Source organism: Mauremys mutica, chromosome 12 (genome assembly GCF_020497125.1).
Source record: "Mauremys mutica isolate MM-2020 ecotype Southern chromosome 12, ASM2049712v1, whole genome shotgun sequence".
NCBI classification, from domain to species: Eukaryota; Metazoa; Chordata; order Testudines; family Geoemydidae; genus Mauremys; species Mauremys mutica.
In genome coordinates, this window is record NC_059083.1 from 73,551,528 (window position 1) to 73,805,385 (window position 253,858).

Consider the following 253,858-nt stretch of genomic DNA (forward strand, 5'->3'; position numbering starts at 1 on the left):
CGGTGTCACTGAATTTGGTCCTCATTTGTTTTGCTTAGGGCTACACTATTTTTTGCTTAGGGCTACACTAGATCTTGTTACATCCTTCCCCTCCTTACAACACTCTGAAGGGCAGATTCCCAACGTGCCGGCAAAGGGTCTTGTGGCAGCAGAAGCAGGGAGGGGTGGGATGTGTTCTGTTGATGGTGCGCTCCTCGCACTGAAAAGAGAGGTCAGTCGGTAATCCCTGCATGCCAGTGCACAAGGGGCAGATGGGGATGGGACACACCTTAGGTGGGGCCAGTGGATCTGCTGCTATACAGAACTTTCTGTTCGATGCCACTCTGTGGTGGGAACATTTAACAGGCCGTGGAGGCTACATCACAGGTTGGGCAGCAGTTGCCTCCAGGAGACAGTTCTGCTATTGCTCTATAGCCTGTGGGGGGAGGATTCCTTCTTTCCAAGGCCCTTCCCCATGGATCTGCCCCGCTCCCCACGGGGTATTGTCATTCAGAGAAGGTTCACATCCGCAGGACATTCCCCACCCCAAACACGGAGCATTACAAATATCACCAAGGCAGACGTGTTAATATAAAAACAGCTGCACAACTGCCATATTCACACAATTATCGTGGATTAGATTGTGATACAGCACCATTATTTTTATTTATTTATTTATTTATTTAGTGGCAGATTAGCCAAAGTGGGTTAAGTAACTGCAAATCTTGTATGATAACAAGGCCTTTGTATTTTAACATTCCGCTTTTTCTACAGGAAGTTAGCAAACTTCAGCTCTGATTTGTGTGAGCATGCATGTGCCTCTGTCTCATGTGTGTGTGTGTGTAGCACAGTTAGGGGATCATGCTGCAAAAACTGATGGCATAGTGTAGTAACGAATGGTGCCAACTGTTTCAAAATGTGCACACAGATCTCCAGGCCAGGTCCTCAGTTGGTGTAAATAGGTGACGATCCACTGCAGTCAATTTACACCAACTGAACATCTGGCCCTGAATATTAAACATACCTGTCGCATTCCTGGTACCACTGCCTAATGCCAGGTCTTTGTCCTCTTACCTGCAGGGATATTTAATATCCGTTTAGCTGCTATATGCTGCTAGATTCTTGGGGCGGGAGGGCACACAAAGCATTCTGTCCCCCGAGAACAAAAGCCCAAGCAGTCACTAGGTTATTATAAATTTACATCATTAACAACATTTTCCATTCCAATGGCTCATACAGAATGATTTACTTTCCGTCTTTGCTTTGGTTCTCATGAGCAACAATAATAATGAATTATACAAGTATACACGTATATAGTGTGTTCCATTTAAACATATGAATAATAATAAATTAAATCTCACCCTTATGAGGTAGCCAAGCATTTTAAAGACAGACATGGTGGCCCAGATCCACAAAGATATTTAGGCTTCTAACATCCAGTGAAATCAGTTGAAGTTAGGATCCTAAATACCTTTGTGGATCTGGGCTAGAGAGTTAAAGTGACTTCCCGTGGTCACACAGCCAATCAGTGGCAAACCCAGCATCACCTGCTGGTCAGTTTATATTAGACATCCTCCTCTGTAGCTGATGCACAGAGGATGTGTGTCCATTACAGCGTTAGGCTCTTTAACTGAATATGTAGATTTGGCATTTTCAGTTTCTGGGGCCCTTGGTTCCATTTCTGATGTGGGCCAAGAGGGCTGCCATCACACCAGGAAGCAAATACAATCCTCTGATTTAACTACTGGGCAATACTGCCTCATTAAAATACTTGTCATAAGAAATAGGCTGAATAATTGTAATGACCAACACAAGCCCTGATCCTGCAAACACTCAAGTATGTGAGTATTACTTACCTGAGTAGTCCTATTGATTATGGGGCTACTCACATGCATGTTTCCAGGATTATGAGGTTATATGGTAGAATACAGGCATGGTGTCTGTATAGCACAGGTGCTACGCATCTGGTTGGCCAGACAAGCTGTAGACCTTGTTCTGATCTCGTTTTTACAAGTGCATCTCAGAGTCACTCCAGTGAAGCAATCGGAGCAGTGCTATGGTTTGGGGGGCGCTGCACATTCTATGTAACTGGGCTAGAAGGGCTCTTTATTCTGCAAAATTCAAACCCAGGCAACGATCTACCCTGATTATCTCCATCCTGTGTCTAGACCTCTGTTCTGAAGTCATCCCATTGGGCTTTGACAGAGATCATGTGGGATATCCTGTTCCTCGTGTACTGAAGGAGATAGGCACCAGTGAAGCTTTGGATCCTACCACCCCCGAAGTTGGAAAAGATTGAACCTGACCATTGCCACTGTCCCCCCTTTCTATAATAGATTGATTTAAAACCCTGGGCGGCTCAGACAAGCTTGAGGCTTGGGCCATCCCTAGACCTGCATATTCTTGTCTTGAGGCTGGCTCAAGACTAGTTACTGGCAAACCCATTTGATAAAATAAGATAATTTACCTTAATTCAAACCTTAATTAACCTTTTGTCATTTTGATTGGTTGCTTGTTTTTTCATCTTACTTAATTAGCCTCTTAGAGCTGGTATGGCATCTTCTCTGTATGTATAGATATACTCTTCTTATATGTTCCATTCTATGCATCTGATGAAGTGGGCTGTAGCCCACGAAAGCTTATTCTCAAATACATTTGTTAGTCTCTAAGGTGCCACAAGTACTCCTGTTTTTTTCATGTTTGTGAACATCTTCACCTCCTGGACCTGAAAACGGACTAAAATCTCTGCAGAGCTCTCACCACTTCTAACCATGTATCCGACAACTCAAGACACGCTGTTCTCACAAGATTTTCTAGCCCTTTTTCTACACCTTAATGAATTCAGATAACCTTCCAAATTTGTGGGTGCTTCTTTAGGATGAGACTTAAAACCAAAGTCCACTCCTGACCCCTTTTGGTCATTAAAGGATAAGCCCCCTCCCCCCCAATATCTTAGCTAGATTCCCACTCATGTAAGTACATTCCACCAACCTAAGTACCAATTGATGCTATTATTACATACATAATTTACCAGAGAACAGCAGAACTCTGCATTCAGAATAATCTCTACTCCACAGGCTTTGAACCATTTCAGAGCTGCAAATTCTGAAAAATTCCTTTCCATGAACATTAGTCCAAATTTTTAAATGCACGCGCTTTGGCTGTGTTCATGCCTCTTTTGTGTTTGCTTTTCACAGATGTTCTAGGATGGAATTTTAAGTGAATCTAAGCAACTAACTGGCTTTCAATGGGACTTGAGTCTAGCAAGTAAGTATTCCTAGTGCAAATACTCACAAAAGGAGAATAATTTCAAGTAGCCAAAGGATTTGAGGAAATCACAATCTGCTCACAGCCCTTCTACTAACAAACTAAAAAATCAACATTAATTGAATAATTTATTGGTTATGAATTGTTTGTCTAGCACTACTCCAAAGAGACATATTAGATCATAACGTATAGGTTATGGGGTTCTCAACCTTGGGGTCATGACCAGGTCCGGTAGGATCATGACCGCCCTCATTTTTTATGGCTAAATGGGAGGAGGTGCCAAAAATAATTAACAAAGGTCCTGGAACTTTTTTCCCTTGTAATATGGGGTCACAGAATGGCAAGTTTGAGAATTGGTGGTCTAGTGCTATCTCGGGACTTTTCTACCTAATGCCGTGGTCTGGACTATGGGGGTGTGAATTGTAGTGCACTCTAACTGCCTTATGTTGGCCCTGCAGATGTGAACTAAAAGCTACCTAGTATGCCAACATGTATACCAACACAGATCTGTTGAAACAGGACTACATCAAAGCAAATTAGGGTACCTTTGAGTTTGCACCAGCAGGGTCTACTCGGGGAAGTTAGAGTACAACATATTAGCATGCTCTAGAGTTCACATCCCCATAGTCCAGACTACAGTGCAGTGTTGACAAGTCCTAAATCATCTTCATCGTAATTCACGTCACCACAGTTATTCTTTACTTCCTGTCCTAAACCACTGTGTAGTATTGCTGTGCCATGTTAAGCAATTGCTCAATTCAACCCAGAAGTGGCTTGACTTCGCTGTCTGGAAAATTAGTGCTATATAACAGTGCAGAGTTTGTACAGAGCCCAGACCTACATGACTTTAATACATGCAACTCCTATTTAAACCAATAAAAAGAGGGCTTGCTGGATTAGACCTTAATGGAATGAAGCTACGGCTACACTGTAGCTAGGAGCATGCCTCCCAGCTTGGGTAGACAGACTCGCGCTAGCTCTGCTCAAACTAATGCACTAAAAATGGCAGGGTGGACATTGCAGTATGGGCTAGCTTCCTGACTCCATAGGTCTGAGCTCAGGTGGCTCATCTGAGCTGCTCCCTGTGTCACAACATCCACGTTGCTATCTTTAGCCCGTTAGCTCAAGCAAAGCTACTGTGAGACTGTCTGCCTTGGCTGGGAGGCACTCGCCCAGCTTCAGAGTTCTTCTATCAGGTCAATATGATTGTTGTTGCCAGTAAACCACATAAATTCAGCAGCTGCTGAGCTCTTGACTAGCAAAGATTATGTTGTCCAGTGAGAAGGGCATGGGGCTAGGAGCAAGGAATTCCTGAGTTCTAATCCTATAGCTCCTCCACTGACTCTTTATCTGACTTTTGGACAAGTCATTTCAATTTGGATTTCCTAAGGGAGTTGGCTCCTTTGAAAATTCCAGACATGATCTTTCTTTTTCCTAGTTTCTTCATGTGTAAATGGAGGTTAGTAATATTTCCCTACCTATTTCACAGGGGCAATGTGACTTTGACTGGAAACTCTTTGGGGCACAGTCAATCGTTTTGATATGTGTGTGTACAGCGCCTGGCGCTGCAGGGCCCCGATCTTTGACTGGGACCACCAAATGCGATCAAAATTCAACTGTTATAATAAACAGTAATCATATAATGTTCATACCACACTTGGAAAATGCAAAACACTATCTCCATTCTGGGTTATTCTGCAGCTTATCGTTACTAATGCAGTACTGAAGATAGCACAATGTGAATCCATTCTGGTGGCAAAGATTTTAACAGGAGCACAAAATGGCATCTCTGGAATCTAGTGTCAAAATGCAAAGTAAAAGGTAACAGTAAATAACCAGGAGCTGCTACAGTTCCCCTGCAAAAAATAGAAAAGGAACCATTCAAACATTTTTTTATGGCATTGCCACTGGCACCAAGATGTGACCAGAGATAGACCCACAATTAAGCCCATATTCACAGGAATCTTGGATCCAAAGGGGGGGAAATGTTTAACCACTCTCTCTAGGTTTGGGTTGCTTAAAAAGAAAAGTGACTTTTTATTTCAGTATCTGAACCCTTTAGGAAAAGGGCGCACATGAATACGGAAAAAAAATGTATCAGGCAAGACTGCCCTTTCAATATCAAGTATATGCTCCAATTTGTATGCAGAAACAGTGACATCTAGCGGTCAGTTACTTTACTCACAGCTCTGCACCAAGCCTCATTCCAGTTTCAAATCAGAGAAGGCCGAATGGGATCAGGAATATTGAATATAAAACAAGTTAAACGACCGTAAAACCAAACAAAAACATTGTGTTCATTTCTTGCCTAGATGAAAGCTTCCCCAAGTCTTTCCAAGCCTCTCCTGTAAGAGCTTCTGGAAACCATCTATTCTGCTGAACGTTCCATCTTCAGTGTTGACACAGCTACTCTGCATTCACCTTCATAGCCCTTCTTCATGCTAAGTTTAACTGTGTTTAACTGTATTATACCCTGTAATGCCTGTAAGTTCCATGGAGGAGGGATCCTGTTCTTTGTCGAGCACATCATGGCTTCTTAAAAATCATTTAGCTAGCTTTTTGCACCCCTCTGTGTTGGTGTCTTCATAGCAGTCAGCAATCTGCAGCTATGCCTCACACTGCCTTTGTTAGCCATGCTGAGCAAGCTTCCGAAGGGTCGGAAGTCAGATATGATTTAGGTATGTTCAGTTCTTAGGCCAGATCCTCAGCTGATGTGGGGCCATTGACTTCAGTGGAGCTATCCCAATTTACACCAGCTGAGGACCTAGCTTCTTAAATCTGCAGAAGTAGGTTGGAAATCTTGAGAAGTGATTATCTATCATCTAGATAGACTGAGATCATCTCCTTGACTGAGATCATCTTCACAGCATTTAAGTGTCTGACACAAATTATCAAAGTATCTAAAGACACTGCTATGATCCAGTCTGGTTTCCTCTCTCCTTACCTTTACGCCATCATGGTTAATTCTCTCTTCTTCCTTCTGTTTTCTCTCCCCTTATTCTACCAGCTCAGATTTCCTGTAAGGTTTCTGGTACTTTGTACCTCTCATCAGGCCAGGAACACCTCCAGAACAGCTCCCCATATCTTCCATCAGTTCAGTGTCCAGTCCCAGTCAGGACCAAGAGTTGCAGATGCATGTGATGGTGAGTTTGGTTTAATGAAGTATTTGGAATTTGGAACTCCAGAAAGGGTTACATAGGGTTTGGTTTGCGTTTCAGTGTCAGTGTGGGTTGATTCGTCTATACCCTGTTGTCTCATCCTCAGTGTGCACAAAGTTAATGAAAACTCAGGAATCAGAGCACTTATGTATGCAAAAGGAAGCAGCCCAGGATTCCCCCCCTTAGATAATGGTAGAGAGGCAGCATAGGCCCGGGTTGTGTAAAGCACTAAGCTGAGAGTCGGAAGACCTGAGCTCCATTTCTAGCTCTGCCTCTGATTTGCATGTGGCCTTGAGCAACTCACTTCACCTCTCTGTCTCCATTTCTCTGTTTGTAAAAAGAGGGATAATGCTCCTTGGCTATTTTTGGAGAGAGTCTTGAGCTCCTCAGATGAGAATTATTATCTATTCTGTTATATTTTATTCAAATTCAAAGCACGTGGGCGGCCTGATGTCTCCCCTGAAGCATTTGTGCACTAGGACACCAACAAAGCCAGCCAGGCTGTTTTTGAGTCTAAGCATCTTTGGCAGGGTGACCAGCCTTGAGTTTGTGCCAGCCTCAAGAAACATGACCTCACTCATTTGCCAGTTGAGGAGCTGGGAATAAGGAGTTGTGTGACCACACTACCAGACCATGTCAGGGCGGCATAGACATTTTAATTTTTCTCCAGCAGTCAGATTCATGACTGAGGAAACAAGGTGAGAGAGGAAAAGAGGCCAAGGCACAGAGCCATGCACATGATTTGCTGTTAGTCGGCTGCATCTCTGTTCAGAGAGCAGAGGTGATGGAAGCCTTTCTAAACTAAGGCCTTTTTCTTTGGCTTGAATTCCAGGCATGGCACTCATAATTATGAGCCTCAGGGCTGCTCTCACTTAAGCGCTGATTCCTATGGCCCCGCAGGAAGCAGAGAATAAATGTAGGGCAGTAAACTGTGGCTATGCCTCCAAACTGTTCCCCACACTATGGTGCTGGGAGTAGGGCCAGAGCAGAGCCCTTCTGTCAGCTCGACACTGGTTGCAGAAGGTTCTCTGTGCAAGGGGTATTCTTGGTGGGCTGTTTCCTCCCACTTTAAGGCCTCTGTATGCTGTAAAAGAGAGCATGAAAGGGCATTAGCGTAAGTGAAAACCGAACCCTGCATATTGTGAAGTGGACGAGTAAGAGACAAGCCATGAAGGCATATATGTCTGGTCATAGATCTGTTGTGCAGTCATAGCAAAACCTTTGGCTATGTTCATTCATGTTTTTTTCCTTAACATTTCAAAATGGATTCAGGTTATCTTCATTTATAAAGTTTCTGCTTATGTCTTCATAGCTCAGTGACTTTGCCCGATGTTATTCAAACACAGGGCAGTATCATGCCATTGTTTCACATGTAGACCTCTCAGTCATGTCATACTTTTTACTCTGCAAGTTTAGCACCGTTATCCATGAGTGCTTGAATGGGTGAGCTTCAGATAGGCTTTCTGAAAATGTTGGTACAAAAAACTCCCAAACTCAGTCACTTGAATGTTCATGGAGGCATCTGGGACTGGCCATTGACCAGGAGCCCAGTCCTGGAGGAGCTGAGCAAGTTCTCAGATCCCTGTAGGAGATCCTCAGTGCCTCACAGGATCAGGCCCAAAGGCCACTCAAAGTATGTTGCTAGTTGTCCAGGTTTTCAGCTGGTATAAACAGATGTAGCACCAATGACTTCAATGAACACAATGGGTGAAATGCAGGCCCTATTAAGGTCAACGGGAGTTTTCACATTGACTTCAGTAAAGTCAGGATTTCACCCAATGACTTCAATTAACTGCAATGGAGCTGTCAAATTTAGGGATCTGGCTCAGTATTTACATGGCATTTTGGTACCATGTTAGATGTGGAGAATGAAGGACAGAGAAGCAGCCCGATTGCATTTTCTTGTTCTTAGAGCTTTAATCGGCGATTCTTGACATTATTTGAAAGTGCTTTGAGATTTAAATAATTTCCTCTGAATTATCCAGTAGAACCATCTCAGTGGCAGGAGAATGGTCTAGATGGACCATTGGCCTATTCCAGTAGTGCAAACCTTCTGATCATCTATACCTTCATGGAATTGGCTTCATTTTGTCACCTGTCAACAGGATTCCAGTGTGAATGCAATGATGGTCTCTGAGAATTATCTTGGTGTGATATTTAAAGTATTTTAATGTTTGTCACGCTATTTTAATTCACTATTCACAGGCTTTGTTTTGGTGAAGACTAATTATATGTGTGCTACTTATATAAGCAGATCCCTGAAACCCGAGGAAATCTAAATCGGCTTCTGATTAAACAGGGATCTATCTATATTAAGGTCCTGCTCAGCACACAGTACTATGATACAATATACAAATTCAAATGTCATACTGACCTTTAATGATGACATTCTGCACTTAACAGGTCTATTAATTATTTTCTCTTTCATGAGTCAAATGTTAACACATCATAATATATTATACACTATTCTGATTGGTGATATAAAATATAATGAGATAATAAAATAATACTCTATGATTATATTTACACAGTACTGATGGATAATACTGGTTATATAAGACTGATTTCTTTATGCCAGTGTAAATTTGGGGTAATTCCAATGACTTCAGGGGATTTACACTGGTGTAAATGAAAGCAGAAATGAGAGCCAGTCTCATGATAGGCCTGTATAATGATATATAGAACAAGATCTCCATTGAGACTTATATTACTATCTTCCTGATTTAAGCCCCTCTTCGAGTATGCAGTAAAGGACAAACACAGCCGTGCCTTCTTAGCTTGGGAGGTTTCCCTTGCATTGGAAGTGGTGAGGATTTGGGGGACAGAGAAGGGCACAAGACGTGTCTCTGCAAGGGGTCTTTAGACAACACCACACAACAAGTGTTTAGAAGCAGTACGGGGATGTATGTGTGTTTCGAGCCACATGGCTGGGCAGGGCTATAAAAGGATTAGTCTCCCACAGCCTTAGTCTGTGTCCTCTCTCTTCCCAGCGGGCTGAGGCTGGAAAGGCCTCAGGTGATTATTGCCCGATAGTCTGAGCTGAGCCCTAAGGAAGGTACGTGAAGTGACCAATAGTCGGAACTTTTATTTCTCCTTCTCCAGCCAGCGAGTCTGCACACTGGCTTACAGACCCCTTTCCTTGCTTCTGAGAGAGATCGCTAGAAGCCATCCGGAGGTTTCTCACAGCACTGGAGCCTCCCATTTGATTCCCCAACCATCCCATAACAATGTTAGGGAATGAAATTGGTATGATCAGCATTCAGGATCTGAGGATATGACATTAGGAGAAAGGCACTGCATAAGCAGGTTCACAATCAGCTTCTCCCTGAAAAGCAGCACAAATGCCCATAGCAGAACAAACAGATGAGTGCCACTAGTCCGGGCCGGCTCCACGCACCAGCACAGGAAGCAGGTGCTTGGGGCGGCCAATGGAAAGGGGCGGCACGTCCGGGTCTTCGGCGGCGGGTCCCTCAGTCCCTCCCTTCCTCTTAGAGCTGCTGCCGAAGAGGAAGAGAGGGAGTGAAGGAGCTGCCGCCGAATTGCCGCCAAAGAATGAAGCAGCACAACTGAGCTCCCACCGAAGTGCTGCCGATTGGTTTTATCTTTTTTTTTTTCCCGCTTCGCCACTTGGGGTGTCAAAAAAGCTGGAGCCAGCCCTACCACTGGTGAAGCACTTCCAAGCGGAAACAGCTCCTAGTTGATTCAGCTTCTGCCTAAAGCCTGGTTCCCAAGAATGTTCCACAATAGCAGGTGTTCACATATTCCTTATGTACGTTCATGTGCCCAAGGGAAGGCAGTACGTACTGTCCGTTCGACAATAGTACTGCCTTACCTACTTTAAAGTATTCTTAGTGTCAGAACTTCCCAAGCGTCTAACGGATCTGTCCTTTCCTTCCCCCTTTGAATTACCAAATTCTACCCTCAGTTCCACTTGTGAAATCCTATTGAAAAATCCATGTGGCTGCATGTATGAAACAGAGGCCTCAAATGCATTATTTTTGTATAGAAAGTTCGCTGAATGGCGGCATTGTCCCCAGCCAAAGACATATACCCAGTCTATACATTTCCTCTGTCATGCTTTGCCCCAATGAATAGCATGCACGGTTCATATGGTAAATATCGAGCCACACCTGACTGATTTTATCAACACACATCGTCTGATTTCAGTGTAACAAAATCAAATGTCAGTGGATTTGATTTGAGCTTTTATTATGACATAGTAGGTGAAATAACTTGCGAGGCAACTAACATAAAAGGTTAATGCTGCATAAATGTTGTCCTTCACTACAATATTATAAAAACTGCACAAATTCTATAATCCAAAACCCCAAAGGGTGGCAGCCTCATCATGTTTTTATTTTCCATTTGTATTTATTCCTTTCTCTTAAAGCCTCCTCCTGCTTCAATATATACTAAGATAGTGCCCCAAATAAACATGTTCTAAGACAAGTTGGTGACTTATTCTGCCCCATTCCTAAAATCTTAGGAGAAGCCCTAGATTCATGCAAACCATTCGCTTACCGATGGGTTGAAAAATTATGGTGATCTACATGAGTCAATGAAATTGTTTTAAATATGTATGATTACAAAAGAAAGCCTTGCTACATGCTAAGCTTGCTCAATATTCCAAAGGCATTCAGCTTGATAGTTAGTACATAGCAGATGCTGATGAACCTCGTCCTGTTTAACATAATCATAGACCGTTTCCTCTTAAACGCGCCTGGAGAGATCTGGAAAAGGAGTGGGGAAATATTGTTAAAACACAGAAAGACGTGTTGACAGTATTAAGAACTTACATAGCGCTTCACATCTTCTAAGGGATGGACAAACAGTAATCTTCACAATACCCCCACACTGGGAGCAAGGGTAAAATTGGGCCAGATGCTACATTTTTTGGATGCTCCCATCTTAGGTCCCAGAAGCTAAGCTTTTGGGGTTTGTTTTTTTAAAGGGCCAGATCTTCCACTTTTGTAAGTCGGTGTTTTTCCACTGAAGCTCCAGATTTTCAAAGGTATTTAGGCACCTACAGATGCATATGTCCAGCAGCCTAGTGAGATTTTATGGGTTAGGTGGCTAACTCCCACTGAACTCAGCAAGAGTTAGGCACTTTTGAAAATCCCACTAGGTGCTTTTTTAGGCACCTAAATACCTTTGAAAATCTGATCCTAAGGCTATGTCTACACTACAGCCTATGTCGGCATAACTTATGTCACTCATGGGTGTGAATAAACCACCCCCTGAGCAACGTAAGTTACACCGACATAAGCGCTCATGTCGGCGGGAGAGCACAACTGCTATGAAACTATGGGTAGCTGAGACACCACAGAACAAGCCCAACTCTTTGCAGGATCCAGGCATATGAAGCAGAATCTCAGATATCACCACGTGCTTGTTGTTAAATGTTGCCTTTTTAATGATGACCACTGTGAGTGTCATACTGTCACAACCCAGGTGCCTAGTACTGTGCAAATAATCACAAGGTCTAAACGGATGAGCAGGACAAGGAGTGAAGGGAGGTCAGGAGCTGTATTAATGAGTGCTGCTAGGCAGTCACCAACTTACTCCCAGGTAGTAGGGGATTATGTAGTCAAGTACTTTATTAGCATGATAAGAATCAGGCATAAACTCCTGTTTCCTCAGGCATGCCCACTGTCCACCTGTCCCTTCTCCTTTTTGTACCCTGTGCATTTGCAAGGAAGAGAGCAGGTGCACAGAGAACATGAGACTGACTATAGCTCAGCATAGAGTTGTATGAATAGTGAATAACCTTATTTACGCCCATGTCTTGTCTCCACTAACACTTGCTGCAGAATGCAACAGCCATACACAGTCTGCTGCTCCCTGCACCAAGATCTGTATGATCAAGTGAACTGAAGTCCGTACAATTCTGTGCTGTAAGGCAGCAGAGTAGTTGTGGTGTCCAGAAGATTTTAAGTGTATGCTTGATTATTTCAGCTTTAACTTGCACCCTGGATAGTAACCATTGAATAATTTACCGAGGCTTGTGGAGGATTCTCCATCACTGACCATTTTTAAATCCAGATAGGATGTTTTTCTAAATGATTTGCTCTAAAAAATATTTTGGGAAAGTTCTCTGGCCTGTGCAATACAGGAGGTCAGACCAGATAATCACAGTGGTCCCCTCTGGTCTGAGAATCTATGAAAAAATAACATTCTGTGCCAAATTCTCTGCAGGTGTGAATTGACATAACTCATTGACTTCAGTATATACCAGCAGAGAATTCGGCCCTTTATTTTGAAGGAACTATGATGCTTCACAAAGGAGAACACATACCAGTAACTGGGGGAAAAACAAACCCTTTAGACTGGATGAACTAAATTCCTGTTGCAATGTGGGTAGCAGTGTGGATTTAACCAATGCTCAAGGAATTGTTCTTCTGATCTCTGCTCCAAGCGCTGGAGGTAAAGCATGTGTTCCTGTTTTGAGGAAAGAAAACAGCGTTAAACTTGTGTATTCACTCAATTCTGGTGTAAGCCCATTGAATTCAGTGGGATTTCACACCTTACAAAGGGTTCTGAATTTAACCCAGAGAGTTAAGCTATGTCACCTTGAAAATAGCCTGCAAATCAGGCTGATCAAATCTCACCATTGTTACTGAATTCCATCAATACTCCTGCTAGTGTTTGCTACATTATGGACCATGTTTTTACAGGCAGACATTTGCATTAGTGCTAAGAGATAAATTAGCATGGACACTACGTGTTTTTTTTAAATACACACACTACAGCTTCTGCTGGCCCAGAGGGTGGACATGGATTTTTGCAGGAACATCTACAGCAGTTTAAAACCATGGAATGATTCTGGATCACTGAGTAGTTCTAAAGGGGATTCTGGTAAATACCAGTCATTCACTGATCTTCCTTACGAGATCGATAAAATTCTATGTTTTTTCCATGTAAGTAAATCGAATGTATTGGTATGATACTCCCTGACCCTTTAAAAGGGTTTTAGTTCACAAGTATAATCAGCTGTCCTGCAAACATTAATAATTCTCTCTCTTTCTGTTTTCATGTACATTTGAACATTACCATCATACCAACATATATCATGCTGACCTTTTACGTTTCACGTTCTCCACTATCACCTGTTGTAACCCCATCCGGATATGGATCACCTAGCTAACAGAGAAACGCCTACCCATCTTCAGTTTCACTTCTTCCCCATCCTGGGTGATTTTTGAGGTCTGATATCTCACAACCCATCAGGGCTAGAAAGAATTGCCATATATCCCAGGTTTTCAGTGGTGTACTACGACTTGTGGTGGTCAATGAGATGTAATTCTTTGGGGTGGGCACTGGTCCCTTGGATGTGTTCAGTATCCTGGGCTAGTTTATCCCTGAAGAGAAAGGTAGTTTGCAGTATCCCTTCCCATCTAAAAACTCCCAAGGTCTATTATGTGTGATGCTTTCCCAAAGTTATCTGATTCTGTTTCTTCCCCAGTTTTATGCTTATAAACTCTGTTCACACTGAAATCCCAATTTGTTTTCTGAATGACCTTACTCTCTATATATACTGTATATGTACAGTAGCAATGAATTGCTCACTTCCTTATTTGACAAAAGCACCATCTGTTATGTCATCAATAATTAGCACAAATCTAATAGTGGTATTTAGACTGTGCTCCCTCAGCCAGCCGGCTGGCCTTTCTAGAGAGATATATGCTCCAAAACATTGTTTGACTCAAAGTACTTGGCATGTCCCTTTAAGCATATTATGATATAGGCTACTTATCAGTTCTGGTGGTGTTAGTCCTCTGTTTGAACTGAACATTATACCTTAAACCTAGGGCACCAGATTCAGGATGCAAGAGAGATGAGGTAATCATCCGAATACACTGGCTGAGATTTTTAAAGCTGCCTACTGGGTTTTCATGCTTCAGTAGGTATCCAAATCCCTTATGCAGAATGGAAACTCAGCCAACGGCATTATAAGTGGAGAAAGTAGGACCACAGAAGTAAAAAAAATAATTCAGGCCTGGTCCAGCATCCTTAAAGTTAATAAGAGTTTTGTCATTGACCTCAATGGGCGCAGGCCCTAAATAAGTAAAGGCAGAGGTGAAATGAGTCACATGGCAATAATCACAGGCACTACCAAAGTCCATTTCAGAAATAGGAGGCTTTTAAAACTACCTTTGGAATTTACTTGCAACTGTCTTGGGAAAAAAATATTAGCCAGCAATATCTGTTGTACTTTCTGCCAAAGTGGAGACTTCCTCAATCCGCTGATTCACTAAAGAACTAATTTATTTATTCCACTCCCATTCCTGCGGAATCTGATCTCCGAGGGCCCAATACATCTCCTGCTGAAGTTAATTAGAAGCCTCCCAGTCGACTTCATTGGGAGCAGGAGCAGACCCCCTCGTTTTTAGTAGTTCCCCAAAACAAAATCTAGCTATGCCCAGTGCATTTTCACCATTCAGAAATGAAAACCCTCAGCAACCATTAGATCCCTCCAGAGGCAGGCAGCCGAGAAATGGGTTCCTTTCACAGCTGAATGTACTACTCTACAGCCACAACTTCAATCAATTTGATGTGAGATACAAAGGCAGTATCTCGCCGGCGGAGGAGCTACTAGTTTCTGTTATGAAATTTTAAATAAAAGGTGTTTGAAAAAGATAGGTTTCGCACAAAATGAAATATGTGTGATTGTTCCCCACCTAAAGCCTTCTACACTGGCTATAGTCATTGCGTCAGAACATGTTTTCTCACCAGGGGTTCTTAAATTTCATTGCACCACGACCTCCTTCTGATAACAAAAATTAATGCACGACCCCAGGACGGGGGACCAAAGCCTGAGCCTGCCTGAGCCCCAGGGACGGCTCCAGACCCAGCACGCCAAGCCGCGGGGGGTGCTCTGCCGGCGCCGCGAGGGCAACAGGCAGGCTGCCTTCCGCGGCTTGCCTGCGGAGGGTCCGCTGGTCCCACGGCTTCGGTGGACCTCCTGCTGGTGTGCCTGCAGAGGGTCCGCTGGTCCCGCGGCTGCGGGAGGTCCGCCGAAGCCGCAGGACCAGCGGACCCTCCGCAGGCAAACCTGCCGTGCTTGGGGCGGCAAAATCCCTAGAGCCGCCCCTGCTGAGCCCCACTGCCCCAGTGGGGAGGGGGAACCAAAGCCCAAGGGCTTCAGCCCCGGCTTGGGGTTCTGTAGCCTAAGTCCGGCCAGCCAGGGCTGAAGGCTCAGCCTTTGGCCCTGGATTGGGGGGCCTGGTCTTTGGCTTCAGCCCTGGGCAGTGGGGTTCGGGCTTTGGCTCCGGGCTCCAGCAAGTCTATGCCAGCCCTGAGAGTCCCATTAAAACAGGGTCACAACACACTTTGGGGTCCCTATGCACAGTCTGAGAACCAAATCCAATGCTTTTTCCCAGTAGTAGTAGACAACACCTCAGGTCCTCTGCTTCCCCATTCCTCAATTGTCCCAACAGTTTCATGTAGGGTGGTAAAATATTTGCCTAGCTTTGATACTAACTCATATGTTCTCAGAGTGGTGAGGAGGGAATACAGAGACACCTGTCATTGGCTGCAATTTTTTTTTTTGTTGGTTAGTTGTGGTGGTGGTAAGGGGGAAGGGCTTATGTAAAAAAGAAAAAACTGCTGACAGGTTGAACGATAGCTGTCATTTAAACTAGGCACATTAAACGCCTCTCCTTAGGGAATGTAGTTATAATGGAAATGGCCAATAAACCTTCCCTTTAGCACCCTAAGTAAAATGCACTAATGAAATCAGCTATCTCATCGAATCCTGGCTGCTTTGGGAGTCAGACGAAGTACAGACCTTTTCCTAAGAGTCTGTATTAAAGGTAAAATCCTTCCTATTTAATTTGCACTAGGTTTGATCGTCCATCAACTTTTAAACCGGCTGTATTTTCTCATTAGCACACATGCTCTGCAAAGGGATGGTTGATTAATTGCTCTTCAAAGCTTAGCACAAAGGACTGTAGAGAGACAAGGTGGGTGAGGTTAATAGCGTTTATTGGACCAACTTCTGTTGGTGAGAGACATGAGCTATTGAGTTTACACAGAGTTCTTCTTCAGCCCTGACTGAGCATGAGCTGGCTTAATACATGTACCATTTACTTAAATTAACAGAGGTAGTTTAGCAAGTGTGTTAATCCCAATGTAACTTTCACCTGGGTGCAAAGAACCACTTAAACTCTGTGGTCAGACTGTGCAAGAGGCTGCTGGAGATACACTATTTTCATCAAAAATCAAAGATGGGGAGAGTTCAATGAAACGTTGCCATTTTCTGTGGGAAAGATGGTTTCGTCTAAAACCCAATGTTTCATTAAAAGAAAAAGCTTCAACAGAAAAATTTCAACCAGCCCTAATGGTGTGGAAAGTTGCACTGGGGAGAGGGCAAGGCCAGACCAGCAGTGAACAGAGATCCACTGCTGTGTGGCTCCTGTAGCCTTAAAACCCCTCTGCCAGTGAAGACAAGAGGCTGCGGTCATTATTCTTGCTCATTACTGGGACTTGCTGTGAAGGCTGTGTGAATTTCACCTGCCTGGATCACAAGTTTTATGTAACATGCTGTTGTGCAGGAATTTATCCAATCCATTTTTTTCTGATCTATTCTATTACATTTAATAGCCATCATGGTGTTGCTGCATATCATTTTAGGTGGAACCTGGGTTCCTGCTAATGTCCTGCCCCTGAATGAGGCAGCTTTGACCGTACTTTGAAACCAGTATAATCCTGGATGTTGAGGTCAGCTGGGGAGCCCATGGCCAGTGGTTTTTGCTGCATTTTGCCATGTAGGGTACGGCTCCCATTGTCTCAGGTCGGTGGGGCACTCTGATGTTGAAAGAGTCATTGTGTCAGGGTTGATGTGGTGATGCCAATGTGGTGGACAACGAGGAGACTGTGTAAGTGGGCAGAGTTGTAAATTCAGCTCTCCCTGGCTGCCAGATGGGTTATTCCTGGCTAGTACGCACTAACCAGGGGATAGAGGGAACTACCACCCTTCCCCAACCGCATGCTCTGTACACACTGGGCTCAAGTCTGCAAGGTGCTGAGCACCCTCAGCTCCCACTGACATGAGGTGTACTCAGCACCTTCTCAGATTGAGCCCATTATGCTCATCGTCTGTGCACGGTCTATTGTCCGCTTTCTGGCTTCTGTGGCTTTTAGCCTCTTTACAACCATATAATTTTAACACCGTATATTTACTTTGGAGAGAAATGTGCAGTAATTTTTAAATGCTGTAAGTAGCTTTTGAGAAGTCTGGGGCTGTATCACACATCCTGTCAAAAGCAATTAAAACAGAAGGGTCCTCTCTGTCCTTTTTTTAATTTGTCTTTGTATTTTTAATGTGCTTAATAAGTAAATAATAGTAAATATTATGTGAAAAAAATACAGTTACTTTACCCTAACAATTAAAGAAGTGAATACTCTCATAATATATAAACCTATCCCTAGCACATGTAGATAAAATTAATGGATGCAGCTAAATGGATTTTAAAGTCAGTTCTGAGCTACCTAAATCTCCACACTGACCACTGACACCTGCATCCCTCTGCCAGCGTTCAGTGCAAAATGTAAAGCAAGCAATCTACCTTTTGTACTGCAGAGTTTAATTTTTCAGAAATAACGTGATGAACTAAACATTTGTACAGATGAGAGGCTATCTTTTGATCAATAATTGATTCTACACTTTAAAATGATGACCGACGTTGATTATAGATTACCCCCACACTTCACAGGTATGTACAGTCCCGAGATATGTTCATAATTCAGAGAATGCTATCCAACAGTAGTTTAAAGAGTGAAAAGGGGCTTACAAAATATTTCACTCCATTGTTTAAAAGAGTCGAGTTTGCAACCAGATACACTGATTGAGTAGAATCCTATCTAAGCAAATACAACATTAAGCACAAAATACAATGAACTGTTTTAGTTTATTCGTTTTTAAAAGAAAAATTAAAAATCACCCTCATTGGCTCATCAGGGAAACCAGCTTTTCTTGGTCTATCTTCACGACGGGTTCTCAGAATCTGTTTAGCTTCTTTTTCAGTCAAAATTGGTGAAGTATCTAAAGGAGGAGGGAGGAAGAAATAAAGTATGAAATTAACACAAAGTTAATATTTTATCTTTCAGGTCCATGGTGAAATGTTTTCAGGTCTGATTTTTGTCAATACACAGAGTGTTCTTTCATTACAGCCCCTTCCCAGGGGATATTGCATTCCAGAAGAGATGAGTGGAATTTTAAACCATTTTTATAATATACTTGTGTTTTTTATAAGCTAGTGCTACTAACAATATCCAAAACCTACTCAGAACACCATATTATTACAGTTCCTTCCCAAAATTAGAAAAATATAACTGCACCTACTTATTTAATATTTGTATTAATCCTGCCAGTTTTTTGTTAAATGCATTTCTATGTTGCACTATTTTTAGGGCTATTTTTCAAACCAAAGCTAACTAGTCTGACTTTTGTTGAAATAAGTATTAAGACAAAGAAATTGCATTAAATGGTGAAATAGTCAAGGACATCAAACATGTAGATTTATAAATGAAAACATCTTTCTTTTTAATCTATAAATTACTCCAAGGTTGTGAAACAGAGATAAAAATGCTTAGTATGGTAGTATGATTGTTAAAAATAAAATTACTGGAAGGCTGCAGTCTAACATGATATTTAATATCATTATACTGTAACAGGTTAAAAAAAAGCAAATATTAAGATATTTAAGTACAAGATTAAAACACTAATATTATTATCATATGCACTCCAGCTCTATGAACATTAGCCAATTTGTTTGATATGAACTCCTACCTGTAAAAATAGTCAGGATGACCAAAATGAAGATAAACACAAGTAACTTCTTCATTTTGATTCTGCTTTCTCTCAGCCTGTTCCAAAATGAAAAACACTGACTGAGGTATTAGCCTATTTGAAGCAGCTACGTCAGTCACAGATGTTTGTCTATGCTTTGACTAATTTGACTTACAGTATGATTTGGACTTTGAAGACATCTGGGTCTAAGTTTTGAATATGGCTATTATCAGCTTAAACAGTCTCTGTTCCTGACCAAAAGAAAATAGAAAAGCTTACTATTCCACTGCAGGTTTCCAAGTTATACTAGATATTTTAACTCTGTGAAGATAAAACACATTGCATTACACTCAGCATGGCAAGGTATGGTTTTAATAGTGTGATTCAAGAGAAATAATAATTAAAAAAAAAACAAACCTAGACTCTTGAGCCTTAATTTGGCAGGCAGCCAGTGAGGGGCCCGTGTCAAAAGGTGCTGCATATATGACCTTATTCAAGCACAAAGTTGCATCTTAATACGTTGGTTTAACTCTTGAAAAGCTGAACTACCATAGCTAAAGTATGGAGAGTTTATCAAATGGACAGAATGGTGGAAATTAATACTCAGTTAATTCTACTGTTTGCAGGGAAAGTCAGAAATGGACAAGATTGTAAATATCCTTGCTAGTAAACATAAAGTGATGGGAAGAGGACATGTCTGGCAGATGTATAGAGAATAACCAGATTTCTAAAAGAATTAGCTTACAGGTTTCTGCCTTTTTAAAAACCGAATTTTGTACTTCCCCCGAAGCGCAGTGTGGCAGACATTCTGAACCATCCACACAACACCCAGTAGTTTTTAGGATAAGAAATAACTTTTCCTATGAAACTCCAGTGGGTGGAATGTAGTCAGAAAGCAACAACTCAGTTTAGAGCTCAGGTAGGACTGCAATGATTAGCACCCGCTCCGGAAGGAAGAGTACCACCAACTGGATCACCACCACCATGCTTCCAGCAGCACCTGGATTTCACTTGGAGAGCTCCCAACCAGGCCCTACACTTCTTAGCTTATAAAATCTGACACTCACAGGCTAGTGTGGTGCAGCTGCCACTGTAAAGGTTGACCCCACTCAAAATAGCCAGTGAAGTGAAGCAGTGAAATCTAGTGAACTAAGCATAGAGCCAGGGCTGCCCAGAAGCGGGGGCAAGTGGTGCAATTTGCCCCGGACCCCGCAGGGGGCCCCCATATTATAGAATATAGTATTCTATAATATTGCAACTTTTTTTTATGGAAGGGGCCCCCAAAATTGCTTTTCCCAAGGCCCCCTGAATCCTCTGGGCAGCCCTGCATACAGCTAGTAGCAAGGAACTCCTGGGTTCCAATCCCAACTCTGTCACAGACCTGTTGGGTGGCTATGCTCAAAAAGGCCAGGAGTTTTCCAAAGTAGCCACTAATTTTGGGTACCTTGATTTTTCAGTGCACAACTTGAGAGACTTACAGCCTAACTTCCAATGGATGAATTACATATTGTTAGAGCCCTACCAAATTCCTGGCCATGAGAAATGCGTCACGTACAGTGAAATCTGGTCTCCCTCGGGGAAATCTGGTCTTTTGTGTGCTTTTACTTTATGCTATACAGATTTCATGGGGGGAGACCAACATTTCCCAAACTGGGGGTTCTCACCCAAGAGGGAGTTGCAGGGGGCTTGCGGTATTGCAACCTTACTTCTTCGCTGCCTTCAGAGCTGGGTGGCCAGAGAGTGGAGGTTGTTGGCTGGGCATCCAGCTCTGGAGGCAGTGCGCCACCAGCAATACCATACCATGCCACCCTTGCTTTGTTCAGGGTCCTGAACTTCTACTATAGCCTAGCCATTAAATTTGCTCTGGAGTTGCTGGACTGCAGTTCTGTGTGAATGGCTGAAAATAAGCCTTTGTTGGGCTCTTGCAAAATCCAACTGGAGCTTAAAAAGGAGAAGCATAAGAATCTTTAATCAGCCAGTACAGTACTTAGGATTCTAGAGATCATGCACTGATATTAATGAGTGAAGCCCTGTGCGTTGTTTTCAAAAAGTGACAGAGCCCTGTGGCAACGTAGGACTGGATTCTGCCTTCAAATGATAAAAATCTGCGGTGACTCTGCTACGCTCGGCACAGTTACTGCTGAATCACACCCGCGATGCCCAGAGCAGAATCTGCCCTTGTGTCTTTAGATGGATGGATGTTCGTGGTGGGGTCTCACCTCTGTGCCTGAGGGGCCCTTTACTTTGTTCGCAGACCATTCATTTGCAGTGCCTGAACCAGAGGGGCCTTTGCTTTGCCCCTGCCCTGCCCTGCCTATGGGTCCTCAAGCAGGGCTGCCCTGCCTGCTTCCCCTCCTCTCTGCTGGGCCCCTCCGCCCCTCCAGCCGCCTCTCCCCTGCCCCCCCCCCGCCTCTCTCTCTCTCTCTCTCTCTCTCTCTCCTCCTTTCAAGGCCATTTCCGGTTGCCGGCCCGTCTCCTAGCTACCGCCATCAGCAGCCACCGCCCCCCATGGGGCCTCGTCTCGGCTCTTTCCGCTTCCGCAGCTTCCCCGGCTCATCCCCGGCCCCGCTGCTGCTACGGGCCCTCCCCCCTCCCGTCCAGGGCCGCGGCCGGAGACTCCTCCTGCTGCCTCCCCTCCCGCCCACGGGTGAGACCCTCCCCGCGGGGGGACCCCGGGGCGCGAGCAGGGCCGGGGGGAGCTGGTGGGGCGAGGGAGGGGAGCGCCCAGGGCTGGGGAGGGAGGAGATTATAACAAGGTAGGTACCTAATCCTCCCCCCCCCCAAGGTCACCGTCCCTGGGGGGAGGGGTAATTACCCTAGGCGGTGGGGGAAGGGAAAGAGAAGAGCGCGGGGGGGGGGCGTGGAGAGAAAGAGGTTGTTGTATTGGGGGGGAGGGGGGGGTCAGTATAATACCTGGGCTTTCACGGCAAGGGGAATTAAAGCTAGACTTGATGGAAACCGAGGCTGGGTGGAGTAAATAGTTGAAAAGGGTGGGGTGCCAGATGTTAGACCAGTTCTTGGCCGGGGCTACTACCTGAATTAAGAAGAGGGGAGGTTAATTATCATATCCCCTTTTGTGGCGTGGGGGGAAGGGAGTTATTGGAAGAATAAGGCTATTTATATCTGGAAAAGTGAGGCTGATCATTTGTCGGAGCAGGTGTCTCACAAGAAGGGTGCGTTCTGATAGTAATTGGTATATCGGGCTGGAAGGGGAAAGAGAGTGTTTCAGGATAATACCAGGGTGGAAAGAAAAGCAGAGGTTAATTAGCATGATAACAAGTGTAGGGTATCCAGTCTGATGAGTTGTGAGTCAGGCTTCAGGGGGGGGAAAGGGAGTATAATAATAATAGGGGAAAAGTTAAAGCATACAATAAAGGATGGTTCCTAAACCCGCCAACAGTATCCCTGAATTGGGGAGTGAGCCCCAAGTTAGCCCTACTTGTCTTGTTTAATTTGACCATTTAGACAGGGAAAGCTAAAATCCATAAGGGATGGAAGGGGAGGAAAACAGCGGTCCTCCCTTCTCAGGAGTGTTTGCGGACTGCAGTTTGGCCTTTTGGACTCTGTGCTCAGTGATCCTGCCAGTAGTGATCACCTTGTGGTGCAGCTTCCAGCGATCCCGGAGGCAGGTGCTGAGGCGAGACATCTTCCGCAAGAGCAAGCACGACTGGCACTACACAGATCTCTTTGGCCAGCCCACCTATTGCTGTGTGTGTGCCCAACACATTCTTCAGGGAGCTTTTTGCAGCTGCTGTGGGCTGTGCGTCCACGAAGGGTGTCTCAAGAAGGCCGACCATCATTTCCTCTGCAAGGAGATTATGATGAGGAGTGATGGTGAACCCCACACCTCTATGGCACATCACTGGATCAGAGGCAACGTCCCACTGTGCAGCTATTGTGTCGTATGCAAGCAGCAGTGTGGCACCCAGCCCAAGCTCTGTGACTACAGGTACAGCAGAGGAATGTGCTTGCATATGTAGAAAGTACAGTATCATGTCATTATTGTAATTGCTGTGGCAATATTTGGTCACCTTACTGCTAAATGAAATGCTAGAATAGTTCAAGCAAGTTGTCCAGCATGAAGCTGTGTTAGAATTTCTCACAGGGCCTATCATCAGTGAGACTGCTTATGATAAGGTGCTATTCAGCGTGAGTAAGGTGGGAGAATGGAGTCATAAGTTAGGGGTAAAGCATAGCACACGGTCACCTATTTTATTATTATTGGTATTACTGCAGCACCTAAGGCCCCCAATCAAGAATTAAGGCTGTATTTTGATAGATGTTGTACAGGCATGTAGTAAGACAGTCCCTGCCCCAGAGAGCTTACAATGTATGGCCTGCTCCTGCAAAAATTCATAATTTGTTCAACTTTACACACTGTGAGTAGTCCCACTGACTTAAAGAGAACTACTCACAGTGCATGAAGTTAAGTAGGTGCAGAAATCTTCACAGGATTGAGGCCTGGACTTATGACAAAACAATATATAAATTAAACAAGTATAGGTGCAAATGGTGTTCAATCCTCCTAAGACTATATTGCAGAGGTCAGCAACCTCTGGCACGCAGCTCTCCAGGGTAAGCACCCTGGCGGGCTGGGCCAGTTTGTTTACCTGCCGCATCTGCAGGTTTGGCCGATCGCGGCTCCCACTGGCCGCGGTTTGCCATCCCAGGCCAATGGGGGCGGCGGAAAGCCGTGACCAGCACATCCCTCGGCCCACGCCGCTTCCCGCGACCCCCATTGGCCAGTGGGAGCCACAATCAGCTGAACCTGCAGACGCAGCAGGTAAACAAACTGGCCCGGCCTGCCATGGTGCTTTCCCTGGCGAGCCACGTGCTAGAGGTTGCCAACCCCTGCTATATTGTAAGCTCTTTGGGGCAGGGACTCTCTTTTTGTTCTGTGTCTGTACAGCATCTAGAACAACGGAGTCCTGATCCATGAGTAGGTTGCCTAGTGCTACAATACTACAAATAATAATAAGCAGAACTCCCCCTGAAAGTTAATGGAGAATTCTTAAAATGTCACCCATTAGCTTATGGTTACTTTATAATATAAATATCTATAATATCAATTCAAAAGTTATCTCCGTACCCTGAAATTAGCTTTTGTTGATTTCAATGGGCTACTTGTAGAGTAAGGTACTAGTCAACATGATGAATGTCATGGAGTTGGTTCTGTAAATATTATCCTCATGGACCAAGTTCTGTTTTCAGTTAATCCACTGTAACTCCATTGACTTCATTGGACATACTCTGCATTTACATCACTGGAACTGAGACAAAAACTTGGCCTCTTATATTTACATCCCTCATTCTATAGGATAAGTTTCTAAAGTGAAATCCTGGCCCCCACCAAAGTCAATAGGAGTTCTGACACTGATTTTATTGGAGTAAGGATTTCACCCCAGTGTCATCTTATGTATGTCTGTGTTCAGGTTTTGTCACATGCATGTTGGTGTAAATTATGCATTGAGGATTTGTGGTCCATTTTGTGGCTGTTTTTTGCAAGGCTCTGTTTTGTTCCTTTGTTTTTTGCTATCATGAACAAAATATTGTGTATTATACTTTGGGATGGACAGGTGCCTGCTGCTTCATATTTACTTACTCAGGTAGTTTTCATGAGGCAAGGTAATTAGAAGAACCACCTTAGGAATCTTTTGCCAGGCTCTGAAGCTGTACAGCAGCATGGACGAATAGTCAATATATCTCTATGTATAAAACTGCTATTCTTCTACTGTCAAACTCTCATTCAGCCTTGGCAATCATATATTTAATACTGGTTGCACTGTTGTGTGATTAATCTGCAGTTTACAACATAAATTGTATCTGTTTCCCATCTTTTCTTCCTGTCTCTTTTCCCTCCCGTTGAATTTTTGTGTTTCTCAAGTTTCATTGTTTCTTCCATGATTTCAGGAAATGTACAGTATTTATTTAAGTTGTCTGCATAGTGCTATAATTGTGCATGGCACTTTGTATAGAGAATGAGGACACAGCATTTTACTCCAAAGGGTTTACAATTTCAGTGACATACACATACTGTGACATGGAGAGATTATAGCAAACAAGAGAGAAGGAGAGAGGGATACACACACAATAAGACTGAGGTTAATTATCTTCCATGGTATGCATAGTATTCTTTTATTTTTCTAAAAATAATTAGTGTGGTGGTAATTAAGGAAATAGTGAGTCATTGTTGAAAGGATGGTAGCAAAAAGTTGAGCTGTAGATTTCAAATGGTCTCAAAATGAACAATAACCTTCAAAAACATATTTTGGCAGTCAGCTTGTATGATAAAGAAAATAGAGTGTTGATCCCAAGCAAAGTATGTACAGATCTGGCATATTTGTTCATTAGTAACTGCACTGTCTGAACTCTTTTAGCGTAAAACCTGCCCTAGCAGCAGATGGATGGATATTCCTGGAGTACCTCCCCTGTCTGTCTAGCTGTATGTCTGGACATTGGAATTGTCTTGCACATTGTCAGCAGCCATGCAGGCTTCACACTGAAAGTTTGGAGGTTCAGTACTTACTCTTAAATTAAATCTACAGCTCAGTTGTATTCTGAATTTTCCTAGGCACCTACTCTTAGATAATCTTTTCAGCAACTGCTGATTGCTAAAAAACCCATGACTGACTTCCCTCTATTGTTCAATTAAATATCTTTGACACAGATGAGAGTAGGTGCATATGACTGTAGAGAAAGTATAATTGTGTCTATAATGTTATAAAGGAATTAATTCTTTCCTCAATTTTACTTGCTACCTATTTTTACCCAGCTCTTATGTGACACCTTGTAAGCAAGTAGAGCTCCAGAAGAGCAAACAACTAACTCATCTGTAAGGATCCTCAAGTGTGTTTGGTTGAGGGCAGGATTCATGGCCAGCAATGAAAAGAAATGGTCACCCATCGGGAATGTCAGTGTCCATGGTTATAAGAGCTGGATTAATGGAGGGACTCCAAAAATAGCTTCCACAGCTGCTTAAATCAGGTTTTTGGATGTGGTGAACCAGGATTAGCCTTCTGCAGAGGATGGCATTAGGTATTATAATATTTCCTCCTATATTGTCTCTCATCAGGACAGCTGTAGGAATAGGTTAAATTGCTGAGCAACTATATGCTGTGGGATTTTGTGCTACAGCTTTGCACAATGCTGTACAACTCTTAGAGTTTAGGATTTAAAGGGATGCTGTCAACTTGGAAAAATGACATTATTTACAAATTTATTATCTTACTAACACTAAATTGTTAAATTAAAAAGCATTTTTGAAATTCAGTTTATTTTTTACTATTTGAAATTTCATTTTTCAGTTAATGAAAATTAATGGAGCTATTTACACTTTCACTTTCAGGTTTTCAATTCGGCAGTGTTTCTGTTGCCAGCTGTTCAAGGGAATATTTATTTGCTTATAGCAACTGTTTCTCTTGGAATTACAAAAAATGTTAATGTTTCCATTGGTTTTAAATTTCGTAAACGCTCATTTTTACAAAATCCTAAATATCTGGCCAAACTTGAGTTGATTTGAAGCAGGTCTGTTTTTCTTAAACCTACAGAGAACTTGTTCAGTTTTGTTTTTGTAATGAGTTATGAATATGTAGTGTGTTTTTTAATATTTAATAGCAAAGTGATTACTATAAGTATACCTGGAGTAATTTTTTAATGAGTGCACACAAAAAATAGTTTTTTTCCTACTTGGTTAAAGATATAAATATCTGCTCTGTTTTTATATGGAAGTAAATATTGTTCCAGGATGCTGTTTTGTCAAGTTGTCCAAAGGTCTGAAACTCTTCTAGTTATCTTTTGATATCTGCTTATTTGAGTCTATTCCCAGTTCCTTGGGAATAAACGTCTTGACTTTCTGTACACACCATGCAGTCAATACTTATGTACCGTATTTCAGCCCAAGACTCAGTGTACAGTGTAGTGTGCTGTCTACATTCACTTTTTTTAATATAGAAGTTAGGCAGTGAGAAGAAAGGAGTGAAGAGTTAACTGATAGCATGTCAGCAGTTTTTCTATATTTGCCTGTTCAATGGTGCTTGCAGTAGCAACAGTAAATGCTAGTTTCAAAAAGTAAGATACAACAGTATAAGTTGTGCTTTCCACCTATTAAATGTTTGTTACTGAAACAGGAATAAATGCCAGAAAAGCCCAGATTCATTTTCCTATGTGGTAACGATCCTCGGTTTTCTCTCCTTTATGTCACTGTGGGTGTGTAAGTCCAATAGAAGGGAGAAGAGAGGGAGTAGTTATTTGATGGGGGGGAAGAAACAACTTCATCTCAAGGCAGGTAGTAAATTATCTACTGACAGTTTATACCAGTTTTGCCTATTTAGGGAATTGCATGTGATGTAATTACTTGGACTTGATTATTATGATGAGCAATGTGATATTGAGAACCTTAAATATACTTGCCTCCTATCTTATATCATTATGAGTGAATATTTGTTTCATAGCCTACAAAGCTCTGTGTTAGAGTTCAAGAATGCATGATTTCTAAACTTCACAGTTTAAGAAAAGTATTTGGTTTTGTAATGTATCATATGGGGACATTAGAAGTGGAAACAACCTACTTGGCCAGCTAGTCCACATCTCTGTCAGTGTGGAACTCTTCCCTACAGTACATTTACTAGTGCTTTGTCCAGTCTAGTTTTAATGTGCCAAGCTACTTTGAGGAGGAGCTGGGTTTTTCTTACTATTCAGTCTGAATTTTTTATTTTCTTAATTTCATCCCACTAATACTCCTTTTGTCTGTCTTGAAGATCAGGTCTAATAAGCTCCAATATATTCGAAGTTGTGGTCACTGCACGTAAAATCCAAGAGTACCCTCTAATAACTCATTTGTCCCGTGGTTCCTCCAAATCTGCTCTGAGTTCTTCTCAGACTTTTTATCAGCTCTGCTGCTCTCTACCAGCTACACATTTTAAAATGAATGGTTGTTTGTGAATTTAAAAATTATGCTATAGTGTGCTGCAGTCTCATGCTGCATCTCCACAATCACCATTATAAACTTTCTCCATCGTTTTCTGGTCTTTCATCTCTCTGTTCGGCCCACTTCTCCTCCCTTCCCCCCCAAAGACCACCCATTAAAATACAAACTTCTCTCTAGTCCTAATCTTGTCAAACTCTCTTGATTATCAGTACAAAAGCTTTTTTTTCTCTTAATTAGCCTCTTAGAGTTGGTAGGACAACTCCCACCTTTTCATGTTCTCTGTATGTGTATATATATCTCCTTACTATATGTTCCATTCTATGCATCCGATGAAGTGGGCTGTAGCCCACGAAAGCTTGTGCCCAAATAAATGTGTTAGTCTCTAAGGTGCCACAAGTACTCCTGTTCTTTTTGTGGGGATAGATTCATCCACTGCTCCCGTCCTTGCTTGGCTTTGTCCTTTGCTTTCTGTCCGTACTATGTTGGCTCTGTTTTGTTTGGTTCCCTGTACTGATGCTAGTGTTCCACAGATGTCAAGGATCTTGGGGCAATAATCAAAAAGAATAAAAAGTAGTTGCCACCTGGTACTTAATTGTTTTAGTTAGATGCCCCATTACAACATTAGAAATATTGTATATAAATCACTCAGATTATGCATTTTAGAAACACAATTTTTTCTAAATCTTTTTTAACACTTAATCTATTTTACGTTGTTTTTTCAGTTGTTCCAGAATATTACTGTAGGGATTCAAAACCAAAAACGTGATTATATATCATTATTTTCTGAAGGATCTTTCCCTACTCTAGGAGAAGCTGTAATGAAGTTTGATTGTACCAGGATTCCCCCAATAATCAGTCTGATGCCTGCTTTCCCCTAGTTTGATTAATAAAAATATATTTTAGACCATGTTTACTCTCTTCTGTTAATTCTCTAAGTAAAGGACAGCTAGTTTTTCTGAATTAGATCCTGCACATTTCTAAGTGTGTAAGTGCTGTTGATAAACTACCATATTTTAAGGCAAGTTCTACAGTATTATTTTGTGATCCCATTGCATAACTTGTGCTGTATTAATATAGGTTACTTTACAAAGTGTTGTTGCATAGCCATATATAAGTAAACTCAACCTTTCAATCCAAACAGTTGGTTAGAAATCAAGTCAAACCACCATTTGGACTCTTTTTGTTTCTATTTTCAGGTGTGTTTGGTGTCAGCACACTGTACACGATGATTGCATGCAGAGTTCTTTAAAGAGTGAGAAGTGTCGTTTTGGAGAATTCAGAAACTTAATTATTCCACCATATTATTTATCTACCATTAATCAGATACGTAAGGATAAAAGGACTGATTATGGAAAGGTAACTTTATCGTTATTTTTATAATACATAATTCTAAATATGAAATAAGTGCAATGACATGGTGGTGGTTATACACTGAATAAGTGTTTGAATACGTAAATGCTCAGTGTGTTGATTTGAATTTATTAGTCATTTTATTAACATCCTGGTTGAGATTGAACAGATTTTTGCATTTAATTATTCTGAGGTGACTCTGAGGCTATAATACTTTGCTTTCTTAAACATCATCTTAACCACATCTGTTTAAATCTCATAATCATCTGTAGACAAAAATTCCAAAAGTAATTAATGCTCAATTCCCTGTTATATGTTAGAGAATATTCATTAAATCTTTAGCAAAATCTATAAACAGAGCTGTTTAAAAGAAAAACGTTTCCATGCTCCAAGCCACTACTGTAGATATTGGAGAGAAATCCTATTAAGTCTTTTTTTAAGGGATACCTGATAAGAATAAGCCTGTTAAAGAATAAACTTCCATTGTACCCAAAAATTAAATACTGTGAAAACGAACTGACTCTTCAAAAAGGTACAGCTGTCAAATAAAAATATTTTCTGTGTACCAAAATAGAGCGTAGTGCATAGTGTCAACACTCGCAGTACTACCACGAGTTTCGTGATTGGGGGACTGTACCCTGGAAATTAATGACTCAAAGGATTTAGGGATCATAGTGAGCAAGCAACTCAACTCAACATATTCTCCCCAGAGCGATGCTGTGGCAAAAGGGCTAATGGGATCCTTGTGTGTATAAATGGGAGTAGTGAATAAAAGAGAGGCAAGGTGAATTTATTTCTGCATATGCCATCAGTGAGGCTGATACGAGAACACTATGTACAGTTCCAGTGTTTACGGTTTCAAAAGGATGTTGGCAGAAACTGGAGAAAGTGCAGAATAGAGCTGCAAAAAATGATTCAAGGGCTGAAGTAAATGCCTGACAGTGAGAGTTTTAAAGAGCTTAAACTAAACAGAGTAACAAAAAGAAGATAGGAAGTAACTTGACTAGTGTATAAGTGCATTACAAGGAGAAAATACCTGTACAAAAGGGCTATTTAATCTTGTGGAGAAAGGCAGAACAAAAACTGGTGTCTGGAAGCTGTGCCAGACAAAAATGTGTGCCTAATTTTTACTTTGAATTTAACAGTGAGAGCGATTTAATCATTGGAGCAAACTGCCAAGGAAAGTGGTGGATTCTCCATCTCTTGATGCCTTCAGATCAAAACTGGATGCCATTCTGGAAGATAGGAATCAGTCAAATAGAAGTTAATGGGCTGGTTACAGGACTAACTGGGTGAAATGTAGTGGCCTATGACATACAGGAGATTAAACTAGATGTTCTAATGGTCCCTTCTGGCCTTAAAATCTATGAATGATTTCAGACCAACTTTAGGGGGATCTTGTGATAATACTCAAGCTGCTCAGAAATTTTACCTGAGGTGCCTGCACTTCCCCTTTCAGCCTTTATAGGCTACTGTGCTGTTTATGCCACAGGCAGCCAACCCTGTATGCTCTGAGCAGGGCAGATTCCAGGACAGCAGAGCCAGCCCTGCTCCAAGCTTAGTAGTCTTAGGGTATGGCTACACTGGTGAGTTGCAGCGCTGGAAAGCCTCCACCAGCGCTGCAATTAGTAAGTGGCCACACCTGCAGGGCACTTCCAGCGCTGCAACTCCCTGGCTGCAGCGCTGGCCGTACACCTCACTCAGCATGGGGAATAAGGATTCCAGCGCTGGTCATCAAGTGTGGCCACACACCAGCGCTGTGATTGGCCTCCAGGGTATAAGGATGTATCCCAGAATGCTTTTATAAATTACTCTCTTTGTTTTGTTATGCAGCCTCTCTTTGTTTTGTTATGAACGAGCTCCGATCGGAGCTCCGTTGCTTATCTAAAAAACAAACAGAGCTCCTGTTTGCTGTGATCATCTGTACCTGGCTGTAAACAATCAAATGAGATTGCAGGCAGGGAGTGAATGAAACAGCGGGGAGTCGTGTTGGCTGCAGGCTGTTTGCAATTAAGAGTTAAGACTAAGGGGTCGGAAACATGTTCTGATTTTTTCAATGCAGGAAGCTAAACACACAGTGTTGGCTCCAAAAATCCCCTCTCTCTTTCCCCCCGCTCCCTGTCACACTAGACCCCACTCCACCCCCCTCTTTTGAAAAGCACGTTGCGGCCACTTGAACGGTCACTTGAATGCTGGGATAGCTGCCCATAATGCATCACTCCCAACAGCGCTGCAAATACTGCAAATGTGGCCACACACCAGCGCTGGTAGCTATGAGTGTGGCCACACACCAGCGCTGGCCCTGCACAGCTGGATGACCAGCGCTGCAAACTACCAGCGCTGCAAACCGTAAGTGTAGCCATACCCTTAGCCTTGCTATTCCCATGGGCCCAGCGCAGGAAAGGAGAGTTATTGGATGTAGGAGCACAGAACAAACTTCCTCCCTGCAGGTTGAAGACATGGGGCAGCTGCTGGATCTTTCCAGAGGAGAAGTTGGGGAAGTGGGGGCTTACAGATTGGCAGGGGCTCGGGAGGAGAGCAGGCTATGGGAGCATGCTGGGGAATTGGGATGGCTGCAGGAAGGTGTCAGTAGGCAGCCTGGAGGACTGGGCAGCGAAGGTGAGGGGAAAGGGAGTTGGGGCCTGCATTACTGTGTATGATTCAGGGTTGAATTTTCAACCTGTAATTCTCACATGCAAATTAGGGTATTCACAGGGGAGGTCAATCAGAAGACACACAAAAATGAAATGACTTTTAGTAGCTGTATTTTGACACTTCCAACTAAATCTTCATTGACTGGGAACACTACTGGTTGAAATAAGTTGTAAAACTTATCACTTATTTGCAAAGGTTGCCTGTTTCTGTACTCACTATGAATAGGGAATTAGCAGCTTTTTATTTAAAATTATGGAGTAATTCATTTTTCCTGTCTTTGTGTGAATGAAGAATGAAGTTGGAATTCAAAGCCTCTCATTCCTTTCAGGCTTGTCACATTTGTGTACATAAGGAATTTTTTTCTTTCTGCAGTTGGCATCCTCCTATGGTAAACACTGGACCCCAATAATAATCCTGGCTAATACTCGTAGTGGAAACAACATGGGCGAAACATTATTGGGAGAGCTTAAGATTCTCTTAAACCCAGTTCAGGTAATTGTGGGGAAAAGCCATAACTATGTAATAAACTATAGACTCAATTAAGATCACCAGCATTTTGCTTATATATGGACTACAGGATCTTTTTAAGCAGTTTGATACAAATCTCCAGCTAAGGAAACAGATTGGTGCAGTTCTCATTTGAAGAAAAAGGGACACAAGGATTTTAGCACGGATCTGCAAAGGCAACTTAAGGAAGGAATTTTTTTTTTAATTTTTTTTTTTACACAATGAGTTTGAAAAGGAGCTAGGTGTCACCAAGATTTATAGAAGTTGAACTTGCAATAATCCCCTCACTGCTTTTATTTTCCATAAGTCTCCTATTCATTCAGGAAGGTATGAGGCTTTTAAGATAGGGAACAATTTAAAAAACTGTTTAAATCATAAGTAAAATCATAACTCTTATTTTTTTCTTTTCACTACATGATGCGTTGTGCGACACCATCACAAGGTCACTCTATCTGGTGCAACAGTCCTTAGTAGACTGTATGGGTTTGATATGATTCTTTTGAAACTTTTTCAATCCTAACTTTACTTGTGAAGATGGCAATACATCTGGCTCTTTTCCTGTGTTGCTGTCTGTGTTGCCATTGTCCCTTAAACTCAGCTGGGAAGGCGCAGGATGCTCTGACGTAAGATAGCTGTTCCTAGACTTCCTGACTACATCTTAATTCTCTTCCTCCATAGTTCAAAGCAAGAGCCTTTAATGATTTCTGCTAGTCTGAATTTAAGGTCTTTGTTTAAAAAAATATATCAATGCCAAGAGTAGTCTTAATGAATAAACTCTTTTACAAACTGAATTTTAAGTCTTTTTTTAAACCGTTTTTTATTTCATTACTTTTGGTTCTTGTAAAAGTGAAGGATTGACATTACTGGATTAAAAAAAAATCTTTTGGGGCAAAATCCTACTTGCTTTGTTAATATGCATATTCACTGAAGTAACTACTCACATGAATCTGAGTAGGATTTGGTCTTTGGTATGATCATTTGCCAGTGCAGTTGACTGGAACTTATGATGATCAGTTTGCATCCTGATATATAAAAGTGAAGATGTTTTGATCTGTGAAGTAAACCCTATGTGGTGTGTCTTAACTTACAGAAATTTTCATTTTTATTTTCATTTGTTCATAGGTTTTTGATCTGAGCAAAATTTCACCTGCCAAAGCACTCCAGCTTTGTACCTTGCTGCCTTATAATTCTGCTAGGGTACTTGTTTGTGGTGGGGATGGCACAGTGGGCTGGGTCCTGGATGCAATTGATGAAATGAAGATAAAGGTATTGTGTTTGAATACCTTTGCAAGTATTGTGGTGAAATAACTTTTGTAACTGGCGAAAGTGTAAGCCCTAATCTCTTATCTGGATATGGGTCATGCCTATCTTTCAGAGTAAACCTATTAAGAAAAGTATTTGTAAAGTAGCTTATGTACCATAGAGATACAGACTTTGAACATTTAATTTAGAGAAGCCATTCTGCTCACAGAGTGTAGCCTATTTTATGCATTCCTTTGTAATCTAAAGAGAAATTTAATTTGCTGTTAATAGACTCATTAATATAGTAAGGTTCTTCTGCTCTGGCTGCTTATTTCTCAGCAAAAGTATTCAACTTCTAAAGCTATCAGAAATAATGGCACAATTGCAGATTGTGACTTTAGAAAGAGATTAAGGGACAGAAGTAGATAAATTATTAAATATTTGGTTTTCATTCTACCATTATTTACTGACAAGAAGTAAAGAAATTTTGTGTTTAGTATTGTTTCTAAATAGAACATCTTTTCAGTTTAAGAGGTGTCATCAAGAACTCCTGGGATGTCTAATTCAATTGTCATCATTTCTGCCTAGTATCCACACACCTCCTTTTCTCTTCAAAAAAAAAAAAAAAGGAAACAAGTGGTAAATTTAAAAAATTGGATAATAAAAATTTAATTCCCATTTCCCAATTTTCTGGAGCCAGTCAAAATGAATGTTATATTTGTTAACTAATAATACTTTGTAACAGGGCCACCCAGAGGGGGGGGGGCAAGTGGGGCAATTTGCCCTGGGCCCCACAGGGGCCCCCACGAGAGTTTTTCGGGGCCCCTGGAGTGGGGTCCTTCACTCGCTCCGGGGGTCCTGGAAAACTCTCCTGGGGCCCGGAGCTTCTTCTGCTCCGGGTCTTTGGTGGCGGCGGAAGGACCCTCCACCGCCGAATTACCGCTGAAGCGGGACCCACTGCCGAAGTGCAGGGTCTTCTGCGGTAATTCGGCGGCGGGGGATCCCTACCGCGGGTCTTCGGGGCACTTCGGCGGCGGGTCCTGGAGCGGAAGGACCCCCCGCTGCTGAATTACCGCCAAAGCGGGGCCCCCCGCCGCCGTAGACCCCAGGGCCCCTGAATCCTCTGGGCAGCCCTGCTTTGTAAAGTACTGTACTGAAAGCTGCGACTGGGTCATGATGCATATCATCAACCTATGAACTCTTTTGAGAGAGACATATTTGCTGGTACAATGAAATATGTGGAGGAAAATGTCGTCTTAGCCCTGGAGAGTTAACATACTTAAGACGGTGTCAGCTGGATTGTAGGCCCTCTCATGCCTCCTTAGCCGAGTTCTTGACAAAATATTATGCTCCTGAAAACCCATTACAGGCATTGGCAGTACATAGGTATTCCTCTGAGGGCTGAGCTGTAAAATCTTTATTACTGGTGGTAAGTGAAGGGAGAAAAGAGCCTACCTTGACTCTCAGATCCCTGGTTGCAGGGCTGATAAGAAGAAGAAATATCCTTTTTTTTATAAACATATATATCCTGATTAAACAACAGTAACCACGATGCCACTTTTTCAAATTACTTCTCACAGTGGAAAACTTAAATCTCACAACAGTTCTATGAACTAGGTAGATAGACCAGCTTTACAGAGGGAAAGCTAACGGAGTAAGAGAAAGGCAAGATATTTTCCAAAGGGGCTGCTCACTTGGGGATATATTGTTTTTGTGCATTTGGTATTTGCCTAGTTTAAAAATTCAACCTTTCATATTTTCTCGATCCCAAGTGCTTAGATTTGACATTTGCCATGCTTACAGTATGTTCTGTGCCACTCTGTAATAACCATTGAAGCAGCTTTTCTGTTAATGGTGTTCAGCTATCTTCAACATTTCTGGGGATAATAGGGAGGGAGAGGACTCTAGAAAAGGAGATTCTAAAATGTACCATTTCTATGTCACAGGGACAAGAACGGTATATTCCACAAGTTGCAATCTTACCTCTCGGAACAGGTAATGACCTGTCTAATACGTTGGCTTGGGGTGCAGGTTATGCTGGAGAAGTCCCAGTGGAACAAATTTTACGAAATGTAATGGAGGCAGATGGAATTAAATTAGACAGGTAAGTAACACAGTACAAAAGTGAATCCCACGGCACCATGACTATTTTATCTATAAACTCCAGAAAGCATTACCAATCAACAGTAACACCCAGTGACCGCAGAGATTTGGTAAGGAAACACAAACAAGGCACCTGCAGGTGCGCACAGGTGTAACTGCTCCAGTTGGAAACTGGGGGCTACGGGATGTCGGAGATGGAGGAGCCTCTGCTGAGCAGCTTCTCCAATGCTGAACCTTTAAATATTTAACCAAACCTCTGAATCTTCTGAGGAACATCCATCTTCTAATTATAATTTCTTACATTGCAATTGTTGGTTTCTTATTGCAGTTTGAGTTCAGTGAGAGTAGTTCATCTTCTGTAACTTGACTAAATAATAGCCTTTTGTTTTTCAGATGGAAGGTTCAGGTAACAAACAAAGGATACTACAATTTAAGAAAACAAAAGGTATGATTTCAAAATTACTAAAATGTGGATCTTACCAGATGCTTGTATGAACTGATTATTTTATTTCCTACTTGCATATGCTTTTTAAATAAAATAAAATAAACTGCCTGGCCTGAAGGTTGTATAGTAATAATACCTCGCTGATAGAGCACTTCTCATCAGAAGATCTCAAAAAGCTTTACAAAGGAGGTCTATTTTGCTGATTGGGGAAACTGAAGCACGGGGAGGTAAAATAATCCCCCCCAGTCACTCCACATGCCAGCGACAGAGCCAGGAATAGAACCCAGGTTTTCTGTGTCCCAGTCCAGTGCTCTGTTTGTTATGCTTTTCTCTTCAGTTCACAGTACATTAGGAAAGTAGATGGGAGCACTGGAAAATAATGAACTGCTTTGTTAATTGGCTGACACAGAAGTGAAGCTGTTATGCAAGTTTACAGCAGTGCTAAGATCACTTATCTTACTACATGACAATCTTATAATTCACAATAAACAAGAATAATAAAATAGGAAATGTGAGGAGGATTGCAAATCATGTGTTTCCACTCTGGAAAGTTTCAGGAAAAAAGATATAACCATTTGGTATATGAAGAAGATAAGTAACCTGCCTGTAAAGTGAATACTTATTTGAAAGAGTGATATAATCTCACATCAGTTTTACACTTTTGGGACTGACATCAGTAGAGTTACCCCCTGATTCTCGTCAGGGTGAGAGAAGAATCAGGCTTCGAATAGTGTTTGAGGGAGTTGATATCTGACTTGTTACAGGGTTAGTTGAAATTCCAAGGTATAATGAACTGTAAATATCTATATTTGCATATTGTAGTTAAGTAGCAGCGTCAACTCTAAAATGTTGGGATCCACAGAAAGAACTGCAGGATTTATGGTTTCTTTACTAGATCACTACATGTTTTTCTTGCAGACCTGGCATTAAGAACCTTTATATTATTTTTAGGGCTGTCAAGCGATTAAAAAAATTAATCCAGTGATTTAAAAAATTAATTGCACTGTTAATGATAGAATACCATTTATTTAAATATTTTTGGATGTTTTCTACGTTTTCAAATATATTGATTTCAATTATAACACAGAATACAAAGTGTACAGTGCTCACTTTAGTGTTTATGACAAATATTTGAACTGTAAAGAACAAAACAGTGATTTTCAATTCACCTAATACAAGTACTGGAGTGCAATCTCTTTATCATGAAAGCTGAACTTAAAAATGTAGAATTATGTAAAAAAAAAAACTGCATTCAAAAATAAAACAATGTAAAACTTTAGAACCTGCAAGTCCACTCAGTCCTATTTCTTGTTTAGCCAATCGCTCAGACAAACAAGTTTTTGTACATTTGCAGGAAATAATGCTGCCCGCTTCTTGTTAACAATGTCACCAGAAAGTGAGAACAGGTGTTCTCATGGCACTGTTGTAGCCAGCATAGCAAGATATTTACGTGCCAGATGCGCTAAAGGTTCATATGTCCCTTCATGCTTCAATCACCATGCCAGAAGACATGCATCCATGCTGATGACAGGTTCTGCTAGATAACAGTCCAAAGCAGTGCGGACCAACCCATGTTCTTTTTCATCATCTGAGTCAGATGCCACCAGCAGAAGGTTTATTTTCTTTATCGGTGGTTCGGGTTCTGTAGTTTCCGAACCAGAGTGTTGCTCTTTTAAGACTTCTGAAAGCATGCTCCACACTTCATCCTTCTCAGATTTTGGAAAGCACTTCAGATTCTTAAACCTTGGGTCGAGTGCTGTAGCCATCTTTAGAAATCTCACATTGGTACCTTCTTTGCGTTTTGTCAAATCTTCAGTGAAAGTGTTCTTAAAAAGAACGTCATGTGCTGAATAATCATCTGAGACTACTATAACATGAAATATATGGCAGAATGCGGGTCAAACAGAATCAGAGACATACAATTCTCCACCAAAGAGTTCAGTCACAAATTTAATTAATGCATTATTTTTTTAACAAGCATCATCAGCATGGAAGCATGTACTCTGGAATGGTGACTGAAGCATGAAGGGGCATATGAATGTTTAGCATATCTGGCACGTAAATACCTTTCAAAGCTGGCAACAAAAGTCCCATGTGAATGCCCGTTCTCACTTTCTGGTGACATAATAAGAAGTGGGCAGCATTATCTCCTGTAAATGTAAACAAACTTGTTTGAGCAATTGGCTGAACAAGAAGTAGGACTGAGTGGACTTGTAGGCTCTAAAGTTTTGCATTGTTTTGTTTTTTAGTGCAGTTATGTAACAAAAAAAAATCTACATTTGTAAGTTGCACTTACACAATAAAGAGATTGCACTACAGTACTTGTCTGAGGTGAATTGAAAAATACTGTTTCTTTTGTTTATCAATTTTACAATGCAAATATTTGTAATAAAAAATAATATAGAGTGAGCAGCGTACACTTTGCATTCTCTGTTGTGATTGAAATCGACATATTTGAAAATGGAGAAAAGCATCCAAAAATATTTAATAAATTTCAGTTGGTATTCTATTGTTTAACGGTGCGATTAAAACTATGATTAATCACGATTAATTTTTTTTAGTTAATCAAGTGAGTTAACTGTGATTAATCGATAGCCCTACTTATTTTTAAAAATTACACAGTGAGCACTGAAAGTGCCAGAAGAAGCATTTTAAAACATAGGATACTATGAAAGTGGTCATAGGGCTTTCCTTCTCTCTGAGGAAGTCAAAGGGTAGCTGAGAAGTGTGTGCAAAACTCCATGAATCCAACAATAATTTTTAAGTGGTGGCAGTGTATTGATACGTGCAAAGAGTCAGTGAAATTCTGCTCTGTAACGTGGGTGCTTCTCCCACCCCTTGGTAATTCTCATCGAAGCATCTGTATAACTGAGAGCCTTTAATCGTTTTATATTAGCTAAGAACTGGTTATCTGATACTTCAGATTACACACGTGGAACTTCCAATTTGCATATTGCTAGGATTTTGTTTTCATGTCTCCATAATTTTAACTAGAGCTGTTGTCCCGCAGGTGTTCACAATGAACAACTATTTTTCTATAGGACCTGATGCTCTCATGGCTCTCAACTTTCATGCGCATCGTGAGAAGACTCCCTCACTGTTTTCCAGCAGAATTATTAATAAGGTGTGATTGGTAAAATAGCATTTCCCACTTCTTGCCAAAAATACTGAGAATTGCCACCCTTTAATCAAAAGACTGCAAATAGCCTCCATTAATTCATGCAAGTATTGAAGTATCAGCTGTTTTATGTAACAGTCTGAGACAAACTTGGGGGTTTTTTTACATTTAATAGCAATCAAGCAAAACATTTTTTTGCATCTTAATCTAAGGTTGTGTTTTACTAGTGTCTAGTTTATTCTAATGTGTATTTCCATTTTGTTGTTGCTCAGTATCACAGTTATGGTTTCTAGTAACATGGCAAAATTCTCTTTGACTTCCATGGAAACAGCTCAGGCCACTGATTTGTTGCAGTTGTGACTACTACTGTTGGAGCTATGTCCAACCTTGGAAACTGCCATTAGGGCCCTATTTTCCCTTATGTGAAATTTCCTACTTCGGGAAAGAGAAACTCTTCTAGTTTAGCTCCCGGAGTTTCATCTTCATTGTTCCATTGGGCATTCAGGGTTTATCTCCCTGGGTCAGGAAGTTCATTCTGCTTCAGCAGTACATGTCTTGAGATGCACAGGGATCTTGGTCAATTGGGGGGACTGTTGTCACCACCATGCTGCTATTGGCTTACTTACCACTCTGTATTTCTAGGTTGTACAGTAGTGGCTGCGAATATGGACTCTAGTACCAGCAATGGAACATGCTTCTTAGCACTACCTCTTCCCACCCCAGTTTTAGAAGAGGTTCAGTCCTAGAGCTCTTGTAGAGGAGCTTCCTTGGGGAGCTTATGGTGGGTCAGGTGCATTTGCAGCCAGGTTCCAACTGTTTGGGTTGCTCTCCCCTTCTGGAGCAGAAGGAAAGACTCTTGTTCTTAATTACCTGCAAAGCAGTCTTAAGTATATTGATCTCTGTAGAGCTTCTCAGTCATTTGGAAACTTAATGGAGTGGAGCAATGGCACTGTCTAACTCTATTTAAAAGTGTAGTACGGATTTTATTTTAAAAGGGAAAACTCTTACTTGCACTAAGTAGTAATGACTGGGTTGTCCTCTTCCTGAAACTTAAAAGCAAAGATGATGTTACATAAGAATTTCAGATTGAGCTCTTATAACTGTAATTAAATTATCTTTGTCTTTCTCTCTGTTTCTGATACTGATTTCTCTTTAACTTTTTGTAGGCTGTTTATTTTTTCTATGGAACCAAAGATTGTTTAGTACAGGAATGTAAAGATCTTAACAAAAAAATTGAGGTAAGGTATCTTATGTTCTCTCGCTAACTATTTTTTTTCCCTGGGGAACATACATCTCCCTCCCTCAAGAAAGCAGGATCTTAAAGGGAAATGATCTAGTCATTTTTATAAATAAGAGGCGTTGCTTAGACTTTAAGTCTAAGTTTCCACTAGATACAATCAGAGAGACCTCTTAAAGCATACCTGTATATTGCTTACCTTTTGATATAATAGCAAAATTAACTTGTGGCAACTGACTATTCAGGACTTACTGTACAGTATCTAGTGCCTGATCCTAAGCCCATTGAAGATTCCCATTAACATTTATGGACTTTGGATCGAGCCCCTGCTGTAGCTAAAATCCCAGTGTATAGGTGAAACTTGCTCCAGTGCAGAGGGACTATACGAGTCTGAGTCACAAACCCTTGCAACTGTAATGTGCTAGTTAATAATAGAAATGGGGGTTGTAGGATACGATACCATATTATGAAGTCAAAAATATTGTTTCTTAATATGTTTGTTTATTTTATAAATAACACACATGCTGATCAGATTGGACCAGTTCACATTGACTTCAGTGGGATGGCCACCCTAATGCATGAAGAGAAGTGGCACATGCCCAAGTGCGGAATTTGTCCCACAGTAACTTACTAACAATCTGTTGTGTATCTGTAAAGCTAGAGTTGGATGGTGAGAGAATCGATCTGCCGAATTTGGAAGGTATCATCGTCCTGAATATTGGATACTGGGGAGGTGGCTGTAGATTATGGGAAGGAATGGGTGATGAGCCTTATCCCCTGGCAAGGTATGTAGTGCATCAGTGGTTATAATATATACTTTTTTATTATAGTGTAAGGGCCGATGGACTTAAGTAAGCAGTCTCATTAATCAGAGGGATTGCTCACATGAGTAGGTGCTGCAGAACTGGGCCATAAGATTTTATAGAGTGCATTGAATTTGTTATGCAGCAGAAGGCAAACAGATAGTTTTAAGCTTATGTACTGTATCAGTCACTTTAATTATAGTTTTATCTATTAAGACAAAGACCATGTAAAGTTTTATACAGTTATTTCAGTGGTGTTCACAGCTATTTTTTTATAGTAAATGTCTCCTTTTCTAAAACTTAGGTATGATGATGGATTGCTGGAAGTTGCTGGAGTTTATGGCTCTTTCCACTGTGCACAGATTCAGGTGAAATTAGCAAATCCTGTTCGACTAGGACAGGCACACACTGTGAGGGTACGTAGCATTTATGATTACCTTTACCCAAGTTTTTCAGTGAATGTGTCATCTTAGGCACTCAGCTGCTGACCACGTCTTTGTTTTTAAAAGCTGCAGTTTGTCGGGGACTCTGGTGTTGATCATTTTTGGAAAAGTTAATTGCCACTTAAATTGCACCCCCATAACTCAATTATGGACACCCTATGCATGTGTGTAACTAACAATATACTAAGATTCTCTACTGGGAGGCTAAAATCTTGCTTTATCAGTACATAGGCAGTAGTTGTAAATGAAATACCTTTGGCTGGAGTGAACTGTTATGATTCTATATATGCTCTTTTATTTAATACCAGCTGATTCTGAAGAATTCAAAGATGCCAATGCAGGTGGATGGAGAGCCATGGGCACAGGGACCCTGCACTGTTACCATAACTCATAAGACACATGCACTGATGTTATATCACTCGGGTGAACAAACGGATGATGATGCTTCCAGCATGTCTGAGCAGGAACACACAAGGGAACAGATGGATGAAGACATATAGGTTTTGAAGAATTTTACATAATATATTAGTCAATTCTTGTTTAAAAACTTAGTTAAATATATATTAAATGTTCTATCTCAATAACTATATCTTTATGCAGTAAGGTGTAGACTTGTGAGTGGCATGGGGTAAAAAAAAAAGCCATGCTTTCAAGTATTAATGGAAAAACCTCCAGGCTAACCTTTAGCAAAACACTTAGGTGTATACTATCAAAATGAAAATCTCACCGTAACTTAAACTGATTTTTCTTAAGGCTAAATGTTGTTTTAGTATGTCTTGAGAATACTATTTTCTCTTTTAAATAAGCAGTATGTCTTACTCAGTTAAACAATATACTGTGAGGTGCACATAACAGAAATATTGAAATGTGACTTTGGGTAGCGCGACCATCTTTTAAGACCTATGTAACAAGATTGTTTCTTTTGGAGACCATTGGCAACACTTTAAAAACTGTTACAGATAACTGATCTTGTCTGATGATGATCTGAAAATAGCAACATGGCAAGTCAGTCTGTGCCACCACATTGATCGTATATACATATATGATCAGTAAAGATGTATTATCTGCAAAAACAGATGGAGAATTTATGTAAATTTTGCTTCCTGACTAGGTCATGCAAGGTGAATAATAGCTCTGCGGGATTTAAAACTTTATTTCCCATTTAAATTTATGACCACAAAAGAGCATTATTGCAAACAATTATACGAAAATTCTGAATAGATCTAACAGTAGATATAAACATCCTGTTTAGGTAACCATCAAGATTTCTCAAGGTAAATATTGACCTAGTTGAAGCTTCTCAGGTTTAAAACCTCATGGTCGCTTCAGCAGAAATCAATATTTGCTCCTTAGTTATTTTACGAGCGAGTAACTTAACCTACAAAGCCAAGAGCTTGACGCTAAGGAGTAAACCTGTCACTAATCAATCCAGTTGAGCTCATGTACTGCAAATGATCTCCAAACAGTAACTGAATTTATAGTGGATGTGTACTGTATATGTTAAGCCCAGTGACAAGTTAAGGAAAGGTCTAAACACTGAATTTTCTTACCTCTTTTGTCATTTTAAGCCAGCGCCCTCAAATAACTTTCCTTTTGTTTTCTATATGCTAGTTTAAAGGGACACTGTCAAGTAGGATAGGCCATATATCTAGGTTTTGTAAACCAAATGCAGTTGTTTTACAAAATCTAAAAAAAATCTTCCATGGATTACCTAAAGTTCAGGAAAACATTTTTTAAACAATTTATTTAAGCATTTTTGTACAAGTTCATGGAAATCAAACACAACAGCACTATATCAGTGCATGATAGACCAGGAAGTTAAACAGATCCTTTCTGGTTTAAATTTTCCATGCTGAGTGAAAAGCAAAAAGCAAACATAGTTTATATGGTAAAAAGTTAATTACATTTTTGAAACTCTTCCATTTTTAATAATCTTTCAAGATAAAAATATGTTTTAACTTGACAGTGTCCCTTTTAAAAAGTTTACATGCTAGATTCTAAATACTACTGACATTAGTAAATTCATATTTAGACAGATTTGGAAGGTGTTTATTATATATGTGATTAGAATGCAATTAATTGTAAATGTTGACAAAAAATGTAAATTTTATACTTGGGAGCCATATAGACCTTCTTTGAATTTATAATTTATCATGTAAATACATTGCGATTTGAGTCATAAAAGTCCACATAAGAAGTAAATTAAAAATACCCAAAGTAGATATACCATGTTATAGATAGATCCACGATCCAAATCTTCTTTAGTTAAAACTGACTTTAGGTTATACTAGCTTAAAAATCATTTTAAACTGGTAAGCCTCTACTTTATTTATTAATATTTGAATAACTTATTCACGCTTATTTTAAAAATATTTATTTAAGTATTATGCTCTTATCCTTGTGTACTAATGTTTACAGACAAGTTATAAAGCTCTGGAAAAACTGGGTATGTATTTGGAATGCAGATACGTTAGAAAGACAATGACAGGATTTCTTGATCTAAACTTATCAAACTGTGTTGGGGAGAGTCATCTCAAGTTTATCTGGAAATTTTCAAGATCTATTTCAATACTCATAGGATCAAAAACTGTCCTGAATTTTGAAAGTTTGAACCCCACCCTACCCTTAAATAAAAACTTATAAAATGCTTTTTTTCCTGGTTCTGAGGAGATAGTAGATTGAAGATCCATCCTGTCTCTAGATGGATACCAGGGACCAGATTGCTTCCTTCCTAAACTCTGTCAGGGAGATCTCAGGGATCTGTGCCTGTCCACGGACCGGTCATTGAGAAACACTGCTGTAGATGACATCACAGTTGGTGAGAACAGGCTGTCTCCCAATTTGTTTTGTTCTTGATTGGAGGAAGGAAACTTAGGTACAGCACTTCAGACAGTGGGGTATTGGCCAGGAGGTACTGTATGCAGACAAGCTGGATCTTTCCACTGACTGCAACTCACTGAGCACTTCTCAGGATCTGGTGCCAAATGGGTGAAATACTCTCTGGGCAGTACAAATCCATTAATAGCTTTGTAATATAGGAGGAGAATGGGCAATGAAGGTAACACTTCATCTAACACCTACTTGGTAATTTTGGAGAGCTGCTTTCTGAGAATGGCCCTAATTGTCTGAGCCAGATCATCGCTCTTTGCATGCTGATGGGAGGAGAATTATGCTGCATGTATGAGCGATTAGAAGTGAATGTCTGAATAGTTGAGGGCATTTGATGGGTAACAAATTTAGACGGTGTATGCTTGGAAAGCCTTTCAGAAAATTCTATTTGAGGATGGTAGAAGATTGCACTCGCTATAAATTTTTATCTCGAAGTCAGATATGCCATACCCACTTTTCTGGAATTGTGGACAACTAGACAGGTCAGAGGACTTTTTAAAAACAAATGTTAAGGCTAGAATTTAAATAAGTCAGGTGATCACAAGAATCTTGCAATTCCCAACTTACCAACCTGTGGTTTTTTCGAAGATTTTTTTTTTTTTGTAAACTTCTCTTGCTCAACTGTTTTATTAATCAAAACTTTTCAGTTCATCACAAATTTAGACTCAGATTCTGTTGTGAATTTCTCCCTGTGAAACCACTTTAGTCTGACTGCAGAAGTTATGTCATTATCGTTTGCCTCCCCACATCTAATTTGCATATAAATTAAATAAAGATACTTTTCAGATTTAATGATAGTTGCTCGTGTGCTATTGTATATTTATCACAGCTGTGAATCTGATGAAATTCACATTTTAAAAAAATAGATGTTAGAAAACATGAAGCACCTGATACAGTTTTGTCTATTGATTATCCTATTTTTTAATTAAAAATAGGCTTTGACAATTGGAAACATAAAATTATTGCAATATATTAGTTACTCAGAAGAGGGTGCTCTGCTATTGAAATTCATGCTCTGCTCTAAGAAAAGCCACACCGCATTTAAGGATGACATAAATTATGAATACATTTAATTTCTCAGAGGCTTCTTATAAGCATATTAATTTGAATAAAATGTTCAGCTGTAGAAATCTTGGGATATTAATTTAGCAAGCATTCAAACTATTCATTCACACAGCTGTAATTCTAGGCTATATTGAGATTGTATTGCAGCCTATGCTAGTGTACCTAAAGATCGGTCAGTGCTTCTGTTATAAATCCCTTTCCTGGGTTTATAACCTACAGCTTAACATTTTTTTGGTGGGCTTAAACTTGCACACACAACCTAGATATGGAGTGAACTTTTTTTCTCCCCTCACAACCCTCTTACTTATTAACTTTCACAATTTGTATAAAATATCTATATATTTATCTTTTCCTTAGAGTAGTTCACAGGTCAGAGTAAAAGTTTACTGATTTTTTTGGACACACTTCTGTATTCTTGGGTCTTCTGCAACTTGTTTGTTTTTTTTAAACGCAATGTTCCCAATCCATAAGGTGGGCCCTACACCCTTTCTGGTTTTCCCCTTGAAATAAAGTAGTTGAGGTCTGACCGTAGTTGCCATTCATGTTTATCTTTTTTATAAGAAATTGTGCTACTTCTTGACTATGATATATTTTATAACCCGATGTGTACTGGTGGTCATGTGTTTACAACATACTACAGTATTTACAGCATACCCCAGCATAGCGCCAAAAACTATCCCAATGGGTAAATAGTCCAAATTCTCCTTTCCAATGCACTGATGAGGCTCTCGTTTTAAATGGACACACCTAACTTTAAATCTCACGTGTGTTTGGAACATTTTTGTAATCTGCTGATTGTTCTGGAATGCATTCACTTCAGCTGGAGTGAAAACCAGGCCCCTACTAATTTTTCCCTGTTTGGGCCTATTTACATTCTAGAATTCTACCATATAAACACAATCGAGAGAACCTGATTTTGATAACAGGATGAAAAAAACCATGATTTAGCAGTCATAGGGCAAATCTTATTCAGCACCATGTTAACAGACCAAGATTAACTCCTGGTCCAAGCAAAATCTAATCCTAGTTAGTTGACAGGATGATGATGAATAAGATTTGTCTGGTCTCCACTAACCATACAGTCATGATCGTCGGTATTATGTTAACTAACTAGCAACAAGGGAAAGAAGAATATTTGTAATTGTAAAACGTGCTTGAAACTACTAAAATTGACGGGGGCACTCAGGCAGTTGTAATACTAGAAACTTCCTTCTAATTCACTTTTTGTAATTGACTCGTTTTTGTGATCCTTCTAAGTTGGAGCCATTCTGAGGTCAGTGCACAGTTCTGTGCTTATATTTAGATTGCATTTCAGTCAGTATGTAGACTTGTATCCTGTGCTGCTTTTTATATATATATATATATATAATATATGTGATGTTATTCATGGTATGTTTTAATAGGTGTAAAATTTAGGTCCTCCCTAGCAGTCCAATGCACATTTTTTCTAGAAGACAGTATTCACTGAGGAGACACTGCTGATTATTTATGGTCTTTGTGCCGAAACCTACAAAGACTTATGAACTTGATTAATTTCTAGCACGTATGTCTTTATAGGATCAGGACCTTGATATTTTTCAGTCTAGCAGTTACACTCAGCAATATGCTTGCAGTGTTCTTCACTGGGATAAGCGGGCTTAGTTGAGATCCAAAATAGCCTCCTTAAAAAGTGCAAGTTACGGTCTTTAGCTGGAAAAAATATTGTCTAACTATTGTGTCATAGCTTTCAACAGCATTAAAAATGTTAATGCAATACATGGTGACTTCTTAAAGAACACCCAGATGTTGAAAACATGCCACTGTTACTTAGTTCTGATGTAAGAGTAACACATTTTTGAAATTCCTTGTATGTATGCTCTTTGTTTCCTATTTCATTACGTAGTGTGACTGCAGATTCTTCTTTTTTTAAACTGTCAACTAGAAATAATCTAGAATATTTTTAGATTTAAAAAGAGATAACTGCAACATTTTAGTAGCCTGGTTGATCCTACTGAATGTGAACTATCCACTTTTAAAAAAATATGCTCTGATCCTGTTCTGAGGAACTGTAGCTGCTTATTGAGCACAGTGTAGGGTAACAGAACATCACTTGTTTCGTGTGAACATTATTTACACATTCCATATGTTTAAGGCCCATTCCTGCAAGCTCTGCCCACTCAAAATTCCTGTTTGCTTCACTGAGTGCTGAATATTCACTGATCCCAGGATTGGGGTCTGTTGGGATAGATCTTCAGCTGGAGCAAATCAGCATTGCTCCATTGAACCAAGTGGTGCTAAGCTGATTTTCATCAGCTGTCATGTTTTGGAAGTCTGAATTACCTTCATAGTTTAAAACTATCTTTTGTTTCTCTTTAACATTTCCCTGTCTTCTGTGCCCACGTTATCTTCAATGATCTTTCCACTTCCAAGTTCGGAGTTGTGAATTTAAAGTGCATCCATCAAACATAACACTGATTATTGCATTGACTTCTCTTTAAAGAGGAAATGGAAACTACTGTTGTAAGGATTTCAGTCTGTATCTTCAAAGTTGACATCCTTCATTAGCCATATGTCCACTACTAATTCATGTAGCTCTTAGAACTCTAGCCATCTAATCTTTATGGATTTTTTTATAGTCAAACCAAATGATTTTTTTATTTTTGTAGCCTATGCCTTCAATATGTATAATAGAAATAACAATTCAAAAACCATATTCTGAATATTGTAAAAATGTGAATTTCAAGAGCTGTAACTGTGAGTTAGTCATAGTCACTTAAATAATATTTGTGAGAAAATACCAGCACGTCAAAAGTTTACAAAAGCCTATTCTTTAGGATAGAAGTATTCTGATAGTGTAATATGTTTGTATTCAATGTGCATATGCAGATTCTGAAATTGCACTAAATAAGAAACAAAGAGCTTTTTACAAATCCAAGCACTGGATCAAAATGCTGAATTTGTAACATTTAGTGTTCTTTTTATCCAGAAAAAGTGATGGGTGGTTGGTTAGTGGTTTTCCCACAGAACAGTAATGCGGAAACCCATCAATTTATTCAGAAACATAAATTGGTGCCTAATGTTGCATATTAAGCTGTGGCTATCATTCACTAAAGTGCCCAGAAATTAACAAATGCCCATTTTTCCACCACCACCACCTCCCCATGCTCCCTCCCCCCCCAAAAAGAAAATGACACATTGTGTATTCACAGCTGTAAAGTGCTTGAGGTCTTATTTATAAAGGAATGACCAGCCAGCATGATACTGCACTTCCAAAGTATCTTTTAAAAAGGTAGTAGATACACTTACATTTTCCTTGGCATCAAGAGATGCCTTGTAACCCCCCAGGTAGAATTAGTCACTCTTCTGCTTTCAAAAAGAATGAATAAGCTGTAGGGGGAAAGTGTTACACAAAACTCTAGTCATAAAAGTAGGGAACAATTTTTTTTTTCTTTTAAAACAATCTTCTGTACCTTCCTATACACAAGCAGTAATGTGACTTTGGAAACTTTTTGTGGTCAAACGGTTTGGTTTACGTTTATGCACACTTTCGGCTTGATCATATTCTCCTTAAGCAGACAATATTCCCATTGATTTGAATGGGAGTTTTGCTTGCCTGAGGAGTATACGTTTGGTCACTTTGACAGTGTACTGACCAGTTTAGTTAATCATTGCATGTAGGTGTTGTGTATTTTGTTGAGAAGTAAAAAAAATATTTGAGTGAGCTGTTTGTAAGCAATTGTAAATGCAGAGTAACTCCCAGGGAAATCAGCAGAACTCCATTGATTTCAGTGGAGTTACTCAGATTTACATCTGTTAATTTTGTGTCCTGCTCGTTCTTATGACGTAGAAGAGAAGATGTGCAGAAAGGAATCCTTTTGAAAGGATGTCTGCTTCATATTCCTCTTAGATGTTTGTAAATAAATAAAAGCTATTTTCATACCACTGATTGTGTTGCTGAATTTCCTAAAGCATCTTTCTGTTGTCTTGTTGATCTGTATTGTATTTCTCTGTATGAACTAGACTGAAGAAAATGTGTGTGGATTAAAACATTTGAATCCATTTTGTTTGTCTGTTCCATGTTCATTCACAAATCTAAACATCAGCTTTCAAAATCTGTAATAAACTAGTGAGAATATTTGACACCTAACTTTGTGTGTACTTTTTTGTACTCTGAAGTAAGACAAGTATGTTGTTTGAACACTAAGGCCTGGTCTACACTGGGGGGGTGGGTCGAACTAAGGTACGCAAGTTCAGCTACGCGAATAGTGTAGCTGAACTCGAACTACCTTAGTTCGAACTACTCACCCGTCCAGACGCCGCGGGATCGAAGTCTGCGGCTCCCCCGTCGACTCCGCCACTGCCGTTCGCGGTGGTGGAGTTCCGGAGTTGACGGGAGCGCGTTCGGAGTTCGATATATCGCGTCTAGATGAGACGCGATATAGCGAACTCCGAGAAGTCGAACGCTACCTGCCGACCCGGGCGGGTAGTATAGATGTAGCCTAAGTATACACTGTTTTTTACACAACAGAAACATGAGGTCCCTGACCTGAAGAGCACATACACAAAAGAGAAAAAGATGGGTCACCCTTAAAATACAAGACTGTAGACAATCAGTAAGGAGCTGTGATAATAGGATTTCAAGACTTCTTGGTATCATAATTTATCTGTTATAAGAAGTGATGATACTTAAAAAAAACAACCTTTCCTTTTGATTTACCCTTCCCCTCCCAATTTTTAACAATTCATACCTTAAATACCCTATTTTATTCCTCACGTAATTAACAATTCTAAAAGATGTTGCTGGTTATTTTCCTTAGTGAAATTGCCAGCTGTGATGATAATTCCGAAAGCTGCTGTGATGAAAGCATTCGCCATGTTTTCCCGTGGGTGTCCATATTCTTCGGAAGTGAAGAAAGCATAACCTATGTATCTTGTAAGGCTTAAGAATTCTGGCTTGTTCTTGACACTCCAAGCCAGCCTCCCCACTACTAGTTAATTGAAAGATTTAACACCTACACAGCAGCCATAAACCTGGCAGTTCTAACCTCAAGAGTTCCCTCTGCCTAGGGGAATACTCAGGTGGCATAAAGCTGCTGTAACAGCTCCAGCTCTTTACACCCTACTCTAATTAATTGATTAAATTTATTTAATTAATGGGGAGGGATAGCATTGGCCTGCTAAACCCAGGGTTCAAATATCAGAGGGGTAGCCATGTTTGTCTGGATCTGTAAATGCAGCAGAGCGTCCTGTGGCACCTTATAGACTAACAGACATATTGGAGCATGAGCTTTTGTGGGTGAATACCCACTTTGTCAGATGCATGTCACAACCCAGGGTTGTGAGTTCAATTCTTGAGGGGACCACTTAAGGATGTGGGGCAAAATCAGTACTTGGTCCTGCTAGTGAAGGCAGGGGGCTGGACTCAATGAGCCTACTCCAGGTTTTGAATGGTAATAAAAATAAACTGCCATGCCTTTTTTGGGGGGGGGGAGTAAATGTTTTAAGATTCCCGAGACATTCACACAATATTTCAGGAGATCTAAATTATGCTCTTTTTTTTTTTTAATTTAATACAAAACCTGGAAATCCAGGTCATCCTTAATTTCTTACCTGCTGTTTACCTGGGTTAAAATTCTGAATTTCATCTGCAGTGGAGGCAACAATAACTTTAATAACTAACCACCTGTAATGACAGGTTTCCAAACAGGAAACTTCAGGCAAGCTCCTCAGCTAATGTAACTGCACTGGAGGATCTGGCCCCTTGATTTCCCCAGGGAGCTTTTCTGAGTGTCTTTTATTTATTTGTATTTTGACCAAAACTAAAGAGAAGGCAACATTCTAAGCTCCGTTTATGGGCCACCAGGCCTAGTACTATGAAAGTACACTCAAATATCTAGCTATATAATTTGATGCTAGCAAAGGGATGTCAGTTTTCAAGGAGATATGGGAGAAAGTGCACATCACAATTAGAGATTTCTGTTAATGTTAGTCTTTCAATATGAGGGTTGCTTTACAAAGAGTGATTTTCTTTAAAATGAAAATGAAGGAGCAGCAGCTTAAAATGTCTTCCCCAGTGTGCACTTACTAATGACTTTAGCAGGAGGGAAAGTCTTGATTTGTTTTTGATCAGCCTCTTAAGTGCTAACGATTCCTGGTCTCTGGGGGCCAAGGATTTGTAAATCCACCTACCAGACTCAGATAATGTTTCATCATGACTTGTGTTAATATAAAGGTGATGAAAGAAAAAAATCCTGAGGCCAAGTCAATAAAATAGGCAGAGAGCTCTTGGTGGAAAGGGAAAGCTGTGGGTCTGCTGCTGGAAGAGGTTCAGAGATCAAGTGGCTCAATGCTTTCTCCTGATGGCAGCAGATGGGCTGGTTTGGGTGAGGAGGCCTTTGTGACTGAATAAATCCTCCTACGGGGCCACTTCATCATAATGTCAGTTTCCTCCCAAGTCCTTTCCTTTCCATATCCCCACCCTGACTGCCTAGCACAAAGGAGGGGAGCTGCAGCATCTTAACTCCTATACTGTGCTACAATCGAACCTTTTTAAAGACTATTTGCATGTTGCTTTTTATTCAGGATGGGGTCAGGTCATATATATTTTCAGCAACTCTTTCCTTAGATGCCTGAGACAATCGTTTCACAGAAGCTTGACGCTATTGTTCACACAAGATCTTATCCTAAGATGCCAATTTTTCTTTGCCTCATACTTTTAGAAATATTTTCACATAACGTACTGAAGTGAGCTATAGATCTACAATATGCAAGGAACACCGAGTTGCACCATCTTTTGGATCCTGTCACATACATTTAGGCTGAAAGCTCTATCTAGGTGGAGAATATTATGAGTTCAGAACCTCATGAAGCTGAAAGCAAAGCCCAAGGATTTCAAGAAAACGAGTGCATAAAGTTAGGCTTCTAAATAAATGATCAAAATAGTGAAATGCTCAATACAATCCAATCTCTTATTGAGGGGTCTAAAGAGGGATTTAGGAGTCTACCTTTAACACAGCTACTCCTCTGAAACCTACCTTTAGATATAAAGTTTTGACCTAAACACTATGTGGCTCTAAATTCCTTGATTTTTGGAAGCCTTTTTTGTAATGATTACATTTCCTCATGTAACTGGAAAAGCTTGTGGCAGAAGTGCAAAGGCTCCGAAGCTCTGCATGCAGCTGTGGAAAATGCTCTGTTAGCGACACGGTAACAGATGGCCAAGAAGGCTTGGTGACCATGGGCCCTGTCTTATTGAGAGCAGGAAACAATACCATGCATGTGCCACCCAACAGCGTTCAGGCACATTGTCGTCACCCTAGTGCAAAATCCCAATTCCACGCTTAAGAGCTGCAGAAAAGACCCTCAGTCTCTCAAACCTGCAAAAGAGCAGCTCCGCATGTCGCTCATTGAAAATATGGAAAGGGCAATGCATATAGAAATCTAATTATTGGCAGGCACAGCCCAGCGTTTAGCATGATAATCGCAGGGCCCTCATGCTTTCTTGTGCATGGACCTCTGAAAGGTAATGGTGAAAGCAAAAGTTAACGGTACTGAATTTCCATCAATCATTCCATGTTTGCTTTGCTTATGTTGACATGATTTTGTTGTTTGCTCTTAAATTGCAGTGAGAAAGTGTTTTTAATCACTTGAAAATATTTTTAAGACAAAAGGGAGCTTGTCTCCCGCTTTAGCTATAATGAGAGACAGAAAGGGCTAAGACCAGACAGCTAGACGGCCCCACTGCACAATTATCTTTATTTCCCACAAATCCCGGGATAAAATCGCTAGTCCAGCTTAGGGCTGGAGTGACTCTACTGGCGATGCTGCGTTACACCGCTTGAGGAGCTGCCCCCTGAGGGCTAAAAACACCCCACAGCCTTATTGGGTGCGCAAGGCTTGGAGCCCAATGGCCGGGGCACGAGCAATGCCCGGAGAGCGGGCGCGGGCTGCGCCTGGTGGCTCAGGCCCTGTGTGTCTACACGGCTGCAGTGCTGGCTCGGGGATGCGGAGCGGCGCGGCACGAGCCCAAAGGGAGGGGGGGGTTGGGTGGGATCTAGTGGAAGCAGCTTTAGCCCAACAGCTCGCAGCAGCCCCCACAGGAGGCGGGGGGGGGGCGCTGACCAGGTTGCCTGACCAGGTTGCCGGAGCCCCCATGCACCCTCCGCAGCTGGCCCCACCCCCCCCACAGCCTGCGCGGGGGCGGGGGGTCATATCCTATTGCAATCAGTTCGGCTGCCAAGAGCCATCCCCCCCGCTGCCGCCGCCATCCCAACGCCAAAGGGCCACTTGACAGGACTGGGGGGGGGTGTCCCAGCAAAGGCCCCCTCCATCCCCCACCCCCTCCCGCTGCCCAGGTTTATAACGCGGCAGCCCCGGGCCAGGCAGCAGCAGCGCCGCGCGCCCGTCCTGTGTCCCGGGGGCTGCAGCGAGCGCGCGCGGGGCTCTGCTCCGCCAGGGGGCCGGGCTCGGCGGGGACCACCCCCCCATGGCCCTCGGGCGGGCGGCGCGGCGGCTGCTGCTGCTGCTGCTGCTGGCGGGGAGCGGGCTGGAGCCGTGCGCCGCCGATCGCTGCAGCTGGAAGGGGAGGTAAGCGCCGGCCGGGGGGTGCAGAGCGGTGGGGCGCCCCAGAGCCGGGCCAGGGCCAGGCGGTGCTGGCTCCTGGGGCTGGAGTGAGCTGTTTTCCGGCACAACGAGTTGGGTTTGGCGCCGCTATCCCGGGGGCTGCCCGAAAGGTCAGAAACCCCCCAGAAAATGTCACCGGACATGAGGCTGCTCGGGGGAGGCGCGGGGGGGGGATTGTCAGCCTCCCACCCCGATTTGATCGAAATGTTTCCACCCGCTCGGCAGCTGGAAGAGGGAACTCTTGGGGTTAGGGGTTAGCAGCTTTGGCCCTTCTGACCGGGGAGACGCGTCCAGTCTGCCTAAAACCATGTGAAGCTCTTGCCTATTATAGGTACGTGGTGCCTGCGGAGCCGATTATGCCCATTACAGACACACCCCATCTGAGGCTGGCACATTGCATATTATTTCTGTATTTGCAGATGGGGGAAACTGAGGCACAGAGCCGCAGCTTGATTTGTCTGCGGCCACCCAGCAAGTCACGAGCCCGGATCGCCAACTTCCCAGTCCCGCTTTTAAAGCTGGGCCTCTTTTTTTACAGCCATGGCAAAAGCAATCCGGTGATATAACAGCAATGACGTCCATTATTAGATTTGATGTTAGAGAAAGAAAGAACAATATTGAATTTTGTTTCTCTTGTCTAATGAACGCCTGAACCCTGACAGCAGAAATAGCATCAGACTGTTTTACAACATCCCCCCATGTCAGTGTCTTATTTTAAGTGTTTTTTTTAAAAAGCAGGATTTGCCCTTTGCAGAAAACACCTGCACCCTAACATGGGGTGTCAAGCTATGTTGAAAGATTTTCCCCTTAACAAATCAGTGTATGTCAAACACCAGGAAGATACAAAACTGATGGAAAATTTTCAACAATATTTTTGTCATAATTTTGAAGGAAAACGTAGTTCAAATTTTTCACAAAAATTACCATCATTTTTTAACCAGCTGTAGTACTAAAGCTACTGGGCCTGATTCAGATCTAAGCTACGAGTATAATCAAAAGTAACTCCAAATTAATGAAATTGCACTGATGTAAAGCTAGTGTGAGCAAGATCAGAACCAGGGCCAGCTCTTTGTTTCGAAATGACTCTTCAATAGTAGTTACCGGTGACATTTTCAAAGTCCACCTGCCTTAGGCTTCTAAGTCCCATTTTCAAAAGTGATTTAGGCATTTGGGCACCTAATTCTCATGGAAAGGCATTAGGCCTTGCTCCAAGGGGTAGGATTTTCAAAAAGGGCTAAGCATTGATCTAACCCTGCTCCCATTGAAGGCAATGGGAATTTTGTCAGTGCTGAGCACTTTTCAAAATGGGACATAGGCTTAGCGTTGAAGTTGCAGTGTGGACTCTGAAGCCTGGGACGAGGGGTGGGCTTCACAGCCCAAGCTGTGGCGTCAGAGTGCGATCTTCACTGCGATTTTTAGAGCGCTAGCAGGACCCCCCCTCCACTCTGTCCGGGCTGGGAGAGTGGCAAAGTTTGAAAAAGTGACCCTACATCTGTTACCATGCAGCTCGCCACAGAAGCAGCTCTCCTTTATTAGCTGCCACTAGAGAAATAATTAAATGTAGTACTAACAATCATTAATAATGTAGCCCATGAAGCTGCATCCCGTAGTTGCTGCAACAAGACTTTTGATGCACGTTGCTGTCTCCTCTTGAAAATGGGGAGACAATAGAGGGTAGGGAGCAATCCAGCGGTGGCCAGGCACCAGGAGATGGACAAGACTTGCAAATCATCCAGGCTGGCTCTGACCCCCGTGGGTCATTTCTTTCCCTGTTTCGTGTACAAAAAAGGGGGATTGTTATTTATGATGTGTATTCTGAAGCCCCGCTGAGATGGGGGCCATGTTGTTCTAGGCACGGCCCACATAAAAAGAGACGGTCCCTGTCTGGAAGAGCTGGCAATCTTAACCTGCAAGACAAAGGGTGGAAAGGGAAACAGAGGCACAGAGCAGTAAAATGGGTTACCCCAGATCACACAGCAGGTTAGTGGCAGGTTAGGGAGTGACCTCACTCTGCTGCCTCCCACTAGCCTGTGCTGCCTAGGTTTTGTTCACTGTTAACGATGTATTTTTGCCCTTGCCTTGGCAGTGGTTTAAGTTGGGAACCCCGTTCCCGCACAGTGGAGCAGGTCCACCTGCGCTGCACCGAGGGCTCCCTGGAATGGCTGTACCCAGCACGAGCCCTGCGTGTTGTCCTGGAGCCCAACCTGTCAAGCACCAGGCACACCACTGTCTGCATCAAGCCAGCGAGTGACTTCCAGGGTGCCAGCATCTACGTGGAGCGCGCTGGCCAGCTGCACCTGGTGGTGAGCGAAGCCGAGGAGGCGCGGCTGCGCCACGTGTCCTGCTTCAGTGCCCACACACCACAGCGGGTAGCACTTTTCCTGCAGGCCAGCCCGCAGAGGGATATCAGCCGCAGGACGGCCAGCTTCCAGTACGAACTGCTGAGCAACCAGAGCGCGGCGGGCCCTGACGTCCAGAAAATGGCCCTTGTGGAAGGTAAGGCTGAGATCTCCCATAGACCCCGATCCTGTGAATGGATCGATGCAGGTCAACCCATGCAGAGCTTGAGCCACTTCTGTAGGGTTCCCACAATGGTGCAGGGCTCCATCCACAGGGAACCAATTTCATGAATGGGGTTGTGGTGTTCCTTGTTGCAGGAGAGGGATAATCTCTTACCGATGAACCCCAACACCTGCCCCTCTCCCTACTCCCCTTGTTAACACATCACATTGATCATGGGCGATGCTTACAGAACAGAGTCGAGCGATCCCTCTTCCGTGCTCCAAAAGCAGGAAAAGCTCCCACTGCTGTGAAGGAAAATTCTGTCCTGTCCCCACAGTTGTCAGCTAATTTAATCATGGGCACCTGAGCAAGCAGCACGGGAACACGGGGGAACATTTTCAAAAGCATTTAAGTGACTTTTACGCTCCTGAGTTCCCTTGTCAGAAATGACTTTAGGCACTTTAAGAGCCCAGGTCTCACTGAGGAGCCTAAATGCCTTTGAGGATCTGGATCGGAGTGTCTTTTGTAAATGGGATTGAGGCTCCTAAGTTCTTAAAGTGCTTTTGAAGATTTTACCCTGATTCTGTTCCCATTTTGTACCCTGAGAGACCCTCAGACAATGTCTTCAACCCATATCACAGTGGCTCAGGGCTGGGGCCAGCTGTAGGGGGAAAGGAGGTTGAATAAAAAGAGAAACCACAGCACTTTCCCACTGTCTTCTCCCCTTTCTTAGAGTGTTGGGGGGAGAGGCTTCGTTTTGTGTACTGGCTGTGACTGAGGAATATGCTTACCTAAGGGTGTAATTGTAAAGAGATTGGCACACTCAAGCACTGCCTGACGTAGACGTTCTGTATAATAAACTTAGTATAAATCAAAGTAAATACATCATGAAATAACCTTTACTTGGAACAGAAACAAACTGATTTCCCAGTGGCATGTTCAAAATTAGAATGACAGAATTAAGCACGTATGAACATCCGTCTGTCACAAAGCAGGCATGGCCCTGAAAATTACAAAATGACAAATATTCCAGCATATGCCCAGCTATTAGCAAGGAAGTGGAATGTCCCCCAAGGGAAGCAGGCTTTGAGCCATGGATGGGGATTTCCAGAGTTAAACCCTCAATTCCCATTGACTTTGAATAGGATTTGAGCAACTAACTCCCTTAAGGCCATTTGGAAAACTCAGCCATAATGCTCTCTTCGACGTTGATGGATGGAGGCCCCAGATTCATTAGACACATCCTCCTTGATTCTGGTCTTCTGATTATTCTTGCATCAGGTCTGTGTCTTTCACAGTGAGGAAATAGCTATATTAGCTACCAAGCTATAACTGCCCTAGCCTAAGACAGGAAGGAATGTAACAGAAAATCAGTGAGGAAGACTTTTGCGCTGTGCTTAAAGCCTAGGACTGTGAGTAAGGAATTCTGTGTTCTATTTTTGGCTCAGTGTGTCACTGTGAGCAAGTCACTTCTCCCTGTGAGATTTAGGTCATTAGTTTCAGACAGTGTCTGGAAATTCTCTGAATCCTTATTATAAAATAGCCCCGTATTTCAGAGCCATGGTCTCTAGCACTGCCCCTTACCAGAGTGCTACTGCAGCATTCCCAGCAATGAATATAACGTGTCACACAATGGGTGGAAGGGGCTACAGAAGTGCAAAGTATTGTAACTGTTGCAATGAGCCGTTGGTGCTGCAGTCCAGCATTGTAAGATTTCCAATGGAATCCACTTTGGAAATTAAACAAAAAATCCACCTAGAATTCTTGATATTGTCAGGGATCAACCTAGATGGATGCGTAAAGTACCAAAGTTTTCTACTATATGATAGCTCCAAAAACTACTGAACTGGAGAAAGGACAGTAAGAATATTGTTGGCTTGGTCCAAAGCCCATTGAAATCAATGGCTCAGGCTACTGTCCTCACACACTTCACCAGTCTGTTAGCAATCATTTTATTGATCAGTAACTGATTCTTTTGTTCTTTAGCGATGTGCCGTCCTTGTGACAACATGGAGCTTCTGATGGCCATTTGCAGTAGTGATTTTGGTAAGCAGACTTACAGGAAAATATTCTGCCTCTCATTATGCATTGATTATTTTGGCTTATTTGCCTCTTCTTTAAATACTTTGATCTTCTTGCTCTTCAATCTGAAAACTCCACGAGCTTGTGTCAAAGAATGAAAAAGATGGGATAAATCAGATCTGTAGATCAAACACAGTGAATCTAGCAATTTTTTTTCTTTCCACGTACATTATACACGCTCCCTCTTTGGCATGAAGCTTTTTGCTGGAATCATTTTGTCACAGTTCCCTTGCCTTTCACTTTCTGATAGTTTTGCACATGCACACACGTGTGCAGCAGAAATATTCTTTATTTACCTTCCATCTAATTGCACAGATATGAAGAATTTTGTAAAATCCCTGTTTATGCAGGTTGGCTTTTTCCAAACTGATCACACCTTAAAACTGCTGTAATGATGGCAGAGCAATCTTTGTGGGGACTGTTCCTCGCCATGTGTTTCATGGTGGAGCTGTACCCAGGGCTTAAATTCAGCCAGAGCTGTCCGGAGCGGAGCTCTGGTAAATATTTTCAAATCCCTGCAGTTTTTATAGCATATTGGTAGCTCCAGGAAATACTCTATGAGAATTTAAGCACTGGCTGTACGTTATACCCCCACATCAAACTTTCCCAAAGTGAGTCTGGTTAGAGATGCAACCTCACACAGATGCTATAGAACATCAGATGCAAACAATGTTAATAGACCTGATCCTGCATCGATGGACGTCGATGGCAAAACCCCAGTTTACACTGCCCTTGACCAAATTAAAAAAAAAAGATATCTTTTTGGACACCATTGATTCTGCTATCCCTCAAGGAGATCCTTTATCCTTGATCAACTCAGTGGGTGCAACCTTGAAACTGAAGCCAAATCAGAAATAGTTCCTGCTACATAATGCCAGCGCCTGCACATGATAGGGTCACAGATACATTTATAATTGTCCTTTGTACATTCCCTTTCATTCTACTCTCTCTTTCATATCGTGCTCTCAGTGGTTTATTATACTTAGCACAAATAGGCGCGCGCACACACACACGTACCAGTTTGGTTACTGATGGAGTCCAATTGCTTGTGACTTAAACCTAGTTGTATGAGAAGCTTTACCCTTCATTAATGACACCGTTTTTCAGCCCCAGCATTGCACATCCCTTTTGAGAAAACAAATGCATTAATATGCTATAAAGTAGGGAAACCGTTAACATGATGCTGTAGCAAAGGCTTTATCTCCTTTATTTCATCTTGCAAAATCTCTACTGATCTGTTACTTCTCAGTATTGTCTCTTGCTCTGTAACATTTTTTTTGGTTTGTTTTATTGCACTGATTTTTCCTTTACACACACAAATTGTACCATATTAATTATACTGGTCTAGTTAAAGCCATACAACCTCCCCTAATGTGGACACAGTTAAATATGCTTATAGCTAGGATTGGCAGCGTTCAGTTTTTATTTGTTCGTAATTCCAACAGATTACATCAATGTTTATACTTAAGCTTTTTTCAATTTAAATGTTCAGTTGTGCAAAATTATAGATTGTAATTATCTTTATTTTTATCAATTTAAACTTTCACAGGTGTGGGAAATTATGTCATGACCGTTGTTTAATGACAGTAGATGTTGAGATTCAAAAGTTAAAGGTTGTTAGCCATTAAAACACAAATTGTCTATATTAGAACAGCCAAAGGAAATAGCCTTACATCAAACTCTGAGAAGTTCTCAAGCAGCACTTTTTTTACTTTGCCTAACTGTAAATGTTGATGATCATGGATGGAACTATTGTGTCAGTTTGTGGTGAAATGGACATTTACCAATGCTTACTGATAAAAATTGACCCCTTTCAAGCCTACTTATAAGCTATCGTGATATAAGACGTCTTTATTCCAGTGTAACTACATCCATTCTAGGGGTTGTCCTGGTAGAACTATATTAGCATATCAGTACAAAACTTTCATAGTAAGACCTGGGCTCCTTTCAGTTTATTCCTGTGCCAATCATCTTTCTTCTTCATTTGAACTAATTGACGCAATCTACCCCCTTGTTTCTACTTGATGAAGTTATCAGTTCCCATGCAAACAGCTCTCCCTCTGTGCACCCGTAGCCCCAGAGACTGACAGATGTGGAGGCCCAGGGTGCACAATGGGGGGCATTTATACTTATAGCACCAACAGACCAGAAGAAATAGCCCTTTGAACGGACTCTATTTATGACCTGACTTCCTTGCCCTACGCTCACAAATCGCTATCATCAACTTTTTTGATTAGAGAAAATAGCTGCTAATGAAAGTGTAAATGACACCGGGAGTGAATGGGGGCTTTATGGTTATTCTTAAGGCAGAGGTCTTCAGTGACTGCTCCTGCACAGCTCATGGCCTAACTTTGAGGAACAGGAACAAGTGCATTATAGCTTGTCAATAGACTTGACTGCATCTGATTAAAGATGCTCACACAAAGGAGGAGATGAAGAGCAGAGCGGAGACATCTGTTGTGCTAAGCCCTTGCAGCCCTTGAAAATTAAATTAGCTAAGGAAGGTCCTGGACTTTTCAGAAATAAGCTCTTTGTGCCCCTTACACTAATGAGACCATTATCCCCAAAGGAAAGAGCTAAGTGATGGATATTTTGCAAAGTCCCAGCTCAATGTGTAACCTCTCATTTGCTCAGGGCCTGTTGGCAGAATGGTTGAGGGATGCTCTTGAGCGTTCCCTGTATTTTGGATTCAAATGGAATTTTGTTCTTGAAGAAACATAATAAAAAAAGTCAGTTTCCATTGATTGTTGGGGGCTGGGGGGCGAGGGGACGGGGACGGAGAGGAAGATTTCACACCGGCAAATAACGGGCATGAGTTTTGCAGTTGTGAAATGGATGACACTCTCTGTGCTGGAGACACAAATGATTAAACTTATTTAGGCCTTTATTCTATTTTTTTTTCCCAAACCAGCTATGCTAGTTTTGACGGGTGGGGCGGGTTTAAAGAGGCATAAAGGTTTCTGTTGCTCCGAAAAAAGGGACTGAATAAGTACGCTGGGGGAAATGGAGCGTTTGTCAGTAGGAGACAAAATTCGGTGTGTATGCACACCAGGCTGTGCTGGGGGGCGGGGAAGTGAGATTTTCTGGTACAATTTTCTAGAGTCGACCAGACCCAAGGTCCCAGTCCTACACTAGCATGGACCCTGCATCCACAGGAAGCCCCCCTCTGGAAATCACCAAGAGTGTCCAACAGAACACAAACCATTACCCATCCAGAGCACTGTGTACGAACAGCTCCCCCAGGTCTAGTTTACATTAGGCCAGTTCCTCAAATGGCATCACTGCATTTACTTCACGGGGGCTGTGTCGCTTTATACCCCTGGAAGAGCTGAACCTAGAATGTCTGTCTTGTTCACTAGCTTAATTTATTTTTTTATGCAAGAAGATTTCACATTGGGCAATACATTTTTTAAAACATCGAGTGCCCTTTAGTCCTTATGGAGGTGGAACATGGCTGCAGATTGATTCTGATGATGACAAATCAAAGCTTTGTCAAAACAAGGCTACTGATCAAATGATGATTTGGGTGAATTTTTGATTCTAGTCTAATATCTGTCCATAGTTGCATTGTAGGAATGAAATAGCTAGCTTTGGTTTCCAGTTTTTTTCTGACATTCGATGCTTTACTAGTCATGGTGTTCTCTTAAGAAACCTGAAATAATACAGCACTGTAGCACTCAAAATCGCAAAACCGCAGAATTTGTACTGGAAATCTAAAAGATAAATTAACAACCTAACAAATGGCTCTCAATTTATGATCCATGGAGCATCTGCAAAGCCCTTCTCTGGGGCTCTCAGGGGGAAACACTTCAGCTGCATTTGCACTGGTGCCTATCAATGCACCTCTACCACTGGCAGCAGCATGAGAAATGGTAGTGTAGACTGAGCCCTGTTCTGAGGCTTGGCCACACTACAACTTCCAACCGTGCTTCAACTGGTGTCCAAAAGGAATAGTGGGGACTTGGAGTGATGGCCCATGACAGGGTCATTCGCTGGGAACAGAGACTGAAAACATTTACGGAACCCTTGAACTAGACTGTCGCTGTATGTTGGTGCACACAGCTGCTGTGTTATACCCCAGAAGTGGCTGCATGTCAGCAAGTTCTCAAATAGGTAATTAATTGTACAGTGATGTGGAACCATCGGTATAAAAGGGGCTATGTAATATCAGAAAATTATTCCTTCTAGGGAAAAATGCACTTAAAATACTATAGTAGCTGAACTCTTTATCAGAAAGAGCTGTGCCATAACCAACTCACTGTTCATGTTGTCTTCGCATTTAGTGGTGAGAGGATCGATCCGAAATGTTTCCCATGACCCTGAAAATCACATGTCCCAGGTTGAAGTCAGCGGCCAGAAAGTCTACAGGCAGAAAAACAAAATTTTCCGACAGGATGAAGCAACTGGTGAATGGAGAGGCCCCATAAAAACCCTGCTGCGGTGCAAGGTAAAGAAAGGTGCTGGAGATTTCCTGTTCACTGGCAATGAACATTTCGGAGAAGCTTGGCTGGGCTGTGCCCCTAGATTTAAGGACTTCAGTTCTATTTACCAAGCAGCCAGAGAACGGGGAACAAACCCATGCGAGTTTCAGTTTCACTGAAATGCATGTCCAGAGCGCGGAGTAAAAGGATCCCAGTCTCATGTTTGGATGCTGTTCATGAGGTTCAGCAAAGGCTGACGACAGATTTCATTGGATCTAGGGCTGGGAGAGCCTCCTGGAGTTTATGGCTCTATGAACCTCTCAGACTAGGCCAGTGAGGCCGCGGAATGGTTTACATTCATGAAGTGCTTTGCTTGTAATTCAATTACAGGTGTCTCTCCTGCCTCCAGGGGAGCTTCTGATTTTTTATGGGACTACTTTCCCCACCCCAGCTGAAGAGTAGCCTGTGCTGTGTGTTAGAGGTAGGAGATGCCTCACAAAATCTAGGATGCCCTAAGTGGGTGTCCCATTGGTTTTGTATTTTCCATTAGCATTTTTCTCCCCACACTTATTTTTTTCACTCTGTGCTTCAGTTTTCACTCACTAGCTTCCCTCCCCGCACCCTGCATGCACAGGGTAAGGAGGATGCAGACTCCATGACATTGAGAGTTTGAGCTGAACTACTAAGCCCACAGCCTATCAGTGGGTTTGTCGGTTTCTGTCTTGGGAAGTTACAGTTCATTAGAACACCAGCTAACTAAGGCTCTGGGACATGAGCTTGGCTGTTGTAAAGCTGTGTAGCGCCCATGACTGCACCAGGTTATAGCAGCCAACGACCTTAGTGTAGATAAGGGCTCTTGTGATTATCATCATCCTGGTTAACATGAGTTACTAACATGATGAATTGTCCCAATTCAGTCAAGCCCTATAAGAAAGATACTGCAGGTAAAAACCATTTATTTCAAGGCAAGTCTTGCCTGGTAAGGCATGCATGGTTAGCCCCCAAGCGCATGCATTTGAATCACAATTCACTGTAAGTAGTGGTCGATGTGTAGAAAGTGATCCAGCTGAGACGCAACTGAAGGTTGTGCTGTATCAAAAGAGGTGAAACGGATGTCCTGTTCCTGAATCTGAGCTTTCTGCTTTGTGATTAAGTAAGTGAACAATGTTGTTAACTTAATGTTTGCACTGTGAACTTTGCTCAGCAAAAATGAAGTTTTGAGGAACTTAAGTTTCAGAGACAGTTGGTACATCCCAGAGTCAGCATTCACTCTGCTCTTCTGAAAGTCCATGCTCACTGAAGATCATTTGTAGGAGTGGGCTTGTCTAAAGGGTTAGTGGTGGTTGGTTGGTTTTTTAAAGTGCAGTCCATGTTTCCCAGCTGTACTTTGCACTTTCAGACATTGTGTCTGCTGATCACCTATGTACTGTATTTGACTGCTTTGTATATTTGGGAACAAAATTGTACATGTTGATCCTATACATCATTGTGTATTTGTTTTACCTATGAGTACAAAGGCCCTTAGCTATATCTCAGCAACGTTACCTGGAAAATAAAATATTTTGTTTTCATAAAGCTTGATCATAGATCGACGCTCCTTTAGGAACTTAGTCTTTCAGAAGAACTTGTCGTAGCTACACAATGTTTTACTGAGTGTTAGATGTTTTCAAATACAGATGATCCACTATGAAATTCATCTGGGTACAAGTTATGTACATATAAATGCATGCATATCAGATATATAATATGTAGTTAAGAAGAACAGAAGAAGAATGGCCATACTGGGTCAGACCAAAGGTCCGTCCAGCCCAATATCCTGTCTACCAACGGTGGTCAATGCCAGGTGGCCCAGAGGGAGTGGACCTAACAGGTAACGATCAAGTGATCTCTCTCCTGCCATCCATCTCCACCCTCTGACAAACAGAGGCTAGAGACACCATTCCTTACCCATCCTGGCTCAGGAATGGTGTTGTGCAGTGCCTCACCAATCTTGAATTTAGCAACCTGAACCACCCACAGGCTGACAGAATAATGAATAACACAAGAGATCGTGCATGGTGTCTGTGTTCCTATTCCAGCTGTGCTACACTTTACACACGTCACTGCATTACGAGAGCTCTCAAGTCAAGACTAGTCAAAGGAACAAGTAGACTTGGTTGACATTTTTCAAATTAATTTGTTGTTTGGAAAAAAAAAAGGTCTTTTTGGGGAATTTAAAATGTTCAATATTTTAAATAAAAAAATTCTTCCCCTTCTTCCCCGCAAAAAAATTAAAAGTGAGGGTGGGTTTTTCCTTCCCCCATCCTCTTTTTCTGTGACAAACGGGGGGAAGAAAGGGGAGCAGACACAAACACTGAAAAATTTCACACTAGAAACAACAACAACATGCAGAATGCCAAGTTATTTTGAAATTTTCAAATTTTTGTTTTTTATAAACATTACCTTGTTTGGACCAGCTCTAGTACCAATTACAGCCAGGTGCGAAACCAAAGATTCTCCAAGGCAAAGAACTTAGAAAAGAGGGAGCCTCGCAGCTAGAAGCGTTAACTGCTAAGTGATCCTGTATCCATTGTAACAAGTGATGCCTCAGCCAGCACCCAGAATAGTCCTGGGGTAGTAAGCTTGAAATCAATACTTGCACATGCTTACACCAGGGCCAAGCGTTTCAACAGCAAGATCAGCTTTTGATGAGGCCTCATGTGTAAAGGATGGGTGATATCCCCAATATTTCACTTTGGATAAAAGGGCCAGTTAAAAAAAATAACACTACAAGAAGAAGTCAGACCACGTACATTCAGTTTCATTGGCACGACAAGGTAGACAGTCATTGTTCAAGTAAATGAGTCAAGTGGTTGTGATCAGGTCAGGACATTTGGATTTTGGCACCTTGTTTCTAAGGAGTCAATCTGGGAAAGCTAGAATGGCAGCCCAGGAGATTTCCTGGGCACGGATTCATTTCAGAGCGTGGCAGAGACGGTTTCTTTCCTTAACTTCATACCTCACCCAGTTTCTGAAGGATCATATTGAATCATAACATCTGTTCTGAAGCTATACTAGACTAAAAGGTAATGGGATTTAGCTGGATTACCCCATGCATAACAGGAGCCAGTGAATGCGTTCATGGGCCCCTTATAGTCATCCCGACAGTAAGAGGTTGTACAGACCTAGACAAAGCAAATTATGCAAACAGTTTGTAATGCCCACAACTTCATTATGTAGGTCCTTCAATGCAACCCAGTTCACCCACAATGTGTTTGTTTGCTCTATTTGGAAAAGACGAGGCAGAGACTAATTGTGTGTCAAAGCCATAATGCACTTTGCTTGTCTGTGTCATGAAAAATGAAAGAAATCAAGGTAGGCAAGAACCAGGAAGTTCTATAACACCATAGGTGAAGAGCTGGCCAGAAGTCATGCTTAATACATAGATTCAAGGTCAGCTGTAAGAAGCTGGCAATGGAAAGGCCGTGCATGTAAAATCTATTCCTCTGCAAACTCCCCAACTAGCAGGTATACTGAAACCCTTGCTGAAAGAGTCCTAATAGGGAAATAAGCAATAAGATCTTACAAAAATTATTCTAAAGCCACCTCTGTCCTTTCTGCGAGTGTGTTGATCCAGGCTCTAGAAAGGCACAGAAAGGGCATCAGACTCCATGCAAGTCTCCAAGATGACTTAAAAAAAAAAGCCTCTCGGAAAGGTATTTTCCATTACATTCTACAGGACTTTTCCATAAAGGAAAACATGCAGCAGCTTTAAAAAAAAAAAAAAGAGAACCCTCAACCTATAAACAAAGCATGTACAAATTCATTTCAAAAGTCTAGAAAGTTCATAAAGGTCCAAGGCCCAAGCAGCCAAGCATCTGACCCCACATAAGATCGGGCAGTGGTAGCTTTATATCTCCTCCTTTGAAACAATATTACAGTATCTGGGCTCGTGTCTTTTCACGCACAGGGCCCGATTCTGGGGGGCGATGCGCACCCTATTGATTTCTATGGCTGCCGGGTGCACACAGCATCTTGAAGAACTGGGCCCTTAGAATTAATCGTAGCAGTAAAAAAGGGGCAAACGGAAGGCAGCAAGTGCTACGGGCCATGGGTGATACGCCGAATAGTTGGCTGGGGAGGCAGAGGTGGCCCTTTTCCTCATCCGCCCCAGGACAGGAAGATCATGGCACATGAATGCTCAGTGGCTGCCTCCTTCCCATCAGTGTAGCCATGTACACTTGTGTAGCACGAGGAACCGACCACAGAATCCATATGGGTAGCATGTTACCCTCCCTCGTTATCCAGGTGAATTAGACCCATTGCCTGCAAGTAAAGCTTTCCTCAAATTCAGAGACTGAGCCCTCCATGGAGAGCAGCTCCTCCCATTTCAGACATCAAATTCTCCTCCACTAAAAGAAAAAAAATCAGTTTACAGATTTCAGGCTACCCCATTGTGTGGGTAACGTTCACACGGGGAAGAGGTAAACCAGTCAGTCGGGGCTATGGTTTCAAGAGTGATTCATGATTTTGTGCACCCACTTTCCAACACATGTAAGGACCTGCTTTCAGAGGACTTAAGACATCTCCAGTCACAGTCAGATACTCAAAAACGGAAACACCCCAAATCATCAGTCGCATTAGCAAATTTCGGTCTTGTGCCCTAGTGCAGATCCAATATAACTGTAAAGCATTCTTCTCACCACGGCCAGTGAAAACAAAGCAAGATTTTTTCTTTACTGTTCCTACATTTCAACCAGTGGATTTTGTTTACTCACAGAACGTGTGTTCTGCATTTTCCTCCCCACAATTGCAAATCAGTCTTTTAAACTGTTCCAAGAAAGGAGTGAAGCTGGCTCTATAAACTGTCTGATCAGGAACATTTCATAAAGCAGCAATGTTCTTTATGCAGCTAAACATTTGTTCTTTCCAGGACTTGAGCCTGCTCTGTAGATTCAGAATCAAGAGGGACAGAACATTTCCTTCGATTCATTAAAGAGAAAAACAGTCTTAAGAATCTGTAATGAGTTTTTGAATGACTGGACCAACACCATCCAGTAACAAGCTCATGAATAGACTGCAGGGCCAAGATTAGCTTGTTGACCTCACTGGATTTGTGCCTACTTACACCAGGGTGAAATTTGGCCCCTTCAGAGAGCAGGGGGTCTTTTTCGAATGCCAGCCGGACCTTTTCACGCACCGTTTCAAAACACAGTCGATTTTTAACATTTCAGTTGCAGGGGATTGTGATCAGTTACATGAATACAGGTTTACTCACTTCCTCATAGGTTTAACTAACTCCCACTTTCTACACTTCTAAATTTTTCTTTTAGAATCAAACCACTTAATAAGCTCTGGTCCTTTTTAGACCATAGCTCAAGGTTGTCAATGTGTCTCAGCTAGAGGGAAAGGATCACAGCACAATCTGCACAGTAACTTAACACCTGGATATTTCAAGAGATGCCCATTTAGTTCCTTTGATATGTATCATTTTCGGGCTGTTTAATGCCACCAGGTCCAATGGCTAGAGCCGAAGGCAAAGAGTTCGGAGACTTGAATTTTATTCTTAACTCTGCCAGTGACTCACGTTAATCAGTGGGAGGTAGATCCCTTTAAAATCTGGCCCTTGACTTCTCCATGCATCACTTTCCCCATCTTACCTACTTCAATGCAGCATTTTCAAGTGCTACAGCTGAACGGGGCTAAATGTGACAAGGCTACAAACCTTGCAGAATTTGGCAAAATTCAGGATCTTCATCTCACCCAACTGAGGTCTAGAAGAGCTGAAATGCTTCTACTCTAATGTCATTAACACTCTCTCGGCATTTTCATTGGGAACTCAGAGGTGCTCGGTTTTAAAACCTGCTCATAGAAGTTCATTCTGGGCTGAGACTTGGCACTTTCAAACTTAGAAGACAATGACGGTTTAATAAGTATTTTTATTTCTCCCTCTTCTCCCCACTCCAATTCTCAGTCCACTGAAGTCAATGTCAAAACTTCCACTGAGACCAAGGGAGCTGAATCAGACCATCCAAAACTTTTTAGGGAAAAATGTACTTACAATACTATAGTGACGACCTTGGTATCAAAATAGATAAGAGATTTATTAATTCTGTGCTTTTGTTTAAAAAATAAAAAAATAAAAAAGCCACCACATACTTCAGATTAATGCACCCTACAAAGGGTAGGAACAAGACTTTAAGATGGAATCAGTTGTATCCTGTAGGGATACCTATGCTATGTTATCAGCACATAATGACACTTCAGCAAGTAGTTCCCCTTATCACCAAAGCAAGTAAAACTTGGAAAAATATTTTGATAGTCCACAAGCAACTTCAGTATGGCACCCCTCTTTCTTATGGAACAAGAATTTACATACCCTCCATCTAGCTAGAATTTCTAGATTAAGGACAGCTAAAATGCTTGTATCTCAGTATCATGTGACAGTGAATTATTATCACAAAGTTACAGGAAGGAGGAAGGATAGTTTGCAGGAATTGTACCATGCCACCCAAAAATCTGCAACCTCTTCTAGTCATTTTCAGTCTATTCAATGCAGTCAGGATAATCTAGCAAAAGTTTTCTGTTTTTACCTTCCACATACAGGGCTTTAGGCAAGGAGTCCCACTGCAATCACAAGGACAAGTCCAGGTTTGCAGGGTTAAGCCTGGGAAAAGTAATACCATGAAGCTAGTTGCATCCAAATGCTGAAAGATGGTTGTACTTTGTGGATGATCGATCTCTCTCTCTACCTTCATTAAAACCATTTGATTTTTGAAATGAGAAATGTGACAATAACTCATTGAAAAATACAAAAACTTTTAATAAATGGGAAAATGTTAAGTGTTTAATGTACGCACACCCCACCAACCAAGTCTCTTCCCTAAAGTTCTGTTGAATCATTTTGGAATCGCTCACGTTGGCATTTTCACCTAAATTATCTGCCTCTTTTCAATTAGCTTTTATTATTTTAATGGTGGCTCCGCCCTCTCCTCCCCCAATGCTTTGGCCTCGCTCCCATAATTGCCTATATTTTATGTAAATGGAATTGTTACACCGTAAAATGATATACAAATGTGTCTACCACACAAAGTCCAATAAAGGGCCTGAATAAACCCATTATTTACAATGTAACGGCAGCCGATAGCAGCCTGGGAAACACAGGGCTGACAGATGTGAGCCAGTGACAAGGCTTGAAAAAAACGTGAATGAAGAGGGCTCCGATAGACCACAATTAATTGACTTTTAAAATAACTCCTTTTTTCACAGTTCTACTTGGCTGAGCAAGATTCACAAATTGCTGTCTTGAACTTTTTAATGGGACAAAATAGCTGCCAATGAAAGTCTAAATGACATGGCCTTTGAATAGGAGTGGTACAATGGCCACACCGGGACATGTTTTTAACTGACATATTGATTATTTGAGGAGTTGCAGCCACTCAATTGAAAAGGGGGGTGAGGAGAGGAAGTAAACACTGCATGTTGTAGAAAGGCTAAAATTATTTTTATGAGGAGGGAAACAAACATTTGGAAACTGACGGTTTGATAAGTGTTCCTATACACATGTCCACAGGCTATTGTTTGCAATCTGATTTGTCCTCATTTGCATCAGTGTAAATCTGGAATAACTTTCTTGAAATCAGTGGCGTGAAACCAGCATTAGTGAGATCCGAATCAGGCCCTAGAATTTAGTATTAGCTATGTCTCCTCCCACCCCCCAAAATTACGTGCACATGGATAATGATCACCTCACAATACTCTTCACTTTCTTTTATGGCCTATGGGCCTAATGTTTCAGACCTTCTTCAGGAAGGTTCAAAATATGTATTTGTCTCTCTTTTGAAGCATTGGCCAAATCCTGGCCTTTTAGTCATGCATATAACCACATGGGCACTGCATGCACCCGTGAGAAGAGCATTTGAGAGTCCCTTTTCCCCAGGAACCTTCCTAAAGTCAACATACCGCCCCAAACAGAAGTTACAAACTTATACCCAGGCAATAACGTCTTGGCTGACCCAGCAGGTTGGGGACAGAGCGGTGCACTTGGACACGGGAGAATCTAGGCATCTTACTACCAGCCAGAAGAGAAAGGTGTCTTGCTTAAGGTAGCACAGTGGCTCAGGCTCTACTCTCACGTAAGCCAGTCTGATTTCTTTTACATGCTTTGTCTTTTAAAAACAAACTATGTAACTGAAACGTGGAGCAAACTCCCCCCTTCAAGTGTGAGACGCCCTTCTTTGAGCTGAGAGCGAGAGCACACCCACAGGGTAGACCTTAAGGCAAAAACCAAAACTCTCCACTGCACACTCAGTTCTCCCCCTGGGAGAACTCCTCCTCCCCCCACACACGGCAGGCGTTTCTCAATGGCTACTCCGGTGATACCTGTCTTAGAAGAGAAGATTCCTTTTTTTGGCGAAAAGGAAAACCCAGGGGAATAGTTTTTAAACTAGACTGACTCAGGCCTGGTCTACACTAGTCGGTTATTTCTGAATTATCTGAGTTAATTCGAAAAAAATGATTCTGTCCACACGACCAAACTGGTTTTTTCGATTTAAAGGGCTCTTTAATCCGATTTCTGTACTCCACCTCGGCAAGTGGAGTAGCGCTTAAATTGAGATCGCAATCCTGGGTTAAAGGTATTGTGGACGCAATTCGACATTATTGGCCTCCGGGAGCTATCCCAGAATGCTCCCTTGTGACCGCTCTGGACAACACTCTCAACTCCGATGCGCTAGCCAGGTGGGCAGGAAAAGCCCCGGGAACTTTTGAATTTCATTTCCTGTTTGGTCACCATCAGCACAGGTGACCATCAGCACAGTCCACCATCACAGACGATCATGCAGAGTCCAGCATCACAAGAGATCCAAAAAAAAGGAACGCAAATACGTACGCTAAAGTCTCCAGGGCCATGATGGAAAGAGGCTACTCCAGGGACACAGAGCAGTGTTGTACAAAAATCAGGGAGCTCAGGCAAGCGTACCAAAAAGCCAGGGAGGCGAATGGACGCTCTGGGTCACAGCCCCATACATTCCGCTTCTACCGTGAGCTGCATGCAATTATGGGGGGTGTGTGTGTGTGTGTGTGTGTGACACCACCACTACCCCACCACTGTCCGTGGACACCTGCAAGGGGGGAGTTCCACAGAGTGAGGAGGAAGAGACAGAGGAGGACAGTGAACAGGCGGAAACTTTTCCCCCCTAGCCAGGAACTATTCTTAACGCTGGAGCCAATAGCCTCCCCCCACTCCCAAGGCGGGCTCCCAGACCATGACCCTGGAGAAGGTACTTCTCCATTGTCTTTTTAGGCGAGGTGGCATTGAGGGAGAAATAGATTTTTCTCTCCCCTCATCTTTTCCTCCCCCAAGGTCACCCCAAGGAGACACTGGAAAGGAAAAAGTAAGTCAGGGACAGAGATCCAGGTCACTTAAGAATACCCATCACAGAGGTGGCGCTCCCAGTGCTCACCAAGAGTCACATTCACTTAGTTTGTCTGGGTGGTCCTCAGTCTCTTACATCAACTTTTGCGTGGCAAGTGCTTACGTAGCAAAGGTGGTCCTCCAGCCCAATCCGAGTCTCTGGGCTTTCTATGACAGAAGTATTAAATAAATATGGTTAGTTACAGGTAGCTGGGGCAGCCATCTTTTAGGCACTACCTATGCAAAGAGAATCCATGGTGCGTTTTTATACCAGAGGCAAGTCGCAGTCGTCTTTCCCTTTTCCTCCAGTTTTTTGCTTATACTGAATTCTGTCTGCAGCTTCTGCTGGGTGCAATAATGGTCTACACCTCAAGCATGCTGTTGTCCTGCTGTTTAGCAGTTAGTGTCCTAGCCCAGAGGTGGGTGCATTTCAGTGGTAGATGAGGAATGATCTCCGTGGAGTTGATGAAGTGCTTGGGTACTGTTTAGAAAGGTTCTATATAAAAATTGTACAACATGGTTTGTCTCGCCCTTCCACACAACACTTCAATCACTTAATCAGTTATAAGACACCCCAAGTACTGTTTATAGTCCGCATTTATAGGGAGCAAGGCCTCTGCAGTTTAAATCACTAAACAAATCATTTCATAACAATCAAGCTTTATTGAATTCACAAAACTTTCACTCAGCTGCAGAATCAATAAAAGATCATGACAGATATTAGATTCATCACACTATGCAACTTGTATTTCATTAGTCCCAACAACAGGACAGAACTCCCAAATACAGGGCTACAGGCTTCCTTGATGAGACAGACTGTAGGTGTTATTGATGCATCACTACATATAAGTGTTAAAAGCAAGAGCACAATAAGTATCAACTGGCTCACAGGACTATCCTAGTTACTGTAGACAATTTTAATCAAAGATGCATTCAATAAAACTTGTTATAATTGGACATATTTTTCTTAGCAACAAGATTTTTTGTTAACAAATTTCACATGCAGAGAAATTGCAGAAAGAACGCTCTAGTGATTCAAGCATTTTGAGTATTTGTGTCCATCCACTCATTATATTTTTGCACATTCCCTCCCCAAAATGCTTCTGGCTTTTTGGGTCACCTTTCTTCCAGACTGAATTCCTAGAAAATTAAGTTTAAAAGGACTTTTCTTATGGACAGAAGTAATCCACTGGATGACTATAACTATCATCAGTATTTAAACTGATGACAAAGATACTATTTTTATACCATTATTGGAAGAGAAAAACACCCTACCTATGAGGTTTTAGCTGCATCATCTTGAGATTGCATTGAAAACAAATGATCAAATTTTTATTATGCTACATCTAACGTCAACTGTTTTACAACAGATATTCCATCTAATGTAGTCCAAGCATATCAAGCTAAGCACTAAACACCGTAACTTAAAAGGGAACAAAACAGTTTTTAGCAAGTGCAGCCAATTAAGTGTTTCTCATTTGATCTGAGAACAGTATAGACATTTCAACCACGCATCTTGCAGCTAACCTGAAAATAGAAGTTACCAATACAACTGTCTGTCCACCCCCGCTAATCCATGACACATATTCCATATCAATGATCCCCGAACTGTGGTTTTCATTTTTTGGATCTCTGTCAGAGCACGGACAACAAGAACTGGACTCCCCCACTGCTGACAGCTGTAGGGCAGCACAAGGATATGCAAGTTGCTACCGCACAGAACAACCTTTTCTAAGAAGATTACTCCAGAATGGTTCTCTAATGCTTTGGTGCACTGCAGGATGGGCAGACAGGCCTAGAGAATACCCATGCATCCAAAAGCAGGGATCCTTAGAGGGACTGTCCACAGGGAGTATTTTAAACTCTTCAGTGGGGAATAACATTCCAGCACATCAGAAAACTTGGTAGGATTCCTTATGTGAAAGGGAATCCAAAATGCCTGAATACTAGTTAAGACTCTTTATTGGAGAGCATGTACCTCCCAGACCATGTGTAAAACCTAGAAACACTTGTGTGAATAAAAGTCCACAGCACCTGAAATCTGTGCAGGACTTCACACAAGGAAAAGATCCCAGATCCCATAAAAATCCTAGAATTCCTCAACAGAAAGTAGAAATCTTTAGGAGGGAAAGAGACCAATGAGCACCTACAATGAATACAAGGTAGGACTCTTTAAGGAAGTGTCAACTGCCCATTTCTTACGGAGGAAAAATCCAAAGCTCTCCTGAGCAATAAGCAGGATTCATTACGGGGAATAAGACCCCAGAGCTCCTGAATATTTCAACAAGACTGAGATCACCTTAGTGGGGAGGTGGGGGAACCCAGCACATGGAAAGCAGCGAGACCCACTTTCCAATTCTTCCCCCCCCCCCTTTGTGTGTTCTTGATGGGCCATACAACATTAAGGATCTTTGTCCCATCAAAGCATCTTTTTCTTCTTGGCAGTCACACTGGATACCACCATAAAGCTCTGTCTTTGTCCTGTCAATTACATGGTTTCCAACTTTGTCCAGCACTGCACTGGTTTCCTCCTCGTTGTTCACACTCATGTTGTCTATGTTCCTTCCTTGGAGGAGTTCTACACAGTCAGTGAGTTCCTGTCTCTGATCAGCTCAGCATCAGCTCCTGATCTCTAAGCTATTTTAAGTGCTTTTGTCCTGCATTCCAGATTGCTTTCCTGCTGAACTGGTTTTGGAAAGATGAACTGGCCCATTCTATATTTCAATACCACAGCTATTCCAAATAACCCCACTGTGATCCAGCACTGTCATACTAGTTCCTTAACTAAATCCCCTTTTTGACCAAAGGAATATTACTATATTTTTGACATCTGGTGTCTCTGAACAACTAGACAGTTGACATGCTGTTAAACATTCAGGCTGGAATGCTGCAATACCTTGCTTTGCTAAAGCACTCCAGAAACTTCAGCCCCTGTAAAATTCTGCCACCAAAACTCTCGTGAATACTTTTCCCCTCTCTAATCCTACAGTGTCTGCAGTGGCTTTGCATTGTATTTCACAGGGCATACAAAGTTCCATTATGAAGAACTTTACATGTCAATATATTTGGTCAGTTTTAGGATCTTCACAGTTCTTTATGGACTGGTCTGAGCACCGAGATCTAGCAAGGAAAGCCTCTCAATGACTCCTACTTATCGGCACAAGACATTCAGATCTCCAACCTTTAGCTGCGTCCCCTGGTTGTTTCTCCAGTTTCAGAGGGTTTTATAGTTGTGAACTACAGCAAAGGTCTCCTAGACCGCATACAACGCCTGCAAGGGGTCAAAGCAATTACTATACGTGTTCCAAAGTAAACCCATGTCACAGCACGTAAAGTAAAAACAATGCATTAGGAGAATAAAAAATGCATTGCCAGAAACGTATTCTCCTTCTATCATCCTTTCCAACATGTTGCTAGTTTAGAAGATTCACCAGCCCACATGCAGATTCAATGCCAAAGAGGACACATCGCTCAGAACGATGCTTCAATTTTGCACGAAGGCAGTTTTCAGACTTTCGGAAGCCACAGTACTGAGCTCAGTATCACGGCCAAATGGCACATAAAGACTTGGTACTCAGGGAATGCCATACTTCTCTGAGCCTGCTGTGAGTGACCAGAACATTAATGCTATTAGACAAGCCCAAGACGTACTGTTTTTCTCCACTTCTTCCCACAACTCCTCAAAACGTAAGGAGGTATTGCAGAGCTTCATAGTGTAAAAAACTAAAGCACCCTGATACATTATGTGAAACTGGATGCTTCATTCCAAGAGGCATAGCAAAGAAACTAGATGTGTTTTTTTTTAAATTCTGTTCACTTCAAACAGGGCTGTTGTTTTTTTTAAACTGGTGAGCTTGAAAAGCACCTTGATCGGCGCTGCTCACCTTTCTGATCTTTAATACCCTGCAAATGTTCAGAATGTGTGTTGTTCCATCCCATCGAAGCTTTCTTCAAGACAATTCAGATACGCCAATGATAAATCAGTAACTTCTGGACCCTAGCTACTACAGAGGAATTTCTGCAGGGCTTCTTTCTGAAGACACTTGGCTTCGATACATGGTTCTTGGGTAAATCACTGTCACTTGCTCGTCTCCTTTAGAAGTTTCTGGTCTTCTATTCCAATACGCTACCCCATGTTGGCTTTTACCATCCAGTGCTAAAGACTTGTATTTATTTAACTCAACCCACACCCATCAGCAATGGTGTTAGACAAAGCATGTGTAGGAAGCATCTTCCACAGGTTTAACCATTTCTAAAGGCCTCCGATACCTGTGCAAGGCTGGTCTCTTGCCTATAGACCACTGCCTGAGCAACAGGAAATCAGACAGCAAAAAAAAAAAAAAATCAACCTCTAGAACTAGTGATGGGATCGAGCAAGAGAGGGAGACAATTCTGGGCTTTCAGAAAAAAAAATTCCTACATTCGGGACAGAATCAAACTCCCACTGACGTCGGTGGTAAGTGGATTCTGACCCTTTTTTAAGCCATGAAAATCATTAGATCTTGTCGTATGGTCATCATTTCTCTTGTAAAAGAAGAAACCGGGTTCTTTTAAAGACTTTTGCTTGAACTATTTTTGCTATCTAGTGATTACAGGGAAAACCTCAGAGAGTTTTCATGGTCATCAGTGCTCCACCTATGGATTTAGGAATTCAGATGGGAAGAATGGGACGCACCAACCCCTACACTGCATGTGACAGCCAGTTAAACCTCCTGCCCAAACAGAAACATATTGGTGCAACTTGACCCAAGATTCATTTGATGCATTGTGTAGCAAAAAATCTTTGTCTCCCTCTGTAGAAAGAGGAAGAGTGGAGCTGTTGCCTCCTGACGTATTTGGGATTTCTTCTTTAATATTGCTATAAAAAACAGGTGCCTTAAATTATTTATTATAGTTTAGTAGATTTAAAAATAGAATTTGTGTTCTGCCCTCTGTGACCTTATTTTTTTAAGTTATAAAACTGGAAATATTCACACGTAAAATCTTTTTAGAGATGGAGAAAAGTTCTCGCTCTCCTTTACATTCATGTGCAGTAAAAGCCACCTTTCTTCATGTGTCAAACTAGAGCATTAAATCCAGTCTGTAGATCTTGCTTTTCTAACCTGTAACTTTCCAGTACTTGCAGGACTGCAGTCTAGTGGTTTTGGATAAGCAGACAGCCACTAGAAAAAGCCATCCAGCAAGCTAAAGCAAGAACATATGTGCTTTGAATTAAATGAGCAAGCTAGAACTACAATAGTGAATCCCGGAAAAAGAGAGAGAGGGATCGAGCAGATGTAAATACCCTGAGCAAACAGAGTCAGGTGTGACAGCCTATTATTTCAGCTGGCAGAGCGAAAGCATAGTGCCACTGGAAAACACCCAGAAAGCAGGATACAGTGCTTCAGTGAACTGCGCTTTAAATTTGTAGATCAAGTTATGTTTCTCGCCAACACCCAGGAAAATAACGAATCCTCCCTCATAATTGAGCAGCACACCAATCTTGGTGGCTTTGGTGTTAGGCAGACATTTTTCGAGATCATTATGCCAGGCTGAAATCTTGGAATTAAACCACTCAATGCACCAGGAGCTGCTGTTCCTCCCCAGGCGGCTGTCCGCCCCTTGCCTGTCCATGCTCCCGTAGCAGATGCCGATGCCGCAGAAGTTGTTCCGTTGCAGTTCCACTTCCCAGTAGTGGATGCCCCTCTTGAAGCACTGGAAGCCCAGCACTTGGGAACAGTAGGTGAAGCGCTGAGGGTGGTGGCTGTACTTCTGGGGTATTTCAGAGACCGACATCCTGGTGTTTCTGTCTGATAACAGCACTTTGTTATGGGCGGTGTTGAAATCCAGCGTGATTTTAGCAGCATCTATGGAGAAATACATCAATAAATTATAAATACCTAAGCAAGGTGTGCGTGCATGGACAGGTGTGCGTGCGTGCATACGTACAAAGAGCGGGGGAGCGAAGGGATGGAACAGTTCCTGGCCCTAATGCTTACTCTCCAAAACACCAGTAGCTTCCCCTGTTCCACATGGCAGCTAGTGCCACACAGCACATTTTCCCCTCCGGGTGGGGAGACAGGAATGGCCACCGCAGTGCGGCCAGGAAAGGTAGCAGTTTGAGATTCGAACACGAACACACACCTCAATGCTCTCTGGCCACATGATCCCCTAACCCAGATCCAGACCCAGAATCACACACAGTCCGATCACCGCCACATATAAAGGGAAAGAGCTAGTGATGTGTTATCTAATAAGGACAGATTAAAAACACAGCCCATCCCACCAAACCATATATCCTCAAGATCATTACACACACACACCCCGACCAATCACCATAAGAAGTGCGGCCTCCAGGGAATTAACCCTGCATCCGTTACTCTTTGGCTCTGATCCAGCAGAACTGGTGCACAGAAGGGGGGGGAGTGTGGGTGTTGAGCAAGATGCCTGCACTCAGGGTCAGTACATGGGAATGGGGTGAAGGCAGCGCCTGCTGATCCACCACTCTGCAGCGCCAACAGTCTTTCCTCCAGCAGGCTGGGCGCCCAGGCCGGGACCTGGGGAGGCTCCTGTAGCGCTGACACAACGGCCGTGGTTGTGGAGTGGCTCGACTGCGGCTCTGTGGCATGGGTGATTTTGGGGTGGCGGAGGAGAGTGGAAGGATCCCTTCCTGCTGTATCCCAAAGGAACTGACAGCACAGCCCTGGTACTCTGGCAGCACAGGGGTTATCGAGGTGGCACTGAAAGGCATATGCCACCATCAACCTACACCCCTGCTTGGAGGTGACCACCCCTCCCAAGACAGAGCTCTGCAACATGCCCGGCTTCAACTGGCATGAGAACCCCAGGCCACACACCCCACGTGCAGTGCCAGAGGGCAAACCAGACAATGACATGCAACATAACAAGCATTCCAGAATCCCGCCGACACGGCGTAGCTGTAGGCAGAGAACCAGTGTTCTAACGGTTAGTGCTAGCAGAGAGTACTGGAAGGGAGAGCACCTCACACCAATCCGCAACTCTTAGGGGTCAGCACGAGAACTTCCTGGGGTGGGGGAATGATCCCATATCTGCCCACCGTGGGCTTTCTTCTGAAGCATCTGGTGCTGGCCATTGCTGCAGACAAGATACTGAACCAGACAGACCATGGGTCCGATCCCACCATTGCAATTACTATCTTCCGTCTGAAGTCTCCCTTCGGAGCCTGAATGCCATTAACTTTCAATGAACCCCACCTGCGGAGTTGAATTTTTATACCATATCCCAGCAAACTCATTTGGAACAGTGATCCCAAGCCAGCAGGGCCGTAAGTGAGTAAACCTCAAAATTAGTGTCACACGTATGCTAGCAGTGAATCCGACTACTCTGGCAACAGGTCCAGTATTTTAGTAGTTAACGGCCTTACCCTTTTTCTAGTAACTCCCCTCATATATATCAGTTAACCGGCAATTTCAGTACATTAATAAAGCCATAGCGATGCAAAGATCCAGAAAGAAGTGAGTCACATAATACCACTGAAGTCTAATGTGATCATAAGAAGAGTCAGTCGTTTTTAAAACATAACACGTCAGGTTACTTACACTCCAGGAGCTCCTCTCTCGATTTCGTTAAAAAGCTTTCAAGAGACGTTGCACATGGATTCGCAGTGTTTGGTGCTGAATTTATGGAAGAAAAAGGAACAATGGTCAGGCTTGACAAAGCCCTGGCTGGGATGATTTAGTTGGGAATTGGTCCTGCTTGGAGCAGGGGGTTGGAGTAGATGACCTCCTGAGCTCCCTTCCAACCCTGATAGTCTATGATTCTAATGGCATGTCACTTAATTTGTCATTGGGGAACACGCAGAGTTCATGCGGTTTCCTTACATGTCCCCAATAATGTCCTAAAGCTAAATCTATGAATCTCAGATTAATAGAACAGGCCACAGAAAAGCAGAACCCCTCTGCACATGGGCCAGCCTGGAGAAATCCCGGTGGTTGTATTGAAGAGCATGTTACTAGAGTGAGTTCTTGCCAGCCAGGCACCCCCTGCCCTGTCCCACCAACAGTCGTTACCCGGTTCCGCAGGGAGCAGCTCAAGGGGAAAAGGCAAAGTGCAGGCTGAGGTTACATTCTCTGGCGTCTCTGAAGAGGCAGCCCATGGGGGCAGCTGGGATAAGGGTTCTGGGTGTGGACTGCTCACTAACTTATTTCACACAGGCCACAACTGACCTTGGCCCGATTTGAAACTGTGACAGGATAAGCGGCTCCACACCTCATTGCCAAGTCCCCTAAGTCACCCAGTTCCCCATCTTATACTTTTAGCTATTCTTCCTCTAAGCGTTCAGCGAGTCACGCGTGAGAGGGGGACTTGCAACCTGAGCTAGTCATGATGGGCCCAAACCTGCAGGTGCACAGCACCTCCCGCAAAGCCCTCAGTGCCCTCGACACCCGTTAGAGAACTCAGGATGGAGGACACTTCTCCCCTTGCAGGACCAGGAAATACAGGCACAAGTCTGGGGGGGGAAGTTTTGCCAGGGACTTTGATGCAGCTGGCTCAGGCACCGTGTGCATTTCCTACTCCTGCTGGAATTCTGCACCGCTGCGCACTGCAGAATTAGTGCAGAACTAATGTTCCCTGCAGAATTTTATTTTTTCCCCATGCAGAATTTGTGATTTCTACCAAAACGCTCCCGCTGTCAGCCCAGGGGACTCCTGAGGTCTGGGGAGGGTGAAGAACTCTACGGAGCAGAGGTGAGGCTGGGCACTGATGGGGTGAGGGACTGTATTGATGGTAGGTTCTGAGCAGATGGGGCGAGGGCTGGGAGGGTGAACTGAGAGCAGGGGGTCGATGGGGTTTGGGGGGCTGAACTGATAGCGTGGTGATGATGGGGGCTGGAGGACTGACCCGAGGGAGGGCTGAATTGTGGGGGGTTGATTATATTGTGTTATTTTGACAATTAAAATATGCAGAATTTTAAAATATGCGCAGAATTTTTTGGCACAGAATTCCCTCAGGTGTAATTTCCTCTCAGCTTTGCCAAATGCAGCCCAAGGTTGCCCTGTCTCACCCCGGCATTTCCATTCCAGAGCCTCTATTGACCCAAGCTTAACAATTATGTGAGCTGCACGTGGAAGATACATTACCTCCGTGGGAGTCTTGGATCCTCCCTAGTGGCCCGTCCACAGAAGCGGTTAATGACTCTTCTACAGATGCCAGCTAGAGGACTGGGCCCTTGGGCTCAAGCACTAGAGACTAGGCTTTCAGTGAAGGAGGCCTGGGGTCCAGTCCCCACTGAGGACCATTCTCACGCACAATTTTGCGAGCTAAATTGACACAGCCAGACACCTCTCTGCTGAAGAGACACGAGAAGCCTTCTCAAGCTTAGTGCTCATTTCCACTTGCCTCCAGCACACTCAAGTCAGCCATCCTCCACTTTGCATTTTAAGTAGTACGTTTGGGGGGTTTTTTGGAGTAAAAGTCTCTTGAAGTTCTGAACTTACCAGATTTGGCAGGTTTTCTTTTATCCTCTGAAAAAGTAAAGGTCTCTGTTACTCAGTGTAAGGCTGGATGTATTAACATGTAAAAACGACATCTACTGACACAGAAGGACAACGCTGCAGCTGGTACAGCTCTGCTGAAGCCAATGGAATCACTGCAGTGAGCAGCAGCTGAAGGGCTGGCACATTGCAGTCCAGGCTGGAAATTCAATATTACACATCCACACCCACAGAGCGAACTTGGCTGCTCACTTCTCCAACAGGCTGAAGCATACGCTCCCAGTCAGTTCAGCTCTGACAATACAGGGTCTGATTCTGCACATGCTCTAGGCACAGAACTCCCGTTGAAACCAAGGGAAGATCTACATGTCAAGCGCTTGCAGGGTCGAGCCAGTGGTTTTTAAACCACGACTGCACAGCTACCGTAAGACTCGTGCAACATTGCTTGGGTCTACATCCAAGGTAGCTAGTTGCTCTACGTTTGTTTTGCCCTCTTCAAGAGCTCTAGCTACAGATTAATGGCTCTATATTATACATAGGTCCTTTCTTCACATGGTGATTGGCTTTTTAAGCCAATGGAATGGAGGAGACCTTGCCAAATCAGACTGAAAAAGTCAAGGTAAGAAACATCAGTCCAAAAGCGCTTGCCTAGGGCACTTTATCTATGAGCCCCACTGCAAGGTACCAAGAATCTCATCTGCCTTCCCACCCCTCCTTGGCTTCAGCACCTGGCAGGATTGGGCCCCAGGAGCATAAACATGACCAAGAACAATGAACAATCCATCACTCACTGGTGTCTGCATCCTCACTCAACTCCGGCTGAGGCTTCTGAGGGGCTTTACCTATTTTTGGAGCCTCTTGTGAAGGGAGAAGACAGAACATGAGCAGCTTATAAAGCAGGACGCATCACATGCAACACCAGTCAAGGAACAGACATTTATGGCCAGCTTAATGGAGACTTCGGTCCCTTGCACTGTTACTGCGGAATGGCTGGACTAGCAGGCAGAGAACTGAAAGGCCAAGAAGAGTCTTGCTTAGCCTTTCCACCTGCACTGACACACACAGCGGTGCCTGAGCCACAGACCAGTGGGCCACCACACCATGTGCAATTTGCCTGGTTAGCCCTCCCGAGGCACTCGACCTTGCGAGGTGCCAGGTGTTCTCAGATCCCATTGGGTTTGCCCCTTGCAGAAAGAACTCTGCAGCTCGCAGGACCAGGGCCCTGCACCATCTGGACACACAAAAGCAGCACAGAGGCCCAGGGCATGATCTTGCCATCAATCCACAATCTTCAGGCGTTTCACATGTATAAGTAGGTGCCTCCAGCAATAGGCAGAGCTGTAATTATTTCAAGTCCCTATCAGTAACACCCCACACACTAAATTCTTGGGCTGTGCAAATTACATACTAAGAATGTTCTCTCCAAGGGGACACCCCTGCAGATGTTACCTGCCATTCCCATAACAAAGCTAAGTTAGAGGAATACCGTCAACTTGAACGCTGTAAAACTAACTCACTTGACTTTTCGGAAGCACCCCCTTTGGTTAAGGGCTCCTCGAGTTATTCATTTTGATCTGTAAAACATTTCCAATTTTCTGCCGGCTCCCTCGAAGAAATTTAGGGGGGGAAGCGGAGCCTTTTGGGTGGGTGAAGGAGCAACAAACCAACCCTGCTTGGGCCCGCCTTTCACAGCGCACGTCCGCCTTTTGCAGCGGCCGTTACAGGCACACGCCCTCTGGCGGTGCCTAAGACAGAGCAGGGGTGTGAACTTCCCAGTTCTGGGCTCTGCCCTGTTGGGAGGGATGTCATCATGCAAGAGACAAGATACGCAACCACCAGCCACATGCACTGTACAGCTGACATCACTGGGTGTCAATCTAACCAAACTCAGGGCTGGAGGAATAATTTCCCTGAGCTTTCAGTCCTAGTCGTCTTGGAGAAGCTTGCTCTTGTTTCAAACAGAGATGTAACTTTCAAGTTGACGGTGCCCCTTAGGAGTCACCTATTTGCTCTCGCGGATACTGCTGCATTGACTGCTAGAGGAAACACTGAATGAGCAGCATTTGGGTTTTGATGGCCACACTGTTAACTTACGTGATCCAACAGCTTTTCTTCCAGATGCTGAGAGTTTATTTGAAGGGTTTATTTGAAAAGCCTTAGGTTTCCACTGTGGAGTTGCTGCAATGAAATCACACATGCCGTATTTTAGAGCTGTATTGCTGTAACAAGGTTCAATGAGAGGAAGGATAGTCCTGGGGTTAAAGTATCTGGCTGGGAGTCAGGAGATCTCTGCCCTCGTCTGTGGCAGAGCTGGGAATTCAATTAAAGTCCCACTCCTACAAACACTTTTATTCAGCTTAACGGGGCTATGTTAAGTCCCCGACTCCACAAACACTTCATCTTTCTGCATCTGTAAAATAGGGCACTAGTAGTTTCTATCTGTCTTAGAGTTTTATGCTGCCAGACATCACTGTAAGGTCTCAGAACCTGGCAACGGGAAAGGCACCCGTGGACTTCCTAGCTTTACGCCTTTCTCTATTACAATATAAGCTCTTCGCAGCAAGGACTCTCTCATTGCATGTACAGCGCCTAACACAATGCAGCCCCCAGTCCACTGTAATACTGATGAACAACAGGGCACACGTTTATAAAGATAAGCCCATTACAATGTTGTCGTCTTCCTACATCTGACACAAGGTACAACAAAAAAAAGGTTGGTCTTGCCAGAGAGTCAGGTACAGTGATCAGTACCAATACTTTATATCTGTTTTTTATTAAACACATTTAAAAACAGTCAGGGAAGGAGTGAAAAAGATAGAAGCAGGGGAGAAAGGAGGACAGGGCGTGGGGAACTTACCCTTCTCCTCCACACTTGGTCTGGACTGTCCACCTGCTGTTATGGATATTTGTATCAGTAGGTGCAACTGTTTCAGATACATCTTGATCTTTATTAGCAGCCCTTACAAGCCCACTAGCTTTTATGCAGCAACAAAAGACTTGGCTCTAGACATGATGAAGATAGCGTGGCCTCTTCAAACGCTTTGTAAACAAGCCAGATCCCCCTTCACTTCCAACACAGTGCACAGGCCTTGTCTACACTGGAGAAGTACATCAGTTTAAACTACATGGATTTTAAAAAAACCTTTACTTGAAATGGCACAAACCCCTAAAACAGGCACTTAAACCCAGTTTAAGCATTTTATTTTAGAGGTTCAGACCATTTCAACTAGATGGATTTTTTTGTTATAGAGAAGTCCACCAGTTTCCCACAGTGGGTTATAGTTCAAAAATCACCCCCATTCTGAGATCTGTCGTCTTTATCCTTTGGCATATAGCTGACCCATGCAGCTAGACTGTACTTACAAACAAAAGTCTGATCCCACAAACACTTCCTCCCTCTAGATTTTTATTTTCTCTCTCCTTCTGAGTGACTGTCAGCCTTTTATATGCCTGAACTTGAAGCTAAAGAGCCATGCCTAGACTGGCTATCAAGGTGAGTCAGCAGAACAACTCTGCACCTCTACAAAGAGGATATAAAACCTGACACCCGGTCACACTTCAAGAACATACTTAATTACAGACAAAAAGTACAGCCTGACACTTTTGATAAGAGGGATATCTGTCCCATTCAGCAGGTCTGACTTGCAGACATGGAGCCAATAAATTAGAAAGCTTAATGGGGATAACCCACTCTTTGATCAGTGCTATAAAATTCACTAACATTTACAGGTCTCTCGCAACTTACGTGCATTTAACATGCGCCATTTCAGCTTTACGCTGAAAGGCCTGGAGTCTGGGAGGGGGCGTGGCCTCAAGATTTAAAGGTCCTGGGGCACCAGCTGTGGCTGGGAGTCCCAGGGCCTTTAAATCACCCAGGGGGCTCCCAGCTGCAGAGGTGGCTGGTAGCCCCTGGGGAGAACTAAAGGGCCCGAGGCTCCAGCCACCGTGGAGCTTCGGGTCCTTTAAATGCCAGCCCCAGCCTGGCTGCCAAAGCTGCGGGCGGGATTTAAAGGGCTCCTCCGGGCTCACCACCACGGTGGGAAGCCTGGCGGAGCCCTTTAAATCCCGCCTGCAGCTTTGGCAGCTGGGCCGGGACGGCATTTAAAGGGCTCCACCGGGTTCCCCGCCGCGGCAGGAAGCCCGGTGGAGCCCTTTAAATCCCACCCGCAGCTCCAGCGGCCGGGCGGGGGGGCATTTAAAGGGCTCCACCTTCCCTTTAAATGCCCTCACCCCCCCGGCCCCGCCGCCGGAGCTGCGGGCGGTATTTAAAGGGCTTGGGGTTTTGACTATACGTGGTTTTCGCTTTACGCAATAACCGCAGAACGGAACCCCCGCCTAAGATGCGACAAACCTGTATTTCACATTCACCATTTTACTCTTGGTTCCATGATTTCCACCCAGCCCTACTTCTCCACTCTAAGATCATGTATCAAACAACCAACTTTCCGCTCTCTACAACATGACTCTACACACGCAGAGGAGCACGGAAGGAAAACAACGTTCTATGCTAAGGCAGCAATAGCAGAACAGATGAGGGAAAGCCCAACATGCTAGGAACACAGACACACCCGCCTATAGATATACAGGAAAAGTGTAATGCCATTTCTTTCCACATTTTTAATTCTCTTGGTGAATTTCTCCTCACAGGCTGAGATACAAGACTAATTTCTTTATTTATCACATTCTACTTCTTGATGATAATATAGCTTTCTATGAGAGTTCTGTCAAAGGAAAAAACAGTGGGAAAATATCAAGGCACTTATAAGTTTATCCAAATGTAAATAAAACATACCACTGTTTAGTCCGTTGACAAGCTTTAAATAAAAAAAAACACACCTACCTCAGTTCTCTTTCCTAAACATCCTGAATATTTAACTTGTAGCATTTTTATTTTGAGATGGAGGATTTCAATCCTTTACAAAACAGCTCAATTGACCAACTAAAACATCCATATACAAAATTGTAACAAGCCAAAATAGTCTGCCTCTGAATATTTTAAATTTAAAGAAGTTATACTATCTGATCCCAAAACAATAAAACAAAGGCCTGCAGTGGTAATTCTCTCTGAAATGATATCGTACCTTCCATTTTCTTCTCCTGAGGTTGATTCACCGTTCGTTTCACTACTTCTTTAAGGGAAAAGGCACCTTGATAAATGGTGTGTATCAAGTTTTGGTCCAGATCAATTCTGGGGATGAAAACATCTTTGGTTGAAGTGTGTCGCAATTTCGCTGCTTTCTGTAATAAGATACGGAAGAGCTCATGAAGCCAGGGATAAGTCACTGCATAGAAAAATTTGCGTCTGGAATCTCATAACTGGCTTAAAATTATTTTGCTTCTCCATTATTTCTTGTGTGTGTTGATTTATTGGGGGGGAAGGGAGGTTATATTCAAACACTGATCATTCGTGGCAAAATTCAATAAAAAGTAGCCTACATGGATTACTTTTTCACATGATATCTGAAAAGTGACGAAGAGCTTTTGTAGCTGGATCACAGCAGTGAACTTAAGTTACACCATGACTACTTCTCTGGTTAACTGTGGCTAAAGGCTGTGAGAAAAGAAACAAACTGGAGGATAATGTGTCTATATCAAAGGAGAAAACAATTATGCAGACAACAATTCTAACCAGTGATTCAATGGACAAATCATATCACTGCCTGGAGTACTCACAGGACAGTTAACTCAAAGGACTCATTTCCATGCCTTTTATAAAGCCAAATCACATAGCAATTATTAATATAATCTTTACCAAAAAAATCTCTTTTTATGTACTGTTAACAGATTGATAAGAAGTCTTAGAGCAGGGCTCCTCCTGAAGTCTCTGAGCTCAAACAAAGTCAGACATCAGAACTCACCTTTAAAAATGCAATATCATCATCTTCAGTCAGTGCCATTTCAATCTGGTCCCTGATGACCTGAATTTCATTTTTCTTCTTTCCCAGGACGTTATGGACATAATCAAACTTATCACAGACTCGCTTTTCCTCTTCTTCAACCTTCTTCATTGCCTGGTTTTCTTCTTCTTCTATTAAAGCTTTAATTTCCAAGAACTCACTTCTGAGCAAATCCATCTTTCGGGCAGCTGTCTCCTAAATCACCAACATATTGACATTGGTTTCAAAGCGGCTGCTGGTGGGGTAAGGCCTTTAGTGAAATATCTCTGCCTGCATTCCATTTCCCCACAGCAGCCCCCTAAAGGGCCTTATTCCCCCCGCCACATCAATGGCAAATTTCCTATTCACTTCAACGAGAGCAGAAACAGAGTCCATCCCCATCCTCGCCCCCCAAAATCAGTCACTCAGTGTTAGGCATGAAACAAGGCAGGTTGTGCCATCTTGTGGTTAGAATGGAGAACTGCAAATCAAGACTTCAAGGGGAAGTCAAAACACCTCTTTTGATAAGGATTTTGATAAGGATTATAATAGGGGTCAGCAACCTGCGGCACGCGAGCCAATTTTTACTGGCACGCTGCTGCCAGCCGGGGTCCCGGCCGCTGCCCCCGCTTGCCCGCTGCCAGCCTGGCTGAACGGAACCCCCGGCCGGCAGTGGCTGAGCGGGGCTGGCAGGAGCCGGCGGACGGAGCCCCAGACCAGCGGCGGGCTGAGCCGCTTAGCCCACTGCCAGTCTGTGGTTCTGTCTGACGGTGGAGGACTGGCAGCCGTAAGTAGTATGTAAGTAGCACATTCCTATGGGGAACAATTTAATACACTACACCCATGTAGGGAAGGCTGTGCCTCCCCAAACAGCCCGCTCCCATCCGCCACTTCCCATCCCCTAACTGCCCCCCTCATAACTCCTGACCCATCCAACCCCGCCTGCTCCTTGTCCCCTGACCGCCCCCTCCCAGGACCCCCCCCATCCCCGATTGCTCCCCTCAGAACCTCCACCCATTCAAACCCCCCCCTGCTCCTTGTCTCCTGACCACCCCCGCCCGGGACCTCCTGCCCCCTGAGAACCTCCCACCCATTCAACCCCCCCTGCTCCTTGTCTCCTGACCATCCCCTCCCAGGATCCCCCACCCCTATCCGCCACCCTGGGACCCTCCCCCACTCCCTGTCCCCTGACTGCCCTGACCCCTATCCACACCCCCAACCCCTGACAGGCCCCCCGGAAATCCCATGCCTATCCAATCACCCCTGTTCCTCGCCCGTTTACCATGCCGTTCAGAGCATCAGGCAGCCATAAGTAGCACACCATGAGTAGCACATTCCTATGGGGAGCAATTTAATACACTACACCCAGCCCCGCTCAGCCCGCTGATGGGCTGGAATTCTCAAAATATGTTCTTGCACCGCTTATCAAAAATTACACTACAATAGTGTAGCTTGAAAACTTTGTATGTATATTACAGTAGTCGTTAAAAAAATGCATAATGTTAATAAATACATAGGTATGATGAAATAAAGTAGTTGTACTTATGTGCCTGTGCTTAATTTGTGTTTTTGAAGATTTACCTTCTAAAAAAATTCTCGCATGTCTCGCACCCCCAGAAAGGGCATCTCACACATTCAGGGGGTGCAGGCACCCCAGGATAAGAACCACTGCACTGAACTAATAAGATCTGCATTTGAATTTAAATTTTAAATTAAGCTTCTTAAATATTTTTAAAACCTTGTTTACTTTACATACAACAATAGTTTAGTTAAATAATAGAGACTTACAGAAAGAGAACTACTAAAAATGTATGACTGGCACGCGAAACCTTAAATTAGAGTGAATAAATGAAGACTCGGCACAGCACTTCTGAAAGGTTGCCGACTCCTGAATTACAACAACTCCTGTTTCACAGGGGTTTTGTGAGGCATCGTTAACTAACATCTGCAAAGCTCTTCCAGATCCCCCAAGACAGACTGGCCCGATGAGGGTGCAAAGTTATTATTTGGAAGGGATGAGCTGAATGTGATGTCTCTGACCCAGCAGGGTATTCACACGTAATAGCCCATTGGTCATCAGCATGGATTGAATTTGGGACCTCTGGATCTAACAGCGTGAGCTTCTCCTGCCTGAGCTAAGAGACCAGATGAATTAGCTTGGAGACAGCAGCAGACTCAGATCTCTATGTGGTCCAGCTATTAGAGGGCAACAAATGTCCATACTGAGTTAAAAGAGGTTACACTTCCTCTCCCCTGACTCCAGCTGGGTGAAGCTCATCCCTAGCATCAGAAGCCCACAGAAATTCAGCTCCCCACGACATCCAAGTCAACAGCAGGAGCCTCCAGGTCACCATTTTCAGTTATGCCGCTCCCCTGAGATTCCATGGGCCTGCACACCCTCAACCAGTCCCCGGCTCCTTTGTACAGCAGAGGTGACACTATCAGGCAGTCAGCACAGCTCACGGGAGCGCCACATTCAGAGGGCAGTGCCATGCACACGCCTGCTTACCGGCAGAGGGGAGAGAAGGGTGGAGGAGTTTAAACAGTCTCCAGTCGGCTCTCCAGTGAGATTGCACAAAGCGTGCTCTCACCCCAAGGAGTGCCAGCTGGTTCCCCTCACTTTCCCCAAGAGGGATTCATTAGGGGGTGAATGTGGGTCTTTGTCCCCTTGCAGTGGCTAGTCTGCAATAAAGAGGGACAACGTGTCCGGTCCCTTAGCTAACGTCTGTAGCAATCTCAGGTAAACCAAATTAAGGGCACTCTCAATTCTGAAGAACGTCCATGCACGGGTTTAATGCGGTTTAACTAATCCACTTTTAATTCACACCTTTAGTTAATGTGGATTAGTTTTCCTGAGTGTCCCCATGCAGACAAGCCCAGAATGACATGCCAATCATCACAGAAAAGAGTCTGGAGGTGGAGCATGGAACTGAACCCAGGTCTTCCATATCCCAGGCTAGGACCCTAACCACTGGACTATCCTCCCTCTTTAGGGAGCAGGATCCCACTGACTTCGGTGGGCTTGGACAAGTTCTTATTCCTTTAGCTCAAGCTGTACAGGCTCATGCTTTTCAGTGGGTTCTAACTCCACCGCTAGTATCAACAGGGATTAATATATAAACAGGCCATTCTTATTCAGATGATTACAATGCCTCTGTACACTTCCTGTCAAAATACTACTCATACAGATATATGACTAAGGTGACCAGATGTCCCTATTTTATAGGGACAGTTGATATCTGGGGCTTTTTCTTATATAGGCACCTATTACCCCCCACCCCGTCCCGATTTTTCACACTTGCTGTCTGGTCACCCTGTATGTGACAGAATGTATCCCAGGTCCACACCATTGTAATTCTTTTTGTACAAGGCACGTTTTGTAAGGAATCACTTGAAAAAAAAATCATACATTTGCTGGTCAACATTTTCCTGATAAAATGTGTGTGGCAACACTGTAAGCGAAGTTATAAGACTTCCTGGTATGCTGTTATTAATACATGTACCAAACCACAGCCCTACCAAGCAAAATTTGGCAAACAGTCTGTCCTAAAAAAAGTACTGTGTGCTCTGCTTAATTTGCATTTAAGCAGTAACCAGAGTCATGAAGCAGGAAGGGGAGACAACGGAAGTTCAAACAGGTGGGAAAAAACCAGCAGGGAATATTCTTCCACATAGACTATCTCCTGACTAAAAGAGGAGGAACAAACACCCCAAACCCTCCCCCACATCCATTCAATGCATGTGAACGATGTAAGTAGCTGATGGACTGCTGAAAGCATGTCGTGAGAAAACTTCACTTTGAATTCAACAGAGTTTGTTAAATTAGGCACCAGTTGCATTTTATTTTTCTTGCAACCATTTCTGACTTTTATGCCTCATTACTTGTACTCACTTGAAATCTCTCTTTATAGTTAATACACTTGTTTTATCTAATCAAGTGTGTTTAAACTGAAGTGTGCAGGAAACTCCATTTGGGATGTCAACTGTGTGCATATTATTTCTATTACAGACATAAGAGACTTTATACAAGTTGTACTGTCAAGGAGAGGGCTGGGCAGCAAAGAACATACATCTCTGGGGTCACCCTGCAGTATCCGGTTGATGAGAGCCAGACAGAATGTAACCCAAGCGAGGCTGGCAGGCTGCAGTTGCACATAGACATTCAGGGTGTGGCTTGCATGCTGGAAGGCTGTTTGTGAGTATCCCAGGTGGCAGCTCCTTCAGCAAGGTATCATAAGGCAGGGCAGGGGTGACACAGCTGCTCATTAGTCTGGATTGTACTGTGAGGGAAAATTTAGCAGGCCTTAAACTTTAGTCAAGGCCCTGAGTTTGGTCAAGCTTGCTTACAGGCCTTGAACTAAGATCCTGCTTGTTTCTGTGTACAAGGGGCAGAAGGAGTCAGAGTGGAAAAAATCCCCAAACAGAACATTTTGTAATAGCCCAAGCTTAGGAAATATATAACTGCAATAGCACTGTTAGAAAAGTCAAACTGCAAACGAACCAGACTGAACAACAACCAGGAAAAGCCAAATAAGAAGGGTGACACTTCTTTTTGCTTTTGACCTATATTAATTTTGCAACGTATTCCAAATAAGGTAATTAATATGGAAGTAGGTGTAATTTGCCTGTGGTTTTAAGCTTTAAAAAGCTTGTGTGTTCCTGGACTCGGGGGAGCAGCTCCGCTAGCTGTCACCCCCTGCATGCTTGTAATCAATAAAGGGGCCTCAGGCTTGTTCTGATCCAAATACAACGCGTGGATCGATTTAGGCACATCAGTACCCTGGTATGTCCCAGGGTGTTTGCTTAAAGTCATTCTTATTTGAATATTACAGCATGTTATCAGGAGCCACATACGAGAAGCCAGGATCCCAGTGGCTAGCATAACCCCCATAGCAGAACAAGAGCCATTTTTAAACAAGGACTATCCACTTACACTGGCTTGTCTTTGCAGCACCCTCACTTCATCCAGTGCCAGAGAAGCTTTTTCGCTCTGATTATACAGCTCTGTCAGTCTGTTCTTCAGCTGTGACTGCAACAAAACAGATCAGATCCCAAATTAAAAGCATGGATACTGCACCTCTTCCCAATATGCACCATATAAATAGTGAAAAGCAAATTAAAAGGTTAGTTTTAATCAGCCTTTATCACCAACACAGGATTTTTTTTTTTTAATTCAATGTTCCTTAACTGTACAAACAAAGAGAATCTCTGTACACGCTTGGGATGATGAGGAAGCATCACTGATGCAATGCCATGTTTTCCAAGTTGTGACACACACGCAGTCCTGTATCAATAAAATGTGTCTACCAAGGCAGTACTCCTATCAAGGCACTTCTGTTAGAGCACACTTATCACAGCAGCCTTCCTGGCTCTTGTGGGTTTAAGACTGAACCTCAATATAATTTTAATCCAACCCCTTCCTGAATAGGTACCCCAGATCTAAAAAATAGACCTTCACATTTGGCCTACCACTGTTCTATTATCTTGGCTCAGTTTCTCTCCAGTGTGTTGCTAAGAAGCCCTGCCCGACCGTGTTTATGTTCTACTTTGTACACACACAGAACAATAAAGTTTAGGCAGGATGAGAAAGGTTTGTTATATGAATTCAATACGTCTCACTAACGCTTCAAACTGAGCCACCTGGGGAAGCACATTTGGTTTCACACCAGATTTTCCAACCAGAGCGTGCTTCTTCAGCCACCACCACCCAGCCTGTGCAGAAGACTTTTCAGCTGAAGGTCTTAAAGGGCTGAAGCAAAAGGAGGCAAGTGTCGTTCTCCTCATTTTACAGAGAGTAAATCTGAGCAACAAAGGCAAAGCGACGTGCCCAAGGTCACTCAGTAGGCCAGTGGCGGAGTCAAGAGGACCCAGGTTGTGCTGACTTCCACTTCAGTGCCCAAGTAGGCCACGGCATCACACTAGCTATGCCTGGGAGTCACAGAGGTATTTGTGCATAAACATGTTTGTGGCCAGAACCTAAACTGCAGAGCTTGCAGCTCTCACATGGAAATCAATGGAAGTCTTAAGCACAAAAGCTTGTAAGACTGGGCCCTTAATAAGGCATGTGATTCCTCCACTCCCCACACTTTCATCCCTCTTAAAAACCCCTTGCAAAGGCTACTTTCTTGGTCTACTACATACAGATTCCGCCACTTGAAGAATATTTAGGACCCACTTCTGTGACACTCAGAGCACCCACTCGCTTTTAAGTCACAGGGAGTGGAAGGTGTGCAGGCCCTTGATCTAGACCTGAATAGCTCTTGTGGCTGTAGATCTGACGAATTAAGAGCTCACCCTTGGCACAAGTTCTTCATAATTCACTGGACTGTTGCCAACGGGTTCTAAAGCTGTATGTGTGTATCTGTGGGTCAGAACGAAGTCCATAGACACCCCTCCCCCATCCTACCCTCTGTGCCCAAATGGCTCCAAAATCTGGATTGTATCCTGGAATGTCATAAGATGTTCTCTTAAAAGAGGAAGAGAGAAAGATTTCACAGGCAGTGGAACTGAACTTCGGAGTCTGTCTTTTTGTTATCAAGTAATCCGGTCTACGGTTTTGAGGCCTGCAATTCCCTCACTACCTCCCCAAACTGCTGCTCCTAAGGCCGCCTCAGCAATAGCAGGGGCAGCTGTCCATGATCTTGGGAAGGGTGCATGGGGCATCTTCTAAGACAGGGGTGGGTCTCAACTGTTTTCTGCATATAAAAGCCAGAGCGGCGTTAGGGGGTAGCAAGCAGGGCAAGTGCCTAGGGCCCCTCAACACAGGGGGCCACACGAAGCTAAGCTGCTCAGGCTTCGACTTCAGCTCCCAGTGGTGGGGCGCAAGGCCCCGGGCTTCTGCCCCACACAGCAGGGCTTCGACTTTCCGCCCTGGGCCTCAGCGAGTCTAACACCTGCCCTGCTTGGCGGCCCCCCCAACCCTGCTCATGCTCCCCCCCCAGGGGTCCCAGACCCCTGGCTGAGAACTCCTGTTCTAAGCCAATATTTCTCAACAACCGGACCGTGGACTGGCGTCAGTCCCCGAGATCTCCCTAACACAGTTTAGGAAGGCAGCAAACCGGTCCCCGCTTTCAAACAGGTTGAGACACACTGTAGATCAGTGGTCACTGACTGGTGGATCCCAGAGGATCTCCCAGTCGATCGCGATCTCTAGCAGTGCAGTGTGGCTGCCGCTAAGGCAGGCTCCCTGCCTGCCCCGGCCCCACACCCATCCCAGAAGCCACCAGCACAGCCCCATAGCCATGGAGAGCAGGGGTCTCCCTCCAAGTGCTGCCCCTGCCTGCAAACACCACCCCCAGCTGGGGCCAATGGGAGCTGCAGGGGCGGTGCTTGCAGAGAGGGGCAGCGTGCAGAGCCTCATGCCCTCCGCCCAGGGGCATGCTGGCCCCTTCCAGGCGCAACATGGGGCCCTGCGGGGCAGGCAGGGAGCCTATTTTAGCCATGCTGCACCGCCAACCAAGAGCCACCCAAGGTAAGTGCTGCCTGGTGGGAGGCCACACCCCAATCCCCAGCCCCCTAGGCCCCCTCCTCCACCCCAATTCCCTGCCCTGAGCCCCCGCCCAGAGCCAGCACCCCAGGCCCCCTCCTGCACCCCCGCCCAGAGCCAGCACCCCTCACCCCCTCCTGCACCCCCGCCCAGAGCCAGCACCCCTCACCCCCTCCTGCACCCCCGCCCAGAGCCAGCACCCGGCGCCCCCTCCTGCACCCCCGCCCAGAGCCAGCACCCGGCGCCCCCTCCTGCACCCCCGCCCAGAGCTCAACCCTGAAACCCCCCCCCCCCCCCGAGAACCCCCCACCCCCTGGCCCAGCCCGGTGAAAGTGAGTGGGCAAAGGAGACGGTGGGGATGGAGGGAGCAGGGCCTCGGGGACGGGGTAGATCCTGGGTTGCCCTGAACTTCCAGAGGTGAGCTGGGTGGTGAGAAGGTTGGAGGCCAGGGCTGCAGGTGTGCGCTGGGCGGGAGCAAACCCAGCCTAGGGCTCCGATAAGGGCTGGGGCCGGGCTGATCCCTGCACCCCCGCCCGCCCCGCCTCACCTCCTTCTCCGCCTTGGCCGCGGGCACCGGGCCGGTGGCGCAGGCCTTGTGGCTGACCAGGCAGACGCAGCAGATGCAGCCGGCGTGCTCCCGGCAGTAGAACTCCAGCAGCTTGTTGTGCTCCGGGCACTTCCTCCGCGGCAGGTCGCGCAGCGGCGCGCACAGCTGGTGGTCGCGGAAGGCCGGGCTCTCCTGGTGCGGCCGCAGGTGCTCCGCGCAGAAGGAGGCCATGCAGGTGAGGCAGGTCCTGGCCGCCGCCGCCGCCTCCAGGCAGCTGTCGCAGGCCACCTCGGGGCGGCTCCCGTCCCCGTCCCCGCCTCGCTTCTCCTCGGCCGGGGCGGCGGGCTGGCTGCTCTGGAACTGCTCCACCACCCGGCACAGCACCGTGTTCTTCTGCAGCTCGGGCCGGCGCGGGAAGCTGGCCCGGCACTGCGGGCAGCTGAAGCCCTGCAGGAGGCCGCTCCAGGTGACGTCCAGGCAGGGGCCGCAGAAGTTGTGGCCGCAGGGCGTGGTGACTGGGCTGTCGAAGAGGCACAGGCAGATGGAGCAGGTGAGCTCCTCTTCCAGCCCGGCCAGGGAGGGCGCGGAGGGCGCCCGCAGGAGCTCCGCCATGGCCGGGCGAGCGCAGGAAAGTGCTCCCCGCAGGGCGGCGGTACTTAGGGCGCCCCGGGCATGCTCAGTAACAGGCGACACCCGCCCCGCTGGCAGCTGGGAGGGGAAAGTGAAACTCGGAGAGCGCCGCGGGGTGGCGGTTCCTGGAAATCACGTGGAGGAGGGAAGTTCAGTGCAGGGCCGGGCTCCCCGGCAAAGCCCTCCCCCACCCCAGGCTGCGAGTTTCCCAAGCAAACAGGGCTGGCTGCGGCTTCGCTGCTCATTCACCCCCCACCACGCCTCTCGGGGGCCGGGAGCCGCTGACGCTGAGCTCCAGCACAAGAGCCGCAGGGAAGAGCTTTTCTGCAATGTACTTTCCTCTCCGCCACACCCGCGCCCCTTTCAGGTTGGCCGGGGGGACGCTCCAAGAGAACTGCTCCGGAGGGAAAGACTTGCAAAGCAGGAAAAGCCCATATGAAGTTGCACTGTGTTTGCCTGGTCCCCACCCCCTCACGCAACATGCAGAGCCACTCGTGCACCGTTCAGGGGGAGCGGAGAGCTTGGCAGGCAGCTCATTTAAAAAGAAAGCAAATTGCATGAGGGAAAGAGTATCAGAGGGGTAGCCGTGTTAGTCTGGTTCTGTAGAAGCAGCAAAGAATCCTATGGCACCTTATAGACTAACAGACGTTTTGTAGCATGAGCTTTCGTGGGCGAATACCCACTTCTTCGGATGCAAGACGAAAGGATGAGGGAAAGAGCTACACAAGCAACAGGAATTTGAAATATTAAATTGCAACATGATTTTTTTCACACGTTTTATTGTGCGGTACTGGCTATATATATCTTACATTTATTTTTAAATAGTCCTTTTACCTTCAGATCAAAATGGTTAATGCAATTTAAAAAAAAACCAGTATTTCCTGTTGCTACTCCATATGTCTTTAAAGACAGTCCAGTAACTCCGTTACTAAATAAAACAAATTTATGTTGATTCAAAATACAGAAGAGAAACGCAAAGGTGTATTTTTATATCCCATGCTATTGCCATACGTGACCTAAAAGTCACTCTACACTCACATTAACCAGACCCACAGGAAGGCTCAGATTTCTGATTAGACCAGTATAATATTACTAGTATCCTGCCAAAATAATCTTACTTGGCCACTAATATTTGAGTCCACAATACTGCAATCAAATGAAGCCGCTGAGACTCCATAAAGGATCAAAGGTCCACCCCATGGATCTGACTGCAGGATCAGGGCCCTAAATAGCTCATGACTAAGGCTACATTTTACTCACAGGTATTTTTAATAAAAGTCATGGACAGGTCATGGGCAGTAAACAAAAATTCACAGCCCGTGACCTGTCCATGACTTTTACTATATACCCCTAATACCTGGGCCCGGGGTGCTGGGTGTGTGTGTGCCTGGCACCCCTGCTGGTGCTGGGGGGGAGGCAGGCAGCGGCACATGGCCTGGGACCTCTGCTGGTGCTGGGGAGGGGTTGCAGATTGGTAGGGCTGGCAGGCTTCCTACCCGGCTCCAACCAGCATGTCCCCTCAGCTCCTAGGGAGAGGGGAGGCCAGGGGGCTCCATGTGCTGCTCCCATCACAAGTGCCAGCTCTGCAGGCGCAGCTCCCATTGGCTGGGAACCACTGCCAATGACAGCTGCAGGGGCGGCACCTGTGGGTGCGGGCAGAGCCCCTCTGGCCCCTCCACCTAGGAGCTGTAGGGACATGCTGGTAGGAGCCGGGGGACTGCTCCCCAATAAGCACCCCCCCACAGCCCAACCCCCTGTCCCTGCCCTGAGCCCCTCACAACACCCAAACTGCTGCTGCTGGCCCATGGGCTGCCTGGCTCGGGCAGCCCCTGAACCAGCACGGCCATTGCAGAAGTCACAGAGGTCATGGAAAGTCACAGATTCCGTGACAGACACGCAGCCTTACTCATGACTATGTTGCTTGAAATTCACAGTTAAACCATTCTCTGCTTGCTGCAATGCTGTGACTTTTTTAAATCTCATTTCAGTCTTTATCTTTATTCTTTTATTATGCTAAACCATTTCATGGGTGGAAAAAATAAGTTTGATTAGGATGAATGAATAAATGGCCAATAATGAAGTTCACTTTCATTTTTTTCTGATTACATTTGGATGCTGTCCATTTTCGACACCTGTGTAATAGTCTGTGTAATAAAAATAAAACAGAAATAATAACGAAATAGTAATAATACTTTGCACTTCCATTCAAGAATCTGCAAGCATTTTATAAACATTCCTGAACTAGACCTTACAATACCATTCTGAGTATGTAGGGGTCACCTCTGCAGTGGGAAACAGCAGCTGTACAACAGAGAAAAGGAATACTGCACAACAATTTAGGATTAGGACTCATGTACAGTATTGCCAACTCCAAGCATTCAGAAATCATAAGTCAGCCCTCAGAAATCACAAGATTGACTTTCAGATCGTGAGATTTAAAAAAAAATAACACGTTTAGATTATTTTTGTTTGCCTTCTGGCATTTGCATCTTTAGGGTCACATTTTCAAAACTATATCCATAACCATGAGGACTAGAAACTTACTTCTAAAAAATCCCTTAGATTCTAGTGTATTCACTTGACTGCAGAGTCTAGGGCTTAAAGAAAAATGCCAAATATTGTGATCCTTGTGATAAAATGTCAAGACTTGGCAATACTGCATGTATGCAGTCAAAAGCGCATGAGGCATTAAGATAGGCAGTGTTATTACCAAGGTTAGAATTTGGAAAAGAGTAACAATACCTATATTTGCAAAAGGTGGCATGGGATCTTTAATAACCACCATGGTCAAGTCCTCCATTATAAAACTTCAGAAATCTCCCCTCCCCCTCATATAATCCTCTAGCTCCATGCTGGGACTGGTTCAGTGCTGACTCAGAAGGAAGGGTGCCACTTATAAATTCCTAATAGCTCTTCATGTGAGAAATGAGCAAACTGACCAGGATAGTCTAAGAATAGATCAAAAACTTCCCCTACTCCTTGAGTCAAACACTATATTTTTGTGCTTTCTGCATTTCTGGTTTATATAAAACGTGGCGATCATGGAAACTCATCAGATGTCAAAGTGCATGCCACGTTGATGTCTGACTTGACTGAAACCCTGATATTCTGGAAAGCTCATGAGAGTCTTATCTCCTAAACTGTCCTATCAGATTTCTAAACCAAAAAGATCTGGATAATTTTGTGGTACTTATGCAAATCAAATTGGACTTCTGACTCTACTGGGGTTTGGCCATCCTTGCTTCAATGACTGTCCTTCTTGGTCCACCCTATCACATTATTCAGATTAGCTTACACCCACTTTCCCTGTGTACACTGATAACAGCTGCTGCAGCTGTGTATTATTGAGCTTTATCTGAACGTGCAAACAGTGAGTAACAAACAATGCATGCTGGGTTGAATCACTGACAAAGTTACAATGCATTTTTCCATGCTATGGCCAACTCCCGTGATTAAGAAATGAGCTATTGTTTATGCTGTATTTGTAAAGGACCTGGGATACCAAGGTGTGCATACAGAAACTGTTTCAATATAAATCTATCAGGAGCATATTTTCCCCAAACCAACTGTTATTAAACCAGCTATATAGAAAACAAGAGAGAAATAGCTTTACAATTATTTTCAACAGCTTGTAACTTTTGACTAACTCTGCCCAGTACTTAAACCAGCCAGCACTACCACACAGGAAACCCAGGTTCAATTCCCAGATATGACAGCTGTCCCTACAGGGCTAGCTGTAAACTGTGAAAGACAGAGGCCGTGTTTCTCAGATGCAGTAGAGCTGCTTTGCATCACTGCACTGATGCACAGAGGCCTGAAAGATGGTGGATCCAACCGCAGGAGGATCAATCTAGCACAGAGGAATGGTATTAGGGACACAGAATTACCACAATGGATTCTGTGCTACCAGATTCTCCCCTCTCCTGGCTGTCAAGGTACTGGGCTTTCATGGACCTTGGTGATTCCCTTACTACAGTTAATAGCAAGGATGAAATTAGTGTAGCCCTAAGCTGCTGTAAATTATGCTCAGAAAGGCGGCCAGTGCACAGCCAGCAATCCATGCCTAGCATTTCAAATACATCCCAGTGGTTAGCACTGTAATTCATAGAGATGCTTTTTCTTAAATTCTATTTAAGACAGAGGTCTAAAGTGACCCTATATTGAGAGCTGATTTTCCAATTTACATATGATTAAAAAATACATTAGCAGGGGACACTGGTGTTTCCATCTGTAGCTGCTCAGGGACCTGCAAGAGAGGAAAAGAAATCTCATAAAGCCTAAGAAGGAGGAGTGAATCCTTACAATAACATCTCTTACGTGTTTTTGAAGACTAAATCACATATACATTATCATTGTGAGTCTGGGGCTATCTATATGGATTTTACCTCAACTAGAATTGCACCAGCACTATTTATCTTGCACGAACTATCAGGAAATGAGGAATTATTTAGTGGACTTCATTTTCTTGCTTAGTAATATGGGTGGTGACCTTGCAGCTGCACCCTGCACCGAATCTCATTGGCTTCTCATTGGGGTTCTGCCCAGGCACACAACCTTGCTCATGTAGATGCAGCAGCATGATCGTGGCCTTAAAATGGTTGCCCACAAAAATATGATAGGTCACATTTTAGTTTAGCATCTGAACACAAGACAGTTGAGAAATGGGAAGTGGAGAGAGATTATTTAAAAAACAAACAAAAACAAAAAAAACCACCACCATAGAAGAGAATTCAGTGCCTGAAACCCTTTGGTTTGTTGCCAGCACTCCAACAGTGCTATGAATGTAATAGAACATACAGGCTTCTGGCAAAAACAAACATGCCACTTTCCTAAAGAATTTGCAGATCCGGTGCATGTACATCTCCTGAGAAATGGGTTAGGCTTCAGAACCATAAAATAGTGTAGACAAGAAAAGAGGGTCAAAGTGCTGAGAGTAATTGCTAAAATTTTATTGTTCAAAGAAACATCATCTCTATTGGTATTTCTGTCTATACCAATTTAAGGATGGGACTTCCACTTCTGATTTTTTTTAATGTCTTAGGGGACACTGGAGTTTAAAGATAAGCAAAATACTCATCACTGATGAAAGAAAGAAAGAAGCAATGGCTATTTCAGTTACAATCTCTTCTGTTATATCTCACTTGTGGAGAGTTTAACATAGATTATTACACTTTTAAGAGTGGGTCTGCCTTTGGTAGAAACATTCTTCACTAGGTAAATTGTAACCAAAATAGATTATTCCTCCAAATCATCAATGAATTGTACCTTAGTTGATATTAGATAACTAAGACAGTTTATAGCTGGGCAGAGGAATTTTGTTTGAGTCAGAGAGAGTCCTATTTGATTTATCACAGATAACCTATATATGGGCAGACATAAGTGATCTTATTAACTAAATCCTATGAAAGGGAAACAAGTATTTAATTCAGTTACTTAAAATAAACCATTCAAGAATTAAATTAGCAATGTTTCTTATAGGTCCACCACTCAAGGAGTGGTCCTGAGGCAGTCAAATTAATGAAAATTAAGAATCTTCAGTTTCACTTTAAATCCCATTATGTCTGTTTTGTTCAAGGTTATCTTATGTTTCCCCTCCAAAAGGACATAGTCTAACCATTTCAGTGTTTTCATGAGAAGTTACTTCTTCAAATTATGTCTTTTCAATATCCCATTAAAATAATTTCAAGAACAATTTTAATCTACTCAATTGGCAATGGTTTTGGAAACCATAAAAACTGTTTTCCAAATTTTTCCAAAATAGGTATTCATCCATCAATTTTCTCTCACTTTAGCTAATCCAGCCTGGAGTTGAGACTCCTCCATACTTTTGTTCTACGCTTACCCCATTCTGAAGTTGTGCAAGGAGACTCTTCGCCCCAAAAATTAAGTTTTAGAATGGAATCTTTTACTAAACATTATGCACTACAAAATAAGACTTCGCCACTTCCCGTATCTACAATAAAAAAAAATGTAGCATTGTACCAGTGCATGCAAGAATGTAAAAGTGACATTAATTAGTAACTGACTATATACCAACCTTTAAAAACTGTTTTGAAAATATCAGCCCAGGCGCACCATCTGGTCACCAGCTTTTGATGTGATTTTGAATGGGGGAGGGGGCGGGCAGGGGCAGATATTTGACTTGCTAGTCAACAGACTACTCCCAAGCGAGCAGAATTTTGTAAACCTGGAATACTTTGATATACATTGGTCAATTTTAGAGAAATACAAGATGCAAGCAAACTGCAGATGTAGAAAAAATGGAATCTTAAAAACTATAATAATCCAAGGTGTTTAATGTATAGGTATATTACATGTTACCTCAGTAGCTGTAAAAATAAAACCTTAATAGGACATCGTACAAACTCTGCCTTCACTTAATTGAAATTCAGTCTATTCGAACAATATTGTTTCATATCAACTGAGTTGGTTTGTGCTTGTTGAGGGATTTAGTGGTCTATAAAAACAACTTTTATAGTAATGAAATATTCTGTAATACTGCCACCGAGTGGCCAAATACAATTAGTAAATGTGTATCTTCAAAAACCTTCTAAGTACTTACACTTCAATTTTTTTTTATGATACACCTCTACCCCTATATAATGCGACCCAATATAACATGAATTCAGATATAATGCGGTAAAGCAGTGCTCTGGGGGGGCGAGGCTGCACACTCCGGTGGATCAAAGCAAGTTTGCCATAACGCAGTTTCACCTATAACGTAGTAACATTTTTTGGCTCCCAACGACAGCGTTGTATCGAGACAGAGGTGTACACTGTGTCACATTCAGCTGTAGAATGGGGAATATGGATCTTGGGTCTGTTGCACAAAATGCGTATTAAATGTCAGGACTACTCTGTTAGCAGATGACAGATCTGCTGTAAGATATTGCAAAATGTTTCCATTTAAATAAATTGTTTGCAGCTCTTTTGCAGAAATGAAAAACAATCAGCAGTTACCTAAAAACACAAACTTTTGGGGATAAAACTTATTATTTGGCTCAAAAATATCTTACTGGTTTGTTTGGGTTTTTTTTACTGTTTATAGTTTTTCATGTATTCATTATCCCATTTTTCTGAATTTTAAAAAAGTTAATATTGCAACACAAAACAATGCCAAATGAAAAATAACCAAAAATATTTGAACTGATCATGTAGAATGTTAACATGTTTTAGTATGTCCTGTATTGCCACAGTAAAAAAAATCAAAGGATATTGTAACTTTACACAATGTTATAATATAGATAAGGCAAGTTCTCTAACCCAAATAGATTACAAATCTAGATAAGCAGCCTATGACAAAGACAATATTTCAGGAGCCTGTTGTATCTAGCTGTTTTCTTATGTCTGAAACTTTGGTCTTTGGGACAAGAATCATCTTTATGTGTTTATGTGCCATTGTTCTAAGCAACGTACAATCAGGCCTCGTAGGTGCTACCACAATATCAATAATAATGAAAAAAGCAACAACAGAGTATTACTGGAAGATACCGAATGAGGCGGGATTTAAGGAGGAATGAAAGGGCACTCAGCATAGGACACTGAAACAGATCAACACAAAGGGCAACAGAACAGTTTTTTTAAAAAGTGCAAACAGAATAATTTAATACACATAGGAGGCAGCACTGCTAGGAGTGTTGGACTTCGGTGTTCTAGTCCTTGTTCTGCCACTTGCTTTACATACGGTTTTCAATTTTGCCATCTACAAGGGGAGGATACCTACTTACCTCTCAGGGGTAAAAGGACTTATCTTAAAGGGCTTCATAGATGTTGTTCAGATACAAGGTGCTACAGAACTGCAAGAAATAGCATTTATGCCAAGTCTTGCAGCAGTGGAGGAAGATAGTGCACTGAGAAGTGGAGTATGTGTATGGTTAGCTATTAGACTTGTGATGAATTATAAATGTTATTTTAAGTTCTCCTTACAGTAAGTTATCTTTGTATTGTTATATTGCTATACCCTTACAGAGAATAAACTTAACTGGAGCTAATGATTTTAAAAGAATTCCTGTATTTCACATCCATTAGCAAGCAATTCCTAAATATGTAACTCATGGCTGTTTGACAGAAAAACTGCTGTTTTATTTAAAACAATTTTAAAAAGAGAGGCAAATGTACTTTTCTATATTAATTACACCAAAATTCCCTTTGAAAAACTGTATTTATAGTTCCTTATACACCGTTTCATTTTGAAATTATTTATTAAAAAACATCCAGTGCATTTGCTGTCTTCAAAACCAAAAGAAAGTATTTCACAAAACAGTGAGTCCATATAACTATTTACACATATGGAAAATGAGTTCACATCTTAGAGTTTTACATTCTCGGTGGTCGATTCATTAGTAGAAGAATGTTCAACGATCAGTCTTGGTTCAATCAGTGCACCCCAGCTTTCAGTTATCTGAAACAAACACATGGAGAGAAACAGATGAGATTTTCTTTTATTGTCTATATTTGTACTAAGAAGGTACATATCAGCTGCGCATCTATACAAAAATATTACTAAACAAGAACTGCTGTATAATACAAAGATCTGTATGGTGAATCCCTACTCTGCTTTTCTGCTTTCCCAATACACACAGAATTCCACTGACATCAGCAAAGATCCACACATGTAGGGAGAGTAAAATACCAGATGAATAGACAAACTTGTAAAAACTGAAATATGCTAGACATAATATTGAATTCTGTTACATTAAGAAAAAAAGTCTTCAAAACATTTTGTTCAGTGAATTGTGTATATATATCTATACACCTACATAGCTATTAAATGAGGTATAATGTTGAAGTAATGATTGCTATAATATAAATATACACCAATCACTACAAAGAAGCAATTATTTCTTTTTGTTTTCGCTCATTTTCATTGAGACGTATTGACAAATAGAAATCTCATTAAAACAGGTAAGTTCCTTAGCTGCAGTGAACAGTCACATACAACTGATACTATTTCAACTGTGCATAGGACAAAGCCAAGCAGTTTAAAGAATATTAACACACCTTCGTATCCTGAGAAACAGCATATTCTATCACTTCAGCTCCATCTGCAGACTCGTACACCAGATCAAACTTTCCTGGTTCTTTCACCACTTAAACAAGAACAAAAACATGATTTATAGTTAGTTTTTTATAAATGTAAAAGTAATCAGCAATACACATTACAACAAACACTGTTACAATCATTCACTCCCCAGTGGTTCAATGAAGCAGTTGAGCAGTAATGACCGTACACTACTCTGTGTTTATACTACACTGTAACACACTAGAGAGTATCAACTCATTAATCTAATTTGTTTGCGGTAGGGACCCATTTGTCACTATGCAATTATACAGTGCATATAACTGGTGTATATGTATCAGAGATAGGTGACCTAGTTCAACCGCTTCCAAATTACAATACAGGTATCTAGTTAAGACCACACAGTAAAATCCAATAAAAAGTCAACATTTGCCAACTCAATCACAAATCTCTCCCGATTTAAGTATAAGGAAAAACTATGTCAAACTCAGATGTGTGGCAGTTGTTGATAAATGCTGGTTGTTAAATGGCAACCGCTATACTTGCATTCAGAATTTCAATCAAGTATTTGAGGTGCACTCCTTTACTTTGTAAGGACTTAGTCCTACACCAAATAAAGTCAATGGCAAAACTATTGACTTCAAAGGATTGGGCCCTAAAATTTCTTCCATTCACAAGCACGTCTATTCCATTTATTTTCATTTAACCATTTTAATCTTTCAGATGATACAGTGCAGTTCCAATGGGACATTGTTCACTTTCTAGCTGTGAATAGTACAACTCAAAGTGAACTTTATATGCATGATGCCACACCTGACAAGTCATTCAAGTATCCACACCTGCTTGGCAATATCTACAACCAACTTCAAGACAGCAAGCAAGTGCCATGGATTTTCTCTATTTAACATACTATTTTAATCTGTGGGAAATTTTATGATGTTTGAGGTAATGCTGAAAAAATGTAATATATTGTCTTACATATGTTTACCACCGCAGCAGAAATGACTTTAGATATTTACATACTGACTTCTGGCGTTACATATACTTGCCTGCTGAAGATGAAAGAATCTCAAGCTCTAGCTGTTTGTTATCAGCATTCCAACTGATTATTTTTCCCTCCTTCAAAAAACAACAAAAATGGTCCTATGGTGAAGCACAGCAAGTTTGACAAGTGTTTCATATTACATTACAAGGATATCTTGAACACAGCCAGAGCACATATTTCTATGTGATGAAGTCTTTTGCCCAGTTCTGAAAAAATCTGTTAAAGTATTAAACAATTAACTTTAAAAAGTTGCAAATGAACTGAAATTAGTAATACCAATAACCCCAAATCTTTTTTTGCCACATTAATCCACAGTGACTGTGGCAATTAGTCAGCTATAAATCAAGTTCTTTGAAACTGCTACAAAGGTATGTTTTTAATAATTCCATGACATGTCTTGACAACTTCAAACGAATGTGCCAAGTCTTTCAATGTTCTTTTGCATCCAACAACTTGGAATTTTTCCTCACATTTTAAATTGTTTGCTCTTAAATCAGCAGTACTGTTTGCATGTGTTTTTCTATTGACAACACTTTAATATTTTGAATAGTTTCGTATTTTGTAATTATTTTTTATTTATATTGGAAATAGTCTGCATGGTAACATGAGAAGTAGGGGGAGAGAATATACAATGCACAGAATTATAAAATATCTAAGACTCCCCCAAAACCTTGTCTTACCCACTATAGTATTATACATACATTTTTTGAAAAAATACCTTGTAGTCAGATACTTCAGGAGTGTAATTTTCAGTTAATTCCAAAAGCTGTTAAAAGAAAAATATAAATCATTAAAAGACATGAAAAATTTTTATCTCCTGCTTCTGGCCCTTGCTGACCCACTTACTATCCAGCCTGGGCCCTATCATTGAGGTGAAGTGTGTAAGAGCTGTGCATTCTGCTCCTAGACCCTAATGCTTGCCCCAGCTAGTATTCCATGACTGATTGCTCCAGTGGCTTTCCATTCAGCTTGGGCTTCAAGAAGAGATCACTGTGACTCCAGTTTCCTCAGCACCAGTGATTGTTTTCTTTATTTTTGATTTTGGAAATGAAGTAGCATTATTTTTATAGCAAATTTTGCAATGATGTCACAGAAACACCATACAGAGAGAAATAGTAACTTAAGAGGATTTTCATAGTGACTTCGTTTTTGTGTGTGTGAAGCACTTCTCTCTGGGGTGGTCTTTAAGGAGTTGTTTGTATCACGACAGCTTTTCCATGGAAAAGAGAGGCGTTCTGGGAAGGTTCAAAGTCAGCTTGATTAACTGAGGCTTGACTCAGGTGGTCTGAGGGAAGGATCTATTGTACAGATTCGTCTACGAATTCCTACTGAAATTGAGGTGGAGATGGAGAGTATGACATTTCTTTGCTTATGTTGACATTCTATTAAGTTAAAACAAAATAAACTTAAATGCACTAGTTCAAAAGCTTTCTAAAATATAGAATAGATAACTGATTCCCTTCAAGTTGTGTCTTTAGAGTAAGACAATTTGAAAATATATGCACAATCAAAACTGTAGCAGGTGCTTTTATTCAAGAAAATACTTGGTTAGAGAGATTAATGAATAATTTTAGAGCTACTAGCAAATATGAGGCATACCAGAAGGCTTAGAGGGCTTTGAACCAGTCAGAGTTCCAGATTTCTTATAAAAAGATTTAGACAAAAATGTCATTCACCGATAAAGATGAAAAAGGGTTCTTTGGATACCCAGTTCTCATGCTAATGGTTGAAGGCCTAGCTTTATAATTCGTCTGGAAAGGTTGTGATGTCAATCCTACTGGGACCCATTTTTCCTCATCTAACTTACAAGCTAAGGGACCAAGGTTAACTGCATATCAGGATAAATGCAAACATACTGTCTGATACTTCTACAGCAACAGTCACTAAATAATGCAAGTTTGAACATTGCAAAATTTTTGGATGTCACAGCTAAGGTAATAAATCACAAAATGTATTATACTGGTACATCTGAAAGAGATCTGAGCGATATGACTAACACCATATATTTTAGGATTTCCTTACCTTAAAGGCAATTTTTTCCCCTATTTGTGGAGGGGCAGCTAATAGAGGTAGTACACTATAGTCCCTCTTTGGAACTTCCACTGGATTCTGTAAAATTAACATTACACTTATTGATTCAATTACTTAACAAAAGCAAATAAGCAATATTAATGCTGTATGAAAAAAACCTGAGAAAATCCATCACACAAACCAGCATCCAACCCAAAAGGTAGAGCACAAGCTATGTGTATAATATAAAACAACAGTATTTTACAAACACTTGTTCAGGATGTGAGTTAGCTGTCCTTAACCATATGAACTGTACAGTTGTATTCCTTACATTGGTCTTATTCTTATCTTTTTTGTTTTGTTTTTACAATTTATGCTCTTTGATGTGAGAGGCAGTGTTCCCTGGTGAATAGAGCACTCAGTTGGGACTCCACAAGACCTGGGTTCTATTCCCAGTTCTGGCACGGCCTGTTGGGTGACCTTGGGTAAATCACTTCTCTTCTCTGTGCTTCAATTTCCTATCTGTAAAATGGGCATAATGATATCGACCTTCTTTGTTAAGTGCTTTGAGATCTAGTGTTGAAAAGCACAATATAAGAGCTAGTGGTATTACTGTGTTTTTGTATATTCAGTTACTAACATTTTAGTAAGAAAACTATAAAATTTAAAAAAAATCTTTAAAGAAATGTGTTATAAGGACATAAATAGTCACTCACCTGGATAACAACTGAAGTGTTTTTTGCTGCTTCATTTAACTGCTGCTGCTTCTGGCTTTCACTGCTGTAGTTGAAAAAGACACTATTGCTTTCTCCTCGGCTTCGGCCCCGGCCTCGGATCATCCCACGACACCCACGGCCCCTAGGTCCTCTCCAGAAGAAGTTATCCTCTCCTCTTCCAAGTCCCCTTCCAAAACTGCTAGGGTTTACAGCTGGTCCTTGATTGCTAGTTGGCAACTGTTTATCACCATTTCTTACGAAGGATTTATTGAAGCCAACATTTGCTATGGGCTTTTTAATAACAAATGTCTCTGAATCTGAACTATCAGACTTTGAAGAGGTCTTTGCCTTGGGGGACTTTGACATAATGTTCACAATTGGTGGATTTTTAGGCAGCAAATTTCTCATTGAGTTACTGCTTTGCTCCTCCTCCTCCTCCATACTAGAGTCAGAATCTGAACTCGAGGACTGGGGTTTAGCTTTTTTACTAATTGCAGTCTTAGGGGAATTTTCATCTTTAGATTTTGCAGTAACTTTACTAGCAGCAACAGCTTTTATAGCAGAATTTGCAGCAAGTTGGGCTCTGTCTGTGTGTAGGGTTGCTGCCACAGGTTTATGTGAGGATTTATTTTGTTTCATATCCATTTCATTGTCAGATGATGTGCTGGAGGAATCACAATCTGAAATTCCCCCTCTCTTTTTGCTGGACTGTGCTGAGATGTTTTTTACTGTGCTACTTTTACTAGGACTCAGAAGAAAAATGTTGTTGGCCTTTTCTAAAATAGTCTTTCCTTTAACTGCCCTTGTCTTTCTCTGCTTAACATCCTTTCTTTCTGTCTCTTTCTCCCCCTCTGACTTTTTTTTAAGCTTTTTGGACTCATCAAGACCACTGTCATCCTTACCTCCTGTGATACCATTTCTTCCATTCACCTCTTCTTTTCTTTTTCTTTTCTTGGACTTTTTCCAAGAGTCTTGAACATTTACAGAGTCCTCTTCCTTACAAGAAAGATGTTCAGAGTTCTGTTTCTTCTTCTTCTTCTTCCTTCTGTGTCTGTCATCTTCACTTTTAGACTCCCCCTCCTCTTCCAACTTTTGCCTGTGCCTTTTTCTCTCTTTTCTTGATGAATAAGTGATACCATTACCCATCTCATCACAACTATCTGCAACTACCTCTTCCAATTTAACTCTGTGAAAAAGACAAAGAGAAACAAGTGTTCAGTATAAGTAGCAAATTAATATTCCTTTCTACATATTGAGTTTGAAATAATTATCCTTATTTCTAAAAGACAATAATCTAATCTCACAGCTATTCACTTAGCAGCTAAGGAATATTACCTTAGTAGATGAGGAGGTGCACCTATAAATCTCCCACAAATTATGCCACCAAGGACTAAACTAGCTTCCAAACAAACTAAAATCCCCATATGCTCACTTGGGGGGGGAGGGGGAGGAGGACATGTCCCTGTTGCTTGAGGTGACCACATGCCAGTGCAGGTGCCATGGAGTAGGGAGCTCAGTGTGAAGTCTGCAGGGAACATGGGCTGCACTTTCCTCCAGTACCTAAGAAGCCTTGTCTTGCACCCCAGATTTCCTCTAGCCACACTTGTCAAACTTTAGGTGTTTGATCTGAGGCACAGTCTGTAATAGGAAGAGAGCTCTGAGACATATGCCCTTGTATCAAAGGCCTGCTATAAGGCAAAACCTGCTCACAAAATCTGGCAAAAACAGGGCTGATATTGCAGAAATACACATTCCTAAGAAGTGCTAGTCACAAAGTACTCACACAAACACATCTGGATATCAAGTGGTACCAGAACGTCCCAATATCAAGAACGCTACAAAAACATTCCCCAAGGATAACAGGAACACACTGAGCCCCTCCCTAAAAGATAAGGTCAGGAAGACAGTACGTAATAAAAATGTTTTGATCAAACCAATGTGTACAAGGTGATGTGTGATAACTAGCCACGTCAGGAGGCAGTAACTAACTATGTCAAATGGGCAGTACTAACTTGTTTGTATCAGAATATAAAAATGTATCTCAGAGGGAGTTCACTGAGCTCATCCATTGTTACAGGCATACATGTATTAGTGGTCCAGTAGAGTCTCCAGAATACTAGTGCCGTGCTTTGTCAACAATAAACCTGGCTGGGTGCCTTCGTCCCTTAACGAATCTTGTGGTCATTGGGCGGTTTGCGCAAGGTTTGTCATGCCAGCGGTCTGCACAGGGCTGGGGCGGCACACAGAGAGAACACACACACACAGCCAAACATCTGTCAACATCTAACCACACCGGCTTTGTGGGACACTACAGGCCTTCCTCTAAAATCTCAAGATTCTACGGGTATGTCCAGGCAACAATAAAGATACTTTTCAAAAGAGAATTGAACCTAGGCTACAGTATGATCGGCTGATGTGATTTTAGAAGTATTAAAAGGTGTCTGCACAAGGGGAAGAGGGTGTTCCAAATCCTGTTCGCTATTTTCAGAAACAGGTTTTCCCATCCACTAGGCAAGGGCAGAGCAGGCCAGCCATGAAAGTAGGGTTGCCAACCCTCCAGGATTGGCCTGGAATCTCTGGGAATTAAAGATTAATCTTTAATTAAAGATTATGTCAGGTGATGAAATCTCCAGAAATACATCCAGCCAAAATTGGCTACATGAAAGCAACGCTGCAGAGAACGGAGAAGGTGCAGCGAGAGATGGCTCCTGGTTGGGCTCGCAGCAACGCAGAGATTTGAGCCTCCAGCCACCTGGGGAGCAGCCGAGTTTCCTCACCATTAAAAAAGCCCCCGCTCCCATGGCTCCATTTTTTAATCCCAGACTAAAGCACCAGCTTGGGCCAAGGGAGCCTGGGCAGAAACATCAGGGGCGTCAATCTCCCACGGGGGCAACTGAACCGTGGCCAGAGGTGCCCCCCCCCCCAAGATTCGCTGCCGCCCCCCCTCGTGCCCGAGGGAGTCTCGCGCTTCCCTCCCCCGCCCCGCTACCTCACGGAGTCTCGCGCGCCCCACTCCTCGCTACCTCACGGAGTCTCGCGCGCTTCCCCCCCCCCCGCTACCTCAGGGAGTCTCGCGCGCTCCGCCCCCCCGCCACCTCAGGGAGTCTCGCGCTCCCCCCTCTCCCCCACCTGAGGGAGTCGTTGTCCCGCACCAGCCGCGCGCTCTCGGTCGGGGGCAGCAGCGCCCCCTCCAGGAAGAGGCTGAGCTGAGCCCGGCGGCTGAAGCCGAACTTTTCCCGGATTAGGCTGATGAGGTCGGTGACCAGGCGCACTTGGGTGGGCTCCAGCAGCAGCCAGCACAGCGAACAGCCCGGGCTCCCCGGTGGCGGGTAGTCGAAGAGCAGCCGGAGCCGCACGGGGCCCCCTCCGCCGGCCGCCGCCATCTTGGACAAGGAGGCCGGAGCGGGGAGGGAGGCTATGGTGCCCCACGCGGCACAAGAAAGGCATCACTCAGCAGCTTCGCCTTGCGCACGCCACCTGCCGGCGGCAGCGGCGAACTACAGCCAGAGAACAGAGCCTGCTGCAGCAGGGAATGACTGGATTGTCAATCACTCTATCACAATCGTGTTCCTATTGATCACCAGGCATCATTGTGAGTTTTATCTACCTTGGGTTTATTTTTGACGACTGTAAAGCTCAGAGCAGAATCAGGGCCCATATTTCCTTTATTGTTCCCTATTTCCTCTTTTTCATAGGGACATTCATGAGAACTGAGGAGCGATCTGATGAAGAACTCTGTGTGGCTCGAAAGCTTCTCCTCTCCTCAATAGGGTGGCCAGATGTCCCGATTTTATAGGGACAGTCCTGATTTTTGGGTCTTTTTCTTACATAGGCTCCTGTTACCCCTCACCCCTGTCCTGATTTTTCACATTTGCTGTCTGGCCACCCTACTCCTCAACAGTAGTTGGTCCAATAAAATATATTACCTCACCCACCTTGGCACAGAGGAGTGTCTGTTTTAGACCCTGATCCTGCAGCTGGCTATGCATGGGCATTAGAATACGGCTGGTTGGAGCCAGATTCAGGATCAAAACTTTAATTATCATTTAAACTCTCTGCCCCCCCCCCATCCCTCCAACACACTCCATGTAATGTTAATCATGTAAAACAATTCTGCTCTTACGTTCTTAGGAGAAAAACTGATATTAACATCTTAAATCCATGATATTGAGGTCAGATTTACAGGGTAGAGCCCTATACATATGTGGAGTCTCATTAACTTCAGTGGGATTACTCACATGAGAAAAAATTATTCTTGTACATAAATGTTTTTGGTTTGGGTCTGCAAGATAGGAGCAAGGAGTTCTTATAGAAAGCGTAAAACCTGAATATCATGAAATGAGAATCTCAGATGTGTGGGCATTAAAAGAGAGAGAAGGAAGGAGAAATATTTTCTTAGGATTATGTCTCTAGGAAGAATAAATTTGGAAAACCTAAATCACTAGAGAAGTTGTGGAAACAATGATTGTAAATCCTTTTAGCACACACAAATCACTTGCTGATTTTATACACAATTCCTTTCCTTATCTCACAGGCTAGATTTAGCATCCAACATCAGAAAAGCCAGTAGTTCTCATGTAGACAAGCCCAATAAATTCTGTAGCATAACATAGGGAAATCAGCCGGTTTGGGAAGCCAGCTAAATCTAGCCGCACAGATAGAACCAAATGTACTGGCATCTTGACTGCAGCACAGATATCTGTTGCATTTACCATGCAGGGGAGGAGAGAGGGCGCCCTGGGGTAGTAACCAGCTCCCTTTATGACCAGAGAGCCAGCACTTCGCTTTTCACTACGCAGCTGACTAGAGACCCAAGTCATATGATTTTCAGTCAGGAAACTCTCCAGTTGCTGCAGAGATGGAGCTGCTGCTTAGACAACATGTTATCCCGCTGCTTTTCCTGCTGACTTTGGGTTCAGGTATGTTTGGTAGGGGGCTGAGTGTATGAGAGATGCATGTTTAACTAGATCCATGAGGAGTTATTGAAGCTAGGGGTGATGGACATTACTCACAAGCACCTTTCTCCTAAATTGACTGTTTTATGGCTTGTTGAACTTTCAGGCATTTATTGTTAGGTGAACACTAAGGAATGAGTGATGCCTCCTTTTACCCTGCATACCCACTCCCCAGATATTTTTTGTGCTAGGCCCTGGCAGAAGCATCTAAATCCAGATGTGCTGAGAGTTTTGTGCAGAGCTTTCAAAGACTGATCCTTTTTAAGGGAGTCTGTTCCAGGCTCACACTGTTTTAAGCTTTGCCTATCCTGTGACATTAATGATGTAATCCCTTCCTTGGGACACTCTGGCTGTTCCCTTGTCTTTCACAGTGCAAAAAGTTTCCAAGTGTGTTCAGCGTCAGGCCCTAAGAATATATGTAACCTAACCACATATAAGTAGCCTCACTGAAATCAATGATAAGTATTTGCATGATGAGTCAGAGATCTCATCCAATGTCCTAGAACGTACATGTATATCTGCTGCGGGAGTACTCTGCACCCCTCCCATCTGTAGGAGTAGCTCTTTCTTTTTACTCCCAGAAAAGTAGCCTTGCATTACTGAAGTGATAGACAGGCAGTCTCTTCTTTATGTGGTATGCATAAGAACTGCTCTCTGAGGCCCTGATCCTTCAATAAGGAACACGTGGATGGCCCTTTGCCCCCACACGGAGCCCCATTGACTTTAATAGAGCTCTGCATGGTTCAGTCTGCACAATCTCAGGACTGAAGGTTTGGGGATCAAGTTTGAAAATCTGGTGTGTCCAAAAAAATGTTGGTTGAGGGTGGTGCTTTAATTTGAACGTGGTGTGCCTCTTTTTTAATTTAGAGCTCTGTGCTGTGCACCCTTAAGCTATAGTGTCAGTCTTTATTATGTGGCTGACTTTTTTCCTGGAGAAAAAGGTCCACTTCCCCTACCTGAAAGCAAGAATCTAATGTGGGGTGGGTTAAAGATGCCAGCTGGTTACACAGAACAGGATTTAGATGGAATCTAACACTCTAAACTCTGCTGCTTCTCACCCTCTCCACCATCACTGGTCTCCCAAGACAAGTGAAGATAAGTCTCTGTTGTGTAACTTTTCTCAGATAAAACCTTAAGTTGATGACTAAGAATAATGTAACTGAGATGTTTTGGAGCTTACTGTCAGGGCTATTGATAAGATATAACTGGAGAGACATTGTTTGTCTTATGTGGATAATTGTCTATACACATGATCTGTTAGCCTAGGTTTTAGATGAGGGGTCATACAATTGATGACCTTGCTGGATCTCTAGGGTTCTTGAAATAACTAAATAAATTGAAAACACAAAAAGGAAAAATAGTTAACAAGCTGAAAAAAACAATATTCCTTATTCAAATTCCACCTCTCTGATTTACTGCAAACTATTGTATTATGCAACATTTAGGGGGTTATAGACAGGATAAGGACTTGTAAAAATTAGGCTGTCTCTCTCCACTTCAGCTGTTAAATGGCTTTCAAGCCCAGCTTCAGGATTTTTCCTGAAGTTAGAAAAATAACTTCAAGACTGACCATTGTAAGCAACTGCCCAGTTAACTCCTAATAACTGATTTAAAGTTAGATGCACACTTCTGCTGGGAAATTTATGTGGTTTAATTGCAAGCATTTTAGTTTACTTGAGGCTGACTTTCCTTCCTACCACAAGATTCTTGCGGCCTGGCCTTTCGGCTTCCACCTTCAGCTTCTATGATCCAAGCTCTTTGGTACTGGGTAATGGAGTATTCCCTGGAGTGAAGCTGCCTGAAAATTAAGGCCCCTATCCTGCAATTGGACCTGGATCCTATGCAGACCCTTGCACCCACTTCAATGGGGCTCCCCATAGGCACATGGTCTGCTGTCCTGGATCCAGTTGTAGTATCAGGGCCATAGGTCTTTAGAGCTTGATACCAAACTCTCTCCTGGAGGTCATTGCTTGATTGGGCAGCAAAGACTTTTTCTTGAGTATAAGGCAAACGCATTGTTGCACTTCAAAGCAGATAGAATTTTTAGGTAATGTTATTAGTCCCAAATAGCTTGTCAACTAATGACAGACTAAGGCAGAGGACTGGTTGAGGGTGCTATCCTTATTTTTGAAACCATGACACGATGTGAACTGATGAGCTGAAGTCCAATTTGGCAGTAAGAATGAATGTGGATTCTTGATGCTACAAAGTACCAAGAAAAATATCAAAGAGTCACATCAGATCTAAAGAGAACACGGCTAAACCAATTCTGTTTATAATGGGTAACCCTTCCTCTACTTGCAGTGATTTCAAAATATTCTGATAACGCTGCTAGCAAATTGTAGGCTTGTTCAAGGCCATTAATGCTGCTGCTCCTCAAATCCAAGTGAAAGTGCCCCTTCAGAATAAGCAAGCACTTTAATGTGCTTTTGCAGAGATGTGGAGCAGTTCTTAACCCACATTTCTAACAAAATAGATGGAATCATTCCAGTACTATGCTCTAGGTCATCTTTACTGACCAACCTGCTTCTCAGTTACTGGACATTCCACATTGTTCTAGTGACTATCTTGTGATAAAGAAGACTAGCGAGAGGATTAAGCTTTAAAGGTCTGCTCCCTACAATGCATCTGCATCATACACCATAGTAGATTACGCCATTGAAATTATTATCAATCTTCAGCTGCCTTCACTGGGCTTTGGATCAGGCCCTAATGATGACTTTTCTTAGGGCCCTAAATGTAACAATATTTGGATACTATAATATCATGATTTGATCTTGCCTGCAAGATTGGGACCAAACTGTTATACCCTGGGGCTGAAATCTTGGCCCCATCACAGTCAGTGGAAGACTTGACATTGTCTTCAAGGCACCAGTATTTCAGCCCAGCTCTTTGCAAGTACTTAAAGGCATGTCTGGTCTAGAAAATTTATTCCAGCATTTGGACAGCTGCACTGGTGGTAATGATAATGGAAGGCCCCAATCCTGCTAACACGTAAGTACAAGCATAACCTCATTCCTGTGGGTAGACCTGATGAAATCAAAGTTATGCAAGTGCTTAAATATTTGCAGGATTTGGGTGGAAGTTGAGTGTAGTCAGGGTTCAGGTGTTTTGTTCAGTAGTAAATATTTTTGAATGAGAGTGTTTGTAATTACCACACCCAAAATTAAAACTCATGGGTCTCAGCCAAGTCTCTGTTGGTCAAATGTTTCAAGGCCAAATGTTTCATACTCTAATTTAGGTTTGACAAGCTGGTCAATTGACAAATAATGTTTGACAAATAATGTCAACTGACCAGCTATTATTTGATCACCGTCAGTTATCCTAACAAGAATGCTCTGACCTACCTTTTTGATTGCTTCATGATACCATTCTTTCATTTTTTAGAACTTCATTTAATTGTGTTTCATATTTTTCTGAGTTAAAATAACTCAGTTAAGAACTTACTTTTTGTAGTTAGATAGATACTTATGCCTAAGGACTAGCCTACTGCAGACCGTAAAGTCTTTCTCTTTGTTGTTACTGTTTTAATAAATTAGTTCTGCAAAATATTTGACAATTTTGATATGATTTGACAATGCTAGACCTGTCGTTGACCAATTATTTTTGGACTGGTCAAATGCCCACTCTACTCGACTGAATCGGATACCCCTTTTCTTTAGGTGCAGTTATAAAGCAATCAAAAGAACAGAAAGAAGCATGGGGGTATGTAACAGTCAGAAGCAATGCATCCATGTTCTGGTGGCTGTACTATGCAAACAACTCTGCCAAAAATTTCACGGAATTACCTCTCGTTATGTGGCTTCAGGTAAGATATAGTGAAAGACATTTTTAAAGGAATCTTGATTTCTGCACCATTCAGCATACTGATCTTCCATGATATTCTAGCTACACAGAAATAAGATTCAGAGCTATGACTTATTCTCTGAGTCCTGTCTGAACTAGGTTTCCAGGTTAGATAAGAATACTGAAAATGTTAAAAATCAATTATATAAATTAATGGGACACCTCACCTGGAATATGTGTTTAGTTCTGATCACCCTATATCAAGAAGCATATAGCAGAAACCAAGAGAGTTCATTATTCTTTGGATTGTGATTGTACTTAGTGGCCTCAACCCCTTTGTGCTAGGCACCCTGCAAACACATCACTAAAGGGCAGACACACACACAAATCCTAGACAGTATATTACAGGAGGCAGTGTTGAATATAATCTATCAGTTGACGCAGGCTTTCACGTTCTGGATTAATTCTGCAATGTGTAGTGCACCTGCTGTGCACCTGGGGAAAACTGACTATTATACGTGCACCAGCTCAGTAGCTGACTCTTCCATAACCTACTGCACTGAAGTGTGCTCAGCTCTGGATGGGAAGAAAAGCTTCAGAATGGTATCTGCCTAGCATAAAAATAATCAAATGCTTTCACAAATTAGTGATTGACTCTTTTAAATTCCTCTCTCCACAAGCAGGGCGTATATATAATGAAGGAAGACGGGGGCTCCTTTTGCATTTTTGCATGCAGCACACAAACTAGTCCTGTGTAACTTCAGTGATCTAACTCTATTGCTTTGTCTTGATTCTAATTAGCTATCTTGTTTTTCCCCCATAGGGAGGTCCAGGAGCTTCAGGCTGTGGATTTGGGAACTTTGAAGAAATTGGTCCCTTGGATGCAGAACTGAAACCAAGAAATACAACCTGGGTATACTAGAAAGTTTAAGATTGATAATCTTAGCTTTTGCTCATTGATTTATAGATGAGATCCTTGCTTTCTTAGTCAGGTGACTGACCAGGACAAAAATGCCCCAAGCGGTACGCTGTCCATCTTAAATTCAACACTTTTTAAGACAAGAATTTTTCTGTAGTTCTATTTTTGATCCACCAAAAACACTTGAAGTGGTATCGAACCATCCTTCTCCACATGTTTGCAATCACTTGCTAATCTTTGAAAACTTTATCCCTAAAATACTGTAGTTGGGGAAACAGCTGCTAAGAGCTTAAGCATAGGTTTACCCATTTGATTTGGTGGAGGAAACACGGTTTGGTGAACTTGACTGTAATACACATCTGGGACTGGGAAAAGGGGAAATCTGCATGTATTAGTAATTGAATGGAGACTTCATACAAATCTCCTTTCTCCTGGTTGTATAGCTGCAGGCAGCCAGTGTACTGTTTGTTGATAATCCCGTCGGCACTGGATTCAGTTACACAAATGATAGTAATGCGTTTGCAAAAGATCTCTCCACTGTATCTTCCGATATGCTGGTTCTTCTTAAAGAATTCTTCAGGTTGATGAAAGACTTCCAGGTAAGGAACTCTAATTTTGTTTAATAGCACTAAATAAATGTGTGGTTCTAATCAAGCATCAGAGAGGATTAGTAAACAGCTAGAAGAAGGAAGATAACAGCCTCTCCAGAAGATAGCATATGCCACTAGCTACTGCACATAGGAACGGCCATATTGGCTCGTACCAATGATCTATCTAGCCCAGTATCCTGTCTCAGGGCTGCCCAGAGGATTGAGGGGGCCTGGGGCAAAGTGGGGGAGCTGTGGCGCTTGTATTCACCCGGCAGCGGTCCAGGTCTTCGGCAGTGGGGGGCTCCGCGTCTTTGGCAGCACTGAAGGGCCCCCCCGCCACAGAAATGCCAGCCGAAGACCCGGACCGCTGCCAGGCCAGGGCTCGCTTGGTCCCTGCGGGGCCCCGGGGTCTGGGTCAAATTGCCCCACTTGCCCCTCTCTCTGGGTGGCCCTGTCCTGTCTTCCAATAGTGGCCAATGCCAGGTGCTTCAGAGTGAATGAAAAGAACAGGGCAATCATTGAATGATCCGTCCCCTGTCGTCCACTCCCAGCTTCTGGCAGTCAGAGGCTAGGGACATCCAGAGCAGCGGTTGTATCCCTAACCATCTTGGTTAATCACGATTGATGGGACCTATCCTCCATGAACTTACCTAAATTCTTTTATTAACCCAGTTATAGTTTTGGCCTTCACAACATCCCCTGGCAATGAATTCCATGGGCTGACTGTGCGTTGGGTGAAGAAGTACTTCCGATTGTTTGTTTTAAACCTGCAGGCACAACTCATGTCCTTTTTTTCTCCCCAATTTAAAGGTGACATTGAATGTCTAATTGACATCTATTACAGCTGCATTTATTTGTGCTGCTGTCTTTGGCCCCAATCCTCCATTCAGGCTGGTGGATTCTTGTCCCTGTGGTGAGCCCCACTGAAGACAATGAAGCTCTGTGCATACAGCATTGTAGGATCGTAGCCTCTTTAGGTGCAACTCAGAATGAACAAACAAAATATCTAGTGTTTGAGGGATGAACAGGTGCAGTTTGGGTTTTGTGCAGGTGGCAGAGGTTGGGCAAAACGTATATTACTCTGAGAGCCTAATAGCCTTATGGTATGGTTTCCTTCTCCAGACTATTCCATTCTACATCTTCTCAGAATCTTATGGAGGAAAAATGGCAGCTGGAATCGCTTTAGAGTTGCATAAGGTAAAGCAGATCCTTCCCTACGGGAGTGAATAACAGCTTCTTCCTTGGCAGCATGTGTATTTCTCACATCTTGAAGAAGGGTCTAAATGTGTATTTGATTTTTTGTTTTGTTTTTGAGTAGAAGCTTTTTCATTTTTAGAGTGTAAATGTTCTTCACTGTAGACGAGAAAGATCTTAGTCAAGCTAAGAAGTGGATAACTAGGAAATGATTACATTGTGCCCCAAGTCTCAGGGGTTAAATGGAGCACAGGCAGCCTTGTTGGGGTTGATTTTCAAAGGCACACAGGGCAGTTAGGTGCTCGACTCTCATTGGAAGTCAGTAGGAGTTGGGCACCCAATTTCCACTTGTGCCTTTTGAAAATCTGCCCCATATATTCTTTAGCCCAGAGTCAGTTGCTTGATGTGGTGTACTCAGGGCTTTGTTGAATCATCCATATGCCTCTGACAAGTGACCAGGCTCTTGAGGGCTCAAGATCACTGAAAGAAGCAGCTTATTCTCAAAGGCTCAAACTGAATTAGAAATTTCATAAAACTTTGAGCTTCCATAACTGACTTTTATAGATACAGTGTACGAGTAAACTGTGTACTCCCTATCTTCCTCCTGCTGGTGCTGTTGTCTTATCCTATGATAATCATATCAGGCCATGAAGTTCAAGAATGAATTCAGCGATTCTTACCGAGCCTCCTCTTACGAAGACAAGTGCCAATGATGAATTTATAGTCATTTGGGACATAAATGGACTCTCATCAGATCTCATTTGTCATTGTGTCTTGATGCTAGTTAAAATGAAAGGGTTGTTTCCTGTAACACAAAGGCACTTCTGCTTATCTTGCATTGTGAAGCCTGTTTCTACCATTTGCTGGTTAAGGAGAACTAGGAAGAAGATCCTTGTTTACCTAAATGTGTGTGAAAAGCTCTCTTTACATTATTTTTAAAGGCTATTCACGATGGGAGCATACAGTGCAATTTTGCTGGGGCTGCTCTCGGAGATTCATGGATTTCTCCTGTAGGTACGTTTATAGGATTTTTGTGAACTTCTCCCTCTCCCCAAAAAGCCCACCTCTGTCTAGAATGCTGTCTGTGCCTACTTTAAATGGAGCAGATCTCCAGTGACTGCAGGAAACCTAATCTGGGTAAATGTACATTGATGTTCCAAGGAGCTGTAATTAAACCAGCCCCACTTTAGAGGGGTCAAAAATCAAAATGGCCTTAGGACAAAGCTAGTAACAAACTCATGTTCCTTTAGATGGGTGGCAGGGGAGTGTCCCTAAAAGTCACTAAGGCTTAGCTACGGAAAGATTCACAAGGCTGCAACTGATTTGGCGTGCTCCTTATGTAATCCAAGCACATTTAAAAAATGGCAGGTAGGTAAATGCCTGTTTTACCACTAGCCTCTACAGTAGGTAGGGGGCTTTACATCGGGAGGTCTAAGTGTTCCTAAATTTCCACCATATCAGGCTTTTAAAGTACTGTTTGCATTTTACCACCAATCTCTAAGTTTACTGCTAACATTAGAAGCCACCAGCCACAGTAGTGTGATAGTTAACAAAGCTGAGATGACTGTTTGCTTGGAGAGAAAATGGCAGAGGTGAAAGCATTTCTTAGGGTCCTGATCCTGCAGTGAGAGCTACATGGGGAGACCCCATTGGCGGATCTGGACTTAGATGTGGGAAGTTAGTAGTGGGAAACTATAGGTTTACCTTAAACAATCTTCCCTACCTGTGCTACAAATAACAACCCTGTCTACATGTTCCCATGCACTAGCACAGTGCTACAATGTTTCAGTTGCAAATGCTGCAGGAGAAATGTCTATTGGTTGCTTTAAACAGTTCCATTGGTTAACTTGCGGGGAGCTAATGTCATGGTGGTGGGTTTAGACTTTGTAAACAGCTTCAATGCCTAAATTTTGTACTAAATTTGATCTGACAATGCCTCTTTATTGAGTAATTCATCTTTGCCTCTCTATGCTGCTGTCACTATTATCTCTGCTATATTAGAGGGAAATTTGTGTCTGAGAAATTATTAGATGCTTGAAACCTATTTTGTTTCTCTAGATTCTGTGCTTTCCTGGGGGCCATACCTTTACAGCACTGTAAGTATCTACTCCATCTCTGCTATTTGCAATAATTGTTCTGGTTTTTAAGGCTTCATTCAAGACCTTGTATTATACAATTTAACTCCAAGAGGGGACTTCCATTTCTAGGCTAGCTTTCAACCAGTATACTGGTAATTATACTGGTAATTAACAGGGCATGACATTGACTTATGGTCTCAAATCAAATTCCTTCCATGAGTAATTGGTTGTTCTCTCCCTGTTTGCATTCCAGTCTCTCCTTGATGACCAAGGTCTAGTGGAGGTGACTGCTGCTGCCAAAAAGGTCATGAATGCAGTGAATAAAGGGCAATACACACTGGCCACTGAGCTCTGGAGTCAAACCGAAGAAGTAATTGAACAGGTATGAAAATGCTGTCTGGCATCAAGATTTGTAAGTAACCTATGCTCATGGCGTATGGAAATGAACAAATTCAGGTAACGTTCTGCTATTAACGTACAGAAGGGGCAGTTTCTCCATTACCCCGCTCCTTGTGCAGTTGTTCACTCCAGTGCACTCAGTGTGCTACCACGCTGATTTGAAAGCATTTGATACTGTCTTTGCATTGGTGTAAATGACTACACAAGGTGGTAGGCAATGGAGAATGAGGCCCAGATGTGTGCAAAGCAGTACAGCAGCAAGGTTTTGAAGGACATTAAAGCAGATTTAAAGTAAAGCACATGACTAAGCCCATTGACTTCAGTGGTACTACTCAATCTTAACTTTTAAAGCATGCTTTGCTTGGTTGGGCCAAAGTATGTGTTTTACAGCGACAAATGCTACATAAGTGAACCATATGTGACTTTAAAAAAAAGTCACATAATGCTGTACTAAAGCTGAAAGATTATGCTAAAAACTGCTTCTCATTTTTGGCTGTTTTGCAGCTGCTAGTGTTCTGTGCATGGCTGGTTTCACTTCCTCGTTTCATGCTTTAGCATGATACTTTGGCTATCTTTTTGCCTTTCTCCCTAAGCCTGTGTAACCATTCCTCCCAGCTGCAATGTGTATGTAACAGGGATGGCACAGCTGCTCCACTTTGGTTGTTGCTATGGAATGATTTCTAACTTCTACATCAGAACTTCTAAATATTTAAATTTAATTATGGAAAATGTGTAGTGTCTTGTTTTTAATTCTGAGTAACACATGGAAACACATCTCTTCTCTGGTCCAGTTCCAGTCTATAGGCTGTATTAGGGATGTGGTGAATCCACAATTCTTGGATTCATCTAGATATGATGAATTGGCTGCATCAGTTGTTCCAGAATATGGATGCCAGATATTGATTGACACTAACATAAGGGAGCATGTGGGATGGCTGAGGCTGGTGTGATAGGAGGAAACTGAGCAATGGGAAGCCTCACATTGGGAAGGTCTAGCCGAAGGGAGCATCTGGGAGATCTGTGGCACTGAGGCTATGGCTGCAGCTGGTGGAAAGTCTCTGGAGCCATGGATGGGGTGGTGGGATTCCAGGAGATTCCCACCTCTTCAAAGCTAGGAAGCAAAATCAGTAGAAATGCCTATGCTCTCCCTCACTCTCTCTCTCACACAGTTGCGTGTGAACTTTGGGGACTGGAAAAAGCCCTTTCCCAAAACCCATCATCAAAAAGGAGGGAGCAAGGGACCAAAGGCCCTTCCAAAAAGGCCTTTCTCAAAATAGGGCCAGAACAGGGAACAGAATAGGGCCCCATTTAAGTAGGGAACATTGATCCCTCTCCGCTCTGCGGGTAGAGTACAACCCTCATGTGTCGGAGAGATGTTTCTCTTATAGCTATTGAAATAAAACGTTGAGTCTGATATCCTCTTCTCTCACTCTTTCAGAACACGGACAACGTGAATTTCTATAACATCCTAGCCAAGAAGTCCCCAGATCTCAAAGCCTTGAAACATGAAAATATCCATCTTAGTAAGTTGAGGGGAGTATGTTTAAGAAATTAAGCTTCCAAGGGCCTGATTTGCAGAGGTGCTGAGCACCCAGACATGTGGTTGTAGACAGTAGGAACTGTCTGTGGCTACCACATCTTGCAAAGAAGCCTCCAGTGTTCTCAAGCTCCTGAACCTACTGGTCTCCGTACAGGGAGAGCTTGAAGAATACTCTTGAGGGATATACCACAGCTCTTCTGTGGCATATGCGTCCACCTAGATATACCCTGTGCACTCTGGATATTAGTCACGGGCAGTAGTAAATTCATTACTGTAGAACTTCAGAACCTATGAACTAACTATGTCCTCCAAACACTTGCATGGGATGATCTGGTTGCAGCTCAAAACCAACTCATCTGGTGATGAGAAGAATTTATGTTCAGGCTTACTAGCTAAAGCAGAAACTTAGCCCCAGAAATGTACTGTTGGGAACAAGATGCACTGGCAGAAAAAGGAACAAGATAATGACTCTGTTCCTCTTTTATCTTCTGACCATGCTATAGGCTGATTCTATCTTCTACTGTAGACCTCTTAAAAATCAGCAAGTCTCTTCCTCTGTGTACAGTTGCGGTTTCAGTAGCAAAGAGTTTCTTAGATCTGAACTGAATGAGCCTCGATAAGACTTGTTTTTGCCTTGTGGTGTTTGTTTATCAGACACCATCTTCATGCATATCCAACACCCTGTGCTGCAGAATAAACTCTTTTCTTTCCTTTCAGTTAAACTTTACCAGCGCCATGTCGAACGTCTGCATAAGGACAGCTTAAGTGACCTGATGAATGGACACATCCGAAAGAAGCTGAGAATCATTCCTGACTCTGTCACATGGGGAGGTACCTTCCTACCCTCTGACATGGGTCTAATGGGCAGCTTGTCACTTACACGGTTTTGTAGTCTGTTCAAAGCAGTCTTGATACCGTACCACATAAAGTCTCCCTGACTTGCTTGTTAAAATTCTCATCCTGCTTGGGCCCAACTGTAGGACAGTCTCCTAAAAAGGACCCACAACAGGGAACTGGGCAGGCCTATGGGCATAGGCATGATTCTGGTCCTTGTGTCTTCCCCTCTAGCCTGCCAGGGTCTAACGAGGTGCACACCCTGGAAGGGAGAGTATGCCTAATGCCTGAGCAGCTGAAACCTATCCATGCACCTCAGTCTACCAAAAGGAAAGCCGGTGCTGTGAGAGGTCAGGGAAAGGAGGGTGTAAATCAAACCAGAAGGAAACATTAGAGAGCAATGCTGACTACCTGCCAACACCCCTCCAGATTTGTAATGGGAGATGGAAACTGACAAATCCGCATGTGTAGTAATGTTAGAAACATGTGCTGTGCTGCTTTGATATCCCCTGTATATATGTGGAATTTGGCCATTCTCCATTTCTCTCCAGTCACTCAGACTGATCATTGTGGTCTGGATTGTACCGTTCCAGTGCTTGCTTTTCTGCAGCAACGAATTGCATTTCACAACTCTTGGCAAGCCCTGCTGCTGATGCTTCCATTTAAAGATGACGCACTTAGTCAATTGCACTGTCTTTCATGTTTGAATCCGTATGAATAGGTCAGTCAGAAGAAGTCTTCTTACACATGGCCGAAGACTTCATGAAGCCTGTCATTCATATTGTGGATGCGCTGCTGGCAGCCAATGTCAACGTTACTGTCTATAACGGACAGCTGGATCTCATTGTGGACACCATGGGTAAGGATTCATTCTTCTCTCTGAAGAGAAAGATGTACACTGGTCATTAACATATTAAAATCCCCCCATCTATAGTACTTACATAGTCCCCACTACTATAATACCTATGCATCTCGCAGTCTTTAATGTATTTAGCCTCACAACACCCCTATGAGGAAGGGCAGTGCCATTTTCCCTGTTTTATAAATGGGGACCTAAAGCCTAAAAGGACTAAGTGACTGGCCCAGGGTCACTCAGGAAGTCTGTGGCAGAGCAGGGAAGTGAACTCAGGTCTCCCAGGGCCTAGGCTAGTGCTCTAACCAATGGACTATCCTTCCTCTACATTAAGGTACATTTGTATATCTTACAAATCACACTGTGTCACCCTTTCAGGAACACAGGCAATAGACACATAGATCTTATTCACTTTATAGTTTTCTTGGAGAGGGTTTAAGCTGGGTTTGTTCCCAGAAGAGACCAGGAATTCAGTTCCCAAAATCCACAGATTCCTTCCCCACCCCCCCAACACACACACACTCCGTGGTGCAGTGATGGGACGGCAGCTCTATGTAGGGGTTAGTGCCTCCAACTGCTCCCTGGTGCTCTTCCTCCATGCTGTCCCTTAGTACTCTTGGCAGAGCACCCTGACTGCTGCTGGGAGAAGCAACATGGCCCATATACTCCAGACACATTTTTGCATCCTTGTGGAGCCCCGTCATAGTTTTTTGGAAGGCCACAAGGGAGCTGACTGCCCCCTGACTATCCCATCCTGGCCAGACCCATGGGCTTGGGTCCCCTCCTTTCTGCTCACACAATGCTATGGGAGCCTTTCATCTTGAGAGAGCATAGGTGGGTATGGCTGCTTCTTCCATGTAGCTTTCCACTGAAGCTATTGAACAGACCTAGAAAAGTCTGTTTGCAGTGCTGGATAGTTAACTATCCCTAAATAATTCTCAGTCAATTAAATCAGGGGTCCCCAACCCCCGGTCCGCGGCCCAGTACCGGTCCGCGGCCTCTTACAAACTGGGCCGCGAACCGACCCAGTGGACCTCCCGCAGGCGTGCCTGCGGGAGGTCTACCCGAGCCGCGGGACGAGCGCTCCCTCCGCAGTCATGCCTGCGGGAGGTCCGCTGCTCCCGGGGCTCCGGTGGACCTCCCGCAGGCATGACTGCGGACGGTTCGCTGGTCGCGCGGCTCAGCAGGACCGCCTGCAGGCACGCCTGCGGGAGGTCCACCGGCTCCGGTTGAGCTGCCGCAGGCATGCCTGCGGGCGGTCCAGCTGAGCCGCGCGACCAGAGAACCGTCCGCAGTCATGCCTGCGGCAGCTCAACCGGAGCCGGTGGACCTCCCGCAGGCACGCCTGCGGGAGGTCTACCCGAGCCGCGGGACGAGCGCTCCCTCCGCAGGCATGACCGGTCCCTGGTCCTGAAAAGGTTGGGGACCCCTGAATTAAATTAAAGCCTGCTCTGCTGGGAGCATTAACTCTATGCTGATGTGACTTGTAGTTAATTAGGGTACCTGAGGCTAATTTTTTCTTCTTCTATGGCAAAATAAGATCACTAAAAGCGGACTTGAAAAGTGGCTTTCAAGCAGTGTTTTAAACAAAGACTGTTTCTTTCAGAAGTTCCAAGTGGCTTATAAAATATACAGAGTGGTTGAGACATCCTAAAAGATGCACCAAAATGGGCACACAGTGAGTCACTCAGTAAATTATGCAACGCTTCCGTATGTGCCAATAGTTCCAGCTCAGTCTGCTGAAGCTGTTACTCTGGATGCCTGGATGAGGAGAGCCGCACTAGCAGCTGCACACTCAGTTGGGCTGCACCTCTGAGTTGTACCTTTGAGAGGTGCAGCTCAGAATCTGTCCCGCAGTGTCCTCAGGACACTGCTAACTATAGTTCCACGAGGAACAGAATTCACTGTTGGAAACTCGCTTTGCTAGAGTTGGGAAGTAGAAATTAAGTTTGAAGGGAAATGCTGGTCTAGGTCTCAGATCACAGGGATTTGGTGCTAGGAGATATCCCCCCCACTCTAAGAATTTGATCACATTAGTTACATCTCTGCCATGCTTACTTCCAGCTTCTTGAGTTACACACCATGACGTAACTCCTAACTATGTCAACATAGTGTAGTTTGCCAAGGGCAGCAATCCAAACCTTGCTACTCCTGAGATGGAGTCAACAATAAGGGTGGATCCTGTTTTTTTGTTGTTGTGGTGGTTTTTTTGGGGTTTTTTTATTGCTGTCTGACGCTAGCCATTACTGGGGATGTGGTTTACTTCATTGTCTTCTCTTATGTCTTTCTAGGCATCACAGGTTACGCTGGTGGCGTATTTTGTTGTTAACTATTTTACTACATGCTAGGTATTTTATAGCACAAATAAAGAAGTGGCCCCTCCTCTGCCAAAGTACAAATAACTGAGTTATCATCTTTCCGGCCTGATGCTCTGACTCTGTCAACCATCCCCCTCCACACAGCCACACCTACTTGAATCCCTCCACTGGATGCCCCTTACCCACTAGATCAGGTGCAGGCTTCTTGCCCTCTTCTTTAAGGTCCTTCACAGTTCCGCCCCTCCATACATTTTACCACATCACCCCACCCACTCTAGCCTTGCTCCCCCATTATGTCTACTTCCCGCCCACCCCCAAGAATTTGTGTGCCTTCTTCCAGGCAGCCCCCTATGTGAGGAAGGCCCTCTAAATTTAACAGTAGAGCCAATGCCCCCCTCCCTTCATGTCAGATACTCCTCACAACCTACTTTTTCCATGATGCCTCCACATAATTAGCCCACTAACTAATCACAAACTAAGGAGCTGTGAGGTGACTATATATTTATACATGCAAAACATGACTGGTGTACATATAAAAATGGACATATTTATTTCATTCCTTTCTCCTGCCCTACTGATATTGATTGTACTGGATGGCAGACCCTTTGGGGCAGGGACCATGTCTTATTCTGTGTTTGTACAGAACCTAGTACAAGGTGGCCCAATGCTGACTGAGCACTCTGGGCGTTACCAGAACAGAAACCATTAATAATGGTGTCAGAAGTGACACGAGTGAGCTTAATGATCAGTCTGGAGCTGGTGGGGTTGAAGGACGTGCACCTGCCCAAGAGCACATGCTTGCTCAGCTTAAGCACATGTACATCGCGGTTGCTCAAAAGTTTTTGTTTGTCTTTAAGAGACTCCACACTTGTGAAATGAAGCTTCTGGTCCACATTAGGTGTCACTGGAATATCTCCATTCTGAAGCAAATCCCCAGAGTTCATTCTGTTTCCTTTTTCTCCTTTGTTAAAATAGTCTCCTGTACTGATCTGGGCAAACAATGCTCTTGTATTACGGAGTTTTATTGCTGTAATCTCTCGGCCCCTAATTGCTAAGAACAGACGGCCTAAAGCTCTCCTTTTCAATTCCTTTTCATGGACAACCCAGCAATCAATAATTCTTTAAATAGATGCTATTTAGGATGTCAAAACCGGTAAGACAAATTGGAGTGCCACAAATTGCTATTTTTGACGAAAAATTAAACTGCACTTCTTACAGCATGAATTGCTGTAGTAACTGAGCGGTGGTTTTAAAAACAATAATAGCTTTTTTAAATGTCCTGGAACTGGTCTCTTTATTTGCTGTCTCAACACTCTTCTCTTCCCTAGCTTGCTCTTGAAAACAGATGTTGCCTTTTCAGACTCTCCTGGCTGAATGACTGTAACAAACAGCAAAACAATGGCCCTAATGCAGACCGTGTTTCCAATGTGTGCTTGTGCTATCACAGCTTGTGCTGTCAGCTTGATCCTGCAAGGTGCTGAACAGCCTCGATTCCTACAACCTTGGGGACAGGGAGTCCAGCAACGTGCAGGACCAGTGCTTGTATTGGTATCGATATACATTTAGAACCAGAATGAGGCTTATTTTGCATAAGCATGCGTTATGGTGGGAACCGCCTAACATTGGTCTTATGTGCCCCCCTGAGCTGAGAATTCCTACCTGCCGGTGTGTCCATCTTTAGGTTTCTTTGTAGCAAGGGAGGGCTTCAGGATGTTGTGTGGGAAGGGGAATGAAAATATGCTGGAGTTGCTAATGCATAAAAATGCATCGCATAAAAATGACTCGCTTACAAAATCAGACATAAAAATACAAACAAGTCACAGTTCTTAGAACTGATCAAAACCTGTGGGTCAACTTTTGAAATTTTCACAAAACTCTGTCCCCCAGGGAAGAAAATCCTTTGAAATTTTTAATTAAAAGTTGGGTGTGGTGTGTTTTGGGGGGGGTTTTGTTTGTTTTTGTGGTTGCAAAAAATTTTTTTTGTTTGAACATTCAACATTTTTTTTGACCGACTATACTTGCTATATATTTGTTCATGTAGCGTCTAGAATAATGGGACACCAATCTCAGTTGGGACCTTTGGATGCTTCCTTACTATAAACAATTAATAATGAAACATCACTCTTCTATCCCTAATTTAGGCCAGGAGGCGTGGGTTCGGAAACTGAAATGGCCTAAACTGAAGCAGTTCAGCCAACAAAAATGGAAGGCTCTGTATGTATCTCCAGAATCCCCTGAGACAGGTGCTTTCCATAAGTCCTATGAAAACTTGGCCTTCTACTGGATTCTAAAGGCTGGGCACATGGTAAATAGCACAACTGCTGAAAGACAAAAGAAACCTAATATTAGTCAAGTTGTAAATGATGATGTATCTGTCTGCTTTGCCTGCATAATATGGCTAAAAGCTTTCCCACATTTGCATGAAACACTCCCGAATCAGACTACGTAGATTATTCCTTTGATTAATTAACTTCCTGGTCTGGAGATCTGGTTTACACTCAGACTTTGCATAATACCCAGCACAGACTTAATGGGCCTTATTCTCCCTTTCTCTGTACTGGTGTAAATAAATATGCATTATGTGGAGCACAGGTTGTAAAACGCTGCCTTTCTGGTTTGGTAGCATTTTACACCCAGTACTTTGCTCAGGTTTAATTGACCGTCCAATAAGGTAATGGAAAATCAGATCTTAATTCAATACTGTCTCTCTAAATTGTTTGAACAAAGAGCAGTAATCTGCATTTCATCCATCTTTGTCACACGGTGTAGATGTATCTACTGTATTGAGAAAAATGTAATCTTTCTGTTCTGTACAACAATCCAGCACCATGGGAGGAGGGTAAATCTTAATTACACTTTCCTTGCAGACTCCAAAATATTAGAAGCCTGTTCAGTCAACACACTGAGGCTTGTTTAAGGGTTTGTTTACACTGGTACTTAACAGCGCTGCAACTTTCTCGCTCAGGAGTGTGAAAAAACATCCCCCTGAGCGCTGCAAGTTTCAGCCCTGTAAAGTACCAGTGTTTGACAGTGCACCAGCACTGGGACCTGTTCCCCTCGTGGAGGTGGGGGGTGTGTGTTTGTTTGTTTTTTAGAGTGCTATGCCACGACTACACAAGCCATGTTAAAGCATTGCCGCAGCAGCCCTTTAACATTGCCAGTGAAGACCACCAAACTGTATCTAGCAGTTTCCCAGCTGGAAACAGTTTCAGAATGCAGCCACCTTAATTCACTTCTGTTTCTTGGCCTTGCCATGGAATTTCCCATAATTAGTGACTTTTAGGCCTTCAGTGTATATTTGTGACCACCATCCTAATGCCCAGCTAGTTGCACTCTTTATTTCCATCCTTAGCAGAAAAGTCTTAATACATATAAATCCTCTCCCTTAATGACCCTTGAGAAATGTTACCAGTGGGAGTACCAAAAAGCAGAACTAAAGGACTCAAGAGCTGATTATCCTTTCACTGGGTTTTTTTTTTAAATGGGAGTACATCTATTGTCGTCAGTAAAATTTATTCCCACTGGTGTAAGACTAGCATGAGATCAGAATCAGGCCCCCTGTCTTCCTTCCCACAACCTTGGAAACAAAAAACAACCAAATTCTGAACTGTGTCCAACTTATTTTCACCAGTCCTAGAGCAAGAGCCTAAATTTGCTTCTAGATTAGGGACATTCCTATGACTGTATATCTGCTTGAGGCACATGGAATTTGCTTCTAATGTTGTCAGCTCTCACTGCTTGGGAGGGAGATTGGCCTGTTTAAGGCATAGAACTGGGAATTAGGAGATGTGTTTTCTCTTCCTGGCTCTGCCACATATTCCTTTTTTACCCAGGGAAAGTCACTTTAACCTGTCTGTGCCTCTGTTTCCCCATCTTTACCTGACTGAAATCCTCCCTTGGAAAGTACTCTCACAATGCACTAATATCAAGGAGCAAGGTGAAGGCTGTCCTAGAAAAGCAAGCTAAATATTAGTGTGACTATGAAACATCTAGAGCTAGCGGTCTGCTTCCGCATAGCAATTAATAACACTCTCTCTTTCCCTATGGTAGGTACCATCCGATCAAGGGGACATGGCGTTGAAAATAGTCAGGATGGTGACCCAACAAAAACACTGGTGAAATGGATGCCAGCTGGCATGGTTTTCATATACAACTCTGGTGTATTAGCAGAACTTGTGCCACAGACTGAACTTCAGAAGGAACAATCACTATCTGGAAATTTAGCCTCTTTTACACTTTGGTAATGTGCAAGGCATTTAAGGAGATGCACGGTTTATTCTTAAATGAAATGCTGCCTTTGAATTTGTAAACTGTGATTCTCTGCCTCAATACTGCTCACACTGACTTTTCCTGTGGTAACTTCACTCTGATAAATAACACACTCAGCCACTTCTTTGAGGATTTCCCAAATGCTCTGTTTATGAACCAGTATTAAGATGAGTTTGCTGCTCTAAAGATTCAACCTCAGGCAGCAAGCCTGCTTCCATAAGCTGTGGATGCTTTTTCCTAAACAGATGACTTTGCATCTGTGTCAGACACCATTGCTTTCTATCAAGACACTGCAGAGTGGTTGTGCTAGGACTTCATTTTGGATCCAGATCCAGTTTGGACTGAGGTGTGTGTTCATACTGAACCACTCTTTCTACTCTTGAGCCTCCTTTTTCATGTGCGTTATCCAAGATTTGTTTTTTAATGTACTCAGTGCCGCACAACCATCGCTCAGTAAAACCTTCCTTTCCCCATTATTCAAACGGGAAGGCATGGATACTTAATATGAGAATAAACACTGTGCCAATCCTTTCTCTTCATAGAATGAGCCAAAGTTCTAATGGCTAAGAACTGCTGGGCTTCTGGCCTCCACCCAGAGCGTGGAAAGGAGAAGGTTATTTAAGCGATAAGGAAGAGGCATAAGTCAGAACAAATCCCCCATCCATATTTTTCTAGATCTTGGATTGAGTCTTGCAGTGAGCTATTGGCTTTGCAATTTGAAGTGGGGATTCTTTATAAAGTATACGTATCTCAGTTCCCCAGTGAAAACAATCACACAAATGAGGTATCTGAATCACTTCATTCCTGTTGTGCAGCTGCAATCCCCTTTGAAAATGACCCCTTTTATCAACACTCAGGCAGCTTGTTCCAATTGTCAGACTCCTAAATAAATAGCAAACAGCCCTGTGCCTCCCCACATATGAAACTTAAGAGTATTAGCGTAGCAGCTATTTTGCAGTGTAGTGCTATGTAAACACATGTGCACGAACTCTGCTGTGAGAGCATCAATAAGCTGAAACTGTGCTATGGGGAACTTTGGCAATGCACTAACAAGCTACCTTTCCAATAAACCAGTGGATCTCACTTAAATGCTGCACCTTGTGGAATCAAGTTGATTTGATGCCTAAAAACTTGTACCTCTATGGTCTGGCTTTGGGTAATAAAACCCTAAGTACTAAAGAATGAATCCAATAGTTACATCTGTGCTGATCTATATATTGATCCTGCTCTTGTCACATTTTTTAACATGTTCTTGAAGCCAAATAAAAGCCTATATTGTAATGCATTATAGCACTTTCTGCCTAAAAGCAGCAATGGGAGAATACTGCCATGTGCCCCCATACTTTATAGATATATAAGTGGTAGGTAGCTAACAGCACCAAGTTTCTTCTCCCCTTGCCCAATGCAGAGAAAGTATGGAGGGCAAAACTCAACCTAGAACCAGTGACTTAGAGGAACAGCTGGTTATGATCTAAGGGAGGGATATAAGCAATTTGCCTTTTTTCTTTAACGGGGAGTTATTTTCCCCTTTCTTAATCATCACCCAAGGTAGATGGTGGCAGTTCTGTTAGCCTGCAAGCTTTTGAAAACCGATTACTTCCTCTGAAGTAGTACTCACAGGATTACTGTATGCCAAAGTGCACTAGGACACACCTCTGTGCAGGGTAGCAGGGTCCGCTTGGCCAGTTAATGCACAGCAGGTTAGTTAGTGTGCTGTAGATTTACACTCCAGCTTGCTGTGCACTAACTCGTTCTAGACAAGCCCTTGCTGCTACTTCAATCAAACCCCTAGAGAGCTGTTGAATGGCTTTTGCTCTGTTTCCTCTCCCACTCCAACAGTCTCAGCCATTCCAGGCTGAGTTTGTTCTGAAACACTGGGTGTCCCCATAGTGCAGCAACCATGAAGCTGAATCAGTCCATTGGGGTTTAATTAACTGAGCTGAATGCCTTTTCCCACACACTAGGGAGCCCAGCTTTTCAAGTACAGTTGGTATGTTCATCTCAGCAGTGTAAGTTCAGTAATGTTCATGATGCTGCTGCAACCCAGCAGGGATATTTTGGTTAAACAGCAGGAGCTGTAAGGCTGAACATACAGGTACAGTTGCTGCTGTGACTAGAAACTCAAGGCTTGGTGTTGGGTGGTTTTTTTTTTAGGCTTGCTCTATATACATTTCTATGTATCATACAGAATTGAGTGTAAATGGAAAAAATATGCTGAGACTGCAAGAATATATAGTCACTTAATATTTTCAAGAGTGCTGTGAACTGAAGGTGCCTGGGATTCAGGGTTTAAAGAGATGGAGGTGCTTTTTAAATGAGCCATTCGGGTGAAATGGTTATTGGAAGGTCCATGTGCTGATCCAAAGGATTTTAAAGTACAATCTGCTCTTGGTCTCACCATAACAGCTTCAAGGCAGCTTTGTACCCATTCACTTCCCCCAGGCTTTTTTCTTTCCAGAGTAATTTTACTAATAAATGAGTATTTATTCATCACAATGTTTTTTATAAACTATACCCAGGAAACACTTGATCCACCACTGTGGTTCAGCTACCTCGGGAGTGGAATGTAGCAGCTGTTTAATTCTGTACAGCATCACTGAACTGCCTAGGATAGGAAACAAGGAACACAGGTCTAAATTTTCCAAAGGGGCAACTGATTCTTGGGTGCCCACCCTGAGATACATTAATGTGTTCTGATTTTCAGAAGATGCTCAACACTTTCTGAAAAATGAGGCCTCTCTTAGGTATCTCATGGTGAGCACTCACAATCCCTCATTACTTTTGAAAATATAGGTCATAATGGACATAATAAACAAGAGCAATATGATTTCCATTCTACCTATACATGGGCATATTAGAGACCAAATGAGGTGCAGACACCACCGTTAATGTATCTTTTCTAGTTCAAACAGTTATTGAAGTTTACACGGCCAGTGATCAAGTTCTGTCTTTTGTTTCATCTGAATAATGGCAGGTAGCCCCTTAATTCCACCATCCCTAATAATAGCACTGGTAAATGGTTCAGACTCAATCAGTACATTTCCATCACCAAGAGCACTTCCTGCAGAATCTAGGTTTCCTTCACCAATATTCGTCCAAGTCTTGAGTAGTCCCCAGTTTTATAGACTGCACATAGAGCTGATGGAAATTTAAAAAAAAAACACCAAAATTTATCAATCTCAAATTTTGATTTAAAAAACTGGAAAAAGAATTTCATGACTTTTTTTTACCATTTTCCAGACGTTTCTAGTTGTAAGATTGGATTGCAGTACAACCTGGTATGGCTAAATGTTTAAATGTCTTGCTCCCCCAATCCTTGCTAGCTGCTGCTGCGGTGTCCAAGATACTCCTAGTCTCTTAACTTCTCAGGGGACACGGTCCTCATTCCCTGAATGCCCAGAAGCCACTGCCCTGCTCTGCTCTACAACTCCCTTTTATGAGAGCCCACTGGGCCCTGATTGGCTGCTTCCTGCCTGGCCTCTCTGGGCTGCTTGGAGGATTCACCCCCACTGCTCCTCCCTGAGACAGGCTGTGACAGGCCCATGAGGCCTCCATTAATCCCTTCCTCTTCCGTGTGGGGTGAACACCCCATTCCAGATACCATAACCAAAACTACCACCTTGAACGGCTGGCAAGGGAGTAGTTGCTATCAGTCTGCTCTTCCTGAGATTCCACAGCCAATGCAAACAGCTCTGAAAGCAGCCTACCCAGAGATGAGTGCATTAGACCTCAATTCAGCCAGTGCAGTATGCATATGTATACGTATCTTGCTGAGTTGTGGTCTTTGTTCTCACTTTGCTTTCTGGTTGCTTGAACAATATCTCAAGCTAATGTACTGGATGAATTGAATTAAAAAATTTAACCCTCTGGCAGCTGCATACAGACAAAAATTCATTCATCAGACTGTCACTCTGGCAAATGTTAGTAAAAATTCATATAGCACTTGAAAAACAAGACCAGAATACTTGCAATGTAGAGGGGCAACCATCTTATCACTGATGTGTCTTCAGGAACCCTGATTGATTTGAATGTATTAACTCAGTTCTATGGCCTTGCCTACATTTCAACCTCCCCACCCCCCCGTCTTACGAACAAAATTGATAGGTAGGCACCATACTATGTAGGATTGAATAAGGTTTTAAGATGCCATGAATCAATTCTGCTGTAAGCTGTCTGGCATAATCTTACTTACAAGCTGCCTTCAAAAATGACGACCACAATCATTCTCCAAAAGCATTATAAACGGCTCCAGAACCAGCTTATTTAGACTCATTTTATAATTGCTTCCCCGCTCCTAAAATTTCCTCTTCAGCAATGTTTCCCTGTAAGCCTTTGGTCACTTACATTGTCTTTGAAACAATCATACTGTTTTCATATATGTTTATCATCACATGAATGGGCAGAACTGTAATGACACGGACCCTAAATTCTCTTGCATAAATATTGTTGACACTTTTCCTCCCCTGATACGAGTCAGTTAGCTTGGGCATTCTGCTCATACAAGTTGCTGTTTGGCTTTAGTTACTAGTACGCTATATCATGATCTAATTTTATTGTCATTTTCCAATTCTAGTTGCTATATCCACAAGTATGTGGGAATTATATACCTTGCTGCCAAATATCATAAGATCCCAGATGGGGAAGATTTATTCAATTGTCTAATCCGTCACAGACAGGACAAGACTAGATGGCATTAAAAAGACACTTTTCTTTAAAACTCCTCAGCAATGAAAAATAACTTACTAAATGATTCAGTGTGAGTCCCTGTGCATTTGGGGAAAATTAGGTTAAACCATGTCAGCTGATGTCAGTACAGGCTGAGGCTGATTGAGGATCCAAATCCCTTCGGTGACTTTGAAAAATCTCAACTTTAATTTCTAAAATAATGGTTCCAAGAATCTGGAGAAAAGACTCTCAGCAGGATTCGGCAGTGTCCTTTTTCATGTCTCACCACACCCCTGAGGTGTGGCTTAGTGTTTGAGAACACTAGACAATAGAGGGCCAGCCCTGGCTCCTTTTTATGCCCCATTTGGATCACCCTAAACAATTGCACTCTCTTGCCCTGTTGTTCGGAGATAAAGGATACCGGATATTTGCTCCAAAGCCTCAGAGCCCCGACACAGTTCAGATACTTACCCAATTATGGCCTTTTGGGGTGACCAACAGCCTGGCTGCTTTACCTTGTTAGAGCGCAGCCTGGTGGAGTCATGTCTTACAGTCTGGGGCAACTGGCAGCCCTCTCCCCCTGCTTGGAGTCCTTCAGAAGGAAAGCTGATGGGCTCTACTCCTCCCACTTTAGAAGGGGGGATGGTGGGTCCTCTCACCCAAACCCAGTCTGCAGATGACCGGAAATCCCATGAAAACATTCTCAAAGTGCTGTGGCACATCTGGTTCCAGTGCATGCCAGAAACAAGAGGAGGTTTTGTTCCTAAGTGTTTTGAAAACTCAGGTAGAGGGAGGCAAAGGAGGCTTATTTTATCCAATCCGGTCTTTACCTCAGCTTCCCAGGTGACCAGTGGCTATTGTGATTGGTGCCAACCTCCTTGCTCTTTTGCATGCTCGTCTGGCGGTGTCTCCTGGCTACTGGTAGAAGTGCAGTGAAGTGATCATCCACTTGGTGGAGTTAGGAGACTTTAAAATACCATGGGAAAACATTGTCATGAACAAAGTCGGGCCAGTTCAATCAATACAAATAGTCAAACAGCACTTGAAGACACCATAGGCCAAATTCTCCCTTTGCTGAACACCAAAACAGCCTAGCTAAGCCGAATGAGGACAATGTGTGTCACACTGGTGTCAATGAGAGGCTAATGTAACCATATGATTTTACTTTGAAAATGGTTTGATTTGAACTATCACAGAGCTTTTTGCAATATGTTCCTGAGAATAAGAATCAGGGCCTTTGTATTTCTAGCTGTTGAGCTAGTAACAGTCATCCAAGCCAAATGACAGCAACAAGACTACAGAGGTAGCAATGACAGGAGAATATTCCTTGCTGTTGTAATCCCAACATATCACTCTATATTGTGACCTGTATTTAAGCACACTGTTTCTTCAAATAGAGTGCGCAGTGATCACCCTTAAAAACGTTCCCATTTCACCTTAGATAAACTGGTATCATTGCCATAGTGTATACAGTATTCCCTACAGTTACTACTACAGGGAATACGCACATGCTAAGGGAATGCATAAGAAATACTGCCCATACTGAGGTCATCCCGGTTAGCTATCCTGCAAAGACTTACTGCATGCGCCTCACTTTACGTACTGTGAGAAGTGCCGTTTGAGTTCCTGCGACCATTCATAATGTGTACAGTTAAACCTATGCCTACGACTTTGCAGAATGGGGCGGGGGTCTCAGTCAATTGGGATGTTTTTAAGGAACATCACTGGACATTACAGCTCCTGGGAGAACTGTCACAGTTTTGTGCAGAGCTGACTGAAATTTTTCCAAATTCAATGGAAATTTTCAAAATTTAATTGGAAAAAAAATAGGAAAAAATCATGATGAAATTTCCCCAACATTTCAAACCAGCCCGGCAGAACTCCACTACTTCTCAAGAATGTTTTGGCCCTAGAGGACAGCAGGAGCAGAATAGGACATGAGACCCCTATTGACTGTTGCCAACATCACCTTTCCTCACTATCTCTTCTCTTCATCTGATTTACCCCTAACAGTTTAAAACACAACAACAACAAACTGGAACCTGCATCCTACTGTTACCATAGCAACTCTCTAATGTCATTAATGGCAATGTCCCAGGGCAGAAGGTTAACTGTTATAAAGTAAGATCCTCACTGAGTGATATTATGAGTCCCAAGAAGTGAATTCATCCCATGAGGATATTTTGCGAGGTTATACCTAACGATGTCATATCCAAGGATGTATATGTTGGAAGGCAACCAGAATTGCAAATCATAAGGTCACCTGCCATGGGTAGTGCAGTTTCTACATACAGTTTCTGACATCAGATTTAAATTTGCTAAATAAGTAAACATGACGTTGATGGAAAAGCAGCTCATTGTAATGAAATCCCACAAGTGCCGCCAACACCCAGTGGCTTTCAATGATATATCACATCCCAAACTATTAACCCTTAATAGGCAATGATGGCAGCCCCACCAGATATGATATTTCAGATGCAGAAACCCTAATTTGCTTCCTCTAAAAGATCAGTTCCACAAAGTATCACATCTGAGATGAGGGGACTTCTGGCAATGACTAGTAGAGTGAGAGGCAGTGTACTATCCACACAATACCTTATTTTTATGTAGGGGCTTTTAAGCTAGAAGAAATCTAAACACCGAATAAAATATATTGAAACATCACTTGATATACCTTGAAATGCAGCCACTTCTAATATGGAATTCTGCAATATCAACACCACACAACCATAATTAAAATCCTCCCTTTTCTCTGAGCCAGTGACAAAACTCTTTAAAGAGCAGCTATGGGTCAGAAAAGTGGTTGAATGAGAATATTACTTGTATTACACTGGCTCCTGGGGGCCACTGTCATAGATCGGGGCCCCACTCTGTTAGGAACTGTACAAATACATAACACAAAACAATCCCTGCCAAAAAGAGTTTACAATGTAAGTAAAAATGGCACCTTCACAGTCAACAGATTAGATCATTCGCGCTACTCACTCCACAGACAAAAGATAAGTAGAGATGGAACTGAACCAACACCCTACAGAACCAAATGCCTCTGAACTTTGGTGTGCTCAAAATTTGGATCCAAATTTTGCCACTGACTGAGCCAATATCTAACAGTAAGTTTTTGCTAGTTTTTCCCCCTGTTATTACTGCACAGCCAGTGCCGCTATGGGAGACTGAGCTAGATTCTATTCTGTCTCAGATATCACCCAGAGAATTAACTACAATCCACTTGCAGAATCTTTATTAGTGGTGACGACACATGGGAAGAAAGAAGCCAGAGTGATTTCAAAATCCCACTGAAAGTTTGCAGAGCTGGCAGTTAGAAAAGCATTTTTCTACTTGTAAAGCAAGCAGATGTGATGTGGTGTCTGCCAGAGACAATACACTTGGTTCCCCACAGGGCCATCTTCACAGTTACTTTTCAGAGTAGGACAGGACTTTAATTATTTTTTGAATATCTTGCCTGGAGATTTGAATGCATTGTGCTCTGGGGTCTGATAGGAGTTTCTCTGCAAGCCTCTACTTCAGAAATACAAAATAAAATGTGTATTGCCATAAAAATGTTCCATAATATAAGGCTATTATACTAGTATGATATGAAATATTTTAGCGTGCTGTCACCCCCATGTGATGTTTATTCTGTGTTGGAAGTGCAAGTTGTATTCAGTAGAGGGGCTTGCTCCCTATCTTACTCCCTCTCCTGAGTGGAAAGATTCCTCTTGTGATTAAAGTAAGTACAGCCGCAGGAGAGAGAAGATGTGGGATCTATTTCAGGTTCTCCTGTAGCCTGATTAAAACCCTGTTGAAATCAAGAATGGAAATTGTTCCATTGATTTCAGTGGCCTTTGACTCAAGCCGTTAATGGACTTCTTTTATGATCTTGGGCCAGTTACTTAACCTGTCTGTAAAATGGGGTAATAATACCTCCCTGACTCACAGTGGGGTTGCAAGGCTTGTTTCATTGATATTTCTAAATTACTCTGAGGTCCTCCAATGGAAGCTGCTAGCCACAATTATTCTTAATGATATCATCACCACCTTATCTCCCTTTTCCTAGTGACACTTAGGTATATTAGTAACCTTTATCATGTTAAGCATCCTGCACTTTTGCAGAATTCAGGTTAGTGATGTTTTGTACTAAGATCCTGCAGACACTTTAAAGGGATATTTGTTATTCAAAACCATCCTTTGGTTACCTGTGAAGCCTTTAAGGAACTTTGTGTAAAATAGATTTTAGAGCAGGATTTTCAAAGCTGCCTCCAGATTCTGGATGTCCAATTCCTTATAATTTCTAATGGGAATGGGGTATCCAAATCTTTTAAGCAGCTGTCACAGCCCTAGTCAAGCTCCCCCTGCTCGACACTCACCAGATCGCTGCGTTTGAGTCCCACATGCTGGACCATGCACTTTTAACCTTTCTGGAGTCTGAGCAGAGTCCAGGCTCATAGTTTCTAGGCATGCTCGTGGGGTGCAGATTCTCTTTCTGTCTCCCACTTCTGAGAGTTGAGCCCCTGCAGTCGAACTGCCCAGTCCCAAGACTGATGCAGGCTCCTCCAAATGCCTCAGTTGCTTAAACACCTTTCCCAAAGCTCCAATCTTGCAGACACTCTTGTTTACAGTTTACCTCTGTAGAGACATGTAATAATTGAAGCAAACAGAAGCCTCTTGCAAAGCCTGTGTCCATCACAATCAAGCTAGACAGCACAAGAGCCATACAGTTCTTCTAGGTAAAAACAGCAACACACCTATAAGCCATTCCTCACCAGTCTTGAACATTCTTTGGGACTTCATCAAAGTCCTTTAGGGTGTCCACAATCCCCCCTCCTGCAGCTCATGGCTTCTCCTCTCTCTCCTGCAGCCAGCTTCCTTCAGCCTTGTCTGGTTCCACAGCCAGAAAGTCCCTCTTCCTCCAAAAGCTTGTCCCACTCTCCTGCCCCAAGCTTCATCAGTCCAACCCCCAATCTCTGTTTTTAAAGGGCTGTACCAACACCTGATGGCTTGGCTCTCTCTCCTGGGAATAGTCTATTCCTTCAAACCCTAGCCTTCTACAGAGAAGTTGGAGAAAACTGGTTTTAGCTAGGATGCAGTTCTTTTTTCCCTCTGCCTGAGCAAAATCTATTCAGGTGCTGATAGCCCTCCCATCCCCTAATATTAACTCTGATACTTACCCAGAAAAATGTGAAGTTAATTTTGTGCACTGATTTTTCACCTCTTTTTTAACGATTTGTAATAAAGGCTGATAAATACGCAGGACATTTTAAACAAAATAAAAACAAAAAATAAAGGGCCTTCGTCACCACTCCCCTGCCTCTTTCATGCAAGGAGTATATGGCGTTCAAACACAGTAAAGAAAATCGTAAGACATAAGGAATAGAGACAGTTGATTAAATCAATCTGGAATTTATAAGTTGTACATAGACAGGTTCCCCAAACTGTCACAGCCGCTCTGAAAATCTCACCCTCAGTGCTCTGCTATTTGCCTTCTCACTCCTAGTCAAGTGTTGTGATGACTAACGTAGGTAATTAACTTGTTAAATAATAACTACCTGTTCTGGCAGGGAGAAATAGCCCTTTGTACTGGCAGATACCTCCTAAAAAGGTTTGGAGAATATAGAACATCAGCAAGAAATTAAGCCTACCACATACGGTCCATTGACAATAAAAGGGAACTCCCACTCAGTTCAGCCTTTCATGCTGTGTCTTCCTATTGCAGTTGCAAGGCAAGTGAGTACTGCACACATTCAGCTCAGTGTCCCTGCCTCAGTGTGGCTGGGCTACTCTCAGCTTTCAGATCTCAGGCCTCAACTCCCAGCATCTAGTTCCTATCTCTCACATCTCAGCTCCCAGGGCAGTCATATCTGTTCCCGGATCTCAGCTCTAAACTCAGCTGTCTGCAGTGACAGTTTCTTTATTGTATTTTGCAGCTCTCTGATATCGGCCTTCTTGCAGATCTCACCGGCACACCAGTTTTGCGATTCAGTTTTCAAACTTCAGCACCAGCTCTTCAATTTACTGCCTTAGCTCCCAGTGCTTCTTTGTAAATGTATCTACAGCTAGGGACAAATATGGGACAAAGTGATCCAGTCATTGAGCAGGCAGATTTTGTACAAGCTTCCCCATATTTGCCAGCGCATAACCACCCTGACTTGCAGCTCCCAGCCCAGGGCCACTGCTCCCTCATCACAGGACAGGAGGAACTCCCACTGATGTCCGTGGAAGTTATTTCTATTCTGCCACTGGAGAATGTGTTCCTTTGTGCTCATCAGGCACAACCAGTCATGCCCACATCTATAGTGCAGTATGTAATGCACACCAGTGCAGGCTAAGATCTGCCATGTTGCAAACTCATGATTGTATCACAGTTTTTATGCAATTTGGTGACTTTTCCTTAAGCTCCAGCTCCTGGAGTCAATTGATTACAAGAAAATCTCAGCTTTCCTATAAAACCACAAGAAAATTTCTATATACACAAACTGATGGGATCAAAATTAGCTGTTACCACTCAAGAAAGATCTTGGAGTCATCGTGGATAATTCTCTGCAAACATCTGCTCCTTGTAAAATGGCAGTCAAAAACCTAACAGAATGTTAGAAACCATTAAGAAAGAGATAGATAAGAAGACAGAAAAATATCATAATGCCACTATATAAATCCATGGTATGCCCATACCTTGAATACTGCATACAGTTCTGGTCACTCCATCTCAAAAAAGATATATTAGAATTGGAAAAGTCATGGAGAAGGTCAAGAAGAATGACCAGGGGTATGGAACAGCTTCCATATGAGGAGAGACTAAAACGATGGGGACTGTTCATCTTAGAAAAGAGGTGACTAAGAAGATGATAGACCTCTATAAAATCATGAATGGTGTGGAGAAAGTGACTAGATCTGGAGGTGTTATATAACCTTTCACATAACACAAGGACCAGGGGTCACCCAATGAAATGAATAGACAATGGGTTTAAAACAAACATAAAGGAAGTACTTCCTCACACAACACAGGCAACCTGTGAAACTCACTGCCAGGGAATGATGAGAAGGCCAAAAGTATAGCAGGTCAAAAAAGGGTTAGATAAGTGAATGCAGGATAGGTCCATCAGTGGCTATTATCCAAGATGGTCAGGGGCGCAACTCCATGCTCTGGGTTTCCCCAAACCTTTGACTGCCAGAAGCTGGGACTGGATGACAAGGGATGGATGGCTTGATAATTGCCTGGTTCTGTTCATTCCCTCGGAAGCACCTGGCATTGGCCACTGTCGGAAGACAGGGTACTGGGCTAGATCGATCATTGGTCTGACCCAGTGTGTCTGTTCTTATGTTCTAGATATCAGGGTTGTGGAGAAAAGCTTGAAAAGTGGCCCTAAAGGCTCGAAAACCAGAAAGCAGATAAAAGAACCTGAGATGTATTATTTCTTTCACAGGCCATGAGTTGAGAGACAATCTCTAGATTTTTGAGGCCCTATTCATGATTTTTGAATGCTGAAGGTTGACAACACTGAGGAGCAGATTGTCAAATCCATTCTCCCTGTAGCCAGTTTTGAACTTGGAGCTTACAAGTCCAGCACAATAGTCCTGAAATCTCAGGGTGCTGCTCTGACTTCACAACCTTTTAGCTCCCAGCCACTCTCTGATCAAACACTTTGCTTCTCTTCTCTTAGTTCTCACCACTTCTTTGGCCTCAAATCTCCTCTTTTATCCCTTGCTTCACAGCTGACTGTTCCCATCTTCTTGCATCAACTATCAAAATCTCGCTTCTGAGATCTCTGCTCCTTGTTTTCTGCTCCTAGAAGAGATGCCCATTTTCTCTTATCAGCAAAGGGCCAGTTGAACTCAAGGGGGTTATGTTTTTCCATAAGGTTTGGCAAATTCAATCTGCAGATTTGGGAGAAAGGGGAATAAAAAGGACGCCTATTCCCTGGCTGGCTAAAGTGCCTTTGAGTGTTTAAAACAAAATTAAAAGGAGAATTAAAGTTAGATTGTACAAATACAATTGCCTACTGGGAAGATCCCTGAAATCCATGGAACTTGTATCCAGGTCCACAGGGATCTTATCTATCATCACACTGCAGCCAACAACTTACTGGCAGGAACTAGAATCAAAACTCCTTGAAGACCGGCTCAAATAGAGGGCATCACCCCTGAGCCCCAAGTGCTGGAACACTGGAGCTTCTGGTTGGCCCACTCCCCCTACTTAAGCCAGTAGGAGGAACAGGAAATCATCCATATAAACTGTTGACACTGGGATGAAGTTGGCCAGTGATTAATGCAGGATGGGGTAGGAAGGACCATCTCCCCATGCCAACCAGGAGGTCATGAACTGACAATCAGATACTAGGAGTCAGGAGACAGGAGAAGGAAGTGCTGGGCTCCACCACGCTTTGGGCTGCTCACCGAGCGCTACCTGACCCTGACTCAGCCTGATTCCTGACCTCCTGGTTCTGAACCCCCACTGGCATGGGAACCCAGCATCCTGACCTATGCTAACCACTAGCCCTGGCCACTTATATCCTGGCCCTGACACCCACTGACTTCAAAGTCAGTTTCTTCCATGATGGAAAGACCCTGGTAAACATTGGTACAGGAGCAGAGAAACCTTATACATTTTTTTAAAATGTCAGGACAGAGTATTTATTTAAAGGCTGTTTTACAGAAACTGGAATTTTTAAAATAGGTCACTTAAAGAAGTATCACGGTGAAAGTGTCACTTTAACTCCTGTTCTCTATATGTGACCCCTTCAAATTAAGGTGGCAAGCTGTGGGAAGCTTGCACTGCTTCTGTTCCTTGCGTTGTCACTGTTCTATGGATCAACAGAAGACATCAGCCCACAGGGCTGTCAAGCCAGCCCTCTTCATGAACAGTACATTTACATACATTTAGGATGAAGTGCACATTTGGAGAACCAAATCTTCTTGGTGGGTATATGCCTCCTGCCTCCCAGGGGAGGAAAGCATTTTGGCTGGCTTCCTTCCGTCATGGCATTTCCAGAGCCATTAGGTGGAATGTGAGGCCTTTGTTATTTTGCTTTGTTAAAGCAAGAAATTAATGAGAGAGTGTTTCAATTCAACGTCCAGCGCTAACTGTAAAATCTTTAGCACAGAGCATTTTAAGTGATCAGCCTTATTGACAGCCTGCAAAACATCACTCATAAAATCACCCGCAATGTAAATCTGAAGTAATGGCCACTTGTGCTTATTAACGACGGTGGTGCCTTTTGCAAGAGTAAGAGTGTCCGGCCAGATTCTGAGCCATCAAGTACCTGAGCCTAAATGAACTCACAGTACCTGCTCCAAAGGCTGCCCCCAAGATTCACAGGCCCGAAGGCATGGTTCAGAAAGAGGGACCCATTCTCTGTCCATTCCTTTGACCCACTCCTCAGAATGCTCATGGATATCGCTTAGAAAGGTTATTTTAAACTGGGGTGTGTGTGGAGGGCAGGGAAAGTAGCAAAGGGTTTAAATTAAGAAAGGCTAAATTTACACTGAATAACAGGAAGGCCTAACTTGCAATGGCAGGTGAGTCATTAAATGACTTAGTCATGTCTGACTTATATCACCATGCAATGTCCCCGCTTACAAACCAACACTGCTGCGGGATGTTTTCTGCGTAGCACAAAGTAAGATGCAACTATTCACTTTATCTGGACCAGACGGGTGTTTGCCTTCTCTTTTTCTTAGTCACGCGTTTTCTTTTCATCCCCAGCCCTCCTCAATTTAATCGGATTCTTCTTTATTTTATATTCTACTGACTTCTAATACTGAGCTGTTACATGATACTTTTCAGCTGTGGAGCTCAAAGCATTTTATAAAGGAGGGCAGGTATTACCCCCATTTTACAGATGGGGAAACAGAGGCACAAAGGGGTGGAGTGACTCAGTGGGCCAGTGCAGAGCCAGGAATAGAACCCAGGTTCTCTGAGCCTCAATTCCATGCCCTAACTACTAAAGCCTGCTGCCAACTTTGCTGTTAGTTTTCTGCTCAGGCTCTCACTCCACCCCACCCTGTCTCCTTGTTCTTTCCCCAGCCCCAGGAAGTGGGTATTCACCCACGAAAGCTCATGCTGCAAAACTTCTGTTAGTCTATAAGGTGCCACAGGATTCTTTGCTGCTTTTCCAGGAAATATTGACTCTCTTCCTACCCTCAATTTTTCCTCTAACCCCTTTGGGCTGTTTTCCTTCATGCATTTTGTACTTGGTGAGTGGCCCTTCCATTCTTCTTTCACAAAAACGTCCTTTGGCTGCTGTCCTCACAGGTTATTTCATTCCTCCCACATTTTTTCTTTGATTTTCTCTTTCTTCCTCCCCATTTTGCATGCTCCCTTCTCTCACCCCCTAGCAATGTGAGTTCCCCTTTCTTCCTTTACCAGATCCAGGGTAACTGAGGGCTTTGCTTAGGCCTCCTGGCTCTGGCTCCCATTAACAGCTGCAGCAGCATCTCTGCTGATCTGGTTGCAAAGTGCAGCCCTGTGCCTAGGGGCACAAGCAGAGCCAGAGAGCCCTGGGGAGGTGGCTGTGTCTCCTGCTGGTACCTGTTTGCCTTTAGCTCTAAGGAATGGTCTCGCCTGACTCCTTCCCCCATATTCACTACAACTCTCCCCCCTCCCTTTTCACATTCCTTCTCCCCCATCCCGCTCTTCCTTCCTCCCCTTCCTTGGTTCTCCCCTCCCCCCTCACATCCCCTGGTTCTCCCCCTCCCCTCTCACATCCCCCCCTCACATCCTCTGGTTCTCCCCTTCCCCCTCCCCTTGTTCTCCCCCTCTGCCCTCACATCCCCCTTCTCCCCTCCCCTGGTTCTCCCCCTCTCCTCTCACATCGCCCCTCTCCCCTCCCCTCCCCTCCCCCTGGTTCTCCCCGCTCACATTTCCCCATCTCCCTACCCCTGGTTCTCCCCCTCCACCCTCACATCCCCCCACATCCCCTGGTTCTCCCCCTCCGCCCTCCCCTTCCCCCGGTTCTTCCATCCCCACTCACATCCCCCCTCCCTTCCCCTGGTTCTCCCCCTCCCCTCTCATATCCCCCCCACATCCCCTGGTTCTCCCTCTCCCTTCCCCTGGTTCTCCCCCGCCCCTCTCCCATCCCCCGGTTCTCCCCTCCCCCCTCACATCCCCCCCTCACATCCCCTGGTTCTCCCCCTCCCCTCTCACATCCCCCCCACATCCCCTGGTTCTCCCCCTCCCTTCCCCTGGTTCTCCCCCTCCCCTCTCACATCCCCCGGTTCTCCCCCTCCCCCCGCACATCCCCCCCTCACATCCCCTGGTTCTCCCCCTCCCCTCTCACATCCCCCGGTTCTCCCCCTCCCTTCCCCTGGTTCTCCCCCTCCCCCCTCACATCCCCTGGTTCTCCCCCTCCCCCCTCACATCCTCTGGTTCTCCCCTTCCCCTCTCCCTTCCCCTGGTTCTCCCCCTCCCCTCTCACTTCCCCTGGTTCTCCCCCTCCCCCCTCACATCCCCCCCTCACATCCCCTGGTTCTCCCCCTCCCCTCTCACATCCTCTGGTTCTCCCCTTCCCCTCTCCCTTCCCCTGGTTCTCCCCCTCCCCTCTCACATTCCCTGGTTCTCCCCCTCCCCCCTCACATCCCCCCCTCACATCCCCTGGTTCTCCCCCTCCCCTCTCACATCCCCCCCCGCATCCCCTGGTTCTCCCCCCCCCCCCGGTTCCGTGGTCCCTCCCCCGGCTGGCTGATGTCACACGCCGGCTGGAGGCAGCCGGGCGATCATGGCTGCAGCCGGCTGGCGCCTGGCGCGGGGCCGGCGCTAGGTGCCCGGGATGGAGCCGGGGGAACAGGCCGCCTGGATGCGGTTCCTGCGGAAGCTCAAGGAGGTCTTCGACGTGTGCGACGAGGACGCGGACGGCTTCATCCGGGTGGAGCATTTCGTCGCCCTGGGGCTGCAGTTCGGCCAAGGGGATGAGGTGAGAGGGGCGCGGGGAGCCCCCGAGCGGGGCAGCTGCCCCCGGGGCTCCGATTCCTCCAGCCCCATCCCCGGCTCCCCCGGTTCACCCTGCAGCTCCCCCCGCCTCCCGCCCTGCATCCGCTCCCTGCGCACCTGCAGGCTCCCCCAGCCCGCATCGCTGCCCGTCCGCAGCCCCTGGCCACGAGCGCTGCGCCTCGGAGCGGGGGGCTCCCCCCGGGGGCGCTCGGTACCGCGGGGCCGGGCTGCTCGCGGCGCATCACGTCCCAGGGGCTTGCATGGAAATGCACTTTCGCCCGCAGCCTAGAGGAGGAAGAGAGACAGTCAGGGAGCGCGGGGCTACTTCTCTGCTGATCTGACTCCAGACCTCTCTGGCCAAGGGGGACGGTTATGATGTTTATGCAGGGAACCAAATTTGCACCTGTCTTCTAAATTCTCTTTCTCTTGTCCGTATGGAGAGTAACTTCACTGAAGTCAATATTTTGGATTTCTGTCTGTGTCTTTGAACATACCACCCCGCTGCCAGTCAGGTAAACAGGCCAAACCCTGCATTGCCTTCCATGCGAATAAACAGTTGGGGTAAGGCAACTCCGAATTCAGCCCATTTTTTTTGGTCTGAATCAGACTGCAGGGACAGACTCATATTTTCTTTAGTTTATTTCCTGCGGTGCTCTTTTGTCCTGATGCAGATAGCCACCTGACTCCCAGAAACACCTGGGTTTGACCTTGTTTACAAAACTGGGCTTTCTTTCAATGGCAGCATTGACTTTCTAAGCAGAAATACACCTGGGCTAGCAAACAGATGTGATGGTTCTGCTGTTTGGTTGTTCTGTTGTTGTTGTTGTTGTTATTTTTGGTTATTTTGCCAGGCATGACTGTTCTGGTGAAAGCAAAGGTTTCTCTGGCATGGTAACATTTCCTCCTTCGCTATGTGGACATTCTGAAAATAGGCTCCATATATTACACAAACAAGACTCTCCTTCGAAGTGAGTGCCTTTATTGCAAGATCTGTTACTCTGCCATGGGTCTGTCATAATTCCTTATACAAGTAAGTCCTGTTTGGCCTTCTTGGTGTTCAAAGAACACACAGTGTGTTCTGGAATGCCCGAGGAGCCATTTAGCAGCATCATATTAATCTGCAATGACACTCACAGAAAAGCTGTGTGAGTTAGAATTATGGACCAAAGTCAGTCTATCGTTGACACAGGTATAAATCTGGAGTCACTCCACTGGCTTCAGTGGAGCTATTACTTTAGTGGAACCATTATCACTGCATTACAGTAGTGTAAGTAAGAACAGAATTTGGCCCAATATTTATTAAAATAATTGCATGAATTTCAGTTGAAACAGTTCCTCCTAAATTATTTAGTAAAGAGAGAAATCTCAAACAAAATTAACTAGATATGAAATCTGTATTTCATGAGAAGATTCCCCACTTCAGAATATGGTACCTCATCTCCGGGTCTCCACGTAACAAAATGCTCTGGCACTTGAAACAAGAAGGTAGCACAACAAAACAAAGCTGGTGTCAGGATGAAAAGTTCTGACCTTTTAAAATGTGGTAAAATAAATTAATCTGCCGGGATTGTAAAGAGAGAGAAGTTTATAAAAGGGTTCCAAGGAAGCACTATAGGAAAAAAGCATAATGAATTCATAGTTATTGTCAAATCAAGTTACTAAGTTTTGGATCAGCACTGGTAATGGAACAAGACTTGTTAATTAAATTAAAGAAAGAGGATACAGGAGGCTCCATTTCTTGTATCTAGTCATAGACCTGTTGTTGAATATTTCTTTAATGAGAGACTAGAGTTGTTGTTCAGTAACCAGTAATATTAGGAGAAGAAAGGACTAACAGGAATGAGCTGTATTGATATCTCTGTTTTTATTTGTCCTTGAAAAGTTAATACATTCCTATATAAACTAAGGGCCTAAATTCTTAAATCCATGTTGCAAGAAGCATTGTACTGTGGGTGGTTGTTGTATTACTGTATTTATTTCATTCCTAGATCAATAACCTTTTCTTGCTGGCAGTTAGGAAGGTTGGTGAAATTCTCTGGCCTTTGTTTTGCCGGAGATCAGCCGAGATGATCAGGTTCCTTCTGACTTTAGAATTTATGGAAATCTATCAGGTTATTAGGAGGGGAGCAGGGAGAATAAACTGGAGATAAAAGGTTGAATCAGATGTCTTAAAAATGTCTTTGTTTTTTGTAGATGAATGTATTAGAAATATGTAAAGGGGGGGACTGATGAACTAAAGTATTGTATTGGAAAATTATAAACCATGAATGGTGTATTCCGAATTTTGGGAGGGGCCTAGATTACTGAATAGGTGCCAGAAAAATAAATCATATGCAAATAAGAGATTAAATTATAGGCTGCAGCATATGTCTAGCTAAACAGGGTGAATGGTAATGAGAAATGCCCTGTAATCATCACTGCATTCTTGTTCGTTGTAACCGACAATGTTTGAAAAATATGCTTACAAAGATGAGACGAACGGAATTCACCTCTGTGTCTTTAGTAGCATGCATATTACAATTTGTCTTAATTTCTCTTTGTATATGTAGTCTGATCTGAAGCCTGTTGAAGTCATTGGAAGGGCTCTCATTGACTTCGCTGGGCTTTGGGTCAAGCCCTCAGTAGCTGGTATGCTACATTGTTGCTAGATTTGAATGGACCAAACCAGAACTTCACATCTGAACTCCTTTAATTTTAGTGTTATGTGCATGTGGATTCATGTCCCCTGCTTCTGCAGTTTTGGTTCTGGGACAGCTCCTTATCCAGAAGGGTTGGTGCTATTTTCTAGCTTTGGTTGCTGCAGCTAAAATATTACCATTTGGGGCCAAAATCTCATGAGACTTGCTTATGTGATTTCAGTGCTGTTGAATCTGCTGCCAGACCTTAGCCCCGATTCGGTCTCAACCACAACCTAAGCCTGATCCTGATCATAATACTGCCTTCTCGGATTCATCTTTAATTCTTGCGGGATATCACCAAATAAAATGGGGAGGGGGCCCTGAGAGTTTACAAGAAGGAGAAAATTAAGGAGGGCTGGGTGTGTTGTGGTACGTTTTGAAGCTGTTCCAACTTCACATGATCCTTATTTTATAGACAGCACCAAGCTTTTCCAGTACCCCCGTTAAGTAATCATGGTTCTTTGACATGATGCTTCAAGAGGATGTATTTCAGATGCAGTGATGGTGTCATGGTCATCAGAGGAGCACGCTGAGTGCTCTAAGAACGATGGCCTCCTCCACTCCCAATCAAGTTATTGATTTCCCAGTGGAGTTCAGCCGGATAGGTGTGCCATGAGTCAGTGCAGGGAACAGCAGCAGGGAAATATGGAGCATGCATGGCAGGAAACAATATGAAGGGTGTGTAGGGTGATCAGTGAGGGGGAGGATTTAGTGGAACCTGTAAGGCATGTGGAGGGAGGAAGAAGTTTGCGGGCAGAGAAATATGGAGAAGGGGGGGAAAGGGAAGGAGGGCAGGGATGTCCAAAATCAGAAAAGGCATAGGACCCTATGACTGAGAAAAGTGATGATATACAAACTGCACTGTGCTATTTAGCGATGGCTGAGTCAGGTCTGCTCATTTCACTGACAAAGACAAGATTATTCCCGGCACGGACAGGTTAGCTAGGAGACAGCAAGCTGGACGCTATTCTGTTCCATGCATCATCAACAAACATGCCTGCTCCTTTCTGACTGCAGGATCTTCACTGCTGGCGGTAACATAAGAGGCAGGGAAAGCCCAGCTGGCTTGCAGAGCCCAGGAGCAGAGTTTGCAGAATGGGCAGTTTGAAAAATCATCTCTGGACTTGTCAGCTGAGCCAATTTGATATGCAAACCACTGGGAGAGATTTGCTATGGAACCGCAGACACAGGCAATGATCCTAGTGCAGATGTACTGTAAATACCTTAGCGTGGGTGGATAATGACTTTGCCATTCTGTTTAAAAAAGTGTCATTCAAAATGAACTTTGTTTACTATGTATCACTGGTGACCTCAGGAGACAGAAAGAATCAGTTCCCCAAAACAGTACAGCCATCCCAAACTCGCTTTCATAGGGGGCTAAAAACGATTGCACAGGAAAATCTGCAATGTGTCAGATTAAATTAAACCTAAGAAACGCTGCCAGAGAGCTGCCTTGTCCTCTTTAACGTATTCTAACACATGATAATTCATTGTTTAAATGTACTTCTGGTTTTCATTCTACATTTTCTGGGCCCAATCCAACTCCCATTAAAATCAATGGGAATCTTTCCATTGGCTTTAACAGAAGATTGATTGGACCCTATATATTAATGATTTTAGCCTTTCAGTTCAGTGTATCTTATACCTCACACGTGAAGGACCAGATTTTGCACTGTTGCATCCCCACTATCTATAACACTCTCAGCACAAATAGTCATGAGGTTGCAGTAGTGTAATGAGAGTAAAATTTGGCTTGGTTAATTCAGTCCTGCCCTACTTAATCTGACAATCCTCCTCCTTGGCTTCATATATTTGTAGCCAGGGCCAAGCAAAATTTTGATATTACAAATTCTTGAGGAAAAAAATCGGAGTTATTTGCCAAAGTTTGTGAGAATTTAACACAGTATGAAGTTTTTACCCTTTCTGTGGTTGGTAGTTTGGTGGGTTTGTTGTCAGCATGATGAAGTTTATCATTCAAAAGAGCTCTGGAACTTTCTGAAAATTTGCTCTAAGGCAAAATTTTGAAGCAAAACAGCAGGTTTTTGCCTGGAATAAGCAGCCCTCTTGTTCATGTGCACAGTCAAAATAACAGAGGTGAAACTTGAAAATTTGTAGCTTTTATATGATTAAATGTTGGGGGTTTTTTTATGGCTCCTATCACTGATGATGAAATTGTTTTTCTGTTGCCCTATTTAAAACTGTCTATTGCAGCAACCTTTACCCCACTCCTTCTTTGCTATATACCCTAAATGAAATCCTGGCTTCACTGAAGTCTTTGAAGGTATTGCCTTGATTTCATACACTGTCTTAAATTAGGCTCTGAGCTCTATAGAGGCAGGGTCTGTCATTTTATTACTGGACCCTGATCTAGCAATGAATTCCATGCGAGTGGACCTCTGCGCCCAGGCAGGGCTCATTACAGGCTTGGGGCCTTCTTGTAGTTCACTGAAGTCCATTTAATTACGTTCATACTCATGGTTAAGCATGTGCATAAGTGTTTGCGTGATCAGGGGTTTAGTTTTTAGCACCTGGCGTGATGAGGCCCATAGAGGCTGCAGCTGTGATACAGATATTAATACATACAGGATGGAGCAATTCATATTAAACATCAAGGGCCAGATAATACTAAGTATCTTACATTTACATGGTGCTTTTAGCCCAAAGGCTCCCCGAGTACTTGACAACATATGGTCCGAACCCTGCAGGAAGTGAGAGCAGGAAGATTACATATAGCTCTTGTTTTTAAGGAGGTATTGTCAACTGAAAACCATATGTTGCAAACAGACACATTTATTGTCTACGAGACCAGGAACAGTGGAGGGTGGGAGGCTTTTCAAAAGCACCGATGAGAATTCAGTGCCCAGTTGTGCCTTTTGAAAATGTCCCCCTTAGATTATTACAAATAAAAGAAGTTTACAGTTCCAATTTGCTTGTCACTTTTCCACTACTGAGCTTGCCTTTTCCTTTAGCTATGGATGCTGGAAATCCGTGACATCAGTTTCACTTTTGTTTATAGTCAGTGCCACTTTCTTTTTTCTCCTTGATACAGTGCTTGAAGTTTCAAATGCTGCAAGGCAATATTTGTTGGTTTAAAAACAACTGTTTTCATTGGATTGCTTTTTATTACGGAAACATTTCTACTGAGCTTTGGTTTAATACAAGCTTGGTTTTGCAACACATACATGATGGCCCAACTTGAAGTAACACTGTCTCTTTTACACCTGAGAGCTACAATGCAGAATAGTTTAAAAAGAGAAACAGTGTAACCCTTTTACCAGTGAATTCTTATTATTTGTACTCCAATAGCATGCAGAGGCCCCAGTCACACACATAATGATAGTCCCTGCCCCAAAGATCTAAGTAAAGGGGAAAGCCGTGGTGAAATGACTTGACCAAGGTCAGACAGCAGGTCAGTGGCTGAGGCTGGTATAGACCCGAGGTCTCTAGAATCTTGGTGCAGCGCCCTGTCTATCCCCTAGACAACACTGGCTCTGTTCTTGGCGACTGCATGCAAAACCCACCCTGCAGATAGCTGTTATTGGAACTTCCATGTTGCTGAGCAGTTTATGTATGCCTACTCACCAGGGATTGTGAAGAAAGATGTGGAAAACACACTGCATTTTAAATACCATGGCTGGATCATGTGTAGTCACTAGTTGGGGAAACACTTGTAGCACTGAAAAAGCCAGGAGTTGTTTGCCATCTGATTTCTTGTTACTTAGAAAATAGTTGCACTTGCAGCTGATGTGTCTAGAGGCCTTGCAAATTACATGTTAAATGTGTTCAGGTTTCTGGCAAAGGGTTATGTGAAAGTGTGTATTTTACAAGTCTGTTGTCAGTTAATGTTTCATAATGCTAGATTCTATTTAAACTGTACATTCAGTTTTCAGCAACAAGTGAAATACGATAAACATGTTGACTATTTATTTTCAGAGAAGTAATCACCTTTTGGAGCATTTAAAAAAAAGCGCACAGGTGTTCATGCTTAGACAGCAGTATGTGTAATATTAAGATCAACAAATACTTGCCAGGATAGAAACGGTATTGCACTTAAGAGGGAACTTCAGCAGTGAATAAAAACCTGTAGGGTGTTATCAATTATACTGTTGTGAATTGATAGTAACTCCACTGGAGTCAGTTTCAGTGATGTAGGATTGGTGTATGTGAGAGCAGCATCAGGCCAGATGTACACAGACTCCCAAGAGCAAATCCGCAACTTTCTCCTTTGGCATATAGAGACCAATAGAGTGTGGCAAAGCATCAAATTATGGGAATCTTCTTCTTTGCCCCTCCAATGGCTCTTATCCTGATCCTTGCACATACACCCATACCGTAAGTTGTAACCACTGGATCTATGTCATGCCATGTCATACCCCTTCCTGATCTGCTCTCGAATGATCCTCGAGGGCAGTAGTTCTCAACCTGCGGGCCGCTTGCAGCCCAAACAGCATACGTCTGCGGCACATGTGACATTCTCAGGGCCATAGAGATAGTATATATATTGTATAGATGTGGCCCACATAACACACGGAGAGCTGCATATGCAATCCACAATGGTAAATAGATTGAGAATGGCTGCTCTGCTCTAGGAGTATCAGTTGAGGTCATGCACTGAAGCAGAGGGTCTACTGTAAAGAACTGCTCTGTAATGGCCTTCCCGTACAAAAAGCACTTCTCCCTTGCAGGAGGGTCTTACATAGCACCTATGCCCCTGGAGCAGTGGTCCCCAATGCGGTGCCCGTGGGCGCCAGGGCGCCCACCGGGGCATCTGTGTGCACCTGCCGAACAAGCAGGCACCAAAATGCGGCTGAAAAGCAGCAATGCCTACAAGCAGCTGCCGAAATGCTGCTGAGAAGCGGCAACATCACGAAGCGTTGCTGCCTCTTGATGACGCTGCTTCTTGGCAGCATTTTGGCGTTGCCGCTTTTCGGCGGCTTTTCGGCGGCTGCTTGTTCGGCGGCTGCTTGTTCGGCAGCTATGGTCCTCTGCGGCTTTTCGGCGGCTAGTCGTCCGGCGCCCGCCACACTGAAAGGCTGGCGACCACTGCCCTAGAGTCTTCTCTCAGCTATGCTGGTGACAATCTAGAATTAAACCACTGAGGTATATGAAATTCCTCCTGATTTACACTAGTGTCACTGAAAGCAGAATCCAGCCATGTCTTTAAATATTATAAGGCTACAGCATACATGAAACTAAGCACCTACCAATATGGAAAATAAGACTTGTAACATTGAGACTTCAAAGGAAAAGTATTAGAGCATGACCAAAGGGTGGTATTATTCTGATAATAGAAGCAGAAAAGCATTACCACTTTCCTCGTGCTCTGCTTTTCAGAGAAATACTTCTTGAAAGAACAAATAAATAGTCACCCAGCCATGCTGAGGAGAGAAGGGCAGTTCCCATGCAACAGCGTTCTCTTGTAAATACCTAGGCTGGTGCACATTTTGACTCGCTAAAGTAATTTGTTAATGACCAGTTATTTAATATCATTTTGACAGGGTAGGGAAAAAATTCTACTCTGAAAATGGAACGCTGGGATGCTTAAGGGATTTTGGATTAGTCAAGGTACAGTTGCTGTAGCTTTCCTAATTCAATGCAAGCCAGTACTGCAGTGTGCTTTAAACAAACCTACTGGTACATCCTACAATCAAGCATGTATTTCCAACCAGGTGACATAAAGTAGGCTTAGTCCTTATTGTTAATCATATGTTTGCTACAGCACTGTAATGAGGAGAACTGCTGTAAGGTTTGCTGTGCACTTACAAGTCTAATTTGTTATGTAATATGAATGCATTTCAGAGATACAAGCACTGAGAGTGGGTTACACACACACACGCTTAAGAATTAGCACTGCTGTATTCTGAAATACATGCCAGTGATCACAACGAGTAGGCTTTTGTTAAAAGCCAGAGAAAAGACACGTTTTTAATAGTAATTCTTGAATTTTTTATTTAAATAACTCTGCTTTAGAGCTACCTTGAGAGATTATCTTTGATGTACACCTCTACTCCGATATAACACTGTCCTCAGGAGCCAAAAAATCTTACTGTGTTATAGGTGAAACCGCGTTATATCGAACTTGCTTTGATCCCCCAGAGTGCGCAGCCCCACCCACCCCGGAGCGCTGCTTTACCACGTTATATCCGAACTCGTGTTATATCGGGTCGCGTTATATCCGGGTAGAAGTGTAGCTATAGTGGCATTGTGTTGTCATATGATCAAATGCAAAATCTACTTGAGAAAAACCTCAACATGTAGATCCTGCAAATACAATCCAATGCCGCTTCCATTTTATATATTGTTGGAGGTACAGCTTGAAATTAGGGAGGTTAATTACCCAGCTGCTGGGCAAGACTGGCTATTTTCTATGTAGATTTTCTCTCTCTCTCTCCATGCTAGATTCAGTCTATGCTGTTAAAATGTAAAACTAGTAAGCAATTAAAAAAATTAATCATGTTTAAATTCATTGCACTCTTAATAATAGAATACCATTTATTTAAATATTTTTGGATGTTTTCTACATTTTCAAATATATTGATTTCAGTTACAACACAGAATACAAAGTGTACAGTGCTCACTTTATATTTATTTTTTATTACAAGTATTTGCACTGTAAAAAAAGAAAAGAAATAGTATTTTTCAATTCACCTAATACAAGTACTGTAGTGCAATCTCTTTATCATGAATGTTGAACTTACAAATGTAGAATTATGTTCCAAAAATTGCATTAAAAATAAAACAATGTAAAGTCCTGCTTCTTGTTTAGCCACTCGCTCAGAGAGATAAGTTTGCTAGGAGAAAATGCTGCCTGCTTCTTGTTTACAACCTCACCTGAAAGTGAAAACAGGTGTGTTCTCATGGCACTGTTGTAGCCGGCGTCGCAAGATATTTATGTGCCAGATGCACTAAAGATTCATATGTCCCTTCATGCTTCAGCCACCATTCCATGGGGCATGCATCCATGCTGATGATGGGTTCTGCTTGATAACAATCCAAAGCAGTGCAGACCGACGCATGTTCATTTTCATTATCGGAGTCAGATGCCACCAGCAGAAGGTTGATTTTCTTTTTTTGGTGGTTCGGGTTCTGTAGTTTCTGCATCAGAGCGTGCTCTTTTAAGACTTCTGAAAGCATGCTCACCTTGTCCCTCTCAGATTTTGGAAGGCACTTCAGATTCTTAAACCTTGGGTCGAGTGATTTCTATCTTTAGAAATCTCACATTGGTACCTTCTTTGCATTTTTGTCAGATCTGTAGTGAAAGTGTTCTTAAAATGAACATGTGCTGGGTCATCATCTGAGACTGCCATATCATGAAATATATGGCAGAATGCAAGTAAAACAGAGCAGGGGACATACAAGTCTCCCCCAAAGAGTTCAGTTATAAATTTAATTAACACATTTTTTTTAACGAGCGTCATCAGCATGGAAGCCTGTCCTGTGGAATGGTGGTTAAAGCATGATGTTTAGCATATCTGGCATGTAAATACCTTGCAATGCCAGCTACAAAAGTACCAGGCAAATGCATGTTCTCACTTTCTGGTGACATAGTAAATAAGAGGAGGGCAGCATTATCTCCTGTAAATGTAAACAAACTTGTTTGTCTTAGCGATTGGCTGAACAAGAAGTAGGACTGAGTGGACTTGTAGGCTCTGAAGTTTTACATTGTTTTGTTTTTAGTGCAGTTATGTAACAAAAAAACTACATGGAGAATTTCCAGTTGGATGCTAGAAGAAGCTAACATGGTCTCAAGGCATCATTGTCATCTGCAGTTTAGCACAACCCATTGATAACCTGCAGAAAGCCTTTCAGGCTAACAAAGCGGACACACATTTAATTCCCTTACAATGTCCATTGACGTAAAATGATTTCATTATTCCTTGTGCAATCAGCAATGCCACGTTTCCCATTAATGGCATCTGATTCCAAAGCCAAACATTAATGAGCACGTTAGAAACTTGGATTTTTACTTTGTAAGGTAGGCTAGCTTCATCAGACTATTTTAACTTTGTTCATTTATGCAGGAACTACAAATGAAATCATAGCAGTGTTTAAACTGCAATTCATTTTGAGAGACGTATGTTCTGAGGCCTCGATACCTGCAGATGTTGCTAATAAATACCCATTTGTGTGTGGCAACATAGCTAACTCAGTCCAGGGTGTGAGTAAGGAGATAATAGGAGTGGCAGACACAATTGCTGGTCGTATAGAATTTGGATTTATAAGAGCAGCGTGACTATAAAAAAAAAGTCCTGTATAATACATCTCAATTACTTGCCATTCAAAATGTAATTAAAGGGCCTCACTTGAAGGGAAAGAGAGCGTTTCCCTGTGATTATAAATGAGTGCGATTAAAAACAAAAATATCAAGAGTCCTTCCTACCTCCTGATTTTTAGTTTAGTTCTGCAGCACTCTCTGCTTCCTAATGAGTGATGGCAATTAAATACACAAACAAAATACTTATCCAAAATACCTGTGAGACAGCATGGTCTAATGGATAGGGCACTGGGCTGGGAATCAGGATATCATATTTCAGTATTATCTACATGATTATGCTTTCTAACCACCATACTAATTTATCTTGAATATTCCTTTTGCTTTAGCAGTACAACTTTGGATGGTGTTTTGGACTCAATATGACAGTACGGTTAAATACATGCTGCTCTGTATGCATATTGTAGTCCTAATAGGATGCCATGTTAATCATCTATAATTACTATTCTATTACTGCCTTTTTGGTGTCTAAGACATGGTTCTATTTCCTTAGTTATGTATGTCTGTTCCAGCTACATATCTCAGCCCATCACCACACGTTCATTTGTTCCTTGCTTTGTCTACTTTGCCATAAAAGAACTGGTGGGTTTTGGAATACTAACTTATCAAAAATTCTGAAAATTTCTGTTTATTTATGCACCAAGCCACAAATAGCTTATTTATTTTTATGATTTATATTCACCAATAATATTCTTCATAATTTCCCAGCCCTGGAAACCCACCATTATTTGTCTTCTGTTGCTGTGACACCTACTGCTGCATATTTTCTCCACTCCCTCTGGGTTGTTCTGAGTATCAGCAATCACTGGGTTGTTGTGGATTTTATTTTTTGCAACGAGGAAGTGGAAACACACAAATCATTTTCTTTCCAGTTTCTTCTGCAGCTCCATGTATCACAGTGAAATGACCCTTCCTGACACAATCCAGACAGCCTTTTGAACATATGATTTTTTTTCCTATTCCACTTCTGTTGTTCTGATTTAAAAAAAAAAAGCGTACACAAACAGCTTTCTTAATGTTTGCATGTTATTAATAGATTTCAGGATCTCTAACAAAATATTGTTGTTTTCATTGTTTACATATCAAGTGACTAAATGCTCACTCAAAGAACATATTTTACCTAATCAAATCATATGACAACCAGTAGTTCATGGTAGCTAATCTCTGCAATAGCTATGAGTTTAGAGCTATTTCAGTCAGAAAATCTGATGACAAGATGATGGACAAAATAGCCTCTACTTATTGTTTCCTCTTTCCAATAGTCTATTCCACGATTGGGAAATATTACAGTATCCTGCAGTAAAGGCAGCAACTCTGCATTTTATATCAACGTTGCTCCTGGGAACTATCATGCTGTAGAAAGCTTCAGTACAGTTGTTATAGGCGCTTCCTTGTTAGAACTTGCTTGGGTTCCAAGCACTGAATCAGAATTCAATGGAGGCAACTCAAAGACTGGCTAAATACATAATCCGGTGGAAAGAATACTCGAACGTGGAGGAAGGGATCCCAAGGAATGAAAGGGTAAGTGGCAAGGGGCAGATTTTGACATCGCTATTCAGTGGGACTACGAGTGGCATCAATGTGAGGAAGAGTGGCAGAAGTTGGCCCTCCAGGAAATCCTGGTCCCACTGAAATCACTATTGAAATTCTTTTACATTTCAGTGGGAATCGTGATTTGACCTGAGGATTCTACCACATTCCAGCTGGTCAGCAGGGCAAACTCTTCCTCCTTCCCGCCACATAAATGTAAGATCCCGTCACTGCAAATGGCACTTCCAAATAACCACAACCCTAAGGTTTCAGAGTAGCAGCCGTGTTAGTCTGTATCCGCAAAAAGAACAGGAGTACTTGTGGCGCCTTAGAGACTAACAAATGTATTTGAGCATAAGCTTTCATGGGCTACAGCCCACTTCTTCGGATGAAGTGGGCTGTAACCCCAAGACAACTCTAGAAATAGCTGCCTGATGCCAAGAGAGGCTTTTGGTTTGACCTATCTCAGAGGAGGAGGGTCAAACATTTCTAGTAAGGGCCAGACTGTGATATCCTTATTCCCCTTGACTAGTTCCATTGATAGGGCTGCTTAACATAAGAGTATGGCAATCAAGCACTGTTCTTGTCTCCTTTGAATCTACAGTACAGTTGCAGTGCCATATATAATGCAACAGATTAAGTGAAATGTAGACCACAGGGCTGGAAGGGACCCCCTAGCTCAGAGAGGCCAGTCTCATACTGTTGCAGGCAATCCCACCATATAATCCCATTCCCAAATGTAGCTGTGCCCAATCCACAGAGGATATGTGCCTGTCATAGCTCCAGCAAGCAAGCTGTGGCTCTGTAGCTCAGGCTGTATGTGTTTAACTCTGGAAGTCTCTAGTTCAATCCCTGGTATATCAGCCAAGGCGGCAGCTGTCAGACAAGCAGAGACGTATTTGACTACTCACTCCAGCAGCGGGCTTGCTGACAGCCCTCTCCCATTGTGCAGCGTCAGGTTGGTTTGCTGGGCCAGCCCATTCAAATGCAGTGAGAGTGGCTGAAATACAGTTTGTACCCTGTACAATTTTGTTTCGTGGTAGTTTAATTTTTCACACCCTGCTATTGCAGGCTACATGCAGCCTTAATAATGATCGCCAAGTAACAATGCATTTACTTGCCACATGACGCCTCTACTGAACTGGATTGTGTCTCTGCAGAGGGTAGTAACTTTATAGGCCAATTTCACATTAAGGAGAGTAGCATTTAGTGAATGGCAGCATAATTGCTGAACAGCACCTTGGAGAAGACAGCTCAGCAGTGCTGGGGTGGGAGAGAACATGATGCTGACGAAAGCACCGTGGAAAACTAGAGAATCAACTCAGCAATTTGCCGTGGGCCATGGACATTTGGATTCTGGACTTAAACCCTTCTTTAAATGGACACAGAGCAACTTTAAGTAAATACAGATGCGTCCATGGTTCAGTAAATTAAGGTTTGTCTGTAGAAGCAGGAGCAGCTGGAAGAATTTTGTAGAACAGATGCAGAGGCATCTCTCGTTCGGTATAAAAGGGGAATCTCCGGAAACAAATGGCGCTGCTGAATGGCTTATTGATTTGACTGGACTGCTTGAGTCAGGAGAACACCAAGGCTGTTAGTGTGTCAGTGAGAATGCTCTGTGGGGGAAATCCTGCACTGGCCCAGAAGCCAGTTGGAGAATCTAATATCTCTTCTCCATCTCTGAATATTACAGTCTTAAATATATCCACATAAACTTGTGGGTTTTAGGGAGAAGAGGAGTGATCCCATTTCAGTGCATCTCCCTGCACTTTCTGCCTAATTTTGGCAGATACTTGGGTCATTTCCAGCCCCTCCTATGTGTCAGTGGGAGTTCTGCCAGAGTAAGCACTGCAGGATTCGCCCAATATTATCATCATTTCCTTGGCTGTAGCTTGCCATAGGTCTGGGTCGTGGTTGCCTTATGGCTCCCTTCATTTCACAGTACTTTGGTGTAAGTTCAGACTGTGGTCTTGAGCTCATGAGTTTCTGGCTGGGTGCAGCATTTGCTGTGGCCTGTCTTGAGTGTGAGACTCTGCTCTGAAGAACTAATCACAGGTTCCTTCCATCACTTTGCACTAAGCAGGAATGCCGGGGGAGCTGAGGGAGTGTGTCTGGGCCAGCGCGCTGGGAGAGGCTGATAAAAACTAAGGTGCTGAGAACTTTCTGCAAGGAAAGAGTATTTGCTCCTGCTTTTAATCGTTTCAACACTAGTAAAAGATTTCATTGTACCTGCATAACGTTGTATGGACAGCACCTTGCACAGTGGCGCTACCACCGTAGAAACAGTAATAGCTGTTGGGGTGCTTTCAGAAGGAATTCTCACTGGTGCCTTAAATCGACATTTTGAGTGAGCAGATCTGAAAGCCCCCTTTTAAAAAAATGCAGAACTACACTGAGAAGAGCAGTTATGTTTTTCTTCACTGAGAAAGACCCAAGACTTCTTAAGGAAGTAGATGTCAGGCAAATTGTGGGTAACTATATTCCTATTCCTGTGAACTCCATGAGCTGGTATATAACTGGTCACCCGCAGGTAGGGCTCATTGGTTGGTTGCTTTTCCTCATAGTTTTTTTCTCCTGCCATTTTCTGGTTTGGAGTTTTATATTCTCAAACCTCAGAAGTGGTTAAGAATGGCCCGGGTGTGTGTTAAAGCCGCTCCCAGCAATGCTTGCTGTTAAACTGAGCGTAGCTGGTGCTGATTTTATCTGGGGAAAAAATGGGGGGTCTTACTGGCAAAATGGTCCTCCGTCCCTTACTTTTCATCATCTTTCTCTTCCATCTCAGAATTTTCAGCTCGGATGATAAAGGGAGAGTATCTCTGAACGATTAGAGCCTGCACATACGGACAAATCCTGTTATTTGTGAGTGGGGTTTCCTGGAGAAAGGCACATGGAGGAACATGTGGTAAAAGATTGCTGAGACTGAGAGCTAGAGCTGTGTGTGCAACATTCAGAGAGTAACCAGGTATCCAGCGCTTCCCAGTCTGGTTTTAGGGGAGAGTCCCAGGACCAGATCCTTGGCTCAACTAAGGCCACTTTGCACTGCCAGAGAAGTGCCAAGTGACCTTAAAGCTGCCCTGGTCTGTTTAAAGCTGGCATGGCTGCCATGGGTCTCAAGTAGGAGTGGAGCAGACCGTAGCTCTTTGGCGGCTGGATGACCAGTGAGTAGAGGAAAGGCTCCAGATCTTCAGGGTGGCAATCTCGCTGGAAAACACAACAATCTGTTTGAAAGCGAAGAATCAGATAGCAAGTCAGGAGGCATCTGGAAGGAGCTGGATACATTGTGAGGATTGGCAGCTTGATCTTTATTAATTCGAACTGATAAATCCTTTTAATCCACACAGTTTTGTTCTTCTCATTGGATAATTACTAGTGCTGAAAATTTCCTTGGAGGAAAATTGCACTCTGAAAGGGTGATGCCTTTTCACTTCCAACTTACGTCTCTGTGGCCCGTTCAAAGCTCTTGCGTCCAGTTTGCTAGATTTACTGGAAAGGGGATGTTTCATTTGCTCCCAGCCAGATGGTCTAACATGCCTAGTTTAGAGCATGAAACTGGTTTGCGTGGGTTGTTGCCAGCAGCCATCATATAAAAAAAAAATCTAAACTTGCTTTCTGTCTGCTCCTGGCAACTATGTGTGAAGCAGATATGGTGTCTGTCATAAATTCTGCATGTCAAAGGGCTGGAATATGAAAACCACCTCTTGGGGCTAAAGAGATGGATGTGGCCAGATTGTCATTCATGAATGACAAATTGATATTAAATTCTCTCATAGGAAGTACCAACTTTAGAAAGGAAATAATACTCCTTGTCACCTGAAAAAAACCATGGGTGATAAAATAACTGAGCTTTGCCCTCAGTGAAGTCAACGGCAGTTTTGTCAGTCTAAACGAATCATGTTCTGATCCATAAAGCCAATGCCCTCCCCCAAATCCCTCTACTGTGATGCCTTTAAGAAATCAGCTAATTGGTGATGGCTGGGCTAGGTGGGTACCTGCTTGAAATGAGCTTTATGCAGGCATGGTAAATGATTTAAGTTCTCCCTGATTTTAGGCAGAGTCACACAGATAATCTTAGTAGAAAGTAAAATCTTGGTGAAAAATCTTCAGTCCAAAGTATTGGGAACAAACATGTTTTCCTTCCTTCAAAACCAGATCCAGGAGACTTCTCTTCCTTCCGATATATTTTTGTCATTGAACAAACATAGTAATTATAACCATTGCAATGGGTATCCCATTGGTCACAGGTCTATTGCAGTCCCTCCATGGTCCTCCGAGGATGTACCAGGACACCTGCAGATTGTGTTCTGCAGAGACGTTGTGTTTAACCCTGATGGCTCATGCTCCGTGCAGAGGAATCCTGTTCTGTTGCCTCACTCCAAGTACCAAGGAACAGCTGGTACTGCTTAGTGATCTTCCATGTCAGCAGTTCCTTTGGGGCAGTCAAATTGATTTTCTGCACATTGGCACACGTGAATCCAGATTGCATCGCGCATTTCATTGCCTAAGGGTGTACAGTACTACCAGGAGTAGAGGACGGAGGAACCAAACAGTAACAGCATATAGAGTATCAGAACTGATGACAGCCTCAGGGGAATCAGTTTGAACAGACTGTACTAGTGCAGATCACCAGCTCTGTTTCATGATCTCAGTTTGTTGGCCCTATATGGGCTGCCCCATGTTGCTAGATATTATTCAAAGGGCTGCCTGTGCACATTATTCGGGTCTCACAGTATGCTTGCCCATCACTATATGTTGGTGTTTAGTGATCCACTTCTCTTCCTCCCCCTCCCATGTAGACACTGTGATATTGCACTCCATTGATCCAGAGTCTGGAAGACAGCTGGAAAAGCCTCCTTCCAGCCATCACATTTGCTTTCAGCACACAGCCAATGTTCCCTACAAACAGAATAACACACGTGAGTCTATTAAACGTGATGGCAAATATAAAAGAGGGAGATGAGAATTAAATTGGCCATTTTGTGTAAATGGTGACAAGAAATATGAATCCTTTCCTATGGAGAAATGCCAATAGCCCCTCTGCTGTGTACTCTGGTTACCCAGCAGTGAACCCACACGGAGATCAAGCCAGAAAGCCCACTATACCCAGAAATTAACAATACACAAAGAAAAACAAAGAAAAGAAGGACACTGAGTTGTTATATAGTCTTCTTCTCTTTCAGTCTCAGGAGGTCAGTTGGCTAGAGCCCACAATAAACATACTGAGTTCGACTTATTCCTTCGAATTATGCAACCCCACCAGTCTAGCTGAGTATAAGTGACTGGTAGAGCTGAGGGCAGAAGTTGGCCCATTGGTCTCTGAGCACCTCTTAGGAGGTACTGCCATTTTCTTTTCCAGCCCAGTTTAGTTCGTCCCTACTCAGAGGGTCTGCAACTCCCTTGCTGGTATTTCTTTGGGCTAACTGTATCTCAGTGTGTTGTGGTAGGTGGCTAAAGTTGATTGAAACTGGCACGGTCAGTTCTTTCTACCACCTAGATATAGTAATTGTACAGCAAATTAGCTCCTTTGTAGAGGTAAATGTGTAGCTTTGGAGGAGTATTTACACAACATTTCAGGTGGAAGCCCGGCTTGACAGAGTTGACTTGGGTAGAATAATGTGACAATAAATTACCTCTGGGATTATTACAGCAGCCTGCTGCTTTTCACCCCTCTTTATTAATGCCACTGGCTTTTTAGCAATATATGTTGTTCAATGGCACATCTCTTAATTCAGAGCTTCCGTTGTTTGCATTTTTTTAGAAGATGCCACTCTGTTTTCTAGCCTCATTGCCCTGGATTCCCAGGGGGTCGGGAGGAGGAGAAGGATTTTAGACTGACCTCTCACCATAGGGCATTTTCTGTAGTGTCTGGTTTTGGATGCCAAGGGGATAGGTTTCACATTCTGCCTTACTTCTGTGGTTCTTACGAAATCATTTGGCCTAATTTGCCTCTCACTTACCCTGAGGTAACTCTATTCATTGGTGTGAGGTGAAAACCAGGCCCATTATCCATGCTGTGGTAGGTCCAGTCCATCTGACCTTCGACCTCTCTAGCCCATGGAAGCAATTCCATGGGTGGCTTCCCCGGAGGCTATTCTTGGTCCTGAAGCATAAATCTCCTCAGCCAGGAGGTTGCAGGCTATCCAGTTAAGCATTCCAGGAAGCTCCAAATGCAGAGGCAGAGTCACGGCAGCTCTGGGGCAAAACCAGCTCTAGATTTTGAGAAACCCTGTGTGAGATATTTGGGGTCCCAGTGAGACCTCTGTCAGTCATGTAGCGCATTTTGTGGGTAGGGCAGGGAAACTTGGCAGTTGTCGTTAGTGGTTTGAGCAGGAAGAGTGCTAGCAACTAGTAGGAGTTGGGGACGGGGGTGCTGGGCCCTCAAGTTCATCTCAAAAGTTGGGGGAGGGGGTGGCAGCTGACCAAGCACATGTGCTAGGCGGACTTTGGTCTTGGGAATGAGGTAAGGGAAGAGTCAGAGTGCACTGCAGGCCATAACTAATGGGCAGTAAATGTCCTGTATAATATTCCCATTCCTCTGCTGGCACTGACGCCCGGCAAAGAGCAGAATAGAGCAGAGAATCAGAAATCAGGTCTTAGAGATTGATTTTAAGAGAGGCTGAGCACTTGCAACTCCTGCTGATTTCAGTGGGAGAGAGGAGTGTTCAGCATGTCTGAAAATTAGGCCTTAACTAGTGTGTGCCTCAGTTTCCCCATCTGTTAAATGGGGATAATAATATTCCATTTACCTGTTTCCGAGAGGTATTATGAAGTGCAGAGTGTTTGAGAAGCATAATCCAATCCTCAGAAAGCAGGTGTTGGAGCAATGGGAGGTATTACAGAAATTACAGAAACTCCCTTAAACTTCCAATTCTTTATTTACTCTCCCACTCTTGCTATAGATAGAAACTTTTGCCTTTTATGTGCAGCCTTTTGCTCCTTGTGCCTGATTCAGTTCAGCTGCAGCAGCACTGTCATCAATAACATCCATTATGTGTTGTCACCAACACTGATGTGTGGCTTCACTGACTGAATCGGGCAGATGGAGCAGGCTAAGAGTAAAGGGAAGGAAAATCTCTCTGCAAACAAATATTTTGATAGTCAACAGTAAAAACAAAGGAAGTACGGGGAGATACATATACCAAGAACAATCACTTTAGCATAGATACAGTATTTTTTTTAAAACAACGTTGCCAGAATGCAGGGACTGCCCTTTAAAGAGAAGCTGCCACGCTGGAATGGAAATTAATTTAAGATCAGAATATGAGTTCAGTGCCCCCAGTAAGCAGATTCTGTTGGCAGTTCAGCACAGGAATGAGTTTTAACTAACCTTTTAAAAATCCATTCTTCCCCATGGATTTCATGGAGTTCTTGATACCAGTGATGCAGTTGCAAACCAGGGAATGCTAAGGGATTTCAAGAGGGGGAAAATGCATACAAAGATAAATTTAAACTGAATTCCCTCCAGACCCAGTTAGTGCTTTTGGCGCATTTCTGGCTTAGTTCAGTTTTCACTGTAGCGTTGGTTTTGCAACTGACCTTTTAAATCCCAGTGTCTTGATATGAATTGCCAGGACCGGCAATTCATTACTAAATTTGTAGTTTACCTGCAAATACGTTTTGTCTAGTCTGGAATTTGTCTTTTCCCCAGATTATAGGAGCACTTAATATCCACAAAGATTAGGCCCTGAACCTGCAATGGGATCTGTGTAGGGTGGATACTATGCCTGAGCGTAGTCATAGAATCGTAGATTTTAAGGTTAGAAGGGACCATTATGATCATCTAGTCTGACCTTCTGCACAATGCAGGCCACAGAATCTCACCCACCCACTCCTGTATCAAACCTGTGTCTGAGCCATTGAAGTCCTCAAATCATGGTTTAAAGACTTCAAGGTGCAGAGAACCTTCCAGCAAGTGACCCGTGCCCAGGGCTGCAGAGGAAGGAGAAAAACCCCCAGGGCCTCTGCCAATCTGCCCTGGAGGAAAATTCCTTTCCCGACCCCAAATATGGTGATCAGCTAAACCCTGAGCATGTGTGCAAAACTCACCAGCCACACACCCAGGAAAGAATTCTCTGTAGTAACTCAGATCCCACCCCATCTAACATCCCATCACAAGCCATTGGGCATATTTACCGCTAGTAGTCCCATTGGTGTCCGTGGAATTTCATTCAGCAAGGGATCACCCACAAGGACCTAGTTAGACGTCCAGTGCTTTAGGTAGGAAGGATGCTCTTATTATTAAAATATAAGAATGGGAGTTGACAGGTTTTATTCCTGGTTCTGCCATAGACTTTCTTCTGTAATGTGAATCTGTAATGTGTGCATTGGTGTGGGTTGTATTTTTAAGCCTTTAGGGGTTATACTTACCAGTTTTCCTTTTCAACCATGAAGGATAAAAACTTCTTTTTAACATAAAAACTGAGATTTTCACGTAATCACAGGACTCGGGGAGCTGGGCTTCAAGAAACACACCAAATATTATTTAACAGGCAAACCTCACAGACGTGAGCAGGCTCCCAACAAAATTACCACAGCTGCATCCTGCGTGACTCTCTGTGTTTGTCAATAGCCTTTATCTACTTCAAAGAGGTGATTGTGAAGAAAAATTAATGAATATTTGTAAAGCTTGTGTAATCCTCTGATAGTAACTGCTATAGAGGGGCAAATTATGTTGCTATTATAATTTTGAAATATTCATATGACTCTAGTGCTCAAAGGCCCCGATCAGGATCAAGGCACCATGTGCTGAGTGTTGTACAAACACAGAGAAAGAGACAGTGCCCACAGGCACATGTAACTTAACCTTATAGCAGCCCCGTGAGTAGGAACGTAAATACTCTGATCCCCATTTCACTGGGGTAACTGAGGCAGAGGTTTCGATGGCTTGGTCAAGTCCACAGGGGGAATCATTGACAAGAAGTAACATTTAAAATGTGCCAGATTTTTAAAAGTATTTAAGCACCTACAGATGAAAGTAGTTGCCTCGTGGGATTTTCAGAAGTGGCTCTGTATCTAGCTGCATCTTTGGCTACCTAAATACCTTAACAAATTTGACCCTTAATGATGTGAGAGTCTTCGGGCTTGTCTAGACAAACAGGACATAAACCGACAGCGTCCCAGCCCGCCGCACGGTAGCCGTCCGCGTGGACCCTGCTGCCATGCACTAATGCGTGTTGACCTACTTCCCTTTCAAAGTGGAGTAAATCAAAACCCACTAGGGAACTTTTAGTGCAGGCTCCATACGGACAGTGTGCGGCAGGCTGGGACGCTGTAGATTTCCATCCCCGCTGGCCATGTACCAAGAGGTTGTTTAGACGAGCCCTAACTCTGCTTTTTAAAAGCGACTTGGGCACTTACAAACTTAAGTCAGTGGAACTTAGGCTCCTGTGGGCCCAAGTCACTTTTTAAAAGGGGACTTAGGCTCCCAAATAATTTAAGTGCCTTTGAAGATGTTACCCCTGGCCTAGATTTGAGCCCAGGAGTTTCTAGTTTGGCCACTGGACTGTACCTCTCTGAACTGTTCAAACACAGCTATTTTCCCCCTGGTAGTTGAGGCTGGTTGTGCTTTCTGCTATTAATGAAAGAGCTATAGCTCCCTTTAGGTGAGTGTTCAGTGATATTTATTGCCTAGCGTATCAGAGACTTTATAACGAGCTGCTGTGATTCCCAGGAAGGTTTGTGAAATCACTGTTAAATGGGTCACTATGCATCAGACAACATAAACAAGTTCAATGCTGCTTCTTGGAAGTGGTAAGAAAAAAAGGCTTATCATGATGCCTATCCGTGTGTGAACGGCTATTTGAAAGAGACCCCATGCACAACTCCTAAATGTTCAGATCTATTCAACTAATATTTTTTTAAAACTCACCAGTCTTTTAGTGCTGGACTAATAGATTTAGGTCACAGCCTGTCAATTAACGTGACTCAGCTGTGTGAATAAATGAGCACACTTGATTGTGGTTTGAATTTACACTTCCAAACGGCTTAAGAGGTAATGAATATTCACGGTCTCCCACATGCTAGGAGATCTGAAATGGAGGCTTAGCTTCCCGCAGACCTGGATCTGTCTCTGCACGCATTGTTACAGCAGTGCCGTCTCCGGATGCTGGAGGATGGTAATAATCTTTTTTTTGAAATGTCACTAGTGGGAATGCAAAAGAGTGTAACTGCTGCCTTTGAAAGCCAGGTAGGGTTGCCAGGCATCTGGTTTTCGACCGCAATGCCTGGTCAAAAAGGGACCCTGGCAGCTCCGGTCGGCAGTGCAGTGGGGGCTTGGCACTAAGGCAGGCTCCCTGCCTCCCCTAGCTCCATGCAGCTCCCAGAAGCGGCCACCAGGGTCCCTGCAGCCCCTAGACACATGGGCAGCCATGGAGGCTCCGCGTGCTGCTACTGCCCCGCGGGCCGGCTCTGCAGCTCCCATTGGCCGGGAACTACGACAAATGGGAGCTGTGGGGGTGGTGCCTGCGGGCACGAAGGCAGCGCATGGAGCCTCTCTGGCCATCCATGTGTCTAGGGGTTGCAGGGACCTGGCGGCTGCTTCCTGGGAGCGGCAGTAAGTGCCGCTGAGACCCTGCACCCCGAACCTCTCCCACACCCCAACCCCTGCCCCAACCCAGAGTCCCCTCCCGCACTCAAACTCCCTCCCGGAGCCCGCACCCTCCCCAACACCCTGCCCCAGCCCCTTCCTGCACCCCAAACCCCTTAACCCTGGCCCCACCCCAGAGTCCTCACCCCCCCGCACCCCAACTCCCTGCCCCAGTCCAGTGAAGGTGAGTGAGGGTGGGGGACAGCGAGCGAAGGAGGGAGGGGTGATGGAGCGAGTGGGGGTGGGGCCTCAGGGAAGGGGTGGGGCAGGGACGGGGCAAGAGTGTTTGATTTTGTGTGATTAGAAAGCTGGCAACCCTAAAGCGAGGTTACATCCTGCTGAATTAATGCTGTAGGACAAATTCTCCTCTCAGCACCACTCTATTTGACTGTAAATGGCGTTGCAGGGTGTAACACAGAGGAATTTGATCCTGTATTTTGCAGACGTTTAGGGGTGAAATTCAGTCCGTGGGCAGAGGCAACACAGGAGCAATCTACTGTTTAACAGGGCAGCTGCTGCTCAGCTCTTTCTGAAAACCAGACCTCACTAAGGTGTCTCAAGCTGGGTGCCCAAGATGACTCATGGCTTTTGAAAATCTGGTATGGTATAAACACTGTTCATAGTCCTTTGGGGGTGATCAGGATCGTAAGCTCGTTGGGCGGGGAATGTTTTTTTGTTCTGTTTGTTCAAGCATCTTGCACAATGAGGTTCTCCTTTGTGACTGGGGCCTGTAAGCATTACCACAAAACAAACAATAAATCTTATTAATATCTTGCTTCTGGACACATCCCAGTGTCTCTCCTTTCACCCCTCTACACCTCATGCTTCTGTTTCCCGTTCTTCCTAAGCAAACTCAGATAATTAATTTACTATAAAATTCATATCTGAACAAATCTTCCTGCTCATGAAATCACGTTGACTGAGTGACGCTAGCATGTGGCAAGGGACTGCTATGTATATTTTGCACTTTCCATCAAAGCTTAGTCTTTGGGTTTTTTTTAGAAGAAATTGCCTTAAAAGGCCAATTCTGGCTCCCTGTGCGGTGGTTTTCAGATCTGGAAATCTGTGCTCTCACTAGAACCCACTGATGGAATATTTATAGGCTAAATTCATCCCGCATAGCAATGGGCGCAACTCAGCTGGCTTCAGATGATCAAATACGTTTCACTTTGACCGAGCCTTGTCAACATGGGGTGAAGTCCAATGAGAGTTTTGCCATTGATTTCTACCGGGCCTGGATTTCAGTCATCTTCTTTACTGGCATACAGATACCTGAACTTAGAAAAGCTGACAATGGATTTGTTGGAGGGGGGTTTGTTTTGTGTTTTAGTTTTTTGCTTGAAGCAAAGGGACTCCTTGCCAGAGCTCCTTGGCCAATCATCTTGAAAGATCTGACATCAAGGTTGCTGGACAAGAGGAAGGGACTTGGCTCCATTAGGGAACTCTTAAATGAGAAGGCAAAAAGACTAGAACACCCAGGCAAATTTCTCCTTGGTGAGCTGCTTTCGGTGCCTTGCACATGCTGGGCCTGAGTTCCAGCTGATGATAAAGTCAGAGGTGACCGGGATAAACCAGAATGTATCTGGGTGAGCTGTAAAGGTATCGAGTTGCAGTGACAGGCTCAATACGTGACCCTCAGAAAGCTGCTGCTGATCCACATTTCCTAGTCTGGAAAAAAAAAAGAGAAGTACCTGATTTGTTATCAAAGCTGAACAGATGATTAATGCGCAGACAGCTGTTTCAGACGTTTCACCAATATGTCCGTGCTGTAATCCCAGAAACCCTGATGCCAGAGAGCAGTTTATGGAGCCCTGTTTCTTTGTGCTGAAATCAGTTATAAAAAAAAATGTGGCAAGATAGTTTCTAAAGGGGGAGGGGGAGAACTCATTTACAACAGCACATTTCACCGAAATCAGATGCTGCATGCAAAACTGTACCTGCTTCATACAAGTATCACCAGCCATTGATGGATAATTTGGACGATGGTCAGGATGTGTCCAGTTGAAAAAGGCAATGAATGGGGAAAATGTTCCGCAAGACACTTGAGCACATGCTTAAATCCCATTGAAGTCAGTGGGACCAAGGCACATGCTTAAAGATAAACATGTGTAAGTTCTTTGCTAAACAGGGATGGCCTTAAATGTTTATAGCTAAACACGCTCTTAAGTGCTTTGCTGAGCTGGAGTCTTAACCCTCATGGAAAAGACCTATATGATTAAGTAGCATCCTGTATGGTTTTAATAGGATTCTATAGAAAATACTTTAAAACCCTATAGAATTTAATAGAAAATTGTAACTTTTCACTATTTTAACCACCGTGCAGAATTCCACAGTAGGAATAGACTTCTTTATTAAATTCTATAAGCTGGTGCATAAAAAAAACTTACCATTTCTGTTCAGTGCCATAGTACTTTTCCGTAAGGGAGGTTAATTTATTACTTGATTCAATTTTGTTATCTGTAAGAAGAGGAAAGCAATAGAAGGAGGTTATGAAATCATCTTCGTTAAAGAGGTTCAGGACTAGACTAGATGCTGTCTGTCAGGGATGGTGTAGAGATTATATCAGTCTTCTCGTGATGTAGCAGAGGAGACTAAATAACCCAGAAATAATTGTTTCTAGGGGTGATTCTAGGAATAAGCCAGGCTAGGAAATAGAGTAAGGAGAACCAGAAACTGCTGTCCCTGGGAACATGGGATTTGATGCTGCAAAGTGCTGATCGCTCTAGTCCTGAGCCAGCAAGCCACTTAACAGTAAGCGCATGAGTAGCTCCACTGCCTTGACCGGGACTTCTCATCGTCCTGATGTCAGAAACTCATCCCCGTTCAGCAGATCACTTAAGCACATGCTTAACTTTGAGCAGATGCTTGCGTGCTTTGCTGGATTGGGGCCACCTTGGAGGACTGAGCCTTTAAAGCACAGAACAACGTTGGGAAGCTGCAGATCCCACTGTTCTCAAATAAAGTGGGCCATATATTTCCCAGCAGGGTTTCAGTCAACACTGCAAGATCAGATGCATCCAACATTCAAACAGAGTGTTCAGATGACATATCTGCTCTTGGCACAAATGTTACCTGTTCTTTGGCAATGACTTTTGATGCAACAGGTGATCTTATTACCAAAGGGCCACCTTTTGTCACTCTGATCCCAAACCATTAACTGTTCCTATTGGCAAAGGCCTTTCAAGTATATGCATAAAATAAATGGAAGTACAGAGCGAAGAGAAGAAAGTCGTCTTCGTTGGATTACTTTGAAAGGCTAAATTGCCTTTTTACTTTTAATAAATAAGGGCCCTTTAAAATCCCCTTTAATTTTCTGGCAAAGAACAATCTGAGAGCTCTTGGCTGCACATACTGCAAAACAAAAGATGTAAAAAACTGAAACAACCTTTGATGCAAGTCCCTCCATTTACATACTGGAATTAAATCTGATCTATTAAAATAACACTCTCATAGAAAAGATGTTGTCTGTCCCTAATATCGTACTTTGAGTACATAGCATCTAAGAGAACTTTCAGATATACTTTCTGATTTCTTAATATCTATGTTCTTATAAGTCAGTGAGCAATCTGTGCAATCAAAATAACCATGCAAATGATTTACCCTGAGAATGGTATGCAATTGTCTGATGTCTGTTGTTCACCTAAATCCACAAATAGGATGAACTTTGTTTCTCTGGCAGTATTTTTACTACCGGTATAATGACACAGTCTACTCAGTCATTTTGCAGGGGTGTCTGGAGCAGACTTAGTGAGTTTGGAGAAATAAACTCAGAGTCTTAGATCACCCCTGTACTTTTCAAATGTTCCTCCTAGGCAAATGTTTGTCTCTGCAATAGCAAAAGTCCTACAGAGGTATGAGTGCACCTAATTGTTGCAATTCTTGTGAATGTAAATTCCGACTCTTGTTTTAATGAGTGAAATCCTTGCCCCACTGAAGTCATTTGCAAAACTCCCATTACTTCAATGAAGCCAGAAGGTCACCCAATGAGAATAATGGGTAACCATGTAATATACTGTACAGGGATAAATTGAGCTCTGATGTAAATGGGCATCACTTCATTAAAGCCAGTTGAATTGGACCCATTGACATTCAAGTTGAATTTGTAGAATCACAGAAATGTAGGGCTGGAAGGGACCTTTGGAAGTCAAGTCCAGCCCCCTGAGCAGAGGCAGAACAAGATATACCTAGATCATCCCTGACTGGTGTTTGTCCAGCCTGGGTTCTTATAAACCTCCAATGATGGGGATTCTTATCATTAGGTTAGATATTAGGAAAACCTTTCTAACTATAAGAGTAGTTAAGCTCTGGAATAGGCTTCCAAGGGTGGCTGTGAAATCCCCATCATTGGAGGTTTTAAGAACAAGTTGAACAAACACTTGTCAGGGATGATCTAGGTTTACTTGATCCTGCCTCAGCACCAGGGGTTGGACATGATGGCCTCTTGAGGTCCCTTCCAGACGACCTTTCTGTTGTTCTATGAAAAATCTTACTAAAATCAAGATATATCACATCTGCTTCCACCCATCCGCTTGTCACCTGTCAAAGAAGGAAATTAGAGAAGCAAGGTGTGTGAGCTAATGCCTTTTATTGGACGAACTTCTGTTGGTGAGAGAGACAAGGAAATTAGGCTGATTTGCTATGATTTGTTCTTGACAAATCTATGCTGGCTATTCCTTACAACCCTATTATCCATGAGGTGCTTACAAACAGATTGCTTAATAATTTGTTCTAGTACAGGGATCAAAGTTAGGTTGAATGATCTATAATGTACCAGGTCCTCTTTGTTCCCCTTTTCAAGAAAAGGTTTGCCCTTCTCCAGTCTTCTGGGACTTCCTCCATAAGTTCTCAAAGAGAATTGCTAACATTTCTGAAATAGCTTCAGCTAGTTAAGTACTCTCGGATGAATTTCATCAGGCCCTGACAACTTGAATACATCTTACATATCCTCTGTAGATCAGGGACAGAGGGGCGCAGATAACACACACTCTGAAAAGTGGGTTAAACGAGGATGCATTAACAGTAAACAGAAGTCTACCAATATATTGTGACAATTTATTGCAATGACGCATTCATTACTCAGTACAACACAGCAGGTGTTATGAGAAATGTCAGATCTATATTTGTCACGAGATCTGCCTAGTTACCTACAAACATTCAGCAGTAATCTCATGACCCTTGCTGTCTTTTTAAATAGTTTTTCCACTATGCACTTTTTTTTACTTGTTTCCAAACCAAAAATAGGGTGTTTTTGAACCTAGTGTTTGAGGTGTTGCGTCTCGTTGCCTGCTTTTTATGACAAGACTCAGACATTGCCAAAGCAACGGCTTGTGATGTGCAGCTAATTTACACATCAATGAGGATGTTCAAAAGACGGGAGTTTTCAGATACTTTTGTGATTTTTAGAAAACAAAGCTTTGAACAGTATTTTTTTATAAAGACTCATATTATTTGTGACGACTAAATGGCTACATCCTGCGGTCCCTAATCAGTGTCTGTCTAGGTACTTAGAGGGCCTACAGTTTCATGGCATCTGATGCCCAGATGGACCACCTGAAATCAGTGGAACTTAGGAGCCTAAATACCTTTGAGAATCTCGGCCTGAGTCCCTTAAAAGACATGAATGGGCCAGATCCTCAGCGGATGTAAACTGACTCCCCCATTCCTGTCACTGAAGCTGGGTGAATAATTCACCATGGTTAATTTGTCTGATGACTTTTCACTTCACTTTCTGTTCTCAATTTGTCAGTGAATAGACTCACCCTGGTTTCACACTGGTTTAACTCCGCTGACTACAGTGGAGTTACTCTTCATTTTCGTTGCTGTAGGAGGAGAATCGAGCTCCTGGAGGCTAAATGCTGCTACCCTTCAGAAGACGACCAGTTTCTTTTTATTCTCTTGTCTGTAATCCTCTGGAGATGGAACTAAGAGCTCCAATGTATTAACGCCCCTTTGGAGCTGGATTTGCTTGCAGTTCCTCTCTGAGAGAGGGTTTTGGAAAAGAGTTACAATTATTGTGGGCGGGGGGGGGGAAGAAAGGGAATAAAAGGTTTCTGGGTGGGATTTTCAAAATGTCAAAGGGAGTTAGGAGCAGGTTCCATTGACATGGGCTCACTCCTGCTATGGCTACATCTTCTCCTTCATGATGATGATTATTATATGGTCTGTGGTAGCACCTAGGAGCATCAGTCATGGACCAGGATCCCATTGTGCTGGATGCGGTACAAAGACAGAACACAGAGATTGTCCCTGCCTTTACAATCTGAGTAATTCCCTTAAGTGCTCTCGAAAATCCCATCTTCTGTTCTTATGTTCTGAATGGCCCTTCTTCTGGGTATCTTCTCCCTTTGGATAGGACTCCTCTCCCAGGGCTTGAAACATGCACTTGGTTCCTTGCTGTGACCAACAGGAAATTTCCTCAGGCAAAACTGAAAGCCAGATCTGAATTTGCAAAACATCTGTTGAGGTTGCAGACTCTGGTCCCAATCCTGCAGTCAGCTGTGCACCTTCGTGGAGCCCATTGACTTCAGTGGGGCTTTGTGTGGGACCAGAAAGCTGTGCAGTGCTCATTGCAGGATTGGAGCTTGATTGGCCACCTCCTTCTTGGCAGGGGAGCAGAGGTAAAAGTAAGCTGGTCCGGTCCGGTGTACCAGCAAGAAAGTGCCGACTGTACCGTCTGGGCCGCTGATGGTGCGGGGAGAAAGGGAGAGCTGCCCTGCGGCTCCCAGCCGCCACTGCCTACCGTGCCAGCGGCTGGAGCCCCGGGCCTTCTAAATCGCTGCCAAAGCCCCAGGCTGCGTGGGCTGGGCAGTGCTGAAGGGCTGGCTGGGGGATTTTGGTCCCAGACTCATCCCTTCCGCCCGAGGCCCTGCCCCTTCCAGGGGCCCAGAGCCACCTACCCCCGTCCCTCCATCTTGTCCAGGACCCTGGCCTCCCTGCGTACTGGTAAGTCATTTAAGTTACTTTCACCCTAGGAAGGGAGAGAAGGTGAACTATCTCAATCATCAGTTTAGAAGTTGGTCACAAGACAATTCCTTACCAAGGGCATGCAAGGAGGTTCCATGGTGGGCAAAACAGAACTAAACAGATGCACAAGGCGAATGAATACAGCTTGGAATCATGGTGGCAGGCTTGAAGAGAACTCATAAACTCATATTGACAATGAGTTCAGTGTACTTAGAGGTGGGTTTGACTTTAAGAGACTGGGACTGACTCTGAACACAAGCAGCCCGGATACTGTAAAGTCAGCTAACGAGCAGCCAGCAGAAATGCTGGTAGATGGGTTAGAGTGATCGCTGAGAGGCTGCGGCTGTGGAAAGAGATGGAAAGATTTTCTCAGACAACATCAGCATGCTTCTCTGCAGGAGGAAACAGAAAAGTCTAATGGCCCAGTGGCTCCGCACTCAAGTGATCAATGCATTCAACGTCAATTCCTTTTTGCAACAGTCAGTTACTTTTTTCTGGTGGTTAGCACGACTTTTTACCTCTGCCCAGCAGTCCCCTATGGCCAGATCTCGTTGTCTTTACTCATTCCTGACTCAGGTAAGTCAGGAGGAATGAAAACTGCCTGAGTCATAGCTGCAAGATTTGGCTCTCTAACTCTCACTTTTCAGTATTTAGGGTGAGGTTTTCAAAAGCACGCAGCGTTGGCTAACTCCACTCCTATCAACGCCACCGCCTTTGGCTTCAGTGGGAGCAAGGTTAGACCAATTACGAGTGCTTCTGAAATTTTTTTTTCTTAAAGGGCAAATGCTTAAATATTGGCCAAAAAGAGGAGGAAGTATATAAGTAAGCACTGCCCAAGTGCATTGTGGGAGGAGGATGTTATGTTAGTGAAGATGAATGTATTTGAGTATGAGATGTGTAACTACTACACAGCCAGGGCAAGGTCACAATATCAAATAAAAGAAAATGGGCAGAGATGCAGTATCCTGTGGAATTTTAAATGCTAAAAGCTAAAGAAGCCTTGGTTATGACATGCCTGGGAAGGAGAACATTTAAAAGAAAATCCACATATTACATTGGCATTGTGTCTATTTCCCTCACAAGTTAGATCGAATTCATTGGTTCTCAGGTTGTGAGCTGTAGGCATCCGTGGTCTATGGGCCTTTGTCTGCAGAATTAATCCTCTTGAGAACCGTGCAGGGGAGTTTGGGAGAGCAGGTGGTCCATGGGAGCATCTGTCTCTTATCAAGTGGGCCAGGGAATAAACGAATGGGGAACTATTGATCTATTTCATCCTAAAGCTGCCATACACCATCTATAACTAGAAAATTCAGCAGTGTTGTCATGTGGAAAAAAAATAGAGGTGGACCCGAATCCAGAACCCAGGATCCTAATGTGACCCCAGTCACCACCCCAGAAGTTTGAAGAAGTTCTGATCTGGATCCAGCTGAAGGCTCGTGTCTACAATAGGCTTATCCAAAACTCCGAACCCAAGTGCAGGCAGTGTGTTTGTTTCTATAAATCTGCTCACCATCCCTGCCCTTTAAGTTCTGATTTCCCTGATGTTTCAGATAACAAAACAATAGGTGGGGTGTCTGGGGGGTGGTGGTGGTTGTTTTTGTTTTTTAAAAAATCTTAAACTGAAAACTAGCCTCAGTCCTATCTGCTGAAATCCCAGAAGCTGCACATTTGGTTCTTGTTGGTATAAAACAGATTAGGGGGATCTGACTGTGTGCGCTGGCATTCTGAAAAACATTGGGAACCTAAGTAAGGGAAGAGAGGGGATTTAATGACCCAGTGGAAAAATAAGTGTTTTCCCTTGTGAATCTTATTAGCTGAGCAAATCTCATTTGGGATTTTTTATTCCCTTAGATTTGTCCTTGAAGGGCCTGGCTCTGATCTCACGTTGGTATAATGTTGGTGTAACTTCATTGGCTTCAGTGAAGTCACTCCTGATTTCCACCAATAAAAGTGAGATCTGAATCAGGCTTGGAGCGTCTCTGCTAAAATTTAAATAGCTATGCCAGTAATGCTTAAAATTCCAAAGCCGTATTCCCAAAGCAGTTACGTAATGTCGATACAGAAGAAATGAGACGATTAAACCCGCTTCATGAAGGCTCTTACGTAAGCCATCAGAACAGCAAGAATCTACCGAAATTCTCTGCCCATCCAAAGATTCTCCTCCCTGCTCTGCACCCAGTGGAAGAAGATGGAAACTTGCGTCTCCTCTCCTCTGCCAAAGATTACCGTGGTGTGGGGGGAATCCCCAGTGAATGTAGATCTGTTGCATCCAGTTCCTGTGCCATATCCCTCCCCACACCCTGGCATAAGGAGTTTCAGAAGTGGGAGTGGGCCCGACTGGAGAGCGCTGTGCATTTTATTTATGAAGTGAAAATACAGGCACATTAAACGTTGCTGCTAAAATAAGCAGCATTTGCAGTGTTTCCTTAGTCAATACTTTATCTCTATGTTCTCGAGTGTAAATTTTGCCCTTTCAAAGAGAAGGAGTAATAGACATACTGTGGCTTTATTGCTTGGGTTACAGTAGCTTCAGGTATATATCAGCACAGAGATTGTGTGTCTACAATTGGAAGTGTTTACATCTTGGGTGGTAAAGCAGAGTGTGGATTATTATATGCTGAGATTCTCTGATGAGAGGCATTATACAATCTGAGTGCAAAGCATTATTTATTACTATCTCATGGTGCCACTGAATCTTTCCTTCTCTTCGGGGTCCTATGCTGCGCCCATCATTGTGTTATGTGGATAAGCCAGGTCCTGCACATTTCATAGTTTAAGGCCAGAAGGTACCTTTAGATTATCTGATCTGACCTCTTGCCTATCACAGGCCATCAGTTTTCACCCAGATAAAGAGCTTAGTAAAATGTTTTTGGTAAATTTGCTGGAAGATGCTGTTTTGGAGTGACTGAAACCATTTGCAAATTTGGGACAACACTTTAATAGAAACTTTTTTTTTATTATTTTAGTTTATTTTTCAGTTCGGCTGCCAAACCAAAAAATAAATTATTCACTCAGCTCTACCCAGATACTCCTATATTACACCCCAAGACTTTAGCTAGACTAGAGCATTTCAGCCTTCAGGAAACTAAACTGCCACAGGAAGAGAACAGGAGGGCAGAGCCCCCCAGTGCCTGAGGCCTCAGGGAGCTGGTTAGGTGAAATATGCCCAGATGACCCCAGCAGTTGAAACCGACTCCATGCTTCAGAGGAAGGCAAAAAGAAACCCAAATTCCCAGCAAGTCTGAACTGGGGGAAATTGCTTCCCATCCCAGATCCGGACATTTGTATGTCTATCTTATTTCCAGACATAGTAAGAGGCTAAATCCAGATCAACACAGAACATCTGCAGAAGACGTACAACTTGTACAGCACAATGCACGTGGTACAGCACTTCTCTGGGGATGCTGACCCAAGGATCTGGACCTTGATGTTTAGGAATGTGAGATTAACTCCACCATGGGACCTGATCCTGCAAGGTACCGAGAGGCATCTGAAGGCAACGGGAGTTGAGTGTGCCCAGCACCTCACAGGATCAGGCCCTCAGGGATTGTTCCGTGAGCCTGATAGTTGCACTGATGTGATCTGCTGTTAGAGCGATAGTACCTCTTGCTGTATTATGTCAGCCTCCTGTTACCATGAGGGTGTTAGCATGTCATGTCCATATGACATAGGACCAGTCTTCTGCCTTGCCAACATTCCTGAGCCACAACAGAAATGACTGCGTGTTTCAGGGGTGCCTTTTAGGGTACAACAGGTTTTCTTAGGAGTGGGAGATGGGCTGGAGACATGCAAAGCTGAACAGTCCTGTCACTCAGACCTCAAGTTAGAGGTCGGCTATGTAGTTCTGCAGCGTATCCTGCACAGACCTTAATGTGGCCCAGTTAGCCAAGTGCAGCCCCGACTTCAGTGGGTGCAACTCCTTTTGACTTCACAGGGAGACGTGCTGATTTACCCCAGCGCTGAATTTGGTCCGCTACACTGAGCATTGAAAATCAGCCAGGACCACGAATCTGATCAGTGATTAAATCAGTATCTAAGGACCAAAAGCAAGAACGAGACAAGGACTTCCTTGGAGTGGAGATGAGAGCAAAGATTTTAGCGGTTTGGTTGGAATAAGAAGATAACACTTTTCCCTTATAATGTGTCTTGTTGGGGAAGTACAAAATAATTGGGCCTCAGGCACAGCAGGGGTTTTCTGAGGTGCCTTTCAGATGAGATGATGGCTAATAATTATATGAAAGAGCTACAGCGTGTCTACCTTTATTATCCCACCACAGCTACTACTAGTGGGAAAACGACACAGAGTGCTAGCAAAAGGCTTTGATTATAGGGATGAAAGAGGTTCCCCCCCACCCTTAACTTGCTACTTGTTAACTCCTGCATTTGACCCAGTGTTGTGAATTATGCTGTAGTGTTCAGGCTGCCAATCAAGGGAAGGATTTGGGAAGATATCTTTGTATCTACACATTTAAGCTGATCTATCCGCATTGTATAGCTACAACAGGAGACCCTGCATTTGCAAGGAGGGGATTTGGGTGCCTCATCCATCTCTGTTCTCGCTAATCTGCCTGTCTCTGAAGTATCTCTGCACAGATCTCTCGAGTAAACTGAAGTCGAAGTCTCTGCTGTGCTTTATTAGGTAGTCTAAAGCAGTGGTTTTCAAACCTTTTTTTTCTGGCGACCATGTTGAAGAAAATGGTTGATGCCTGTGACCCAGGGAATGCGGGGTTCAGGGTGTGGGGGGCTGTGAGCTGGGGCAGAGAGTTGAGGTGTGGGGGTGAGGGCTGCAGGGTGGGACCAGGAATGAGGAGTTCGGAGTGTGGGAGGGGGCTCTGGGCTGGGGTAGGGGGTCGGGATGTGGGAGGGGGTCAGGGCTCTGGGCTGGGGGTGCAGGCTTTGGGGTGAGGCCAGGGATGAGGGGTTTGGGGTGCAGGAGGGAGCTCTGGGTTTGGGGGGAGAGCCCCATAGCCTCCCCCCCCGCCTAGGAGCTGGACCTGCTGTTGGCTGCTTCCGAGGCGCAGCGCGGTGTCTGAACAGCTAGGGGCTAGCCTGCCTTAGCCGGGCAGCACCGCCAACAGGACTTTGAACAGCCTGGTTGGTGGTGACCAGAGCTACCGCGACCCAGTGCCTGCCATTCCGCAAGCCAGTCCTGGGTCGCGACCCACAGTTTGAAAACCACTGGTCTAAAGCATCAGAGTTTAAATCTATTTTTTGGGGGTTTTTTTGGACTTCAAGCCATACTCAACTTGAGTGCTGTTGCAGGGGGTTCACATGTACCTTATAAACTTAACTACGTGCCCCACCTGCTGCAGGTGAAAGCATTCATCACACGCTAAGTATATCACTTTCGCTGGTGCTGTCAATAACACGGATGCGCTCTCGTACAGTGCCTTTCATCCAAGTGCTGTTGTGGAAAGAATGGGAAGGGATCAGACAGGACAGAAGTAAACATTGGGAATTACGAGTTATAGTCCCATGGTTGCCACTGGCTTCTGTATTCATCTTTTCTGGGCCTCAATTTCCCTCTTTGTTAGATGGGCATAAAATACTCTTCTACCTCACACAGGGGTAGCGAAGCTTAAGGGATGTGTTAAGATGCTCAGAAGAAAGCACGTTTTTTCCACTGTTATACAGCATGCAGTAATTATAAACATATCGGTCCTTATTTTGAAAAGTGGCTACTACTTTTGAGTACTTCAGGTTTTGGGATCCCAGCTTTGGGCAGCTGTTAAAGTCAAAGAGAGAAGTGCTGCTCCCTACAGCTGAAAATCAGGCCCTACAAATCAGCTAAGATTTTCAGAAGTGACTAGTCATTTGGAGTGCCAGAGCTGAAGTCCCTTAAAGGGGCATCATTTTGAGAAAGGGCCGAGCATGTGTCCCCTGGGAATTGGGCCCCCTTAATGTTCCTCTAGCTGGGTCCCTCCCAAAATTGAGGGACTCTAAATCTCTAGCCACTTCTGAAAATCGTGACTGGTGGTGTCTGAGGTGTCCTGAAACACTGAGCACTCTTCTCCCTTTGCACCTTGGTCCAGGATATTGAGCATGGAAAATCAGCCATGAATTTTCACAATTATTCAGGTGACTTAGGAGCACATTTGAAAGTCAATGGGACTTGTGGGGTAGATTGTCAAAGGTATCAATGGCACGTAGGGGCACAGGGGTAAGCACCTAAGTCACCTAGGCACTTTGGAAAATTCCACCCCAAAGAATTAGTTCAACCAATATCTAAGGACCAAAAGTAAGAGTGATACTAGGAAAGCCAAGGTCCTTGGTGGCTTCAAGACAAGCTTTCATGGAGATCCACTCCACAGCACTCAGAGGTACATTTCATTTTTCACTCAGATCCTGTTCACATTAGGACCTGTAATCATGTTTGGAATGGTTTTTCAAACATGGCTACAGCTTAATGCACTTGGAAGAATCCACACTAAGCAGGGTTACATATCATGTTGTGAACCTGCGCAATGGATCACCTAGGGAAGCAATCCCTCTAGCAGAGAGGTGGTTTCATTTGCCACTATTGTTGGGGGGAGGGGGAAGCAACCCCTGTCTTCAATGGATATGTAAGTTCCAGAACAGTTTTGCATCCAGTACAGGTCATAGGACTTTATTCTGTCAGGGTTAGATGGCGACATAACCTGCAAGGTTCATCCTCAAAAAAATCCAAATCAGACATTAGGATGTGGTCAGATTAGCCTGGCTATATGGCACGAGGAGTTCATACATATTAGGCACAGGGTAACATCGACTTTGATAAGAGCACAGGTTCTCATGCCTAATTATGCTGTGTTCATCAACATGGCAATAGCTACTCTGCACATAATTGCCAGGGGCAGTTCAGTGGCTTCTCGCCTTCCCTTTTACCTTGACACATGTTCTTTCTCATTCTGAATTTTGGCTGTTTAAAATCATGCACTGGCCGTGGTGTTAATGTTCTGAGGTGTCAATTGGCATTTCTCTGGGGATGCCACATGCTCAGAAGAGAAAGCCCAGAGATGGGATTGCTGATGTCCTAATGTCCCTTAACTCTGTCAGGGGTAGGGCTCATGAGAGAGTCCCTGGAAGTAGGTGTTGAGTGGGGCACTTCTCTCAACAAGACATGGATAGATGACAAGATATAGTTTCTCAAATCTGAGCCCTAAGATACCAGTACCAGGAGAAACTTATACACAAGAGAAAAGTGTGATTTTTTTTTGTGCTTTTGCTTCAGTAGAAATGTTTGCCCTGGAGAAGCAGAGAGAAGAGAAGCAGAGGGAGATGGCGTGTAGGTTTTTTTCTTTGATTTTGTAGAACATGTAAAATAATTTTTTTTGGATAAAGAGTTTCCAAACTCAGGATCTCTAGACTGGTTATGTGTTGTTAAATTAGCAGCTGCGCAAGTTCCATCTGATCAGAGGGTTTTGTTTTGTTTTGTTTGTATTTGTTTTGGGTACCATGGTACGTCGCTGACAACCATGGTCAATTCATTGTTGGGGAAGCAGATTTTGTCTTGGGTAAATGTCCCATTTTGGATGATCCCTGCCTCCTTCTGGTCCATCTTCATGTCGCACCAATCCCCCCACCCGCTTTGAATGCAGTGAATGTGGAAAGGGACCATGTGGGGTTTCCATGGCAATGGGCTGCCTCCAATTAGCTGTTAATTAAGTGTGGGTTGTTGATGAAGTAAGGTTGTTACCAATCCCCTCCTTGAAAATCCTGAGCCACTAACCAGTCGTTTGGTCAGTCAGAAGGAAAAATTAGCGTTTTTTTCTGTTCCTTTCCCTCCTTTTTCCTGCACTGTATATTTTTAGAAGCTCTCTGTCACTGTGTGTCTGTTGTTAAAGCTGTCATTGTTGCAGAAGACTGGAGAGCATGCCAACTAGGTACAAATCAGCCAGGCTTGGCATTTCTAATAGCTTTTATGTAACACTGCGGTAATACACCCAGTTCTTTTTACAAGTCAGTATACAAGCCAAAAGCCTGATATAGTTTTGCTGCCTAATGTGGAATGAGATTCTTTAGAATGAGACTCTTTTTTTTCGGGTGATTAAACTGAGTTCATTGTAAGAGAGAACCAGGGACAGAAAACATTTGCTTGGTTTTGGGACATTCCTGGAATACAGCATTTGCCATGGATACTGAATCTGTTTTAGGCACGTGTGTGGTCCCCTTTACTGTAGAATACGAGTGCCTCCCTCTCTTTAATACAGCATCCTCACAACAGCCATGATAGGGCAGGACTGTTATCCCCATTGCACGGATGGAGAGCTGAGGTACAGAGAGACAAAGTGCTTGCCCGAGGTCACACAGGAAGTCTGTGTCAGAGCAAGGAATTGAACCCACATCTCCTGAGTCCCAAGCTAGAATCTGAATCATCACAGGCACCGACTTTCCAATGTGCTGGGGGGTGCTCGACCCATGGCTCTGCCACAGACCCCACCCCCACTCTACTCCTTCTGCCAAGGTCCCGCCTCTTCTCACCCAGTTCCGCCCCCGCGCCTGAGCGCGCCCCATCCCCGCTCCTCCCCTCTCCCCCCAGACCCTCCTGCACACCATGAAACAGCTGATCGCGGTGGGTGGTAGGGGCGGGGAAGCTGATGGGGGGCTGCCAGTGGGTGTTTAGCACCCACCATTTTTTCCCCTTGCTGGTGGGCACTTGCAAGGCCGACAGGCTTGATGTTTGACTTGCTTTAGCAAATCCATGCTATTCACATTCAAAATATCTTAACCTGGCTAAGAGCTTGGAGCCTGACCCTGCAGCTCTCTAGTCCCTTTTACGTTAGTAACATTGACTCCATGGCATGATCAGTAATTCCAGTCTGGGGGAACTATGGCCTGTTGTCTCGGGAACCAGATTTTTACTGGATGTTCTGTGTGCTGCTACACAGTTTAGAGGTTTTGTTTGCATGAGAATGGAGGGATGAGTGTGTCAGTTCAAAAGTGAATGTCCTGCACAAGGGTGGGCAAACAGATTTTTGACAGATAATCCTCCACCTACCTATCACCTCCCCTGATCCTTTCCTTGGTCCTAGATCCAAAGTCAAATAAATAATTTTTAAGGTTATGAAATACTGAAATAAGGATCTCCCTCCCCTCCCCATTTTTCCTCACCTTTCTGACCAGTATCCTCATCCACCGTGCCAATACACTCCCCCCAAAGCCTGGAAGAGAAACGCCAGAAATGTTACTAGAAATCCTATTCCTGAGCGATTTCCAGCCCATTGTTACAAATTCAGGAGGTCTGGCTGTTTCAAATAGGGATCCAGATACATAGATGCTTATCTGCTGAGCCTTTGCTAGTGCAGGTGAGTTCTCAGTTTGCTTTACATTACTGCAGCTGTCATAAAAAAAAAACCCATGCTGCAATCTTAGGACTTTGACTCCGGTACATGAAGCTTTCTGGCATTATGCAACTCAGTCGGTGTTTGCTTTCCATTATGAATTCCTTGTGGGTTTGCTGTATCTTGAAAGATTAAGAAGTAAGAGGCAGGGACCCTCCCCCTTTACTCAAGGCGAGTGGTACCTCAATACACGAGCCACTCTGTTGAGTTCGATGAATACTGCTTCATGGGAGCAAGGGTGGAGAGCCTACCTGTACATTGACTCACGCTCGGCCACGTACATCACTCTGGGAGTTGAATCCAGTTCCCTGGAGCCTCTGAGCTTCTTAACCCCAAAACTACCCTCCCTTGTTTACTGTTTAGCCTTTGGTTTTATTATTGAAAGAAACCATCCAGTCTTTCTGATTAGAGCTCTCCAGCTTTTCTCCTGCTGTGTTCATTCTCGTATCTCAGGAGTCCCTTCCCTGAACCCTCCATTTATGTGAGTGGCTGTAGAGTTCGTGTTGGCTGGGATGTAAATATTCCTTCCTAATGTTTTCTAATAATGTTTTTCCTGGTTTATTCTCATGAAAAATTACCTTTTGGCATCCTAGGCTGTAGTATGGAAAAAAAAATCATTCACCAGGTTGCTGCTGGGCTGGATTTCTTTTCTTCCTGTTTGTTTGTTTTTTTTAAATATACATCTAAAATACTAACTCGGGCAAAAACATTTGAAAGACTGTAACCTTGCCGTCAACATCTGTAAATGTGGCAGTAATTCAATTCTTTCAGCCTTCTCCGATTTGTTACAGTCCAGCCTAGTGAATAAACAGTGATGGGCGGCATACGTGGAGTGAGCTGGGAGCAGTTTAGATACACAAGTCAGTAATCAAAATGCAAACCACACCAGATCCAGGGGAATTATTTTGCTTGCTGGCCAGCATCACTCAAAGCACTGGCCAGAAGGGATGTTAAATGAGCAGCATAAGCACCCCTCACCCCCATGGCCCCCCCTCCGAGAGCTCCATGGTTACTCAGATCATGTTGCTGGACCCAAACTGAGATGACACATGTTCACAGCCCCACTGACCCCACAGGCCAGCCAGGCAGTGTCTGCTCTGAGGGGGACTGTGCTATCTAAAACCAAGTTACATCCACTTAACTTCCCAATGTGGGACTGCACTCCCCTTCCAATGATAAAATCTACCGGAGAGGCCCTATGGGAAGGGAATCTTGGCAAGGTCCCTTCGTGAAGCTTCTCTTACATTGTTCTATGGAGGGGAGAGTTTGTCCCCTGTGGGACCAGCCCACAAATCTAGTGGCTCAGCAGGAGGCTAGGGCCATGTGCATGGAGGCCCTGTGCTGGCTCGGCAACCCTAATGCTGCCCTTCTCCCTCAGACTCTGGCCGTGAGGTTCCATTGGAGCTATACTATCATAGCTTCCCCAGAAACCCTACAACCAGGCTAATGCTGAATAGTTTCCTGAGCCCCTTGGGTTATCCCAAAGACAGGTCTGCAACTAATTCTAAGCTCTCCTGTTCTGTACTGGGCAGCTGTTCTGCTTAATCAGGTGCTCCCAGGGCTGGCCCTGAAGGAATTAGTTCTGAAACAAATAAAAATACAGCATGTACTGTACTGTACTGTAGGATGTGTCAGAAGCCAGAGCTTCCATCCAGTGGAGCCCTTCTCTGAATGACAGAGGAAACAGCAAAGGTAAAATCCATCTAAGCTCAGAGAAAATGATGGCACTGGAAAGAAACCAAACTTAATCCAGAGTGAAGTTTAGAGACCCCGATAGAGATGCCAGCCCTGAAACCAGCAATACAGAATACACGTTGTAAGAAGGGTGCCCCATTTTATCCTTGGGAGTGATAAATCACAAGGTCATGTAATTAATCCCTAATAGACCCCTTGATGCTTCACAAAATGAGCCACTGTGAAATTTCGGGGTGCAATCCAGACCAGTGAGGGGCCTTGTCACCCCTGCCCTGCACCTTTGGGTCCTTCACAATTAGAGTTGCCAACAATACCTTATTTTTTCATCTCTGTGCAACAAGATCAGGAGTTGCCAAGTGCTGCAAAAGCAGCAAGAAATACCCCTGGCGAATGTAGGTGAGTGCTCCTTATTATGAATTATTATTAGTATTTACTAATTACTAATCAATGATGATAATGATAATATGGGAGGAGGGATGGGGGTGCTAAGAAAACAGTCCCTTATTTTTGAAATACTATGTTGGCAACCCTACTCACAATGCTTCACTCACAAACAGCCTGCCTGCATGCAGGTAACAGCCAGAGTGTCTGTGTGTAGCTACAGCCTGCCAGCACACTCCTGTCACACGGTGGCTTCCACCAGCCTCGGCTGCCACATGCAGGGTGATCCCCAACACACATCCAGGCCTGGATTTCCCCCAAAAATGTGTGTGTAGCACTGTCTAGCCCTTTTCTGGACAGTGCAGATAGAATTAGGTTCATTGCCCCTCTAAGGGGATCTAGGTACGACAGCTAGCCACCTTAAATGGAGTTCCCCATACAGTTCACAGCAGCGGATTAGTTTTGATAAATAAGCTTGTTTTATCCTTACGCTACAAAGAGAAGGGTTTTAAGTGAGTTCAAGTACATGACATTAAAGTCAGAAATGGTCACAAGAAAAATAAAGATAAAATGCTTCCTCGTACTAACCTTAACAAACTAGACTTGTTTGTTAAGGTGAAGTTCTTACCACAGTCCTCAGTGTCATTGCTGACCACATAACAGGTCAGGATCTGCTTCCAAGGTCCAAACAGCTGGTGGTTTTGTCGCCTTAGGTGAAAAGAGAGAGATGGACCGGGAGAGGTAACTTGGAGTATTTTCCCCTCACTTTCATAGTTTAGTGGCCCTCATACAGTTCTTTTTAATTGAGAGCAACGAGGCACCGAGTCTGGTGGAGGGGGAGAGATTTCATGCCGTTCCTTCTCTCCCCTCTATTTGCTGAGATGCAGATTTTCTTTGTCTTCCTCCTCGAGCTGTGTGAGGACTCGGTTACATCTCATATGCAAATGGAGGTAAACACACAGCCCTTTGTTTAAGACCAGTTTGCTTGACCGGTTCTGCCTAACTCAGGCTACATGAGTTTGAACCATGTGCCTTTAACATCACATTGGGGCGGAGAAGGGGTATAATTTTACACACAATGTTGCTAGATACATTTCACCAGGATATTATTGAACGGTGAGTTTTCAAACGATACCTCACAAGGCATATTCTGTGCAGAGATTAATACAGTAGTGTGTAGGGTGTGAATACCGGGGCGCATTCCATCACAGCCACCTAATGAGGAGCTCCCTACTGTGCTGTGTAGTGAAATGTGAAATGAAATGAGTCTCCCTTCTCTTTAGGTTTCTCTCTTGCTCACTAGTATTGAATTCAGCTCCCATCTTCTGTGCTGTGCATTTGCAGACGATAACGGGGTGTGTGACTGAATCTGCTCACACAGATAAAATTGAGCTGTCAACCAAATAAGGTCTGAGGTGGGGAGATGTATATTACCTCCTGTAAGTGTCATCAGCCTTCTCATAGGCAGGGCAAATGGCAGGTGACCTGCTGTGATGCTGACTAGGGCTGACATTTTTAAAGGAACCAAACAGGCTTGAAAAATCCCAATCCAGATGCCTGAAATTTGGGGTCAGTTGGGTACTAGATGATGCCGATGTCTTTTGTTCTTTTCACTCTGATCCAAAAGCAAACCTATTATTACATTAGAGTATTTAATTCAGGGACTAAACACCAGATTAAACTGGTGACATGAGCTAACTAAATATGTACTGCAAATGCATTTACCTAATTTTGTGTTACCATTCGTGTAACTATATGGTACAATAACTCCACTGGAAATTATGGTAATTGCACAGTAACTTACATCCCTATTACTGTATTGTCTCCAGAGAGCCATGTAGATAACTCATGTCAGCCACTGTATCGCTGGTAATTAGCGTAACAGGTAACCTTTGTTTTCTTGTGGGCAGAAGAGGTATTTTTGCTGCCCACATATCTCAAGTCCTGTGCGGTATTGTGAGATGCAGCGGGGGCCTTGTAATCCCCTGTGAGTGCAAATCTCCCATGATATCTGCACCCTCTAGATTTAGATTATCATTCCCACAAGACATTTTTATAGTGGAGGAAGATAGATACGTCCCCAGTTTGTAGCAGTAAGAAGGAAATCAGCAGCTCTGAATGCTTAAGAGATGCCACTGAAGGGTCTGGTGAATACACAGCAATCAGCTTTTAAATGTTTAGAAATTTCACAGGGGACCAATAAAATGTCAGACGCTTTTAAATTGATAACTGTGAAGAGGAAGATACGCGGTGAATTGAAATGTCAAATGGACTGTAATTAGCTATTTTAATTCTTAAAGGGACAGGGCCAAGTTAAAAATAATGTTATCTCTGTTACAACAGATAAGGGCATATGGTATAAGGATACTATTGGTTCTTGGTAACCTCAGTTTAGCTTCCTCTTCCTCTTGCATAGGTGTCAAGGAAAGTGTTATAAATTGACACATGAAGAGGCTATGATGTAGTTGGCCCCTACACCCAGGATATTATTTATTAGGCCCCAAGGGCCTTATTCTCTGCTCATTTACAGTGATGTAAATCAGGAATAACTCCACTGACTTACCATTGATGCAATCTGCTTGCTTTTCTCCATGTGGGTGATGAAAATGGGCTAGTCAGTTTCACATTCCCTTATGGTCAGTTTCTTGACAATTTCATGGCTGGGCTCACATACCCTGGCACAGTGCTGTAAGGGCTGCAGGGAATGTGTAATTGTTAGAAAAACAAAATAGATGTTTCCATTGTGATTCTGTTTGATTTTAAAGTTAAGTGAAACAACATAAATGCTGTTAACAGAGATGGCAAATTTGATAAGGTTCCTAAGCAGAAAATCAGAAATGCAAATCGGAGTTATAATGAAACATCCTTGAGGTAAGCCAGTGTGGAAGGCAGCAGGGGAAATGTGCAAGACCACAGCACCTTCCTTTTAAAACTCTTTGTTATAGCACGTTTGCGCGTACGTACACACACACACACAGACACAGACACACAGACACCCTGCAAAAGCCATGCCCACACATGAAGGCATGAACGTATGTATGTGTGACAGCCATTATCATAGCTGATACTGAGATCTGAACTGGGGACCTCCAGAGCTAAATATGTGGGACTAGCTCCTCAGCTGGTGTAAATCATTATAGTTCCATTGTCTACATTGGTGCTATGATAATCTGCACCTGCTAAAAATCTGGTCTGTGATTTTTCTACAGCTTGAGCTAAAGAGCCAGGTGCAGTAGCAAGCTTGCATCCTACGTGGATTGGGCACAGAGGTGAGACATGTGCATATGTAACTCACTAGTCAGCATGTGCTACATGTACATACAATACATATCTAATGATAATACCTAACTCTTATCATCAGTAGATCTCAATGCCCTTTACAAGGAAGGCCAATACCATTATCCCCATTTTACACATGGGGAGACTGAAGCAAAGGGAGGTGAAGGTGCCTGAGGTCACTCAGCAGGCCAGTGGCAGAACCAGGAATAGAATCGAGGTCTCTTGAATCCACCCCAGTACTCTATCCACTACACTACCCTGCCTGCCCTCCACATGCATGACTCTTTCTTTGTGCATTGTCACAACAATCAAGCTCATTTGGGGTGCTTCTACTAACACTTCCAGACATGACTCTCACGTGGATGGCTGGCTGGCAGGATGCTCTCATTAGAGGAATCTCTGGGCTGGAATCCACTTTGCCCACTTAGTTCCACAGAGCCCAACTTTATTGACTTACAAATCACAAAGTAAGCTCCAGCTGCTGCCTCAGGTTTTTGGCTAAGGAGGTGACATTGAGGATGTGCCCTATTTTATGCATGAGGCCAGTGATTCATGACCGTGACAGTCTCATAGAGGTTTATAGCTGATTTGTGCTCACAAAGAGGGTATTTTGGTTAACTCATATATGTGCCATCAGAGAGATTGTTCTTTGGACCAAATACCGTCCTGTCATTATATGCATAGAACAATAAGCCCCCGATCAGTGACTGGGGCCTTCGGGTGTTACTGCAATACATACAATAATTAAGGGGTACATTTTAGAAATCGAAGAATACATTTAAATTACTCCTGTGTAGCCACATTTTCTCTCGTTATAAGGTCCCTATACTTTGGCTCCCAGTTCCATTCAGCCCCTTTAAAACCAATTAACCATGACAATGCAAGCAACAATGCTATTTCTAATAAGGAGGGCATGTAGAATCAGTGCTATATTATTGAACCTACTTGTGTCACTCACAAAGCTGGGCAAAGAATATATTTTCCACGCACTCACCCTGTGTATTTGTCCATCTTTGTGCAAAAATTCTGGCTAATTATCATTATTCAGTAGAAATCAAAGGGTATCATGAATTTCTGCATGTCATCTTATCTAAGGAGAATTTCTTTCTTTGCTATTTTAATGAGACATTTCTCCGTGGGATTGGTGAGGAGGTGTGGTTTTTTTCCCGTTTCAAACAATTACGATATATAGCTCTGACATAAACAAAAGGCTTGGGGGAAATAAGAGAGATGAGCATTGCTGACAGTATTCATAGCATGAGAAGGGGCTGATTTCTGCCAGAGAGCTGCTGTAGCTAAGGGTCTGTGTGTCAGTACATCGCTTTATAAATTGCTATTTTCTAGCTGCCTCTGAGTATGAAAAATCTTTTAAGTCATTTTGAAGTTACAGGAGGGCAAAGTGGGCTGGAATTTGATGTGTCTGAAGGTGCTTCTGCAACTTAAAAGCAGCTTCCAGCTTTAAAAAAAAATTCTGCAGTTTTAGCCATTTTCAAAAGCACCTAAGCGACTTAGGAGCACAAATCCCACTGATTTGTATTTTCCGCTGCATGCATCTGATGAAGTGGGTTTTAGCAGGGGTGGACTGTGGGCAGGGCCGACACCCCAATGGAGTGTCCTCTTGAATGTTCAAATATGGTAACCCTACTTTTGAAAATCCCACCCACGGACCTTTGTGTACTCAACAGCAGGATTTACACTGAGGGAGAGCAAGGGGGAAGAAGCTCCCTTTTCTCCTCAGCTAGTGCTAGTGAGAGTCCCCCTCCTGTTCAACCACTGTTTAAAAGTCAGAATTCCCTTTAACAACCCCTGTTTGAATGAAGTGGGTGGTTCTCTGCTACTGACTTGTGGCTTGATCCTGCTAACGCATCCTGCGAAGCCCAGGTGCTGATCCACGCGTGTAATTCTAAGCATGTGAGGAGCCCCCCTGGCTCCATGGCACTAGTCATGTGCTTCAAGTTAGACGTGTGTTTGAGTGCATTGCTGGATGTGGGCCCTAGTGCTTACGAAGAGGCTGCTCTGTTTTACCTTGTAGCCGCTGGGCCAGGCTGGGGTGTACCTCCTGGAGAAGCTCTCTTGAGGAGTTCTGTCTTGAGAACGCTGTCTGGTGCTCCCTGGCATGCACTTGCTGCTCAGCTGTACACCCAGCCAGCTCCACTGGAGGGTGCCAAGAGGAGGGGATGGGGTATGATTTAATCTCTGGCCTCTCTGCGGTGTCCTGTACTAAATATTCCTTGTGCTCCAAGAGCTGCATCTGTCCCCAGTTGCTAGGGAGGGGCACGGGGCAAGGGTGAACTCCGCCCGGCACTCACGGGGAGCAGCAGGGCACAGTTGGGCCCACTGATTTCAGTGGGAATACTCCCTGGAGTAAGCACCGTCAGTGTTTGCAGGACCGGAACCTTCCTGTGTGACCTTCGGTGTGTCACATCGTCTTTCCACCCCTCCGGCTGAAATATTGGCATAACAAGTGTTCGTTAAACATCGGTAAGGCACTTTGAGATCCTTGAATAAAAACGTACTAAATCAATGTGCTTTTATTTACATCTTAGTTATGCCTTCCGATATGCATCAGTTAGTTGCTTCCCTACCTGTCTGAATTTCTTTGATGTCCCCTAAGCATCTAAACCAAAGTGGATTGCTCCTCTCCTCCATTTCAAACTATGGCTGCTGGAGCATGCAGAATAGCTGCTTCCCAAGCAAAACTCTAGGAGGATTTTTACATTGCAGTCACAATGCCCATTGCCTCCAACTGGCACTGAATGTCACTGTACAGAGCGCCAGCGTAAGGAAGGGCCATGCACCACTGAAGGATGACTCAGGGCACAGTCTTGCAAGGCAGCAAGTAGTGAGCCTGATCCAGCAAAGCCCTTCAGCGTGTGCGTAATGTTAAGCACACATGTATCCCTGTTGAAATCAATCGTTTGGAAATCATTGATTTCAGTGGGAGTCTTCACATGCTTAAAGTTAAAGCACATGCTTATGTGCTTTGCCCAGTCAGGCCAGAGTGCTCAGCACCATGAAAGGCCAAGCCCTGAAGCCCTATTGTGAGGGTTTTACGGGACCTAAGTGGTGCATAGGCCTTTTACTGGTCCTCTGACAGACATACTGTATTATGCATCTTGCACTTTCTCAGCCCCTTTCTAATGTATCTTCCTCACCATCCAAAGGTGTTGCCCTCTGTGCACATACTAAGAGGCATGCGTGCCAGATTTTATTCACAAACATAAAAGTCTATTTTCTGATACACATCAGATGGAAAAGGCAGGAGAGGTTTTTCCATAATGATGACATACAACATTTTTGTCCTGTTATCAATTTACATTTTGTCACATTGCCGTGACTAATGCAATGGCAGTTTGCTCCATAAGGCTCTGCTCTCATGCGGCTCTGAGTGGCTCTAGTCTGATGTGTCTGTCTTGGCCTTTAGCTTGTGCTTATCGCCGTGCACATCTGCCACACCTGAGCACTCACAGAAAGTGCTCACTATCTTGGAGAATCAGGCCTTGAGTGGCAATGTGCTTTCGAAGAACCATCCCGGGGGCAGATTCTGCTACCCCTCCTGAGACTGAGTCGCCACTTACTCTTGGAACAGTCACATTGTCTCCAGTGAGTCACTTCCGCAGTTATGGACTCCTGAGTTCTCATCTAATCTGTCTGTCTTGCTGTGTATCCTAGGGCTGGTTACAATGGTGCACATTTTCAAAAGTGGCTCCTAGTTCTGGGTGAGATCTGTGTATATAAAGTTTGGGTAAAAATTGAGGTACTCGGAACGTAAAGCCATTTTTGAAAATGTGGTCCTTAGCTGGGCTCAGCTTTTATTTGGTCATAATCTCTACAGATAATCTTGGAGTTTATTTTTTTCTATTTTTATTGATTTAAATTTTCACACTTGCATGAAATGGTGGTGAGAGGGGTCAACATCACATGTCAAAATATACACAGTCAATATCCTTAAATCAAACTCTAATAAGTTCTCAAGCAGCATTTTTCTTACTTTGACTATCTGTAAATTTCTGTCACCATCAATGGAAATATTTAGTCAGTTGGTTGTGTGTGTATGAAATTGACGTTTACTGACATTTACCGATTAAAAATCTAACCCTTCAAACCCTGCCCTTAACCCATCTGTGTCTCCTTTGTAACCAACTGGATTCACAGGTAAAGTTGCTGTGTTTTGAGAGTGGTGTGCTCTGAGCCCCACCCTGAGTCAGGAATTCCTGTGGGCTAATCCCAGTCCTGGCACTGACTTCTTCAGCCTTGAGCAAGTCACTAGTCCTTTGTGTGCCTCAGTGTTCTGATCTGTGAAGTAGGGCGCATGGTGTGCACCTTCAAACCTTATAGGGCTTGTGTGAAGATTGATTAAGCTTTGCCACAGCACTTTGAATATATAAAGCCCTGTGTAACTCCCAAATCCTTTATTCCATTGCTGAGCTGCCGGATCTCTAGCTTCACTGTCTCACAAATGGGGTGTTATTTCTTTTCTCCGCTTTGCTCTTGATAGTGCCAGTTTTAGCCATCCATTCTCTGCACTAGTCATCCTTCCTCCCTGTCTGCCAGCAGGCTAATGGGATCTGCTCTCTCCTTCTCCTGAGCTCAGTGGTGTCAACAGTTGTCGTTCAGATCTGCCGGCCTCATTTCATACCCATCAGTTATTCCCATCATAGCCAGCAGTGGTTACAGCATGATTTCACATCCGTTTCCTTAGGGGGAGGACTTTATCTCTGAGCTACAATTCTCTGAAAGGTTAAGCATCTTCCTCTACAGCTAAGTGGAAGATTGCTCCTTTAATGATACCGTTCTGTATGATGTCTGTCATCTTAACTAATGTGAGACATCTTTCTATGTAGGATTCATCCTAAATTCATGCCTCCTAGGACTTCTTTCAAGGTGTTGATTTGCCAAAGATGAATTTTCTTTCATTCATTAATTTCCAGGATGTTTTCAGGCTCTTACAGTTGAAATCAGATATTGAGTCCTAGAATTCATCTTCTGCATTTGTGACAGTGTAAGTCCAAGGTGGTTCTTCTGTTCCCTGTTTATGTTAACTCCTATTTCATCTCTAGTTTTATATCTGGAGAATGCAGTCCTGAGAACAACATGGTTCATTGGGGTGCCAGCAAAACTGGCTGTGAAAGTATGGACCTGTGATCTGGTGATCTGTGCCCTAACACACCCTTCACTTCTCCTTTAATACTGATAATTACTCCATGGATTAGATCCCACTTGGCTGATGCCTCCAGAACAGAAGGCATGAAACCAGCTATGGTGGGTGCAGGTTCACTTCATAGATCCAACATAGTGGTCACACCTGCGCCTTCCCTCGTGCACACACTCCATGCACGGTGAGAATTTTTTCTAATGAATCCATGTTGTATTCCCTTCAAAATTAACCCTATGTCACCCAAACATTTTTCTCTTTTCCTTTGAAGACAAGGGTGTTGTGCCAATGTACAGAACTTGGTGAATGTGCCTCTTGATCTTGTATGCAGTGTTGTAATAGCCATGTGGGTCCTGGGACATTAGAGAGACAAGGTGGGTGAGGTAATATCTTTTATTGGACCAACTTCTGTTGGGGAGGGAGATGAGCTTTTGATCTTGATCTTATTATTTATGCAATATTTAATGTCTGTTTTTACGTAGCAAGTAAGCTGAACAAGTGTGATAATGAGATCTGCTCTATTTCAGCTTGTCACAGCTTTTGCTAATGGCCTCGCACTCTGTAAAGCTTGGTTTCAGCAAGAGGGCCAAGGGGGCGAAGGCGTTAATGTAGCGATGCTTCTTATTTTAGCATGTGAATGAATCAGCCCTTTAAGGAAAGAGTTCAGCAGGTTAACCCATTGTTCCTGGAGCAGATACAGAAGTCTCTATACAGGACATACAGATGGCTCATGGTTTATTTTTAGCTTTGTTTTCTGTTCCTATGGTATTCTTCTGTGCTACGCAGGGGCTCATTCTGGACCCCAAAACTGGGGATAATGGGAAAATTGAATCCAGTTCAGATCATGTTTGTTTCAAGCTACTTTAGACCAGACATTCTCACACACTGAACCATGGATCTCCAATGGTCTTGAAGAGCTGTCTGGTCCCAAGATGATGGTTCCTCCTCATTTCCAGCTGCTAAAGTATATTAAAAAGAGCAAAAAAAACAACAACCCCCAAACAAACCATGAAATACTATCCCAATATTACTTATCCATGTAAGCAATAGATGTGGTTGCCACAGGTATGGCATGGGGTCAGATCCAACGGGCATAGAGAGGTCAGTGGGAAAACTTCTGTTGATTTCAGGGCTGGATCCAGCACCCTTTGGGATTGTAAATGGAATGGGAGGTGATTTGTGTACTTTGAACACTCTCTCTATTAAGATCTGGTCCACCCTATGTAGAAGTTCAGGCTGTTGGAAATGTAACTCTCTTGTTGCTACATTAGCTCGTATGTTTTGGGAGTGCTCCTGCATCAAGAATTTCTGCTGTGGGCTGGGTCAAAGGACCAATAGATGCTAAGTTGAAGCCCTCCCCCTTTCAGTTTCATTCTTGGATATATTCCTGGTACCAGGTAACAAGGCAGCATGGTTCTAATGTGCAGCTTTGGTTGCTAAAAATGTAGTCCTGCAAAAATGGAAAAGTTGATCCCCACCAAATACCGATGCCTGGCTCAGTGATATGACTGACCTCGCAGCTAACCAACAACTGCATGCTGCAGCAATTTGGGCTGACTTTTTAGAGGTCTATGATTAACGTAGATGCTGAAAATAGATACGTTGCTTCCCTTCCCTGCCTTTATCCTAACCCACTTTATTCATTTTGTGATGAATCTGGCATATTTGTTGTATTTGGAAAAATTAATTAAAAATTATAAATAACAATGAAGACGTTCAGAAACCCCCCTGCTTTTAGACTTCTTAAAAAGGTGTAGGATGCCTAAAGGAAGCAGCATTCTTATAACCTTTCAGCCAAGTTTCTTACAAGAGTAAAGGTTGTCTTTAGACTTCTCTACGTGAGGTTAGAATCAGGTTCCGTAACATGCATTTTATTTCCAAGTCTGTGCATGATGCAGTGTGAGGGCAAGGTGTTAGGAGGACATATCAGTTTTATATATCAGGAAGGAGATAGTATCCCCAGTAGGATATGCAGTAAATGAGAAGTGATTTTCTAGGATTATTCACTTTTCATATCCTCCTGGATTAGGAAACTGAACTGTGAGGATGTTTATCACAAAGTCTGGGTAATATGATATGCTCAAGAATTCCATTTGTCACTCTGTCCTCACTGTCTTTGTGCCGTATGTTGTAAAAGGCAGGAGTGATTTCTTGATGAAGAGTATATGACTTTGTATGCATTTCCATGGAGCTATTTGGATTTCTGGCAGCAATGCACATTTACCAAAGTTCACGTAGCAGTATTATGTTCTCTTAATTGCCTATTTCCATATTTAAGCAAATGCATCCCTAATCTCTTCTCTTTTCACAGCGCCATCTGGCTGATCTCTTACTGTCAGGAGCTAATAAATAACTATTTGACGGAATAATAAAACAAGATGATGCAAAGAATCCCGTAGAGGGAAGAGTTTGCTTGAGACACACCTGAAATTAAAAATACCACTGTGTTTTATTTAACATTTATATTGTGTTTGCACCTGGAGGCTGCAACCGGCTAGGAGCTTAACACAGACTCATAGTACGTGACAGTTCGTGTCCCGAAGTCTTTACGATCTAAAAGACAAGACACAAAGTGAGATAAACAAGTGGGCAGGGTAAAAAAATTACACATTCTAGCCCAGACTGGCTCTGGGCATAGCTCATAGCCAGTCAGTACAGGCTGGCTTGGTGGCTCAGCTGCTCAAACAGCAGGCTACTGCATAGGATGACTGAAGCATTGTGAGGATACAGCTGCACAGAACATCACTGAGCTGAGGCTGTTGGTTGGATGGCCTGGGCAAAAAACAGCTGCCTGGAGCTGATATGGGCAGTTATAGCCATAATCGAGGCAAGGGATCAATGGATAAACACAGTAAATGGGTGGATGAAAACAAAAGAGCCTGATTTTACTCTCACATCAGAGCATCAGGTGTAACTTCACTAGATTCGATGGAGCTTCACTAGTGTCAAACTGGAGTGAAAGAAGAATCAGACTCAGTGACCCTCCTCAATATCATGAGTCATTTCCTTGGAGAAGTAAAAGCCACCTTGGCATATCCCTTTGAGTATGTGAGTGAAGGAGATCCCGTACCCTCATGTCATCCCTACCAAAAATATTAGAGTGTCAGCAAGCACAGGAGACTCCACACTTCTTCTCAGTAACAGAACCCACCAGAGAACTGCTGAGATCCGCCTCTTTGTTCGCTTGTTATCCCGTTCCCCAGACAGTAGTTGTAAGCAAGTCCAGTATGGTATCTGTGAAGGAACTGTGGGTGTCATTTTGTTTTTCTGCGTCGTTGGGCGGTTGTCAGACTCTAAGGTGTCAATGAAAAGCTTCTAAATTCTAAGTGAGGAACCACAGGCTCTAGTCTGTGGAGCAGTTCTTTGTTTCTGAGTGGCACTTACAGATTGCATGAAACAGCATTAACCTTCACCTAAATTAATAACAAGATATGTCATTTTAGGACTGGAAAATGCCCTTTTTAGCAGTGCCCCCTTCATGAGCATTCCTCCTCCTGTGCTAAATGCTACCTTCCTAGTGTGGAAGGGGAATTCAGCCCAGGTGGATAAGCACTAGTTAAATCACTATCTCCCTTCACAGGAGACCCGAGGAATAATACTAGTTTGCAGTTACGGCACCTCTGACTGACCAATCTCAGAGCATTTCCCAGACAAGAGTTAACTAAGCAAATGCTTCCCCCTCTGTGCAGAGGATGAACAAACAAACAACACATGACAGATGAGTAGTCACGTTGCTTAATGAACTACTGGAAGGGGCTCAGATGCTACCGCGATGAGCATTGTATAAGAACCTATATAATATAGAATAAGTCTCCCGTTAGCCCTGGGAGGCAGCTAAATATTGTTCTACCCATTTTATGGAAGGGAAAACTGAGACTCACAGAAGTAAAGTTATTTGTACCAGGTCCGTATTAGTGACTGGTAAAAGCTGGAATTCTTGAAGTTCTGACTCCCAATCCCTGGCTCTAGTCCTTGGACAACTGTAGCTCCCTAGCAACACGGGTGCTCCCTCCCCATAGTGGGGTTAGTTTTGTTCCACTCTCCATATCAGAAGTTATAACATGTATTCAGTAGTTCCAGACCGTGCCTCCTCCTTTGGTGTGTGTAAAAAAACATGTCTGCAGTCCCTCAGATTCCAACTAGAAAGTGCTGCAGAGTGTTGCTCTTTGAATTGGATACAGAGCGACTCAGGATACTTAAAGCACTTGACTATCATTGCATTTCAGAAGGTTAGCAACTGACCTTGTGCCTGTTGTGCTGAATTTCTGCAGTGCTTCCTAATTCCTGTTTCCACAATTCAGCTGCATTCTCCATCTGTTGCCCAGCTGAGATCAGGTCGTATTTTCACAGGGCATCAATAACACATGAGCACCAACAGCTTCCTCTTTCTTTCAGATGCATTTAGCGTCTACCATGCCTCCGAACCCACTTCTTCATTTCTATAGCTACATATTTCACTGGCACATTTCATTAGCTCAGCTCTAATGCAGCAAAGTCTGCTTTGCCTTTGGGCTTTTCTCCCATCTGGATTGAGGCACAGAGGGTCAATTTTGCCACTATTTTAAGCAGCTGCATCTCCATTTGCTGTCAGGACCTGATCCAAAGCCCACTGGAGTCAATGAAAGGATTCTCATTGCCTGCAATGGGTTTTGGGTGAGGCCCTTAATGGATTGTCATTTACACCAGCAATGAAGTTGGTCCATGGAGGTCAAGTAGCTTAACCGAATTAGAGCCCAGTACCAAGGTTTGGCTTCCAGCAGGTTATTCAGAATGTCTCTGTGCTGGGTTTCTCCCGGGGTGCCACTTGGAACTGGGGTACCACTGAGCTTGCCTGACCCACGAGCCTGGGCTCCCTTCACGCTGTACTGCTGAGGCAAGCCAGCCAGGCCCTCCCTCGGGCTTCACACTGCACGTTACCAGCACACAGACAGGTAGGGACACACCCAGCTGCAGCTTTACACACACATGCTGAGGTCAGCTCCGTATGGGAAGATTCAACTAAGGAATTGCCCAGTATTCAAAGTGCATACCCTCCTCCAGAGGATAAACCCACAATTGTACTGTCTTGCATAAGCTCATTTAATATGTCCCCTCCCTCAAACCAAGTTTATTAACTGCAAAAGATAGATTTTAAGTTATTATAAGGGATAGCAAACAGATCAAAGCAGATTACCAAGCAAATAAAACAAACATGCAATCTAAGCTTAAGATACTAAAGAAACTGGTTACAAGTAGTAATTTCTCACCCTAAATGTTGTCTTAGGCAGATTGCAGAGATTCTTGAAGGTCAGCTGCACTCGCCTGCAGCTTAAAACTTCAGATATTTCATTCACAGGCTAGAGAACCTTCTAGCCTGGGCTCAGTCTTTCTCCCCTCGTTCAGTCTTTGTTTCTTAGCCGCTTACAGCAGTCATCTTGGGCAGGGATCCAGTGAACGAAGGAACCTAGAAAATATCACTCCCCTGCCTTAAATAGCTTTTGCATATGGCGGGAACCTTTTGTTTCCAAACTTAGTTCCCACGCCAGTCAGTGGAAAAACACTGGTATTCCCAGACGGAGTCCAGTACCAGGTGACTTCGGGTACGTCCATACTACCCGCCCGGATCGACGGGTAGCGATCGACTTCTCGGAGTTCGATGTATCGCGTCTCATCTAGACGCGATATATTGAACTCCGAACGCGCTCCCGGTCGACTCCGGAACTCCACCACCGCGAACGGCGGTGGCGGAGTCGACGGGGGAGCCGCGGACTTCGATCCTGTGCCGTGAGGACGGGTAAGTACTTCGAACTAAGGTAGTTCGAGTTCAGCTACGTTATTTGCATAGCTGAACTTGCGTACCTTAGTTCGAACCCCCCCCCCCCCTAGTGTAGAGGCCAAAGTCACATGCCTCTGTAGCCATAACTCAGAGGTTGTTTGCAGCATCCCTAGGAAGACTTCTCTGTGGATGATAAACATCTTCTGAGACCTATTGTTCTCTCTAATGTCTCTTCCTCACAGCGAGCCATCTAGATTGATTGCATTCTGTCTGGTGGGCATTCCCCAGGTGTAAACACACTTGTAATTGATACATAGTCAATATTCCTAACTTCAGATATGAAAATTATACATGCATTATCATATTTGTAATCATATTCAGTAAATCATAACCTTTCCAGTGATATCTCACATGCCTTATCTTGCACAAAATACATCATAATTATGCCATACTCATCTCATAGCAATATCTATGAAGAATACGGAGTGTAGTGTAAGACTGAAATTAACATAGTAGTTTTCAGTCACAGAGCTCCTACAAACAAGCCAACTTTGAAGTGTAAAGCCTGCTGCTACAGCGCTGAGAGAATACCGATGCTTGAATTTGAAATTCAAAGCAACCTGCAAGTTATCAGTGGTGCTATGTGCCTGACCTTAGCAGGTGACAAATTCATGATACAGTTTGCAGTGACAAAAATCACATCATTTACAGTACACAGTTTCCAATGTGGGCAAAATGCCAAGGCCTCACCTGCAGATTCATCCTGATTCCTACATGTTGGCCACCTCCGGCTCTCAAGTGTGCAAGTGGATATTGGAGATTCCAGTAGCATCCCTGGCATTTATTGCTGGGATGTGGAAGTGTGCCCAGGCCTTATGATGCCATACACAATGTGGCATTGCAAGTGCTCACATGCAGTGAAGATCTGGGGGCCTGGTTATATCATCCGGGCGTCCTATACCTCTTCACAGGCACCTGTGTTGAGACCTAATGCTACACTTGTTCCCCAGATTTCCATAGCTTGTGCTTTAGATCATATATTCTTTTTCTTCAGTTGTGATTGGGGCATGTCACCAGTTTTCCCTTCTCTTGGAAACCTTCCGTCTATTCTTCCTTAATGTTCTCCAAAGATATGCGCTCTGTGTTCACCATATGATCATATGCACACATGCTGTCACCCCTCAAACTCTTCTTCCCAAGACTGGGAGAGGATTGTGGAGCGTGGTGGTGGGGAACCAGAGGTCACACACTGAATCTTGGGCCTTGCAACCAAATAGCTTGGTAGAAACCCCTGATTGTCTTGAACTGGCTTTGGGTGAAATATTCGTGAGTGTTTAGTTTAGAGGAAAAAGTTGGAGGCAGTTAGAGAAAATGAGTTAAAGAATACAACCTGGCAGATCCCTATAGCAAAACAAAGGTAGCGCTTCTGTAGACAGAATGTTAGCTGACAGCTCCACTGCTTTAGGTAGACAAACTCTAGAGAAGAAGGTTATTTTCAGGTAGCAAAATCATAATCAACAGTGCATTCGATTTTCCTGCCTTGTGGCTTTTAAAGGAGGGGAAAAAAAGTGAAAGGTACAAGAAATTCTAATTTAATCAGATAACTTATTGACACAAATTATATCTAAGCAGCCATTTTATCTGGCTTTGCACAGCCTGGATTCTAATCTCATCCAAATTTTGTTACTGCATTTCAAACAGCTAATGTTTTAAGTAATCTACGGGCTTTGCACCAAGAGAGAAAAAGGCCAGTCTGTTCAAATTTAAGAGAACATAATTCTGCAATTCTCTTTTATAAATAATGCAAGACTATTCTAACTCTATCCCACAGCATTTACATATTTAATGTCATTTCACAGCATTTTTAGACTTGGTTACAAATACTCCAGATGCAGGAGATCCTGTCCGCATGTTCATGGAATGACCTGCAGGATAGCTTGACCTTTAGTGGGAAGGTTTGTTTTCCTTTCTTGTGGCTCATAAGTGTTCTCAGTCAACATTATAGGAGTGAGACACATTCACAGATGCCTGCAGCATAGATGGTGACATTGCCAAGGTTATGATGACTTATTTTGGGTAGCATCTTGTGACTACAGCCCAGATCCTACAACTGCCGGTGAGCAGATGGATTCCTGAGCCTGCATGGAACTTCGCTGATGGAAGTCAAATCAGTTGCTGCCAAATCTAACAGACCTTCTTAACAAAACCTCCCATGCCCTGTTTTTAAGGCGATCATTTGCGGTCCGTGGGGCTCTGGGAGTTTGTTTGCCTGGATACAATTGCAGGATCAGGGCCTCAGTCAGAAAATCCTCACTGAATTAAACACTGTAACCTTGGTGGGTCAATATCCAATGGTGATATTTTTCATTAAATGAAAGGAGGTCAAGAATTCTCTTTAGATCATTCTAGTGGACGGGCAAGTGAGGCTATAAGGGTACGTCACAGGGTGACACTGGACCTTTAAGAGGGAGCAGGGCCAGTGCGCTTATGCCACATCAGCTGACCCATATTAGGCTTAAAAAGAGAGTCAGTGTCAGGGAAAGAAAGTGAGACCCAGTGAGGAAGACTTGGCGAGTCAAGCCAGGAAGAAGGACTAGAATCCCCTGGGAGGAAAGGCAGTGAGAGCCTGAGATGCAAAAGGGAAAAAGAGGCCTGGGAGTTATGGCCCAGGGCCGGGGAGTTAAGAACTGCGGCAGGGGAAGAGGGGGGTGGATGTTTTGCCTCTGTTTGAGCAATAAAACTGCCTAAAAGACTGTGGGCCTGGTTGTGGATCCTTTGCAAGCTGGGGACAGGCTCTGCCTTGTTACAGGGCTCTTATGATCAGGACAGGGACTGTTAAAAAGACATCTTCAGTGTCTCCCATTACGAATAGGATCAGTTTTACACAGGCCTCAAAGGAGACTTTTCTGATTGCCACCAGCCCAGCAACTGTTGTCTGGAAACCAAGCTATGTCCTTTCTGCTTCCCACTGTCCACCTTCACAACAACCAGCAGCAACAACAGCTCAGGGATCTGAGCCTCGCTGGTGATTTTGCTGCCTGCAGGATAGCGTATTGTTTTCCCTTGCACCGGGCTGTATTGGAGGTGCAGTGTTGACAAGAGAAAATCCTATTTGGTGATTAAAATGTGCAAATCTGACTTTGGAGATAAACAGGAAGCGGATACAGAAGGATGGTCTTGTGGCTGGGCAGTAGATGCTATGTGTGGCTTAAGCTGGTAATTGAACCGCTCTGTGTTTTCAATTTCAAAGTGACGACCTACCTTGTTGTACAGGCAACGATCAGAGAAATGGTACCATCCCAACCACTGCCGGGACAAATACCTCTGGGCCCTAAGGCTGTGAGAAGAGACAGCCAGAGGGAACAAGCATCTTACTTCATAAACATCTCAAAAGGAAGGCTCTGAAGCCACAGGAGAGAGCCCAGTTCCAGAACTGAGGTGCTCTCCCCACTGTAGCTCTGCTCTGCTCTGGGGAACATACAGCAGGGGCTGTCAGAGGGACATGACCACGACAAGAGGAGACAGTGGACTGAGAGAGCAGGTCCATCAGCTCCAGTTGTACCTGGAGGAGCTACTAATCAAGTTAGTCAAGGCAGCAGCCTTCTTTGCGGTAGGCGTTGCACAAACTCATAACAAAAAAGCAGGCATCTCTAGGTGTGACCACAATGCAAGTAATGTGTATTGATTTATCTGGGGGCAGATAGTGAACACTTTCCTCATATGGGTGAGAAGTTTCCCCCAGGAGTAGTTCCATTGACCTCACTGAGTTTACTTGCGTACGTGCTCTGCAGTGGAAATCAGAAGCCCGCGATCTGGCCCTTATTTAGCAGTCTGTGTTTGGTGGCCACCTCCACGGCCTGAGATCCATGCAGCTCAGTCACAGGCTCCCCTGTCAGTCCAATAACCAGGCTGCATAACGTCGTATCCTTTTTGTTCCCGACCACACCATCTATTCGTTCCAATGCCTGGCCACACTGATAACTCATAGCTGGGCTTTGAGGCTCTGCTGCCCCTGAGACTGAAGCCGTGTGCCAGAAAGTGAACTATCCCCCGGAGGATGGAGGAACAAACACATTTCTCTTGGATTCCCAGGCAGAGTGGGTGAGGCAGCCTGTTCGTGCACAGGTGAAATGAGCAGACTGTGCTGGCCCTGGACCCAGAGTCGGCGGGTGAAAACTTTCCCAATCGCCCGGCATCTCTGGGCAGTACTGAGTTGAGCCTCCCGCACCAGCCCCCTGGCAGGGACACATTGGCACTAAAAAAGCTGAGTCAAGTCCTTGTTGAATCAATGGGATGTTGATTCTTGTGGGCCATTAAGCAATTATGCTGAGGTGGCATCATTAAACATGTTGAATTTTTTATTCAGTGTCAAGATAAAAGTCAGTACAATGAAAGAAGTGGTAACACTTTGCTCTCCTAGAGGTCCTTCCATTCAGAGTGGACAGGGTCACTCAGTACCCAAGACACCTCTCAAAGCTCTTTATAAATATTAATGTGAAGTCATATCATCCCCATTTTACAGCTGGGAAAACTGAGGCAAAGAAAGATCAACGGTCTTATCAACCTCACATAGAAAGTCTGTAGCAGAGGTGGGAAGAAAACTCACTTCTCCCAGTCCAATTCCTTAAACACAAGATCTTCTACAAAGCCACCATGGAGATAAAGACTCACCTTGCTAGTTGAGGATCTGGCCCAGAAACTGTAGGCTACCTATATGGAACAGACAGATTCCATAGATGCCATTTTGTATGTCTTTGTTAGAGGTCAGACCTTTGTCTAGCACCATATAGAATACCTAAAATAGATGCATAAGAGAACAAAAGGTTCATCCCTTTTCAAGAAGTCTCTATGATGTCGGTGGCATTTTTTCCTGCTTTGCTAGAAAACCTATTTGAAAAAGTTAAAATGACACGGGCTAGTCCAAAACCAAAATGGCTTCTGTCTTCCCAATTTTTTGAGGCTACCTTGAATTGCAATACAAGGTCTAGTGGTTCTGAAGACAGCCTGAGTATTCGGGGTGACTTAACAGCTGATGCAAAGGAACAAGGGAGAACAATTTTAACCACATTTAAAAGTGGCCAAATGTTTATTAGGTTTAAGAACAATGTAAATGCCCGGGTGAAATCCTGGTCCCACTGACGTCATTGGGAGTTTCTCCACTCAATTCAGTGGGGCCAGGATTTTACCCATGCTTTTCTGCGAAGGCTGTCAACAAGGATGCCAACAGGTTCCAACTATGGTGGAGGGGTTGGAACGTGAACAATGGAACGAAACAACTTAATCCACATAAGCCATCAGCCTTCTGATGGAAACAGCTTTTGGTCAGTATCAACACAAGCAGCAACCTCGAGGCAAAAGGCTCCAAATATTGAGTCTTTTGAGTCATCCATTCCCCACTCTGTTATTTGCTACTGCTTTCTATAGGTGGGGGGATTTAGTTAGGAGATTTCTCATACATTAAATTCATATGCAGGGCTGGATTGTGAAGCCTGTACTAACAATAGTGACTTTTCATAGGGGTACTCTTGTGAGTTTTCCCCACTACAGTGAATAAGGGGTTGAGAATTGCTGGCTTTAGTCTCATACGTTTTAAGGCAAGAAGGAACCATTGTGATGATCTAGTCTGATCTCCTGCATAGCACAAGCCGGAGAACTTTATCCACTGATTCCCACATCAACCTCAGTTTGACCTAGAGCATTATGTTCTATAAAGATATCCAGACTCATTGTAGGTTGCACTAGTTGTGTTACTAATCTCTGCTCAGTAACATACCTCACTGTATGTGTTGTTTTTCATCGCAGACCCCTCTCCTATGCACTGAGTTTGGATGGTTTTTTTTCTTCTTCTTCTTTTCTTTCGTTACAGCCTTTCCGTTGCTGTAAGTACCCCTCCGCATGCTTCCATGCTGCTCTTACAGTTCAGAAAGCAGCATGTGGCAAATGTCACCTTGTGTTTATAGAGCCGTCAGTCTTGCTAAGATGCACAATAAAGTAGTGTGTGTGTTGGCTAAGGTGAAATGTTATTACAACCAAGTACAAAATTTGTATTGGGAGGATAATCGCCCATCCACCCAAGTAAGTGAAGCACTAAGGAAAGAACTTTCATTTTCTCCAGTTGTTTCAAAGTGGAAGATTGATGTCCTTTGTCTGAGAACATGGGCCTCTACTGTAGAGTTTATTCGCCAGATAGATCCTTGCAGCTCGTGGACTAGCGTGGACTACAAAACCTGGGGCTGAATTTTTCAGCTCTCTTCCTTCTCTTCCTGGTGCTAGACTGGTGAGCGTGCGCCCAATTCACAGAACGTACAAGTATGTTGCAGCCCCAGCGAGAGGGGGCTGGCTCTTTAGCACAAACCATGGCAGCTCGTGATTTTAGCCCTGGAGATCCTCAGTTCAGTCCCCAATGTTAGCTAAGATGGTGGCTGTAACACTGGCACTTAACCTTGACCTGCAGGGGGAGGCAGGATGTTAACACAAATAGACAGATGTTCTGGAGTTGTGCAGCTCTTGCTAGCAAGCATCATGGCCTAGGACATTGATTTAACAAAACCTCCTCCCTCACCCTCAAAGCCAAGCCCTGATCGGTGTTGACACTGCAGTAAGCAGGCTCTTTGCTGGGTCTGTTGCAGAAGTGAGGGGCTCAGTTCCTCTTCTTCAGGAGGGAGCCACAGAGCTGGTTCTCCCACAGATCAGCTCCCTGCCTCTCCGAGGTATACGATACAGAGCCTCACCCTCCCATGGCTAGGGCGACAGAAATGACTGCAGATCTAAAGAGTGAATGGCATCCCCTGCACAACTCCTGCCAGGGGGAAAGAGGGGAGGCTGAGAGTCCTTAAGCACATATTTAAACCGGGGGGAGGTCTGAGGGACTCTCTCTCCTCTCCCTCCCCCTCTTCAGCTGTCCTGACGATGGGTGGGTTCTTTACCCCCAGGGCCTGGTTGCATCTCACAGGCTGGCTAACAGGCATGCTTCAGAGCTATCTACTGGCCAAGAGCTATCTCTGCCCCCCTCCCCGGCCCCGGTCCATTCAGTCTCCCTGTCTGTCAGCGAGCGGGGCAAGCACTCCCTGGGCCATCAGAGAAGTTCCCCCTGAGCTCACACCATCCCCAGTCCCGGGGCTGCCACACGCAGCCGCTGAGGCAGACTCCGAGTCCCACCACATAGGCACAACATAGCTGCCACTAATGGTAGGCCCCTGTGATGAGAATATAAACCTCACACTGGGATACACGGGGTTAAGAAGCAGATCCGGGCCCAGGGGATGCCACACCTGCAGCACCTACTCCAGCTGGAGAAGGAGCTTAAAAGAGAGCCAGACCGGATAGGAGGACAGACCTGCCTTAAGAGCTCCTGAGCAAGGACACAGCAGAAGTCCTTACTGCAAGGAAGGGGCTTGCAAGGGACAGCTACACAGGCCCTAGATGAAGGAGCAGGGAGGAGACCCTCGTGAGAGACAGCGGGGAGCTGTCTCTCTTGGGACCACTGTCAGGGGGTGCTGGAGACAGAGGGAGAGTTGTGACCCAGGTACCTAAGCGGGTAAATGCTGCCTGTCACACCCCCACTCCTCATTCTGAGTGGCCTCTGCAGCAGTGAAGCCCAGACTGAGCACAGAGGGCTCCATGAATGTGCCTGTGGCAAGGTCTGGCCCTAAACCAGACTCCCCACCAGAGTTCCTAAATCTGAACTGAGGGAACCAGTGACTAACCGGAACCCAGACAGCATTAGAAACACAGCAGGTCACTGATCAAAGGCAGATTCCGGCTTGTATGGGGAGGCGGGAATTAATCACAATCTGCTGCTCTGCCTGGGGATCCAAGAGGAATGTGTGTGTTCCTCCGTCCTCCGGGGGATAGTTCACTTTCTGACACACGGCTGCAGTCTCAGGGGCAGCAGAGCCTTAAAGCCCAGCTATGAGTTATCAGTGTGGCCAGGCATTGGAACGAATAGATGGTGTGGTCAGGAACAAAAAGGATACGACGTTATGCAGCCTGGTTATTGGACTGACAGGCCCTTAACCTTTTCAAGGGTAATAAATAATTATTGTAGCCTCAACAGCCTTTTGCGGTTCCAGAGAGACTGATTAATGGCTGGCAGTGTGCTCTCAGAGGAGAAAGGGGCTAGGAAACTGTTTCTCTTCAAAGCTAGGCAGGAGAAGGTTTAACAGGGTTTACACAGCAGAGAGCAGTTGGGTTAGCTTTGGTAGCACAGTTCATTTTGATGGTACTGGCTAGCTGTTCAGCTACCATCTCAGTAACACCAACCTTTTTTCAGTCTGAAAAGTAATAGGAATATGAATTGCATTCATTAAAAACTAATGCACACTGAGGCCCTCGCCATCCATGAGTGTATTATGCAGCAGCGCCTAGAGGTGCAAGGCACTCTTAAAAACTCACAGGAGAGGACAGTCTCTGCACCAAAGAGCTTCTAATCTAAATAGACCCCATATAGAAATGGTGGGCAAATGGAAATGTGGCATTATCCCTATTTTATAGTTGGGGGACTGAGGCAGAGAGATATGAACTGGCTTGTCCAAGGTCACATGGGGTGGGTGAGGTTTCTTAGGATAAGGAATTCGACCAGATCCCCCGTGTCCCAGAGCTTGGGGATAATTTCATTTCCTGTTAAAGCTTTGCTTCATAGTAAATGCACTTTTGTAGCCAGTCACAATGCACACACCTGGGCTTAACACATTCATACGTGATTTGATTCAGAAATGTAATAAGATGTTGTCAACAGAGTGGCAATTAAAACCATTGGATCATTGAGAGGCTTTCAGGAATAAACATATGGTGCTAGTGTTGCTAGTGTTATTCAGGGACCACAATCAGATTACTGTTATTATTGTATTATTATTAAACTGGGCACAAGCATCCCACCTGGTTGTAGGAATTGGTAAGTTAAAACCAAGAACACAATTTCCTGCCTTTTAGCAAGACTCCCAAAAGGAAATGGAATTTGCCTAACTGACCCTGTGAGCATTCGAAATAGTGTTTACTTACATTGCAATGCTGTGGGTTTGCTGTTTGTTAGGGAAAGCCACCTAATGTCTGACGAGATATTTGTCTCCTGTATGCATCAGGCCAGATGCTCAGTGGGTGTACATCAGTGTAATTCCCTTGAAGTCAATGGAGCTATGCTGATTGACACCAGTTGAAGATCCAACCGCAGATTTGTACTACTTCATTGAACAGGAGGCATTACAGTTTTGATGCCATGACCCCTGATGGCCTAGTTGAGTCTGATTACATCACTTTAAATATATCCAGAAACAGGGCCTGAAGAATAGGTTTGATGCTCCATTTTCTTTAGCTTTCTGTAACGTCTATGACATTCTCTGACCATGACCCAGTTGTTTTCTTCTGTTGATGGTAGTTTGTATTTAATAAGTCTCAGGAAGGAATTCTAACCAGTCTCCTCCTTTATTAAAGCTGTATTTCCATTGAAAGTAGGCATATGTTTTGTGGCTATAGGGTCAGATTCTTAGCGGGTGTAAATCAGCATATCTACGTTGACTTCCAGTGTTGCCAGCTCTAGTGATTTTATTGTGAATCTTACAGTATTTGATCATTTTCTTAAAGGTTCACTCCCAGAGTCTCATTGCTTTGTGCAAATCTTCGCTTTCATTAAAAAATGTTTCTAGTCCTCATGGTTGTGGGAGAAAGCATGAAAACATAAACCAAAATCCAGATGTTAAAAAAACAAACAAACCTCAAAATGGATTGTTTTTGAGAACTCTTGTGGTTTTTAGGACAATCTCCTTATTCTGGGGGACCTGACTTGTGAGTTCTGACCATGTAGGGTTTGGAATAGTGCACTGCAGTGTTGCTGCCACTGACTGACACCAGCTGAGGATCTGACCTATGGGCTGGAGTGGATCTGAGCAATGGAACATGCATTAGTAGAAATGATATGGGAAGCACGAAGTAAAAATTTCCAAGACTTCTCTTGAGATACTCATTGATAGGGATGCAGTCACAGCTGACAAGTCTCAGTAAACCGGTGGAGCAATGAAAAGGCTGTTCTCTGAGTCCAGAGTATAGATAATATGACAATGGCATGCCCCGGGGCTATCTTTGCTCTTGAAGGAGTCTCCGCTGTCTTTGGGAGGCTCACTGGTTCATAAATGCTAGCTTCTCCATCACTCCACTGAAAATGGAACGGTGCTGAAACAGAATGTGCTAATTTGGCACAGGCCATCAGCAAGGGCAGCTCCTTTGAAGTCATCTTCACAGGGGATTGTACATTCACATGTACTTTGAGTGACACCCCACACATTCAAACTTCTGCCTGCCCAACCTCTAAAACACATCCATGTTTTAAAATGATTTGGACATGGAGCAGAATTTCTCAGCTAGCCGGAAGCCACCATGCTCCAGATCCCATGCTGGGTGAAGAAAGGAGAAGAAGGAGTTTGCAGCTTTCCTGCTATTTAATTGGTTGGAACCTAGGCCATTCACTAAAGAGACTAGATAACTTGCCCATGGTCACGCAGGACGTCTGTGGCATAACAGAGCCCAGGTCTGCTGACTCCTATCCTTTGCCTCAAGCAAAAGACCCTTCTTGCCATCAGAGATTAAGATGAACGATAAAATTTTTAAAAGTACCGAAGTCCCCAAGCCTCTTTTGCAAATGAGACGTTTGCTCCTAAGTCAGTGCAGTGTTTTTGAAAATTTTAGTCCTTATCTGCATCTACCTCTTGCCACAGTGCTATATACACAATTATACATTGACTGTCCTGCTGGTCAGGCCTGCAGTGTGTAGCATTCTATTTCCTTTGCGTGCGAGTGCATGATGGGTTTATATCTTGCTGGATCTATTCTACCAAAGTACCTGGTAATGTAAAGACATTCTGTTGCTTGTGTTCCTCATGGTGCCCCCTCTTCCTTTCATAGATAAAACTTAGCCTCACTGGCTGTGAAGGAGGCACACCAAAGCTGTAAATTATGTCAGTCTGGGGACGGAACATTCCGTCGAATCAGGCAGTTTCATGCCATTCAGCAGTAAATCTGATCTGATTTATGTCAGCATAATGCATATGGCTTCCTTCGACAAGCTGATCTGTGACAAGCTCGTTAGAGCAGAGATGTGTGCGTGATGCCAATTACAAAGGGACGGATGTGTCTCCAGCTCGACAGTATGTAGCCATAGGAGGTTGAACAAAATATTGCCTCTTGTTTATGTGTCTCGTGTGCCAAGAGCTGTATTTCATACACGTACGGTATGTGATTTCCGTGAACAACTACACGTAAATCCCCATTCCCAGCTAGAGCCATTGGACATCCCAGGCCAGCCACACAGGATTTGTTCTTTGTCTTGGATGGATATATAATCTGAGCAGCCAGCTATGTATTAACCAGCAGTTCTGGGGGGAAGAAGTCCCACAGCTCTTAGAATATACAACGTGAGTCATATCTTTCAAAGGTCCAGAATAAAACATGAGGAGAGAGATCACAGGTGGGAATGGATGATACCTGAAATCTGTATCTGAAGAGAAATCAAAGTCACACCTCAGGGGTTTGAGTAAAACCACTCACGCAGAGATTTGGAAGGAATGCTGTTTTCCACCTCAATTTACTGCCATCCCACACACACTGGAGAGTAACTGCATTGGTGGCTCTGTCCCCATAATTCACTAGCATACGCAATCAGAATACAGAGAAATTAGGTCACCGGGAAAGTTTACTTCCATGCATTTATTTGGGTTCCTTGGTGTTTCTATTGGGCCTTGTTTGTAAGTAACATTCATTTAGACTTGTTGTAACCTTATTGTTCTTTGTTTAATTATTTGCTTTCTGAATGCTACTGTTACTTAGCTCTTGGATCGTGTTTTCTATCCTTTGATCTCAAAGTGTGGATGTATCGTTACGATTTCCATTTGACAGGGAAACCAAGGCACAGGGAGAGTAAATGAGTTCACACAGCAAGTCAGAGCTGGAAATAGAGCCCAGGTCTTCTGAGTGCCAGTTGGGCAGCCTGTCCATTAGCCTATGCAGTCTTTGTTTTTCTATAGCACTTTTTATCTGGTAATCTCAGAGCAGTTCATACACCTCAATTAGTTAATCCCTGCACCATCCCATTGAGGTAGGAGATTGTCATTGTGTCCCCATTTTACAGGGTGGGTAAACTGAGGCATGAAAAGGTTAGTGAGGTTACATAGAGATCATCCACTGGGACCAGCATCCAGGAGTCCTGAATCCCAGAGAGCAGTTGTAACCACAAGGCTACTCTGCCAACTGTGATGTAATATCAAAGAGGTTTGTGTAAGGATGAATTCCTCTAACAGTATCACCCTTAATGTGTGCTGTCCATGGTTCTGGCCAAATGCTGCATTTTGCCATCAGACTGACAGCACATCCTTAACAGCTCTGCAAAGGGTTTCACAATAAGAGAACTGCTGTAAGATTTCTCCTTAAAATCACTACATGCTGCAGAATTCATCCTACAGCTCTTTACCTGCCATGTCTGCATGAGCGGAGCTGCAGGTGATTTTTTTTTAAAAAAAGAGGGAGGGGGAAGGGAAGGATTTAACCTATGGATCAAATTGTTCCATTCTCCCCTAGTCAACACTAAGCATTTTGCACCATGAATAGATTCTTAAATCCACATTGCTGTTTTCCCAGATTCATTCATGGTTGATCCATTTGACCTTATCAAAATAATGTATCCAACCCATAGGAAAATACCCTTACCCCAATTAAGTCAGTATTTTATACAGTAATAAGCAATTCTATGGCATGCATCACCACAGTATCTTGTGTACCTTTTCTCCATAAGCCAGCAGGAAGTTCTGGTTTTTGTTCCACATTCTGCAACAGATTTGCAGTGAAACTGTGGGCAAGTCACTTAACCTCTCTGTGCCTCATATTCACCATCTACAGAATGGGGATAATGCTTTGTAAAGCACGTGGCGACTGGGGATTGTATGTGTGCTAAATATTGTTATAGCAAAGATACAGCAGATATAAATAGAGTTTTGAGGGGGTGGGTTTAAAGATTTTAAATAATGCCTGTAAAGGTGTTGATATATTTGATATAATTGCAGGATTTCTTTAAATGCAATTAACTGAGACTGTATGGCTTGTATAGGTATAGATATAGTACGCAGAACAGGTCTAACACATCTATCGTTACTACATTTTTACTCAAGTGTGTTTAAAACAGTACAAAACCTGTTCACCTAACTGTCTGTCTAACATCTAACTTAATCTGTCAAGCCAAGAAATTTAGCACAATTCAGGGTAGTATCTAAGGGTCTGAGCCAGCCAAGTTCTTAGGCACCTGTTTAAAATTAAACAAGTGCTTTTGCACTTCACCGAACCAGGGCCTAGGTGCTGTTGTATGCACCGTTGCTGAGTCTTCAGGCTGATTGGAAGTGCATGCTGAATGCCAGGGCATAAGACGGAGTTCTCGGAGCGGAAAGGGGCGATTCATCAAAGTTTTACCTATTGCTTATCTAAGCACCTTAATTAGATTTCACTGTTCTAAATAAGACCTTATTGGAGGAACCCATCGCATTTATTACAAGGCTGCTGAGTGGAGAAATCATCTCGAGCTGTCAGCTGGTGGTTCGGCTCCGGCTGCTCCATCTGGGTCCCAGCTGGAAGTGTGGTTCATGAGACCATTGCCCTGTACGCACACTTCCACAGGCTACTTCTTCCTTACGTTTGATTCTGCTGTTCCAATGGTCCCTGGAAACTAACAGCATGTGATCTACGCACCCCGGCACTATGATTTCAAAAACCATATCTTGTGTATGGGATACACTGGCAAACTGGACAGCACCAGCAGGGGACTGAAATGCTGAGACCCTGTTGGTTTTGCAGCACTGCCAGGCTTTCATTAGGATAGAGAATATTCCCATTGATCATAACCCATCTAAACCAAACGGTCTGGGTGTATTGGATGGATAGAATAGAAGTGAGGATGTTAGTGCACTCTCTAGAGGGCCTTTAAGCATTCAGTAGGTTTCACTAGCACGTGAGAAACCAGAAAATCAAGAAACTGGGTCACCAGGATTCATTCATTTGCTGTGTATATTTTCAGCTGGGCTTTGATTGCTGTTCAGACTAGCATGTTTAAGCTTGCATTCCGTCCTTCCGAATATTGTAATATCCTGAATTCCTGCTCTCGCTGCTCCTTACAATCTTATCATAAATCTTAATATAATATATATAGTATATATCAGTGGTTCCCAAACTTTAACAACCTGTGAACCCTTGTCACTAAAATGTCAAGTCTCATGAACCCCTTCCTAAAAATGAATATTTCCAGGGATTTTCTCCTTTACCTGAGTATAAATTATAAAAGCAGTGATCTTGGAAATATAAAATTTGTTTTTATGACATGCTTATTACCCACTGTTTATTATTAATTATTATTTATCATTACAGTATTTTTATTACATTATGAAAACGGCAGCACTCTTCCAAGATCTCACTTTCGTAGCTTGTATCACTTTGAGTAAGCCTGTCATAAGACAAGGCTCCTATGTTTCATGAAGGAGTATCAGATTTGAAACATCATGAAGGTATTTAAGAAGCCAACTCAAAGAGTTCCTCCTACACAAGCATTCAGGTCTTGAGTAGTCCAGGCAAACAATGCAGGTTACAACAAAGCTTAAACTTGTTCTTCATAATAATTTAATTTAAAAAATAGCAAAAAATGTTCACCTCCCTTTCCATTTCTTATAAGGAGTCTTGAAGTTTAAATCTCTTCAGTGTGATAGATATGCCTGCTTTGATCTGCTTAGCTCTTGGAAGTCTCGGGGTCCCTAGGGACAGCTCTGTCTGCCATTAGGGATTTTTTCCCTAGAACCTCCTGTAATATATCGTGAATCCCCAGGGGTTCACGAACCCCAGTTTGGGAACCACAGGTATATGCTGATGTAATAATTGGTCATATTTATATTGTAGTAGCACCTAGAGGATCAGACCAAAGCCAGACCCCCATTGTATTAGGCACCATGTGCCTGCACGTAATGAGAGACAGCTCTTGCCCCAAAGAGTTTACAGTCTAAATAGACAAGACAGGCAAAGGGTAAACAGGCACAGGGAGGTGAAGTGACTTTTGCCTACGATCACAAACCAGGTCAGTGGCAGAGCCAAGAATAGAAGAGTCCTCTGACTCCCACTCCAGTGCTCTATCCACTGGACAACACTGTCTCTGCCTTTGGTCCATAGGTGCTAGAACTAAGGGCGCGCAGCACCCCCTGGCTTGAAGCAGTTTCCATCATATACAGAGTTTATAGTTTGGCTCAATGACTCTGAGCACCCCCACTATACAAATTGTTCCAACACCCCTGCTTTGCTCTCTTCCCCTCCCCCCACTTAACTGCTTCTTTGCTTTCTTTTCCCTCTCTTGGTTTTGTGCCTTCTTTCGATTCACCAAATTCCCTCCCGCTTCTTCTGCAAATCTCTCCTGAAAAATCCTTCAACTCTCCCTCAATGTGAAATATCTCCCTCAATATAAATGCAAATTTCCTGCAATATGCCCCGTGTGATCCCCTTTGGTGGGTGATAATTTACATCAGAAATGCTAAACCACGAAACTGAGATTATAGAAAATCATACTGCACTAAACAAATTAATCTCATGTCATATTCAGCGTCTTTCACTTTTAATGTGCTTGGGTCTGTCATATAAAGTCTCTCCTATATTTTATGCCATGGAAAGTTACAAAGTTTTGGTTTTATATCTATGTAGATAAGTATTTTTACCTTGTGTTAATTTCAGATGTATACTGCAGATATTTTTTAAACCAGTGTTTTCTCCATAAAAGCTTGACCAAGGTAGAAGCAACACATAGTAAACTTTGTATATTCTTTTCTAGGTGGAAAAATTGGCTAAATACTTGGACCCAAATGACCTGGGAAGAATCAACTTCAAGGATTTCTGTCATGGAGTTTTTGCTATCAAAGGTAAATAATGCAGCTGTTATAAAAATGATAGAATTATAAAATATAATATAAAAGTTTAACTCAAGCATGTTTTCTTATGGCATGGGCCATCAGAAGATTTGATATTCACTAGGATAGATGCTGATGAATTGTACTTTGCTCTTCTGTCTCACTGAAGTATAATCAATAAGATGCTGATCCTGCAAAGAGTTAGGCACATGCTTAACTTAAAGCATGTGACTAGTCCCATTAAAGTCAACCAGACTGCTCACATCAAATTAAGTATGTGCATGAGTCTTTGTAAGACTGGGACCGTATTTCTTTAAACCACCTGTATATTTAGACAGGACATGGGATAAAGGGGTTGGTCTAAACATGAATGAATGCAGATGTGGAAAACTTTGACTATACCTGAAAAGTATCGGGTTATCAAGATCACTGGGAATTTTCCCTTCCGTCTACACTGGGTTAATAACCGTTACTCATGAATGGACTTTTCCTATACAGTTTCTCCAGCGTAAGAGACATGTTCTCAACTAACATCTATAGATATTTATATTTGAATTATATTTAAGTTCTCTACATTCCACAGACAGTTTTCCCAGGCAAAAGAGCTGTGGAGGCTTTGGTTAAAAATTCATAGAGCTGTGTGAAAGGAGTGAACAGTTTTCTGTGAAATTTTACAGAATGTTTGATGCTATTTGGGGTGATTTTGTGCTAATCCATAGATTTCACTTTTATATAATTTTTTTTAAATGAACAGAAAATCTGCAAAATTCAAAATCTGCAAAAATAGACATTGCTTAGGTTGAACTTTGAATTCCAGAGCCACCTTTTTGTTCAAAGTGATCCCATTGTTATAATGAAAAAGGAGACATTTTTAGCACAGACAAAAAATTGTTTTTGGGGGGAGCTGGTATTTTGTTTTGTGGTTTTGTTTGTTTAAGTAAAATTGGCTCATTTGGGCATTCAGAGCAACACATAAAAAGGAGAAATCACATTTTGCCTATTTTTTCTCTTCGCTGTGATGTGAATCTCCGTTAAAAACTCTCTGTCTTGTCTTCGGATCTATCTTCATTACTCCAATGGCATGGAACGCCAGCTGTAGTGTAGGGCTCCTCTATTTTGGGGGCGTCCCTGCTGCTGCATGTCCCGGGTGCAGCTTAAAATTCTGTTGATTTAGGAGCATGCAAAAGGGATACAGCAGGGGAGGAAAATGTCCATTGTCTTGACTTGCCCATTATCTTTCATATATGGATCCCGGCATCACCATCAACCCTGAAGTGCTGTTGCTTATCTGGGCCTTTTTTATTATGCCTGTGATACGCCTGAGCAACAGGGAGCTGTACGAAATGTCCCTGTTAAAAAGGGAGCTGCTTTTGATTTACCTCATTGGTTCTCCATGTACTTAGGAGAACATACTGTACCATGCACGCCCCTGTATAGCTACTGCCCTTCATTTCATTAATAAAGAAAAATATATTGCAAATATGGCTGGTGACTAGGAAAAGTAGCTATGCTAAGCGCAGTAATTCCATGGAGACTTGAACGGAAAGTGTATTTCCTTAGCACACCGTTAAAAAACAAATGTTCTACAACATTTTTGCATAAAGTGTTCCCTTTACTTCAAAATCCATCAGGGGTCAAATCCTTCGTATCTAACAGAAGTGTTACCCTGATCTGAAAGTCATTTGAGTGCTCAATACACAAAATCAATCAAGGGTTGAGTAGTTTGAGTATTCAGGAGTATTCCCTCGATGTCCAGTAATAATGACTGCTCAGCCCTTTGAGTAGCTCTGAAATAACATTGGAATCTAGTCCTCTGGTCTTTTCATTGATCTTAGCATTTGAACTCGGGCAGATTATTATTATTAATAATATCTAGCTCTGATCATCCATAGATCTCAAAGCACTTTACAAAGGAGCAAAATATCCCATTTTATAGATAGGGAAATTGAGGCACAGAAAGGCAAAGTGACTTACCCAAGGTCATCCAGCAGGTCAGTGGCTGAGCTGGGACTACAACCCAGATCTCCTGAATTCTGATCCAGCGACGGAACCACTACGCCACACTGCCTTCCTGTCACATACTTTTTAATACTTCGAGCCAGATTCTCATTGCCTCACTGACAATGAGTGGATACTTTACTATGCAAGTAGAATTGATTTCAGCAGGCCTAATCCCAGGGAAGATTATTACTGGCTGTGATAAAAACTCAGGGCCTGATCTTGTAAAGATTTATGCAGATGCTCCACCTTATGCACATGCTCCACATTACACACAGGAAAAGTTCCTTTGAAATCAATGGGACTATTCACATGCCCAAAGCCAAACTTGCCTAAATCTCTGTGGGATCAGGGCCTTGCAAAAAACGGGCCAAATACAGATCTGGGATAACTGAGTCTCACTCTGCTGAAATCAGTGGTGCAGCAGCTGTTTACACCTGATCTAAGTTTAGCTCAGTGTGGTTTTATGGGTCATAAAACAACATGGCTGTGCTGGGTTTACTTCCTTTATTATTTTCAACAGCATTAGCCTTGTTCAGGGAATATGACTGGTTAGTTAACTTTTGTTTCTGGTATTGCCTGGCAATGAAGCAGAAATGATACAGCTGCATTCAGAGGGGCTGTAGCTTTTAATATTATTTCCTGGCCAAAAAAAGTAGCGGACTGGGGGAAAAAAAACTGGAAGGAAGCACTGAGTAATGTTTTAGGTGCAGAGATTGGTATTGGGGCCTGAGATTTCTAGACCCAGTTCTGCTCCTGACTTGCCAGTAGGTCCTAAGGTGAGCTGGAGCTGCTCTGGGTCACAGGTTTCCCTACTTGTAAAATTAGGATAATTTTACTTTTCTCAAGGATGCTGCAGGGTTTAGTCAATTCATGTTCGTAAAGCACTGTGAGCCCTTTGGATGGAAAGTGCCACAGCTATGAAAGGGTTAATTATATGATGTGCATGACAGGGGTCTTGGTAGCTAGAAAGGAATCAAATGCATCCCATCAAGCCCATCTCCTTTCCAGGGAAGGATAGAGTCCTCTGCTAAAAGGCAGAAACTATTAAATTACATTTGAGCTTAGCCAAAGGCAAAGCAAAATCAACGAGGAGACAGCTCAACATCTTCACTGCTGATCAGCCTCTCAGGTTCTTAGGGCAAAACATTCCACCTGTGCTTCTCTGAGCACCTGGTCCTTACTGACGCACCAGTGTTCTGGCATGGCCCAGACACAGGGTGACTCTCAGACGGATCTCAGCGTGATTCCAGGAGGTGCCTATGGAGAGTCTCTTACAATGAGACTATTATGAAGCCAGCAGGAGGCGAGAGTGCAGTGCCACAGTGGTTTTAATTTAAAGTTTGTGGCAGCAAAGGACAGCGGTGTAACGATATGAGATTGCACTGGGAAAATGCTCTCGATTAAAGCTTTAGAGTGCATCTACAAGGTGACTTGACGTGGGGAAAACGGGAAGCTAGTAGGGGAAGCTAGTACAAGAGATTGGTGTGAGCACAGTAAGAACCTAAGAGATGAAGTTGTCTAGTGATTGCACCAGTGGATTGGATTCCTGGGTTCTAGTTGAAGGCTAAGACACAGTCTTTGTCCTGAATGGGTTACAGCAGGGGTAGGCAACCTATGGCATGTGTGCTGAAGGCGGCACATGAGCTGATTTTCAGTGGCACTCACACTGCCTGGGTCTTCTCCACTGGTCCAGGGGACTCTGCATTTTAATTTAATTTTAAATGAAGCTTCATAAACATTTTAAAAACCTTATTTACTTTGCATACAACAATAGTTTAGTTATATATTATAGACTTATAGAAAGAGACCTTCAAAAAATGTTAACATGTATTATTGGCACGCGAAACCTTAAATTAGTATGAATAAATGAAGACTCAGCACACCACTTCTGAAAGGTTGCCAACCCCCGGGTTACAGGCTAAATCCCCAGTCCTGCACATGTTTCCATTGACTGTAGGGGGAGGCATAGCTCAGTGGTTTGAGCATTGGCCTGCTTAACCCAGAGTTGTGAGTTCAATCCTTAGGAATCTGGGGCAAAATCAGTCCTTGGTCCTGCTAGTGAAGGTAGGGGCTGGGCTTGATGACCTTTCAGGGTCCCTTCCAGTTCTATGAAATAGGTATATCTCCATATATTATTATGTAACACAATGATCCAGGGCTAAGGCTCCTAGGCGCTGCAGTAATACAAATAATAATAATAACAATGTGCTTAAAGGTAAGGTTTTTTGCAAGATTGGGGCCTAAGGCATCAAAGGATTCATGAGGTGTATCTTGTGGATTGGCTACCTAAATGTATTGATGGAGATCTGTATATGTATTTATCCACACACACGCACAGGTTATATTATAAACCACCAAGAGTGCCAACATTTTCCTGAATTATGTAAGTCCTTATAGCAAATGTAATGAAATCAGTAACAAGGATATATACTAGAGAGACCTTTCTCAAATAAAAAAGTATTTGTAGCTATTTTAATAAAAGACATCCCATTATGTATATATTTTACTGCAACTCTTAATAAGGAACTAGATCCATCACTTGCCTCACCCGATGAAGGTTTTATTGGTCTTCAGCCAGCAGAGACATTTTTCTTTCTTTAAAACAAATTGCTCTTGTTAAAGTTGAGAAAATGTATGCTCAGCTTCCAAAAATCTAGACTCCACCATGTTGTTATCTCTCATTTTTCAACAGAGCTTCATGTCCCAAGAATAGCAGTGGTCTCATTATCAGACAAAAGCAATCAATCCAACTAGGCTGCAACTAATTTTAAATATGGCCCTTTGACATCCCAGCCTAGTTGGATTGTGTATAATAATCAGATTAATTTAGCAAAATGAGACACTCTGATAAATCCCAAGGTTTTGTTCTAATTGAGTATGAATCTGTGTTCTTCTTAGTGGCTGAAGCCAAACATTTACATTCAAAAATTTGCTACCCTAATTCCTTGCCATATTTCTTATTTATGAGACTTCAGATTAAATTGTCTCATCACAGAGCTGAGCTCTTGGGGATAGTTCCCTTGATAGTCCGGGATGAAGGATAACTTTTTGCCTAGCAGGAGTAAAATACTTTTGTGTTCCTATCTGGGAGTTGTCTGTGTCGTGAATTTGTGTTTAAACATTGGGTTTGAAATATCTGAGTTCTCTGGAATCCTGGATTCACATCCCAGCAGCAGAGAATCAACCTGGAGGGAGAAAATTTGAGTTCCATGAAGTTTAGAAATTTGATTGAATCTCTTAGATGAGGTCTTGAAAACCAGATTTGGATCTGGTCCAAAACTCCAGAACTAAACACTCCCCAAACATTGGCATGTTTGAAATCCAGATCTGTAGTTTGCAAATAGCTCCTGTATCCATAAAGAGCTGAATTAAAACACACTTTGGGATCTGAAATCAGGGGCGTGGCCCTACTTCTGCTGAATCCAAGGCACTGCCTGCTCTGCGTGTGTGTGAAAAATCTCCTGGCTCTTTATGAAGGAAGACCTTGTTGTTTGCCAAGGTTTCCCCCCATTCCCAGCATCTGTGAGCTGGACATGGACACATGGCCCTTGACCTGTGATTCATACACTTCTGCAGCTGCCACTGAGATTGCAAGTAGAAACAAAATTAAGCTTTCTCAAGCCTCTAGCAGTCTGCTTTTTGGCGTACATTGACAGCATGCTCCTGATTCCCTGGGATGGAGTATTTAGACAATCTGAAGGAGCAGCAATGGGGGATATAATGGGTTGGAGGAGATTAGTCTCATTGGATTTGTCTACACTGAAATAAATCACCATGGCTGGCCCGTGTCAGCTGACTTGGGCTCCCATGGCTTAGGCTGTGTGGGGCTATCAAATTGCAGTGTAGATCTTTGGGCTCATGCTGGAGCCCAGGCTGTGGAACCCGGAACCCGAACGTCTACACTGCAATCTAGTAGCGCTGCAGCCTGAGCCCCGTGAGCCCGACTCAGCTGACGTGGGCCAGCCGTGGGTGTTTTATTGCAGTTTAGACATACCCGTTGTGTATCATTCTGATGAAACTCTAGGCTGGAGGGCAACCTGTCTCTTTAAGGAAAGCCACTGTTCTTTCTCCTTTGTAGAGGTAGATTATCCAGTAAATGTCTTGCTTCAGCACTTGAGTAGTAACCCTGCTGTTGGGGCCACTTTCCTAGCATAATTAGGCTCTGCTGCAAACCGGGACTGGTTTGTCATCAAGATAAAGGCTGTAAAGCTTTTTTGCTGGAACATCAAAAGAACAAAGTTTAGCTGCTGGTGTATCTGCACTTTCCAGCTGCTCGCTTCATGCCATCCGTTCAATTAACGATCACCAGTCAGGAGAGCTACTGCCATCAGGTATTGGCTTGGTGCAAATACACCTTTGAAATCCTGGCCCCAGTTACATCAGTGGCAGAATTCTCATTGACTTCAGTGGGGCCAGGATTTCATCTGTTACATTTGTCCACTGTGATCATTGTGATTGTACTGATTGAGGGCCTGATCCTGCCAACGGTTACTACCAATCGTAGTGCAAACTGGCTTGAGAAATCGTATTGATGACCGTGAGTTAGTCAGGGTAGTAAGCATTATGCTCCGAGTGTTTGCACAATGATGCCCTTAGTCTGGTTAGTAAGGTTTAAGTAAGTACATTTGACCTGTTTGTTCTATTTAAGTACCTCTATTTCTGTTCTCGTAGTGTTTTCTCTTCTTTTTTTGACAAAAAACCTATTCTATATTAAAAAAAAATCCAACAACAAATAAAGAATGAGCTCCCCCTACTGGCCCTGTAGCTGCAGTTAACTAAAAAGTATGACTTCAGATTACATTAAAGGAACAGGAAACGAGAGTTGTCATAGATTCTCTTGCATTGGAAACACGAATATATATTCATATTTTGAAGTAGAAAAGTAATAGGGAAAAATACATTCAGACTTTCAAGAGGCTATTACACCATGGAAACAACACCAACAACTGTACAGTAATTACTGTATAATGTCTTTCATATGAGATATATTGATCAGTGTTACATAGATGGTATTGTGATGAAACAATCAGGCTATTATAATGCCAAATTACAAACACTGCCTCTTGAGAACCAGATTCTAATCCCTCTACTCACCTGGAGCAGTCGTTTATTCTTCATGTGGTCCCATTGAAGTCCTGGGCATGACCTTTGAAGTTGCCTTTAAAGATACATAGGTGCCTAAAGATGCAGGTAGGTGCCTAGGCCTTGATCCTCAAAGGTGTTTAGATGCCTGGGAATTAGGTGCTTAGGCACTTTGAGAAATCCAGCTCCAAATCCTTCAGCTGAGAGAAGTATGAGACAGCTCTCGCTGTGGATCAGCCGCAGAATGGGAGATGTAGACTACACACCTGGAAGAGTGGGTTACAGATGTGTGCTGTGATGTACTTAAAATCAATGTCTGTGGCTCGTGCCCTTATACCCGAGATCAGGACGGAGCCATGTGAGTGCAAGAACCGCAATAGGGCACCAAAGAAAAACTAAAAATCTGGTATGAACCCTTTCAAACTAGTACTAGCTGTGCCACTTACACGGTAGGTTTGACCCAGCAAATTCTTGCTCTTAGAGTGCTTCTTACTCACCTGAGCTTCTTACTCCTTTGGACTTCAGTGGAACAAATTGCTGGAGTAGGACTGGGGCCTTAGCTAATAAGTAACACTCTAGCTATTTAATGAAGTGGGGTTAGTTCCTCTTCAAACTATTTTAAGGCTCAACTAAATTTTTGCCTAATATAGCCGGAAGCCATAAAGGAGCCTAATACACTGTTAAAGATCCAAAGGTAGATAAGCGAAAAGCGACTGCTCCTAGGATATGTGCCAAGAACCAGGTACATCCAATTAAGTAACCGGATTTGATTTCCTATAGTATTAAAACTGCTTAATTGCCCATGAAAATTACATGACTCAGGATGGGTTAAATTTCCTTCTTGGAGCATTTGTAGGAAATTGCTTTGTGATTGCGTTTACTTTCCTTCAAAGCGGCTGTTTGCAGTTGACCATTCAGTAGGGTTTGAAAAGCACTGCGCCTTTGCTCTACAGAACTGTTGGGCACACAAAATCATCCAGAATTGAGAGAGATCTGTGGCCTCCAGGGCAAACTGGATTAAAGGCACTTACCCTGGTGTAAATCAGGAGTAAATCCACCCGAAGTCAACACAATTACACCAGATCAGAGTCAGGCTCACAATTTTAGCCTCAATTTTTAATGTTCTTGTTTTTGTGGGTATTATTTTACTCCAATATACAATTCCTCTCGTTTTGAAGCCACATCCTCAGATGGTACAGATTGCACAGCTCCTTTACATCACTGAAGTCAACGGAGCTGCACAAATCTATCTCCGCTGAGGATCCAGCCCATAATCAATAAGGCTGTATCGATCCCTGTGCAGAGGCATAAAACTACTTGTTAGACTCTAATTAATGCTGGTCATGTCAAACAGTGCTTTGGACTTTACCACAAAGCTTACCCAGTGCCCTTTTCCACACTCATTCTGGATGAAAGTCTTACTCTTCCCATAGAATCATTAACACAAAACCAACATGGCGTATGCCTTTGTGAAATTACAAGTGAATAAGAATAAAATAGTGTATAAGTAGGAACACACAATCTTATAGGTACCGTGGTAACAGCTACAATTAAAATTAACCTTCAGCAATGGAAGGGCTCCTCTCAGTTACGTACAGATCAGAAGCTACAATAAAAATATATACATAGATTGAGTGCTAGTGTGTGGGGAAGTACTGGCTGGGAGGGGATAGGATGTATGCTACATGGTGTGGGGGAGATGGGAATGCTGGGTGGTGGTGTGGGGATTGCTGGGTGGGATGTGGGGATTGTTGCTAATGACAGGTGTTTGGGGTTGCGACTGTGGAGAGGGGTGCCGAGTGGGGGTTGCTGCGCTGGGGATTGTAGTGTGGAAAGTACTAACTCCAAGGAAGTTTACCTCCCTGCTTCACTGAGTTTCTCTTGCCTTCTCCAACATAAATACATAGCAAAAAAAGACATCCTACCGCACACGCTTCTCCCTCTGAGGAGAGGGGGAGAGAACAAACATGGGCCAGATGTGTAGTCCCGTTGCTCAGTGCACTGCTAGAAGGCGCTCAGATACTGCAGGACTTGCATAGATTAGGAGAAAATAGATTTCACTTTGGCTTTGTGATGCATGCATATGAAAGAATGTAGAGGACAGATGCTGATCTCTGTTAGACGGTTGAAGATCCCAGCTGATGTCACTGACCTAAAAGAGATCAGAATCAGGTCCTCTGGCTCAGGATTGAGTTGATGCCTCCATTTCTTGATAACTGCAGGTAAGTAAGTAACTTTCTTAACCTAATGCTCCAAATCTGGACAGGCGCTGTTTTTGGGGGTGCAGTTTTTTACCTCTCCGTGCAGCCTTGCACCTCCCCATCACATCTTCCGCTTCAGTGGCTTGAGGGCTGTATACTGGGGATAACAATTGCCTACCATATAGAGGTATTGGGAGGACAAACACATTAAAGATTGTGAGGTGCTGGGCTACTATTGTAATGGGGATCTGTAGTGGGGTGTGTACCCCACACAGGCCGTGAATGGGCTAATGTGGGCCTCAGTGGCCAAATAACCTACCAGGCTAGTATAAAGAGCAGGCTCGTTAATATAAAGAGAGGAGATTTGTAGCAGAAAGGAGCTGATCACATTCTTAAATTAGAAACTGAAATACAAAAAAGCATGAGGCACAAAGGTTTCATGATAGCTGCCTTTCTAGATATTGAAAAGGTGTATAATATGCTATAGAAGGAAGGCTTTTTCAGGCTAACAAGGAAAGAAATGGTGGACAAAGCAGCTAAAAAGACTGTAAGAAATGGAAAGCTTGACATAGAAATACCCTTGAGTAAACAGGAAGTTAAAATCCCAGTATAGCAAAATGTAAGAGGAATAGCAACAAAATTGGATTAATGAAAAAAGAGAGAGATTTTTTTGAATTGTGCCCTAGAGCTGAGGATAACGGCATACTTCAGAGCCTGGATAGGAAAAATGAAATGATTTTGTTCAGAGAACTAATTGGCCATTGTGGCTTAAACAATTAACTTTTTTAAATAGACAGACACAAAGATGGCCTACCTGTACTCTGTAAAGTGGAAGAAACAACTGATCACCTTGTATGGGGTCTGTGAGGGCTTCGATAATGAAAGGGAAAAGCTTTCTGAGGCATTCAAATATCTTAAGATATCAAAAGTTACATTACATTATTAGTGGAGATAGGGTAGTATTAGAAAGGAGTTGTTAGATTACCTGAAGGACACAGCAGAGTGAGAGAATATAAACCGCTAAGTATTTAGCTGGTGGCGACTAGCAACTAGTCAGTCAAGACCATTCAATCAAGAAAGAAGCTGTGGGGCGAGAGGCTGCAGTCACTCTGTGGGAATAGGGAGGGTGTGAGGAGGAAGCTCGTGAGGAGATTATGCCCTGGGATCGTAGCCTGAGTAGAGAAGGAGACAAATGGTTACTGAGAGTGGAACAGGCTTTTATTGCTAAGCCCTGACAGAAGGGCAGGTTCTAGACTTCCAGCAGGGGAGCGAGCCCTGGGAGGCGTTCAGTGAAGGAACGAAGCAAGGGGAACGTAAGAGCCCTAAAAGGGAAAGCTTGAGGAGGGCAGAAGTTAGGTTAAGTTTACTCATTACATTTGGAATTTTGTTAGGGGATTCCAGGCGAGGGCCCTGAGAGTCCTGGCTCTGCAAGAAGGGTTAACCTAGAGAGGTTGTGTGGAGAGAAGGCCTGAGAAAGGCAGGGTAGGAAGAAGCTCAGAGAGGTGGCAGCAAGGAGTTGTATGGAGTAGACCTTTGCTGCCAGTTACAGGGTCCCCGGGCTGGAACCAGGTGTAGTGAGAGGGCCTGGGTACCCCCCTACCAGCCTCCAGAGAAGGTGTCATGAAGCCCCCCGATATAAGGGGATGAGGTGAGTGGAAGCCATTGGGTAAGAGGGTGCAAGGAGCAGAAGGCCAAGAGTTAGGCCCAGAGACTTGATATAAGGACACTGGACTTTTATTTGTGAGGCTCCATTACCCAGGAAGGAGCAGGCTTACCTCATGCATTGCTCTTTAGCAGAAGGTCCTTTTGCAGACTGCATCCTTTTGCAGAGCTTCTGGCTCTAGAGTACCCAAGGATTTGCAACAATTCATGGCTAAAATCCTTCCTTCCTGTCCCCTGTTGCACTACATGTTCCAAATGTAATAAGTCTCACTTGCCAAAAATGGTGTCCAAAAATGAATATGATTGAAGATTTCTAACCTCAGCCGGGGGGAGGGGGCTGAGGGGGGAAGAATCACTGGCAGCTAGCAGGAAATGTTTTATTGCCCATGGTTGAAAAACAAATAATTGTCTAAGTCCATCTCAATTTGTCTTTCTTTCCATAGCTCCTACCATGGTAAGGCCTTGTTATACAATTAGGTGTCCAAATGAAATGGCTCCAATCAGCCGTATAAGTGGCTTTCAGTGGTGCTGCTTTCTGGAAAATGAAATTATAGAAATAATGAAATGTCTTAATGCAGGAGGATCTTAAAGTAGCCAGGAGATGTTCCTTAGGTCTCTTGCAATGGTGTTTTAAGGACAGATTCTAGCCTCGAATGTGCACTGCTGCACAGCTTGAAAAACTGGTAATGGCAGGTTGGCAAGCATGGACAAGAGGGTCCTTTTTCCTCAAGATAGGGTACCAGTGGCAATAAGTCCCAGGCATGCCAGATCAGAACACAGCATTGTAAAAATCTCCATCAGAAGCCATAATGTTTGCCCTAATCAGTAAGGAGATACACCAGAGTAAACCTTGATTTTTCATTACATCCTGTGTGGATTGTGATATTTCAATTTAGCACCCTGGCATTTTCTAGGCTGCCAGCCAAAATGGATGCTTGCGGTAGGAAGACACAGGTATACATGTCTGCAGAGCCATGTGTTAACTCAGTCATCCATTTGTAACGTGCCCTTCATGTAATCCTCCAAGGGCACTTATAAAATTCAAATTAGCACTAAAATAAAATAAGTAAAAGACGTGATTTTTGTGCATAAGCATCCATCATAAGGAGAACAATACTGAATACAACAGCTAATCGGTTTCCATGTAAACATGTCAGGGACTTTCCTCTCTGAAAAGAAAGGGCCTGATACAAGGCCCAGAGAAGCTAACAGACACCCACAAAGGGTATGTCTATATGTCTAAATACAGGTCTCCCAACCTAGGCACTAGGGTGACCAGACAGCAAGTGTGAAAAATCGGGATGTGGGGGGTGGGGTAATAGGCGCCTATATAAGAAAAAGCCCCCAAAATTGGGACGGTCCCTGTAAAATCGGGACATCTGGTCACCCTAACAGGCACTCACTAGCTCCACTTGCGCTAGCGAGCTAAAAGTCACAGGGTGGACTTGGGCGACATGGGCCCAGCCACCCCAGAGTCCGAGTTCAGGTGACTAACATGAGCTGCTGTCCAGGCCACAACAGCTACATCGCTCTTTTTAGCGCACTAGCTGGAGCAGAGTGAGCCCAAGTCTGTCTGGGAAGCATGTTCCCTGCTGCAGTGCAGCCATACCCCTCATGGGGATGGGCCCAGAGAGGGGAAAGCAATGATCAGCTCTTTAAACACATGGCTTGGAATTATATATCAGAGACGATAAAGGGACCCGTAGTAGCTGATCTTCCAAAGTGACCGTGCATAGGGAGAACGCTGCATTGGGAAGAAGATCTGGTTTGCACCGGGAGGTGATCAGTGTGATGAATCACTGACAGAGATTTTGTTACTGAAATATGTGTCTTACCAAGAAGCAAACCAAAGCCCGTTAATGGGAACCTTTCCATTTATTTATTGGACTTTGGATCAGGCCCCAGATGGCTGCAGTGTTGTGTTTAAGCAACCCCATAGGGGAAATCCCCTCTCAGTGGCAGCATTTCCTGCCTCTCTGACTTTTTTTAGTGTCAGTGCAGTGTGGCATGCAATTTCTTCCCAGCATGATGAGCAGCACGAATGTCGCTGTGCCAGCCTGCGTGACAATGGAGCTGTTACCATGGGCAATGCCGGCTGCAGGATACGGAGACTCTCACTATTCAGTGACGTTCAGGCGGGCAAAGTGTCACCTTTGCAGAAGGAGACTGTGTTTTCTATGGGGTCACATCCTGATCCCATTGAAGCCAGTGGGCATTTTGCCGTCGAGTCCCATGGGACCAAGTTTTGACTCATTTTGAATTTTTTAATATATGATGCTAGGTGATGTCTAATTCTGCTTCCATTGAAGTCAGTATCAAATGCCACATGGGTTTCATTGGGTTCTGGATTGGGCAGGTGGGACACAAGACTCCCAGTCTGGAAAGGCAGTGACCAGGGCAGCCCCCAGGGAGTTTAGGTCCAGATTGGGGCAATTAATTTTCCCATATTTTTGTCTTGGTGTGGCGGCATCATCCTGAGTTTAAATGGTTTGGCTGTGCCCTGGTGTCCCCAGTATAGAGTCACCTGCTGCAAAAACCTACGAGTGTGATGAAAGCCAAAATGCAAAGAGGGGAAAGATGTTCTTGTGGTAAAACACAGGATCGGGGCCTGGAGGAGCTGGGTTCTGTCCTCAGCGCTGTCATAGACTAACCTCTTAGGCTAGTTTCAGAGGGGCCCAAGGGAGTCAGATACCAAACTCCCCTTAATTTGAGCACCTAATTCCCTAAGGCGCCACTGAAGTCACCAGCCTCCGTGCCTCAGTTTCCCCCTCAGAGAAATGGGAGGTAAAAATCTTGACCTTGCCTCACAGGAATGTTGTGAGGTTTTAATTAATGTGTTGGATCGTTTATAGGCCTTTGGCTAGAATTGTGGTATTAGCCCAGTGCTGTGGTGGTTATTAATGCAGGAGGGAAACGTGGGTTGAAATTATGACTGGCGATATTGTTGAAGGGAAGTTTTACAGCTGTGTAAACACATCTCCTCCACTACCCCTGCCTGCATGCATTACAGAATGGTGCTTGGTTTCTGCAGATAACTCACTCTAATGAATATGTGCCCAGTGTCTCACACAGAGAGCTTGGCAGTGCAGGCAGTTCGTTTGTGCTTTAATGACTCCCATGACACACATGGGCAGTAGACAGCTCCGTGACTAATAAGCTTTTGTTATTAATGGCAAAAGGGGCAAATAAACAATTAAATTATCCCTTGGAACAGGACTATGGAGGAACCTACGCAGAGCACAGACCAGCACATATTATGGTCACAGCCATTGAGAACAAAGGGATATTGATGGGTGATGATCCAAAACAGAGCGATCTACAGAAGGAAATTTCCTCACGGGGCAAACAAAGTTTATCTTTACGTACATCATACAAGAAACTGCTTTTTGGAGTGCTGGTCCCACAGGAATCACATTAGCAAGGCAATCTCAGGGGTGAATACTCGGGATCATATTTCTTTGAGTTAACGAAGATTTTTTAATAAGTTTTAAATGTTCCCAAGCAATACAACAAAGGGACAGGCTCCAGTTAATGACCAGCAGTATTTTAGCTATGTCTGTGTATGTGTAATGTGACTTAAAAGGCTAAAATGAGAGGTAAAAATACATGTTAGGAAAGGAATAAGGTAGAGCTAATAAAGTCAGTAATGGTCCGACGGTCCACATAAGATAAGCACTTTGCAGGTGGTTCTACTCTGGAAGTGACTCTGTGAAACACCTTTGACCTTCGTTGTACTGAGAAAACGAGGGGTGTTTAGTAAATGTGTCACTTAGCATGTTTTTAAACACCACTTAGGACCTGTTGTGGACAAAGAAAGTATTTTTTAAAAACATGTTGGCTAGTCATGGCCAGTCCTAGGCATTCTGCTCCCATTGGTCAATATCTAGGGTTGACCGTGACCGGCTAATACAATATCGCTGAATTTGTCTACACTAGGTACAATGTGAAGTTTAACAACATATTAATTAGTATGTATTAGCTAACACTGGTGTTAGTCACAGGTGCAAATCCCTACCATATACCTGGTACACCAGGAAGTAAGCTCCCTGGTGCACCATTGCAACTCATGGTTTACCCCATGCACTGCATATACAGTAGGGATTTTAGCTACAAAGATGGCTATGACCCCAGTGTAAACAAAGCCTGAGGGTATGTCTTCCCTGCAGAGTTAACTCGGGTGATCAGCACCTGAGTTAGCCTCAGCTGGGTGTGAGTGACCACACTGCAAAGCCACCCTCGAGATGCTGTGTCCTCTTTGGTGCTGCACTCACTTGTGTGCGCTGCTAGACTTCGGGAGGCATATCCCAGAGTCCTCTGGCAATGTCGAGTCAAACATTTTTATTCTGAATCGATTCAGAATTTCCCCTGGGAAAACTCACATGTTTGGTTGAAAAATTTCAAGAGATGATTTTTCATTCAAAATTTCACACAGGGGAAAAATGTTGGTTTTCCGGCCTCCTCTGCTGTTATTCAGTGTTGTGGCCACATACCTTCCCTTCCTTATACACAGGCATATTTTCACCTGGAGGTTGGCCACGTCTAGGACTAGAATGTCAATTAGTGCGGCTGTCAATATGTATCTTCATGCCACCTTCTTAGTTCCCTCTACTTTGCTAAGGATCATGTTCATTATTGCCAAACCCCCTTCATTCTGTTAAGCACTTTCCTTCATTGCAGCTGTGACTTAGTTCCAGCGATTCTTAGCAATGACTAAAATTCAATTCCTTATAGGGGCCTTTCTTCCACAGTTGATTGAGCTATGCTGCGTCTTCTTTCATTATCTTGAATTTCTTCTTTTGCTGTGCAGCTAGAATTTCCACTTTTTATTTTAAAAATACCAGTTGTCTTCCCTTTCTCCCGATCATCTCTTATGGCAGAGGAGAAGTGAGGCTACCTGTCGTCCATGCAGTGCTCTTTGGATCATAATTCACTTGACAGCTACTTTATCTGCCGTGTGTCACTCTCATCATCTGCCAATCTGCAGGGAGGAGGTGGAGATACTGATCCCACATATTAGATCCCTTACAATTTGGTGGTGCTCTCCTGCTCTTTCTGAGCGTGCCTTTCCTTTGTTAAGGGATTCTATCTCCATAAGCAGAGGATGTCTTCTTCCTGTAATTCTCCCCTAAAGCTATTATTCCTTCCTTTTGACAATAGGAGTGAATAATCTGCTGGCAGCATAATTCCGTATGATTCACCCTTCGTGACATTCTTCTTCTGGCTCACCTGCCTTGTGGGTGAATTGCAATGTGTTATGTCAAAGCCAAACGTACCATATTAGTGATGAGGTAGAAAGAGAAATACCATTGGATAATTGGAGCCTCCCAGTAAAATACCATATAAAATGTGACATCACATTTTAGGCCGCCCGTCTGTAATGAGCTGGTTAGAATAACCTGGCCTGTTGTTACCTCTTTCTACAGCTCAATACACAGAGAACAATCATTGGTATTTAATGGGGACTGAGGAATTTGGCAGCTCCAAAGGCTTTCTATATTTGTCTCGGGCTCTCAGATGAGAGAGATTAAAAGAAACGCAGCCCTTGATTTTCCAGCCACTAACATGCTTATTAAGAACAAAGCAAATGCAGCAGTCAGGGGCGGCTCCAGACCCCAGCACGCCAAGCGCGTGCTTGGGGCGGCATGCCACGGGGGGCGCTCTGCCGGTCGCCAGGAGGGTCCGTTGCTCCCACGGCTCCGTTGGTCCACCAAAGCCGCGGGACCAGCGGACCCCCGGACCACCGGAGCCACCTGCCGCCCTCCCGGCGACCGGCAGAGCGCCCCCAGCGGCATGCCACCCTGCTTGGGGAGGTGAAATATCTAGAGCCGCCCCTGGCAGCAGTAGTTGTGAATGTGAGGTAAGCACGTAGGTGTTTGCTCACATAGGACCATATGCTCCTAGTGTGAGACGTATTTTAAGAAGATGTTGGAGTTTCCTGCAGAAAGCTCTGTGTAACATCCAGTTACCCCCAGCAAAAAATCCATTTCTGCGTGGTACGATGTCATGCCAGGAGAATCACGGACAATAGCCAGGCAAAAAGTTCATACTGGGACCAGGTGAATTCAGACTCCCCTGACGTAACCACTAGGTTACTTCACCGTCTCTAACTTACTTCAGTGTAAATCAGGAGTGACTCTGGTGGCATCAGTGGAGTTAGACTAGTGTAAAACAGGCATAAAGTCTGATGCAGACCCGTGAAGTACCGAACTGTATCCAGATTTTGAGTATAGGGGTTTGGAGTTTGGTCCATCTCTTTTCCCCCTCGTGCTTAGTGGGGTGGGTCTAGCGCTAGGTTGACTGGACCAAGCCGCATTTTGGTTTGGGACTGAAGCAATCCACACTTGGGCAAGCCCCATTGCACAGCAGTGCAGGGCATCTATTGTAGGGTTACCATCCTTCAACTTCCCCAAAACAGGACACAACTGGGGGGAGGTACAATTGGGGGGTGCAGGAGGGGTGTGTGTACTGGGAGGGTACCTGGGAGGTGCTGTGGGCCTCACTCTCAAAGTGGGGGGCAGCATCACTCCCTGTCAAGGTGGCAGGGCAGCTGGGGCAGGCCCAAGACATAGTGCCAGCCATCGGTCAGTGCCTCCCCCTGCCTCTCCACCTCCCCAGGACTGGGATCTGGCGGCTGCAGTGGAGGGATCAATTGGGATGCAGAGCCATGTGATTCTGAGCCGCAACATCTGCACCACAAAAATCCCAGACATTGCCTCTTCTTTGAAAAATTCACCCAGACAAAGGGCAGAGGATCAAAAGAGAGGAAATGTCCGGGAAAACCCAACATATGGTAAGTCTGTCTATGCTGAGGGTTTGCACTGGTGTTAGCTACGCCTGTTTCATGTACAGCGTGGTGGCTAAGAATGCAAGAGGACTCCATGCTTATAAAATGAAACTGGCTCTTTATTAAAAGAACTATTTACAGAAGTGCTGCAACTGCAGCTAGCATTCAAGCCATGTGCACACAGACTGACTTCCTGGTGCTTCCTTCACACTCTTCCATCCTGCAAACTGTGCTCCTTCCTCCAAGTTCCATGCAGGTTGCGTCAACACTGAAATAAATATCCCCTCTATGGACAGGCCCTCAGTCTCCCCTCTGTCTGAGGCTTGCACATGCCTGTGTGAATACTGTAGTGGGACAGACATGGAATAAGCTGAATGTTTGCTTTTGCTTCTGTTGCCAGGCTGTGAAGAGTTACTGAAGGATGTGCTGGCTGTCGAAAACCCGGGGTGTCGGCGCTATGAGCCGCAGTACGTGGATTACTACTACCAGGTAAGAGATTCACTGATTCTGACTCATGCTGGTGGACTGAGGGAGCTTTCTGGATGATTTATTGAAGGGTCACAGTAAGTCCACTTGCTTTACACCTGGCCTCTTGCCTTTTCCTTTACAGAATAAAAACGAGGAGAATTTCATCTTTGATATTGCTTTAGCTATGCCTGAGGATTAGTGATCTAAATCCAGTGTAGCCCTCAGTTTTGTGGAGTGCAGCCTCATCTAGCACTGTTCTCACCCGTAACCGGTTTCTAATGTCAGTGCTCCCTTGCCCACTAGAGGGTGCCATATCTAAACCAGTTGGCACCCCCTGTGTGCAGCAAGTGACTTTCGCTAATAGTGCCTTTCCACAAAAGCTGTGCCGTGCAAGCGCTGCTGAACTACAGAAGTATGAGGGAGGAATGGATCTGGGCATAAAACCTGGTCCACATGCAGACTTACACCTAAATAACTGACTCGGTTACAGGTAACTGAGTTTGTTAAAGCAGCTGAATTCTGTGTGCTCACAGGCCCTCGGTAGAGCTCATTTCAGGTGCTACACCAGGATTTGTCGGCTGCTGGGAAGCAATTGACATCAGTGCTGTTATCAGTGGAGCATCATCTGTTTGCCAGTGGGGCCACACTCCCCTAGATATACAGTGCTCTATGGGATCATACAGGTCCCGAGAATCCTTCTCTCTCTAGTACTCCTGTAATTTTTAGCATGTGTCAGAAATACTCCGGGCAGGGGGTGGCCCATGGTCCCGCCGCCACCACTCCGAGCAAGGGGCGGCCTGTGGCCCCACCACCGCTCCTCCGGACAGGGGACAGCCCATGGCAGAGCTGCGGAAGTTACAGAGGAATCCGTGACCTCCGTGAAAGACTTGCAACCTTAGGCATGGGGTATGTTGATAAGAAACAGGCAAACATGTTGTGCACGGGGGTCTGTAAGGTGTAATTGTTGAAATCACCCTGATTACCTTTGTTCCCACGAGAACAATATAATTTCTCCATGGCAGAGATGAGACCTGTTGCTGTTAGGGTTGCCAACCCTCCTGGAGTCGCCAGGAATTAAAGGACATAATCTTTAATTAAAGATTAATATGTGATGAAGCCTCCAGGAATATGTCCAACCAAAATTGGCAACCCTAATTGCTGTGGCTATGACACATCTGTTAAGTGATCTCTTCTGTCCTTGTGTGCTTAACAGCCAGCGTGGACCAGACCTATGATCCATCTAGTCCAGTATCCTTCTCTGACAGTGGCCAGCACCTGATGCTTCAGAAGAAGGTGCAGAGAAATTCTCAATGGGCAGGCATAGGATGATCTGCCCCCCCCCCCGAGGAATATCATCCTAACCCTGTTACTTAGCGATGGGCTTAAACCCAGAACTATGAGGTTTTGTATCCCTTCCAAAACTCTTCTTTACATTTTTCTTTTTTTTAGTATTTATCATTATAACTCTAGACATGTTTGTTATCCATATAAATAGCCCATCCCTCTTTGCCACTTACCAAGTTCTTGGCCTCAAGGACATCCGGTGGCAATGAGTTTGACAGTCTAATTAAGCATTGTATGAAAACGTTCTTTGTTTTGTCAGTTTTGAAGTTGCCGCTTTTCAGTTTCATTGACTAGCCCCTTGCTCTTGTGTTATGAGACACGGATACTAGAAGACCCTGATTTACCTTCTCTGTAGCGTGCATTATTTTGTACACTCTAATTCATGTCCCCGCTAATTCATCTCATCTCTAAAGTAAACATTCCCAGTCTTTTCTGTTGTTCTTTATATGTGAGGTTTGCATGCCCTTAATCATTCTCATTACCCTCCTCTGAACCCCGTCTAATTCTGCAATATTCTTGTGAACTGGGGGTGACTAGTACTAGGAGGGTTAGGATTGGAGGGAGCTGACAGCCCTAGCAAGGGGTAGGGTTCAGGCTGGTTGGTTTCCCTAGGTTAGGGCTGAGGCTGGAACAGGGTAAGGTTAGGGTGATCCCTAAGCTGGTTCCGCTAGAGGCCTGTAGGTGGATGGATTAGGGTTTAGTCGCACAGGGAGCACCAAGGCTATCTTCAAGGTTGGGGCTAGGCAGGGTACTGGGGTTAGGTTAGAGTTGGAGCCATTAAACGTACCAGATACGAGTTGCAGTCACTAAGGGTTGCAGCAGGCTGGGCGTAGAGCCTGAAGGTGGCGCTGGTCTACAGTTAGCACTACTGTGGGACGTGGCCTGGGGCTAGCGTTAGGGCTGGAGCCAGTAGGTGGAGCCAAGTGAGCATTGGGGTTAGAGCAGTCATGGGGCTAGGGCAGGGGCTGGTAAAGGGTCCTTAGTTAGGGTTAGGGTTGGAGCCCGTAGGAGGTTCGCAGAGACGCAGCACAAAATCTCACCCTGGGAGTCTTTTCCCTGCCTTCTGCAGGGTTGGGATCCGTTCCCATCTGGACAGAGAAAGCAGCGCACAGTGTGTTTCCCTCCCCGTTAGTAATCTGCATTGCTTCTGCGAAGAGCCTCGTTCCAAGGTTCCCTTGCATTCATCTTTTCTACCGCAGAAATCGATACGTCCCAGGCTGACCATGATGAGATTGTTTTCTCCCGTTTAATGAGCTGTTGAGGTTGGTTGATTTGCAAGGATTTTCATTATGTCGGAATTATCCCTTGGTGGTTCGTATAACAGCCCAAAGCAGCATCTGCGCAGGGCCCTGAAGAATGGGAGGACACTGCAGGGCTCAGGGGCTCGCAGTGCAAAGCCGAGTACAAGCGTAATCGTAGGCACTTCTGAGGTTTATCTAAACCAGAGACACCCCCTACACAGCTGGGCCCAGATCCTCCGCTTGGTGGCCATCACCTGATGCTGGGTCACAAAGGCTACGTCCTTCCTTGGAGAGATGAACGCGTGGGCCACTCCCTTTGCAGTGCTGCACAGACCACCTTTGCTGTTTGTGAAGAAGGGATTGACCCCACCTCCATCTTCCCTTGTGCAGGGGAACTGTCCTGAGTCATTTGGCCAGGGCCCCTCCCACGACTGCAGACATGGGGGCAGGATTTGAGCCATAATGTTGGTTAGAATAGGGTGGAGTTGTTGGTACTTATTGTATTATTGTTTCTTTATGCTGAATAAGAACAACGGTTCGTTTCCTATGTGGGCAGCGTAAGAGTGAGGACGTCCTTACCTCTTAATTTCCTTGCTTCTCAAGCTCCTTGGTTTTGTAACTGATGAGACTGATGGTGACCTGGTCTGGTATCCTGAGCCAGATTCCTTGTGTTGAGACAGATGCTGGGTAGACACTATGAAAGGACAACTCAGAAATGAAAAGCAGGGGGCTTCCTCAGACCTCTACCACTGCCATGGGGACATCTGAAGGCAAATGAAGTGCTCTTTGAGCATTGCATTCTCAGCCTTAGGACTGCCAGAGGGCTGCTGTGACGTACTCCATTCAAAGCACTGGTGAAAAGGGATTTCTCAGCCTTCTAGAAGACTGCAGTCCTGATACTCAGGCTCAGCTGCAAAATGTAACATTCCTCCAACCTAGCAACTGGAAGAGGCCCGGGAAGAAAGTTATCTTTGCTGCTAACACTGGTTGCAACTGGGAAGTCTTCTTGGAGCTCAAGTGGCAAAGATGCTGTACTCAGATCCTTGATTCAGACCTTAGTGTGGACAGGCTGCACCTGGACTGGGAACTCACCAGGTTCAAAGTGGGCTGGTTTTTGTAATGCTGTTACGGATACTTTGCTGGCAGTACTGGGAGAGCCCAGAGTGGTTCCCAAGCACCTGTTGCATAGGCAGTGGGCTAGATTCACCTTCAGCAGAATCCAAATGCCTGCCCCTCCCCCCCAACCCCACATGACGGAAAGTCTGTATAGGAAAAGGACACCTCGGCACAAGCTGCTTGCCACCCACAATCTGTCAGAGGACTCCGCTGGCAGAGCCCTGTCCAGCGGGGCAGAAGAAGAGAGACTAATTTGAAGCACTCTTGGAACTGCACTTTGTAAGTGCAATTTTGAAAATATTCACTAGATGTCAGCATAAGACTGAAGAAAGGCCGGTGAGTGAGCACCTCTGCTTCCTCCACTCCTGTAATGACACCCAGCTGCTGCTATTGGGGCTTTCAGTCCCGAAGAGAAGAGAAAACAAGTGACTTTTGATGTGCACAGAGATCCAGGCCTATCAGCAATAGCAAGAGTTTCATGCCCAGCTCCCTAGGAAAATGCACTAGCTGCTGACAGATTTTCTGGGTTCCTTAGTAAATGCAAAATCTTGGTGACACAGGCAATTATACAGGTACCTCTCACTGCTTCAACTGAGAGTTGCCCATCTCCTTTTCTTTGCACCCTCCTATTTGCATCCCACTGCTAACGCTCAGGGGTGCGGTTAGGGGAAGGCGCCAAGAGGCAGGATGCATTGAGGGGGACCAGAAACAGGATAGTAAGAAGTTGGGGCATGAGACATGTCCCCTTTATTCCACCCAGAGAGTTGCACTTACGCTAACCCTGGTGTTCAGATTGCTTCTTCGTTGTGATACTGACTCGGGCGTTTAAAGGTCTAGTTTGGGGGAGGAAGGAGGAAAAATAATACCCTTGTATCACAAGTTCCCTTCTCAAACGCTACCGGGATGTTGCCTTGCCCTCTCCTCCCAAGTGCCCACTCTGCACAGAGATGCCCAGCTTCAGCGCAAAGGTGGACGGGTGAGAGGAATTGGAGGCAGCGCTGAGAAGTAGGGTGGCATATGCAGGAGCTTGAGAGATGCACTGAACCAGCTGTGTGCGCAGGTTGAGACAGACAGGGAGGAAGAAACTGCTGAGCATCCAGCCTTTAATCTCAGTCAGTCGGGTGCAATTAATGTGACCTGATATTTAAAATCCCCAGATATCAAAGGTTTTATTGCTGTTCATTTTACACCTTCTAAAATGGTCCCTTTTTACATTAACAATGACAACTTTAACAGGGTTTGCCTGAGGAAACCGGGTCATTTTTTTGAGTGAAAACAAAACAAAAAAATGTGAAATTTTAGAACTTTTACAAATTGTGTTTCATGTGCAAATGTGCAATTTTAAACATAGCATCTTTCAAAGTACAAATGACCATTTCATGGGACTTTTTCACCAGGAAAAAACACTGTAGTCATGAAATGGCCTCGATTGGGTGGATGTGTGACATTTCATGCAAAAAAAACTCTGTCATCCGGTAGTAGACCCAGTCCTGTTTTCTATGTCTCATTCATTAGCCATTAACAACATTTGATTGTCATAAGGACAGAACCACTGAAGTCTCCATGTAAGGGAAGAGGAGGAGTTCAGAGAACAGTGTTTGGTGTTGGTACTTGTCCTGGTGTTGGAGATTTGGGGTAGGTTATGTTGCGGTTACCATAACACAAGAGGGTTCTTGTGACTAAATACAATTCAGCAATATCTGATTCCAGGATGGTGTATTGTCTGCAGTGGAGTTATGATGGGTTACAACTAGCTATTGTACTTGGTCCCATTGACTTCAGTGAGCTTTGGGTCAGGCCCTGAAGGAGTGAGTTATTCCTATGGAGATACAGTGGTTCCCTGTTGTTAGCTGTTGTAGATGAAGCTTTTCCTAGGAAGAGAGAGGAAGGCGGGCCAGTGCTTAGAATACTAGCCTAGACTGGAAAGTGCAGAGTTCAGTTCCCCAGTGCACCACATACTTCCTGTGGGATCTTGGGCAAGTAACTTAGGGTACGTCTACACTACCCGCCAGATCAGCGGGTAGTGATCGATCTATCGGGGATCGATTTATCGCGTCTAGTGTAAACACGATAAATCGATTCCCTATCGCTCTGCCGCCGACTCCTGTACTCCACCGCGATGAGAGGCGGAAACGGAGTCGATGGGGGAGCAGTGGCAGTCGACCCCGTGCTGTCAGGACGTAAGGTAAGTTGACCTACGATATGTCGACTTCAGCTACGCTATTCTCATAGCCAAAGTTGCGTACCTTAGATCAATCCCCCCCCCCCCCACACACACACACACAGTGTAGACCAGGCCTTAGTCTCTCTGTGCTTTAGTTCCCCATCTGTAAAATGGAGATAATAGCACAGTCCTGCCTCACAGGGATGTTGAGAATAAATACATTAGATGGTGTGGCACTCAGATCCGATGGTGTTACGGGTCATGTAAGTACCTAAGAAAATTAGATGCATAGATAAGGAAACTGAGCTTTTTATATATGCTGGAGTGAAGTACTATGAGTCTGATTCTCACATATGCTAAGACCCCATTGCCTTTACATTGACACCCACTTTAAAGTCCATTTACACTGCCAGAGAGATGTAGAGAGCATAAGAACAGCCATATTGGGTCAGACCAGTGGTCCATCTAGCCCAGTATCCTGTCTTCTGGCAGTGGCCAATGACAGATGCTTCAAAGAGAATGAACAGAACAGGCAGTCATCACATGATCCATTCCCTGTCACCCAGTCCCAGCTTCTGGCAGTCAGAAGCTTTGACATCTTGGCTAATAGCCATTGATGGACCTATCTTCCAGGAACTTTTCTAATTCTTTTTGAACCCAGTTATACTCTTGGGCCTTACAATATCCTCTGGCAATGAGTTCCACAGGTTGACTGTGTGTTGAGGTCTTAGTGTAACTGAGAATTCAGGTCTACATATTTTTAACCCAGAAGGAAAACAGGAAGTCAGTAGGTATTGATTTCTGGTACACCACTCCGTTCAAAAATAATAGAGACCCTCTCTTCCCCAAGCAGCTCCAGGGCTTTCAGGTAAAACCTTGCCCTTGATACAGTGGTGGGTGAATTAGGAGTGCATTAGCTTAATTGAAGTTTGTACTGTGCTCTGAACATCTGAAGCACTAGAAGTGCTAAGTATTATTATTAGCAGAAATCTGCATTTAAGAACAGAATGTAAATGCTCTGAGAGTTTGCTAGAAATTAGGTTATCCGCCCTTCAGTTTCTTTCCCAGTGTTTATGTGTGGCTGTGGGTTCAGAACCTGCCGTCCTCATTCAAATTTGAAGTCATTGAGAAATGTCTTGAGTAAAGACTGCAAAATTTGGCCATGGTGAGCATCCACTAGGGGCTCAAAGCCGTAGATCCTCTTTTCATGGGTGGACATTTGAAAAGGGGAGAGCCCACTGCTGAAAATGCAACAAGAGAGCTGTGGTTTAGCTTTTGTTTTGTAGAAACTCATTGGCCAAGTTTTTCAAATCCAAACAGGGGATGACTTGGATCCATTTTATCAGACCCACCAAACCTTTGGGGGAGAGGTGTTGAGATACAAGTCTTGGGCTTTGTCAGATCCTTGCAATGGGAAAACCAAAGTGTTTTTGATTTTTTGCAAAATATTGACAGTCATATTTGGGTTTTGCAAAAACAGAGGGGGGTTGGATCCAGCTTCCATATTATCCAGGTAACCAACATTCCTAGCAGGAGGAGGAGTTGGATAGAAGGTTCTGTGTCTAGTTACCACTGACATCAGGCATCGGTGGAAACATCTGAAGAGCTTCTTGAGAAGAGAAAGAAGACTCAATATGAAAATAAGTGAGCAGTTGTCTTCTCATCCAGAATCAATACACAAATACTGTATCTAAACCTCTCCTTTCTTGGGGAAAGGCAAGATATGGCAGCAATACTGTTGCTATTTTAAATACTATTAAATGGGGCAGTGCGGTGGGCTCTATTTGTTTTATTATTTACAGTGCTGGATTTAATGTGTTGGCTATTTCCTTGCTGCTCTAGTCTGTAAATACAATAGTCAATCCGCCTCTTAACAAGGTACGGGCTGATTGTTGTGTGTCCAAAGAATGAGCCGTCTTTTCAGTCCAGAGTGTAATCACCAGCTTGCCAAGTGACTAATTATACAGTACGAACAGTAGAAAAATTGTTAAAACATGACAAATAAATTGTGTTTGCCTCTGGGATGGAGCTTGGCATACCGGTTGATTTGCTTCTTGGAAAATATTTTCAGTAGCAATTAGAGGTTCCCCACTGATTTCTGAAGCTGGAAATGGCTGCCTGATGGGCATTTGCTGACACCCAGCTCGAGAGAGAGAGGGACCCTATGTGCTGGAAAGAGATTAGGGTCTAGATGTTTTTTTTTTCAGTGGTCCGTAGCGGGAACAAATGTAGCACTTTAAGGCACAGCTGGAATGAGAAGAGTGTGGGTGTCCATTTGCACAGACTGGGCTGCCTTTCTCTATTTATTGAAAAGGGGGAAACGGGAAAGTCTCACTCTTCAGGCTTCCAGTGTATCCAACATGTCCTTCTGTTTTTATTATCCTCCGCCTTTCTTGAGTGAAGCTCTTTCTTCTTCAGGGAGTGTCTACACTAGCAGTTTATCCCAGTAATCACGGGGTGTGCTGCCAAGTTGGATGTTTTAAATATGTGCCAGCTTTGGAAAGTGGGTAAAATCATCATCTTGATATCTCAAGTCCCTTGCCAGGACGTTTTCATGTCCCTTCCTATTTGCATTTCACTTGGGGTTTCCAGCACCTTTCTCTTGGACAGGGAACCAGGCCTGGAAGTGTTGCCATTAGTTCTACCTCTGGTCTGTTATTGGTCAGCCAGGATGTTGGAACCCAACGTCCCATCTCTGATTGGCAAAGACTTCACCTCCCAGCTCATCTGAGGGTCACTCTGGAATCCAGAGTGCTTGTTTTTGGCTACATGTTAATTGAATTGTTATGCAGATCTTACTCAGTAAGGGGGGGAATTCACCCCTGTACAGTACTAAAATCCCCCATACGCCCACAGAAGTAGAGCTGAGTAAATAATTGATTTTTTTTTTTTGGTTTGGTGGGAAAAAAAACCTTTTGTTTTAGGTCAAACCAAAATGGAATGTTTGTTTTTGTTTTTCTCACTGAAAGAAAAGAACAAAGCGAATGTTTTGGGTCCAATAAAATGTTTCATTTCATTTTCAGGTGGGTTTTCTTTTTATTTTATTTTTTTAATTTAAATCTAACTAAGTTTCAAAACTAAATGTCCTCCTGAAATGAAAAGGCAAAATGTGTTGTTTTGACTTTTTCAGATTGTTTTCCTTTTACTGAACCTATTTGCCGAGTTTGACCTGAATATGAAAATAATTTTGGTTGACCCAAAACTACATTTTTTGGCAAGTAAACTATCCATCAGAAAAATCTCACCCAGCTGCACTCAGACGTGGAACTTAAACAGTGCAAAGAGCCAGCACAGTTTCTGCACAGGGGTCAATACCACTCCAAATCCTTCCTATTTCCTTTTTCAAATGCTTTGTCCTAAACTAAATCCAGAGGTGAATCCAAAGCAACCGTCTGGCAGCCTCGACCACCTGGAGCCCCTATTCTGAATGGCCCAGCAATAGCCCATCACTACTTCAGAGACAGGTTCAGAATAGGGAAATACCAAGTCGTGCATGATCTGAAAATACCAGTGGATCATTTTAATAGAGAGAGGTCAGCTAAGAGAGACATTTATTACTACCTAAAGCTCAAATTGAGTCCACCTGCACTTCGAAAAATCGCCGGTAACTTCACTTACTATTTCATAGATCTCTGCTCTCCTGGTTTTGGCAGGAGCCAGCCTGCCGTGAAGAAGGTAACTCGTGACTAATGTCTGACCAAACTGAAACCAGGGAGTACAGAAAATCTTTAGCAAATCCTATTTGCACAAGAAATCAGCCCTGAAATCTTGTCCAAAGGACACATGCTTCCAAACACTGGATGCTTTCACAAAGCTCCTGTGCCCTTTGAGACTTGCCCATTACTACATTTTACCTTAATAGGTCTGGCTTAACAGGGCGGATGCCTCTAATAATATCTGGGCTTTTTCTCACACAGTTACAAGTAGCTACTGATAACAGTTGTACTGGATCTTTGTCCTAGCCATATTAAAGTCCTCTTCCTTCTGACAGGCCTTGATTAAAAGCCAGTAGAAGTCAAAGGATATCGGGTCTGATCCATTGGTTATCGGCTATCTTGCATTCAACCCCTTACTTTCTACAGATGTGTCTATGCTGGGAGGTCTGATTGCAGCACGGGTAGCAATAGCAATGAAGCCACAGCAATGTGTGCTAGCTGCCCAAGTAAGTACCCCATGGCCTGGGTGGGCTTATATAGCCTGTACTGCTAGCTAGATTAAAGCTAGCTTGGGTATGTCTCTGCATGCTGCAGCCACACAGCCCCACTGCAGAGTAGATGTGCCCTCTGATTAGAAATGTCTTTACCATCTTGGCTGGTATAGTTTAGGCCATTGAGCTACCGGGTTTATAGGCAAAACTACTTAACCTATTGTTGTTTTACATTAAGCCCAGTTGTTGCCCAGCTCTTAATTTGAGACAGGTCCTATATCCTGCCTTCCTGGAATGTACTGCCAGAGACACCCCATCTTGTACCATTTTAGTTGCTCTGCCTCTGCTATCAGTGGAAATACCTTTCCAAGGAACTGGGAGAAAAACACCGGAGATAAGATATAGAGGAAGCTACATTAAACATAACGAGTCAAAGATTTATTTTTTCTAGTCCTGTCTGTCCTTATCAGGCTCCACTTTTCCACCACCCCCACTCTTTCCTTTGCTGTTTTTTTTTAGCTTAGATTGTGTTTCCAGCTTAGCAGATGTATGGCATTTAAGCATCGCATCTGAAGTCCTGCTCCTTCCTTGGCCCAAGATTCTCACCGTGTTTACAGTACACTGCAATCCATGCAGCAACATGTTTTTGAGCCCAAAGACAATTGCTTTCCTACCCGCCTGCTAATATGTCCGTCCACCTTCATACTGTGGAGCTCAGAGGAGGAAGTTAGGGGGTAGTGTCAGTTTGTGATCTAGCCTATAATAAGGGCTAATGCATCATTGCCTTTCCCTGGAGCAGCCTGGGAGGGAGACTGTTACTCAGGAAGGCACAAGTAGTGCCCTGCCTCCACACACCACCCACGGATGTGCCTCAGCCCTGCTTCACGGTGCTCACTGGGTGCCAACTCCGGTGTTGGCTCCTGTGATGTGGACACCTGGGAACTGATCCGACACCCTCTGTATTTTACTGCCATCCCTTGAATTCCAGGCATTCCTCCATCCCCACCTACAGCTGAAGTTAAGCACACTGCCTCCAGTAATGCACAGGGGTGTGAGCCCCTTCTCTCCATGGACTTAAATGACACCTCGCTGCAATGCAAGCTCTGCAGATTTGCCAGTGGAAAAAATGAAGCACGTAGCATCTGTCACGTTTCAGTTGCTCGAAGGTGGTGTGGGTTGTAAGAGAAATGAAGGTTGGGATGAATATTGATTAATTCCCACTTGATGCAACATCGTACGGCCCTGCATGACTCTATTATTCACTCTGGGCTGGATTGTGCTGTTTGCCCCCCCCCTGATGTGGGCGGTTGTTGTGTTTGGGCAAAGAGAGGTGGAGGAATTGTCCTCATGTGACCTTTGCAGGGAGGGTTATAAAACACAATCACAGCCTTGCAACCCCGTGAGTGAGAGGGTGGATCTAAGGAGGGGGTTCCGGAGAGTGTCCCAGGGCTGGTTGGCAACCTATTGAAGGAAACCTACAGTGGAAATCAAACCTCTGTCCAAAGACACACTAGGGTGATTGGGGAAGGGAGGGGGAGGAAGGAATGCTCATCTTTGTTTGACTTGATTTCTTGACTATAGGCTTCGTGGCAAAATCTTGGGGGCAGGATGCTGAGATGCTCCCAAAGTTTGCTGAAGATCAGATCTGGACTGGGCCCTTCTCCGCCTTGTCATGCTCTGTTTTATATTTCAAGGGGGAGGCAGGCGGGGGCCGCCTCTTGATTCTGGTTTCCTGTTATTACTATTTACTGTGCTGCCTCTCCTTAGCGCATTCTCTTCACTGCAGGTTTTTATTAAGCCCCCGCAGCCGAAGGTCAGCTTGACCTGGGCAAGCCCTATCTATGCGGACTGGTCTTTTTATCCCAGTTGTAGAATGTAACCCTTAGGGGGCCCCAGGCCTGCAAGATTGGTTCATTGCCATGTCAACGTCCCACTGACATTTTAAAGGGATTTGAGGGTACTCCAGCACCTCACGGGGGGGGGACTGCCCGTCAGCATCTTGGCAGGATCGAGCCCTTTGGGGCTCATTCCAACTCCTGGCGGAAGGCGATAGACAGACCTCAGTTTCGACTGTGGGAGTTAGGTGTTTTGGCCCTCAAGTTGCTTTTGGTTTGTCTTCAGACGGGGTGCGGATGGGGGGGTCATACAGGCCCCACACTTGAAGCATGGGGAACAAATTACCGGGCTAGGGGATAGCCACCACAGCCTCAACCAGGTGCAAGGCATTATTCAAAAGGACACGGGAGATGAAAGCTTGGGGGGTGAAGGAGATTGATTGGACTGAACCCGGGCGTCTAGCTTCTAAAGGAGACTGAGGTGATTGGGGTCTGCCTAAGCCACAGAGTCGCCCACACCCCACCCAACACGGAGAATGTGAGGAAAGCTTGCAGGACTAAATTGGGCATACAAAAGACCAATTGTTTTTGTGGTGGTAAACATAATTTGGGGTGCTCCAGTAGTTTACTGGGCTGGCTCTGATGGAGGAAGGAAGGAGGACTTCCCTAGGGCTCTGGTGTAGTCGGGAACCCCAGTTCACCAGTGAAGTGGAGATGGGCCCAGGTCTCCCTACCTGACCTCCCTGCTTCCTTTTGTAATGATGAGCTTCTTGGGAGAGAAATGGGTGAGCTTCAGGGAGTCGACCTGAAGACTTTGTTGTGTTTGCAGCCGGGCGCCCTCCCTCTGGGATGACTAGAATCAGCAAGAACCTGTAAGGCCAAATGAGCTGACCACGAGGGCCAGGAGGCTGGGTCACCAGACCTTCACGCTACACCTGGTTGTTACCTGACTCCTGCTCACAGGGATTTCATGTTTTTAGGGGGCATGAGCATCATCGGGATGCTCGTAAAGCTCAGCCATAATCTGTATTTACAGAAATGAGTAAGAGTCCATCTCGCACGGCGGTGTCAACAGGCATCCAGGTGCACTTTCTCCCCCGACTAGACGTTTATGGCCAAACCCCTCTGAAGGCAACGTGTTTTCAGGCAATTCATCGCGCCTGTTTTTCCCAAGCTTCTGAAGGCGCATTAACTTACGCAACTTGTCCAAGAGGCCGTCTGGTGAACAATTACCCTGGAGCAGCAGGGAGCGCAGCGTGCTCCCCATTCAGGGCTAATTTCCATGGAAATTGTCCTACTTTGCACCTGACAACGATTCTGAAATATATTGTTTAGATTGTCTTGTGGCTACATACAGGAATCCATGTCCTTTGTTATATAAACACCTGCATAAAAAATAATCCAGCCTCCCTTGCTGCTTACATAAAGGGGAAAGGAGGGAGAAGCTTCCACGTAAAGAACTTGTTCAAAAAACAACAATTGCAGCCTAGGTCCCCACAGCTTAGAGGTGGCTGGGAATTTCCCAACAAAACCGTCTGTCGTGAGTAAATTCCAGTTTGTTAAAATTGAAACTGTGGGACGGGGTCAGTTTTGACGAACGTCCCATTTCAAAATAAAAGTAAGTTTAGAACTTGTCAAAACACCCTGTTTTGATATTTTCAAAATGAAAAGGCTCCGTTTTGGGGCAGAAATGAGTTTTGGTGTAAAAATTAATTAAATGTCTCGTTTAAAAAAAGGGTCAGTTGAAATGTTTTGAAATCCTCTAAACACGAAACATTTTGACCTGATCCAAATTTTTTTTTTTCAGATTTTTGATTCACGGAAATGGACGGGTTTGACTCTTCATCCTGATTCGGGATGGGAGATTTTAAATCGCCAACATTTTCACAGGGCAGGAAAATCATTTCCCATCCAGCTCTATCCAGGACATATTGGGGAGCTGATCCTGCTGCTGTAGAATTTGATCCTATTGCCCTCAATGGCAGCAGGATTGTGCCCAAGATGCTGGGGAGCTGTTATATTTTACCCAAACGTGAGGGCCTCATTTTCAATCAGGACTCAGCTGAGCTTCCCTTTTTGTGCCTGCATTTTTTTGCATCACCAATTAATTGTGAGCACAAATCATACCACTGAGATGACGAAACACTTGATTCCATCCATTTCTACCTGCAACAACAGGTGACCTGCTGGCCTCTTGTAGCGAAGGCTTATGTCAAT

The 253,858-nt window shown here is 43.7% G+C and overlaps 7 protein-coding genes across 17 annotated transcripts; 4 read left to right on the plus strand and 3 right to left on the minus strand.

The window, feature by feature from the left end:
- Positions 1 to 10,686: 10,686 nt before the first annotated feature.
- Positions 10,687 to 22,205, minus strand: C12H17orf67 (chromosome 12 C17orf67 homolog). Of its 8 annotated transcripts, none has more exons than XM_044983159.1 (6): positions 22,108 to 22,205; positions 19,370 to 19,445; positions 19,195 to 19,291; positions 18,347 to 18,447; positions 12,700 to 12,842; positions 10,687 to 11,134 (listed from the first exon to the last, which is right to left on the minus strand). In XM_044983159.1, the coding sequence occupies exons 3-5, from the start codon at positions 19,247 to 19,249 to the stop codon at positions 12,726 to 12,728; spliced, it is 273 nt and encodes a 90-aa protein (XP_044839094.1). In that variant the 5' UTR covers positions 19,250 to 19,291; positions 19,370 to 19,445; positions 22,108 to 22,205; the 3' UTR covers positions 10,687 to 11,134; positions 12,700 to 12,725. The 8 variants fall into 8 exon arrangements, with proteins under 8 accessions (XP_044839094.1, XP_044839098.1, XP_044839092.1 ...); XM_044983163.1 differs by lacking the exon at positions 22,108 to 22,205 and adding an exon at positions 20,901 to 21,553 and having other exon boundaries at positions 19,195 to 19,271; XM_044983157.1 differs by lacking the exon at positions 22,108 to 22,205 and adding an exon at positions 20,901 to 21,553.
- On the plus strand, positions 22,128 to 50,096 carry DGKE (diacylglycerol kinase epsilon). The gene is made up of 11 exons (XM_044983155.1): positions 22,128 to 23,143; positions 29,317 to 29,476; positions 32,498 to 32,617; positions 33,755 to 33,898; positions 35,821 to 35,978; positions 36,371 to 36,422; positions 39,433 to 39,546; positions 40,707 to 40,778; positions 41,435 to 41,562; positions 41,885 to 41,996; positions 42,332 to 50,096. Exons 1-11 carry the CDS (start codon positions 22,686 to 22,688, stop codon positions 42,521 to 42,523), a joined length of 1,710 nt encoding a protein of 569 aa, XP_044839090.1. The 5' UTR covers positions 22,128 to 22,685; the 3' UTR covers positions 42,524 to 50,096.
- A 4,344-nt stretch (positions 50,097 to 54,440) lies between these two features.
- LOC123346335 (meteorin-like protein) lies at positions 54,441 to 65,105 on the plus strand. The gene is made up of 4 exons (XM_044983668.1): positions 54,441 to 54,542; positions 56,665 to 57,074; positions 59,067 to 59,126; positions 63,446 to 65,105. Exons 1-4 carry the CDS (start codon positions 54,442 to 54,444, stop codon positions 63,760 to 63,762), a joined length of 888 nt encoding a protein of 295 aa, XP_044839603.1. The 5' UTR covers position 54,441; the 3' UTR covers positions 63,763 to 65,105.
- Positions 65,106 to 76,571: 11,466 nt separating this feature from the next.
- TRIM25 (tripartite motif containing 25) lies at positions 76,572 to 96,998 on the minus strand. 2 transcript variants are annotated; one of them, XM_044982965.1, is made up of 10 exons: positions 96,342 to 96,998; positions 93,242 to 93,337; positions 88,291 to 88,524; positions 87,514 to 87,670; positions 85,290 to 85,325; positions 84,527 to 84,610; positions 83,224 to 83,289; positions 82,436 to 82,462; positions 80,537 to 80,611; positions 76,572 to 78,823 (listed from the first exon to the last, which is right to left on the minus strand). In XM_044982965.1, the coding sequence occupies exons 1-10, from the start codon at positions 96,951 to 96,953 to the stop codon at positions 78,294 to 78,296; spliced, it is 1,917 nt and encodes a 638-aa protein (XP_044838900.1). In that variant the 5' UTR covers positions 96,954 to 96,998; the 3' UTR covers positions 76,572 to 78,293. The 2 variants fall into 2 exon arrangements, with proteins under 2 accessions (XP_044838900.1, XP_044838902.1); XM_044982967.1 differs by lacking the exon at positions 85,290 to 85,325.
- An 8,155-nt stretch (positions 96,999 to 105,153) lies between these two features.
- Positions 105,154 to 113,176, minus strand: COIL (coilin). Of its 2 annotated transcripts, none has more exons than XM_044982483.1 (7): positions 112,891 to 113,176; positions 109,762 to 110,947; positions 109,058 to 109,144; positions 107,754 to 107,801; positions 107,040 to 107,109; positions 105,972 to 106,060; positions 105,154 to 105,372 (listed from the first exon to the last, which is right to left on the minus strand). In XM_044982483.1, exons 1-7 carry the CDS (start codon positions 113,142 to 113,144, stop codon positions 105,280 to 105,282), a joined length of 1,827 nt encoding a protein of 608 aa, XP_044838418.1. In that variant the 5' UTR covers positions 113,145 to 113,176; the 3' UTR covers positions 105,154 to 105,279. The 2 variants fall into 2 exon arrangements, with proteins under 2 accessions (XP_044838418.1, XP_044838419.1); XM_044982484.1 differs by lacking the exon at positions 112,891 to 113,176 and adding an exon at positions 112,539 to 112,684.
- On the plus strand, positions 112,927 to 134,777 carry SCPEP1 (serine carboxypeptidase 1). Of its 2 annotated transcripts, none has more exons than XM_044982485.1 (13): positions 112,927 to 113,353; positions 118,379 to 118,524; positions 119,326 to 119,415; positions 119,865 to 120,020; positions 121,134 to 121,208; positions 122,147 to 122,219; positions 123,264 to 123,301; positions 123,537 to 123,665; positions 125,121 to 125,205; positions 125,940 to 126,053; positions 126,778 to 126,915; positions 131,369 to 131,532; positions 133,278 to 134,777. In XM_044982485.1, the coding sequence occupies exons 1-13, from the start codon at positions 113,179 to 113,181 to the stop codon at positions 133,344 to 133,346; spliced, it is 1,452 nt and encodes a 483-aa protein (XP_044838420.1). In that variant the 5' UTR covers positions 112,927 to 113,178; the 3' UTR covers positions 133,347 to 134,777. The 2 variants fall into 2 exon arrangements, with proteins under 2 accessions (XP_044838420.1, XP_044838421.1); XM_044982486.1 differs by lacking the exon at positions 112,927 to 113,353 and adding an exon at positions 114,528 to 114,680.
- A 15,112-nt stretch (positions 134,778 to 149,889) lies between these two features.
- Positions 149,890 to 239,993, plus strand: LOC123347014 (rab11 family-interacting protein 4A-like). Its single transcript, XM_044984440.1, has 4 exons — positions 149,890 to 150,064; positions 221,521 to 221,608; positions 239,727 to 239,815; positions 239,937 to 239,993. The coding sequence occupies exons 1-4, from the start codon at positions 149,921 to 149,923 to the stop codon at positions 239,991 to 239,993; spliced, it is 378 nt and encodes a 125-aa protein (XP_044840375.1). The 5' UTR covers positions 149,890 to 149,920.
- The last annotated feature ends 13,865 nt before the right edge of the window (positions 239,994 to 253,858 follow it).

Bases quoted from the DNA above. Each gene is read 5' to 3' on its own strand.
- C12H17orf67 (XM_044983159.1), bottom strand. From the start codon at position 19,249: ATGAAGAAGTTACTTGTGTTTATCTTCATTTTGGTCATCCTGACTATT. The intron at 18,448-19,194 runs GTAGGAGTTCAT...CTCCTCCTTTAG, and splicing joins CATCCTGACTATTTTTACAG to ATACTTCACCAATTTTGACT. The intron at 12,843-18,346 runs GTGATTTTTAAT...TCCTCAAAACAG, and splicing joins TCCCTGATGAGCCAATGAGG to GAACACATGCTTTACCTCCA.
- DGKE (XM_044983155.1), top strand. From the start codon at position 22,686: ATGGAAGGGGAGGAAAACAGCGGTCCTCCCTTCTCAGGAGTGTTTGCG. The intron at 33,899-35,820 runs GTATTGTGTTTG...TCTATGTCACAG, and splicing joins TTGATGAAATGAAGATAAAG to GGACAAGAACGGTATATTCC. The intron at 35,979-36,370 runs GTAAGTAACACA...TTTGTTTTTCAG, and splicing joins GATGGAATTAAATTAGACAG to ATGGAAGGTTCAGGTAACAA.
- LOC123346335 (XM_044983668.1), top strand. From the start codon at position 54,442: ATGGCCCTCGGGCGGGCGGCGCGGCGGCTGCTGCTGCTGCTGCTGCTG. The intron at 54,543-56,664 runs GTAAGCGCCGGC...TTGCCTTGGCAG, and splicing joins CGCTGCAGCTGGAAGGGGAG to TGGTTTAAGTTGGGAACCCC. The intron at 57,075-59,066 runs GTAAGGCTGAGA...TTTGTTCTTTAG, and splicing joins GAAAATGGCCCTTGTGGAAG to CGATGTGCCGTCCTTGTGAC.
- TRIM25 (XM_044982965.1), bottom strand. From the start codon at position 96,953: ATGGCGGAGCTCCTGCGGGCGCCCTCCGCGCCCTCCCTGGCCGGGCTG. The intron at 93,338-96,341 runs GTGAGGCGGGGC...GTTTTGTTGCAG, and splicing joins CGGCCAAGGCGGAGAAGGAG to TCACAGCTGAAGAACAGACT. The intron at 85,326-87,513 runs GTACGATATCAT...TATCCATAACAG, and splicing joins TCAGGAGAAGAAAATGGAAG to CAGGTGGACAGTCCAGACCA.
- COIL (XM_044982483.1), bottom strand. From the start codon at position 113,144: ATGGCGGCGGCCGGCGGAGGGGGCCCCGTGCGGCTCCGGCTGCTCTTC. The intron at 107,802-109,057 runs GTAAGGAAATCC...TTCTTTTAACAG, and splicing joins GGGAAAAAATTGCCTTTAAG to CTTTTGGAATTAACTGAAAA. The intron at 107,110-107,753 runs GTATTTTTTCAA...TGTTTTTTGAAG, and splicing joins CTGAAGTATCTGACTACAAG to GAGGGAAAAATAATCAGTTG.
- SCPEP1 (XM_044982485.1), top strand. From the start codon at position 113,179: ATGGTGCCCCACGCGGCACAAGAAAGGCATCACTCAGCAGCTTCGCCT. The intron at 119,416-119,864 runs GTATACTAGAAA...CTGGTTGTATAG, and splicing joins AACCAAGAAATACAACCTGG to CTGCAGGCAGCCAGTGTACT. The intron at 122,220-123,263 runs GTACGTTTATAG...TTGTTTCTCTAG, and splicing joins TTCATGGATTTCTCCTGTAG to ATTCTGTGCTTTCCTGGGGG.
- LOC123347014 (XM_044984440.1), top strand. From the start codon at position 149,921: ATGGAGCCGGGGGAACAGGCCGCCTGGATGCGGTTCCTGCGGAAGCTC. The intron at 221,609-239,726 runs GTAAATAATGCA...TTCTGTTGCCAG, and splicing joins TGGAGTTTTTGCTATCAAAG to GCTGTGAAGAGTTACTGAAG. The intron at 239,816-239,936 runs GTAAGAGATTCA...TTTCCTTTACAG, and splicing joins ACGTGGATTACTACTACCAG to AATAAAAACGAGGAGAATTT.